General features: G+C 39.5%; 5 protein-coding genes across 20 annotated transcripts in view; 1 reads left to right on the forward strand and 4 right to left on the reverse strand.

The window, feature by feature from the left end:
• Nucleotides 1-4,004: 4,004 nt before the first annotated feature.
• On the reverse strand, nt 4,005-126,274 carry LOC124113041. 6 transcript variants are annotated; one of them, XM_048398798.1, is made up of 7 exons: nt 125,839-126,274; nt 118,172-118,213; nt 104,380-104,415; nt 73,438-73,476; nt 43,187-45,378; nt 24,956-24,986; nt 13,057-13,193 (listed from the first exon to the last, which is right to left on the reverse strand). In XM_048398798.1, exons 5-6 carry the CDS (start codon nt 45,339-45,341, stop codon nt 24,961-24,963), a joined length of 2,181 nt encoding a protein of 726 aa, XP_048254755.1. In that variant the 5' UTR covers nt 45,342-45,378; nt 73,438-73,476; nt 104,380-104,415; nt 118,172-118,213; nt 125,839-126,274; the 3' UTR covers nt 13,057-13,193; nt 24,956-24,960. The 6 variants fall into 6 exon arrangements, with proteins under 6 accessions (XP_048254751.1, XP_048254752.1, XP_048254754.1 ...); XM_048398794.1 differs by lacking the exon at nt 24,956-24,986 and having other exon boundaries at nt 4,005-13,193; XM_048398795.1 differs by lacking the exons at nt 24,956-24,986; nt 125,839-126,274 and adding an exon at nt 125,558-125,698 and having other exon boundaries at nt 4,005-13,193.
• A 23,114-nt stretch (nt 126,275-149,388) lies between these two features.
• On the reverse strand, nt 149,389-150,306 carry LOC125381679 (protein RNA-directed DNA methylation 3-like). The gene has a single exon (XM_048399112.1). The coding sequence runs from the start codon at nt 150,304-150,306 to the stop codon at nt 149,389-149,391; it is 918 nt and encodes a 305-aa protein (XP_048255069.1).
• Nucleotides 150,307-150,343: 37 nt separating this feature from the next.
• LOC124120845 (glycine-rich protein 2-like) lies at nt 150,344-150,919 on the reverse strand. The gene has a single exon (XM_046483729.2). It carries the CDS (start codon nt 150,917-150,919, stop codon nt 150,344-150,346), a length of 576 nt encoding a protein of 191 aa, XP_046339685.2.
• A 2,355-nt stretch (nt 150,920-153,274) lies between these two features.
• Nucleotides 153,275-182,900, reverse strand: LOC124113049. Its single transcript, XM_048399113.1, has 2 exons — nt 182,633-182,900; nt 153,275-154,137 (listed from the first exon to the last, which is right to left on the reverse strand). The coding sequence occupies exons 1-2, from the start codon at nt 182,898-182,900 to the stop codon at nt 153,275-153,277; spliced, it is 1,131 nt and encodes a 376-aa protein (XP_048255070.1).
• Nucleotides 170,268-288,358, forward strand: part of LOC124120841 (zinc finger homeobox protein 4-like) — a 128,425-nt gene continuing 10,334 nt past the window's right edge. For 2 of the 11 annotated variants that reach the window (XM_046483713.2, XM_046483722.2), the window contains exons 1-7: nt 187,782-187,851; nt 209,245-209,384; nt 256,406-256,477; nt 262,095-265,230; nt 283,182-283,346; nt 286,772-287,125; nt 287,409-288,358. The exon at nt 287,409-288,358 is cut by the window's right edge and continues 4,495 nt beyond it. In XM_046483713.2, the coding sequence (XP_046339669.2) occupies nt 262,149-265,230; nt 283,182-283,346; nt 286,772-287,125; nt 287,409-288,358 (4,551 nt within the window). In that variant the 5' untranslated portion in view covers nt 187,782-187,851; nt 209,245-209,384; nt 256,406-256,477; nt 262,095-262,148. Of the gene's footprint in view, nt 170,383-187,781; nt 187,852-209,244; nt 209,385-235,491; nt 235,676-235,823; nt 236,030-251,414; nt 251,763-256,405; nt 256,478-262,094; nt 265,231-283,181; nt 283,347-286,771; nt 287,126-287,408 lie in introns of those variants that run through there. The other 9 variants (XM_046483724.2, XM_046483725.2, XM_046483721.2 and 6 more) reach the window with 9 other exon arrangements.

A 288,358-nucleotide genomic window follows, 5' to 3' on the forward strand; every position in this document is an offset into this window, starting at 1 on the left:
CGATGTCAAAAGGTCGGGTACTGTCTGACGATGCTGGATGTATGCAAATGGTGGCACGGCTAGCTTAATTAACCCTCTTGGTAAAGCCGCGATCTGTTATGGCCCTTTTAATAGCCACGGGTCCGCGCAAATTTATTGCCAACCATAAGATATACACTTTATCACCAGCAATCAATTCATAAGCGTATACATAACGGCCTTAAGTGGGGGGTGTCGCTGTACACGGTCGGAATGAGGTAATTTCGATGAGTTCTTTATGGTCGCTTATGAGAAGGAGCAAACAGACCGTGCTTTCAAAATGTTGGCTTTATGAACAGAAAACAACGCCGGGACCATGTCCCCGTGGTATGCATAATCAGAAAAGGGTGTAACTATTTCATCGTCCGTATTGACTTGTCTTGAGCTTATTCGTTAGGCTTGACTAGTCCCTGTTGTTTTATTTCTAAGTATCCGTGAACACAGTTTGTTTTGTCTTAGTATAAGCATCTGAAACAGGAAAGGCAAGCTGCTTGTCTCTGAACCATGTGCACTTCTCGGGGATAATGTATGACGTACTGAGTAGATAGCTATCGTTATAAACAACCATATATTCACCACACCCTCAAGATGCTATAATCACCGCTTTGAAAGGAAACGGAAAATAAATCAATGGTGTTCAAATTAAGTGCGCTAAGTGCACAACAAAAACATCACAATTGAAAATAAAATTATTTCTTGAGGTAATTGTTTCAAATTTAATTTCATAAAAAAATACGTTGATAATTCATTCATTTGGTTATCCTTTCTTTCGTTAATTTTTTTAGCTGAGGACCATAAATAAGAACACATTTCTTTATGTTTATATTTTTTTTACGATTTTTTTCCATGGCCCATCGAAACCTCATCTCAAAACAAAAGGCCTAATTCCAAACTGTATTTATAGCTTTCAGGCGGATACTATACCTTTCTTGCTGAGACGTCATAAGGTCATATCATTGTGTAGTAAATGAGGATTTCATATCAGGCAATTTGTCCCAGACATATTTGCAAGGAACATTCAACGTGCATTCAAACATAGAATAACAAATGAGAACACGAGCGGGAACAATGACTAAACCAAGAGGGAATTAATCAAAATTGTGTTGGAACCCTGAACACAAAATTGTCTGTGATAAAATCAGCAAAGCCTTTGCCATTAAGATAAAATAGAAATCTTCAATTCGCTACCAATACACGCTATTTTAATCATCAGCATCTTCATTCAACCTGTAATGAGATGACTATAGAAATGTTAAAAAGTGATATGACACAATTTAAAAAGAACTGTCTACACAACTGGAAACTCCTTCTCGAGTTTCTCGAGTGTCCAGAGTGACATGTCCAGACACTTTGTATTGGCAGGAAGGTAGGTTCAAAATGACAGGAGTTGGGGAGGGGCTTGGCCAGGGGAGGGTTGTGGGTAGGGAGGGTTGTAGAGGGACGAGGGGGAAAGGTTGAGAAGGGTAGTCTACTCATCAAATGTTACCAACGTTAATTCTGACAAAAGATTGAGAGTGTCTGATCACTAGTGACAAGCTTCTTTCATATGAGTAGGGAATCCCATGTTAAAACATTCCTATATATATCGTAACAACGTCGAGTTGATAAAGACGTAGTCATTAGCCAATTGGTCTTGTGTGCTCCTGAGGTATTTGGTTCTCACTTGTTCATTAATCAACATTTCGTCAACACATTCTTGGTACAGATTAGGCTGAATGGCCGCATTAGGGTGACGGTTTTCACTAATGTTTCCAGACGGATGCCGGAAGGTGGGATGAGCTGCATCGAGCAAACCCTCTCTCTCCCTTCCTCTGCTTTTCATTCGGGATTAATACCAGTCTACACACTTGTACTACATAAATGGTAATTTTAGGTGTTTTGGCATATCTCAGCGTCTGAAAGTTAGTTAGAAAATGATTGCTAAGAGCCGAGGCGAGAAATCCAAGATTTACCACTACTATCGAGGCGTTAAGAATATTGGAGGAGATTCTTAATTAGAAGATGAATAGTCATCTTAACAAATTCCTAATTTGTTTGGAAGAAAACCAACCATTTCTGTATTGAAATGTGGAATAAATATTACCGCCTGAAGGGAAAAGGGTTCAGAGTTTGGCGATATTGAGAAAGGACAGACATACACTCACTCAACCAACATGTGTCGCTGTTGCGTAGTCTAAGCATTCATGCAATACAGCAATGACCAATGACGTTCGCTCGCAGAGCTTGTATAGTTTGGAAAACTTTGAAACTTATAAACCTTGGATCATATTATTTCTCTCACCAAAACTCGTGTTTGAACTGTGAATCTATAGGGAGAATGTGTCAGCAAGAGTCGTGTTGCTTCTCATGATGGTGTCCAGTGTATAATTCCTGAAAAAACGTCTACTTCTGTTCCTTTTAAGTTATCGATTTTACGAAATTCCCCGAATGCATGAATGGCAGAGAACGGTCACGTCTGACTGGTGACACAATAATACTGAATATATGGTACGGTTAGTTGTTGATATTTTAAAAGAAGATTTGTCATTGCCATTAAACTGCGGCGAACACCTTTACTACAGGTCACATACGGACAGTTCTGAATAATGGTCACATGATAGTGAAAATGTGTATGGAAATACCTCTATCATAGTCCTGGAAGTCAAAATATATTTAGGTCATAAAAGACGAATACTGACATTCATAAAAAAAACCTCAAATATAGATGAGATCTTCATGACACACTTGCAGATTCTCTATAAATGATATATTGGATACGAAAAGAATAAGATGAAAAATGTTTCAAAACATATTGATACTAAATCCATAAAAAGATACGTGAAATGAATAGTCACAAAGATGCATAATAACTGGACACAACACAGTACTGGTTTGGTTGGTATAGCTTGTCGTTCAGTCCCTGTTGTACTATATTATAAACTTAGCCCTAAAACAACAAATATCATTGACATTAAAAGTAGACCAATGAGCGAACCTACGGATAACTATTGAATCACTTATCCCATTTCAGAAAAGATCCATATGATGCCTCCACGTTTCTTTTGCTGTTGTGGTGACACAGAGCTAACCTATCCACTGATGGCTGGAACAGTGACTGGTTCCGATGGCTGCGTCTAGCCTATTTAGATTGTTCAAAGTTGTATGATCAACAGTCAGTATGATCTGTCTGGAGAAGCAAATGAGTCACTTAACACCACCGGACATTCCTGCGGACAGCTCTGAAAACCGAAATTATTTTAAACAAAGAAGTTAATCTGTCGACTAAATATTAGGCTTAGTATCATGTTCGCATCATGTTAGAAAATGCCTCGAATGTGTCATATCAAATGATCTAACATAGGTTTTATTGAAGTGAACAGTATTGGAAGGACTAGCTATATCATAAGGGAGTGTGTCTTCCGCATATTTCCAGTAGCTTTGTAAAGAATAATAATGGAAGTCTTGATTAGTATTGCGGACATACTCCAACACTAGGATCAATGGATGAACAACCTTAATATTAGCACCCTTTCCGAGTTATTTTTTAATTCATGTCATAAAAAAACATGTGTAGATGGGCCCAGCATAATACAAACATTCCTATGCACCCAAAGGCATATCCTTAAATAAACATTAACTTCATTGATAAAACTATTTTCAGATGACTTGAAAAAAAAGTTTTTTTTGAGTAAGTGAATGAGTTTAGTTTAACCCCACTTCGAACAATATTTCAGTTATATCAGGGCATGTCAGCTTGATGTGGGAGGAAAGCCCGAATGATGCTTGTTCTGACAAACACAGAAACATAAAGAGGGCGAACCTCGGATTTGAACCAATGATCATAGGATTCTGGCACACCTAAGGGATGCAACTCTGCATAGCGAATGTCCTGGCCACCCTGGACCCTGGCTTTCTTGCCCAGTGATATATGACATATATGACATATATGACATCCAAAGACACCTTCAACTTGAAGTTTTAAGTGACCTGATAAAAAAACAAACACATTCTTTGATTGGTGGTACCATCATTTTTTATTGGCACAAGTAACAAACTAATAAGAAGCAGTGAAAACATCCGAATTAAGCAGAAAAATAGATTTTGTCTTGGAGATTCACAAAACATAACATAATATCCAACAGTGAATAACAGCAAAGACAACACAGTGAGAAGACTAGTCTGATGTGAGGCTAAATGCACACAAATGTACATATAATATATATATATATATCATAAAAAGCAGAAGTATCACATTGGCTAGTGAGATCGCAATGCACACAACACTGCTGTATCATAGCGACAGTGGCAAAACATTTAAACTTAACAGATACACTCCGTCAAATGACAGTAAAATCAATATGAAACAATTCATCTCAAGGTGATAGATGATTCCTCTCTTGAAGTTACTCTGGTAAATCCATATATAAAATAGGAAGTTATTCAGACAAACGTTTTTTTAAATTTTAAATCAGTTATGATTTTGTTAATTCAAAACTTTCCTAAATGTTCATTTAGTTATTTTTAAAAAATCAATAAAAATATTGAAGGTCATTTGTTAAATTCTAGTTTTGACTTGGATGAATAAACTTATAAATTTAAACTAAAAAGATCATACTCAAATCCAAAGTCTATTTTAAATGTAATGGTAACAGTTCCAAGAATACATGTATTTCAGTTTTGACTCATCTCAGCTCAGGAAGCTATCAGTGTTATTATTTGATTTGCTCAGAAAACATATGAAAACATTCCTGTTTTCACCACCAGTCTACAAAAACAGAAGGATGTGATATCTGTGCCTACATGTAGAAAGTGTCAAGAATGTCACGTGCCCTATGCCCTACAACTAGCACCTCAGGTAAATGATTCCTAGGAAAATAATGAATACACCTTGCTCCAAATACAGGTAGGTATACAAAAATACAAAGCTATAAATCTTACTCTATCTAGCAATGACAGTTGATAGAATAGAAATAATAGCAGGTAGTTACATACTGGACATTGTGAAAGAGGAATCCATTTCTAACCTACATTTGAACTTGAGCTCATCCATTTTTATGGAGTGAAAATCCTGCCTTGAAATGTAGGAGAATATAACAGACAGCAGCTGGTCAAATTAGTAAGCAAGTTGTGGAAATGTTTAATTCCTAACATCAAGGTGGTTCTAGCTATAAAGTGTGACAAGTTGACAACATAGACTGTCCATATTGCTTCAAGATAACCACACAGTAAATCCTATAAAGTCTTGGTGGAATGCAGTGAAAGCTGTAACTTAGTAATATGTGTCCAAAACTAAGTATGCAAATAATAAAAACAAACTTGTTGAAAGAAAGTGAACAAATGTATACAAATTAAAGTCAATTTAAGAAAACACATAGCATTTTGAGAGTACAGGAAAATAATTATGAAATAAAAATGATATTTTTGGGCAATTAATATATGTGTCTGTATATTGTTGGGCACTGCTATATGTATTAATTTATTGTTAGGCAAGAAATATGTGTTGTGTATTGTTGGGCAAATAAGTGTTTGTTGACTGTTGGACAAGTAATATACCTGTTTGTTTATTGTTGAGCATTTATATATGTGTTTGTCTATTTTGGGCAAGTAATATGTCTTTGTTTATTTTAATTGTCTAAATGAATATATATAATGTTTAAGCATGTCACATTTTCATAATATTGATTTTCATAATAACCTCAAGTTTATGACTTATAATTGTCATTGTGTACTGATAATACAACATTTACATACCCTAGTCATTTAGCAAGACACAGGACTCCGTTAACTTTGATGGAGATGCAAGTAATCTACATATCACAGCCATGCCAATTTTTCAAAATACAAGAAACTTACTTTTCTATAATCATTTGCAGTTTTTCCTTAGGATAAAAGAGATTGTAAATCCATGTAAAAAACACCATCACTGAAGTTTTCAAAAATATTTACAGGAAAAAGTTCAAGACTGATATTTTTAGGTGGACTGGTCCTAGCAACATGAGAGGAGGATACACAGTGCCCATGTTGACTGTGATCCTAATGCTGCTGAGTGACAGAGCACAGACCTAGGGATGTTATACAGCACAGGCAGGGAGTATCACATGGCACAGTTTGTCATTACTCTGTATCATTCAAGTCAATTGAACAGGCCTAAAAAAGTCATGCCAGCCATTCACAGGGAAAATCTACAGAAGCAAAGCTACATAAATTAGATAATTTGTTGAATTTGTTGAGGAAAGTGTGTCATGGCCTAGGGTTAGTTACACAATATATATGGAATGTGCATTTTAACACAGAAGAAAAGTTATGATCATATATATAATATACTTGCAGTATGAGTATTGATACTGGAGTTACAGTATTAGCAACATATTGCAGATAACCATGTTCTATAAGCATACTGGGTGTAGTTCATATGTGTTATTTAGCAGCACATGCATATGTATTGGTTCCATCAAATGGTTTGTTGAGAACACCGCTGCAGGACAAACTAGCCATGGTCAATAGGAACAAACCACACAGTAAGAAGTAGTAAACCATCTACAGTTTCTAACACATGCATTTCAGCTTATTATTTCACATTATTTATACACTACTATAACTTTAAAAGTACATACACAACTAAAGCCAGAGGAAAACAATGCAATGTCCTACTGTTGAATAACTGGAAAAAAAATATCTGACATTACTCAAAACTTAAGATATAAACTCAAGAAAAGTCAGAATATTTCAGATGTGATGATCACCACATGAATCTTTCCTTATTCTAGCTTTAATACTTTAAGATTGAACATACAAGATTACAACCATGGACTCAGTAGCTCACCTTCATTGAATCAGCACAAATAATGTCTTATTAATTTACCAACTGGGATGAATCATGCTCAAGAAAATGAACCAAACCACTGGAAGTCTATCCAGTTGGATAACTGATTTGTACAAACACAGGTATATGAAACAGTTACCAAAAACGTTTACCAATATCTAAGGGTGTTTTGAAATAGTTACGCCATAAATAGCTCAATGAGCTAGTCTTTTAAACTTAGCTAATCAGAACACAGACATCTTCACTCGGAAAGTTTAAATAAAGATACTTAACAGTTGTATGCTTTTAAAATTGTGTTTGTCTTTGCCAGTTTGGTAGACATGACATTACTGCCCTTGTTTTATTGATGCACATGTAACTTTCAACTGTTCCATCGTGGCAACCAGTAAGAAAGTTCATTGTCATTTTTGACATGTTATTAGTCAATCCAGACTTCAACAGGTCACAAGAGTCTATGGAAAAATCCGCTTCACATCCTGATTCAATAATGTTCAGTCAAATCACAGATCTGATAACCAAGACAGAATTTAATGAATCAGCTTAATCAATAATATAGGTATCTTGATCCAACATAATCATTTCAACGGCTTACAGCTTCACATATAAACGTTGCATATATCAGATTTTGATTATAATCTTGATTAGGATTCATTTAACAACCTGCAGCTATGAAGTATGCATACCTGACTTGAAGATAGGATCATGCTTACTCTGATGTATTATGTCCCTCATGAGCAATATTGGGTATCAGGATATCTATACCCAAAGAGAAACACATATTCATCAATACACAAACCTTTAAGCCAGTAGAGAAGAATGTCATCTAATCTGCACCTATTTGAGAACTAATACATATGCATCTGCAAATACACAAAGTAGTTATAAGAAGCGAGCACATTTATACCGGGCAGATTATTGTGGAGAACATGATAAACAAAATGGTTGTCTCTTCCAAAGAGTGCTCATTGCATGTCATGATCATCAGTGGATTCAGATTATCAGAACTATCGAACACTCCTGTATGAACATTTTACACATAGCGGAAAGAATACAGAGACATAGTGAACAATATATATAACATACACTATAAAACACCATATTTCAGCATGAATGTAGGCACATATATGTAGGCATATATATGTAAAGACAATACATTAATAAATGCATAAATTACACAGGACACCATTATATGCATGAACACTTGAGTTCAAATCCAAGGGATATGTTTATTTATGATTACTATTCCACTAACTTAATGTTATATAGTGTTATTCTATATTAAGTGTATTTCTAGATGAATTACGTTTTTGCGTTAAACTATCTAGAAATATAACTTATATGATCTAAATATTAGTCCATTAAGGGACCAGTTCAAAAGTTTGATGTCAGATAAAAATCTTAAATCCATAAGCTTAGGGGTGGGGGGTTAATGGCCCTGCAAGTTTTAAATATGACAAAATCAACTTACCTGATTTCTCTTGGTCTCATATGGGAACTACACTAAACCAATCTTATTTTCCTCCATATGCTGTTAGGAGTTGTCATAAATACAGGCAGTCTTCCACTAGGTAGAGTTTTATTGTGGCCAGCAATAGTGGTAAGTCCATCCAGTGCAGTGTGTAATACAGAATGGCAGATTTAATCTATATGGTGTATGCGCCAAAACTTACAGAATTATATCTTTTTATCTGAAATCAAACTTTTGAACTGGTCCCTAATATTTACTGTTTCATATCTTAGCTCTGAAAATGTAAAAAAATATCCATAAAAGATAATAATGATAATAATTGTATAAAAAGTCCTTTTGAATCATTATTGATGAAGGCATAAACACCCACATTCCAAGTAAATGCCAAAAAGGTATAAAACCAAACACTTTTTGGCATAAAACAAAGCATTTCAAACACTTGCTGTTCTTTAAATAGAAAGGATAGGATTACAGATCTTGAATATGGTTTATAACTACTTCAAATAACAACATAAAAAATAACACAGCTTACCGGTAATTTTGATTGCAAGAGTAAGTACAGACCCTGTCTAACAAATCTAACATTACAATAGAAACTGAGGGGGTAAGGTATCGGATCTATTTAGTAAACTGTGGTATCAACATTGCATGTATCAGTGATGTTACAAAGGTTCCTGTGTGTCAGCTGGCATCATAGTGATGACACTCAAGATGTACCATGGACAAAGATCAGCCACAAACTGTCACTCATCAGTTTCCAGCATTTCCTCACGAGGGGTTGTTGTGACACGATAATGCACCATGAATCATTCTTTGGTTTTCAAACATATTGAAGTACTACATATGAGTGACCTTAATTGTGATGTCCAAAATTATTACACATAGTTGGCCAAAATACAACAAAACATATTCATTCACGTATGTATGTGAAGCAAGGAAACAATTCCTTTGCATGGCACCTAACACATTTAAGGCTCAAACATATGCTGTGGTTCTGATTACCCATCTTGTGCATTCAACATTTTAGAAAACCTTTCAATTAAATATATGAATGATGGATCCAATTGCTGAAAATAGTGTCTTTCTGGATTAACATTTAAAGACGATGTTGTTGACTCATGAGTTAGGTAACAGGAATCACCACCTAGTGTTTTTGCCTGACTTCTACACACATGAAAGACAAGGTACACCGAGAAGTATGTACATACAGCTAGAACAATCATACCCTGTGTGACAGAAATTTCCAGTTCTGGTGTGTCATATGACACTCACATGACTTCATGTGCAGTCACATGACCTGTGAGTTCAACTGTCTGAAGTCCAATAGAGAAACACAGAAATGTTTTGATGTTCCAGCATTACATCACATGATGGCCCTGTGATGCCTGAAATTAGACCACAAGCAGACACAGAAAACCACAACTATCATGATCCTGGTAGTCCTGTGACATTGATAGCACTGTGATCTGGACATTAAGTTGGTTCCTTGGCAAATGGCAGTGCATCTCTATTCCATCGACATGTGGTATATCATGAGACTGCCACTTGATACATGGTGGCATCATCTAATGCTCAACAATCATCAAACTGATCATATTTCACACCAATACATTCACAATCCAATCAACACAAAATGACCACCAACAAATGTATAATAAAAAGTTCTAGGTGAGTCACATGGCTGTCACGTGACCATCACATAACATACTGATCTTACATCAACCACCTGTAATGTCACACCGGGGCTCTCATTTCAAGAAACAGAAGAGATTATACACATTAGGAATAAGATATACCACTTATTCACTAACCCAAGACATTGTGCTCAAGCTATTTAGGCACACATACTTCTTTAAGAAGATGGATGTTTTGCATTCTTCAAAATTTCAGTTGAGGTAAAAATGGCTAGAAACAGAAACATGTCTGGCATGCTTCCAATACCTCAATGTTGGTTCATTAAATTAGAGGCTTTGTCATATCAATTTGAACACAATTCAAGACAAAAAATGGATTGCTGTTCACCTTCAAGACTTAAGTTGGTGTACAAGTGGCAATTAAGAAAAGGATGTTTTTTTATCTTGAAGATTTCAGTGGCAAGTAAGAATGGATGTCTGTTTATCTTGAGTGCAGTGGGTGTACATGCAGGTGGCAAGAAAGAATGGATGTCTGTTTATCTTGAGTGCAGTGGGTGTACAGGTGGCAAGTAAGAATGGATGTCTGTTTATCTTGAGTGCAGTGGGTGTACAGGTGGCAAGTAAGAATGGATGTCTGTTTATCTTGAGTGCAGTGGGTGTACAGGTGGCAAGTAAGAATGGATGTCTGTTTATCTTGAGTGCAGTGGGTGTACAGGTGGCAAGTAAGAATGGATGTCTGTTTATCTTGAGTGCAGTGGGTGTACAGGTGGCAAGTAAGAATGGATGTCTGGTTGGCTTTAAGGCTTCAAAAAGGGTACATTGCAGAGGGAGAAATGGGATGTCTGGTCAGACCTAATAAATACTTGTCTACAATGTCATAGTTGAAGAAACCAACAATCGATATCATACAATTTCCAACATTGTGAGTACTGGGAAACACGTTTGCTACCAGGAAACTAAACCCAGGCTTATAGTGTATAGGTCAACATGCTTGCCACCATTAAATTAAATCTTGGCCTATAGTGTACAGGGCAACACGTTTTGTTTTGTTTGTTGTTTAACGCCGCACTCAGCAACATTCCAGCTACATGACGGGACTCTGTAAATAATCAAGTCTGAACCAGACAAACCAGTGTCTGACTTCATGAGCATCGATCCATACAATTGGGAAACAATGAGCCTGACCACCTGATGCTGTTTAGTTTCCTCTTATATCAAGCATGGTTTCCTGAAGACCTATTCTACCCGGGTCTTCAACATGCTTGCCACCAGGAAATTAAACCCTGGCCAAGAGTATATAGGCCAACATGCTTGCCACCAGGAAATTAAACCTTGGCTAAGAGTATATAGGGCAACACACTTGCCACCAGGAAATTAAACCCTGGCTTAGAGTATATAGGGCAACATGCTTGCCACCAGGAAATTAAACCTTGGCCTATATTGTACAGGGCAACACGCTTGCCACCAGGAAATTAAACCCTGGCCAAGAGTATACAGGGCAACATGCTTGACACCAGGAAATTAAACCCTGGCCAAGAGTATACAGGGCAACATGCTTGCCCCCAGGAAATGAAACCTTGGCCTATAGTTTACTGGGCAGCACACTTGCTACCAGGAAATTAAACCCTGGCCAAGAGTATACAGGGCAACATGCTTGCCACCAGGAAATTAAACCCTGGCTTAGAGTATACAGGGAAACATGCTTGCCACCAGGAAATTAAACCTTGGCCAAGAGTATACAGGGCAACACACTTGCCACCAGGAAATTAAACCTTGGTCAAGAGTATACAGGGCAACATGCTAGCCAACAGGAAATTAAACCCTGGCCAAGAGTATACTGGGAAACATGCTTGCCACCAGGAAATTAAACCCTGGCCAAGAGTATATAGGGCAACATGCTTGCCAACAGGAAATTAAACCTTGGCCAAGAGTATACAGGGCAACATGCTTGCCACCAGGAAATTAAACCGTGGCCAAGAGTATACAGGGAAACATGCTTGCCACCAGGAAATTAAACCCTGGCCAAGAGTATATAGGGCAACATGCTTGCCAACAGGAAATTAAACCTTGGCCAAGAGTATACAGGGCAACATGCTTGCCACCAGGAAATTAAACCCTGGTCAAGAGTATACAGGGCAACACACTTGCCACCAGGAAATTAAACCTTGGCCTATAGTGTACTGGGCAGCACACTTGCTACCAGGAAATTAAACCTTGGCCTATATTGTACAGGGCAACATGCTTGCCAGCAGGAAATTAAACCCTGGCCAAGAGTATATAGGGCAACATGCTTGCCACCAGGAAATTAAACCCTGGCCAAGAGTATATAGGGCAACATGCTTGCCACCAGGAAATTAAACCTTGGCCAAGAGTATACAGGGCAACACACTTGCCACCAGGAAATTAAACCTTGGCCTATAGTGTACTGGGCAGCACACTTGCTACCAGGAAATTAAACCTTGGCCTATATTGTACAGGGCAACATGCTTGCCACCTGGAAATAAAACCCTGGCCTAGAGTATATAGGGCAACATACTCACTACCAGGAAATTAAACCTTGGCCTATAGTGTATAGGGAAACATGCTTGCCACCAGGAAATTAAACCCTGGCCTAGAGTATACAGGGCAACACACTCGCTACCAGGAAATAAAACCCTGGCCTAGAGTATACAGGGCAACTTGCTTGCCACCAGGAAACTAAACCCTGGCCTATATGGCAGCTAAGCAAACTTGGGCAAGTCCACACTACAGTGGTAATTCACAATAACCCACAGGTGCATCTTTTCACAATCTTATAAAGGAAATGCTTACCCAATAGGTTTATAATGTCTTGGGTCAGTCTGTTTCATCTTGAATGGTGGCTGTAAATGAACAATCTAACCAGCATAGCCACTCACTGTTTGCTGTATATTTCCCTGCTGTCGACATGTATGTTTCCCACTTACAGTCAGCTGCAGGTTAAGGGATGTAACAGAGAGAACATTTGTCTATGTCATAATCTGACAAATCTACTTAGTTGGGTATTCACAACCAGGATGATATCCCCAGTCAGAGACTCCAGTCTCCCTCTCTGTGATCAAGGACAGCCACGTCTGTGCAGGAATCAGCTGACAGCATAAACAGAATTAGGTGATGCCAGACTTGTCTGTTTCGTCATCTGACAAAGCTGACATTAGGACACATTTATTAATTAACAGTTTGTACAAATGTGGATTTTTCCATTCCTGGGAATCAGTCATTTTCCCAGGGACTTTCTTGTTCAAGTCCAATCCTGAAAACAAAAAGAAAGTGAATGAGTCTGATGTTATCTGTGCTAATGTTCTACAGCTTATGATAACTGTGTCCCTGACAAGCGAGCCAAGTAACAGTGCAAGCGGTTTACTGTCTGCACATAGAGATGTGTCTACTGTCTGTACATAGAGATGTGTCTACTGTCTGTACATAGAGATGTGTCTACTGTCTGTACATAGAGATGTGTCTACATTCTGTACATAGAGATGTGTCTACTGTCTGTACATACAGATGTGTCTACTGTCTGCACATAGAGATGTGTCTACTGTCTGCACAGAGAGATGTGTCTACTGTCTGTACATAGAGATGTGTCTAGTGTCAGTACATAGAGATGTGTCTACTGTCTGCACATAGAGATGTGTCTACTGTCTGTACATAGAGATGTGTCTACTGTCTGTACATAGAGATGTGTCTACAGTCTGTACATAGAGATGTGTCTACAGTGTGTACATAGAGATGTGTCTACTGTCTGTACATAGAGATGTGTCTAGTGTCTGTACATAGAGATGTGTCTACTGTCTGTACATAGAGATGTGTCTACTGTCTGTACATAGAGATGTGTCTAGTGTCTGTGCATAGAGATGTGTCTAGTGTCTGTACATTAGAGATGTGTCTAGTGTCTGTACATAGAGATGTGTCTAGTGTCTGTACATAGAGGTGTGTCTAGTGTCTGCACATAGAGATGTGTCTAGTGTCTGTACATAGAGATGTGTCTACTGTCTGTACATAGAGATGTGTCTACATTCTGTACATAGAGATGTGTCTACTGTCTGTACATACAGATGTGTCTACTGTCTGCACATAGAGATGTGTCTACTGTCTGCACAGAGAGATGTGTCTACTGTCTGTACATAGAGATGTGTCTAGTGTCAGTACATAGAGATGTGTCTACTGTCTGCACATAGAGATGTGTCTACTGTCTGTACATAGAGATGTGTCTACTGTCTGTACATAGAGATGTGTCTACAGTCTGTACATAGAGATGTGTCTACAGTGTGTACATAGAGATGTGTCTACTGTCTGTACATAGAGATGTGTCTAGTGTCTGTACATAGAGATGTGTCTACTGTCTGTACATAGAGATGTGTCTACTGTCTGTACATAGAGATGTGTCTAGTGTCTGTGCATAGAGATGTGTCTAGTGTCTGTACATTAGAGATGTGTCTAGTGTCTGTACATAGAGATGTGTCTAGTGTCTGTACATAGAGGTGTGTCTAGTGTCTGCACATAGAGATGTGTCTAGTGTCTGTACATAGAGATGTGTCTACAGTCTGTACATAGAGATGTGTCTACAGTCTGTACATAGAGATGTGTCTACAGTCTGTACATAGAGATGTGTCTAGTGTCTGTACATAGAGGTTTGTCTACAGTCTGTACATAGAGATGTGTCTAGTGTCTGTACATAGAGATGTGTGTACAGTCTGCACATAGAGATGTGTCTACTGTCTGTACATAGAGATGTGTGTACAGTCTGTACATAGAGATGTGTCTAGTGTCTGTACATAGAGATGTGTCTACTGTCTGTACATAGAGGTGTGTCTACAGTCTGTACATAGAGGTGAATCTAGAGTGTACATAGAGATGTGTCTACTGTCTGTACATAGAGATGTGTCCACTGTCTGTACATAGAGATGTGTCTACAGTCTGTACATAGAGATGTGTCTACTGTCTGTACATAGAGATGTGTCTAGTGTCTGTACACAGAGATGTGTCTACTGCCTGTACATAGAGATGTGTCTAGTGTCTGCACATAGAGATGTGTCTACTGTCTGCACATAGAGATGTGTCTACTGTCTGCACATAGAGATGTGTCTACTGTCTGCACATAAATATGTGTCTACTGTCTGTACATAGAGGTGTTGTCTACAGTCTGTACATAGAGATGTGTCTAATGTCAGTACATAGAGATGTGTCTAGTGTCTGTACATAGAGATGTGTCTACAGTCTGTACATAGAGATGTGTCTACTGTCTGTACATAGAGGTGTTGTCTACAGTCTGTACATAGAGATGTGTCTAGTGTCAGTACATAGAGATGTGTCTAGTGTCTGTACATAGAGATGTGTCTACTGTCTGTACATAGAGATATGTCTACTGTCTGTACATAGAGATGTGTCTACTGTCTGTACATACAGATCTGTCTAGTGTCTGTACATAGAGATGTGTCTAGTGTCTGTACATAGAGATGTGTCTACAGTCTGTACATAGAGATGTGTCTACTGTCTGTACATAGAGATGTGTCTACAGTCTGTACATAGAGATGTGTCTAGTGTCTGTACATAGAGATGTGTCTAGTGTCTGTACATAGAGATGTGTCTACTGTCTGCACATAGAGATGTGTCTACTGTCTGCACATAGAGATGTGTCTACTGTCTGTACATAGAGATGTGTCTACTGTCTGTACATACAGATGTGTCTAGTGTCTGTACATAGAGATGTGTCTACAGTCTGTACATAGAGATGTGTCTACAGTCTGTACATAGAGATGTGTCTACAGTCTGTACGTAGAGATGTGTCTACAGTCTGTACATAGAGATGTGTCTACTGTCTGTACATAGAGATGTGTCTAGTGTCTGTACATAGAGATGTGTCTACTGTCTGTACATAGAGGTGTGTCTACTGTCTCTACATATAGATGTGTCTACTGTCTGCACATAGAGATGTGGTAAATGAGAGTTATTCTTTAGCATGATCCATGTAGCCATACTGGATATCTAATGAAAGTATTGTGTATACAGTTGAAACAATACTTCACAGTACTCTGATGGAAGAGCTAATCCAATAAGCCTGGTGCCTTGTTGAAGTTGGCATTATATAATTCCTGCTGAAGAAGTGACCAACAAGCGCAGAAACAATACCTCTACAACCTACATATTCAACAAGCAGAGACAAGGTACAGCAAGACTATACCTCACTGTAAGACATATTAAGCTAAAACTATTGAGTGCATAAAAAAACTGCCAGACGTAGATGTTGTTAACACTGACAAATGTGAAACACACACTATGGAGACAAATGTTTTTAATCTTGTCTTCCTAATCAAAGAACAGAACTGGAAGGTGAACTTTGATTGTTTTTAGATTCATTGCAAATGTTCACAGAACAGTAATCTCGGTGGAATTAAATTGAGACTTCACTGCGATTACTCTTTCAAAACCTCACACACTTTCCGACATTTCAATTTAAAACTTATGATCCAATTTTAATTGTGCAGCACAGATAGAAATTTGCATAGTAATTGGATGTTGTTTATGTAAAATGTATCGCCAAATTTGATAAATCAAATCTAACAGACAGAAACAAATGAGAAATATGTAATTGTTAAACAGACATTTCAATTTCAATCAACAAGGGAATGGCCTCAAAGAAAAACGAATTTACGACAAACGTTTTCCATTGATACAAAATCTGTGATATTCAATTTCTAGTCCCCTTTGAAACAACAGTATAACTGAATTTCAGGAAGGTTATAATTATTCATGCATATTTGCATGACATCACCGGGAAAATTCACAACAAAAATGAAAAGAATCATTGCTCATTTGCATAATTTGCAAATTTAAAATCGTCAGCAGGGTCTCTGTGGAAATGGTGAAAGCGCCTTGCGTTAATGACCAACGGGGAAATGTACGCTACATTAGACGTAGGTCGTACAAACACATTAGAGCCCTCAAAAACCAAAGCGTTAGGTCTCGTAAATGAAGAAACAGTTGATCATTGTAAAAAATTAATCTTCATCCCCTCTTCGAACCAGCTGTTTTTAGCTGCCTGGTGCAAATAATGGTTCGACAGATACCGGGAGCTCAGATGGGCACACAAAAATTCATTTGGTAGACTGACATTTTTCCAATTTCAATTTACACCTAATTAACCTGCCCAACGCGCTAAGTATGCATCCGTCACCGAGCTCGTTAATTAACAGAGGTGCGAGAGTGTTCTCTGCAATAATCTGTCAGGAGAAATATTCACCCCGCATTGATTTTCACCACAGAGATTGAAAATTTTCAGGCAATTAGCCCCACTTTAATTGTCTCTACGTCTCCAGCTTAATTTTCGTAAGTGTGAAAAGCCTTTAGATGCCCAGTGTTCACTGTTATAAATGATTCACATGCCACTGGCTGACAGATATGGAGCACATTTGCCAAAATCTCATCATTTCAAACATTTTACCCCAAGAAGCGACAAAAACTGTGATCTAAACAAATGAATTTCTAAAAGTTCATGCAGGGAGTTTTTAAATTCAGAAATCATCCAGTGACATTTCGATGTGTAACCGATCCAACATCAAACGTTGGCGAGAGATTTCTACACCTAGCTACAGCCATCGCATCCTTCCACGACATAATAATTTGCCCATGTGCATGCTGCAGACCTGATGGAGGGACAACTGCACACCAAAACAACAGGATGTGTTAGAATGCCTCAGCCAAATGATGTTAATTATTTTCGTGTGATTAATGATGCTTCTCTACACAAAGGAAGTCAGCATAAACAGTCCTTAGTTCAAATGAGGATCTTGTGGGGGTGGACTGGTACATACATATACATTTGTGTAGAGAAGCACCACTGTTTCTCCTCCTCGCAAACCATTTCCTGTTATGTAACAATCTCAAATACAGACAGACTTTCAACACATGGGGTGCCAAAATTATCATTAATTTCCCAGCCCAAGAATAGCTTGGAGATATTGTACAATCTAACATGACAGTTGCCTGTAAATAGTTTACTGTGGAAGCTGTCTAAGATGCTTCTTCAGAATCCCATGAAATGATATGAAAAACTACAAGGAATTAATATTTTAAATGCTTTCTCTTTTAAATGAACTTGAAATATTGCAGACTAATAATTGGCACTTTTCCATTACCTTTATCAGCACTTGAAGTGGCTTGCGATAACCACCAACAGGTCTGGTGCCTATATCATTAACCTCAATGCGAAGCATAGATTGTGCTAAGTTCGTGGAGCTCACCTGCATTGATAACAAATCCTCCTCAACAGGCAAAGGTAACTTGCTGTGTTTGGTGACGAGTTTGGACATAGCTGAATCCAATTTTTACATATGTATGTTTTCTACCTAGCAGGGTCTGTCTGAAGAAAAGTTTTCTTCATTGATCTGTAAGGATTTATGTGGTAGTGGTGTGCTTTTACAATGTAGATATGTGTTACTGTTGAAAAAGATATCAACTGATTCTCAAATAAAATCATTGTATATGATAGCTGGTCTACATTCAACAGAAATTTTCAAGACTACATTGATGTCAATATGCTGCAGTTGTGTATGAAAATGGTACTTTGAGACATTTCATCTATACATCAATATGTACATATTTATTAATGACAGGCCTACTTTGAATTATCTGATATGCAATATTCCAGCAGTATGATGATAAGCCTGTGAAGAATCAAGTCGGACCAGACAATCCAAGGACTGATATTGTGAGAACAATCCATGCCGTGGGAGTATGATGACATGCCATCAACCAAGTCACTAAGTCTAACCAACCGATCCATTAACTTGCTTCTTACAACCAGTATAGATTGCTGGGGACCAATTCTCCCCAGAATCCCAGTTGGACAAAGTGGTTAACAATTTCTTCATAAAAACATATATAAATGGCATCAAAGTAATGTTTGTGCTAACATGATACAAATAATGTGTTCTTTTTTTTATTTTCAATTCTTCAAGTAATGCCAGTCAGCATACGTAAGCATTTCACTCATCTTGTTCATATAAATGACTTTAGAATCTTCAATTATATATGGCCAGCATTTTCCCAGTGCACTTAGATTTATAACACTCAATAATTAATAATCCTTTGATCTTCTAGAGGGTCTGTAATTTGCCTTGACATCAAAAACGTTGGTGAGGAGTAATCCTCTGAACTGACTCCTACATAAAGTTCCGGAATGGACTAGCGAGGACCGACTAAATTTTCATATGACAAACAGATATTGTTGATATTCTTTCAATATTTATGTGAATTTGTATCCCCTGCAATCATGCTCTGGGTTTAAGCCAAGAACACATGACCTAATGCCATTTCCTGGATAATGAACACTGCAACATTGACTTATCATTGTCATGGAATATACAGTGGAACCCTGCTTGTACGGACCCAGATATCTGGGAACCTCCCCAACAGGAAAATATTTACGTGAAATGAAAATATACTGTGCAAAATACTCAAATAATAATATGGTTATTTTTGCCTCCATAGAATTTGGGTAGGGGAGGTAACAGACAAGGAATTAAGATATCCGGAAATTCATTTATCCGGGAGATACGGAGAAAATGCAAGCGTCCGGCTATGTGAGGTTCAACTGTAATAAAAAATACCCCAATTTCTGTAAAGTACATAATATGTAGTACAGTTGAAATAATGTAATAGGAAGTATGTTTGATTAACATTTAAGAAATATATTCATCTACTTTCAATACTTTCTTCAATATATTAGAACTCCACAAATACTCATAATATCCCGCAGAAACTGTTATGACTGAGTGACTACAATATAGCTTTCAGACTAAACCAGCATGTGAACCACAATGCAAAGCAGTTGACTTAGTCACTCACATGGGAAAGTATCACACTTGTTGCCATCCATTGTGCTTTGTTTCTGAGTAAGCTACCTGCTAGTATCTTCTTCTTGAGGTGCATGTTTGTGATTTGTTCCATTCTGTTATGATCTGAACATCATAGATTGGGTAACATTTCATTGGTCAGTTCATCAGTATCAATGGCTCATAATGGCTGATCACTTCCTCTAACAACTTGATCGAAAATAGATTTATACTTATCGAGGTCAAACAAATTCTGATCCAATATCCCAATTAACGAGGAAAAATGTGATTTACGAAGCTAATTACTATGTCTGAATGTGGTCATTTTCTGCAGCCGTTGTCTGCTTTTTTCACTAATCAGTTTACACAAAATCTGAGGCAGTCAGGCATGATGGGAAATTTTTTAATGAACTAACATTTTACACTTGAGCAAAGATTGCAAAAAAAGTGGCCAAATCACCCAGCTTTTGATCATTTTACAGCCTGCAATTTTTTGCTTCAATGTTGATGCTACTATATCTTGGAGGCTCAAGCTATACACTTGGAAAATGGGGGAAATTAAATCTAATTTTTTGCCTTCCATGACAGTTTCTGAAGGTTGTCTTCAGATTCAAACAAACCTAAAACAATACAATCTACTCAAGCTGGTAGTCACCTTCTTTGTTACTGTTCGAGCTATTTTCTTGAAACATAATTACAAAAGAAAATGGTAAAGTTGAGAGTAAGACAAAACTTTTTGTTCAAAAACATAGTGAGTGTCCTAGTTGCAGCGAAGAAAATGGATAGTAAAATGTCTACTGAACATTTGCAGAGTCACATTTTGAAAATGCCATTGCATATACATGTATTGGCACCTTTCACACTGGGGATATGGGTATGGGAGCTGAGTGATCTAAGGCTCAGCAATCTGCATGCTCAATTGCCTCTCTTAGTTTCGTCAGGATCCGCTGTTTGTGGATTTGTATTCAAAATTGCCCTCATTCATCTGTCAGCATCATACCCTTCCCCTGCTCATTATTAATTTATGAAACAAAGAACAATGTGTATTAAAGATTGCCAATGACACAGTACGCCACAGAACAACATTTACAATAAAAATGGCGTGGCAATTTGTACAAAATTCCGAATTATATCTGATTATTCCGTTGTATAAAAGATACAGTCATCCAATGTGACGCCGAGGTGCCCATTACACCACTGTGACATCATATACATGAACATGGTTGGCATGAAGCATTGGACAAAGCCTACCACCACCTGGTGCTCTCAATATCCGTGAAACAAGGACAATTATGTTTATTCATGGGGACTAGCCAATATATCTTTTACACAGTCCAATGTACATTAATATCTCAGCTTTCATTATGATTAGTTCGTTATTACTTTTTAATGCCATTGCATTTGAATATATCAATTATTTGTAATTAATATGACAAGAAACTATGAATAAAGCCTGAAGCTTTCTGATATGTCTGATTTCTAAAGGGCCTTATTACAAACAAAACACCATTTTTCAAAACATCACGCTTTCCTGGCGTTGCTGACTAAAGGCATGCCATCCTTCCAACATTTATTTGGTATCACACGGTGGTGCATGAGGAATGACGTGATAAGTGACTGTGTTGTGGACCTTTGCATAGTGTTGTACATTGCATGCTTCTGCCATATACACAGCGGAAAATTAGCAGATACTCGGAATGTAGTGTTATAGTGCAAACCATTTCAATACTTTTATTTAAAATAGTGCAAACCATTTCAATACTTATTTAACATTTCATTTATCTAAATACCTAACTGGTTCAATATGTTTCCAAGTGCACTGAAATTCTATGCCCTTTGTCTGCTTAATATATTCAGCAAACATTCGGCGTATTCCCTCTTATCATAAGCCCCTCCGGGCAAGACCCTAAATCTCCAGCGCTATCTATAAATTTCAATTAACACCTCCTTACGTCGCCGGATCTTACATATATATACTCGCACGCAAAAGAAACGCAAGTGGTTTTAAGCAAATAGGTAACAAACACGGAACCATAAATTGATACGAGTTTTAGCATGTAGTGAAGCCTGATGGTGTTATCAATATTTTTGGTTGCATTTTGGAAGCCCCGAGTAAAAACGCAACATAAAAAACGAATCACCAAAACGCACCATTTCAATGAATATGTGGGTATCATGCACCCATTTCTCGTGAATTCGAAAATGCACGAACTGTCACGAATTTTAGTGGGTATAAAACTGTGGCTGATTCTTGGACCTACCACTCCTTGGTCAACAATGCCACGCCTAACTCAAATTCAGAGAAACCAGGCTATCTGACGTTTTGAAGCTTGAGAGTCTGTCCAAGATGTTGCCCGTCATTTCAACGTTAACATAACCACAATTTACCGTCTCCTGCATCGATACAATGCTACATAGACCACAGATGACCTTCCTCGGATTGGTCGTCCAAGGGTCACCACACCTCGACAAGATAGGCAGATTTCCCGTCAACACCAGCGACATCCGTTCCTTACTGCAAGTGAAAGTGCTCGACAGACCATAGGAACACATAATCGACACATTAGCCGGGACACTGTGCTCGACGTCTCCGTTCCAACAACCTCAGATGTCGCCGACCAGCACGTCATCCTGTTCTCCAACCATGGCATCGACAAGCACGACTTCAGTAGGCACAGGGTCATCACAATTGGCATCATCGTGAGTGGAGGCGTGTCATCTTCTCTGATGAAAGTCGCTTTTGTGTCTCCCATGCAGACAGACCAAGTGACCAGACCCCATGTTGTTCCATTTTTTGCACAACATCAACAACACATTTTCCAGCAGGACAACGCTCGTCCCCATGTTGCCAGAGCTACCATGGCCTTTCTGCAACAACACAACATCCGTGTTCTACCGTGGCCAGCCCTCAGCCCTGATATGAACCCCATCGAACACTTGTGGGATGAGGTTCAAAGGCGTCTGCACAATGTGAGCCCAGTCCCTACAACTGCCGATGAACTACGCACAGCTGCTCTGGATGTGTGCAGGAGGATCCCTAGGGCCTTCACAAATCGTCTGATCCACTCAATGTACAGGAGATGTGTGGCAGTGATCAATGCTAGTGGTGGTCACACCAGGTATTGACTGACATTTTAGGTATTGACCCGAAACTGTATACATACATGTTGGACAATGACCTTGCCACACGTTACTTAATACCTCGCTAGTCAGGGAGACAGCCAGAAGGTAAGTGACAGAGCGAGTCTCCAACTGGGAACATTGGCCACTCGGTCTCAGTGTGAGTTCTGTCAAGTATTATCAACATGCACCTTTTCGACTCATTTCAACCTGCATCAATAAACATGGCTGCTGTCATCTTAAACTTCACCCCTGAGTTTTGTCTTCAGTCTCCACCCTGAGCTACCATCTGAGGGCTGTAACTTGGACAGTTGTACCAACTGCAGCACCATTTGGCGTTTTTATTATGACTTGTGCCTTTTGTGTACATGGACATTCTTTAATACACATTGCTCTTTGCTTCATATGACATCATTTTTTGCTACCTGTTTGCTATGTCATGGTTGCTCATTGATATTTGTTCTGAATTTTGAGTTTCATTATTCATATGCAAATAATGGCCTTTTTTTGAACATTTGACTCTTATTGTATACTGGACACCTTTTTTACAATTGATGCAATTATTGAAATTATTGGAGTCTGCAAAGGCTGGCTGTTGCAGACAGACCAGTGCTTGAAATTCATCTATCGGCAGATGACAGTGGACTCCATGTACAACTTTCTACATGGAGCATACTGTATGTTACATCCTGACATAGGAATTTGGCTACTTTGATCAATGTTCAGGTATAAATGGTTTACCTAGGTTTAATAAAACTATCACATTTATTGACATAATAATTATTTGAAGTTAGTGACAATCTTGTGTGAGGTGTTTGCTTAAAAAAAAAAATCACACACCAGAAAATATGGTAAGTGGGTTAGTTGGGCATAACAATAAATCATTTTTCACCCTTGTACACAGAACTGATACAAAATGCACCTACACCTTAACAGCAGCTCAAACATCAATGTCATTGTGTGAGTGAGAGTGAGAGTGAGTTGAGATTAATACTGCTCAAACAGTATTTCAGTAATATCATGGCATGTCAGTTTGATGTGGTAGGAAAGCCTGAAGTGATGCAGGCCTCAGACATTTACCACTTTGGTGAAACCCACGAGCATGGGTATGGTGCTGACAAACCAAGAAACATAATCGGAAGAAGTGGGTTTCAAACTAACATCCATAGGTTTCTGGAAAACGCCTAAAGGATGCAACTCTGTGCAGCGAATTGAGGTGCTTTAGACGACTGGGCCACCTGTGCCCTGACAAAGTTAATACAATCAAGAAGGAAGTAAAAGGGTGTTAGTAAGGGATAGACATAGGGTGGTCATAAGCATAATATCAGCATCAATTTGCAGACAAGTTGTAAATGAGTGAGTACACAGGAAACTACAGCTGGATCCCACTGTATGGGCTGTATGACACCCAGTGGTCGATAGTGCAAGCCACTGTGCACATCAGCAGGTTACACCAGCACCCGATCTCCAAGTTATTGAAACAATAACAACACACAAGGCCATCAACTATATCGATGATCTATGATAGGTAGAAGCTGTTACATGCATAGCACATGCAAATGTGTTCATAAAATATGGACGATAAAATAGTTCAGGAGGAAACGCATATTAATAGGTGTGATTTGATTACAATAACATATTTTAATGAAATCCGTTCAACAAAGTTTGTATGATAAACTTTCCAAAAGGTTTCATGAAAAAAAAAGAGAAAAAAATGTAAACAGATTTTAGTTCTGCCTATTTTGTTCACCTTCAAAGCAGAAGGAAAGATTGAATAGTCATCACAAAAGCACATTTACAGATATATGCTGATTAAATATAGCTTTAAAGAACATTTGGTTCCACCATATTTTCTGAAAACATGATGATATAATTGTCAGCCATTTCCTCACAAAGATGACAGAAGATTTGGCAGAATCATTATCAACTACTGAACACATGTTTGTGAGAAGTCCTTAATGGAAGGGTCAGGTTACTAACTACAATTACAGTATCATGCACACATGCAATAAGCAATATTAAAACAATACTGGTGAAACACAATATAACATCTATCTCATACCTCTCTTATGTCAGTCTTAGTATCGTCAAATCTGAAACAAATTAGGTCAATCACAAATGAAGAAAATTCCAAATTACAGCATGATTCTCACATTTCTTGATAATAGATGTTGTTTTGAAAGAATAGTCTCTCTTTACGACTATATATAAGACAATCATGAGCTGATAATTCTATGCCTGAAAGCCAATCACACAAGTAAAGCTGAGATGAGGTCTATAGAATTGTTCTTATTTAATTTGGAATCTATCCACATACAGTCTTCATGTTTCAAGAGTTAAACTTCACCACATGACTTAGATCATCAAGATGTCAAAACGTTGTGTGAATTGTTCCCGAGGAAAAACTGAAGGTGACAGTGAGTGAGGTAGTGGGTTTGGTTTAAATCTGCTTTGAACTGTTTTTGTAAGCTGTAGGAGGAAAACTTTCAGTGATGCAAGTTCTAGATGTTTACCAGTTTGGTGAAACCCATGAGCAGGGGTAGAAAAACAGAAACATAATCAGGAAGAATATGGGATTTGAACCCATGATCATAGGTAGCTGTCATGTATGAGGGACACAGCATAGGCAACTGGGCCACCTATGCTATTAGATGAAGGTTGCAATGTTGTTAGGTTTCAGCCTATCTATCTCTTAAAGATGTCTCAGTGTGATTGTTCTTCAGGAACAGGACAAATCAGAGTCATCAGAAGATGACAAATTCCCCAAACCAACAATAGCAAAAGGCACTACTTCAGTGCCTGGTTATACATGTACCAAGACTAGTGTGGATGAAAAAATCTTTGATGGTTTTCAAGTTATGCTCCGGAAAGAAAATACTGATGGACAAACAGACAAGATAGTGACTCCCCGCATTATAGGACTGGGGGACAAAAACTCATGGAGGGTAACACCTAATAATGGTCGGCGGAAACACTACGGAGTTGTGTCCCATAGATGTCTGGATCTGCTGTGGTTACAACAGGCCAGGTGTGACTTGGAAGTAACCTGAACAGTTTTGGTACAAAGACTTAGCAATCCATGTGACATGGCCCTCACAGCAAGTGTATAGAAACTAATTAGGCTTAACTTCACTCATCCTCCCATAGAACCTACAGACGTCAATATGGTAAGCTTACATACAGCCTAACAATCACTTTAAACTGCAAAACTACAACAGTAATGAGTATGGTACTGGAAAAGATCATATTTAATATCCTTTTTTGGATTCAAACTCTTGACTGGTTGAAGATCCTGACAGCTGAGAGATGCATCTTTTGACAGCAAATTGTGGAGTGAGGTGACAACAGTGGCAGCACTACGTGGCCACCATAGTCATTTTGCTTCAGTTTGTGTCACACATTTGGAGTCTACCAGCCTGAATGTGAATCTAGACATTATTTTCTCTTGATTTTACTTTCAGAGTATGGATTGGTGGTAGCAGCTGATGTTAGCAGACCCAAAGAAAGAAATTTTACTAGACTCCACATTCTGACTACCGGTGTACGTAGCGGTATGGCCTGATGATCCCAATACAGGACGCATTACCGAGGCAGGGTGTAGAGCTACTCACCAGCAAGTGAGACCTTTACATGACATGTCATGTAAAACAACCAGGTCACCTGTGTGTTACTGTGATGAAAGACAACCAAGGACACCTTCTGTGTTTGACTGTGATGTAAGACAACCAAGGTCACCTGTGTTTGACTGTGATGTAAAACAACCAGGTCACCTGTGTTTGACTGTGATGTAAGACAAACAGGTCACCTGTGTTTGACTGTGATGTAAGACAACCAAAGACACCTGTGTTTTACTGTGATGTAAGACAACCAAGGACACCTTCTGTGTTTTACTGTGATGTAAGACAACCAAGGACATCTTCTGTGTTTTACTGTGATGAAAGACAACCAAGGACACCTTCTGTGTTTGACTGTGATGTAAGACAACCAAGGTAACCTGTGTTTGACTGTGATGTAAGACAACCAAGGACATCTTCTGTGTTTTACTGTGATGTAAGACAACCAAGGACACCTTCTGTGTTTGACTGTGATGTAAGACAACCAAGGACATCTGTGTTTTACTGTGATGTAAGACAACCAAGGACACCTGTGTTTTACTGTCATGTAAGACAACCAAGGACATCTTCTGTGTTTGACTGTGATGTAAGACAACCAAGGTAACCTGTGTTTTACTGTGATGTAAGACAACCAAGGTCACCTGTGTTTGACTGTGATGTAAGACAACCAAGGTCACCTGTTTGACTGTGATGTAAGACAACCAAGGTCACCTGTGTTTTACTGTGATGTAAGACAACCAAGGTAACCTGTGTTTGACTGTGATGTAAGACAACCAAGGACATCTTCTGTGTTTGACTGTGATGTAAGACAACCAAGGTCATCTGTGTTTGACTGTGATGTAAGACAACCAAGGACACCTGTGTTTGACTGTGATGTAAGACAACAAGGACACCTGTGTTTGACTGTGATGTAAGACAACCAAGGTCATCTGTGTTTGACTGTGATGTAAGACAACCAAGGACATCTTCTGTGTTTGACTGTGATGTAAGACAACCAAGGACACCTTATGTGTTTTACTGTGATGTAAGACAACAAGGTCACCTGTGTTTTACTATGATGTAAGACAACCAAGGACACCTGTGTTTGACTGTGATGTAAGACAACAAGGTCATCTGTGTTTGACTGTGATGTAAGACAACCAAGGACACCTGTGTTTGACTGTGATGTAAGGCAACCAAGGACACCTTCTGTGTTTTACTGTGATGTAAGACAACCAAGGACATCTTCTGTGTTTGACTGTGATGTAAGACAACCAAGGACACCTGTGTTTGACTGTGATTTAAGACAACTGAGGACATGTGCCTGTGAAGTAATGTAAGATCTGAAATAGCTGATACAACAAATTAATTATACACGATTAAATCTATCATGTCATGCATGAAATCTGATCTTCAAGGGAGTACAAGAGACAAATCATGTAGCATCCTCTAAACATCTTACACAAATACTGCATTACCATATGTTCACATGAATTAGTATTCTAAAAGAAATGAGTACAGCACTTTTTTGGCACTTTTATTGTTCCTCTCATCTATATACCTAACACACACTGTAACAAATCTGTCATCATTGTTTTCCCATAAAACAACGCTGTTCCCAGTGCTCTTCAGTTGTCTCCCCCAAATGGTTACTATCCTCATCTGCTTCAGTCATTGCAGTATCCACATCTCTTCTGTCTCCCTTTCCAAACACCAATTCTACACACTTCTAATAACAACTGGCAATTTAGATACCATATGTAAGAATCTATATTGGTATGTATTGCAAACATTGGCTTGTGAATCATCTGTCCCTGGAGCAGTAAGGGCATTAAGTGAGATTACAAAGAAAGCTCAATCAGTGTGGATAGAAAGAGGTGAATCTTGGAGTTGGACAAACTTGGCTATCTTGAGTAATGAAGTCCTAGAGGGAACAGATCACAAGTTTGCTCAAGATTATGATTAATGGCTAAGATTATAACGCCATCCCCCGAATCACTTTCAAATCTCAGTAATATCATATCCAAGGACGACTGTGTCATTTACAACTCCCAAACTGCTCGTTTTTCACCAAACTGGGATGCACAGATTTTTTTCTTGGTAATTTTCCAATCTAACTTTCGTTATTTAGGACACTTTTAATTATTCTGGGATAATAATCCACAGCGATGCCTGGAATCCTGCCGCAATTTCCCCGCTTTTTGACGTTTATAGACACAACTTTTAATCATTTGCTGATAGTGTTGGTGGGATAGACCCTAGCAAAGAAATTTCCCCATCTTATGACTGTTATTTGTGAAACTTTTAATTATTCCTTGATGATCGTCTGAAGCTACAGGGACTTAATCGGGATCTTTGCCAGCAAAATGAAAATATTAATCACTATAATCTGTAATATCCATGATGATACTGAGGGCAAAATTTAATCATTGTGCGAAAATTGGGGATTGTGTGTCAGTGATTAATAGGCCAACAAAGCGTCAGTGTGCTAGCTCACCCATGATAAGGAAGATAGATAACTCACTGGGGACCCATCGGCGCTGACCCTCTTCACAAGGGGACCTCTCTCATTAAAACCACACTCTACCAACACTCTTTCAGAACTCCACAATAAAATATGTTTCTGAATGGGATAGAAATATTTTCATTTCTATGCAAACATTCTTATATGTTAAAAATGAATGAACTAAACATTATTTTGAATAAATCAATCAATATTTTTCATAGAGGCAAAAGGAAAATGTCTTAATAATTCAAATCTGAATTTTGTTTGTTTACGACTTGTAGAGCCATCTAATTTGCACTGGATATGATAGGAAAAACCCAGTGTGATACTTTTAACATCTCCTTGATTGGTTCGAAAGAGGAAATAATACTAATATGCTTCCTTACAATTACAATCATGTGATTGCAGGTGATGGAGTTCTGAATTTTAAAATCATTAACAGAAAGCTTATATACATCATCTCAGATATTGGCTTCATAATAATTGAGCTACATGCCATTATTGTATCAAGCAAATTTAACACACTTGTGTATTGTCAATTATATTTAGGAAAAACACCTTACACTTCTGATCATCCTAATATTGAGTTGTAAACTAATTCTAAAAAAAGGTTTAGAGCTTTCACAAACTTATAATTGGAAAGAGCAAATGCTCGTAGGATGTTTTTTTAACCTTCTCAGTTAGAGAGTTCTATCATGGGAGGGAATACCCTCAAGAGGTCAACTGATAAATACTAGATTGTGCTCCGACTAAATGAAATGTCATTTGATAGATTAGAAATTTTAATAATGGAGCGAAGTAGTCTCTAAGAGATTTAGTGTTTCATGCTTTAGTTATGCTTGGAGAAATAAACACCTTCGGCAATAAATTCACTTTTTTTGTTTGTTAAAATTTGTGTGAAGTGCCCTCAAATGTCATTTTAAAAAGTGCTGCCATTAATTAATTATCAGGTGATTTCAGGAATCAAATTGATATTTGACTTGCAAAAAAATACGTATATTGTGAGAAACACTGTCTGTATGGAAATATATTTTTTTTAGATTTAAATGTAGTGATTTGGAATCCCCAACCTGAACCAAGATTAAAGACCTTTGTATACCTCAGTGGCATTTTTTTGTATTGACAATGAAGTAATATGATGTTTATATGGGCTTAACGTGAACAATCTGACTAAAAGCATATACTCATTGTTCTTTCAATTACATTTCACCAAATGTTCAAAGCATGCAAAGCTTAACAACATAAAAAAATGTGATGACACAGAATAACTCACAGTATGATTTTCAACAAACATTGTGTATAAAATTATATTTATCAGTCTGAAAGCAGTTGTACTCAGTAGATTAACTACATTTATAAAAATAAATGAAACATCAAATACATAATTCTCTAGCCTTATCATAGATAAAATTTAAAATTTAAAAATTGTCAAAACATTTAATGATACAAATACCATATATTCAGAACGTCGTCATTGTTCGAACGATTCCGGCAATATTGCAACATGGTCAAGAATGAAAAGTCCTAAAAGTAGACTCCAAATTCAATGAAGCATTTCTTGCCTTCTTAGACATAACCCGAGGCTGTAGACAGGAGTTTTCTCCCTTTGTGTGAGAGGCTGCCAGTCCGTCAGCTTCAACACAGTGCAATAGCCTGTATCAATTTATTGTTTCTGCTACAGCATTCAGTCTGTATTTGAGCCTCCCACTTCAAACAACATGGTTTACTGAACATGATGCAGTCAAAGTACTATCACTGAGAGGGGATAGATTTTTTCATTGTATTTAATTATTACATCAGTGCCGAAATATTTAATGCTAATGGCCTTGTTATCATATTACAGTAAAACTGTTTACATATGAAATAATTTGAAAATGCAAATTCTTTCAACGTTGAATGATAAAATCATAAAGTAATAAAAGGGGATAAGTAATGTATGAATAATCAAGCTACCAAAACAATCTAAACACATGTTCAAACAACAGTTTGTCATAATGGTTTTCAATTTGTGATCATTCCAAATTTTAATGGTAATTCTGGCACAATTACATGGCTAATGTATTTTGATCATAAGCTAAATTGCACCTATTATTCTAGAGGATGTCAGATTCAATTTAAAAAGTATTGCTTACAAAAGAAATATATAGAGAATGTTGAACTTCATTTGAATATTGGAAAAATCAAGTATTTGTTATCAACAAAATGGAATCCAGGCATTGGAGACGAATGTACTCCTCATTAACACATTTATAATTCTAGCAGCATTTCTGCCCAATCATGCAGACTGCATCAACTGTTGGATGTGCAAACTAGGACACATATATTGTGTAGTTAGATAACAGGCCTTCATTATGATTTTTCCAAATATGAAGATTTTATCAGCATTTGCAATTCAGTCAGCTGAAAGATTACTTCCATTTTACAAAATTATATTTTCCAACAAAATTAATTTGTGAAGTAAAGTGTTATTGGAGTCACGACTGACGCACAAGTAATCTGAATTTATACCTGATATGGATCGACCAATCAATTTGATTGTTTTTAACAGCGTGTGTCGTGGACGCCATTGCTCACAGTGGAAGCAGGGGCTCTATTACTGTAAGGTATTTAATATTCAACGCATATAATATTACATTTGGGCGATAAAAATCAATATAATATTCCTTTGCCTATTTATTCTCTTGGAAAAATCTGATTGCGCATTCCGCCTTTTCCTTGACTAATTTTCCCCCAACACTGACCACATGGCTAAAAGGACTCGAGTCCTATGCCAAATTCCATATCAGCTCCCCAAATTATTTCCAAGCTTTAACGTTATCCAATTAGTGATCTTTTTGACTGATTACACAATTTTGAATATTCCTGGTTTATCTAAAGGACCCTGCACTTTCGGTCAATATAGAAAATGTGTGTGAACTAGATTCTCTCAATCTTGACTTATTGTGAAAAGATAAAAAGCTTGCCTGTCTATGAGGAATACAAATTGATTAGAAAGTGTGAGGCAACTGTTTTTCTCATCACATATATGTTAGATTTACATTCAAACCTCAACTCTGACAGAATTTTAAAGAAATACAGTCATAACTATTGTATTTTCTTTAAAGGATGAATATTAAAAGTATGAAAAAAACAATGTATTCAGGAAGCCTGAGCTTTTGTACAACATAACAAATATTTCCACACAAAATGGTCAGTAATGGCAACAGTTAGAGAACTCCTGTGTTTTTAATGGCAGATATGACACACTTTGTTTGACCACAGAGCTAAGACAGAGTGCTCCACCAGAACAATATTGCTACCTACAGATTCAGTTTAGTCCTATTCGTCAAGGCAAAGTCGAACATGTAAACTAACTCAAGGCTCAGATTCTGCAACCATTTTGGAGATGGAAAGAAGTAAGTTGTACATTGAAATTTGTTACATTTCTCAAGCATATGATCTGTTTTCTGTCCTCTGCTGATTTGGTACATACGTTCTTGCCAAGGCACCAACAAGAAGCTTATAAGAAGCTGATACATGTATATGATTGAGGTAACACTATAGCAGAAGCAGGTGCTTACCATATCATACACAGCATACATAATTTTAAATCAGATTTAATCTATCTGCTCTTATTAGACATAGTATTATAAGCCTGCCTAACCAAGGAACCCTTCATGAAAAATGCATTTGTTTTTCTTGGTAACATCTGCAATACCAACAATACATGTAATATACTCTAATGATATTCCTCTGAAAGTAATTGTATCAGTTTATTAACTAACCACTTCAGGCTAGATTGCAACACAAAACGGTTCATATTATTAATCAAATTCCACTGAAACGTTTATTCTAATTTCCCAGCAACCTTAAAAAGGTTTGATTTATAACAATAGTTATGGAATAATCAATTAAGTGTTAAATAATGTATCATTGTATTATTTCATAATTAAGTGTCATATCACATTCATATATAATATTTCCCAATCAAGTGGTATGCATTGTATGAATATGAACCTGTTGTACTGAAAGAAATTACTTTATTACACAATTACAGGAGACAGCTTTCAGCATTTCAAATATGTTTGTTTACTTGTTGTTTAACACCGTCCTCAGCAATATTCCCGCCATATGATGGTGGTCTGTTTGTTTGTTTGTTTGTTGTTTAACGCCGCACTCAGCAATATTCCAGCTATATGACGGCGGTCTGTAAAATAATCGAGTCTGGACCAGACAATCCAGTGATTGACATCATGAGCATCGATCCACGCAATTGGGATCGATGACATGTATCAACCAAGTCAGCGAGCCTGACCACCCGATTCCGTTAGTCGCCTTTTACGACAAGCATAGTCGCCTTTTACGGCAAGTATGGGTTGCTGAAGACCTATTCTACCCCGGAATCTTCACGGGTCGATGGTGGTCTGTAAATAATCAAGTGTGGACCAGACAATCCAGTGATTGACTGTAGATCATCGATCTACGCAATTAGCATACCATGACATGCATCAAACAAGTCAGTGAGTCTGACTAACCGGTCCCGTTAGTCGCCTCTTAAAAATGTTTTAGACATAGGTGTCATGGTGAAAGAAAAATCTGTGGTTTATGAGAAATGTATATAAAGTATGAGGTATCTCTGTCATGTATTCAAGTGAGCATGTGGTAGACAGAATTATATGTTCATTTGATTCAAAATTGATTTGTTAAAAATAAAAGCCCCATTTTATCGTAGATAATCTGGGATCGTAAACACATCCTCTCCACACTGTGCCATGGTTTCAGAGTGAGTGAGTGAGTTGAGTTTAACGCCGCTTTTAACAGTATTCCAGTTATATCACTGCATGTCAGCTTAATGTGGAAGGAAAGCCCAAAGTAATGCAGGTCCCAGACGTTTACCACTTTGGTGAAACCCACAAGCACGGGTATGGTGCTGACAAACCTAGAAACATAATCGGGGCGAACCGGGATTCGAACCCACAATCATATGTTTCTGGCGTGGCCAAGGGACGCAACTCTGCACAGCGAATTGCGGCGCCTTAGACGACTGGGCCACCTGTGCCCCCTGGTTTCAGAGAACAGACAAGTGACATTGAGATTGTTTTGCTGGCTGTTTTGAGTTTATAAAATGAAAAGTCTACTTTGTTGTAGCTTGAGATATGTCCAACATGTTGCACAAATGTGATGTTGATACATCCCCAGTTTGGAGCAGAAGTACAAGAGCCATCTGCAGATGGAGGCCAGATGAACATACATGACATGATCTCATAATTATGTTAGGGTGAGTTGTTTGTTGATATCTCTTACAAACTATAACAAAGTATATTCACCCTTGTTCTTACAAAATAATTACCAATTTGAGTGATTCTTTGTTATGGTATATATTTGTCTTGTCTTCATTTACTATCAGTAAGTTATGTCATCACTAACTGACCTAAATATTCAAGTAGTCACTGAGGCTCACTTAGACTAAAGGACATTCAGCTTGAGTTGAAAGTTATTACATTGTACTCTATTCAGCCATGGAGAAGGGAAATTATACTATCATAAAAGCTTGTGGCTTCCCAGAAGGATAGTCTTAAGCACTTGTTCTTGAATGGATAATTTCTTAAATTTGAATAAAAACAACGAAAACATTTTGTAAAGGCCACTATACTGCTATGTTCAACCAGTGTATCATGTCTCTCTATATGGTTTCTGAGAAGATACCGGGTATATATTTTCCATAATTTCAATAGTTATTGATAAAAAACCACATCAATTTATATTAATTTTCAAGCCACGAACAAATCTGTATAACATTATGATTCTAAATATCCTCATAAAGTTTCAGTCTTCTGGATGTTGTGGTTGCTAAGAAAATGTCCAAGTCAAAATGTTTACCATTAAAAAAAGAGAGATAAACGTCATGTTGAGGAGCACTATATTTTTTGAGCTTAATGTGTGAGGAAAATGAACGTGTTTCAGAAGCTATGACACAAGATGGTGGAAACTTCCATTGGATGCTTTCAGCCCAGATGATATTGCAACAGGGTTGAGATGATGTCACTTCCTTTCCTATGTCACATCCACAAACATGCTGATGAATCTCCGTGACTTTGAAAGTAACGTGTATGGACTTATTAAGCTAGGAAGCAACAATAATTCTCGAATAAATTGGGCAAGCAATGTCTACCTCTCTGAAGTCCCTTTGTCCAAAATATGTAGTTCTTCAAAGCATTGACTGGTCAGAGAAGCTGGTCAGAGATGAAGTCTACAATGCTAAGAATGTGTTTTGTAACTGTTCCTGTTCAGAGCTGTTATTTGCAACAGTACCTGTCTGAGAGGTGCCTGGATGCAGGTTGTTTTCTCTCTTCAACATCTGGGGGATTGATGAGTAAAATCATGGAAATACCAGTTGATCATCACCCCTGCTAACCGACCAATTATTTCATGATTGCCTCCATAATGACGTCCATAAGTCCAGTGCAATGAGCGGTTGACATCAGGTAAAACATTACTTTATAAGAATACCAGTCATACCATGCATAATGTTTCAGCCTAATGGCAGAGGAAAGGTCCAAAAAGAACAGTGAACAAGGAGCCAATTTCACTATGAACAAGGCAAGTAGAATAAAAAAAACAACTGATGAATTAATACTGGTAGTTTATCCATGTGAGTCTCAAGTATGTTGGGTGACATGAATATTACCCCGGTAATTAGAGGGGTTGAACTGTCCAACATGAACAGTGAAACAACAGTGTCTCACGAACAGAAAGCTCTTCCGATGGAAGTTCCTCATTGCACAAATGTACTGTTCTCCATTTCCTGTTCTCATTGGCCCTACAACACTTAATTCAGTAGGGGTGCAAAGGTAAGCCATTGGTTCTAAAAAGTTAGTTCAGTAGTGTTCATGGGTGAGCCATAGGTGCTGCACCTGCTAGTTCACAGGGGTTCAAAGGAAAGACATTGTTCCTACACCATCTAATTCAGTTGGGGTTCCAACATCATGCATTGGTCCTAAACCATGATTCAGCAGTGTGTCAAACACGACCAAAGATATACCATTGGTCCTACACCATGATTCAGCAGTGTGTCTAACACGACCAAAGATATACCATTGGTCCTATACCATGATTCAGCAGTGTGTCAAACACGACCAAAGATATACCATTGGTCCTATATCATGATTCAGCAGTGTGTCAAACATGACCAAAGATATACCATTGGTCCTACACCATGATTCAGCAGTGTGTCGAACACGACTAAAGATATACCATTGGTCCTACACCATGATTCAGCAGTGTGTCAAACACGACCAAAGATATACCATTGGTCCTATATCATGATTCAGCAGTGTGTCAAACACAACCAAAGATATACCATTGGTCCTATAATCATGATTCAGCAGTGTGTCAAACACGACCAAAGATATACCATTGGTCCTATATCATGATTCAGCAGTGTGTCAAACACAACCAAAGATATACCATTGGTCCTATATCATGATTCAGCAGTGTGTCAAACACGACCAAAGATATACCATTGGTCCTAAATCATGATTCAGCAGTGTGTCAAACACGACCAAAGATATACCATTGGTCCTAAATCATGATTCAGCAGTGTGTCAAACACGACCAAAGATATACCATTGGTCCTACACCATGATTCAGCAGTGTGTCGAACACGACTAAAGATATACCATTGGTCCTAAATCATGATTCAGCAGTGTGTCAAACACGACCAAAGATATACCATTGGTCCTATATCATGATTCAGCAGTGTGTCAAACACGACTAAAGATATACCCTTGGTCCTATATCATGATTCAGCAGTGTGTCAAACACGACTAAAGATATACCATTGGTCCTATACCATGATTCAGCAGTGTTTCAAACACGACCAAAGATATACCATTGGTCCTATATCATGATTCAGCAGTGTGTCAAACACGACTAAAGATATACCATTGGTCCTATACCATGATTCAGCAGTGTTTCAAACACGACCAAAGATATACCCTTGGTCCTATATCATGATTCAGCAGTGTGTCAAACACGACCAAAGATATACCATTGGTCCTAAATCATGATTCAGCAGTGTGTCAAACACGACCAAAGATATACCATTGGTCCTATATCATGATTCAGCAGTGTGTCAAACACGACTAAAGATATACCCTTGGTCCTATATCATGATTCAGCAGTGTTTCAAACACGACCAAAGATATACCATTGGTCCTATATCATGATTCAGCAGTGTGTCAAACACGACTAAAGATATACCATTGGTCCTATACCATGATTCAGCAGTGTTTCAAACACGACCAAAGATATACCATTGGTCCTATATCATGATTCAGCAGTGTGTCAAACACGACTAAAGATATACCATTGGTCCTATACCATGATTCAGCAGTGTTTCAAACACGACCAAAGATATACCATTGGTCCTATATCATGATTCAGCAGTGTGTCAAACACGACTAAAGATATACCCTTGGTCCTATATCATGATTCAGCAGTGTGTCAAACACGACTTAAGATATACCATTGGTCCTACACCATGATTCAGCAGTGTTTCAAACACGACCAAAGATATACCATTGGTCCTAAATCATGATTCAGCAGTGTTTCAAACATGACCAAAGATATACCATTGGTCCTATACCATGATTCAGCAGTGTTTCAAACACGACCAAAGATATACCCTTGGTCCTATATCATGATTCAGCAGTATGTCAAACACGACTAAAGATATACCATTGGTCCTATATCATGATTCAGCAGTGTTTCAAACATGACCAAAGATATACCATTGGTCCTATACCATGATTCAGAAGTGTTTCAAACACGACCAAAGATATACCATTGGTCCTAAATCATGATTCAGCAGTGTGTCAAACACGACCAAAGATATACCATTGGTCCTATATCATGATTCAGCAGTGTGTCAAACACGACTAAAGATATACCATTGGTCCTATACCATGATTCAGCAGTGTGTCAAACATGACCAAAGACATACCATTGGTCCTATACCATGATTCAGCAGTGTGTCAAACACAACTAAGGATATACCATTGGTCCTATATCATGATTCAGCAGTGTGTCAAACACGACCAAAGATATACCATTGGTCCTATACCATGATTCAGCAGTGTGTCAAACACGACCAAAGATATACCATTGGTCCTACACCATGATTCAGCAGTGTGTCGAACAAGACCAAAGATATACCATTGGTCCTACTCCAGCTCAGCTAGTTCAGGAGTGGTTCAAAGACAAACCACATGTTAAAGACCAGATAGTTTATTGGGGGACCAAATGCAGGCCATCTGTCAAGACCACATAGTTTGCTAATTAATCTCCAGAGAAAACAAACTAGATGACATTGTGAACATTGCCTTTGACACAAAATGCCACACACAATACAGAACATAAGTCATGAGTCTCTGGCCTAGTGGCATCTGGGCTTTTAGTCTCCTTTTGTTCAGGGCAGTAGAGGCCCATTGGGACAATATGAAGTGACAAACATTTCTGAAAGAACAGTTGTTCTGCTGACTAAGCAATGCTGAGGAACAGTGTGTATGGAATCAGCTTTCATATATATTTCCATGAATGTGAGTGAGGGATGTAAACCAATATTTTGTAACATATCTCTGCATATCTCTGATTGAGAAGAGGACTGTTACTTAGATATTAGCAATACTGCAGCAATGTCACATTAGGGAACACCAAGAATAGGGTTGCTGGCATTGTTAGAAATCAAACCCTGTTGGGTCTTTAGTGTGAAGTCTGAATGCACTAATCACTGGGGGAGGAACACAAAAACTGAAGTTGGTCTACCAATACGAAACTCAATTATCTGCACAAATGTCGTAATTCTTCATGAATCAGCCAGGAAGGACAACACCATTGGATCCTGCAAAAACATAACCCAAACTGATATGATTTCTGTCAATTCAAGGAGAATAGAGAAATACATTAATCAAAATGACCACTTCAACAAAAAGTACAAGTTTTCAAAAATATTTACTCAAATAAGATCTCACCACCATTCATCCCAATCAATCTACATGAAAAGAATTCGGCAAAAAGATCCTTTTGGTCAACACGTTTCCAGCCTAAACAATCTGAATGGTGACCTAAAAAAGCTGGGATGGTGAACAGATATTGACCGGAGCTCTCAGTTTCCAATATAATTACGCCATGTCCAGATTGTAGTTTTAAGTAATACTGTAATTACACAACTGCAGGCAAGCCTAGGCCACCTTGTCAAATATGTCTGCATCAATATGGCATATGCTCCTAGCAATTACAAACGACCCACTTTTTTCGGGGCGCAAATTTGCATGGAGATTGCAATTCCTTCACAGAGTAGCGTGGTGGCACTCACTCGATACTAATTATTTTGCGTTTCGCATAGAACACTTGTTATCAGTCATCAGTGCAATACCGGCGTGATCCCATCATTTGAGGAGTAATTCAGATTTGCATTTGCATAATTAAATCTGCTCAAATAAAATGCAGCCTGTAATACACATTTTCTTCCAAATCTTGTTTGAATTGCCTCAGTAATTATGATTGATTGTGGCATTTTCTCATCTTCTGCCCGCCAGAAATATGGTAACATTTCATCTATATGCACAAAGCAAATAATGCTTACATCAAAACCATGCTTAATTTCGCACACTATTTCCATACTGGACTGTTTGCGGCAGAAATAGGTTCCATTCAACAATATTGGAAGTCCCTCATAATTTCCACAAATTGTATTAGATCTACTTGTGGCCATATGACGATGACATTTGCATATTATATCCTTTTTGTACTGGCTATTATTAAGCCAGACAAGACTACCCCCCTCTCACACGCCTGCCTGGGTTTCCGAGCACGATAGCAGAGAAAGGCGACATCTCGCAATGAGGAAATCGTCTAAATTCAACGTTAGCTAAGACTGACATAAAGCACTCTTAATAATTTCAGATTTTTTGGTTGGGATTATTCAATTTGGAGGCATTGCAGGATTCTAGATTACAGTGGATATATCATTAAATCTTGCACATTCTTTTGTGTCCGATGGACTTGACAGGTCGGCCATTTTGAAATAGATTAGGATTTCCAGACAACCAATTACCATGTTGATGCAGTTTTTCTGAATCTAAACAATGAAGTATTTTATATTTTCTTTTCACACCATGGGTCCTTTTTGGTGAAATATAACCATCACTATTAAATTATTTTATTTGATGAAAGTATGAATTCTTGCAGACATGTTGGATGGCAAGCAGGATCATTACTTATCTAATTAAAGGGCTGAAAAACAACTATCTTCAGCAAATGAATTAGTAAGATCTGTCTTACATGTTATACAAAACTACACTTTCATTGGCACCCAAATAAACTCACATTTTCCTTAAAGTGAATTTTTTGTTTATTGTTCAAACTTGCACCAATAAATCTGCCACACTGCATTAGTGTGCAAGATGAACAAAGTGATTTCCAGTACAAATTCTTATAATTTTTCTAAAATCTTCAACATATACTTAACAAACCATCTTGTACAATTTGTATAACAATTTGATCAAATAATTAAAAGCCTTCTACAAACACCATAAAGATAGAAGAGAAGTTGAAATTCATATATAAGACAATTTCACTTGCATTACAAATTAATTTCCCTGACTCATAAGAGGGTTGATTGGTAAGTTCTAGGCCTCACATAGAAGGCATTGCGTAATTGTGAAATCAATTGTTGTGGACAGTACAAGATGTCAAAGAAATATATCAACAAAACTTCAGTCAGTTGAGCTAATAGTCTTGCTGTGACAAGTCAGTAAAAGAAGCAGAGATCTTTGATCTATGGGAAATGGACACACTTGGGGAATGTGGAGTGATCATGTACTTGCAGATTGTTGTTTGGACTTTGGAAATTGTGATCCCAGATTTCATCCATAGTCAAGAAGCTTTCTGAAACAGCTTCAAACAGAGCTAGATTATCATGAGACATGTTGTGGTGCCTGATCAGATGTCAGAGGTTTTGGAACTCAACGAGCTTGCCAAAGTTTCTGTGATAATGGGATCTACTCACTCTCTCCAGGGAAATGTCTACTGAACTAGCAGTATGACACTCAGTCATTCTCTGGTCGGTCATCACCACATAGTGGATTCTCTGGATCATTTCTTGTGTGGCTGACATCACAGGCCTTCCAGGATTGGGATCTTCTTCAAGACTGTCCTTAACATGTTTAAACTCTGGTGCCAAACTCTTTACAGTGGCATAGGAAGGGGCGTCATTCCCTTGTGCTGTACTCATATCTTCATGGATGGCTTTTAGTCTTAAGCCCTTTTTTCTGCAAGTACTTGATCACTGCACATTCCTAAAGTTGCCCATTTTCCAAAGGTCACAGACCCAAGCTTATCTTACTAACTTGTCACAGTGAAACTTGTTACAAATGACTCAAGTTTTTGTGGTTACATCTCTATGACATTATATCCAGAACAAAAGATTGCACTGCGCAAATCTTTTGTAATCATCCCTTGTAGATTTACAACCAAATGAGGTCTGTACTTGAACAACTTCCTCTCAGTGACTACAAATTTTGTAATTGTTGTACATTAGGTACAATGCAGTGTTGGTAGAGACAGTAAATAGGTTTGTATTAGACAGAAAAACAGCAACATTATGTTTCCTACAATGGGCCAATTTGGAAAGAGGATTCTGTGGAAAGAATTGGCTTTAATAATCATGATCAAATCTTAAATGAGAAAAAATGTTGTTTTTATAGCTCATACGCAGATCCGTGACACGGGCTTGTGTGTGGTGGTGGTGGTGTGCAACCGCCCGCCACACCCAACCCCGGAATAAACATCTAGTCTCAAATCAGATGAAGCATCCATGTGCCCATACGCAGACATCTGTTAAGAGAAAAGCATGATAGTCTTTCTCCATGGAACATTCCTAACTAGGAAAGATACTGCCTCTGTAAAGGGGTTAATGACTTCATCTTGCAAAGGGTTAATTATTTTATGTTGCATGCACATGAACAATACAAAGTCAGGTTTCCAAAAACACTTGTTAAATGTTTGCACAAAAATTGCCCTCAATTGGAAATCCTGTAATGGCTTGTATGTTTTACTTGACCAATGATGATTTGATGCCATTAACAAGATGGGAGGGTCACTAGCTGCTCCCCAAATCAGAACTGTAGGCGTCAGCTCATTGAACACGACAAACTACGAACCTAATTACAGAAAAACCTCAAACAAGTTGCAATAAAGCAACAGATGAGAAAGTGATTTGATGATCGAAGTTGGCTAAAAGTAGGCACTGCAACTACGCTGATACAAATCTTTATTAGCAAGCTAGTGTAATGTCCCTATCGCCCTTAGCTCTTCAATATTGTTTTACGATTAGCTCACCGAATTGATTGAGGTACAGTGATTCCATAGTTAAATTAGCCAAGATTCCAGTACAAACAAAAGTGTCGTGATGTGTCATATTTCAACCAATGTCCTCTGAATAACGACAAGAGATATCAAAAGATGATATGGAGGCAGCTGTTTCAGCTGAAAAACCTTCCTCTTTATGATATCCTCATTCTGCCTCTAAATAACATTTCTTAACACTTCTCACTTTTTGTTCATTTCCATTCAATACAATCTTTGACAAGCCACTGCTGTTTCTTTGTATGTAAAGTACCTAATGCAGCACATTAACAGGGCTGTACAATAAAAGCTGACAGCTGGAAAACAAGCATTAAAACGAAAAACATTCTAGTGACTGAAAAGCTGAAATATGATTCTGAGGATCAGCCTTACTTTTCGACCTGTTATTTGGTTCTTCTATCCATTCTATACAACAAATATCTTTTTGCTTAATCATGAAACTAGCAGTCAAGCCTCGTGACATTATTCACAGGTCCTGTGATTTCTCTTGAGCTCCAAGAACTACAATTCCAACAACTATGATAATGTGATGATATATGGTCTCTTTTACCACCATAATCTCATTAACAACAAAGAGTGTATGCATGTGATCTATATGTTTGTTCATGTCACATCAAAACATCAGTGATTCATCCTAGTTCCCTGTAATAAGTGTAATTTAATTCATTGATCTTGAGACCTTACTCCCATAGTTCCACTGAAATGCTGAATCATCAATAACCTGATATATCTCTGATTATTCTACATGAAGCCACAGATTACATAACACATATCACAGTATACATACCCAGCCTCCTAGCCACGTCATCTATGGTCTTGATGGCTGCAGGTATTCGTGAAGAAGAAGGTGCCACCACCTCAATCTCGCCAACTTGGAAACCATGGTCAGTGAGGTCAAGGTCAATTGTGCAGTCGGCTAATCTATAGCTCTTACGGGTGGTTAATATTGTGGCAAATTCTGACATCACTGCTGATTTGATGATGTCCTTTACTTTAGAACATTTGTTTGCAATTTTGAGTTTAGATTTCAGATATGAAACGATTTCCTTCTCATTTGTGACTTCCTTGTACTGTGAGACCCGGTCCTTAATGGACATGCCTTCTGATGCAACTTTCAGCTCCCATTTATTCTCCCTCTTCCGCAGCCAACAATCAGACAGGGTCAGACAATAATCACAGTTGTCAAAATAAATGTCTGAAAAAGACCTCTCTTTCATTAACTTCCCACCAAGTTTCTTTATTTTGTTTTCAGTCTCTGCTGTAATGTTAAACTTCCGTTCCACTTCAATAGGCGGTGAGATTGACTCCTCCCTTGAGGGACTCTGAGATGTTTCAGTTTGTTTTTGTGCAGTTATTGTGGAAACACCTCCCACTACAGTTGCTGAACTTGTCACTGATGTGGTGCTCATTGAGATGCTTTGTTCCGCATCACTAAAAGATTTCATCTGTGTCTTCAGCTCTTGTGCATGACCCATGCTTGACTGATCAAGTGACAAGGCATTGGTCTCGGTTTGACGGTTATCCACAACCTTTGTCACGGATGGTGAATCTGTGACATCAGCCTCTGCAGTGACTTGCTGAAGTGAGAGATTGTCAGTTCTGATTTGCTGAACCTTGGAGGACACTTCAGAATAAACAGCATCAGAAATATGTTTTCTTTCAGTGGGACCTGTCACTGTTTGTGACACTTCCGAGTACTTGACTTCAGTTGACTGCCCACTATCTGCAGGATTCATTACCTTTTGGGACATTTCAGAAGAGTTGCTATTTGCAGCTGTTGTTCTTTCCTTAGGAGATGCATCAGAACGTTTGGTTTTAGGGGCTTCTCTATGTGCTGATGCTTTACCACCTTGAGACATTTCAGAGAATTTAGTGTCAATCTTTTCAGTGGAACTTGTTCTTTGAGAAATTTCAGAATATTTGGCATCAGACGCGAGACCAGGAATAATAGGAAAGACCTCCTCATTAACCTCCTGACTTTCAAACTTCATTCTATCATGTTCTCCCAGCATCTTCATCATATCATCCATAGACAGACTGTCAATGATGGCATACTCCTCCCTTTCTTTTCTCAAACGTTCCTGTTCCCACAAGTCTGTCTCCTGCATTGCAATGATCTGGGAGATTCTGTACCCCTGGGCAGGAGTCAGAGGGGCTTCACCAGTGCTGCTGGCAACTCTATCTCTAGTCTCTGTCTGGCCTCCATCATGTCCCTGCATGTTGTTGTTTTCAGCATCTTCCATACTTCCTTCTGAAGACCTCTTCTGTTGAATTTCTTCCACAGCATAGCTCCTGATAGCAAGACCAGGGGTGTAGGTAATCCTCTCATACAATGTGGCATCATCCTTCTTCTTCTCTTCCAGCTCTGCACTGGACAAATGAACCAAATCCTCCCCCTCTGAAGCTGCCTGGTCACCATTCTGGGATGCTGGGTTGGAAGAATTATCCTGGTCCAGGAGATAAGCAAAATAGGACTTCTTAGGTTCCGGAGCAATAGACTCTTGTTCCTTGCGTATCTCGGTTGTCTCCACTCTGTCGATGAAGTTCACATCCTCATTCTCAATGAAGACATACTCATCAGCAGGATCACTGCCATCATCTGACAATCCAACCGCACCATCAGTCTTACCAGAACCAGTAGTGAACTCAGTGGAGGAGACAAAGGACCTCCTCCCTGGGGAAGATGTTGGAGACACACAACCTGAACTGCCGATCTCAAAGTCCATTGTCGATACTTTCTGACCTGTTTTGACCTCGTCAGTGATCTCGGTTGTCTTGGTGATCTGCCAGGAAGTGGATGAGACCCGCTTTTTAGTTGAGGTTGTCTTCTCGGATGTGTTTCCTGTCAAGATGATGGTTGTTTTGTTCTTGTTAATCTTTACCTTCTCTGGACTTGCCAAGTAGGTTTCTGTGCGGTCCACAAATGGGTTATTGTCAGCCATCTTCCCTTTATAGATCCAGTTGTTTATTGGTAATTTTCTGCGGAAAAACGAAGCATCTGGTTATTTCACAAATCATACATTAATGAAGCAATTAATCAATGTTGAATAATAATATTTTCAAAATGTTGAAAGCTTGAATGAATATTGTGAGTGAGTGAGTATGGTTTTACGCTGATTTTAGCGATATTCCTGCAATAACATGGTGGGGTGGACCATCGTGAAGACATAACATTATTCGAGTAAGTTCATGATTAAGACTTATAGTAAAATGAATGAAAATCATTTGAATAGTATTTCATTCTTTTAGCATAGCAACACAAAAGGGTCAATAATTTTTTTTCTGATATATGGACTTTCAGTGTTGAAATTGTAAGAACAATGTTGCAATTGTAAGGGAAACATGCTTGTATTTGTGAGGAGTGTTGTAGTTGTGAGAACAGTGATGCAGTATGAGGGAATAGTGTGTTGCAGTTGTAAAGAGAAAAGAGTTACAGTTGTGAGGGGAACAGTGTGTTGCAGTTAAAAGCGGAAAAGTGTTACAGCTGTGAGGGGAATATTTTGTTGCAGCTGTGAGGAGTACAGTGGTAGAGTTGTAAGGGGAATAGTGTGTTGCAGCTGTGATGGGAAAAGTGTTACAGTTGTGAGGGGAATACTTTGTTGCAGCTGTGAGGGGAACAGTGTTTCAGTTGTGAGGAGAACAGTGTGTTGCAGTTGTAAGGGGAATAGTGTGAGCAGCTGTGAGGAGAACAGTGTTGCTGTTGTCAGGGGAATAGTGTGTTGCAGCTGTAAGGAGAACAGTGTTACAGTTGTAAGGGGAATAGTGTATTGCAGTTGTGAGGAGAATAGCGTTGCTGTTGTGAGGGGACTAGTTTGGTGCAGCTGTGAGGAGAACAATGTTGCTGTTGTAGGGGGAATAGTTTGTTGCAGCTGTGAGGAGAACAGTGTTACAGCTGTGAGGAGTACAGTGTTACAGTTGTAAGGGGAATAGTGTGTTACAGCTGTGAGGGGAATAGTGTGAGAAGCTGTGAGGGGAATAGTGTTGCAGTTGTGAACAGTATTACAGTTGCGATTGGAATAGTGTGTTGCAGCTGTGAGGGGAAGTGTTACAGTTGTGAGGGGAATAGTGTGCTGAAGCTGTGAGGGGAATAGTATTACAGTTGTGAGGTGAATCGTGTGTTGAAGCTGTTCACAGAAAATTGTTTAAGAATTTTACACACTTGTGACAGCTATACAACCTCAAGAAAAATATTCTTTTATATTCACCTTGTCAAACATGAAATAATTAATATTTGTTGCCCCAAATAGCTTTGTTGTTATAGGAGTGTACTGGCTGTTAAGTGGAAGTGATGAACTGATATTTTCCAAAGGATTAGTTTGACTTTTTTCTCATCCGTTGTTATTAGTGACACGAGAACAGAAAGACATGCAAGGCACAGTTGGTAAGGTAGGCAGGTTTCGAAGACTTCTGTGTCATGTAATTAAATGCACTGACTGACTCAGTGAAGAAGAAATCTGTTTACTGTTTCCCACGTTTTCAAAAGTTTCGTAGAGTGGATCTATGATCCAAGTGGATTCATAATGAGGTGGATCCATGTAATCAACAAAGGGTAGTGTAATGAGTCAAGACACCGTGGAGTTGGTTGGTGTTTGGATCTAATTAACATTAAGGGAATACTGTTTAGTGACACAGTTGACAGTATTCCAGCTATATCTGACAGTCTGGAAATGATCCACAGGGCAAACACTGGAGTAACTGATCAAGAAGCCGCTGTGACAATGAGACAACTTTAATCATTTGCAGGACACACTGACAGTGGCTACATGGTCAGTTTCACATTGTACTTGGTTTGTTGTTTAACGCCGAACTCAGCAATATTCCAGCTATATGACGGCGGTCTGTGAATAATCAAGTCTGGACCAGACAATCCAGTGATTGATATCATGAGCATCCATCCACGCAATTGGCATCGATGACAGTGCATCAACCAAGTCAGCAAGACTGACATTGTAAACTGATGTTAGAGAATATTGGTACTTTATACATTGTGTATGGTGTTCACAGAGGTCTACAGATTGTGTATGGAGTTCACAGATCATAGTCTACAGATTGTGTATGGTGTTCACAGATCATGGTCTACAGATTGTGTATGGTGTTCACAGATCATGGTCTACAGATTGTGTATGGTGTTCACAGATCCTGGTCTACAGATTGTGTACGGTGTTCACAGATCATGGTCTACAGATAGTGTATGGTGTTCACAGATCATGGTCTACAGATTGTGTATGGTGTTCACAGATCATGGTCTACAGATTGTGTATTGTGATCACAGATCATGGTCTACAGTTTGTGTGTGGTGATCACAGATCATGGTCTACAGATTGTGTACGGTGATCACAGGCCAGGGTCTACAGATTGTGTGTGGTGATCACAGATCATGGTTTATAGATTTTGTAAGGTATTGTTAGACCATAGTTTATAGGTCATGTAGGGTGACCACAGATCATCGTCTACAGTTTGTGTATTGTGATCACAGATCATGGTCTACAGATTGTGTGTGGTGATCACAGATCATGGTCTACAGATTGTGTGTGGTGATCACAGACCATGGTCTACAGTTTGTGTATGGTGATCACAGACCATGGTCTACAGATTGTGTATGGTGATCTCAGATCATGGTCTACAGGTCGTGTACGGTGATCACAGACCATGGTCTACAGATTGTGTATAGTGATCACAGGCCATGGTCTATAGATTGTGTATGGTGATCAAAGATCATGGTCTATAGATTGTGTGTGGTGATCACAGATCATGGTCTACAGTTTGTGTGTGGTGATCACAGATCATGGTCTACAAATTGTGTATTGTGATCACAGATCATGGTCTACAGTTTGTGAATGGTGATCACACATCATGGTCTACAGATTGTGTATTGTGATCACAGGTCATGGTCTACAGAGTATGTATGGTGATCACAGGCCATGGTCTACAGGTTATGTATGGTGATCACAGATCATGGTCTAAAGATTGTGTGTGGTGATCACAGATCATGGTCTACAGATTGTGTATGGTGATCACAGATCATGGTCTAAAGATTGTGTGTGGTGATCACAGGCCATGGTCTACAGATTGTGTATAGTGATCTCAGATCATGGTCTACAGATTGTGTATGGTGATCACAGATCATGGTCTACAGATTGTGTATAGTGATCTCAGATCATGGTCTACAGATTGTGTATTGTGATCACAGATCATGGTCTACAGTTTGTGTGTGGTGATCACAGATCATGGTCTACAGATTGTGTATAGTGGTCACAGATCATGGTCTACAGATTGTGTATGGTGATCACAGATCATGGTCTACAGATTGTGTATAGTGATCACAGGCCATGGTCTACAGATTGTGTATGGTGATCACAGATCATGGTCTACAGATTGTGTATGGTGATCACAGATCATGGTCTACAGATTGTGTATAGTGATCACAGGCCATGGTCTAAAGATTGTGTATGGTGATCAAAGATCATGGTCTACAGATTGTGTATGGTGATCACAGATCATGGTCTACAGTTTGTGTATGGTGATCACAGATCATGGTCTACAGATTGTGTATGGTGATCACAGATCATGGTCTACACAGTGTGTATGGTGATCACAGGCCATGGTCTACAGAGTATGTATGGTGATCACAGGCCATGGTCTACAGATTATGTATGGTGATCACAGGCCATGGTCTACAGATTGTGTGTGGTGATCACAGGCCATGTTCTATATATTGTGTGGTGATCACAGATCATGGTCTACAGATTGTGTGTGGTGATCACAGACCATGGTCTACAGTTTGTGTATGGTGATCACAGATCATGGTCTACAGATTGTTTTTAGTGATCACAGATCATGGTCTACAGTTTGTGTGTGGTGATCACAGATCATGGTCTACAGATTATGTATGGTGATCACAGGCCATGGTCTACAGATTGTGTACGGTGATCACAGATCATGGTCTACAGATTGTGTATGGTGAACACAGATCATGGTCTACAGATTGTTTTTAGTGATCACAGATCATGGTCTACAGTTTGTGTGTGGTGATCACAGATCATTGTCTACAGATTGTGTATAGTGATCTCAGATCATGGTCTACAGATTGTGTATGGTGATCACAGATCATGGTCTACAGATTGTTTATAGTGATCACAGATCATGGTCTAAAGATTGTGTTTGGTGATCACAGATCATGGTCTAAAGATTGTGTATGGTGATCACAGATCATGGTTCATAGACACCCAATCAGCCAGGCAACAGGCTGAACACCTGATCCCCATAGTAGTCATCTTGTACTGTGGACTTTTTCCAGAATCAGGAATCCCCAGATATCCTGTTTGCTTACAGAACCATACAGACCATATATCTAACAGATCATAATCAAATTCTTGCAGTACTGAAGCCAGAGGAGACCCTGTGTTTTAACCCCCATTACCTGATCCTAGTGTGAGACAGTGGGGTGTTCCATGGTGGGTAGACAGCAAGAACATGATGGAACAGTAGAGATAAGAACAACCATAAATAATCTTAATCAATGGAATAGACTGGGAAAAGATGTAGCTTTTCAAAGCAACCACCATACAATTAGAGAAGATCGTGGTATTAGTTTCAAACTCCATGACACTCATGAAACTGGGTTAAAAACTGTTGACTACCACAGGTACGAAGGGAGGTGATATGTGTAATTACACACAGAAACGCCAGAAAGGTGTGTGGCGATTATTCCAGTTTATGAAGCGTAATAGGCCACATCTTTGATGGGAACAAAAGACACTGTATACCTTTCCCTGCAAGGGTAGGGTTGGTAATAACATTAATGAATGCTGACTCTGATGGGACATTAACAATAGTTGCATGACTGACTTTAAAACAGTTGTTTATAAGATCTTATACATACATGTATGAGTCATGAAATTAGTGAGCGTAGAAACGAAAAATTGGAATATAAATGAGCTGGCAAACAATTGTGTTGTAAATGGGCATCCTTTCATTTATGTATGTAGTGTCTATTAATTTAAAGATGGAAAAGCTGAAAAGAGCAGGATCATAAAGGCAACTAAATAAAAGAAATTTCCTACTGGGTAAAAGGGTTCATGAGAGGCCAGACCATGTTGAAAACTAAATCCCTATGTTGCTTTTAATTCATGGGTAGGCCACACTGGCTCAGTCACAGCAGGATATTAAAATATCTGCTGATCCATATATATGCTAATTGATCTTTTTCTTTACAAATGTCACCTAGTAAATTCTTTCACGCTGGTGTGAGAAAACGAAATTATAAAGCGCCTTAGTGTCCATCTAGCCCACTGATGAATCCTTCGTCTTGAAAAAGTCTTCATTAACTTGTCTTGCAAACGCATGAAACAACTATTGAGGCATTAAACCTCTATTCAAGATCCAGCCAGCGGGCTCCCTTGCATTGTAAATTCAATATCAACCTAAATCTCTCACAAACAAAAGCTTGGACCGAGAGGTGACATTCCACTGACGTTGGTGATCAACTAGGCGCGATGAGGTGAGATTCCTTAATTGTCAAAGTTAAGAAAGAAAAGCTGTGTACCCATCAGCCCCAGTTCGTGTCTTTGTTACCCACCTGAAAGGATCCTGTCTCGGGGTACAATTAGGAAACAATCCCCTCTTTGTTTGTGATGGAATGCACTCAGACCCAGATTTTAATTGGCAAAATTTAACAATTATGTATATGTTCCGATTTTATCTGGCATACTTTCGGCAAGTAAAAATGATAAGGTAGTCATCAAAAGACCACATTGAAAAGAGACGCAAATGCAATTATGAGTGGAGGGTGAAAAGCCCAATTTGACAATTACCTGAAGGGCTTCCAGCGCTTAATAGCAACTGACTCTGCCTCACTGTTGCCTGCATAATTCCTTTGATTGGCTGAGCTACCCCTATACCCAGACTATTAGGGCTTGATATGGAGTAACTGATTTATCCACATGTGGATGTCCCTCATAACAGGGCAATACTGTGGGCCAGCGTCATGCATCATGTGCTCCATCATACTTCATACATACCACTTCTACTACACAGTCAGAATTAGAATCGGCTTTAATGAGGAATGTAATAAGGTATTCCTCACAGGGAAGATTCAGAAGTGAGGAACGGTGGTGGTGTATTTTTAGAAGTGTGTAGGGTTATGTTGGGTAACAGGTTTTAGGGGGGATTCTTCCTGTTGAGTCATTAGATAGCTGCTGCCAGTGTAACAAATGATAATGAACAGAAGTAGTAGAGGTGGGTCTGGCAAGTGATCAGTGTCACGGGGCAACAGCTTCTGGGATGCAGCGATTGAGTGAGTGAGTGAGTGAGTGAGTGAGTGAGTGAACGAGGAGTGAGTGAGTTTGTGAGAGTGTGAGTGTGTGAGTGAGGAGAAAGTGAGTTTGTGAGTGTGTGAGTGAGGAGTGAGTGAGTTTGTGAGTGAGGAGAGAGTGAGTTTGTGAGTGTGTGAGTGAGGAGTTTGTGAGTGTGTGAGTGAGGAGTTTGTGAGTGTGTGAGTGAGGAGAGAGTGAGTTTGTGAGAGTGAGTGAGGAGTGAGTTTGTGAGTGAGGAGAGAGTGAGTTTGTGAGTGTGTGAGTGAGTTTGTGAGTGTGTGAGTGAGGAGTGAGTGAGTTTGTGAGTTTGTAAGTGTGTGAGTGAGGAGAAAGTGAGTTTGTGAGTGTGTGAGGAGTGAGTTCGTGAGTTTGTGAGTGTGTGAGTGAGGAGAGAGTGAGTGAGTGTGTGAGTGAGGAGTGAGTGAAAAGTGAGTGAAGAGTGAGCGAGTGAGGAGCGAGTGAAGAGTGAGTGAGCGAGTGAGTTTGTGATTTTTTGTGTGAGGAGTGGGTGAGTGAGTGAGTGAGTGAGTGAGTGAGTGAGTGAGTGAGTGAGTGAGTGAGTGAGCACAGGTTATCATTAACCATTGTTAAGTAGCTATTTTGATCATCTGATCCTCATTTCAGTAGTGTGTGAAATAAAAGCACTGTCAATGGCAGTGCAATGAGGCAAGTTGGATGTCAAGTTTAAAGTTTTATTTGGCAGGGTGTTACAGTCCCCACAAACTTGGAAAGAAGAGGCTTGTAAGAGCGTGCATGAAGTTATGCTGTATTCGGAGATAAGTCATCATGAACCGAACATATCAATACCGGAGATGATATCGTGTCATCCATATTGATATCAGATGGGTATATCGTGGGTCAGTCATCCATATTGATATCAGATGGGTATATCGTGGGTCAGTCATCCATATTGATATCAGATGGGTATATCGTGGGTCAGTCATCCATATTGATATCAGATGGGTATATCATGGGTCAGTCATCCATACTGATGTCATATGGGTATATCGTGGGACAGTCATCCATATTGATATCAGATGGGTATATCGTGGGTCAGACATTGATATCAAATGTGATGCCAAGCACCTTGGACCTACCATATCAATAATAGACGGCGATTTAGACCTATCACATCAATATTAGATTATGACTTGGACCTACCGTATCAATATTAGATGGCGACTTGGACCTACCATATCAATATTAGATGGCGACTTGGACCTATCATATTCATATTAGATGGGGACTTGGACCTACCGTATCAATATTAGATGGTGACTTGGACCTACCGTATCAATTATAGATGGCGACTTGGACCTATCATATCCATATTAGATGGTGACTTGGACCTACCGTATCAATATTAGATGGTGACTTGGACCTACCATATCAATATAAGATGGTGACTTGGACCTATCATATCAATATTAAATGGTGACTTGGACCTACCGTATCAATATTAGATGGTGACTTGGACCTATCATATCAATATTAGATGGTGACTTGGACCTACCGTATCAATATTAGATGGTGACTTGGACCTATCATATCAATATTAGATGGTGACTTGGAACTACCATATCAATATTAGATGGTGACTTGGACCTTCCATATCAATATTAGATGGTGACTTGGACCTACCGTATCAATATTAGATGGTGACTTGGACCTACCGTATCAATATTAGATGGTGACTTGTAACTACCATATCAATATTAGATGGTGACTTTGACCTTCCATATCAATATTAGATGGTGACTTGGACCTAGCGTATCAATATTAGATGGTGACTTGGACCTATCATATCAATATAAGATGGTGACTCAGGCCTATCATATCAATATTAGATGGTGACATGGACCTACCCTATCAATATTAGATGGCGACTTGGACCTATCATATCCATATTAGATGGTGACTTGGACCTACCGTATCAAATTTGGGTGGTGACTTGGACCTATCATATCAATATTAGATGGTGACTTGGACCTATCATATCAATATTAGATGGTGACTTGGACCTACCATATCAATATAAGATGGTGACTTGGACCTATCATATCAATATTAGATGGTGACTTGGACCTCCCATATCAATATTAGATGGTGACTCTCGGACCTACCATATCAATATTAGATGGTGACTCGGACCTATCATATCAATATTAGATGGTGACTTGGACCTATCATATCAATATTAGATGGTGACTTGGACCTATCATATCAATATTAGATGGTGACTTGGAACTACCATATCAATATTACATGGTGACTTTGACCTTCCATATCAATATTAGATGGTGACTTGGACCTACCGTATCAATATTAGATGGTGACTTGGACCTATCATATCAATATTAGATGGTGACTTGGAACTACCATATCAATATTACATGGTGACTTTGACCTTCCATATCAATATTAGATGGTGACTTGGACCTATCATATCAATATTAGATGGTGACTCAGACCTATCATATCAATATAAGATGGTGACTCGGACCTATCATATCAATATTAGATGGTGACTCGGACCTATCATATCAATATTAGATGGTGACATTGACCTACCGTATCAATATTAGATGGCGACTTGGACCTATCATATCCATATTAGATTGTGACTTGGACCTACCGTATCAAATTTGGTTGGTGACTTGGACCTACCATATCAATATTAGATGGTGACTCGGACCTATCATATCAATATTAGATGGTGACTTGGACCTATCATATCAATATAAGATGGTGACTTGGAACTATCATATCAATATTAGATGGTGACTTGGACCTATCATATCAATATTAGATGGTGACTTGGACCTCCCATATCAATATTAGATGGTGACTCTCGGACCTACCATATCAATATTAGATGGTGACTCGGACCTATCATATCAATATTAGATGGTGACTTGGACCTCCCATATCAATATTAGATGGTGACTCTCGGACCTACCATATCAATATTAGATGGTGACTCGGACCTATCATATCAATATTAGATGGTGACTCGGACCTATCATATCAATATTAGATGGTGACTTGGAACTACCATATCAATATTAGACGGCGACTTGGACCTGCCATATCAATATTAGATGGTGACTTGGAACTACCATATCAATATTAGATTATGTCTTGGACCTACCATATCAATATTAGATGGTGACTTGGACCTATCATATCAATATTAGACGGCGACTTGGACCTACCATATCAATATTAGATGGTGACTTGGAACTACCATATCAATATTAGATTGTGACTTGGACCTATCATATCAATATTAGATGGTGACTTGGAACTACCATATCAATATTAGATTGTGACTTGGAACTATCATATCAATATTAGACGGCGACTTGGACCTACCATATCAATATTAGATGCCGACTTGGAACTATCATATCAATATATTATGGCCACTGGGACCTACCATATCAATATTAGATGGTGACTCAGACCTATCATATCAATATTAGATGGTGACTCGGACCTCCCATATCAATATTAGATGGTGACTCGGACCTACCATATCAATATTAGGTGGTGAATTGGACCTACCATATCAATATTAGATGGTGACTTGGACCTACCATATCAATATTAGATGGTGACTTGGACCTATCATATCAATATTAGATTATGTCTTGGACCTACCATATCAATATTAGATGGCCACTGGGACCTACCATATCAATATTAGATGGTGACTCAGACCTATCATATCAATAGTAGATGGTGACTCGGACCTCCCATATCAATATTAGATGGTGACTCGGACCTACCATATCAATATTAGATGGTGACTTGGACCTACCATATCAATATTAGATGGTGACTTGGACCTACCATATCAATATTAGATGATGATATGTTTAGTCAATGGGTTTTACCAGGTACACAGGTCATTAGGACAGTGCTGAGGTGATGTTTTTGATGATGATGATGATGATGATGATGATGATGATGATGATGATGAAGGAAAATAAGCGATACATGGTTATGCCCCTGAATGCATATTGCAAATATTACTAGCTTGTGTATTGAGAATAAAACCTGTGATGAGTTTGCACACTTTCTGATGAGCCATATCGGTAGGGCAATTGTTGTCACCATCGAGTGTCAAAACACCAGAGTTTGCTCCACAAGACACTTGAGGAGGCTGAGACAAGAAACAAAGGGGTGGGAAACTAACAAGGGAAGCAGTACTTTCACAAGGCAGTGCTGGCCAGAGACTTCTTTCCCAGATAATTGGGCAAGAGGCTATATTGTGTCTTGATGTATGACTGCTATTGCCAGTGGGTGTGAAACCTGGCAGTGAATGAATTGATTGCTTGTGAGAGAGGTGGTTCAGTGAGAGAATGGAATGCCAAATCCTTTAATAACAAGTTACATATCTTTCACATGTCTCTTCATATCAGGCAATAACAAGACCTGGGAAAGGACTGGGTAAAAAACATCAGAGGAAAAATGTTAATTTTGCTGTTGTTACACGAGTTACAAGACCTGAAAATACCCATCCATCTGGAGAGCTAATTGGAGCTAATTTGCAACAGGTAACAACGTAATGACTTTGTAACCGGGTCATCACAATAGAATGTGCATGGAAACAGCTTACCACATTCTTATCAGAAGCTGTCATCATGTACACTTTACCATTTAGTGGAGAAGAATATTACGCAAATGTAATCAAATCAAATTGGCTTTCGTTGAGCTAACATAAATAACTGTGTCTAATTATTATTTATGTCCTTCAAAGGTGCAAATGGTCAATATGAATAATTGTTGCTTAAATGGTCATATTGTGTGTCAGTAACAATACAAGTACTGCAGGGTAAGCTGTTAGAACCCACCCACCCCCACACACACCTTCTTTCCATGCCCCCCTTTTCACATTTACTCCAATTCCACATTCTGAACTGGTTCAAATCCAAGACTGCAACCTTAACCACCAATGCAGTCTGTCTCACAGTCCTTGAACCATTTTATTTATAGCCCTAAATGACGCAAGTCTACATTTTCGACAGGTTTAGAATCTACCATCTCATTGGGGCTCCTTTTCAATTTAAATGGAGTTGATCATTCTAACAAAATTACATATTTTCCGAGACAAAGCGTTAGTCTACACCTAGTCCGAAGCCTGAGTCTCTTGTAACACTTATCAAAGGAAGTAAATAATAGGAAAAAGAGGAGAAAGGACAGGTTGGGTCCAGAAGACCTTGTTTCTGGCACTGACTTCAATCCACAACGGAATTGTCCTGACAAGATAATAAACTGATGTAATTCACTAAACAGGAAATAAAGACAACAATGGCTATTTGCTCTGTAATTGTTATATATGTTATGTTATATCCACGACTGATACCCGATTGACAAGGTCTTACTTCCTTGACCATAACCATGAAAGAGTGCTTTATTTCTCCTATAAACCATCTCATAGCAAGAAATAACAGAAAAAAATAAGAAAACATCAAGATATCTTATAGTGAAACAATAGAGTGTGTCATGGCATAAAAGGAATGTGATCAAAGTGTGCAAGAGAAAGAAACATGTGCAGCATAGACAAAACCAAGTCATGACATCCAAAATTGAACGATCTTTCACCACCTGCCCAGGTGGCTCAGTGGGAAAACAGAAGGTTACAAAACTTAACATGATATGTGAGGTTGCAGGTTCGATTCCCCTCATCCATGATGAAAAGTTTCCCTTCTTGTCTTTGATTTTAGAACATTGGACATTTGAAACACTAAATCCAAATCCAGGTCCTACTTGGAAAAAGTAAAACCTCCCGAGAGATTATTACGAGATACAAAGATATCAACAATACAACAGGCAAAAGTGGCAGTAGGTTTTTGAAGATTTATAGTGAGTATGCTTTTACACAGCTGATAGAATTATTTCAGATGTACAAAGGGGGGACAGGAAGAAAAGGCTCCACTCATAGTACCATACCATGTGGGAGTCAAACCCCTGGCCTGAACTTGATGAGCAAACATGTTAACCACTAGGCTTCCCCAGCACTCAGTAAAGATTTACACCAATGTTACTTAACACCATAAAATTTGTACATGGCAGTTACATATATATATATCATATGTTTCCTGTAACACAACTTAATAATGACATCTTGTTGCACGAGATGACAGCTGTGGACATTTGACAACCATTCACAATCTAAAATCATATGGTGTATTGTACATATACACATCTCAAGTAATTGTAAGACTTATTTTCTCTCTCAATACAAATCTGGGAATGAACAGATGAATACCAAATCTCCTTGTGCATATATGAACATTAAGAACATTCCCTTTCCTAATTCCACCACCACCTTTGAATGCTTACATTACATTGGGTGACAACAAGATGCCTCACTGTGGGCCAAGGTGTGCAATAGTGAAAGAAAAAGATCAAATGGAGACACTTTTTCACTTGTTAATTCGCAGGTGTGAATCGGTAAACAATGTTATGAATAACTCATCAGAGGCTGGGATAAAGGGACAGTAGCGGGAATGATATATCGTGACTTCCCAGTAAACATAACAAAGACTTCCTCTGTACCATTGAGTTTCCATAGGATCAAATTTTGCACCCTGATGATTTCAAATACACCTCATTTTCACCTGAGCTCGTGGAATAAAGGGGCTGAGCAGGGTATGGCAAGGGGTTACCTGTGCCATCAATTCCATTACATGCTGAAACTCACATTGAGTAAAAGTTGAGGCTAATATTTAACATGGTTGATGTATGTAAGCTGATGCTAGCCCTCATCACTTCCTGCTGAGGACAACAATCTGTATCCTCTATTATCACATGGGCCTGATGAATACCACTTAACAAAAGGCCACAACTCAACAGGGTCATAAGGTGCACTTGTATATCTTGATGATTTGGCTTCTTGATAGCGATATTGAGGCAATAGACTCCCAGCTGAGTGTATGGTGAAAACACCAAATCATCTTTAACCTAGAACTGTTACCTTCATACAACCCTATGTCATTATTTCAGCCAATAATCTACCATTGACTCCATCTTCCCCTAAAATGATTGTTTTATGGTTCCATTGAAATAGTTTCACTCCACTTCCCCTTTTAGGATAAGTGTTTAAAACTTTACAAACCAGTAATGACAATATTATTAAATAATCTCATGTTTGAAATAAGTTACATTCAAAGTATAAGTACATGTTTCACCTGTCATTCTCACAGGTGAGTCGAAAGTAAATCAACCAAGAAATACTTTTAGCTTTTATGTGCAAACATTTAAGTTAAATGTACTGCTTATGCAATGTGACAATACTATATTCCAGACAACCAATTCAGACAGCAGCAATTTAGATATTTAGACAGAGGAAGTGTAACATACTTTGTGGATGTTAGGGACCTCAATTCAAATGTCAACGCTTCATTAAGCAAATCACTTTGTAATTCAGCTGATAAAATGATACTTAATTCAGTGAGGAAACAGCTAAATGACAGCTGTTAAACTATTATGAAATTAACAGTTTTTATATATATTTTTATCCATGTGAAATATAGCTATGTATATAACTTTTGACAAGACAAATTCATGACGGACACTTGGAGCTGCTCACTGTAATTGCCTTAAGCTAAATAACTTTCATTCTTTTTGTAAATTAATTCTACCAAATTAAGTGAAATGAGCAGGGCATTGGAAGAGGATACAATCTAAAATCTAAAACCTAAATTAATGTCTGTGTGACTGTTAAATGCAGGGACCCTGGCTTATATTGGAAATTAATGTCTTTAACACGAGTAGCATAGATTTCATAACCATCCTATCACTTTTATGAAACTTTTGTTATTTTCTAATAAACTCCGGTTTTCCAATCATCATCTCAATCCATAGGATACTTATTAATCAAGAAGCAAATTTTATGTATCTATGTCCACAGGAACTTTTCAGCACTGTCATTTGTAGAGTCCAAACAATTTTTTTTCATTATAAACACATTTTATTGACCGCGTAAAAAGTACTAGACAAAGCTAAATCACTGCCTCTGCCTCTTGTTACAATGTAACAGAACATATAGAATAATGCAATATGGTGCCCAGATTGACCTGTGTTTACTGAAGATACACACTTGTCTCAAATGTTTTTGAATTAGTCATTTTTCAATTGATAATTTGAAATTGAATATGATGTAAAATCAGAAACACAAATTAAGGTTCATAATAATATCAAGGAATGACAATATTAACATTTTTTTCTGCTTTACAGAAAGTGGCCATGTGTGTTGGGTGAGAACAGTGTGGGAAATCTCTACCATCTTGAGTCCCGTGCTGCTGATCAGCTCCTGGGTGAAGGAGGTAACTTGTGAGGGGTCAAATACTACTGTACACAATGAACACTGTTAACAGTTGTTCTCACATTATGCGAATAGCACTGTCAAAATTATTCCCAGCTCTAAGCCTCCTCTGGCTGGGCAGACAGATAATGCATAAATTAGGTCAGCAAGAAGAAGAATTCCATCAGAAATATCCATATGTGATAAAATATATTTGATACTTCTATCTTACAATTCATATCTTGCAAACACATCAGCCGGACAACAAACTGTCACCAACAACGTGTCTCTCCCAGATCACCAAGAGCGATATAGAAGGGTGTGGGGGTAGGGGGTTGCCTGTCATCCTCAGAGGGGCTTACATTTAATGATGTGTTAATGATATAACCATGTACTCAGATAATACATTAGGCATATTTACAAACAATTGTAAATGTATCCCAAAACACTGAATGTACTGATCTATGGGCATCATATCTTTCTAGGGAGAATTTTGCTTCTTGAATTAAGGATGCTTGATTTTTACAGTGACATTCATCACCAACATCACCATTACATTGTCAAGATATACTTTCTCTCTTTTTCCAACCTAGACCATCTCCCTGTTTCTCAGTACAATCTAATAGGGCAAATGGAAACAAACATCCAGACAATTTCTAAATAAAAGTTGAGTGCATCAAGGTGAACATTAAACTATACTATTCGGAATTTGAACATGTATGATTAATAATATTCTTCCTATCAGTATATTTCAAACCTTATTGTGTCTACATGTTTTCTGTAAAGGCTATCCTCTAGCAGACATTCTGCCTGTGCGAGATGTTTATGATTTACCAGATATCAAAATTGTCTGTTTTCCTTCATTTCCTTGGTTGGGTACTCATCTCAGAAGAATGAGTTGAATTTGTTTCAGAACCTGACATAATAAAATGTCCATTTTTCTGACTCATACAGAAGTATTATGATACAGGACATGCATATTTGATAAACAATACTTTTATTGTCTCAATGAAAACTGACCAAACTAATTTCTGTGAATGTGTGTGTTGTGTGTGTGATGTGTGTGTTGTGTGTGCATGATTGCGTGGATGCGTGCGTGAAAGACCATCAATATTTGTCTAGGGGATGTGTGTGTGTGTGTGTGTGTGTGTGTGTGTGTGTGTGTGTGTGTGTGTGTGTGTGTGTGTGTGTGTGTGTGTATGTAAGTGCATGTGTGTGTCTATGTAGTGGTTGTGTGTTGTGTGTGTGCGTGCATGTGTGCATGAGAAACCATCCATATCCATAACCAGTCATAGCGTATGTGTGTTGTTTAGTGTGTGTGTGATGTGTGTGTGTGTGCAGTGTTTGGTGCTTGTGTCTGTACTGTGTGTGTGCATTGTGTGTGATGTTTGTTTCTGTATTCTGTGTGTGTTGTGTGTGGTGCTATGTTGTATGTAGTGTGCGTGTGTGTGCGCGTGCATGCGTGCGTGCGCATGTGCGAGATACCAACAATATTAGTCATGGTGGATGTCAAGCTAGATGTAATGCCATTAAATTGTCAACTAAAGGCTCAACAGAGGGAAAAGCCCAACAAAATCAATAATATCTAACTACTGGTATCCTCGCAGTGTAGGAGATCTGAACAATTGTTAAAAGTAAAACTAAAAACTTTCAGTTCTTCAAAACAATAAATGTCTCTTGAAATTTGTAATGAACTCTCAAAGGTGTTATTCATCACAATTCTGTCCAAAATGTAATAACACATGCCTACAAGAGTTCAGGAATCACATATTGGCAATTTCATAAATTACAATTCCAAATAAAATTAATTTAAAATGCCTGCCCAACAAAATTGAGGAAGCAGTTGTCTCTAACAAATATTTCATTTCATGAGGTTGTTTAATCATGTAATTTGAAACAGTCGATTGACAAATTCATTCTCAAATTCTGATTCTGATGTACCATTATGGAAGAGACTTGTACACATAAACTGCCCTGAAAATAAACAAGGTGATTGCACCTCACTGGCTGAGACATTCACTGCTGAGCTAGCCAAGAATCACACATAATTGTTTTATGAAAGATTTGTATTATTAGGGACTAATCATAATTTTCTACGCCATCAAAACCAAACTAAAATCCCCCCAAAACAAATGAAAAAGAACCACAAAAAAACCACATTAAAAACATGCAATGTTTTTTAATGACCCCCTACCCTTCTGCACAGCATCCATGTGAAGCCTCTTCTGATGTCTACATTTCAGAACTGTGCCCCCATCCCTTCTTTTGCTGTGTCATTTTTTCTTTACCCCAACCCCAACACATACACACACCTCTCTACAAATCATATATTTTTCAGTGTTCAAAATATGGGGAGTCCTGGGATCCTTGAGGAATGCTCCTTCAGTACTTGAACTTAAGACCTCTGAATGTTTCACCTTTAACACTGAGGCTGTGACAAGGACCACTATTTTCAAACACTGTATTTGTATCAGAATATGTACATATTTCATTTAAGCATTCTCATATCTTGTTGCACTGCTGACTGAGTGTCATGCAATATCCGTATCTGTACATCCACATCCAAGGAAATGTCTTGTAGGTTTGCAATTATGACAAACAATAACTGCATTAAAAACCCTCATAAACTACATTTTCGGATTTCAAGGCATCTTGGAAAAAACCTGAGTATGAATGGTATCAGGTTTCTTGATAAACAAAAGAAAGAGTCTTCTGATATATAACACATCTTAATGCCTCATAACGTTTCTTGCCTCAATATCAATGAACAAATATTTGTAGTGAAAGATCTAGAAGTTTGTTCATGATGTTAACATTCTTGCAGAAATAATTCTCCTTTCTACTGATGATGTCATATTCAAGTGAAAACAGAATGGGGACTTGTCTTTTCAGAAAATACAAAAAATCTAATGTAGAAATCATGGTATTATAATAATGTAAAACTATTCAATATGAACAGGTCAGGTTAATAGCCATTTAACCCATCACCTTTCTAGTGGCGATCAAACAGAGTGCATGGAGGAGTTATCTTCCTTTGCTCTATTAGTACAGTTCAGCATCTAATGCTTGCAGTTATGGTGCATATGTAGAAAAAAAATTATTGATCGCACGACATAAAGAACAGACAGACATCACACGAGAGCAAAAAAGATGTGGCTCTGCATCAACGATATCGTCTGGGTCTGCACAGACGAACACAATCAAAGCGCACGCTTAAAATTCTAACAGACATAACAAGAAAACCAACCTGTTTGGCTCAATGTTGGAAGGGAAATTTGTATTTTAAGCATGTTTGAAACAAAGGCATCAATCAAAACTGTCAACTCAATGCAAAATTGTACATATTTGTCACATATTATGTGAATATTATTTGCAAGATGTCCAGAAGGGAGATGCATTTAACAAACTGAGGAGTGGAAATGATCATGAAACTTATGGCTGCACTAATAATAAATTGACAAATTCACACAGAGAACCAGTAACTTGAGTAACATTTTGGATACAGATACAGACACTGTGTTATAGACTCCAATCAATCAATAACATGAATACACAAAATGTCAAAAAGGCAACTTGTTGATTGCATTAACGCAAATGACTAATGAATCTTAAGCAAGCATTAAATTAAAAGCACAGAAATGATGTATCTTGGATGGACTTGATCTGAACATGAAATTATCCAACAAATATTACAACCCTGTTATGAACTAAAGCAGTTGACTCATTTATCTGCATAAAAATGAAACAACATAATGAGACTGGCTTTGTGCAATAATGTTTTTGATATTTATTGATAAATGTTATATTCTATAGAGAACCTGTTCTAGAAAGGGAGGTTGGAGTTAAGTGTCCAATGAGGGCACCTTAGTTACATTATATAGAGATCTGCCCTTTGCCATAACATCAGCTCATAACATGAGCATACTAGTTTACATTGACAGCCTATCAAGATGTTACTCTTTAAGTAACAAGAAGACATGGCAAAGTTGACTTCTTTGGCTGGAAAATGAAGGCAAAATACAAGGCAACATGCAACACATATTTTAATGGATAAAATGGGTATACCGGTAACCTTCACCAGGAGAGTCTTGCATTAGTTGGTTGGATTGTTGTTTTACGCCGCACTCAGCAATATTCCAGCTATATGACGGCTGTATGTAAATAATCGAGTCTGGACCAGACAATCCAGTCAGTCGCCTTTAACGTCAATCATAGTTGCCTTTTACGTCAAGCAGGGGTTGCTGAAGACCTATTCTTCCCCCGATCTTCACGAGTGGAGTCTTGCATTAAATGGGCATACTGGTAACCTTCCGCAGGTGAGACTTAGCATTAAATGGATATACCGGTAACCTTCCCCAGGTGAGACTTAGCATTAAATGGGCATACAGGTAACCTTCCCCAGGTGAGACTTAGCATTAAATGGGTATACCGGTAACCTTCCCCAGGTGAGACTTAGCATTAAATGGATATACCGGTAACCTTTCCCAGGTGAGACTTAGCATTAAATGGGCATACTGGTAACCTTCCCAAGGTCAGACTTAGCATTAAATGGGTATACCGGTAACCTTCCCCAGGTGAGTCTTGCATTAAATGGGTATACTGGTAACCTTCCCCAGGTGAGACTTAGCATTAAATGGATATACCGGTAACCTTCCCCAGGTTAGACTTAGCATTAAATGGATATACCGGTAACCTTCCCCAGTTGAGACTTAGCATTAAATGGATATATCGGTAACCTTCCCCAGGTGAGTCTTGCATTAAATGGATATACCGGTAACCTTCCCAGTTGAGACTTAGCATTAAATTGATATACCGGTAACCTTCCCCAGGTGAGACTTAGCATTAAATGGATATACCGGTAATCTTCCCCAAGTGAGACTTAGCATTAAATGGATATACCGGTAACCTTCCCCAGGTGAGTCTTGCCATTAAATGGATATACCCGTAACCTTCCCCAGGTGAGTCTTGCATTAAATGGATATACCAGTATCCTTCCCCAGGTGAGACTTAGCATTAAATGGATATACCGGTAACCTTCCCCAGGTGAGACTCAGCATTAAATGGGCATACAGGTAACCTTCCCCAGGTGAGACTTTGCATTAAATGGGTATACTGGTAACCTTCCCCAGGTGAGACTTAGCATTAAATGGATATACCAGTATCCTTCCCCAGATGAGACTTAGCATTAAAAGGGTATACTGGTAACCTTCCCAAGGTCAGACTTAGCATTAAATGGGTATACAAGTAACCTTCCCCAGGTGAGACTTAGCATTAAATGGATATACTGGTAACCTTCCCCAGGTGAGTCTTGCATTAAATGGGTATACCGGTAACCTTCCCTAGGTGAGACTTAGCATTAAATGGGTATACCGGTAACCTTCCCCAGGTGAGACTTAGCATTAAATGGATATACTGGTAACCTTCCCCAGGTGAGACTTTGCATTAAATTGATATACCGGTAACCTTCCCCAGTTGAGACTTTGCATTAAATGGGTATACTGGTAACCTTCCCCAGGTGAGACTTAGCATTAAATGGATATACCAGTAACCTTCCCCAGGTGAGACTTAGCATTAAAAGGGTATACTGGTAACCTTCCCAAGGTCAGACTTAGCATTAAATGGGTATACCAGTAACCTTCCCCAGGTGAGACTTAGCATTAAATGGATATACTGGTAACCTTCCCCAGGTGAGACTTAGCATTAAATTGGCATACAGGTAACCTTCCCGAGGTGAGACTTAGCATTAAATGGGTATACTGGTAACCTTCCCCAGTTGAGTCTTGCATTAAATGGACAACTGGTAACCTTCCCCAGGTGAGACTTAGCATTAAATGGGTATACTGGTAACCTTCCCCAGGTGAGACTTAGCATTAAATGGGTATACTGGTAACCTTCCCCAGGTGAGACTTAGCATTAAATGGACAACTGGTAACCTTCCCCAGGTGAGACTTAGCATTAAATGGATATACTGGTAACCTTCCCCAGGTGAGACTTAGCATTAAATGGGCATAAAGTTAACGTTCCCGAGGTGAGACTTAGCATTAAATGGGTATACTGGTAACCTTCCCCAGGTGAGTCTTGCATTAAATGGGTATACTGGTAACCTTCCCCAGGTGAGACTTAGCATTAAATGGGTATACTGGTAACCTTCCCCAGGTGAGTCTTGCATTAAATGGATATACCGGTAACCTTTCCCAGGTGAGACTTTGCATTAAATTGGTATACCGGTAACCTTCCCCAGAATTGAAAATTGAATTCAAACCTCTTGAACTAATTCAGGTGTCATCACTGGGTGTAACAATGAGAAGTTTCACTTAAATGGTCCAGTGATTTCTTAGGAAAAGATTTTTACAGATGCTGACGGGCTAGCAGGCCATAACATAAGCTCACCTGCCTTTCAGACAGGTCACCTTAAATGATACCAGAGGCTACATCTTTATAAAAACAATAACAATGGTGGGATTTTATTAACTTATAATATTTTTGTGTTGAATCAATTAATAAATAATGCTTTTATTTCCTCTTAAACAGTGAATACATAGCACTGAAAAAGTGGCAACATGACCTTCTAAGAGCATTGTTGATTAGTTTAACTGATGTTGCGTCTGATTAAGTTTTAGGAAACTTGTTCTGCTTATCTGACACGAGTGAGACGAATGGATTTGCTAATTAGAAGACATTGTGACAGATGCAGAAGTACATAAAATGTCAGCGTATTAATTTTCATTATTGCTCTGTCTTAATTTGATATTGAGTACTGATATCTGTAATTAGTATGCACTGCTATGGATACAGGACTCAATTACAGCAAATCAAATCACACCAGGAATATATAAGTATAATCACAAATCTCAGCTTTCTAATGGTTTAATCTGGTCATATTAACCTAAATCCTTCAGGCATGAGAGTAGGAAACTATCATTAGCTACAAGTTCTAATTTCACCATTAACTGACACAATGGCACCGCATTACAGAGTTGATAATGTGCCAGAACTTGATGAATCTTTTTTAATAAAGCTGAAAAAGAATCACAAAAAGGAAAAAAATCTGTGAGATGATGCTTGAATATATTGAAAGTTGTGCTTGGAAAATTGACCCCAGTCAAGCAGAGTGAGTGAATAGATTTCTTTTTAAATTACAGACTGGGATTACCCAATGCATCAAATAATGCACACCAATGACACAACTTTGGACAAAAAATGCCATGTTTTTAAGTCCGACAGGAGAAAAACAAACAATTCTTGGTAAGATGATTGATAAAATAACAATATGGGGGCCAAATTAGTTAAATGACATGCTCTATGACGTCAAAGAAGCCAGTACTTTTTTGCTGCGTGATCATAAACAATGGTCCTGAATTACAAAAATATCACGCCATGTAATGCTAGGCCCCTCAATCTGGAGTAATTCACGTCTTTTAATCTGTATGATATGGAAACCATGTAGACCTCTCCACAGGAAGGGACTATTTTCACAACTTGATTATTGACATTATTGTGTTTTGGTCAGTGTTAATGCAGTTCAGATGTCCAATACAAGGTCACAGACTCACCCCTAACACTCATGCAAAATCAAAACACTTCCTCCAGAACAAAAGCGCTTCAGCTCGGTTGTATTCTTAATGAGGCTCTCCATGATAGACATCCACATTTAATCAATTCAGAAATTCTTGTTTTTATTAAAGCTGGAAAATCCCCCAAATGATAATAACTGAATCAATTGAGCAGCAAAGATGTAAAGCTTGCTTGATCAAGACCATATTCTTGTTGAATCCAATGTTATTTTCTGTTTAATGATGATTTTTTGGTCACCATTTAAAAAATCAATCGGAACACAAAGAGGCTGTAAGTAAACACACAGCAAAGAAAAGATTTCATTTTGGTAGATTACTTTAGATATTCATCTGAAGTAGTGAGAACGTTTAATACATATCAGAAAACATCCCATACAAGAACAATTCACTGAAGACTCACTGATAATTTCTGGTGCTGCTGTTTGATAATCAAATATCCTTCAAAAGCTAAGTCTGATTTCTGTCCACTGCACCAATGTATTGTGCAAACATAGCATAGTCCATGAAGTAGTCACTGCTGGGGGTAATAAATGCACAAACTTAATTTCTGTTTCACTGAATTATGACCACTGTGCTAATTTGGACTGAACAGCCAAGATTTGTCGGAATTCACCTACAAGTAACGGATTTGAACTGAGCTCCCAAATGCCAGGCTTGAACTGAAACAGCCTATGGGCAGACTGATTTGGACTGAATGGACATACCTTTGACCACAAGATCTGAACTAGGTCTGATATTATTAAGACCAAACTGATCTTCACATGAGTGAACTGTGATTGTCTGGATGATTCTTTATCTCAATACTTCCTAACTACAGTGAACCTGCTTTCTCCATCATTAAAGTTTCTTGCAACAAAACTAAGCACATAAACTGCTGTTGTAATCTATTTTCATTCAGTATTTAAAAGCATTCACATATTTCCATTATGTCAGCAATTTTTCTAAAAGAAAAGAACAATTAAATCTTTAAGTAGCTAAATGCTCAGAATTTTCCATGGCTAAACTTTTAAGTATGTTTTAACCTCTGGCATACTGACGTTTGTCCAAAATATAAATAAACAGCAATTGGTGTTTTGTTTACACTTAAGAAACTCCTATTTATTGCATTTGCACGTCAAATACTCAAACCTGTTGCAGTTGACACATGGCAGGTTTTAACGTTGAAATTACCAGCCACTCAATGCTGTTTTTAAATGGATTAAAGTATTCAGTTTTGGGGCAAAAATAATAAGGGTAAATTTCGAACACCTCCAAGACAAGGGCCTCTCATGGTTTGCCACACACACAATGCGGCAAAGATATTTTCTTTCCGAGGCCATGCTGCTTTTGAACCCCGACATATGCGCCTCAGTACGTGAATGTTTGCCATCTGGGCAATTGAGCAACGTACCACTTCCTGGCATTCTATCACATGATTTTGAAACCTACACGATACGTAAAAACATCCAAACCATTGTTTGAATTGGCTTTCATTAAACGCATGTTTTTTTATCCAATCATAGCGAATTTATTTCACATGTAGGTTTTGCCCATAATGCTTGTGGAACACACTTAGAAGTACACCCCAATGTTGCAGCCTCTCCCTTCTACCCTACGTTTCCTCACCAAATGAGTTCATCAGGGAGGTAGTCCAACATTTTTATCCCACTGTCCATCCATCTTTCTTTTTTGTGTGTGGTATATTCCAATTGAATTGAAGGGATCCTATTTCACAAGTATGAGGTTCTTTCTTTAGACTCAGTCAGCATAAATACCTCATTGGCTGTAAAGGACAAGCTCTTTTCTTCAAGCAAAAATATTCCAACCTTATTGGAGGAACATCTATCTTTTACAACATTACTTCAATTGAACATACATCATTTTTCTTTTTTTGATTTCAAAGTTGAGTATTGCATATCTTTGTTTTGCTATCAGATGAAAACATAAACAGAGAATTTTAAAACTCAATAAATCTAACTGTTTGTTGCAACTTATTTGAAAAGCAGTTTCATGACCTTACATATAACCAATCTTGAAAAGTGTGTTTAGTTTAGTGTTAATTTAAATATGTCTTGTTGTGTCATTAATGTCAACATGATATACAATAGAAATTAGGGCTGGGACGAGTCCAAATTTACTACCCGGGTACCCGACCAGCTATTACCTGAACATGTACGAATACCTGCTGTAAGTGTCAAGAGTTGCGTACATCACGTCCTATTGGGCCCAGAAAGAAATGCAAACATTAGTGACTTGTAGTGAAACCATGGAGATTTGTTACTGTCATTAAACAACATACATACTGCATATGGTACCCGGATCCTTTTCATGACCCAACCAACCCGAGGTCCTGAGTTACCCGGCCTAACCCTGATACAAATGTGGAAATTAAATAATGTTTGGTAATGCACAAGTGAAAAGATGTGAGGACTAGCAGGTACATCCAAACTGTAAAAACACTAGATTCAAATTGCATGTGCACCAGTTTTATTTGTTCATGGTGACTTCCCATATAGTCATACTTTACAAATGCTGAAAATACAACAATGACATCTCTTGCTTGCTGCATGTTTCCAAACTGTTTTGCAAGAAGGTATTGATGTAATAGTAAAGAATATAGATGCACAAATTCAGACACTTTCACTGGCTTAAATTCCTTAACTAAATGCATTCATCTTTATAAGAAGTGTTAAGCATTGGTAGAGAGAAAAGCCCCCCATCCTGTCTACTTGTGTGTGTGCCTGTCAATGCATGTTCATCTATGCATTGCAGCATCCCTCATGCAAGCCATGCATGTCTATTACAACTGTTAAATTGTATACAGATCCATGAGGTTCAAATCTCAGCCTGAGGGAACCCACTATGATAGGGCTACCCTCTAATTCTTACAAGGTATAAAACCCATTTAGTAAGAGTTCAAGACAATGTTCTTATAGATATACTTATGTAGATGTCTAAACAACAACCAACTGATTCTCTCTACCAGTGTTACTTCTGTCCCATCCTGAATAGATCCATAGGTTGTCAACACATCAAACATTATGCCACATAATGAAATTAAATTCAGAAGCATCAGTTTCAGGCATGACTGATGTGAAAATCTTCTTCTAATTGAAATACTATCACATGTGCTGGTAGTCTACACCAGAAACAATGCAGTATCAGAGGCCCTTGAATAATAGTCTGTTAAAGTAATCCATTCCCATGACAGTGGAAACTCTCAAGCAGAGATCAACACAGATCCTTGGCAAATGCACAAAACTATTTTCCACTAATTACTTCCTAATGTTGGTAAAGTTTTGTTTAGGAAAATAAGTGATTGCCAACATCAAATAGCAGCATTCCTTATTATCCTCTCTGACTTCAAAATATGAAAGTTTTAAATCAAGGTATTAAAGTAAGGTCGTCAAATGCTGATCACAATTTTGAACAGCTGCTTCAAATAGATATGTTAATATTGTATTTATCAATTTAATTTTCTTATGATGAAGAAGGCCGCGATGAGGAAAAAAGAAACCTTTATTTAACAAACTTAAGGAATGTTGGTTTAACCCTAATGGCTTCAAGGAGTTCAAATTCAATAATTTACAAAAGCGTAACATAAGAAAAGAAATTAAAATGTAACATGATTGCTTACATTCTATGCAGCACCATCATGTTATGAGTGAAGAAGAAGACCATCTATAGGCAGCTGTTTATTTTATGATTTCAATCTGTTGAGTAAACAAGCCCCCACATAGACCTTTCCAGCATATAGTATTACACTAACAGTTTCACACTCAGCTAGGTTTTTTTTCTTGGCTGTAACCAACACACAATGAATACAATATGGCCATTTTTATGATTGAAATGAGAGGCTTGTTCCTTACAAATTAACTTGATGGAATTAACAGCAGTGAGGAACTTCTTTAAAACATTTTAAAGCCATTTCTCATTTACTCTCTCCTAAAAAAGGGGATCTTTATGGTCTAAACTGCTTTTGTAAACATTGTTTTATCAACTTGGTGGCCTGGAAGAAGCTACCCAGTCTTTCCCACCCTCCCAAGCTTGTTTGCACATCTTAAATTTCAGCTAAACCTACAGGCAGTTGTCAAGCTAATATCATATTCTGTGTTTTCTCATTGTGCTCCCAGACACTTGGTAATTACACACACATCCATTAAAGAGTCCTCATACTTTGTACAGATTGAATGCAATAAATTGGGTCAACTGGTAGGCTGTGGTGACCCTGGGTGACCCCTAGGTAATTACATTCAGACGCTGGGAGGGTGATTAGACCAATCAAAACAGGTGTGCCTACGTATTGACGGCTGGTGACATTCGAGAGACGCACAGGTATTCATTAACCTAGGGTTCCTATAGATACACGACTTGCAATGAAAGAATGTGTGGCTACTAATTATGAGAACAGGTTTTGAAGTTGGGGCTGTGGCAAACACTCCTTTTTTAGGTCCAAGCATTGAGGTTACTTTTATCTTTTTGAGAAATTCAAACTACATGAGGGAGCGCAATTTCAAATGGATAAGATTATCTTTGCAAAGAATATGAATTTACTTCGCCTCGTCATAAGGGCATTTATAAGTTTTGTTCATTATATAAAAGCTGATCAAATCTTAAAAACTTATAAACAGAGACTATCTTCTAAATTTTTAAACTGGAGAAGGCTGTCAGAAAAAGTTGATCTCAAGGGGAAACCTTGATAAGCCCTATCCCAAACTGGGAGTTATGGTAAGCTCTTCAACAAAGACAACCCCTGAAATGTTTCAAGGAGGGTCTAGACCATGGCCCTCTATAGGGTGGGCACTTTCCAACTTGACTCTTCATTTGTAAAACAGTCGGGTGTGAGGTTCAAGTATGGCTGTTGATATATGCATGTTTTTTCACTGTTCATCTTCACTGAGGACTCTTTAGTAACATGCTCAAGCTGTTGAGTTGGGGGCAAACTCCCCAAACCCTCTGTTATTTTAGATAGGAGACAAAAATGGCGTCTTTCAAACCATCACTAAGGAATGAGGAATCCCTTACCAAACTGGCGGAAGGGGTTTGGTATACTGCATTCTTTCCGTTTGTAGTTTTACACCACTCTCCACAATATTCCAGCAACATGACGGCAGCCCATAAACAATAGAGTCAGGACCAGACAAACCAGTGATTGATATTGTGAGCAACAATCCATGCCATTTGGGTACGATCACAGGCCATCAACCAAGCCTGATGATCTAAGTCATTAAGATGGTTGCACAAGATAGACTGATGGGGACCAATACTAATCCGGAATCCCCTGGGATGTCTGTTCACCATTTGCATCTATCCAGCACTTGTTTTAGTGTGGATCAGTGTAATTTTGAGACATAATGTTGATGCAGAAGGCAAAGACAATAAGTGATAGCTACATAGTCCTTTCAACATGAATTGTTAAACGAATATCAGCAACATGCACTTCGTGCGAAGATCAGCATTATCCTCAAAAGCATGAAGCAATAATGATTTGTTAGCTTGCGATAAAACATTTATAGATTAGGAGGAACATATTCTGGTCATCTTTTCACAAGGGCAAAGGTGTACTGGGTGAGGTAGAAGAGGAGAGGAAAGATTCATGAAGTCTAATGTTTCTGTAAGACCATATCAATGTTCTTTTCTCACCTTATTTTCTTATTAAAAAAAATCATTTGTACGTTTGTACTTTCTACAGCATGTCATTTTGAACGTGTAAAACTTGTACTAACACAGGTATCAGATTGTGTACCTTGTTTCTTGCTGCTTACTGACAGACCTCCATGAAAGTTTATTTGGCCATATTAGGCAAAATTTGCAGTACTTTGCTCATATCTTTGTATATGAAAATGTAAAGAATTACCGATCTGTTCGGACTTGACTCGATGGGTTTTTTTCTGCTCTGAAAGTAAGAAAACACACTGTTGATATTGTATTATAAACATAAACCTTCATTGATGTCTTTCATTATAAGCCCAAGTCTCAATTGGCTAAAATGATACCAAGTATTGTCAAGCCCTCCTGTTACCCAACCACTCTCACAAGACCTAGCCCACCCATTATCCAACCCCTCTCACAAGACCAAGCTCTCCTGTTATCCAACCCCTCTCACAAGAACAAGCTCTCCTGTTATCCAACCCCTCTCACAAGACCATGCCCTCCTGTTATCCAACCCCTCTCACAAGACCTAGCCCACCCGTTATCCAACCCCTCTCTCAAGACCATGCCCACCAGTTATCCAACCCTCTCACAAGACCATGCCCACCCATTATCCAACCTCGCTCACATGACCTAGCCCACTCATCATCCAACCCCTCTCACATGACCTAGCCCACCCATTATCCAACCCCTCTCACAAGACCTAGCCCACTCATCATCCAACCCTTCTCACAAGACCATGCCCACCCATTATCCAACCCCTCTCACATGACCTAGCCCACCAATTATTATCTGACCCCTCTCACATGAACTAGCCCTCCTCTTATCCAAACCCTGGGATGAATGCCCCCTCTCCCCAAAGAAATTACCTGCCACAAAATTTATATCATTGTTATTGTAAGGTGTAAAAATATAGGCCCATAGTTTTAAACAATTGTGGTTTTGTAGCTGAAAGAATACCTAATCTTGATACAAAATCCCAGCCTCTAACCCCCACCCCCGCCAAAATTTGATCCCATAATGGAAGCATATTATGCTTGAACATGTAAGCCAGAGCTACTGAACCAGCTGATGACAATGCCACAGTGGACGTACAAAGTAAATACATGTAAATACAGACAGACATTAAAGTTTATACACTATTCACTGGGCCATAAGAATCAGCATTTTTTACACAAAGGAAATATTTTATGTCTCCAAGTAATCAAATTGCAAACTTGGACATTGTAAGAAGCAACACTTAGTTCATAAGAGTGAAATTTCTTGAAACCTTTTCTGGAGCTATGATCAAGGAACCAAGATACAGATGGACAGGTATAGAAATAATATCATATTTCAGTGTCTGACAAACAGTAGTATCAGATTTTGTTTTGTATAGCTGACACACTGATCTATAGAAGTATGGTCGGGGGAGGGGGAGATAGTTAAATGGGAGGTATATATGTTGCGAGTTCAATCAATGATATCACTATGCAGGTTAGGATATATACTCGCTCAACCGTTTCCATGGCACCTGGTGATGTATATCTGCATTGTTGGTTGATGCAGATTACAAATATAAAACTTGTTCAACCATTTTAATAAAACCAGGTGGCATTACAATGACCTGCAATAATAACATCTGATTTGGTCACGTTTCCACTGAACTGAGCTTTTTGGATGTGACAAAGATGCATGTTGGAACCTGGAACAATGTAGTGTAGCCCATCATAACACCAGGCTGTGGCATTTGTTCCAACAGAATATAACAATGCTGCCATTTAAACCTTGCAACTGACACTTGTGTGCCTTGAAGAGGATTGTAGTAATATCATGGTGTGTCAAGTTAATGTATGGGGAAGGCCTGAAGAAAGGAGGTCTTTGGCAAATCAATGTCACTGACAGAACTAGTATCATAAGCAAAGCTAATCTGGAATTCAAACCCATGAGCAGCAGATCCTGGCATGACTAAGGGATGCAAATCTACACTGTGAACTACAGCAACTTACACCGCTGGGCCACCTGTGCCCCTCAACTGTCAATAATCGATGTATCATTCTTCCTTGCTTCCCTCAAACAAAATCATGAATGTCAGCAACAAAAATTAATTGCTCCTGAACAGGACACTTGAAATAAATTTATGACCTTCATAAAATGATTATTTACAGTACAATCTCACTGATAGAATGACACAACAGTTACTGGAAAACTATGCGGAAAAACATGACATATTTTATAACATCATTTTGAATGATTTATTTCTGCTACAAAAAGAGCCCCTTAAATACACATAATACTGGTTGCACAGCTCCTTCATTAAGAACCGGGAAGACTGGACGAATGGGACCAACATACACAAACAGTTGTTGGTAAACACTACGCAGTAATAATGAAACCAACATATGCATTTTGTTTCATCGCAAGACTTATGAAACTGAAGCAATTTATGTCGTAGGCCCAACACCATAAATATTCCATATAAAATGCTTGGTTTAACAGTTACGAGGGGTGTTTGAAACTGCCATACAAATGGCCTTTATTAAGTTACAGGAAGTGATACAAAAAGCACGCCATGGAACTCCGACATTGATGTAGGAAAGATTAGTACCAAAGCAAATATCAGCCATGGCAGTTGGGCAGGTGGGAATACCTAAACATTAAGGTCACATTTTGATATGAAAATAGTTAATCTACCCTTCCCTTCCCCAAGCCCTTCATCTAGCCTCCACTATTTGTAGGCGATGGTTTTAATTAGAAACTGTGATCCACCATGGTGGTCTCAGGGTCTAACATACTACATCTGGATGACTAATTATAAGACAGGCATTACCAGCAAGCTCATATTGTGCTGCAAGTTTTAATCCCTTTGAAAATGCTCATATAGTTCATTTTCTCTTGGACTGACAGTGAAATAGAGATTGCTTTTTCTCTGGATCGACAAATTATTCTTTTATGATTGCTCTGAATCGTGAGAAAGAGCTAGGGAGTTGAGGAAACGACATCCAAATCTGGATATGTTTTTAAAAGGTAAAATGAATGAGGTTGTTGGCAAGAGGTCCAAGCACCTTTCATTACTACACATGGATTACACATTCATTTATTTCCTTGCATACTCAATATCAATTTCAAATGGATTTTGCAATAAAGTTGATAAGAATAATTCATTATCATTTAAATGTGTCTCTCTCTGAATTCTGATTTGAAAGGAAATTTTGAAACCTTCGCAAACATACTTAACATTACAGGTATGACATAGTACTGGGATGTGATTTTTATAAACGAAATTAAGATCATTCCAAAATGGAATTTTTCAAATAAAATATTAGTATCAACTGATTATGATTATAGCAGAAGTGTGTATAAAAGATATATAAGTTATTTTGATTCTATATTAAACATTTTTCCTATTTTGTATTATATTTGTGCATCTCTACATGTACAACAGAACAATGAGTTCCACAGATCCTTGATCCAATTACTGAGTTGGATAACATGGCTGACAAATTCAGTTATAGATAAATCATACAATCATCCATCTTTTCAAAGGTCCATGTCTATTCATTAACAACAGATCGGAGCTTGAAATGAAATAATTTTATATTAATTACAGGATGGGAACAGAAAGAAACTCAATTAATACCAACCATGAGTGTGACTGAAAAGCTGGAGCAAGGAATTTAATTCAATTGTAATAAAACAGCCCCAACAGGTTTATTTCAATGACATATATTGTTGAATAGTATACACTTTTTTCAACGCGAGCAATACAAACTACCACAAGCAATCTAGTGCATTCATCACTGCATCTGTTCCAATTATGTAAACAAACTCAGTATTTGTTGTGGTGAAGGTCTCCTTAAATTATCTGATGCCGAACACTCAGTTGATGAAAGTTCAGTTATTTTATTATTGCAATAAATACCAGTGTGGACATGTGACACCTACATATAATAACAACACCTCATACCCTCCTCTGTCTCTAGACTCCTCTATCAACTTGACCAATGTCCAGAATAATGTTTGATTCATTTTGTAAGCAACGTTGCGACAGCCATGTTAAAATTCCTATCAATCCTGGTATTGGTTAGTTGAGTTTTATGTCTCCTGTGACGTTTCCTACAACAGAACTATAGCTCTTTATAGACTGTCCAAGTTTGTGCCAAAACTCTACAACTTTCGTAGCCCGAACTTGTCACTTGACAATATTTTCAGTAACTTTAAGTGCTGATATATGCGAAGCTAACTGAAACAGAAACTTAACTTGACCCAGGCTTTGTATTAGTGTCCGACGTTGCAGACCGCTATCCTAAGTCTATGATCAGTTTAGTAAAGTTAGGGAATGTGACAGTTGGCCTTTGAACAGTGATTTAGTTATTTCCCTCCATGTTGTACATAAGGAAGACCTAAGTGACATAGAATGTAGCCATTCACAATTTTGTGCTGACAAACCAAGGATCATAAGTGGGTCTCATTCAAAACCACTGACAATAGGATCCTGGCATCCAGGACTATTTCAATGAGGGTTGGGTTTAGCTCTGCTTGGAACAGTATTCCATTCATAAAACACTGTGTCAGCTTGATGTGGGAGGAAACCAAAAAGTGATGCAGGTCTTAGATGTTTACCACTTTGGTGAAACCCACAAGCATAAGTATGTTGCTGACAAACCTAGAAACATAATCAGGGGATTCGAACTCATGATCGTATGTTTCAGGTGTGTCCAAGGGACGCAACTCTGCACAGCGAATTGTGGTACTTAGACAACAGGGCAACACGTGACCCCAGGGACTATTTGAAGACTTCAGACAAGTGGGCCACAATGCCCCTTATTGGGAGGGAGTAAAGATGAGCCATGCCTTTCCATGACCTTGAAGAACAGGACCCTAGAACAACTGTCCAATCCCTTCAGCATTTAGTGATGACAACAGCCAGTTTATCTGTAACAAATCAAGTCTTACCAAAGTCCCAGTGCTTGTACATGACAACCATAACAGCTGTATTAAAATACAGGTGCAGAAGAAAAAGAGATATTTTTAGTGTTTCTCAACATGGTTTCTGTAGTGGTCATATTGAAATACAGACACAGTACATAAGAACAGGCTCTAGCTGTTAAGCTCATTCTCCATGACTAAGCGAGACATAGTTGTTGAGGTAGTTGGTGTATGCAATATTCAGCTGTGGATGGAAGTGGAGCACACGCCAGCCCTTTCCCTGCAAGGGGTCAGGTAGAAGTGTCAGGGAATACGGGACAACCATGTACTCAAGACATGATGCCAGACAGGGTTATGGTTGTCTCCCCTGAACCTGGCATCCCATCTGACCACAGGAACAAGGACCTGTGGAATACATGTCTGTCTCATTCAAACACAAAATGAAATAAGTAATCAAGGAGTTAAAAAATTCACACAGGAATAAAAAACAATAAACTTCTTTTCGTTGTCTGCTTATGTTATAAACACATCCCAAGGGTGTATTTTCTTGGTCTAGGCTAACTCTTCGTTAGAAATGTGTCCAAGGAATATTTTTGTAAATTACCAACATAGGATTAGATGCACAGACATTTTTCTGGGGAACTTGAGAGTTAAACATACTTGGTAGCTCATTTAGCAATCAGATACCAATCTAAATGAATTATATAACATCTATTGCATGTTAAATCAACAGGCTGCAAACTCATGATAAACTTCTTGTTTTTTAGTTGATCATACTGAGTGTGTGAAATGTTTGAAATTAGGACAAAGGGTTCCACCAAGCTGACGTTACATGCAGTATTAAAGCCATTAAAGTGGTTTTATTGTGTTATAGACTTGTAGAAATATTTTAGGGTGTATGCTACAGTACTGTGTGCCAAAAAACTTAAATGTTAACCACAAACAGCATTGTAGCGTAATTACAGGCTGAAAATAAGACCTTGAAGTTTCTTTACTGAAAGTGTAATTATCCTGTTCATGTAGCCTGTAGATATAACAATATCTCCAATGACAGTATGTGCACATGATTCATGTCTCATGTAAACTGACAACAACAAAGTACATCTGTACATTCATGACCATCAGCCAGTGTACTAGTCAAGCTAAGAACAATCTATACGCTGTTCTTCAGCAATTTTCATCACCATATGGGTCACAACAGCGTCCTTGCGGCCTGATATTCTTCTGCATGTAAGACAATTCAGTGGGCCTTTACAATATATGCTACTTTAGCTTACACAAATTAGATTTTCATAAAATGCATATTCTGAGTGACACCTGGTTTGGCTGGCACCACTTTTTGTGAGCAAGATAGACAACTTGTTACTGTACATTAATACAATGTAGAGGATTTGGTCTCCCAGAAGAAAAAACCTAGCTCACATGGCTTCACCTGCCATTTTTGTTGTTGACCATACCACATGTGCATCTGCATAATGCATCACTTCTCTTTCTCATTACACTGTACATATACTGACAAAATCCTCCACTTTTTCTTGGTGCACAGGACACAAGTACTGAACACAACAACCACGACAACAACAAACCAAGCCATCAAGGTTGTTCCAATTTATCCATTTTTTAATCATTTCTTATTTCATTATGATGAATTTGTGGGGATAATAAATTGGAGAATAATATACACATAGATTAAACATTTTGATAATAGAACATACATGTATTTCAAGGTCTGCTGTTGCAATGTTTCCAAGTAGATGTGTTAGTGTTGATGTGCATAGTTAGATATTATTGAAGATTTTGCCATTTTTAATTGTTATTTAAATAAGGGATACTTGAAAAAAATGTTCTAAATGTAAAACTTCTCTGTTCTTATTCATGAATTTTCATTGATCAGTGACGGATTATTGTTTTCAAACCAAAATCAATCTTAAACTTTTTAACCATTTCCCAAAACTAGGTGACATGATGTTTGTTTGTTTGTTCGTTAACGCCGCACTCAGCAATATGCCAGCTATATGATGGCAGTCTGTAAATAATCGAGTGTGGACCAGACAATCCAGTGATTGACATCATGAGCATCGATCCATGCAATTGGGATACGATGACATGTATCAACCAAGTCAGTGAGCCTGACAACCCGATCCCATTAGTCGCCTTTTATGGCAAGCATGTGTTGCTGAAGATGAAGCTGGATGACATAAAGTTAGGTGATATGAAGCTGGATGACATAAAGCTAGGTGACGTGAAGCTAGGTGATATGAAGCTGGATGACATAAAGCTAGGTGACGTGAAGCTAGGTGATATGAAGCTAGGTGACGTGAAGCTAGGTGATATGAATCTGGATGACATAAAGCTAGGTGACGTGAAGCTAGGTGATATGAAGCTAGGTGACGTGAAGCTAGGTGACATGAAGCTAGGTGACATGAAGCTAGGTGATATGAGTGAGTGAGTGAGTGAGTGAGTGAGTGAGTATGGTTTTACGCCGCTTTCAGCAATATTCCAGCAATATCACGGCGGGGGACACCAGAAATGGGCTTCACACATTGTACCCATGTCGGGAATCGAACCCAGGTCTTCGGCGTGACGAGCGAACGCTTTAACCACTAGGCTACCCGACCGCCCCCTAGGTGATATGAAGCTAGGTGATATGAAGCTAGGTGATATGAAGCTAGGTGATGTGAAGCTAGGTGATGTGAAGCTAGGTGATTTGAAGCTAGGTGACGTGAAGCTAGGTCACACACTGAAACCATCTAATCCTCAGTTAGGCAGGTCTTACCACTAGGAGGGACATATGTTATTTCACCTTAAATTAGGTTGTATGGAGGGGAGAAAATGTTGCTCCGCTGAAATCTAAAACAAGTGACATAATGAACAACGTTTCAACTTTGTTAACGTCTTTGCTTGTGTTTTACAATTCAGATGAAATTGACATCTGATGTTTCTGATGAAACACTACGATTCAATTCATTGGTCTATCAACCAATGAATTAACATCTCCATGTATCACACTGACAAGATGACAGGGACAACCTGCCTCGGCTTAATGTACAATCAAGTGAACTACCATTAACGATAATCTTCAAAAACTACATTAAGCATGTGAAACTGCTGTACATGAACTCTGTACCTGTACAATGTGCCGTTAGACGATCATTTAGCCCCATAAAAAAAGTTATCCTATCTAAAAAAATATACCTACTAACGACAAAATAAATTCCAAATGGAGCCCAGAACAATGCTTAACTTCCGAACTGAGACAATCAAGACTTGCCAAATCATTCTAGACTTCTGGATTCATTTTTTAATATATTCTCTAGAGTCTGGGAGACAGACTAAATGTGCCCTCAGATCAATGACATGGGTAATTTCAACATCTGCAATTACAGCAAGTGTATAGATTTGATCATTCTGTACAGTCATGAATTCTTGCAGACATTGTTTTTGTGTGAGGATGGCGATCCCCTTCCATAAATGCTTTCACCTACAAATCCACCGTATCATGGTCCCCGACTACCATTACATAGAGGGTGGTGAAAGAAGCACATCGTTAGAAATGTAAGCTCCCATGTCAGGTGGTAATTAGGCCTGTTACTAATAACACATATGGAAACGACTTATTGATCAAAAATCAATTACATACTGAAAGCACTATTGATCTACAATTAATCACTTTGTCAATGCCTGCACTGTAGTTACCAAGCTTGTTAAACCTAACTTGACCTCCGACCCATTGACCTCCAGAAAGGAATATGATTGGTCTAAATCAATTCACAAGAAACCTTATAAGAGATAAATTGACAAAGTAAACTTCACTGGTACTTAAGGGGCAGAGGAAACTATTACTGATGTACAAGAAGGTTACAGACCAAAACATTCATTATATCTTTAATTGCCATATTCAACAAACTTATTTCCATATCACAAGACAGGGTAATGTACTGTCAGATCTATACATCCGTGGTTTGTCTGACTAAACATACACCTGATGAAGCTACTTCATGCAGAGTAATTGACAATTTTTAGTTTGCATAATTTTATTCATCATCATTACCAATGCATTTGGAGATATCAGGACTTATTAAGGCACATTCAACACACAAGCACTAAGAGTGCTTCCAAAACTAGAATACTAATTAAGCTAGGAGATGTTTCTTCATACATATATTTGTATACATATATTTGTATGCTGTTGTTACATGGTGAGTTGATGAAGTCGGGTTGATCTTCTGGCTTCCAGGATCTTGCTAGTAAGCACTGGGACAACCATGCTTCCAGAGATTCCTAAGCTATAACAAGCAAGCAAACACATCTAGGATTGTCCTAGCTGAAGGCATGTGTAATCCCCCAAATCCCCAGGTTAGTACACCTGTCTGGGTGACCATCATCACAAACAAGCAGCTAGATGACTTATTTCTTAAATTTACTATTTCAATGCTATGGATATAAGGAAAATCTAAAGTAAGAAAAATCACAAGTTTGAAAGAGTATGTCAGTCATATCACAGCATGTCAGATTAATGTGGGAGGAAAGCCCAATGCAGTGCAGGTCATAGACTCAAAGACACAGGTATGGTACGAACAGACCATGGATCATCATCAGGAAGAAGTGGACACATGGATTCAAACACAGCATCAGCAGATACTGGCACATCTAAGGCAACTTGGCCACATGGGCCCTCCATCAAGAAATGAATGAATACTTTAAGTTAACTAGCACACATGTGAGGAGGAAATGTCTACACATGCAGCCACACTTTATCCAATCCAGGTGTGGCAGGAACAGTTGTTAAGGGGCGAGGGAGACCAATGTCAGCCTAAACTATAACATGATAATAGGCTAGCCTTAGACATGGCTACCAGGGGTAGCCTACCTGATTTGTGTTTGGAGGGAAGAGGGAGACCGATGTCAGCCTAAACTATAACATGATAATAGGCTAGCCTCAGACAGAGCTCCAGGGGTAGCCTACCTGGTTTTTGTGGTTGCAGGGAAGATCAACACATCAGCCTAAACTAAAACATTATGAAAATAGACTATCCTTGAATCAAATTCCAACATGAACCTGAAGAAAGACCTGATACTGACCAGTCTTGATGAAGTAATTCCTTGTGTAATACATCTGCCCTGTAAACTACAAATAAAACACTGATTAATGAGGCACTGACTTCCAGGAAGCCCTGACAATACATTTTCTTGTCACGTCTTACTGGTCTACTCCACCTGCATATAGCTATGGGTTCTTCTCATCATAAAGGAAAGAAAACAACTGGTGCTTACTCAACATAAGGGTTAGAAAACTCTTGGTGCTTACTCATCATAAGGGTAAGTAAACTCTTGGTGCTTACTCATCATAAGGGTAAGTAAACTCTTGGTGCTTACTCATCATAAGGGTAAGTAAACTCTTGGTGCTTACTCATCATAAGGGTAAGTAAACTCTTGGTGCTTACTCAACATAAAGGTAAGAAAACTCTTGGTGCTTACTCATCATAAGGGTAAGTAAACTCTTGGTGCTTACTCATCATAAGGGTAAGTAAACTCTTGGTGTTTACTCATCATAAGGGTAAGTAAACTCTTGGTGCTTACTCAACATAAGGGTAAGAAAACTCTTGGTGCTTACTCATCATAAGGGTAAGAAAACTATTGGTGCTTACTCAACAGAAGGGTAAGAAAACTCTTGGTGCTTGCTCAACATAAGGGTAAGAAAACAACTGTTGCTTAGTCAACATAAGGGTAAGAAAACTATTGGTGCTTAGTCAACATAATGGTAGGAAAACTATTGGTGCTTAGTCAACATAATGGTAGGAAAACTATTGGTGCTTACTCAACATAATGGGAGGAAAACTATTGGTGCTTACTCAACATAAGGATAGGAAACTATTGGTGCTTACTCAACATGATGGTAGGAAAACTATTGGTGCTTAGTCAACATAATGGTAGAAAACTATTGGTGCTTACTCAACATAAGGATAGGAAACTATTGGTGCTTACTCATTAAAATGGTAGGAAAACTATTGGTGCTTACTCAACATAATGGTAGGAAAACTATTGGTGCTTACTCAACATAAGGATAGGAAACTATTGGTGCTTACTCATTATAATGGTAGGAAAACTATTAGTACTTACTCAACATAGTGGTAGGAAAACTATTGGTGCTTACTCAACATAATGGTAGGAAAACTATTGGTGCTTACTCAACATAAGGGTAAGTAAACTCTAGGTGCTTACTCAACAGAAGGGTAAGAAAACTATTGGTGCTTACTCAACAGAAGGGTAGGAAAGTATTGGTGCTTACAAATTATACCGTATTTTCTTGAGTATAGTGCGCACCCATGTATAATGCGCACCCACCTCTAGCGGATTCAATATTTTGGAAAAATAATAATTCAAAAACCAAGTGCAGAAAAAAATTTACACAGTACCCCTTTAGCGAAGTCCGGCAAACGAACAGGTGATGAGAAACTTGGTCAGTACAAATTCGAAATTTGAGATAAAAAATCACCAGACATGTTGATTTACCGTTTAAATTGTATTTTTTGTTCTGCTGGGCATTGATTTATATCCAGGGATTAAGATTACCTTGTGTATTTTCTCGTAGACTAAGCCGGACAAAGCAATCAGCTGTACACACGTTTTCTTGGAATCTACCAATGATTTGGTCAAGACACACCCAATGATATAACTTTACAGGATTTTAATGCAAGGATCGGCAAAAATTGTATCTGAAACTATTTTTTTATCAGGAACAATATATTCCAATATCTTGTTAATTTAGATGCAGCATTTACTAAACATATTTAAAATAATAATATCCCTAAGCGAAGCAGCTGATCGGTATTGCCGAGTATTATTTTTTACATGGAACCAGTCTAACCAGTCACCATCAAGGCTCCTGTGCACGTGATCGCGAGAATTATGGGTTGACATAGAATCGTCCAACAAAAACAAATATGACTTTTGACGAGTCACAGTATGGCATTTATGATATATGTATCCATTCTCTGTCAATTAAAGTTCGTTTCAAGGCGTCAATATCGGTAATCTGACCGTGGTTCACACATGATTTCGCCGAAATTAATTAAAACAATATTAAAAGGAATTTTGAATAAAATTAATAAAATAAGTTACAAACATAAGTCCAGATATACAAAGAACACTTTTTATAGCCAGACAGTGTAATTACATGATTAATTTGCGTACTCCAGTATGGATTTGTTGACATGGTATTTCCGGTGTTACGTGCTCACAGTAATGTCTCTCCATGGGGGAAAAAAATCAAAACTCATTAATTCGTGTATAATGCGCACCCCGTTCTACACAGCTGTGATTTTTGGAGAAAAAAAGTGTGCACTATACTCAAGAAAATACGGTAATGGTAGGAAAACTATTGGTGCTTACTCAAAAGAAGGGTAAGAAACTCTTGGTCTGCACTCACTAGGGTAACTAATATTCTGCATATTTCAAGGATCATAATTCCAGAAGTGTTTCTACATAAGTATCCAAGTTGTGAATCTATTCAAGCGTCATCAATAGCAGCACCTTCAACTGAACTACCCCTTCAGACCCAACACTGATTTACTTACTTTGTTGAATGTATTTATTCCATATCCCACCATGGATTCACACAATACCATAGGTTCATCTGCACAATTAATATGGTTGTTATCTGTAATTACATAGATACAAACTTAGAAGTCTATGTACTTCCTTACAACAGGAGATGTGATTAACCTTCCTATTATCAAATCAACTTGAAAATAGAACACGTCTGATGAAAATACTGCTGACAACACAAAAATGTTGAAAAAATATCATTATTTTGCACAAAAAACATAAAAGCTGATGAGTTTTTGATTATTTTGAAGGCATGAAGTACTCATTAAGTCAGGAACTGAATCTGAAAACTTCTCTAGGTGGACAAAAGTTCATGCCAAGAAAGTACATATAAATGTGTGTTTTTCGTGCTAATGACCATCAGACATAGGAAAATCTCATTTCCATTGAATTTCTGTCATAAATGAACATTAAAAAGAAAGTAATTAAATAATTTCTCTCGCAAATGTTAATAATTGCAGACTGAATTTAAAGATAACGTTTTATCTGATGAAAAATGTAATATTTCAGCCCTCCTTCATGCTAATGGGAGATTTCAAGTGTATGCACATAATCCCTGATGAAATTCAAAGCAATTTATGTTCTCTTACAGTCCTTTACAGCATTAAGACACCCAGATCAATAGAATAATGGATCAATAACTAATATAAAATAGGAAAATCTACAACTTTTGACAAATTAGAAACAATATTTAACCAACTTCATCGCAGAATTTTTGTCAGTAGCTTTCGCTATCCTCATTTCACAGTAGTGATTACAAGAGCTCCCTGAGACATGAAATAATCATTATAAAATGATGTACGATCCTTTCTGACCCCCGAAAGACCTCAGTGGAATTAATGTCACCAGATCCTAGTTACAAAAATATTTGTTTACTCCAGATTTCTCAATTTCAAGGCAAATGACACTTCTTATAGACAAAACGCAAGCGGACAAAGCACATTCTAATGCCAATCTGAACCTCCATTAATATCCCGATGGCTCTAGGTTCGTACATATGAATTCCCCTACACTGACGCAATAGCACAAGTAGCACCATTAGGGTGATTGGGGGGATCTGATTAATCGCAGAAAATTTAGCCACGCATACGGGTTTGGAGTAACCAAATTTGACAAGGCAGGTCATTACCTCCTCGCATGATGAATAATTTGAGGTCCTGGGTAAAGCCTGTTCACTTTCATTATACAGATGGAATATTAAATTCATCTATATCAGAGGTCGTCCTTCATTTGCCATGCTAGAATAGAAAGGCTCTTTCTATGGCCCAGGGGCAGATGGGAAACTCTAGGTCCATAACTCTCGAAACAAACTGACTCACTTAATGTAATAATATGGCTGCTACGTTTGGCCGACCTTTCGGACCAGGGTGATGTCTTTTCGGCATATGAATAGAGCCAATTAATGTTCTTATAGGTTCGGGACAAATAATTGCCTCTGCATGATCTTATAGAGTCTTAGGTCCTTCAAACGGACTAAAGATTGCTCCTGCGATGACCCTTGATGACCCTCAATAACATTTCATCTTGGGCGTGATGAAATATAGATAATTATTAGGTTGCACGTCCAAATCTAAGTAATCTGATGAGGACAGACAACCAGTGACAGAAAGGACACACTTTCAAAAGGACAAATCAATGTGATGTCTAACTAATCTCTGCTTGTCATTTTCAGAGAGAAAAATTAGTCTAGGTGTCATCACTGAAAAAGATGGAATTATACGTTTTGTGGGTGAAAAGAGCGAAAGGATACATGGCGTATAGGAAACACAAGAACTGATTACACTTAGGGCACACTTGTCAGGACCTCTATCGACCCAAATAATCAATAGAAAATTACCAGTTTCTTTGGCCATATCTAGTACAGAATTACATTAACTTTAATTCACTCTTAAGGAAAATGAACAGTTTGATCAATATATTTGTATGAAGGGAGAAAAAAATTACAGAAATTGTTTGAAACTACATAAAATTGACAAACATGATAAATCTGATTCATTTTCAAGGAAAAAAAAGAATATACTCAGTATGATTAGGTTATTAGTACATCGTTTGAGGTCAGTGCTCTTGATAATCAGAGTCTATGGTTTCAACATAACAAATTCTGACAGAACTGAAAATAATAATGTATTTTTAACACACTGAATAACTACATGTAACTACTCCCTTCATTATATATACAGAAGAATTTCTAAGTTAGGCATCACAATGAATTCCTCTTAAATCATGTACTCATAATCTCTTCTATGGATTATTAAATAAATCACATATCACCATGAAATCAACAACCAAAAACAAAAACAAAAACAGGAAGTCCTCAGCAAAATAAATTGAGCTTTGGGCTCTTTTTCTGAATTTCGTTTTTGAGGAAGAAAGATACAATCGGCTAAAGACATCACAGGACATGTTGATACTACCTGCATACTAGCTACAAGGCAAATAGTGTGAGTAAACTAACGGCGTGAATGTAGGTTTGTGTAATAAAAACACAGGGCACGACAATGTTTACTCAATTAATTGTTTGTTTGCAAGATACATTTAATCAAGATGACATACTACTGACATGTGCAGAAAGGGAATTCCATTGTAACATTTTAAGTCTTCTTGGCCCACCACATTATGAGTGAGTGGGTGAGTATGGATTTACGCCGCTTTTAGCTAATTCAAGCAATATTACGGCGGGGACACCAGAAATTGGCTTCACACATTGTACCCATGTGGGGAATGGAACCCAGGCCTTCGGCATGACGATCGACCACTTTAACCACTTGCCTACCCCACTGCCCCTCACCACATTATGACTTGATGTCCACCTTTATGCACCAGTCAGCAAAGTTACACCTCTATCAACGTGGCCTGTAAGTGATCAAGTCAGGACCAGTAAAACCATAGTATAATAGCTTATCTGCTTAAACAGGACGATGGAATGGCCCCAAATACCAACAATATGGCCGGTAAAATACTTTAGGTGGACGCCCTGTGAAAATTCCTTGGCACACCCATGCAAAATTTCATCTTAATTGCTTTTTTTATTTATGGAGAAGAAGCTCTTTCAACGAAAAAAATAAACAACTGAATTTCTTTTCAACTAAAATCTGGTATTTTCAAATTCTGATGTCTTGAAAAAACAAAAATATGCTAAACGTCAGTGAACACCCACAGGAAAAATCAACTCAATCCATCAAATGGGTTCAGTGAAAAAAACATGAACATAGTTTACTATGTTCAAAGTTGATTGCCAATCAGGATACTTTGAACAAAACAGTCACTACATGAGGACATTATAATTCCTGCAAAGTTTCAGCCTTATAAGCCTTGTGGTTTCGGAGAAGAATATCTTTAAACATTTCGAGAGTGAAGCAGTTCTGGAAAAGGGGTTGAAAATATGATCTTTTTGCAGATGAGGACAATGGACATCTAGGCCTTCTGACGACGGATACAACTGATTCTGGAGGAGAGTGTGGCATTGATATAACATTAAACAAAATTATAAAATTAATGTTCACATGGTCAATATTTGGCAATGTTGATACAGATGATGATACCCAAAACATTTAGTTCCAGCATCATAGCCCTTCTGGTTTCAGATAAGATGTGAAAATTAGAGTCACAAGGCACTGTAGCTCACCAGCTCACCATAATGTTTCTGGAATATTATGTTAGATGAGGTGAGGTGAAATGGGGTTTAACGTCCCGCCAAAGATTATTGCACTTATATAGCGACGTGCATGCACGTGTATGTGTGTGTGTGTGTGGCTGCTTGTACTAGTCAGGACTGATGCCGATTTATAGTGCTAAGCACACTGAGATACCATGCCGCAGTTTTAACATGAATACCCAGCTCAGACAAAGTATACTGACTCAGAGTCAACAAATCCTTGTTTTAGCCCCTTAATGCCGAGCGCCAGACAGGGTAACAACAAGTACCACCTTTTAACGTCTTTTGGTATGGCGCGGCCGGGATCGAACCCCGGACCTTCCGCTCTCCGGGCACACGCTCTACCATTAGACCACGGAGGCGGTCTATTATGTTAGATCCGAATGGTCATATTAGGGTAGAGAGGGATTAGCAACGAAATGACAGAAGTCTACTGCACAGACATTTTCAAAGCATGTTCATTAAATTCATGGTACATGAATAACTAGCTTTGTAGATGGTCAAAATTACATGTTGACTGATACTACAAGGCACCATTGGTCAGTGTTTGAAGTAGTGACAAATATGACACTACACAGCAACACATAACATGTTTTAGTAATTATGTCATGCAGTAGAATTACTGTAAATTAAAATTAAACATCATTCTTGCAGAAATATCTTAGAAATGTTGGCAAATTACAGTATTGGCAAGTCATGTTTTAAGTCGTATCAGAATTCTGTGAGCTCACTTTAGAGACAACATTGCTGGTATCACAAACACAAAATTGCAGTTTAATAAACTGAGAGGTTTCAAACATGTTAAAATGCAGTAAAACTAGATAAATGGTATCATGTGAGGATCAAAGGTTGTAGCTTGGTTAAAAATATGCACAAAAAATGCATCTAATGTTATTCCACACACCACATACTTGCTGCATATCAAATTTCATGGTACATGCAGAAATGGCTAATTAATGGGAATAAATGACATTTTCAATATGGCTGCCGTGGCAGGCTTGTTTCAAATCAGATCAGAATTCTATGAGCACTTTTTAGAGACAACCAGAGCTGGGATAATTCATCTACAGTTTCAGAGAAGTTGAAAATACCAAAGTTAATGCCAGTTGGACTAACATGCCAAGCCATGTTCATGTTCAGATGAGCACAACCTGTCAACATGTTGGAGGTGTATGTATAGCAGTGGCCATACAGACAATATATCATGACAAGATCATGTGGCTCCTTTAACCAGATGAGCTAAAAACAAAAGAAACTAGCATATTCAAGAATATTCCATTTCAGTGATTTTAGATAACTATAAGTTTTCACAACCACTGATGGGTCTGCCAGAACTTCTTATTAATAATATGTACAATCATTCATTAATAAAATAGTTAATAACATTTTAAGGGCATTTAAGCTTTTCCCTTTGTAAAAAAATCTGTGCTTTGTCTGTAAATATTGAGCTTTCTAAAATGAAGAGCATTCACAAAAAACAGTCATGCATATGGAAACATATAATAGGCTAATCAGACCATAGTCATACCTTCCAAGCGCAATATTGCTTATTAAATATTGAAACACAAAACACTACTATTGAAATTAAATCACACTATTTACCAGCATCTATATTGTAACAGGTGGGGGTTGACTGTTGTGAGGGGACATAATTGCTTCCAATTTTTGTTCTTGCCTTCATATTATCATAAACAAAGCCTGAAAATTATTTTGATAATTTGTGTGCTGATGTACAGCACCGTTCATGAAACTATTACACAGTTGCTTGGCTTGTGCAGAGAGGAGTTGTGTGTATGCAGCCTGATGAAAGGTCAACTCAGAATACCATGAGGGGTGGCTGAAAAGTTCTGAACCTGACTGGTGGACTGCATTGAATGACTTGGTTGCTCTTTTTTTCTTCAAAATAATCCCGCCAAGGTCCACACACTTCTTACAATGATGCTGGAGTGCCTGGATCACACTGGTATAGATGGCGTCCTCCAGGTCCAAAATGTCCACAAGGGCAGAAATTTGCATAAAGCTTGTCAGACAGTTCTTTCTTCAAGCTAGGGAAGAGGTGGAAATCTGACTGTACTAAAACTGTGAATAAGGGACTCTGGATGTTCAGGGAGTTTAAAGCCAGTCATGCATTGCAGCCATGGCAACAACAGACATGTGCACAGGTGCATTGTCCTTTACACACCTTTACCAAGCTGTCCACAACGTTTAGCCTTTACATCATTACGGAGTTGTCTGAGCAGATTGGCATTACATTGGACCTTAATTGTATGAAATTTCGTGAAGTCCACAATAAGGATTCCTTTGAAAACTGAAGCCATCACCATGCCAGCTGATGGAACAGACTTTGCCTTCCTCTTCAGAGGGGTTAGATGTTTCCACTGCTTTGAATGTTGTTTAGTCTCTGGCTGATATTCTGAACCCCAAACTCATCCATCGCTCAACAAAAATCAGATGAGTCTGATGAACATTGAGCATCTCTGTTCAGATGTCAGAAGCACTGGAACCCAGCATGCAGAAACCTTTCTCATGCCAAGTTCTTTCCTCAAATTGTTCTCAAATCTTTCGTGAGAGGTGCCTTGTGTATTGGCTGGCTATGTGGCATGTGGTGAGCTGTCGATCATCCATAATCATACCAAGTATTTTATCAACATTTCCTTACTGGTGGCTGTAGAATGTCTTCCTGATCTTGGACCATCTTTAAGGCTCTCTTCCAGTGTTCAAAATAAGTGCCTGTCGGTAGATCTTGTGTTGGGCCCAAAGTTTCACACATAGTTTCACACATAGTTTCACATTTGTAGGTTTCCTTATGGCCTGCAGTAAATTTGAGTGTTGAATTATTTATCACAATAAGCTGTAGTTTGTTGAATGAGGACCTAAAGAGTAAGTCTGTGGATTCAGATATCAGCCTGGTAACTTGTTTTATTTCAAACCCTGCTCTCTTCCCCCATTGAACACCATATCCGCATGGGTGGCTGTTTGAGTTAGCCCTTTCAGTTGGAGATACTCGATAGGTAGTCCAGGTTGTCCATTTCCATCAACAGAGACTACCTAGTCACTCTGATGCAGCCTGTAAGCATGGGAAGTATTGTACTTCATACATGCACACTGTTAAGGGTGTACTAGACATGCTTCGTAGTTAGACTTAGAACTTTTCAGCCACACTTGTATTAAGAACCCACAATTGTGCATCTGTTTTCCAATTTCATTTTTCCAGGACTGTTTCTACCGCTTGTATGTAATACTAACCAGTCTGTGAAGACACAGTAACAATATCACCTCCATTGCTGTGCCATCAAAATAACATTTTCTCCATAAATATCCGCTCTTTAATCTCCATTTCTATCTAATAGTTTAATCTGTGTATACATATTTCATTATGCTGGAACATCAAAACACTGAACAAGGACATTAGGAAAAGGTACAGGAACTCCTATTACAGCTGTATTATAATGAGAGTGAGAGAGACTAAAGTTTAGTCTATGCAGGAAGTAAAGCTGGTAACAGTACATTCAGGGGAGATAATGGTACTCAGATTGGACATAACACCAGCCAAAGAATAATAGTATCCATTTATTCCTATCAAAATATTTTATCTCTGATTGAATAACAAATCTTTTATTGAATGAAATATCACACAATCATGTCAATAATTATAAAATTTGAAAGAAAAACCAATCTGTTTAATGATAAAGGTTAAAGTGACTTTGTGGCATATATTGTGTAGTTCTGATACCAGCTAATTGGATGTGGATGTTTGTGTGAGGCTAAATATTTCAGTCTGTAGTATCTGCTTATTGTAACCTTTACTTCACAGTGCAGCAGTTTCTGTCTGTCAGTCAAGGAATTCGTCTCATAAAGAAACCATTCAAACACCATTCCTGAGATAAATATTATGTTTTCAGATTCAGATTTCAGGTAATAATAATATCTGTGCTTCAAATCTGAAAACCCATGACAAAAGCAATTACACATGGACCCTTTCCACAACATCCTCCAGGGGAAAACGAATGGCCATCCCAACAATAATACTGCACCCCCCCTGGTCTCTCTACCCCCAACACTGCACACCCCCTGGTCTCTCTACCCCCAACACTGCACACACCCTGGTCTCTCTACCCCCAACACTGCACACCCCCTGGTCTCTCTACCCCTAACACTGCACACCCCCTGGTCTCTCTACCCCCAACACTGCATCCCCCCTGGTCTCTCTACCCCCAACACTGCACACACCCTGGTCTCTCTACCCCCAACACTGCACACACCCTGGTCTCTCAACCCCTAACACTGCACACACCCTGATATCTCTACCCCAAACACTGCACACCCCCTGGTCTCTCTACCCCAAACACTGCACACCCCCTGGTCTCTCTACCCCTAACACTGCACACACCCTGATATCTCTACCCCAAACACTGCACACACCCTGGTCTCTCTACCCCAAACACTGCACACACCCTGGTCTCTCAACCCCTAACACTGCACACACCCTGATATCTCTACCCCAAACACTGCACACATCCTGGTCTCTCTACCCCAAACATTGCACACACCCTTGTATCTCTACCCCCAACACTGCACACCCCCTGGTTTCCCTACCCCCAACACTGCACACCCCCTGGTCACCCAACCAACAAGTCACACCCCCTGGTCTCCCTCCCAACGAGGCACACCCCCTGGTCTCCTTACCAATAAGGCACACCGTCTGGTCTCTCTACCCCCAACACTGCACACACCCTGGTCTCTCTACCCCGAACACTGCACACACTCTGGTCTCTCTACCCCCAACACTGCACACACCCTGGTCTCTCTACCCCGAACAATGCACACACCCTGGTCACCCAACCAACAAGTCACATCCCATGGTCTCCCTACCAGCAAGGCACACCCCCTGGTCTCCCCACCCTAAACAAGGCACACCCCCTGGTCTCCCTACAACAAGGCACACCCCCTGGTCTCCCTACCAACACTGCACACCCCCTGGTCTCCCTACCCATAACACTGCACACACCCTGGTCTCCAAACCAACAAGGCACACACCCTGGTCTCCAAACCAACAAGGCACACACCCTGGTCTCCCTACCAACACTGCACACCCCCTGGTCTCCCTACCAACATTGCACACCCCCTGGTCTCCGTACCAACACTGCACACCCCCTGGTCTCCCCACCCTAAACAAGGCACACCCCCTGGTCTCCAAACCAACAAGGCACACACCCTGGTCTCCAAACCAACAAGGCACACACCCTGGTCTCCAAACCAACAAGGCACACACCCTGGTCTCCCTACCAACACTGCACACCCCCTGGTCTCCCTACCAACACTGCACACCCCCTGGTCTCCGTACCAACACTGCACACCACCTGGTCTCCCCACCCTAAACAAGGCACACCCCCTGGTCTCCCTACAACAAGGCACACCCCCTGGTCTCCCTACCAACACTGCACACCCCCTGGTCTCCGTACCAACACTGCACACCCCCTGGTCTCCCCACCCTAAACAAGGCACACCCCCTGGTCTCCAAACCAACGAGGCACACACCCTGGTCTCCAAACCAACAAGGCACACCCCCTGGTCTCCCTACCAACATTGCACACCCCCTGGTCTCCCTACCAACACTGCACACCCCCTGGTCTCCCTACCCATAACACTGCACACACCCTGGTCTCCAAACCAACAAGGCACACACCCTGGTCTCCAAACCAACAAGGCACACACCCTGGTCTCCCTACCAACACTGCACACCCCCTGGTCTCCCTACCAACACTGCACACCCCCTGGTCTCCAAACCAACACTGCACACCCCTGGTCTCCCCACCCTAAACAAGGCACACCCCCTGGTCTCCCTACAACAAGGCACACACCCTGGTCTCCGAACATACAAGGCACACACCCTGGTCTCCCTACCAACAAGGCACACCCCCTGGTCTCCCCACCCTAAACAAGGCAGACCCCCTGGTCTCCCTACAACAAGGCACACCCCCTGGTCTCCCTACCAACACTGCACACCCCCTGGTCTCCGTACCCGGAACAAGGCACACACCCTGGTCTCCCTACCTATAACACTGCACGCACCCTGGTCTCCCTACCTATAACACTGCACGCACCCTGGTCTCCCTACCCCGAACAAGCTACACACCCTAGTCTCCCTACCCAAAACAAGGCACACCCATTGGTCTCCCTATCCATAACACTGCACACACCCTTGTCACCCCACCAACAAGGCACACACCCTAATCACTCTAGCCCCAACAAGGCGCACCCTGGTCACCAAACCCCCATGACGACAGAGACATTAGACATCCCACACCCAGTTTCAATTTCCATCGGTATGACAGTGTATCTGTTGTGTTCAGGTCATCTGTGTGACAGTGTCTCCGTGTCTGTTGTGTTCAGGTCATCTGTGTGACAGTGTGTCTGTGTCTGTTGTGTTCAGGTCATCTGTGTGACAGTGTGTCCGTGTCTGTTGTGTTCAGGTCATCTGTGTGACAGTGTGTCTGTTGTGTTCAGGTCATCTGTGTGACAGTGTGTCCGTGTCTGTTGTGTTCAGGTCATCTGTGTGACAGTGTGTCCGTGTCTGTTGTGTTCAGGTCATCTGTGTGACATTGTGTCCGTGTCTGTTGTGTTCAGGTCATCTGTGTGACAGTGTGTCCGTGTCTGTTGTGTTCAGGTCATCTGTGTGACAGTGTGTCAGTGTCTGTTGAAACATACCCTGGTCACCCCACGTTCATCTCAACATGCACCCCAGCCACCACCCTTAACACATGGCCTATTCCCTACACCCTGTGAAAGTCCTCCTTCACCCCTTGTATCACCAAGTTAAGTTGGTCATGTGTTAAGCCCTGCAGGTGTGTTCCCTAATAAGCTGCATCTTAAATCTACATTGACACTGCTCATATTTCAGGGAACAAATTCTCTCCTAGCTATCTCTCTATCTCAATAACACCTTTCTTCTCAGACAAATCACTCATTTTTTGTCCAACAAAATGCCTGGTAGTGCCGTATATTCAGAAACTATGTGCAAACAAAACCCAAGCCATTTGTTTACTTAGCTTGTAAATCATTAAGATCAGTTCTACCCTGGGGTAGATGGTTAGAGATAACCGCCTCATTGTGCAGTAAACCTTGCTATCGAGATGGACTCCTTCTTACAGATGCACGTTAATAATACAGCTGGTCTTTTACTATCATTGTTTTCACTCTGAAACTCATCTTGATAATTCAAATAACAGGATAAGAATCACTAGTTAAAAGCTTCCCTCTCCCCCCAGAAGAGATACTGTATTCCCTGTCAGATTAACAGTGGTGAAGATTCATTACACTTGTCAGTTATCTGCCCCAGAAACGACTTAACAAGAATACATAAATACCCATGCTGGAAGAAATTAATAATTAAGTATGTAGTTTTATTCTGCTCTTGAACACAAGGCAAGTCCGAGTACTAACTGTACTAACACTAATGTGATCCTGTATAGATAGGAGAGCTCATGATAATACCTCTTATACAGACAGTGCGACTTAACGACTTCCTTTTAAAAATGACAACCAATACAAGGTATTCTTTTTGTGTAAATTGATCAACTTGAATCAGCTGACAATCAGCAATCAGCTGCCTTCTGCGTTTAACCTCCCAGAGCAGAAATCAACCAGCACAAAAGGACCTACCATCAGCTTACAAATTTAACCTGATTAATTTTGTCTTATCTGTATATAAAGTTCATGATAAGTTCCCAGAAAATCCTTAGGGATTCAGGGTTTCAATGATCCAGAGCAACCCATACTTTTTGTAATAGGCGAGTTAATGGTTTGGGTGGTCACTGACTTGGTTGATTTAGAGTCATCACACCCTAATGTCGAGGATCATTGCTAATAATATCAACCACTGGTTTATCTTGTTCTGACTTGATTATTTACAGGCTGCCACCATATTGCTATCAAATTGCTGAGCGTGACGTTAAACAACAAAAAACTTTAAGGTTTGGTCAGAATTACTGCTGGTATTTGCCCTTAAAAAAGATAGCTCAATTTTTGTATTTTGCCCCAAAACTATCCAAAACCCTAGGGTCATACAATTGTCAAGGTCATGACAAAGTTGATTGTTTACCACAAACTTAAACTCTCAGAAATTATACTGTAACTAGCACCCATCACTAAATCTTCAATTCACATTACAAGTAGTCCAAAATAAAAGCTGATGAAGAGCACACAGATGACCTGTACACAACAGACACAGACACACTGTTACACAGACGACCTGTACACAACAGACACAGACACACTGTCACACAGATGACCTGTACACAACAGGCACACTATCACAGAGATGACCTGTACACAACAGACACTGTCACACAGATGACCTGTACACAACAGACACAGACACACTGACACACAGATGACCTGTACACAACAGACACACTATCACAGAGATGACCTGTACACAACAGACACACTGTCATACAGATGACCTGTACACAACAGACACACTGTCACAGAGATGACCTGTACACAACAGACATACTGTCACACAGATGACATGTACACAACAGACACACTGTCACAGAGATGACCTGTACACAACAGACACACTGTCACACAGATGACCTGTACACAACAGACACACTGTCACACAGATGACCTGTACACAACAGACACACTGTCATACAGATGACCTTTACACAACAGACATGGACATACTGTCACACAGATGACCTGTACACAACAGACACTGTCACACAGATGACTTGTACACAACAGACACAGACACACTGTCACACAGATGACCTGTACACAACAGACACACTGTCATACAGATGACCTTTACACAACAGACATGGGCATACTGTCACACAGATGACCTGTACACAACTGATACTGTCACACAGATGACTTGTACACAACAGACACAGACACACTGTCACACAGATGACCTGTACACAACAGACACAGACACACTGTCATACAGATGACCTTTACACAACAGACATGGGCATACTGTCACACAGATGACCTGTACACAACAGACACTGTCACACAGATGACCTGTACACAACAGACACAGACACACTGTCACACAGATGACCTGTACACAACAGACACACTATCACAGAGATGACCTGTACACAACAGACACACTGTCATACAGATGACCTGTACACAACAGACACTGTCACACAGATGACCTGTACACAACAGACACAGACACACTGTCACACAGATGACCTGTACACAACAGACACAGACACACTGTCATACAGATGACCTGTACACAACAGACACTGTCACAGAGATGACCTGTACACAACAGACACAGACACACTGTCACAGAGATGACCTGTACACAACAGACACACTGTCACAGAGATGACCTGTACACAACAGACACACTGTCACAGAGATGACCTGTACACAACAGACATACTGTCACACAGATGACCTGTACACAACAGACACACAGATGACCTGTACACAACAGACACTGTTACACAGATGACCTGTACACAACAGACACACTGTCACAGAGATAACCTGTACACAACAGACACACTGTCACACAGATGACCTGTACACAACAGACACACTGTCACAGAGATGACCTGTACACAACAGACACACTGTCACACAGATGACCTGTACACAACAGACACACTGTCACACATATGACCTGTACACAACAGACACAGACACACTGTCATACAGATGACCTTTACACAACAGACATGGACATACTGTCACACAGATGACCTGTACACAACAGACACACTGTCATACAGATGACCTTTACACAACAGACATGGACACACTGTCACACAGATGACCTGTACACAACAGACACACTGTCATACAGATGACCTTTACACAACAGACATGGGCATACTGTCATACAGATGACCTGTACACAACAGACACATTGTCACACAGATGACCTGTACACAACAGACATACTGTCACACAGATGACCTGTATGCAACAGAAATGGACACACTGTCACACAGATGACCTGTACACAACAGACACTGTCACACAGATGACCTGTACACAACAGACACACTGTCACAGAGATGACCTGTACACAACAGACACAGACACACTGTCATACAGATGACGTTTACACAACAGACATGGACACACTGTCACAGAGATGACCTGTACACAACAGACACACTGTCATACAGATGACCTGTACACAACAGACACATTGTCACACAGATGACCTGTACACAACAGACACAATGTCACACAGATGACCTGTATGCAACAGACATGGACACACTGTCACAGAGATGACCTGTACACAACAGACACACTGTCATACAGATGACCTTTACACAACAGATATGGACATACTGTCACAAAGATGACCTGTGCACAACACACTGTCATACAGATGACCTGTACACAAGACACACTGTCACACAGATGACCTGTACACAACAGACATACTGTCACACAGATGACCTGTATGCAACAGACATGGACACACTGTCACACAGATGACCTGTACACAACAGACACAGACACACTGTCACATAGATGACCTGTATACAACAGACACACTGTCACACAGATGACCTGTACACAAAAGACACACTACCACACAGATGACCTGTACACAACAGACAAGGACACACTGTCAGTCTACACAAGACATGGGTTAACATCCTCTATCTGGACTGTGTAACAGAATATCCTTTAGTTTGCAGAAAGTATAACATCTCATTTACTTTGTTTACTGTTTAGATAATGATGGGCCTCGTGAAACACAAGATGCTTACACGTCTGTCATCGACAACCTACTCAACACTGCTCCGCACCTCATGAGGTAGGATAAAGGGCTTAAGAATAAACAGGATTTAATTGAAAGGAAGTTATAGACAAAGAGTTAAATTTAGGTTTGAATTAATATACTGAATACTAAAAAAACATCAACAAAATTAATTTTTAGAATTCCTATTAATAATGCAATATTTAAATGAATTTTTTTCTCCCGAAATACACTGAAAAGATCAATCTTATTTTAGATACAGAATGTATTTTTCAAAAGCCAACCAAACAGGAAGAATGTATTCTTTTTCAGTGAAATGTGCTAAAATACTAAAGGTACCAAGTTTCATCCCTAGAGCAACTAACTAAAAAATATCAACGTAATAAATTGCTGTAAAAAGAGGGTCTCCCTGCAACAGGCAACCTGGCCAGTGTGCGCTATTACGTAACATAAACTCAGTCAATCTTTCAGAACCTTTACAGCATTCAAAGCCTTGTGACTTAGAGGTATGATTCTGACGCTAATTAAAAGGTGTCGCATACCATTTAGCCAACGAATAAACATGAGTAAGGACAAACTACCCCTTGTTTAAATGGGGATACCTAGGGATCTTAGAGCTGGCAGAGAGGTAAGTTTTTACAACAAATGAATTTTATAGGATCACACAAAAGTCATAATACAAGCTTTAGATAGCTGATAGCTGAAGAAGGAATTAGAACTGCACCCTAACAAACAAGGTGAAAGGCTATGCCCATTAAAGATTGCTGATAAAATAAATATCTCCTGTACCCGAGGTTTAACAAGCATGATTCATACCTTATTGTGTACCTGTCTATTTGTGTTATCAAAAGAATGCTAAATTAATGTGACAGTGAACCAGCTAAATGGGTTCATGGTCTATTACATGTTGTTCTGTCACCTGGGTGAAACAGGGATTTTACAGGGTATGATCTGGGGCATGTATGATCCACATGTTAAAATATACAGGATTGAATTCACCTTATAGGAGGAAGCTAAACCCATGTCTCATTATATAAGACAGCCACACGATAAATTGCAAAGAAACAATGAAGAACGAAGCGTTTATTTCAGATAAAACACTGTTCTATCATGACATAATTTCTGGAGATTCGAACAAACGCTCGCAACTAGATGACGTCATAAATTGGACGACATTATTTTTGAGAGGGAAGTGTCTAGCGACTTGCTCCCCAAAGATGTAGCTGGGCAATGCAGATGAACTCAATGACTGAATGATCACATTAAAAAGTGGGAGAGATTTGACAATCGGTACTGGGAGAAAAGGTACAGATAATTGGCGTGAAAATTGTGATGGTATCTGGGAAATACCAAATGTAACCCCCCTGTTCATTAAATGAATTTGTCCAACATTGCCGAGGTCGGGTTGTATTCAGGGAGTTAGGGCTGAGATCGGTAACTCGGGTACCCGGGTCGGGTGGGTACTTAGTAGGACCCGGGTACCCACAGGACTACCCGGATCCGTGGTTAGTCACGTGATATATTGTTTAATGACACAAATTAACAAGAACTCTATGGTTACACTACAAGTCACTAATGTTCACATTTCTTTCTTACTATGCACCCATTCCTTCTGACTTTCCATATCACTGAATAAAGATATAACTAAAGTCAACTTCAGTGTATGCATGACCAGATTGTTTAATACATGTATTATCAGGGCTATGGTAAAAAAATCCCCAATTGGACATTTTGTACCTATCTCTTGAGACCTACAGTTGATACTGCTTGTTCTGGGACTTCAGAATGGTTTGAGTGTCATGGATTCCATCTGTCAGGCATCAGAGGCTCTGGGTTCGGTCCACAGAAGGATCTTAAAACTTCGACTTTCATACATAAATGTTAAAGAATAGGACTATAATCGCCATTGTATGAATGTATGTATGTATGAGGTCCTTGATCAATATTCAGTATTCTTACCACTGAACTGTGGACAAAGAATCAACAGGTTCCAATGGCCATTCATATATTGAACAAAACAGCATTTTACTGAGGAATGATCCTTTGTCATAATGTTTGCAATGAATCTACAAGACATAATGTGCAGCACAAAAATCAACAAGTCAGTTTACAAAGACTCAGAGGGACTTTTATCCTAAAGTAGAGTAACATGATGACAATTGCTTGGTAGAACCTACTTCAGGCAATCATAGTCATAGCTTTCACCCAGGGAAGGATGCATCTCAAGTCTTTCCTTCATACAGCTTTACACATGTGATTCTTGGATAGGTTGACAAAACCTAAATAAGAACGTGATATGAACATGCTTGCATCCTTCGTTCGTATTCACATTTCCCCTGAAATCCAATGTCTTAAGTGTGTATCCTTCACTGCTACTTATGCACAGCTCTCTTGACAATATATTGAAGATAAACTGAAGGACACTTTCCTTCAGTTTGTTATAAAGGCATACACAGAAATATGATGACAGTATCAAACTATAATTTGAATAACTTGCAAATACTGCAAGCTGACTAAGTGTTTAGAATACAATCAAGACATAAAAATCGCCACATCAGAATATATTTGCTTACATACTAAACACTGTTAACCACATACTTTTTGTCTGAAGTGACAAATGTTTATCAAAAGTATCAAAATATGTTAATCTTCACTGGTAATGAGTTCAACTTTAGAAACAAACAAACAAACAAACAATCAATGATTTATGTACGGAAATATCAAAGATTAACATCCAAAAGCAAGAGATTAACATCTCCCCTTTGGTGTGTACAGAAGTGAAGCACAAGACCACTCTGAAGCCAAGATAGGAACACCAGGATCTGGACAGAAGGAAACATCTCCCTTTTGGTGTGTACAGAAGTGACGCACAAGGCCACTCTGAAGCCAAGATAGGAACACCAGGATCTGGACAGAAGGAAACATCTCCCCTTTGGTGTGTACAGTGGTGACACACAAGGCCACTCTGAAGCCAAGATTGGAACACCAGGATCTGGACAGAAGGAAACATCTCCCCTTTGGTGTGTACAGAGGTGAAGCACAAGGCCACTCTGAAGCCAAGATAGGAACACCAGGATCTGGACAGAAGGAAACATCTCCCCTTTGGTGTGTACAGTGGTGACACACAAGGCCACTCTGAAGCCAAGATTGGAACACCAGGATCTGGACAGAAGGAAACATCTCCCTTTTGGTGTGCACAGAAGTGAAGCACAAGACCACTCGGAAGCCAAGATAGGAACACCAGGATCTGGACAGAAGGAAACATCTCGAATGGTCGAAATAAAGATCTACCCTTTGGTGTGTAGAGGTGACGCGCAAGGCAACACTGAAGCGAATAAATATGAACACCGGGATCTGGACAGAAGGAAAGAGCTTCTGATGTACATCATGATAACTCATATCCTTATTATCACTGCATGCAGTATAAAGTGGAACACACACACAGTTCATTCTTTGTTTGGTGCTGCTCAACCATAGTTAGTGAGTTAAGTTTAAAGCTGCTTTTGTTTTACCTTGCAATATGGTGGTATGGACAAAATGTGGAAACATAATAGGTTTCTGGTACTGCTAAAGGACACAATTCTGCACAGCAAATTGCAACACCTTAAACACCCTGGCTTGTGCCCCTTGATCAACCATTGTCTCTGGATACCCAGACTGTAGAAAGTAAGTATACTGACTGACAGATGACTTCAGTTACTGATGACAAACCATATAAAATCCTCTTTTTCTATGATAGTTTGGGCAGGCATATAATGACAAGGACACGGTGCTGTTTCTCTCTCAGATTCCAAGCAGGTTGGCTTGGGGGTACGGACACAGTGCAGATGAATACTGTGACAAAAAGTGACACTTTGTCTTAAGCGGGGACATAATTTGTATATCATCATGATGGATTTCATTAAAGTCATGTGTCATATTTCAAATTGTCATGATGAATCATGACCATGATATATTAAGCGCATACTTTCAAATAAAAGTCATCATTTAAAAATAGCCACTGGCTCTTATGTGGGCATTGTCATTAAGTAAATAGCAAGTTTTTATACATTTAATCTCACCATTATAGAAACTGACAGGTCATAAGACATATACAAACGGAAATAAGAAAGTGACTATGTCTTATCATATAAAATGTCAATTTTATCATGTGAAAGATCTTTTATAAAACTTTCAGCCTTTGATCTCAGACCACAATGCACACATTCACATACCTTAATACAGGTGAGATGGCAAGTACTCTCCTTGATCTGAAAACAATAAATAACCATAAAACACCTGTTTTTAATGTATCAGCTTATTAAGACCCCCTGTGCATTCCTATTAATTATGATAAAAGGTCTATATAGCATAAATGACAATTCCCCCAAAAAACTTGATACTGTATTAATTCAAATCGGTCCACCATGTAAGGAAGTAAGTTTGCAAGGTTCCTAGTCATAATGTACTCGTATGACCCAAGTTGAACTACATCAGTCGCTCAATACCACAGCTGTGTTCAGGTAGTGGAATGGTATCAGTTGTACAGAGACAATACAGGAGGTCACCAACAGACATCAAGAAGTGAAATACATTCAATCTGCAGATATACTGCTCTAAAGATAATTAAAACAAACTGTCATACTATAAGTATTGACACAAGTTTAATATTGAAGTGCACAGATGAATATGTTGCAGCCTTGGTATTCAGGTGGATCCAGATCCCCCCCCCCCCCCCCCCCCCCCCCTCCCCCCACCACACACACACATACACTGCTGAGAGAGGATTTGGATTGGACTCCATCCTTTTGAAAATCAAATATAGTCTGTTAAAGATAATCTCCCACTCAACAGATGAGAGGGGATTTTTTTATAAATGCCCCTCGGCCCCCCCCCCCCCCGAAATCAAAAGTAGAATGTTGAAGACAATCCCTCTCCCTAGTGATTGCAAATGATGTATTTCATAAAGTTGTTGCCAGGCAGTGCCACAATTCTATGCTACTGTGCCACCAACCACCAACATGAACCTGTGGCTAGTTTGAAGAAACTGTACATCTAACTGTGCCACATAGGACACATTCACACAATTTACAAATCTTACAACATTAATATGCTTGGAATAAGTAACCAGTCTCATAATAAAATGTTAAATGTACATTATAAAGTGACGTCAAAATATATGTAAATAGCCAAGATGACATCTGGGAATAATTGGCCCCATACAGAGAGGGGGTCCTCTACCTCCATTGATAAGCAATAGTTCCCAAACATTCAAGCCCTGCACAATAATTACAGAGCATTACTGTGATTATAAATCTGTAACATAGCTTTAATCTTATTCACATATAAGACGTATAAAGTTACACTGAACGATTCTCTTTAAGTTTACAGTTACTGAACCATGCTTTAAACACACACAATATCCTAATGATATAATTACATAAAATGTAAAATTTAATTGACTGAAACCTGATTTATACTGGCAAATAATTGGAGGATCAGTGCTTCATAAACAGGGCCAGTGTTTTGAAGAGAGGAGGGGACAGTTCGGTGCTAATGCAGCAAAGCATTAAGTACTTGTGACTCTTGTCATTATACACTGACATTGAATAATGCTAATTACAGAATACTTCGAGAGACTAGAAGTCATTACAGCTAAAATTATAACTTAAAGAGCATAATAACAACAGATGCAGTCATCCCTTAATATTCAGGGTTAATAACCATCAAAGGATCTCAGACACGTCGTTTCTGTTCAAACTCTGAAGTGTCTCACAACAACTTCTATGCTTTCAAGCATAATCAAGTAGTAAAAACACCAAGACAATGTCCATAACATTTCAACAATAAATTTCCACACGTTGGAACACTCGGTGAAACAAGGACCTATATGACCATGAATGCTTTACCTATACTTTACACTTAATTGAGGGAGGGCAATTTCAGTTTTATCTACAGTTGTCTTAACAACTGTGAGTCCAGGAAGAAGCCAGACCCCCTCCATGTTTATATAGGGTTTTCCTGGGAGGTATTCACAATCATGATTAATTGTTTTGCACCTCACATTGGCTCCAGCCAACAGAAGCTAGCAGTAAACCCTGGACTTACTATAACAGATATCATGAACACTAGCTCTCTCAACAAAAACTCTTCACACAAAACCATTATGCTTTGAAAAGCTTTAGATAAACCTTTTTTTCAATGGCTATATCACCTTAGTTGATCATTCTTCTTTACTTTAGTAATGTCTTCTTGAATTCCATTTGTTCAAATTCAGACGAGTCAACTTTCAAAATCTGTGAATTTGAACCGTCATGATCTACAACATCTCCTTTGCGACAACTGCTTCAAAATGTGAAACAGTTTAACAGCCTTCTCAGGTAAAGTAAAACCCAGTTCTCATGTACGGGAGCTCATAAACATCCTGTATGAGTGAGTATTTAAAGTAACTTTTACTTCCACATACATAAGACCATGTTGTTTGAAAGAACATAGAAACTCCTTAACTCCATAATGCCCTTCCTTCTGCTGTAATTGGGAGCACTACCTACACATGTGATATATTCACACTGAACATATGTCTAAATACACCACTATATTTGCTTAAGTATTCATTGAATGCACACACAGGAAAGTTTTGGTCACCATTATTAGTGATACGTATTAATAGATAACAAATTGTGAACAAGGAAGTTGTTCAAATACAAAATATTAATGTAGGTTCCAAACAAACACACAAACAACCCCTTGCCCCACCCCCCCCCCCAAATTAATAAATTAAAAAAATATTTGTCAATATCCATATCCATATTTCGGTTATATAACAGAATATCAGCATAATGGGGGCAGAAGTCCTGAAGTGATGTAAGTGTATTTACCAATTCTGGGAAACCCATGAGTATTGTGCTAACATATCTGGGATCATCATGAAGGGGAACCTGTATTTGAAGCTACAATCAGCAGATCATGATACAAGTTAGGGATGTAACTCTGCCCAGCAAATAGTGGCACCTTACATCGCTGTGCCACCAATTACTCTGATTGGAAACTGAGTGGACACAAGGAGATATACACTCTGGTCAGAAAAGGCTAATAAAATGTACAATCAATACAGGACTGTCACCATATTGACCTCAGAGGAAGGTCATCATACAGGCAGAAGAGGAAGGTCACCATACAGACAGCAGAAGGTCCTCATACAGACTGTAGGCCATACGGACAATAAATGTCATCATACAGACAGTAGAAGGTCATCATACAGGCAGAAGAGGAAGGTCACCATGCAGACGGAAGAGGAAGGTCACCATACAGACAGCAGAAGGTCATCATACAGACAGTAGAAGGTCCTCATACAGACAGCAGAGGAAGGTCATCATAGAGACAGCAGAGGAGTGAGTGAGTGAGTATGGTTTTACGCCGCTTTTAGCAATATTCCAGCAATATCACAGCGGGGGACACCAGAAGTGGGCTTCACACATTGTACCCATGTCGGGAATCGAACCCGGGTCTTCGGTGTGACGAGCAAACGCTTTAATCACTAGGCTACCTGACCGCCCCGACAGCAGAGGAAGGTCCTCATACAGACAGCAGAGGAAGGTCTTCATACAGACAGCAGAGGAAGCTCCTCATACAGACAGCAGAGGAAGGTCATAAAGAGAAGAGAAGAAGGTCCTCATACAGACAGCAGAGGAAGCTCCTCATACAGACAGCAGAGGAAGGTCCTCATACAGACAGCAGAGGAAGGTCCTCATACAGACAGCAGAGGAAGGTCATCATGCAGACAGCAGAGGAAGGTCATAAAGAGAGGAGAAGGTCTTCATACAGACAGCAGAAGAAGGTCCTCATACAGACAACAGAGGAGTGAGGGAGTGGGGTTGGGGTTTGTCTCTGTTAGGGTGGTGGGGTTTATCCTCTCTATGTGGGGGTGGTGGGGTTTATCCTGTCTCTGTGAGGGTGGTGGGGTTTATCCTGTCTCTGTGAGGGTGGTGGGATTTATCCTGTCTCTGTGAGGGTGGTGGGGTTTACCCTCTCTATGTGGGGGTGGTGGGGTTTACCCTCTCTATGTGGGGGTGGTGGGGTTTACCCTCTCTATGTGGGGGTGGTGGGGTTTATCCTGTCTCTGTGAGGGTGGTGGGATTTATCCTGTCTCTGTGAGGGTGGTGGGATTTATCCTGTCTCTGTGAGGGTGGTGGGGTTTACCCTCTCTATGTGGGGGTGGTGGGGTTTACCCTCTCTATGTGGGGGTGGTGGGGTTTATCCTGTCTGTGAGGGTTGTGGGATTTATCCTGTCTCTGTGAGGGTGGTGGGGTCTACCCTCTCTATGTGGGGGTGGTGGGGTTTGACCTCTCTATGTGGGGGTGGTGGGGTTTATCCTGTCTATGTGAGGGTGGTGGGGTTTACCCTCTCTATGTGGGGGTGGTGGGGTTTATCCTCTCTATGTGGGGGTGGTGGGGTTTATCCTGTCTCTGTGAGGGTGGTGGGGTTTATCCTGTCTCTGTGAGGGTGGTGGGATTTATCCTGTCTCTGTGAGGGTGGTGGGGTTTACCCTCTCTATGTGGGGGTGGTGGGGTTTATCCTGTCCGTGAGGGTGGTGGGATTTATCCTGTCTCTGTGAGGGTGGTGGGGTCTACCCTCTCTATGTGGGGGTGGTGGGGTTTACCCTCTCTATGTGGGGTTTATCCTGTCTCTGTGGGGTGGTGGGGTTTATCCTGTCTCTGTGAGGGTGGTGGGGTTTATCCTGTCTCTGGGGGGGTGGTGGGGTTTATCCTGTCTCTGTGAGGGTGGTGGGGTTTACCCTCTCTATTGGAGGGTGGTTGGGTTTATCCTCTCTATGTGGGGGTGGTGGGGTTTATCCTGTCTCTGTGAGGGTGGTGGGTTTTACCCTCTCTATGTGGGGGTGGTGGGTCATATCCTGTGTCTGTGATCCTCATACAGACAGTAGGGGAAGGACATAGACAGGTAGAAGGTCTTCAGACAGTAGAGGAATGTCATACAGACAGAAGAGGAAGGTCATACAGACAGTAGAGGAAGGACATGAAGACAGTAGAAGGTCATCATACAGACAGTGGAGGAAGGCAGTGTTGCGGGACTCACGCAACATTTCTGTGCATGAGGCAATAAAAATACAACAATGCGTCCGGCTGGGCGCACTAAGCTTTTCACCATCATTAACCTCAATGTAATTTTATTCTGAAAGGTTGTGTTTTATAAGTAAACATTGCAGTCAAACATCAGCATGTTTTTTAAACCAAATGTGTCCGCCATGTTTGAGATTACTATGGTGATAGTTTTGGTCAATCGTAGGCAAGCTTACAATTAATGACAGCAGGGCTGCACTGAATATTATTTTGATGTAGGTTAGGAAGAACACTGGGAAGGTCATACAGACAGTAGAGGAAGGACTTACAGACAGGTAGAAGATCACCTTACAGACAGTAGAGAAAGGTCATACAAACAGTAGAGAAAGGTCATACAAACAGTAGAGGAAGGTCATCATACAGACAGAAGGTCATCACACAGACAGTAGAAGGTCATCATATAGACCGTAGGTCATCATGCAGAAAGAAGAGGATATTCCTCAAACGTACAGCAGAGGAAGGTTATCATACAGACAGCAGAAGAAGGCCATCATACAGACAGTAGAAGATTCTCATACAGACAGTAGGAGAAGGACATACAGACAGGTAGAAGGTCCTCAGACAGTAGCGGAACATAATACAGACAGTAGAAGGTCATGCAGACAGGTAGAAGGTCCTCAGACAGTAGAGGAGGGTCATACAGACAGAAGAGGAAGGTCATTCAGACAGGTAGGTCACCATACAGACAGTAAAAGGTCCTCATACAGACAGTAGAGGAAGGTCCTACAAACAGTAGAGGAAGGTCATACAGACAGTAGAGAAAGGACATGCAGTCAGTAGAAGGTCATCAAACGGACAGTAGAAGGTCATCATACAGATAGTTGAGGAAGGTCATACAGACAGTAAAAAGGTCCTTGTACAGACAGTAGAGGAAGGTCCTACAAACAGTAGAGGAAGGTCATACAGAAAGTAGAAGGTCATCAAACAGACAGTAGAAGGTCATACAAACAGTAGAGAAAGGTCATACAAACAGTAGAGAAAGGTCATACAGAAAGTAGAAGGTCATCAAAGAGACAGTAGAAGGTCATACAGACAGTAGAGAAAGGACATGCAGACAGTAGAAGGTCATCAAACAGACAGTAGAAGGTCATCATACAGATAGTTGAGGAAGGTCATACAGACAGTAAAAAGGTCCTCGTACAGACAGTATAGGAAGGTCATCAAACAGACAGTAAGAGAAAGGTCATACAGACAGTAGAAGGTCATACAGACAGTAGAAGGTCATACAGACAGTAGAAGGTCATACAGACAGTAGAGAAAGGACATGCAGACAGTAGAAGGTCATCAAACAGACAGTAGAAGGTCATCATACAGATAGTTGAGGAAGGTCATACAGACAGTAAAAAGGTCCTCGTACAGACAGTAGAGGAAGGTCATCAAACAGACAGTAAGAGAAAGGTCATACAGACAGTAGAAGGTCATCATACAGATAGTTGGGGAAGGTCATACAGACAGTAAAAAGGTCCTCGTACAGACAGTAGAGGAAGGTCATCAAACAGACAGTAAGAGAAAGGTCATACAGACAGTAGAAGGTCATCAAAGAGACAGTAGAAGGTCATACAGACAGTAGAGAAAGGACATGCAGACAGTAGAAGGTCATCAAACAGACAGTAGAAGGTCATCATACAGATAGTTGAGGAAGGTCATACAGACAGTAAAAAGGTCCTCGTACAGACAGTAGAGGAAGGTCATCAAACAGACAGTAAGAGAAAGGTCATACAGACAGTAGAAGGTCATCATACAGATAGTTGGGGAAGGTCATACAGACAGTAAAAAGGTCCTCATACAGACAGTAGAGGAAGGTCATCATACAGACCATTATAAAACAACAGGATTATATTTGACTTTCAAGCAATTAAATTTCTCAAGAGGCAACTCCGCAACTCTGAGAAAAAGCAGCACTTGGCAGCAAGGATGAACATTTTCAGTTGAAACTCCCTCATATATACGTAAAATGAAGATTGAACAACCTACTCATTTCCATGCTATCAGCTGATTTGTAGATAAAGGTAAACAACCTGCTGCCATAAAGAAAAGGTTAGTGGAGATTGGTGAGTATTACTGTAGCCAACAAAGACAGCATGGCAATTATCAGGCTTAGTACTAATGGAAAAGGCTTTCTTTACTAATTCACGACCTTAGAGTAACATGACCTGTTGTGGAGAACTACAGCAATTACACAAAATTACAAGTCCTCAAATTAAAACACAGGGGAACGATGTAAGATAAAATCCTGTATTAGGGCAGGCTCAATCAGGGCACATTCTGCATAAAATATTTGCTGACATGCAAAGTGGCTTTTGTTTTCTTTGTTGGTTCTGCTTTGGCAAATAATTTTATTATGATATCTTTCATAAAGCGTCAGACAGTCAACAAATCCGGGGTTATTTTTGTTGAAATTAGTCTCCTAATTCCCTGCAGTAAGAAGGTGGTATTTGACATCTGACCAGAACTGCCAAATTAATGCAAACAATCTAGAGATTAGCATGTTGCTAAGTTACACTGAGGGTGCTACTGGACATTCTAAAACAGGTGAAAGTGGGCTGAATAATGGCCATAAGAATGTAAGAGAATGAAGATGACATGAAAACCGTGTTTACTTGTGCCCCGGATCCCAAAAAAAGCCACAACACAGAATGCATGAAAATTATTGATAAAAATTTGTTTGAAACAAGTCGTAAGAAATTGCTTATGATACAAATCCAAGGCTGTATCAAAAAAAGAGAATATCAAACAACATTTTTGTATCCTCTCAACTTACGTGACTCTTATACAAAATGACCTCACAAAATAATGTGAATACTTAACAGTCTTCTCTTGGACAGCTGAAGGTCTATAAACAAACACAGCATCGGCCGAAAATGGGAAATATTTACATTGTTTGATTTGAGCAATAAGCTTACATCAAGGCTTTCTCTGAGCATCAATTTTCTGCAAGCAGAACTATGTGTCTGTCTTTTTACGTTGACAATACATAGCAATCGGGCAGCAGTATAAAGCCCACCATCAACTTCGCAATAGTATTTTACCCAATCACCTGCGGCATACATGGGTAAGAATAAACTACACAGTAGTATTAGGGTTAACATTCATCTCAAGTCAAGGGCAGCACTGGAATGCTGAAATGTCCTAAGACAATTCAAATCTATTTCAATTTTTTCATCGCTGGATATTTGCCCCCAAATTGAAGCTGAAGATTTATCAAGTACCTACATACACAGGATTGATACACTTTATACGAAGCAGTCTGGCTCTTTCCATAACTATTAATGTTTACTAATTGATATAAAAAGTGTTGACACTGGACCTTTTCAGAGCAGTCTGGACAACAATGTGAACCGTCATTACGTCAGTGAGCAATTCTCTTCCATTAACGACAGACACTTTACCAGGAGTAATTATTAATACTATTTTCCAATCCTCTGCACAAATGGTTTAGAAACAGGATTTGATTTGTAGTCAAACTAATTATATACCTTCCATTTTCTAAAATATATATCACAATTTATGGAAACATAATTTCCTTTTAAGGTATACATGGTTTTCACTTCAAATCCTAGTACACTAATCTTAATTTGTGAAAACTGTGAAAGCAGGGCGAGAGAATGATAGAGAGAATTGTTTTTGAAGTCTTGAATTATGCACTCAGTGCTTTGTGTCTTCACACACAAAATACCTTGGTGTCACATAAGAGAAAAGAAAAACACCCAAACATTACTTCATCTACCTAAAAAGTTACTCCTGAGCAAGCTGCATGCCTAAGAAAGTGGTATTCCTTTTTTCAAATGATTTTCTCAGGTGAAATCTACATTTAAAAAGCTTTGTCTTCCAACATCAAGGTTTGCAAGCAACATATTATCTATCCCCTACTAACATGCATGAGAAAAAACCCATTAAATATTACTCTTATTACATATCACAGCCATTTCTTCATAAACCATTGCCTATTTTTTCTTTGATGTTGGAAGGACAAGGCTATTAATGTCTAAAACAAGACATACGATCTGGTTCGTTGCTAAATGAGTTGACTGAGGGATCTACAGTCACTGACTAGTGTACAATACAAAAAGTATTTGACAAGTGTCAAGGTGAAACCAACACCTCCAACCATCAAATGATATAACGGTCCAAATAAATTAAATCTGGGCTACACTTTTCAAATATTGTCTGAGATGTGTTCATGTAAGTGATCAGGCTGGAGCATTAAGAAAGTGCAAAGAAAACATGAACTTAATGTCCTAGGATATTAATCCTTTTGTCATGCAGAAAATGCCACTGAAGGCAAACACCCTACATAGCTCCCCCCTTTGATTTTCACTACTTCAGGTGAAGAATACATTCATCAATTTATCAAGCAAACAAAGAAAGCAGATTTTGTACTAGGTCACACCACATAAAGAAAACTTGTATCACTGCTAAGCAGAAAAGGATCTATTGTAAATTTTGAGCTCGGAATTAAAGTTCCTTGAGTCCACCAGTGATCCCCTGACAAGATGGAAGGATCTTATTAAATCTCGCGTAATAAAGAAAGTGACAGGCAACATTGAAACATTTCCTATTGCATTTTATTGATATCAGCTGTTTATTTTTTATTTGAGTTTTAATTTATTAAATTCAGTTTGATTAAATGCAATGTTATCTGGCATTAAGAATTCACCTCATTAAAATTTATAACACACACACATACACAGACACACACACGATGATCCCCTGCTCAATAAATAAGCTAGTATATGACACTTATTCATTGGGTTTATACACATTAATAAATATCAAGAGTAGAGTTTCTTATATATTAATAGCAATTCTCTCTTAGTCCCTAATAATTCACTAATGATGACATTTCCATTCCATCACTTCAAGAAAGTCATATGCTTTATTGCATTCTGTGAAGGAGAAAAGTATTTAAGTTTTCTTGCAAAACATCCTTCATATTATTATATCATAGTTTGTACTTGGAAAGCCAACTTAAATATTTAGCAATCCATAAAAAGTACTAAAGTTAACATTTAATGAAACCATAATTTGAAGCCACTGATCAAGAAAACCAAAATAAAGCTTATATTAAATGTGATAATATATATATGACATACTTGAGTATAATATCATCCCAACATACTGAAATACATTGAACTGATTTGTAAGGAAAATAGATTGGATGAAAACATAGAAGTCCTAAATTATGTTTTTTTGAAATAACCTTTGATCTGCATGTGTGTTAAATTCCTACTAGTGCCATTATACACATGCAGTCTCTCTACTTCACATGCACACAAGATCCCAGCACTGTGTATATGCCATGTTCTTTATTTCTAATAAATATTGCTATTTCTGAGCCCAAAATCATCTCTCCAAGAAGCTCAGGCACACATCTCTTTGTTTGTAAAATACATATACATTTACAAAAGAGTGTTTTTCTTCATTTCTGTAAGGGGTGTAACTGTCTCAACATCTAAGCATATTTCGGTCATTTCCATTTAGTAACAAAACAATTTGTTGACAGTGCAATGAATATATGAGGGTTAGACATGGCCACCAGTTCACAAGTCTGAAAGCAGTGTAAATCTGGAAGGACTAGTTGTTTTCACCCCAAACTGTGTTATGTTACATATTCCCCGAGTCTGCTACTGTGGACAATTTGGAAGAAGATGATGGTATCTATCTACCTGTGCATATTTGTAATTTGATGTTGTGTCCTTCATTGCTATGTGTGTGTTACATGTGATACATAAGTGACAATATACAGTGAAACTGGGCTCCTATCTCTGTTTGTATGTTTTTCAATGATGCACTCAGCAATATTCAAACTATATGATGGTGATCTGGACAAGACAATCAAGTGATTGACATCATGAGCATTGATCCACCCAATTGGAACACAAGGACATGCATCAACCAAGTCAGCGAGCTCCTATCTCTGTTCGTTTGTTTGTTTGTTTGTGTTTGTTTGTTTTTCAAAGACCCACTCAGCAATATTCAAAACACATGATGGTGATCTGGACCATACAATCCAGTGATTGACATCATCAACATTGATCTACACAATTGGGACACAAGGACATGCATCAACCAAGTCAGGGAGGTCCTCTCTCTGTCCCTCCTTGAGACACATAACTTGCCAGTAGGTAAAGAAAGGTTTCAGCAGTGTTCTATGTTATCTGTCAGTGACTAATGTGACCCCATGTTTGGAGACGAGGTTGAACAACGACTGGTAAACAATGGCGGCTAGTCAACAAATGAATCCCTGCTTGCGATGTCTAAACTTACAACAGTACAACCAGACTACTGATGTTCTGGAAAACTCTTGCTGTTAACAGCAGAAATTACATCCATATCATTTACTCGATTATAAAATTCATATCATCATGAGCAATACAAATAGAACAAATGCCTGCTATCAAACAATCATTTGGGGCCGATGTGTGGTTGGGGATTATAATTGAAGACAAAATGCCTACTGCATTTCTTTTGACCAATGAAATAACATACATTTAATAGCATCTATAATAAATGTTGGATCTGGATGTTTACCTAACAATTTACTTTGGGGTGTAGAAATATGACAAAATTAGATTTTTCCTGTTTCATGGATTTCAAGTTTTTCTTTAAAACAAATTACAGCCAATGAAACAAGAGTCATCAGAAAGATGACATATCCCCCCGGCAGCTGTCTGTAAAGTAACCACTAGTAAATGTGCAATTCTGTATGTAATGAGTCAACAGTTGAATGTTCTTTTAGAAGCATACATTGTTTACCCACTGAATGGTTTTCTAATTCTGGCCCGGAAATGAACCCGTTCCCCAATAGAGTCTAGGTCCAACTTCTTTGCATAAAAATTGAAAAAAATCCCAAAATATCAAAAGGCACCACTTCAGTATGTGCCTGATAGATTTGCCAAGTTTCGATCAAATACACTGAATGGTTTTCGAAGCCTGCCCCGGAAACGAACCCCATCCCCAATTGAGTCTATGTCCAACTTCATTCCATAAAAATTGAAAAAAAATAAAAATTAGAAAAATCCCAAAATATCAAAAGGCACCACTTCAGTATGTGCCTAATAGATTTGCCAAGTTTCGATCAAATACACTGAATGGTTTTCGAATTCTGCCACGGAAAGGAACACCATCCCCAATTGAGTCTATGTCCAACTTCATTCCATAAAAATGGAAAAAAATAAAAATTAGAAAAATCCCAAAATACCAAAAGGCACCAATTCAGTATGTGCCTGATAGATTTGCCAAGTTTCGATCAAATACACTGAATGGTTTTCGAATTCTGCCACGGAAACGAACACCATCCCCAATTGAGTCTATGTCCAACTTCATTCCATAAAAATTTAAAAAAATAAAAATTAGAAAAATCCCAAAATATCAAAAGGCACCAATTCAGTATGTGCCTGATAGATTTGCCAAGTTTCAATCAAATACACTGAATGGTTTTCGAAGCCTGCCCCGGAAACGAACCCCATCCCCAATTGAGTCTATGTCCAACTTCATTCCATAAAAATTGAAAAAAAATAAAAATTAGAAAAATCCCAAAATATCAAAAGGCCCCACTTCAGTATGTGCCTAATAGATTTGCCAAGTTTCGATCAAATACACTGAATGGTTTTCGAATTCTGCCACGGAAACGAAACCCTATCCCAAATTGAGTCTATGTCCAACTTCATTCCATAAAAATGGAAAAAAATAAAAATTAGAAAAATCCCAAAATATCAAAAGGCACCAATTCAGTATGTGCCTGATAGATTTGCCAAGTTTCGATCAAATACACTGAATGGTTTTCGAAGCCTGCCCCGGAAACGAACACCATCCCCAATTGAGTCTATGTTCAACTTCATTCCATAAAAATATAAAAAAATTAAAATTAGAAAAATCCCAAAATATCAAAAGGCAGCACTTCAGTATGTGCCTGATAGATTTGCCAAGTTTCGATCAAATACACTGAATGGTTTTCGAATTCTGCCACGGAAACGAACCCCATCCCCAATTGAGTCTATGTCCAACTTCATTCCATAAAAATGGAAAAAAATAAAAATTAGAAAAATCCCAAAATATCAAAAGGCACCACTTCAGTATGTGCCTGATAGATTTGCCAAGTTTCGATCAAATACACTGAATGGTTTTCGAATTCTGCCACGGAAAGGAACACCATCCCCAATTGAGTCTTTGTCCAACTTCATTCCATAAAAATTTAAAAAAATAAAAATTAGAAAAATCCCAAAATACCAAAAGGCACCACTTCAGTATGTGCCTGATAGATTTGCCAAGTTTCGATCAAATACACTGAATGGTTTTCGAATTCTGCCACGGAAACGAACACCATCCCCAAATGAGTCTATGTCCAACTTCATTCCATAAAAATTGAAAAAAATAAAAATTAGAAAAATCCCAAAATACCAAAAAGGCACCACTTCAGTATGTGCCTGATAGATTTGCCAAGTTTCGATCAAATACACTGAATGGTTTTTCGAATTCTGCCCCGGAAAAAGAAATGATTACGGACGGACAGACGGACAGACGCATTATATGCCGGGGGGATAAAAAACTAAAATGTTTAGTCCCTTGAAGACAACAATTTGTTATCAGAGGGAGAATGTGTACAGCCAGGCAAATTATTTTCAAGATGGCCACGATGTCAATCAGACAAAAGTGATGGTAACACTGAGTGATAGAGAAGACAGGTGTTATGAATCCTCAAGGCATGTAAGATCCTGAGCTGAATGAGTTATGATTGGGACATATCCCTTGTGCACCCACATGTGAAGGACACACAACCAGAAACCATTAACATGTAAAAACAGACAAGGTACACAGTTAGTAATTATAGAAATAACCTTGTAAAGTAACAAAAGAACTCACTATATAGGACTAGGGTATTAAAACTTACTTGGTTGCTGGTGAGCTGTATCAATATCTTTGTGGTTTGATTCTGCAATGAAAGAATATTTAAACACTATCAATACACAGTGTCTGGTATCAATACAGAGTGTCTGGTATCAATACATCCTGTCTAGTATCAATACATACTGTCTGGTATCAATACACAGTGTCTGGTATCAATACATACTGTCAGGTATCAATACACAGTGTCTGGTATCAATACATCCAGTCTAGTATCAATACATACTGTCTGGTATCAATACATACTGTCTGGTATCAATACATACTGTCTGGTATCAATACATACTGTCTGGTAACAATACATACTGCTGGTATCAATACACAGTATCTGGTATCAATATATACTGTCTGGTAACAATAGATAATGTCTGGTATCAATACATACTGCCTGGTATAATACATACTGTGTGGTAACAATACATACTGTCTGGTATCAATGCATACTGTCTGGTATCAATACAAACTGTCTGGTATCAATACATCCTGTTTGGTATAAATACATACTGTCTGGTATCAATACATACTGTCTGGTGTCAATACAAACTGTCTGGTATCAATACAGAGTGTCTGGTATCAATACAGAGTGTCTAGTATCAATACATAATGTCTGGTGTCAATACATACTGTCTGGTATCAATACATACTGTCTGGTATCAAAACAGAGTATCTGGTATCAATAGCTCCTGTCTAGTATCAAGACATACTGTCTGGGATCAATACACAGTGGCTGGTATCAATACAGAGTGTCTGGTATCAATACATCCTGTCTAGTATCAATACATACTGTCTGGTAACAATACATACTGTCTGGTATCAATACACAGTGCCTGGTATGAATACAGAGTGTCTGGTATCAATACATCCTGTCTAGTATCAATATATACTGTCTGGTATCAATACACAGTGTCTGGTATCAATACAGGGTGTCTGGTATCAATAAATCCTGTCTAGTATCAATATATACTGTCTGGTATCAATACATACTGTCTGGTGTCAATACACAGTGTCTAGTATCAATACATACTGTCTGGTATCAATACATACTGTCTGGTGTCAATACACAGTGTCTAGTATCAATACATACTGTCTGGTATCAATACACAGTGTCTCGTATCAATACAGGGTGTCTGGTATCAATAAATCCTGTCTAGCATCAATAAATACTGTCTGGCAACAATACATACTGTCCTGTATCAATACATACTGTCTGGTATCAATACACAGTGCCTGGTATCAATACAGAGTGTCTGGTATCTATACACCCTGTCTAGTATCAATACATACTGTCTGGTATCAATACATACTGTCTGGTATCAATACATTCTGTCCGGTATCAACACAAACTGTCTGGTATCAATACATCCTGTTTGGTAACAATACATACTGTCTGGTATCAATGCATACTGTCTGGTATCAATACAAACTGTCTGGTATCAATGCATACTGTCTGGTATCAATACAAACTGTCTGGTATAAATACATCCTGTTTGGTATAAATACATACTGTCTGGTATCAATGCATACTGTCTGGTATCAATACAAACTGTCTGGTATCAATACATCCTGTTTGGTAACAATACATACTGTCTGGTATCAATACATACTGTCTGGTATCAATACAAACTGTCTGGTATCAATACATACTGTCTGGTGTCAATACACAGTGTCTGGTATCAATATATACTGTTTGGTAACAATAGATAATGTCTGGTATCAATACATACTGCCTGGTATCAATACACAGTACCTGGTATCAATACATACTGTGTGGTAACAATACATACTGTCTGGTATCAATGCATACTGTCTGGTATCAATACATACTGTGTGGTAACAATACATACTGTCTGGTATCAATACATACTGTCTGGTATCAATACAAACTGTCTGGTATCAATACATCCTGTTTGGTATAAATACATACTGTATGGTATCAATACATACTGTCTGGTGTCAATACACTGTGTCTGGTATCAATATATACTGTCTGGTAACAATAGATAATGTCTGGTATCAATACATACTGCCTGGTATCAATACACAGTACCTGGTATCAATACAAACTGTGTGGTAACAATACATACTGTCTGGTATCAATGCAAACTGTCTGGTATCAATACAGCGGCTCATAACAGTACACACTGCCTGGTATCAATACATACTGTCTGGTATCAACACATACTGTCTGGTAACAATACATACTGTCTAGTATCAATACATACTGTCTGGTATCAATACACAGCAGCTGGTAACAGTACATACTGTCTGGTATCATAACATACTGTCTGGTAACAATGCATAGTGGTTTGTATCAATGCATACTGTCTAATATAAATGCATACTGTCTGGTAACAATACATACTGTCTGGTAACAATACATACTGTCTGGTATCAATACAGAGTGTCTGGTATCAATACATCCTGTCGAGTATCAATACATACTGTCTAGTATCAATACACAGTGCCTGGTATCAATACAGAGTGTCTGGTATCAATACATCCTGTCTAGTCTCAATAAATACTGTCTGGTATCAATACATACTGTTTGGTATCAATACATACTGTCTGGTATCAATACAAACTGTCTGGTATCAATACATCCTGTTTGGTATAAATACAGTGTTTGGTAACAATACATACTGTCTGGTATCAATACACAGTGTCTGGTATCAATACATACTCTCTGGTATCAATGCATACTGTCTGGTATCAATACAGAGTGTGTGGTAACAATACAGAGTGTGTGGTAACAATACACAGTGTCTGGTAACAATACATACTGTCTGGTATCAATGCATACTGTCTGGTATCAATACACAGTGTCTGGTATCAATACACAGTGTCTGGTAACAATACATACTGTCTGGTATCAATGCATACTGTCTGGTATCAATGCATAATGTCTGGCATCAATGCATACTGTCTGGTTTCAATGCATACTGTCTGGTATCAATACACAGTGTCTGGTAACAATACATACTGTCTGGTATCAATGTATACTGTCTGGTATCAATACACAGTGTCTGGTAAGAATACAGAGTGTCTGGTATTAATGCATACTGTCTGGTATCAATACACAGTGTCTGGTAACAATACATACTGTCTGGTATCAATACACAGTGTCTGGTAACAATACATACTGTCTGGTATCAATACACAGTGTCTGGTATCAATACATACTGTCTGGTATCAATGCATACTTTCTAGTATCAATGGATACTGTCTGGTATCAATACAAAGTGTCTGGTAACAATACATACTGTCTGGTATCAATGCATACTGTCTAGTATCAATACATACTGTCTCGTATCAATACATACTGTCTGATATCCATACATACTGTCTAGTATCAATACATATTGTCTGGTATCGATACATACTGTCTGGTATCAATACATACTGTCTGGTATCAATACATACTGTCTGGTAACAATACATACTGTCCTGTATCAATACATACTGTCTGGTAACAATACACAGTGTCTGATATCAATACATACTGTCTGGTATCAATATACAGTGTCTGGTAACAATACATACTGTCTGGTATCAATGGAGACTGTCTGGTATCAATACAAAGTGTCTGGTAACAATACATACTGTCTGGTAACAATGCATAGTGGTTTGTATCAATGCATACTGTCTAATATAAATGCATACTGTCTGGTAACAATACATACTGTCTGGTAACAATACATACTGTCTGGTATCAATACAGAGTGTCTGGTATCAATACATCCTGTCGAGTATCAATACATACTGTCTAGTATCAATACACAGTGCCTGGTATCAATACAGAGTGTCTGGTATCAATACATCCTGTCTAGTCTCAATAAATACTGTCTGGTATCAATACATACTGTTTGGTATCAATACAAACTGTCTGGTATCAATACATCCTGTTTGGTATAAATACAGTGTTTGGTAACAATACATACTGTCTGGTATCAATACACAGTGCCTGGTATCAATACACAGTGTCTGGTATCAATACATACTCTCTGGTATCAATGCATACTGTCTGGTATCAATACAGAGTGTGTGGTAACAATACAGAGTGTGTGGTAACAATACACAGTGTCTGGTAACAATACATACTGTCTGGTATCAATGCATACTGTCTGGTATCAATACACAGTGTCTGGTATCAATACACAGTGTCTGGTAACAATACATACTGTCTGGTATCAATGCATACTGTCTGGTATCAATGCATAATGTCTGGTATCAATGCATACTGTCTGGTTTCAATGCACACTGTCTGGTATCAATACACAGTGTCTGGTAACAATACATACTGTCTGGTATCAATGTATACTGTCTGGTATCAATACACAGTGTCTGGTAAGAATACAGAGTGTCTGGTATTAATGCATACTGTCTGGTATCAATACACAGTGTCTGGTAACAATACATACTGTCTGGTATCAATACACAGTGTCTGGTAACAATACATACTGTCTGGTATCAATACACAGTGTCTGGTATCAATACATACTGTCTGGTATCAATGCATACTTTCTAGTATCAATGGATACTGTCTGGTATCAATACAAAGTGTCTGGTAACAATACATACTGTCTGGTATCAATGCATACTGTCTAGTATCAATACATACTGTCTCGTATCAATACATACTGTCTGATATCCATACATACTGTCTAGTATCAATACATATTGTCTGGTATCGATACATACTGTCTGGTATCAATACATACTGTCTGGTATCAATACATACTGTCTGGTAACAATACATACTGTCCTGTATCAATACATACTGTCTGGTAACAATACACAGTGTCTGACATCAATACATACTGTCTGGTATCAATATACAGTGTCTGGTAACAATACATACTGTCTGGTATCAATGGAGACTGTCTGGTATCAATACAAAGTGTCTGGTAACAATACATACTGTCTGGTATCAATGCATACTGTCTGGTATCAATACACAATGTCTGGTATCAATACATACTGTTTGACATCAATACATAATGTCTGGTATCAATATATACTGTCTGGTGTGAACACATACTGACTGGTATTCATAGAAATGTTTTGATTTTCAATACAAACTTTCCCAATACCAATACAAACTGTCTGGTATCAAGACAGAATATCTGGGTATCAATACAAACTGTCCAGGTATCAATACAAACTGTCCAGTATCAATACAAACACTCTGGGTATCAATACAAACTCTCTGGGTATCAATACAAACTCTCTGGGTATCAATACAAACTGTCCAGGTATTAATACAAACTGTTCAGGTATCAATACAAACACTCTGAGGATCAATTCAAACTCTCTGGGTATCAATACAAACTCTCTGGGTATCAATACAAACTGTCCAGGTATTAATACAAACTGTTCAGGTATCAATACAAACACTCTGAGGATCAATACAAACACTCTGGGTATCAATACAAACTGTCCAGGTATCAGTACAAACTGTCCAGGTATTAATACAAACTGTTCAGGTATCAATACAAACTGTCCAGGTATCAATACAAACTGTCCAGGTATCAATACAAACTGTCCAGGTATTAATACAAACTGTTCAGGTATCAATACAAACTGTCCAGGTATCAATACAAACACTCTGGGGATCAATACAAACTCTCTGGGTATCAATACAAACTCTCTAGGTATCAATACAAACTGCCCAGGTATCAATACAAACTGTCCAGGTATCAATACAAACTGTCCAGGTATTAATACAAACTGTTCAGGTATCAATACAAACTCTCTTGGGATCAATACAAACTGTCCAGGTATCAATACAAACTGTCCAGGTATTAATACAAACTGTTCAGGTATCAATTCAAACTCTCTTGGGATCAATACAAACTGTCCAGGTATCAATACAAGCTATCTGGGAAGCAATACAACTCAGCACAGCGAATTGCGGTGCCTTAGATGACTGGGCCACCCGTGCCCTTCCCACCCCATCCCAGTAGCCATGACCACTGCATAAACTACTGTATCAATACAAACACTCTGAGGATCAATACAAACTCTCTGGGTATCAATACAAACTCTCTGGGTATCAATACAAACTGTCCAGGTATCAATACAAACTCCTTGGGTATCAATACAAACTTCTTGGGTATCAAAACAAACTTTCCAGGTATCAATACAAGCTATCTGGGAAGCAATACAACTCAGCACAGCGAATTGCGGTGCCTTAGATGACTGGGCCACCCGTGCCCTTCCCACCCCATCACAGTAGCCATGACCACTGCATAAACTACTGTATACCTTGAGTCAGTTAAGTATCTATGATGTCTCACTTGACCCAAAAGACACTATTTTTATGCAAATGTCAAATGTCTTGAGTGATGATATCCACTTTTTTTTCCAATTCATTCATGTGATTTACACAAAAAGTGATCACTTTTGATACCATTCACATCTACCTATTAACAGGTGCTGGAATTCTTGATGAGGGTAATATAATAGAGTTTTCTTTTCCAAATTTTCTTTTTTCTGCCAAATATCTTGATAGATCATATTTTCTTTTAATATACATATATATTCAGATGGTTTACATTGCACTTTCTTGTGTGGCATACACTACTGAAATTGGATAATCATGGTTTCTGCAGCTGGATATTCCTTAAAAGAAATGTCCAAAGTAAACATTTCTTTTGTAATTTGAAGGCATCTGTACTTTCTTACAGGTGCATATGTCTCGATAGATGACAGATTAAATCTGAGTGTTATATTTTCCTTAACTGAGACTCCAGTTATTTCTATTTTCAAAAAATGTTTGAATTCAGAAGTGTGAATTTGAAATTTACACACAGTTCTATTTATGCTCATTTTCCGACCATTTCAATGGAAGTTTACTGGTATTCACTATATTAGCACATTATAGGCCTACATTGTGTCTGTTCAACTGTTACTAATAATAATATATAGACACATGTATAAACATATACCATGATATACATGTTAGTTTGTTCTGCAACATTGTTGCAGAGTGTATTACAATGGAAAAATAAAGCATGTGTAATAAAATGTGTCACACAATATGTGAATATTACTGGTTTCAGTTCCTTGACCTATATAGGCCTACATATGACAGTGTTCATTACCAGATGAGGTTCATTGGGACAACATTGTTCAACGTAATAGACACCTTCAACAAAAACTGAAATATGCATATGTAAACTTATACTAATACTTCATTGGGTGCTGGCAGGGTACAATAGCAGATGAACTGTCTTCTATCTCGTTTATTTGCAGACTATATTTCTCCTGTTCCATGAACACCACACATTATTGTCGTTATAACTCGATAATGAACTATTATCTGTGTCATTGTCCACAATATATCAGAAAATACTCTTAATGATTTACTTACATGTTATCTTGGTCTCCTATCGTTTTTAGTTCGCGTTAAACAGCGTGTGGTGTTGAATAACACCCTATGTAAAACACGTCGTCTGCATGAGTTTTGTCAACATTCATGTTTGCCATGCGAGGCGTTGGTGAATTGATTTGGCGATTGCGCTTGAGTTAAATGTTTAATTACTTGCTGTATGTGTCAAGTATGTAGCGTGTACTTGTTGTGATGTTTATGCACCGCTGATTTTGACTTTAGATACGTTTATTGGCTACTTTTTCTCATTTTTCCTCACTCACCGGGCACCTGCTAGACGGCTGCCATTTTCTATCCCACAATTCCGCTTCCGGTTGAGTCTGGTTAATTGAAGCATGCGCAACTCATTCCAATTAATTTTTGAATAATTAATTAGCGCAATAAAATATCCACTTTTCATTTACTGTTATTTTTAGCTGCCGTTTTGAATGCTTGCAAGTCGCCAGAGACGCTCGAGCTGTCGAGACAGAGAGGTGCGAATACCGGCAAACCTGACCTCCTAGCGATCCAGGGGGCTCGAAGCGGCAAACTTCAACCTGAAGAAATTAACAACGTGACGGATTTTGAGGCAAGTTTGACCTAGACCTAGCTTGCTCCACTCCATAGCTAACAGCACGCTTTCTAATTACTGGCTGTAATTAGTCTGTAAGTCGCCATGATCCACAACTAGCAGATCACACAGTGCGGCCTGGCTTTCACCGTAGGTCTTGTCGTATTCTTCTTTTCTTTCTGTCTTGCATTGAAGGGTAGATAGCATGTTTTTAATCGAGTTTGTATTGCAATTTGCGGCGATATCAATAACAATCGGATTGCGTATTCGGCTAGTCAATATTTCTTGTCGATGTCTGAGGCAGTCACATCTTTGTTATGCAATAGTGTTGCTTGCCGTGCGATAAGCATTGGTGGGAGTGTGTTAAAACCGCAACGGTTTAATACCTCTACTTTCCATTTCGTGTTTATTCACCGGTGTCGGCATCAAGGTATATTTTTCTTTTATTTCTCTATTACAATAACGTGATTGAACTGTATTGTCAGGTATTGTCTGCTTGTTCAGACATTTCGGTAGGTCTATTTTATTTTCTTGGTGGTCCGTGTAAAACCCATCCCATACGACGGGTTAATGGCATGCGATCGTTCAGTCATTGGAACCAGTTATAGTGATTGAATAATGTTCAAAAACGCGCGAAAGTGTTTCACACGCTTACATTGCATGCTGATTGCTTATGAATACATGTGCATGTTAGGTGTAAAGCTATGACACGGCGTCGAGGGGGAGGTCGTGGGGGGTCGGGGTTTGTGATTTTACGCGACCGGACAGAGAAATGGGACCTCGGCTGACCCCGCTTTCATCATAGGCCGATAATGTTACGAGGGATATACTCGAGGGAATTCCACACTGCTACCGTGTATTGCACAGAGATTTGGCTCACACGCGCGGTCAATGTGTTTCACGGGATCGTTTTGCTATGTGCTTTATGCGTGTAATACACACTGTGTGTTCTCCGCACGTGGAGTGCGCGTGGAGAGTATTGCATGTTTATTGCGGACAAATAGAAATGCGAGGCTCAGGTCGTAATGGGTTTGTACTGTAAGAATTCTTTACTTACACAGGGTACTTGACGGTATAACGGTTTTGTCTGATTTGTCGTGTCGATATATAATAAGAATAATTTTGAAAATAAGATAAATCTGATTATTATCAAATATAAGTAATTCGTGTGCTTTGTTGGTTGTAAAATGTATGTACAATATTAATTAGTTTTTCACATCATGTGTTTTGAGGATTCAAAATATCATGTCAAGTGGAAGTAAAAAAATTTATATTTGCTTCTCAAAGACTAGTAATTACTCAAATTGTCATGTATTTTTCAAAGAAAATATGAGAAAAGAGATTTTCATTATTTTATCAAATTGCACTTTTTTCGCAATCTCTCTTTGACATAGGTGAAATATACAGAAATAGATCATGGAAATGCTATATTGAGAGCTACAGTTCATGCAAATTATAGGTGTAAAACACAGACTTGGGAAGTATTATATTATTTATGTCTCAACAATATCCATGTTTTGTCCAACACACAAGAAAACAGAAACAATGTTTAGATTTATGTACTTTGCGATTTTTTTGTAATAGAGATTTGCTTCAGCTCTAGTCTAAGTTTTTATATGATGTTCTAATAAAAGTAGCAATTTAAATGAATTGAGCTTTTCAATATTTTGGGTTGTATTGCTGAAAACAGAATTAACTCAACTAAGGAAAATGTGAGGGGTGCTGAATTTATCAGACAGTATGAAGAGTAAACACAAATATGGTATTTGCTTGATTTTGGGAATCACAATACCTGCTTAATGGTACTGAATCACAACACTTGCTTGATGGTACAGCATCCCAGTATTTGCTTAATGGTACTGAATCGCAACACTTGCTTAATGGTACTGAATCACAACACTTGCTTAATGGTACTGAATCACAACACCTGCTTAATGGTACTGAATCACAACACTTGCTTAATGGTACTGAATCACAACACCTGCTTGATGGTACAGCATCCCAGTATTTGCTTAATGGTACTGAATCGCAACACTTGCTTAATGGTACTGAATCGCAACACTTGCTTAATGGTACTGAATCACAACACTTGCTTAATGGTACTGAATCACAACACCTGCTTAATGGTACAGCATCCCAGTATTTGCTTAATGGTACTGAATCGCAACACTTGCTTAATGGTACTGAATCACAACACTTGCTTAATGGTACTGAATCACAACACCTGCTTGATGGTACAGCATCCCAGTATTTGCTTAATGGTACTGAATCACAACACTTGCTTGATGGTACAGCATCCCAGTATTTGCCTAATTGTACTGAATCACAACACTTGCTTGATGGTACAGCATTCCAGTATTTGCTTAATGGTACTGAATCACAACACTTGCTTGATGGTACAGCATCCCAGTATTTGCTTAATGGTACTGAATCACAACACTTGCTTGATGGTACAGCATCCCAGTATTTGCTTAATGGCACTGAATCACAACACTTGCTTGATGGTACAGCATCCCAATACTTGCTTGATGGTACAGCATCCCAGTATTTGCCTAATTGTACTGAATCACAACACTTGCTTGATGGTACAGCATCCCAATACTTGCTTGATGGTACAGCATCCCAGTATTTGCCTAATTGTACTGAATCACAACACTTGCTTGATGGTACAGCATCCCAGTATTTGCTTGATGGTACAGCATCCTAATACTTGCTTGATGGTACTGAATCACAACACTTGCTTGATGGTACAGCATCCCAGTATTTGCCTAATTGTACTGAATCACAACACTTGCTTGATGGTACAGCATTCCAGTATTTGCTTAATGGTACTGAATCACAACACTTGCTTGATGGTACAGCATCCCAGTATTTGCCTAATTGTACTGAATCACAACACTTGCTTGATGGTACAGCATCCCAGTATTTGCTTGATGGTACAGCATCCTAATACTTGCTTGATGGTACAGCATCCCAGTATTTGCTTAATTGTACTGAATCACAACACTTGCTTGATGGTACAGCATCCCAGTATTTGCTTAATTGTACTGAATCACAACACTTGCTTGAGGGTACAGCATCCCAGTATTTGCTTAATGGTACTGAATCACAATTCTTGCTTGATGGTACAGCATCCCAGTATTTGCTTGATGGGACTGAATCACAACACTTGCTTGATGGTACAACATCCCAGTATTTGCTTGATGGTACTGAATCACAACTCTTGCTTGATGGTACAGCATCCAAGTATTTGCTTAATGGCACTGAATCACAACACTTGCTTGATGGTACAGCATCCCAGTATTTGCCTAATGGTACTGAATCACAAAACTTGCTTGATGGTACAGCATCCCAGTATTTGCTTAATTGTACTGAATCACAACACTTGCTTGATGGTACAGAGTCCAAGTATTTGCTTAATGGTACTGAATCACAACACTTGCTTGATGGTACAGCATCCCAATACTTGCTTGATGGTACAGCATCCCAGTATTTGCTTGATGTGACTTAATCACAATACTTACTTGATGGTACAGCATTCCAGTATTTGCTTAATGGTACTGAATAACAACACTTGCTTGATGGTACAGCATCCCAATACTTGCTTGATGGTACAGCATCCCAGTATTTGCTTGATGTGACTTAATCACAATACTTACTTGATGGTACAGCATCCCAGTATTTGCTGAATGGTACTGAATCACAACACTTGCTTGATGGTACAGCATCCCAGTATTTGCTTAATGGTACTGAATCACAACACTTGCTTGATGGTACAGCATCCCAGTATTTGTCTAACGGTACTGAATCACAAAACTTGCTTGATGGTACAGCATCCCAGTATTTGCTTGATGTGACTTAATCACAACACTTGCTTAAGGGTACAGCATCCCAGTATTTGCTTGATGTGACTTAATCACAACACTTGCTTGATGGTACAGCTTCCCAGTATTTGCTTGATGGTACTGAATCACTACACTTGCTTGATGGTACAGCATCCCAGTATTTGCTTGATGGGACTTAATCACAACACTTGCTTGAGGGTACAGCATCCCAGTATTTGCTTGATGGTACTGAATCACAACACTTGCTTGATGGTACAGCATCCAAGTATTTGCTTAATGGTACTGAATCACAACACTTGCTTGATGTGAAATGATACAGCGGGGTAGCGATGCGATATGCATCACGCTTTGCCTTGTGCTTATTATAGATGGGTAATAGGGGTGAAACGATACAGCGAGGTAGCGATACGATATGCATCACTTTACATAGGTCATGATATGATACATATTGAGAACGCATATTTACGTCAAATCGTGTGGAACCTTCTTGACTTATCTATATTTCAGAGCAGGTTCAAAATTGAGTAAGTGAGTAATCTGGTTTTACGCTGCTTTTTGCAATATTCCAGCAATATCACTGCGAGGGGCACAGTCATGGCCTTCACACATTGTACCCATGTGGGGAATCGAACCAAGGCCTTTAATAGTGTCAAGCGAATACTTTGACTCTACCCCACGAAGGAAAAGCTAGCTGTAGGCACATGTTTGTAGCGGCTATTTTTATGAGTGAACTTGAAAAGCTACTTACAACACATTTTACTGTATGTGACTGACAAACACTAGGGGTCATGAAATGAGAAGTAAGTAATTTATTTAATCAAGTGTATTGTTTTGTATTTGATACTGTAAAAATAATATCATGTTGCATATCATCTCAAGAAAACTCACGATGCACCCATGCACTGATATATCGTTTCACCCGCAATTGGGAATCCTCTTTTGAATCGAAATATATTGTTTAAATGAATAAATCTGTCATGGACTGTCCAAACATCGACTGTACTTCTTATAAGAACTGAGATATCACATAAATCTTTCCCACATGCTTCAGTTTCCATCTTTACCACAGCAATACACTTGTGCTCCATGTGGCCTCGCAGGTTTAATCATGCATTCTTAATTTTAATCACTCAAAGTTTTTAGACATTGGAATATTTTGCATCTAGAAAAATCCTGCCAACACCTCATTTTGTCTTTGAATCAGTTCATGTCAAATATTTATATGAACATGATAAAAGAACAAATACTAACATTACAAAAATATTTAATTCTGACAATGATTCACTTACTTGAAGTTTTATGTTGACTCAGGTACTATAATTCATAATTGATATTTTGACCACATCTAGTTTAATATATTGATCATAATCACAGTCTACAACTTTCTCAACCAACTTATAGCTTATTAAAAGCTCCTTTCAAGATGTTGACTGATTGTGTTGGAATGGATAGAGTGATATTGAAATTATTAACCATGCCACAATCTTTTAATCATGCCAACCAGTATATAGTTGACGAGTAGGATACAGCTGGTTATATTCATTGATAAGCTATGGAATATCACTCCGTTCCCATCACAACCTCCTTTAATGTAGGGGTGGTCGGGTAGCCTAGTGGTTAAAGCGTTTTTCTTCACGTTGAAGACCCGGGTTTGATTCCCAACATGGGTACAATGTGTGAAGCTCATTTCTGGTGTCGCCTGCCGTGATATTGCTGGAATATTGCTAAAAGCAGCGTAAAACCATACTCACTCACTCACTCCTTAATGTAATGGTAGGATAAAACCCACCACCCCACATAGAGAGGGTAAACCCCACCACCCCACATAGAAAGAGAAAAAAACCTGCCACCCCCACATAGAGAGAGGATAAACCCGACCACTCTCTCACAGACCACTCTTAACCTGACCACTCTTACATAGGGAGAGGATAAACCTCACCAACCCCACATAGGGAGAGGATAAACCCCAGCACCCCCACATAGAGAGAGGATAAACCCCAGCACCCTCACATAGAGAGAGGATAAACTCCACAACCCTCACATAGAGAGGATAAACCCCAACACCCTCACATAGAGAGGATAAACCCTACCACCCTCACATAGAGAGGATAAACACCACCACCCTCACATAGAGAGAGGATAAACCCTTCAACCCCCACAAAAAGATAGGATAAACCCCAGCACCCTCGCATAGATAGAGGATAAACTCCACCACCCTCACATAGATAGAGGATAAACTCCACCATTCTCGCATAGAGAGAGGATAAACCCTACCACCCTCACATAGAGAGAGGATAAACCCTTCAACCCTCGCGTAGAGGATAAACCCCACCACCCTCACATAGAGAGGATAAACCCCACCACCCTCACATAGAGAGGATAAACCCCACCACCCTCACATAGAGAGGATAAACCCCACCACCCTCACATAGAGAGGATAAACTCCACCACCCTCACATAGAGAGGATAAACCCCACCACCCTCACATAGGGAGAGGATAAACTCCACCACCCTCACATAGAGAGAGGATAAACCCCACCACCCTCACATAGAGAGAGGATAAACACCACCACCCTCACATAGAGAGGATAAACCCCACCACCCTCACATAGAGAGAGGATAAACCCCACCACCCTCACATAGAGAGAGGATAAACACCACCACCCTCACATAGGGAGAGGATAAACCCCAGCACCCCCACATAGAGAGAGGATAAACACCACCACCCTCACATAGAGAGAGGATAAACACCACCACCCTCACATAGAGAGAGGATAAACACCACCACCCTCACATAGGGAGAGGATAAACCCCAGCACCCTCACATAGAGAGAGGATAAACTCCACCACCCTCACATAGAGAGAGGATAAATTCCACCACCCTCACATAGAGAGAGGATAAACCCTTCAACCCCCACACATAGAGAGGATAAACCCCACCACCCTCACACATAGAGAGGATAAACCCTACCGCCCTCACACATAGAGAGAGGATAAACCCCACCACCCTCACATAGAGAGGATAAACCCCACCACCCTCACATAGATAGAGGATAAACTCCACCACCCTCACATAGAGAGAGGATAAACCCTTCAACCCCCATTAAAAGATAGGATAAACCCCACCACCCTCACATAGAGAGGATAAACCCCACCACCCTCACGTAGAGAGAGGATAAACCCCACCACCCTCACATAGATAGAGGATAAACTCCACCACCCTCACATAGAGAGAGGATAAACCCTTCAACCCCCACAAAAAGATAGGATAAACCCCACCACCCTCACATAGAGAGGATAAACCCCACCACCCTCACATAGAGCATGAATGCTTCCTTTTGATAGAGAGTAATGAATGCTTCAAATTGATACAGAGTTATGAATGCTTCACTTTGATACCGGGTAATGAATGCTTCACTTTGATACCGAGTAATGAATGCTTCACTTTGATACGGTAAGGAATCCTTAAAATTGATACAGAGTAATGAATGCTTAAAATTGATACAGAGTAATGAATGCTTCAAATTGATACAGAGTTATGAATGCTTCTCTTTGATACAGAGAAATGAATGCTTCACTTTGATACAGTCGTGAATGCTTCACGTTGATACCGAGTAATGAATGCTTCACTTTGATACAGGGTCATGAATGCTTCCTTTTGATAGAGAGTAATGAATGCTTCACTTTGATACCCGGTAATGAATGCTTCACTTTGATACAGAGTCATGAATGCTTCACTTTGATACATGGTAATGAATGCATTCACTTTGATACCGAGTAATAAGTGCTTCACTTTGATACCAAGTAATGAATGCTTCACTTTGATACGGTAATGAATGCTTAAAATTGATACAGAGAAATGAATGCTTCACTTTGATACAGAGTAATGAATGCTTCAAATTGATACAGAGTTATGAATGCTTCTCTTTGATACAGAGTAATGAATGCTTCAAATTGATACAGAGTTATGAATGGTTCACTTTGATACCGAGTAATGAATGTTTCACTTTGATACAGTCATGTATGCTTCACTTTGATATCGAGTAATGAATGCTTCACTTTGATACAGAGTAATGAATGCTTCACTTTGATACAGAGTTATGAATGCTTCAAATTGATACAGAGTTATGAATGCTTCACTTTGATACAGAGTAATGAATGCTTCACTTTGATACAGAGTAATGAATGCTTCACTTTGATACCGGGTAATGAATGCTTCAAATTGATACAGAGTTATGAATGCTTCGTTTTGATACCGAGTAATGAATGCTTCACTTTGATACAGAGTCATGAATGCTTTGTTTTGATACAGAGTAATGAATGCTTCAAATTGATACAGAGTAATGAATGCTTCACTTTGATACAGAGTTATGAATGCTTTGTTTTGATACAGAGTAATGAATGCTTCACTTTGATACCGGGTTATGAATGCTTCATTTTGATACAGAGTAATGAATGCTTCACTTTGATACCGAGTAATGAATGCTTCACTTTGATACCAAGTAATGAATGCTTCACTTTGATACCGAGTTATGAATGCTTCACTTTGATACAGAGTAATGAATGCTTCACTTTGATACCGAGTTATGAATGCTTCATTTTGATACAGAGTAATGAATGCTTCACTTTGATACCGAGTAATGAATGCTTCACTTTGATACCGAGTAATGAATGCTTCAGTTTGATACCGAGTTATGAATGCTTCACTTTGATACCGAGTTATGAATGCTTCACTTTGATACCGAGTAATGAATGCTTCACTTTGATACCGAGTTATGAATGCTTCACTTTGATACAGAGTTATGAATGCTTCACTTTGATACCGAGTAATGAATGCTTCACTTTTATACCGAGTAATGAATGCTTCACTTTGATACCGAGTAATGAATGCTTCACTTTGATACCGAGTTATGAATGCTTCACTTTGATACCGAGTAATGAATGCTTCACTTTGATACCGAGTTATGAATGCTTCACTTTGATACCGAGTTATGAATGCTTCACTTTGATACCGAGTTATGAATGCCCAACATAAGTTGTCACTCTGGTACATTTAATGTTTGTAATCACAGACACATGCCACCATGGTGGTTCTTGTTTGGCGTTCCCGGAGAGACACTCAAGAGTTCTGTTGTCAGTAGCAACATGTGACTGTCATGGGGATGTGATTATTGACACTCTGTAACTTCTGTGGAATGTCTTAACACAAATCAGCATTACATACAGGCTTATGCAGGGATGGATTAGGAATATGGCTCATTGAAGCTGTATGATGATTGAGAATTAAGTCAAATGACAACTTGAAAGCCAACTGAAGTTGTGGGGAATGTTGGGATGTAAATTTGGATGTAACACAGGATGTTGTTAGTTATGTTTTCAGACTTGATGCTTCAATTTACCATTGCTGTTTTGTCATACTCATTACCAGGGCATCTTGTGTGTGACATGGGTGTCTTGTGTGTGACATGGTCATGGTGTGTGTGACATGGACATGGTGTGTTTGACATGGTGTGTGACAGGGACATGGTGTGTGTGACATGGACATGGTGTGTGTGACATGGAGATGGTGTGTGTGACATGGACATGGTGTGTGTGACATGGACATGGTGTGTGTGTGTGTGTGACATGGGTGTCTTGTGTGTGACATGGACATGGTGTGTGTGACATGGACATGGTGTGTGTGACATGGACATGGTGTGTGTGACATGGACATGAAGTGTGTGACATGGGTGTCTTGTGTGTGACATGGACATGGTATGTGTGACATGGACATGGTGTGTGTGTGTGTGACATGGACATGGTGTGTGTGACATGGACATGGTGTGTGTGTGTGACTTGAACATCTTGTATGTGACATGGACATCTTGTATGTGACATTGGTGTCGTGTGTGACATGAACACTTTGTGTATGACATGGACGTTTTGTGTGTGACATGAACATCTTGTGTTTGCGTGTGACATGGGTGTCTTGTGTGTGACATGGACATGGTGTGTGTGTGACATGGGTGTCTTGTGTGTGACATGGACATGTTGTGTGTGACATGGACATGGTGTTTGTGTGACTTGTACATCTTGTGTGTGTGACTTGTACATCTTGTGTGTGACATGGACATCAGTGTCGTGTGTGACATGAACACCTTGTGTATGACATGGACGTTTTGTGTGTGACATGAACATCTTGTGTGTGTTGTGGACATCTTGTGTGTGAGACGGACACCCAAACACCTCCATTCCAAATGGAACCATTCCCCTATAAGAACACCAGTTTCTTCAGTTATTGATGGACTATATCAGCAGGGTGTTTCTTGTTGTAATGTTGCATTGATATGCATATAAAGTAGCGTATTATTACATCTCATACACCTCAGTCAGTCCTATTGTATTTCACCATTCACTGGCATAAATGTGAAATAATTATTTCTCGTAGTACCAGCTGGTTTAATAATTAATTTTGCAAAATCCTACTAGTCGGTTACCATGGCAAAATCCTGCTCTAAACAATTTAGCCGCATTTGCATGTTCTATCAGTTTTTTTCGCGGGTCTAATGACGGATCACGAACGCAGACCGCCATTTACAGAGGAAGAAGTCAAAGTCTGCTTGCTCTAGCCTCTGGCTCAATGTTGTCCGCATGTTGCAGATAATATTTTTTTTCTCGGTGGTCATTGCTAAACTTCAGTCAGGAATTATTGTTCTGATTGAAACAATCCTTGTCACAATCATCATTATGATGCAGAACATGAGTTTGTGTAGGATTTGTGTTCGCTCATTGAAGATTATTTCACACATGACTATGGATTTGTTAATGCGTAAAGACTGTTGAATAAAATAATACTTTTTTTCTGAAATTTTTCAAATAATAATATTTTTCAAGATAATATTTGGAAATAGTTAAAAAAACTTGTATGTTCCCATCTGTACAAAAAAATATAGTTTTTATGATCCCTGAAGATTTCTAAAATGGATTTTTTTTGGCTGCCAGTATGGTTAGGATTTGACTAGGTTTTCATAATCAGACCTAGCAAGCATCTAAAGGCCTGATTGCGTAGATTCGGTTTGCTGATTGGGTATTTCTCAGCATCCATCAGCCATCAGCAGGAGGGTGGTGGTAGGAGGGGTAGGACCAGGGAAGGGGGGAGGGGATGTTTAGGTGTTGGTGTGTGGCTGGTTTTCACCCCCGGGGACCGGAGTATAATCAAAGGCTTTTGCATTAGGTTTGGAACAAGTAAGCTCATTTTGTGAATGTGATCGGGAGGGGGAATATTGAAGCGGGATTATTATTGATTGGATGGCAGTCTGCATAAACGAATATTTCCCAGGCTGCATTTGCATAAATATGGGCTATGGAAGATTAACATTGTTATGTGACATTAATAACTGCATTGTGTGGGGCTTTTTTACTCCACAAAATGCAGGAAGTGGCATGACAACATTTCACGCTCTCTGGAAAATGAGAAAGAAAATTAAGCTGGCCAGAGAGTTGACTTGCGCGACATAAGTACAGCCAGGACACCGATGGGTCGACAAAGCTGAATAGAGATGGCAAAAATTCTAGATTCCTAATACAATGTGTTGATTAAGCGAAGTATCTTTGAATGGTCAAGGCAGTGATATGATTTTCTGGTGGGGAGTCCTTGTTCCATCAGGGTTATTAGCTGTTTGTCAGCCGGGCCCCTCAATGGTCGTCCTGTCACCTTAGTGTGTGCCTTAATGAAATCCGTCAGTCTCCTCTCTCCCCTTTCACTCTCGGTCCATCAGGGGCTGCACAATTATTATGGTGACAAACTCTTAAGCTTTATAATTTTGCTGTTTTATAGATTAGAATGTTCTATTCCCAGACAATTTGACAAGCCCTCCATAATGGTTTTCCTGAGAAATTGAAAGATTGGCAATAGTTGCAAGTCAGTTTTTGAGATTAAAAATAGGGACATGAAATATTTGTGAAGGTAAGATTTCATATTCCAAATGTTAAGCTTACAAAGGCTTTTCCATTAGTTGTTTTGCCTAATTCTAGTTTTGGTCAACAGGATTATTTTTTTAATCCTTTTAATTTTTCTTTTTCACATCAAAGTTAGGCTATAGTGTTTTTAAGATGAGATTTAGTTAAAGTTCCAAAACTCTTTTGTGACATAATGCTGTGTTTGGCCTATTTAATACCCAGCTTTTCAGTAGTGTTCTTTTAATGTTTTTTGTTTAATTGTTTCAGTTTCATGTGAAAGGTTTTCTTGGTGTAAATAATGCTTGATCAGCCATTGCTTATGTTTGTGAAAACTCTTTCCTGCCTATTCATGTATTGGAAGTTCGGCATGAAAAATCTGTAAAAAAAGACATATAACCTCGTCGTGCTACAATTATTTTAATTTGTTTATATTAAAATCTGCACATTATGTAACCTACAAATAAAAACTTGAAATATCTACTGCAGAAACTTTTGTGGCAAGGATTGTGATTGGCATAAATAGTGTTGCCATGTTTTACTTTAGGCCAGTTGTGTAACTGTGGGCCAAGATTGTGTTTAATACAGTATTGAGGTAAGCTATAGATAAAAGCTGGACTGACTAGTATTTAGGTCATCACTTTGTGTCTATAAGATTGACACATATATAAGTTGCTCTACCTTGTGCACGCCAAATATAAATTATTTAACATCGGGAAAAGATTGGTGTAATACTACTCAAACATTCTTGACTGTGTATACAGATTTTATTGTCAGGTCTGATTGATTTTACATATCCTTAGTTATTTTAGTCAGTAATAGACAAAAAAAAGCTTGTTTTCTTGTAGTAAGGTTTCCTTGAGTAATGAACACTGCCATTTAGTGTTCTGTGAGCTAGAAATGTCTGAATAGACCGGGAACTTTTGACCAATGTTATAGGTCGCTATATGGCTGAAATAATGCTGATGCGTCGATACATTTGAACTCACTCACTCACTCACTCACTCACTCACTCACTCACTCACTCACTCACTCACTCACTACAATGTCATGGCTAAGTCATGCTCATTTTGGTTGATGATCTCCAACTTCTTTTCTACTTTCATTTAGTTGGAGGATAAAGAATAAGGTGCCAGACAAGCAGTGAACAAGATACTGTCATGTTTTCGTTTCTATTGCTGGACATGTAACAGACTTGTTCCATGTTTACACTGTTGCAATCAGTTACTGCAGGCATTATGAGCGCCAGGAAAGAAGAGTTGGAAATGAGTAGGAACGACAAAATCATTTTGAGGGGGTATTTTATTCTACTTTTTAAACCATCTGACTGAGATATTGTCCATGTAATGGTTGACCACACTGTTACATGCAATTCCGTAATCGAGAGAAAGAAAGAAAGAATTGAAATTAAGTCATATTATTTCTAAGTACCAAAACAATAAAATTTGTGTGCAATGGTTTGTAACATGTCATAACAGCTGACCAAAGCCTGTTTCTGATAAAAAAAAAATCAAATGTCTAAAATAACATTCAAACTGCCCAAGAATTTATTTGTTTATATGCTGATAAATAAAGTAGGATCTTCTTAAAATGTCTGTGGGGTAAGGAGTGTCACTCTAAAAATCATAACTTTGCAAATACCATGTTAACTTTTTCAATGTGTTGGAAACAAGTTGAAAAGCCTAATCATTTGCCAAAATAACAATATCCTGTGTATTATATTCAATCATGATAAGTAAAAATACCCTTTCAAAACTTATAAAATCAAGAAAATGTTTGAAATATCCAAATCTTATTCCTTTCTATCCAAGTTCCATTGAACAGAAGGATTTATATACTCAATGTATATAAATCCTTCTGTTTTGTATATGAGATGAATATATTATTACTTAGCAGTAATTCCAGTCTGATGACCTAAGATAATGCTAAGATATGCAAAGATAGTGTTCATGGTTAAAGATAAAGTTAGAATTGTGAATATCACTGTCAGGGCATCTACATACATGGACCTGAGGTGGTCAGATTGAGGTGTTCAGACTGAGGTGTTCAGACTGAGGGGGTCAGACTGAGGTGGTCAGACTGAGGTGGTCAGACTGAGGTGTTCAGATTGAGGTGTTCAGACTGAGGTGTTCAGACTGAGGGGGTCAGACTGAGGTGGTCAGACTGAGGTGGTCAGACTGAGGTGTTCAGATTGAGGTGTTCAGCCGGAGGTGGTCAGACTGAGGTGTTCAACCTGAGGTGTTCAGATTGAGGAGGTCAGACTGAGGTGGTCAGACTGAGGTGTTCAACCTGAGGTGTTCAGACTGAGGAGGTCAGACTGAGGTGGTCAGACTGAGGTGGTCAGCCTGAGGTGGTCAGACTGAGGTGGTCAGACTGAGGTAGTCAGACTGAGGTGGTCAGCCTGAGGTGGTCAGCCTGAGGTGGTCAGACTGAGGTAGTCAGACTGAGGTGGTCAGCCTGAGGTGGTCAGACTGAGGTGGTCAGACTGAGGTGTTCAACCTTAAAAAGGTTTTTAACACCAAGAATTGTATAAGTTAGTTGTGTAGGACTAATGTGTCACCTGAATATCAGTTCTAAAATTCATGTTGCTACAAGATCGTGTTCAAAATCTATTTTAGTTGAGCGTCTCAACTTTGGCTCAATTAACATGGCAATGAAAGCTGTACAGCTGCTTTTAAATGATGACTTTAAATGTCAGAATATGATTAAGATAATGTGCTTAAAACAGCGGAGATGACTCCATCTAAAGTCGTTTATGTAGGCTTATCGCATCAAATTCATAAATATATGCATGAAAGTAAGAACAAAAGCTCTCAAATAGATCTTTCGATATCGAATGACCAATAGGCCCTTTCTGCAGAGGAAATCAAATCTTGATGAAACAGATTGCCTTTGCTGGAATAGTAGAAGCAAAGTTAACAACTGTATGGATTATCAAAAGTTAAGAAACTTGTTTCTTTATAATGTCTTTAGTGTTTTTTATTGACCATTTACCCATTTTGTTGGAGCATGAACAGGAGATAAAATATCAGTTTCATGTGACAGATATTCTGTTTCGTTAATTTGCACAATGGAAAAAAGAGATGTTGAAGTCCTTTTTTCATTGTAACAGCCATTACTGCTGAAGAAATTGAAGAAGATTCTTTAAGTATTCAGTTTTATGTATTTTTGTTAATTGGCATATTGTGCTTTACACAAATATTCAAAGTGGAATTTTCTTCATTTGGTAGTCATTTCCAAACCATTAACAGGGTATTTATTTGTTTATGAATCTGAAAGACTGTGATAGCAAATTACTGTTTCTATTTTTTGTAGAACTTTAAAAAAGAAAAGAATGTTGTCTTGAAAATTATGTACCAGTGACCACTACCTTTGATAAAAGTATATCAGTTAATCAAGTATGAGCTATGCTCAGTTGCATCCGTTGACCTTTCCAGGATCTTCTGTTATTGATTCAAATCCATATTCAAGAGGTTCACCTTATTGGTACACTGAAACATCAATGAACTCCCCAACTTCAGGTGTTCTTCCCACAGGCGAAAGCTGCGTTGTGATTGAAGTACTAAGCAAGGTTACTCACTCACTAAATCATCACTAAGTTCCTCATATATAGGTACATTGTGTTGGATTTACAGGATGCTAGGGTTGGAACGAGTCAAAACTTACTATCGGGTACCCGACCCCGATTACCTGACCCTACCTGGGTACCAGCTGTAAGTCTCAAGAGTTGGGTACTAAACGTCTGATTGGGAATTGTTTTACCAGAGTCTTGGCAAAAAACATTCAGATACACATATAGAATAATTTTTACTCAAACCTATGAAATTCAGAAGTAATGCGTGCATAGTCAGAAATGCAAACATTAGCAACTTGTGCAACCATGGAGCTTTATTCTTATTGTCATTAAACAATCTATCACATGACTAACCATGAGTCTGGGTAAAACCATGGGTACCTGGGTCCTACTCAGGATCCACCCGACCCGAGTACCTGTCCCAGCCCAACAAGATACACAGGTGACGAGAGGACAGCATGGAGAACATGTACTGCGCTACTAGTCACTATTATTCTGTGAATCAGAAATCTTCATTTGCCCTTCTTAGAGCGAAGGTGTGTTGTCAGTTCTAGCTTTGGACTTTTTCCAAATGTTTGCAAATTTCTTCTTTTTTTTCACAAATGTTTTGATTCTTGAAGAGTACTTTGGTTGGTTTTGATATTGAATGCTGTTTGTGACTGTATAGTGTTAATTGAAAAGACATTCAGAAAAGCTTCAGTGCTGTTTAATGACTCAAAGAATAGTTTCAGTACATAGCTGATGACTTAGAGCACATCTTGAATTCTTAGTTAAATTTGGTTCTTAGTTGAGCATAGCTTTAGTTCTTACTAGACCACAGCTTTAGTTCTTACTAGACCACAGCTTTAGTTCTTAGTAGACCACAGCTTTAGTTCTTAGTAGACCACAGCTTTAGTTCTTAGTAGAGTACAACTTCGGTTCTTAGTGGAGCACAGCTTCAGTTCTTAGTTGAGCACAACTTCAGTTCTTAGTAGAGCACAGCTTCTGTTCTTAAATGAGCACAACTTCAGTTCTTAGTTGAGCACAGCTTCAGTTCTTAGTTGAGCACAGCTTCAGTTCTTAGTTGAGCACAGCTTCAGTTCTTAGTTGAGCACAGCTTCTGTTCTTAGTTGAGCACAACTTCAGTTCTTAGTAGAGCACAGCTTCTGTTCTTAAATGAGCACAACTTCAGTTCTTAGTTGAGCACAGCTTCAGTTCTTAGTTGAGCACAGCTTCAGTTCTTAGTTGAGCACAGCTTCTGTTCTTAGTTGAGCACAGCTTCAGTTCTTAGCAGAGCACAGCTTCAGTTCTTAGTTGAGCACAGCTTTAGTTCCTAAATGAGCACAGCTTCTGTTCTTTGTTGAGCACAACTTCAGTTCTTAGCAGAACACTTCAGTTCTTAGAAGAGCACAGCTTCAGTTCTTAGTTGAGCACAGCTTCAGTTCTTAGTTGAGCAAAGCTTCAGTTTATTGAGGAACTTAAAATGACTTCTTAGACAAAATAAACATTCCACAGCCTCTTGGCATCTTCAGGAATGTGAGACAAAGAATTTACTTTGATTGTTGAAAAATTGAATGATGTCATTGTGTTTGCATGGCTGGCAACATGCTCTTAAAATATGTTTTCCAAAGAGCATTGATTGTATAATAGGTAATAAGGCCATTGTTTCTGCCGGATATTCAGAGCATGAAGCCCTACCGATTATTCCAAATCATTATATTTGCAACAAGTCTAGACAATTACCACAACTATCTATTATCACCTGTGTTACAATGGTAGTCAGTTGTCAGGGGAATAGCACCTAAACAATTTCCATCACTGATGCATTGTTTCTCTGCCTATGCGTGAATGCCATAAGTGTCTTCAAAATTGCATAATGTTATGAATTAATGATGAGAGAAAACATTCAGTTCTGTATCATCAAACAGGGGTTTTCTTAATGATTTGTACACAGGGGACAATGGCTTAGAATGATGGTAATTACTATTATGTTGAAGGTTTCTTTGCTGAGATAATGAACATGGATATTGAATGTGTGAGAGCATTTGTGGGTGGGGTGAGTTTGTGGGTGGTCTTGAGGGGGGTGGAAGACAGATCAATATCAAGACTGCTCCCTAGAGTACTGACAGTTGGAGAACACAACACAATCATTACTTTCTGAAAGTCCAAAAGATAGGTTTTAAATCATGCTAATGATCGGGCAAGAAAGCAAGTGATAGATTGCTTCATCATGTGGAATTCTCTTTGTTGTTTTAAAATGATTATGTGTATATATATGTATATGTGTTACATACTTGTCTGTAATAGTATTCAGATATACCACAACATGGAAATACTGTTGTGAAGTGTTGTTGCACAACATTGCCTTCTTGCGAATCAGTTTTACTGCATTGCCTTCTTATGGATCAGTTTTACAGCGTTGCCTTCTTACGAATCAGTTTTACCGCATTGCCTTCTTATGAATCAGTTTTACCGCATTGCCTTCTTACGAATCAGTTTTACAGCATTGCCCTCTTACAAAACATTCAAGTCACATTGCCTTCTGATACAACAGTCTCTTGCTAATCAAATATACCACAGCCTTAAAAGGAGTACTGGCATAGTAATCTCTTGTACCATAACCCTCTAAATAGTTCTATTTCTAGTGGTCAGTTATACCTCAGACGTCTAAGTATTTGTGTTGTAATAGTCAGTTATAACAACTTTAAAGATAGCTCTGTTATGGTATTCAGTTATATCACATGCTGAACAAAGTTTTTGATAATCAAACCTCTTACATGTTACATCTTACATCGATTATGAATTGGTTGTCATCATTTCCTATCTTCCCATCAGCTGGTTTTATTTTACCTCAAACAACTGTAGTGACTCAGCTGTTTATTTGGTGGCTTCCGTTCATGTTAAGGATGACACGAAAAGATGGAGATAGAACCAACATCCTCCTTAGGATGAAACTCTAACTGTTGACAAACATGACAAGTATCATTTTTCATTTTCTAAATAATACAAGAGGTACTATGTCAATTTTATTTTAGATTTTAGAAATAATTTGTTCTATACAGCACCTAGACTAGAGATGACTAGTTTGGTCCTTAGCAGATGATGAGTAGTATGTATATTGAATAGCCATTATGCAAATGAATAATTAATTTGATTGATCATGACAGACTGACCCATTATTCGATGATTCGCACCAGTTGTAGCTGCTTGTGTGTAGGTGGTGCAATACCATTATATACTCTGCAGCTAATGATTGACATTTTATGCATGCATTTTTGGAAAATGTTAAACCTATATGAAGATATGAATTTTTTAGGGTTTCATTGTCCTAAAAGAAAAAAGATACAAGGAAAAAACTTGCTCTTACTTTAATGGATATATAATATCCATTTAGAGGAAAAGAAGAGAATGTGCAGCTCCTTAAAACTTATTTGATTCTGCTCAGCTACAATTTCATGTAGTTCGGCCTGCTTTTATTATAGATATGGACATTTTAGGTCATGTTAAGTGATCAGTGTTGCCGTAATGGAATTAAGTACACTTTCATCATGATGCTTTGGACAGAAAACTCAAAACCAGGGGACGTTTTGGCTCATGTGGCTTTAGCGATATAGCCCTATATTTTCAATTAATGACAACAAACATGTAGTTAAGGTTTTCTTATATCCAGCTTTGAGAAGCCAGATTAGTTGGAGAAAAAACGGCAAGGAGAAACAGTTCGTTAAGATGATTAAGTAATGACATAACTTGACTCCACAAACAATGGCGTCATCGTTAGGCACACGTTTGAGAAAAACCATTGGAATCAATACTCATTAAAATGCGGCTGTCATTGGAAAATGTAGTTTAAGTAAAGGATAGCAAGATAATTTTGATTTATGAGTTAGAGCTATTAAAAGTTATCGAATTTCTGTATTAGAAATGAACCTAACTCGGTATTCTAGTAGAGGGTCATTAATATGCGGACCCTTCTTCCAAGATGTTTGCGATAACCACATTTACTTTCCAGATGGAGTGGAATTAGCTGTATGTAATTTCTTACATAAAAAACAGCGGATTTTCTGATTAAATCTTGCGTTTCTTATCATGGTCCTATTCCTCTGATGTTAAATGTTTTTTCAAGGCAGGTTTAATTAGACAGACAAGATTATGAATTAGAGGAGTCCATATAGTTTGATATCATAGACTTCGGAGCAATCTGGATGTAAAATGATATCATGGCTGATGAGAGTTGAGTGAAAATGGTCCTGCTACAGGAAACGTTGACATTGTTCGCTGTGGCAGTGGAAGTTTTTAGCCAATAGGAAGGTCCGACTGATAAACAGATCAGGAGAAACTTTTGCCTTCCATCAGGTGTTTGCTTAGAATAAACTTTGTTCTGAGTGTTGTACTGAGTTGTGTCCCTTTAGATGCCAGTATCCACAGGCTGTGAGTGAGTTGGGTGTAATGCCACTTTGAACAGTAGTTCAGTTAATGGGTCAGTTTAATGTGTTAGGAAAGCCCAAAGAGATGCAGGTCTGAGATAGATACCAGTTTGGTAAACCCAAATGTTTGGGAAAGGTGCAGGAAAGTATGAATCGTGTTCAAGGTGAATCTGGAATTCGAATCCATGATCATATGTCTGGGATGCCAAACAGCGGTAGAAACTAACAGTTAACTTGTCCTCATAATGATAACGTATAGCAAAACCCTTAAAATGGCAAATTTCTACTAGTCCTTATGATTTCTTAACTATTGGGCAGTTTGGAAAGGACTACAGGACTAGTGCCAATTTCTGATGCTGCCTAAGGGATGCTAGGCTGTTTATGATTGGGCGACCCAAGCCCCTGTCACAGGTAGTAGGTTTGGACCCAGATTCAGTATCCTTGTTCTGGCAGCACCACATCCAGGCTGAACCATGAACTGCCTCCGTGGTCTAGAGGTAGAAGGAGAACATCAGCCAAGGGAGTCAAAGGTTGGGGGTTCCATCTCTGCCTGTGTCATACCAAAAGATGTTAAAAGATGGTATTTGTTGTTACCTTGTCTGGCGCCTGGCATTAGGGGCTAAAACAAGGACTGGTTGGCTTGGAGTCAGTATTCTGTGTCTGAGTGGGGTTTTCATGTTAATCTGTGGCATGGTTTCTTAGTGAGCTTGCATTATAAAATCTGCTTTAGTCTGGATTAGTACAAGTAGCCACGCACACAGGCGTGCATGCACATCGCTGTATAAGTGCAATAATCTTGAACATGACATTAAACCTCATTTCACCTCACCTCACCTCACCTCACCTCACCTCACCTCACCTCCCTGAAACATGATGAAGTGCTTTAAGTAAAAAACGACCTTGACTTATGTCAATTTGGGGTTTCTTCCCACATTGAGCTTTCCAAATTGAAATAGAAATAGAAATACATTTAGAACCCTGAAAGAACCTAATGGCTAGCTAACTTTATGTATCCAGAATATGTTTTGAACTGCTTAATCATGAGAATAAGAAGGCAATATAATTGACTTTTTAAGTCAAAAAGCTAAATGTATTGTTTCAACGTTTATTGTCAGCAATATTTTGGTTAGCTATTCTTAGAATGTGAATAATTAACTATTGTTGTTAAAAAACTACATGGAGTTAAAATTCTGCTCAGCTTGTATGCATTTTTATCCCCCGCCCAACAAAGTTGGCGGGGATATAGAATCGGGCTCCGTCCGTCCATCAGGTTTCGTTTCCGGAGCATAACTCAGAAACCGTTCAATATTATTTCATGAAACTTTGCAGGTCTATCAAGTTCATGCTGAACTGGTGCCTTTTGCTATTTAGAAAATTTTAGAAATTTTTATTTTTTACGTTTCCATGTCAACAGAAGGATTTAGGTTCTGTGAGGATAGGGTTCGTTTCCGGAGCATAACTCATATACCGTTCAATATTTTTTCATGAAACTTTGCAGGTCTGTAAAGTACATGCTGAACTGGTGCCTTTTGCTATTTAGAAATTTTAGAAATTTTTATTTTTTACATTTCCATTGCAACAAGATGGACTTAAAATTTCCATGACAAGCTCCACCTCTGTTAAAAAAGGGTAGGGTTTGTTTAGATTTAATTATGTCATAAATTCGGCAACAGGGGCGGAGGATATAGCCACGTTAGTGGCAAAGTCTTGTTTAACTTGCATGTGTTTCAAAATAAACTTCTAGCTGAAATACAGAGTTAAAGATGTATCTGTCATACATTTCTAAAGAGACACAATAAAATGGTTGATGTTGGCACCAAGACAATGAGTTTTTAAAAATACATGTACCACTCAACTTTTGATAGGAACAGTCTGTGTTCCCAGAATGTGGTGTGATTCATTGGAGATATTGTCATACAAACTGTATGCTGACTGTCATGGAACTTGCATGTTTGTAGCTTACACCTCCATTTTTTGGAAAAACAAGTTTACATTTCTTTCGTTGATTTTCCGTGTATTGTAAAAGTAATAGAATAGGTCTTCTGCAGCCCATAAGAGGTGACTATGCTTGTCGTAAGACGCGATTAACTGGATCGTGTGGTCAGGCTCGCTGACTTGGCTGATGCATGCCATCTTATCCCAATTGCATAGATCAATGCTCATGATGTCAATCACATGATTGTCTGGTCCAGACTCAGATTATTTTCAGAACACCATCATATAGGTGAATATTGCTGAGTGCGATGTTAAACAATAAACATACAAATGAACAAATAATATCTCAGTATTACTATTCAGAGTTGAGTAATATATATTGGTGTTCTGACACGTGTAGCCTGACATGAGGCACAATACCTGAGGCCTCATTACTTGTGTGCCAGTTGAAATAACTTATATGACATGTTGCAATATTTTGTCATATTGATGTCGTACACTACAATATTGATCTTGTGTTGACATCATCACATTGCTAACAGGAATGATTTACGGGGATTTTAGTAATATCAAACCTATCAGCTACTGGTCTACTGTTTATGGACCATGTGTGTTGAGGCATCAGTAGTCTAGCACAGCAGGTTGTGTGTATACTTATTGCACATGAAATCCAGGTTTGAACCCTGACAGGACAGTGCAGTTTGTAGGCGTCTCCTACAGACAGTGGTTGTGAAACTGCAGTCATTCCCAGCACTCAGGATGAGACAAATCTGTGTCTTCTATTGACACCTTTGTGGAGAGATATTTGTTATTGAGTCTTCTGTCTCCACACACAGGAAACAGCATACTTCTATCCCCATTAATTGTTATTTTTTGTTCCATTTAGATCAAAGCATTTCATTCCAGACCCTTGAAGATTCCCGGGTAGAATAGGTCTTCAGCAACCCATGCTTGCCGTAAAAGGTGACTATGCTTGTCGTAAAAGGCAACTAACAGGATCGGGTGGTCAGGCTCGCTGACATGGTTGATACATGTCATCGATCCCAATTGGGTGGATCGATGCTCATGATATCAATCACTGGATTGTCTGGTCCAGACTCGATTATTTACAGACCGCCGTCATATAGCTGGAATATTGCTGAGTGCGGCGTTAAACAACAAACCAACCAACCAACCAACATTTCATTCCATATGTTCCTTCATAGCACAGAAGGGGCACAGATATTCACTCCAAGGAACATGCTTTTCTCTGCACTCTCCAGAATACACCCAATTCCCAAAGCATCATCCCAAACCTCCACCATCCATCCCATCCTCCCACTTCCCAGAACCACCATCCCGAACCTCCACCATCCATCCTGGCCTCCCCACTTCCCAGAACCACCATCCCAAACCTCCACCATCCATCCTAGCCTCCCCACTTCCCAGAACCACCATCCCGAACCTCAACCATCCATCCTTGCATCCCCACTTCCCAGAACCACCATCCCACATCTCCAACATCCATCCAATCCTCCCACTTCCCAGAACCACCATCCCGAACCTCCACCATCCATCCAAGCCTCCCCACTTCACAGAACCACCAGCCCAAACCTCCACCATCCATCCAAGCCTCCCAACTTCCAAGAACCACCATCCCACATCTCCAACATCCATCCCATCCTCCCACTTCCCAGAACCACCATCTTGAACCTCCACCATCCATCCTGGCCTCCCCACTTCCCAGAACCACCATCTTGAACCTCCACCATCCATCCAAGCCTCCCCACTCCCCAGAACCACCATCCCGAACCTCCACCATCCATCCTAGCCTCCCCACTTCCCAGAACCACCATCCCGAACCTCCACATCCATCCTGGCCTCCCCACTTCCCAGAACCACCATCCCGAACCTCCAAATCCATCCTGGCCTCCCCACTTCCCAGAACCACCATCCCGAACCTCCACATCCATCCTGGCCTCCCCACTTCCCAGAACCACCATCCCACATCTCCAACATCCATCCCATCCATCCCATCCTCCCACTTCCCAGAACCACCATCCCGAACCTCCACCATCCATCCTGGCCTCCCTACTTCCCAGAACCACCATCCCGAACCTCCACCATCCATCCCATCCTCCCCACTTCCCAGAACCACCATCCCGAACCTCCACCATCCATCCTGGCCTCCCCACTTCCCAGAACCACCATCCCACATCTCCACCATCCATCCAAGCCTCCCCACTTCCCAGAACCACCATCCCAAACCTCCACCATCCATCCAAGCCTCCCCACTTCCCAGAACCACCATCCCACATCTCCACCATCCATCCAAGCCTCCCCACTTCCCAGAACCACCATCCCACATCTCCAACATCCATCCCATCCTCCCACTTCCCAGAACCACCATCCCGAACCTCCACCATCCATCCTAGCCTCCCCACTTCCCAGAACCACCATCCCACATCTCCACCATCCATCCAAGCCTCCCCACTTTTCAGAACCACCATCCCAAACCTCCACCATCCATCCAAGCCTCCCCACTTCCTAGAACCACCATCCCAAACCTCCACCATCCATCCTGGCCTCCCCACTTCCCAGAACCAACATCCCACATCTCCACCATCCATCAAAGCCTCCCCACTTCCCAGAACCACCATCCCAAACCTCCACCATCCATCCAAGCCTCCTCACTTCCCAGAACCACCATCCCAAACCTCCACCATCCATCCAAGCCTCCCCACTTCCCAGAACCACCATCCCACATCTCCAACATCCATCCCATCCTCCAACTTCCCAGAACCACCATCCCGAACCTCCACCATCCATCCTGGCCTCCCCACTTCCCAGAACCACCATCCCACATCTCCACCATCCATCCAAGCCTCCCCACTTCCCAGAACCACCATCCAAAACCTCAACCATCCATCCAAGCCTCCCCACTTCCCCGAACCACCATCCCACATCTCCAACATCCATCCCATCCTCCCACTTCCCAGAACCACCATCCCGAACCTCCATCATCCATCCTGGCCTCCCCACTTCCCAGAACCACCATCCCACATCTCCACCATCCATCCTAGCCTCCCACTTCCCAGAACCACCATCCCGAACCTCCACCATCCATCCAAGCCTCCCCACTTCCTAGAACCACCATCCCAAACCTCCACCATCCATCTTAGCCTCCCCACTTCCCAGAACCACCATCCCACATCTCCACCATCCATTTTAGCCTCCCCACTTCCCAGAATCACCATCCCACATATCCACCATCCATCCTGGCCTCCCCACTTCCCAGAACCACCATCCTACATCTCCAACATCCATCCCATCCTCCCACTTCCCAGAACCACCATCCCGAACCTCCACCATCCATCCTGGCCTCCCCACTTCCCAGAACCACCATCCCGAACCTCCACCATCCATCCTAGCCTCCCCACTTCCCAGAACCACCATTCCACATCTCCACCATCCATCCAAGCCTCCCCACTTCCCAGAACCACCATCCCACATCTCCACCATCCATCCAAGCCTTCCCACTTCCCAGAACCACCATCCCGAACCTCCACCATCCATCCAAGCCTCCCCACTTCCCAGAACCACCATCCCGAACCTCTACCATCCATCCAAGCCTCCTCACTTCCCAGAACCACCATCCCGAACCTCGACCATCCATCTGAGCCTCCCACTTCCCAGAACCACCATCCCCAACCTCGACCATCCATCTGAGCCTCCCACTTCCCAGAACCACCAGCGGAAATCTCCACCATCCATCCCATCCTTCATCCCTATACAAATTACTACTGGCAGACTCCACCCCGTCTCTCCCCTCCAGACAGTGTGCAACATTCTCATTCAGCCTTGACTTACTTCTTCTTCCTTGAGATATCCTCACATAAGTAGCCATGAAAATTGGCAATGACTTATTAGGATTGGAGATGTTGGGATCTAAAATGTAGCTTGTTTCTGTGCTAGTGTATGACAGCGTCGTCATTGACGTAGTGATTGTTTCTAAATGCGTAGAGTTTCAAGTTTCAGAACAAAACCTAATTACTAAGTTTTTCATTTCAGATGGTGGCAAAGTGACAGTTAAGTGTGTATTACATCTTCCTGCTCGAAGGTGAGAAATAGTGCCTTTTGTGACATGAGACATGATTGAACAGCATGAGTCAGGATCGGACACATCATGTGTTGCTCCTAAATATAAGTAAGGCGATATTCACAGCAGTTATGATCACAAATATAGACAATGTGACAAAATGTTAGATCAAACCTTTTTGTTATTTTGTGATTAGGGCTAGTCAGTTCGGTTTGGTCAAAACAAAAATGAAGGTCCAATGTGAAACTGAATTATATTTTGTTTTGGTTGACATCAAAGGGGTTCAGTTGGTGTTATGCTGTGTTTGTTTCGAAGGTAACAGGTTACTTTTCAACACAGAAACAAACACAACATTCCTCTCTTGGATTAGATGTGTGTGTATTGTTGCACCTCTCTATAAGTTTGGTTATAATAACAAATTAATTTCCAAGTCCATTATCTGTGACTCTGTCCAATACAAATGCTGATGTAAAGGATGTATCGACACCTTTATGATATTGATTTGAGAGCATGTTATCAAGTTAATAATGTTGTCATCATGCCTGTATTAATTTTGAACAATGTCAATAATTTTGGTTTTTAATGAAAATATAGAATTTGTTTATGATATCTCTGATGGGTGAAGTTTTGACATGTATTGAACATTTAATTAAATTATTATTCTCTACCCAAACAAAGGGATTTATCACATTGTGAAAGAGGGTTGTTTGGTGATATTACAGTTTTGCTCGGATGGACTGAACCAGTAGGTTCTAGTGGGGAATCATTCATACTGCCTGGGTTCAGTGGCACACAACCACCAGGTCATAACTGACACTTGGTCAGCCATTGGTCAGTGAGTGTCCTGTGGGGATTCTGTTATAATAATTACCCAGCAGCCTATGCTAGTTGTAAGAGATTTGATGGATTGGGTGGTCAGGATGGGTGGTTGATGGCATTTCTTCGTACTCTGATTATGTGGGTCTATGCTCACAATATCGATGACTGGATTGTCTGTTCCAGACTTGGTTATTTACAGGCTATCGTCATCAAGCTGGAATATTGCTGTGTTAAACAACATAACACATTGTCTTTGTTGTCACCATCAGAGTACTATTGTGCAGCCCTTGTACCTGTTCAATCACTGTTTTAGCTATCTCCTTTGACCCGTAGGGGAAATGGATGGCACTGAGTCAGTATGGTTCTGTAGTGGCAGGTTTCACACAGAAAGAGTCTACTTCTTAGTTGACATTCATAGCTCTTAAGTAACACGCCTGTAAAACTGTGTCCAAGATGTGAACACATAACGTGCCCATCAGCAGTGATGTCAGGATGTGAGCCAGCAGCAGCAGAGGAATGAAGTGAGAACTGGACATAGTTTGTCGTTACAGTAGTGTCTGCTATTTTGAAGCTAGTGAAATGTGTCCATGGACTACTGAACTACTGAATTCTACTTGTCCATGGACTACTGAACTACTGAATTCTACTTGTCCCTGGACAACTGAACTACTGGTTTCTACTTGTCCCTGGACAACTGTACTGCTGAAGTCTTCTTGTCCATGGACAACTGAACTACTGATTTCTACTTGCCCCTGGACAACTGTACTGCTGAAGTCTGCTTGTCCATGGACAACTGAACTACTGAATTCTACTTGCCCCTGGACAACTGTACTGCTGAAGTCTGCTTGTCCATGGACAACTGAACTACTGATTTCTACTTGTCCCTGGACAACTGTACTGCTGAAGTCTTCTTGTCCATGGACAACTGAACTACTGATTTCTACTTGCCCCTGGACAACTGTACTGCTGAAGTCTGCTTGTCCATGGACAACTGAACTACTGATTTCTACTTGCCCCTGGACAACTGTACTGCTGAAGTCTGCTTGTCCATGGACAACTGAACTACTGATTTCTACTTGCCCCTGGACAACTGTACTGCTGAAGTCTGCTTGTCCATGGACAACTGAACTACTGATTTCCACTTGTCCCTGGACAACTGTACTGCTGAAGTCTGCTTGTCCATGGACAACTGAACTACTGATTTCTACTTGCCCCTGGACAACTGTACTGCTGAAGTCTTCTTGTCCATGGACAACTGAACTACTAATTTCTACTTGCCCCTGGACAACTGTACTGCTGAAGTCTGCTTGTCCATGGACAACTGAACTACTAATTTCTACTTGCCCCTGGACAACTGTACTGCTGAAGTCTGCTTGTTCATGGACAACTGAACCACTGATTGCTTCTCTGACACTTTTAGCTACTAGGGCACAGGTGTGATGTGTAAGATGTCATAATTTCTGTGCAGAGTTAGATCCCTTAGGCATGCCAGAAACCTATGATCATGGGTTCCAATTCCAGTTTTCCTTGATCATTTCTAGGTTTGTCAGCATCATTCACATGCTCATGTGTTTCACCCAAGAGTGCATCATGCTGACACGCCGTGATGTAACTGAAATGTTGTTAAAAGCAGCACTGAACCATACTCACTTTGTCACCATGACACCCAGAAATCAGAAATGAAAGCAGAAACTGTGGTAGTTGGTTTTGTGCCAATGTTTTGGTTTTGTGCCTATTCCCAATTCTTCACCCATATCAGTGTAATATTAACCTCTCCCAAAGGAAGTTGAAGGTTCTAAACTGGCCAAGAAGAGAGAGCATTGACTAAATCCACTGAAGTCCATGTTTCAGTGTTTGAATGCAATCAGAGTTTCACAAACACACAACCCCCCCACTGCAGTACATTCTTATGAACATGTTGAAAAATTCAGATCTCATGTCACCAGGACCATGTCTTTAACAGCTATATTACGGCATACCCCTGATAACAGATTGTAAATCTAATTGTAATAATTTAAGTATTTTTCAAAACCGACATCTCACCTGAGAAATCATTGTCTCCTTCAATTGTTCAAGTAAGTAATAATTTTCTAGATTTTTACCCAAAAATGTTTTCCAGATATGTTGTTGGTTTTTGACATATTTGAATTTGGTTTGACATATTCTGAAACAGGCAGGCTCTACAAACAATAGCATTGACGAAAGGTGTCGACGAAGGGTTAGCATTGTTGGTACTGAAGCTGTTACTGATGATGGTATTTTGCCCCACTGCCGTTTTGTCGGTGGCGCAACGATTGTTGGAGACTGTTGCAAGTAGTTGCTTTAGTCGTGTAGGAAGTAATCGGCGGCCATAACAAGTACTGACAGAATTCATCCTCGTACAATGGCTTAATGACGGACCAAGATCCCCAAAGCCTGGACGAGCATGTAGGCCTTGCAATACATGTATTTACTCATTGGCCAATTTCTCCATGCTATTGGGTCAACACTGATTGATTGATTCAATTATAATCAGTGTCAAATTTACGTACATGCCCAAAACCCAGGATTCCATTAGGCAATAATCGGATCATCATGTGACCAGGCAATTTTATTATGGAAGAAATGTTTTATCAATAAAGCAGAATTTTATTTTATTGTGTTTTGTCACTCTGTCATGTTGAGATCAATACAGCGGCGTCGACACGGGATCACAAATGGTCATCCGGGGACAAGCGAGTCACATGACCGGGCTCAGATGCAAACGCGTTAAAAATTCATTTTGTGACAGCTCTTGTCAAAATAGCCTCTTAGGGATCTATTTGAAAATGGGTTTTGTTGTCCACAAGAAAATGTCTGCGCTTAATTCATACATACAGAGAAATTTGTTAGTTTTTGTTCATAGTGTGTTTGATGTCATCGGGATAAATGACTCTTGCCTTTAAATATAAAAAGCAAATGTACTTTGAAATTTCAGTCTCTTGATGGTAGTTTGCTGAAACCACGGTAAATGCTGTACTTCCCTAAAATCAAACCCCATGAAACAAAGAAGTAAATTTGTATTAATGTTGTACAATGTTTTGAGAGTCAATTTATTTTGAGAACTTTGCAGATAATTGTTGGAACGCATTCTCTGAGAATATATGCAAATAATACCTTTTTTGGTAAAATCCATCTCCACCATGGTACTCAACTATACAATATAAATCGATCCACCTCTTTCCTCAGCAAAATTCTCTTCTTCAGATGCAAATACTATTTATCTCAATTTAAATCATTTCATAACAAAGGCAGGAAATTTATTCTTGTTAAGTTTTCATGTTGATTGAAATATTTTTTAAAGTCTCTCCAGTACGACAGAGTAATAATATCTCAGTGTTCTGGTTTCTCCAATGACATCATGTGGGTGGTTATTTATCCTGAGAGTCATTACGATGTCGAAGATAATTGAGACTGGTTCGACTTAATATGTATTGAATATATTGGCGCTATTTTCCTAGGGAATATTGTCGTTTTAACGTCCTACCTGCCCTAGCCTGTTGTATTGATAAGTGATGCAGTAAATTGCACTAAATGAAAAGAGTATGGATTCTACTGTTGACAAAGGCGGAGAGAAATTCTTGTGACATAATTAATCGATAATCATCAGTGATCATTAGAGCCCAGATTATTAATTATAGTTGTCATTAATTGATTTCTTATTTGGCAAAATTCTCAGCCTGCTTCATTTCCGGAACATTGAGACTATGATTGGGTCGGTGATGTCACCATGGCAACCATGCAAATGACTAGGGTGTGTTTCTTTCGTTTTAATGAAGAATTCTAGGTGTTGTTTTGGAGCACAGACAAACAAAGAGAAAAAGGGATTAATTGGGAATGATTAGGCTTTGTGTTCGATTATTCTAGCCATGGCAACATGTACGGCTAATGAGGGATTATATATGTCATCAGGGACGGGTGATATCACGCTAAATGCAGCTTTTGGTGACGAATACCATCTAATATTTGATTACTGATTATTGTTTTTCTTGGTGGTTTTTTGGTTCATGTGAACAAAACAGTTGTAAACAGAGTGTCCTCCCCTTTGCTTGAGCAGCCATTTTGGATTACATAAAGAGTGTCATGATCATTAAAATTGCAAAACAAACGATTCATGTTGTAGTAAGCGTTCCTTCGGCAATGGTTACATTTTTATAGCAAAACTGAAGATTTTATCCAGTAGGTATTTTATTTTGTGATTCTAACAGGCTGTTAATTTAACAACAACATTTTTACAACTGTGGGTTAGCAATTCACTTAGACTGTATTACATATTTGTATATGTTGTCCCATTTCCTACACTTTGGAAAAATAATCTCACTCAGCCACAAAATATATTGTTCTCATTGTTTATTGGCCTTTTATGTGTATGTGTGGTGGGGGGAGGGGCTCATGATATTTAACATCTATTTATATGTACTTCTATGCAACTCAACAGGATGCTTTTCACCGGAAGCACTGAATAAAGGCATATAGAAGTCATCATCCAAACTTACAGAATTTTATTTTGACAAAGATTTAAATGTTAAGAGTTGCATGTTTACATACAACTGAAAACAACAGTGCAAAGATTACAGTGTTCAGTTGATAACTCTTCAGATATGATTTAGAGGAATAATATGTATGTAAATAGAAAAGGAATTTGTGTTTTGGAAATGGGTGTGGCTGAGGTTGATCTAGATAGAGTATGCCTACCCCTACTTATATCATATTACCCTCATTAAATCGGCTGTTTGAATATTTCAAATAAAGGAAAGCTTCTAACAAGTGTCTCAAGCACATATCCCTTGATAAACATCACTGAACAAACAACCTCTGCATTTCTCACAAAATCTCTTCCTTTGTGTGAGTATATGTGTTAATTATACACCACTAGTCTGACCAGTTAGGTTATATTTATCTGAGGAAGAATATCGCCATAACCTTCTTTCAAATCATAATGATGAATACTTTGCAATGTTTTTGCTTCACACATTTAGACGATTGGACCAGACGCCTACAGAAAAAATGTCTCCCACTGATGTTGAGAAAATATGAATATAATTACACAGATGTTGACAGGCGTATCGGGTGTCCATTGATGGGAGCGTCTCACCAGCGATTGTCTTCTTCCTGTACAACTGCGACGAGGGGACTTCATTGTGTGAGAATAATACATTAATACACCACACCAACTTCCAGTGCCATGCAGCTTTTTCCCCAAACACGAAAATAACCACAATTACAAATATCTTGCTCAACGCGCCACAAATGCTAAAACAGGGGATCTTTTCTCGATTTTCATTCGCTATGATGGTTAGACGGAGAAGAAATGTTTTATGCTATCATTGACAGACGTTTAAAACCCCCACCTCAGATATTGATCTGTTTATTGCTGGTGAGCAGACGAACTCGTAAACTGTGAATGGTGAATAAATACTGAATCGGTTTTACTAGGCCACTGTTCTATTTATATCCTGACTGGTCAAAACACAAGTGACCAGGGCGATGACCAATTTACCCTGGGTTCTGTCGATGACCTAAATATGGACCTTTGGACTTTTGATTAATCAGCTCGGCGGCCATGTTTGTTTGCCTCATCTTGGAACCATTAGGTCTCTGAGGACTCTAATAAATTGGTAGTTTTCGATAATTTGCCTGTTCTGATCAGAGGAATTAATGCTGTTTCGATAGGTTGGAAATTACGGACGAAATCGGACGTAGCTTAGTTGTTATAGCTGTCCAGTTTTATACAATTTGTCTAGTTAATACAAGAAAGAAAGGTCCAATGTTGATAAGGGATGGACTTTTCCTCGAGATAAATAATGACATATGTCCACTTAGATTGGAGGAGTATCTTGCAGTCAGATTTCAAAGATGAATTGTCACACCTCAAATTCATTTTTAGTCCATGTACAATTTCTATGAAGATAGTATATTGGAACTATTGATCGTTTGTTCATAAGGGACTCTTACTAGTTGATTTGAGAGCATGTTTTTGTAAATATATAACATTGTATTAACTTGATGAACCCAGGAACGAGTTCATGTTGATTTTCATATCACTTATGTCATGAACTGACTCTGTACGAACTGGTACAATTGATGTAATCTCTAATCTGGGGGAGGGGGGGGGGGGGGGGGAAGGAACATGTCTGGCAATATTAACTCATATCTGCCACATTTCAGTATTTTCAATGATAAGCTCATATTGAATTTAAATGACTTTGACAATAAACTACCCAAAATACTATTAACAACAAAGGCATTTTTGTAAAGAGTATACATCCATATACAGCCTACATTTATGGTATCAACAGAATTTGGAGGAAGTGTTTTCACTTTATCAATTTTACAGTCCCATTAGATTTTTCTGTGTTGACTGAAATTGAAAACACATTAGAGGTGTATTTTGTTGTCAGATTATAAGATGAATGCAAGTCATTTATAGAATGACTGCTTTGCATACCAGTAATAGGGATGTTTTGTTCATTTTGAAGAAAGAAATTTGAATGCAAATGATGTCCTATTGAAGTTTATAATTTAGTGTTATGATTATGACCGATTATTGTGATACATGTATTTTCTCGACTGTTGGGATAGGTTGCAGATAATGGACTATAGAGGACTTCCGTAACATTTCAGCCGATCAGTGAACTTTGTTCAATAAATGGAAGGGAAATGAAGCACATGAAATCTTTTATCTAGTGTCAGTTCACAAGTTTGACAACTATATGTACACATTTGGTCATTCTTCGGGAGAAATTTTCAAATATTTCAAAATTTCTTCTTTGCATAGGACAGTTTGAAAATGTAGTATGAACAGGCAAATTTTAGTAAAGGTTTGAGTAATTAACTACCCGCTATCAGAAATATAGTTGTCTTGGAGCAGAAATAAAACTGGTTTAACTGCTGATTTCACTGATCTTGATGTTGCCTGAAAATACAATATATTATTTAGCCTCATGTTTTGATGAAGTCTTTGCATGAGCATGCAAACATGTATGAAGGAGAAAAAACCCTTCTCAAATATCCATACATGTGTTGTAAAAAAACAACAAAAAACATTTTTCACTTATGTAACATAAATGAAGAATTAACACAATTCTTTTCTTCTCATTCTTAACTACCTATTTGGTGAGTGAAAATCTGTAAACCTTTACATAAAAAAAGGTATGACATAATTTGTTTATATATTTTCTGACCTACATAATTGTTGAGTGAAAAGTATGTAAAACCAGAATAGTGAGTGGATTTTGTTGTTTTCATGCTTCTGTCATATCAGGTAGAAATTGTAGTGACACATACAGCTACGATGATAGATGAAACAAGCCAATTATATCTGTTCCCGCATACTAATGTGGCATGAGTAGTGGAAAATCTTTATATGTTATAATAGTGTATGCCTTTCCTCACCAAAGGCCATTAGAATTAAATTTCTATGAAGTTTGACAAAGTACACCATATATATGTTCCAGTGTACACGCCTCATCGGTTCAGGTGTCACTGCCACATGAATTAGTTATACTTGGAGAGGAATAGGTTATACAGCTCCAGCAACCTTGTGCTGAGTAGTTCTTCTTTACAAGTCTTCATTTAATTTCAAGTTAATTGTTTGTATCACATTATATGGACCGCACTTGGTGTAGATGGCTTGGCATTATGCAGTCATTTTCCACTAAGGGAAGTCATTGATGTTATTTTCCAATCTTGTCATAAACTATTTTCGCACAATTTGGCAGGCCGGCCTTTAAAACTTAAAAATTCAATCTGCCTTGAAAGGCCTTAAAATTCAAGGAAATGCCAAGATAAGGCCTTGAATTTGTCCCAGATAACTCAGAGAATGATGTATCAAATCGAAGATTAATCTGTAACTCGATTGATATGTATCATTGAAACAATTGTATGTGGAATTGAATGTATTTATCCACTCTGTATGGCTCTACTCTGTACCAATGGGGGAGCACGGGTGGCCAAGTTGTCTAAGGCACCGCATTTTAGTGTCCAGAAACCTATTATTGTGAGTTCGAAACCCTGCTTTGCCTTGATTATTTTTCTTGGTTTGTCAGCACTATACTTGTGCTCGTTGGTTTCACCAAAGTCTGAGACCTGCATCACTTCGGGCTTTCCTCCCACATTAAGTTGACACCCTGTAATATAACTGGAATACTGTTCAAAGCGACTGATGCTCGCTCGCTCACTCACTCACTCACTCACTCACTCACTCACTCACTCACTCACTCCTGTACCAATGAAAAAAGTAAGAATGTCCTGATAAAGTCTGCTTGGGTCCTAAATGTAGCCATGTAAAGTGTTGTCATTGCCTTGATAAGGCCTCACATTTGGTGGCTCAAGTTGTGTATGAAGCATGAAATATGTATGTACACTGTGAGTGAGTGAAACACAGCAGTTGAGTCCAGGCTGTCTTGGTGTTGCATACGTGAGGGCATGGATCAGTTCACGCGCCAGTGACACTGGTTAGTCCACACAGCAAGAGGCTGGAGCCTCATTCCTTGTTGTTGAGCTTAAAATGTCATTATGTTACCTGATTATAACTGTAACATGGCTTTGGTGGCACAAGGGAATCTCGGAATCTGCTCAGAAAGTACGACAAGAAATCTCAAATATTGGAGAGTTCTTATTGTTTGATAATGCAGAATGCATCATCACATGAGAAACAAGTCTGTCAAACTGTTCCAGACACCTGGTCAATTCTTGAAAAATATGGAGATTTTAGGTAACTTAAAAAGTGGCAATAACTTTTATACCTGACATTTCAGGTTTTGTTAGGATGACAAAATTAGGAGGTTGATGCTGATGGTGTCATGTTTGGTTTTAAATATCATATCATCTGCTACTCTGCATCTGTAGTTGAAGCAGTGATCTCACTGTTAATGGGAGAAGGTGGAGCAGGGTCGGGGGGACTGCAATCAGGTGCCAGATTATTACATGACTTGTAACAAATCATTCAACAATTTGACAGCGATGCATCACTAAGTCTTACTTATTCATCTTGAGTAAGGGCAGCGAGAAAACTAGTTGTTTTGGCTTGCATTGTGTTTCTGACACTGGAATACTTGGAACCATATTTTGGATGTTACATGTGTGTTGAATCTGTGGAAGCATGTGTTGAATCTGTGGAAGCATGTGTTGAATCTGTGGAAGTATGTGTTGAATCTGTGGAAATATGTGTTGAATCTGTGGAAGCATGTGTTGAATCTGTGGAAACATGTGTTGAATCTGTGGAAGCATGTGTTGAATCTGTGGAAATATGTGTTGAATCTGTGGAAGCATGTGTTGAATCTGTGGAAACGTGTTGAATCTGTGGAAGCATGTGTTGAATCTGTGGAAGCATGTGTTGAATCTGTGGAAACGTGTTGAATCTGTGGAAGCATGTGTTGAATCTGTGGAAGCATGTGTTGAATCTGTGGAAGCATGTGTTGAATCTGTGGAAGCATGTGTTGAATCTGTGGAAACATGTGTTGAATCTGTGGAAGCATGTGTTGAATCTGTGGAAGCATGTGTTGAATCTGTGGAAACATGTGTTGAATCTGTGGAAGCATGTGTTGAATCTGTGGAAACATGTGTTGAATCTGTGGAAGCATGTGTTGAATCTGTGGAAACATGTGTTGAATCTGTGGAAGCATGTGTTGAATCTGTGGAAGCATGTGTTGAATCTGTGGAAGCATGTGTTGAATCTGTGGAAACGTGTTGAATCTGTGGAAGCATGTGTTGAATCTGTGGAAGCATGTGTTGAATCTGTGGAAACGTGTTGAATCTGTGGAAGCATGTGTTGAATCTGTGGAAGCATGTGTTGAATCTGTGGAAACGTGTTGAATCTGTGGAAACATGTGTTGAATCTGTGGAAGCATGTGTTGAATCTGTGGAAGCATGTGTTGAATCTGTGGAAACGTGTTGAATCTGTGGAAACATGTGTTGAATCTGTGGAAACGTGTTGAATCTGTGGAAACATGTGTTGAATCTGTGGAAGCATGTGTTGAATCTGTGGAAACATGGGTTGAATCTGTGGAAACGTGTTGAATCTGTGGAAGCATGTGTTGAATCTGTGGAAACATGTGTTGAATCTGTGGAAGCATGTGTTGAATCTGTGGAAGCATGTTTTTTTCTGATGAAGTATGTGTTTTTCTGATGAAGTATGTATTTTTCTGATGAAGTATGTGTTGGTTCTGTGGAATTATTTGTTATCCTGGAAACATTGGTAAAAATAATATATCCCATTTGTGGAGCCTCCAGCCAAGATAAGCTCTATTATGTAAGTAATATGTAACCGTCATTTAGTTTGATAAAAGCAGAGCTCATCACAAACATTTAAAATTGATCTATATGATGTTGATAAGGATATAGCTTAGAAATAGATTGTGATGACTTGTTTTATGAGCAGTACATGTTTTTAGAGGTGGTAATATGCTGGAAAAGACATTTAAGTCCATGGACAGTCCTATTCAAGTTCTTCAAATAGACAAATATGGCAAATCTGTTTGTAGATGAAGTAAATACTCAATCTCTCTCACTCACTCATTCACTCATTCAATAAATGTTTTTACTGTAAGTTCGATAACCTCTAAGTTATTTTTGACAGAATTGTAAATGTCCAGATTGCAGGGATTTGACTGTGTGTGTCCAGATACCAAAGGTTTGACTGTGTAAATCGGTTTGTGTGTTACCGGGCAGCACCTTACCCAATCACAGCTTTATATGCACGTATGTAGATGTATAGATCTTTTGTTGCTGAGCAAGTGAGCAGGTCCCCATCTTACATGTCTTAAAACCATTGAGTAACCATGGATTCAAACCATTTTACGAATTCGGCTCTCCTGATGAAATGCATATATCCAGTCTCATCTTGTAATATATTAATTGTTTTCGTGGGGCAAGGACGAATACCCCAGATTCCATTGCAATCAATTTAAACATGCCGATCATAAAAGCTCTGTTTTGTATGAAAGTCATTTTAGGAAATGTAGGTTGGCATGTATTGGTTACTGGGCTATGCCGCATCCCAGAGAAATGGACAGGCAAATTTTGATAGTATTTAGCCAAATTATTCTGAGAGGAATCAATTGATTTACCATTTTGGTGGCAGCGGGTTTACTAACCCGATTCTGCGGAGGGCGATCAACTTGGGGAATCGTAATTGGTATACTTACGCAAAAGCAACCGTCATTAATATCTACAATCAAGTTATTAGGCTCGATGAAGGTGGAGCATTACATCTTTGCTGTGAGTCGACTAGTTCAGCTGTGACAGTTGTTGCTTGTTTGTCAGCTGCTGAAATGGAAGGTGTCGTGGCCTTTCCTCTCCATCATGCCTAATGTGTTGTGTGGTAGATAGCATGTATCGTGTATAGCAGATCAACTTTTAAAATATTGCCCTCATCATTCAGGCTCAGTTTGAATTTGGTTGAAGTGTGTATTTGTCTTTTTGGATGTAGGTAGTCTTATCTAAAGCTTATATATGTCTTTGTTGGGAATGAAGGGGTTTCTTGAAAAAAAGAGAAAAAAAACACCCTTGAATGGTGTTGTGTGCTGATAAGCAACCATCACTTTACTTTCACCATGACTAAAAGGAATTTTCCCTTCATGCTCTTAGAACCACCCTTTAATACCTCTGCTTTGTAGCGCTGCTCTATGATATTACCTGGACACAGTGGTCGATGGTGCCACAATTTGCTCTGAAGTGTTTGTCCCTTTGTTTTGCAAGGAGCTGATGGTAGGTTTGAATGACAGATGCTGTTCAACTATTATCTGTGATCTCTCAACAAAGCAATAGATGTCTGTGACCTGTGTCACACACAACACAATACATCACTTTATATACCACGCTAAAACACCATTCCACACTTTATAAAACATCCATACAATAACACCATTCAAGACTTTATTAAACTTCAACCCTATAACACCACCCCAACCTATAACTCTACCCCAACCTATAACTCTACCCCAACCATTAACTCTACCCCACACTTGATAAAACACCCACTCTATAACACCACCCCAACTTATAACTGTACCCCACATTTTATAAAACACCCATTCTATAACACCACCCCAACCTATAACTGTACCCTACACTTGATAAAACACCCACTCTATAACACCACCCCAACCTACAACTCTACCCCACACTTGATAAAACACCTATTCTATAACACCACCCCAGCCTATAACTCTACCCCACACTTTATAAAACACCCACTCTATAACACCACCCCAACCTATAACTCTACCCCACACTTGATAAAACACCCACTCTATAACACCACCCCAACCTATAACTCTACCCCACACTTGATAAAACACCCACTCTATAACACCACCCCAACCTATAACTCTACCCCACACTTTATAAAACACCCATTCTATAACACCACCCCAGCCTATAACTCTACCCCACACTTGATAAAACACCCACTCTATAACACCACCCCAACCTATAACTCTACCCCACACTTGATAAAACACCCACTCTATAACACCACCCCACCATTATACCGCCATAAACCTTCACCATACACTTGATAAAACACCCAGCCTTAAACACCCCAACCCTCCCACACTTTATATAACACCCACCCTACTGTTTTATACCACCCAATAACACCACCCCACACATTGTAAAACACCCACTCTATTATGCCACCCCACATGTTATACTGCAACCCTGTACTACTGTCTCCTCATTGACATTTACAGTTAGGACTGGGCATGGTGTTAGGATGTACAATGTATAAGGATGATACTGTCTGGGTGAGATACACATGTATATGGGAACTGATCCAATATTGATATGTGTTTAGTCACCATCAGAGTGTCATCATCTGACAGTCATCAAACCTTTATAATGATGATAAGCTCTTTTAGAAAAAAAGTAAAACAAAATGTAAGTAAATACAAATCTTCAACAGTTGTGACCTTATTCCGATATGTACCCTGCTGTTCCGACATCAGGATGAACTTCATGAAGACAAAACACAATTCATAAAGATCCTGTATTTCTTTTGTTACAAAGGTTAGAAGCTTTAGTAAAGTGAAAAATTCACTGATTTACAAGATAGGGGAAATAACTTATTCTACATTGACAAAACTTGAATCTGTTTTAATGTGTGTGGTGAAATGTACACTTCATGCTTGTGATGACAGAACATTAAGTTATATGAATATTACATGAGTTACTGAGCTTCACCACATTGTATTTCTTTGAAGTCTGCATTTAGTCATAGGTTGTACAGAGAGTAGTATTTGAAATAAATTCAACAGGTGTGAACAGACCAAATTTTTATGGTTAATGAATTTGAAAGATTTGCTCTTTGTGGGAACTATACACTTCAGTTATGAATAAAAGTGTATGAAATTTTCTAAATTTTTGTCAATGTGTACTAATATGCATGAAAAGGATAAACTGCCAATTATTGTGCCGGAATGTGGCAATATTGACATGCAGACACCTGATTGTATTATAGATAGAATACAAACAATGTAGATTTTGTGTATGCTGTTGTTCCAGGAAAAACCTATGCTGTGAGTGTATGCAAACTTCCCCTTGTGATAACATTCTGATTTTTGTCACCTCGCTAAACCGAACCAGATCTCTCCTATTTGAGTATTCTCAGACTTAATTCAGGGTTTGTGGAATTTCTAAATCCTGTGAATCCGGTAGATTGAACTGGTTTCGTGGAGAGCCATAGTATTTGAAACATTGTATTGGATCCTCCCTTCCTTCATGCAGGTTATAAATATTGTATGCACCCACATCCAGATGATGTGTAAAGTTAGTTATCTATGATGTTTTTTAACGGGCGCTGTGGTATTATTTACAAGGGATTAAGCCCCGAGGTCCAGAGAAGATCCTGCCAACACGATGCTGGGCCCACGAGGCAAGCCAAACAAAACACAAACACCTTGCAGTTGGACGTTTATTGACGATTGTTTGTTTTGACGGAAAACAATGCCGGTAAACAGAAAGGACAGAGGATCAAAAGAAAGCAATGTAGACAGTCCCAATAAACAAATTTAAGCAGCGATAACGTGAAGCCGTTGCAACGTTTATCTTGACACGATGAAAGCTGCCTTCTGATTGGCTCGTCACTTGTGCCCCTATCATATATACAAGTAACTTCAGTTGGGCTTGCATGTTCTTCTTGTGTGGGGCCAGGGTTTTATTGGATGATATGTTATTCAACTTCTCCATGTAGACATTGAGACTTTTTCAAAGGTTCTGATATATCATACTTTTAAGAAAATGTTGAAACTGTTTATAAGGCCACAGATCAGTGACTTTTGATTTGAGTAAATCAGTTGGTTAAATGTTTTCTTTTGTGTTCTTAAATTTAAAAAGAAAATCAAATATGCAAACATTTGGTGATTACTGATTGTATCAAGGAACAGAGGTGACAGTTTTTAAGCTCTTTTGGAATTCAGGGTTGTCCTTTTTTAACTTGTGTTAGAAGTATGTAAGATAAACTAATAGGAATATTGAAATAAGCCCATCTATAGAGCATTTGTTTGATTTTTTTTTCTTGATTTTTTTAAAAACTAGTACATTTTGAATGATATGTTAAAAAAATAGAGATGGAAAAAAGTCATCCCTGTTTCAATCACAGATGTAGAACCGCACAGAGCAATTGAAAAAAAGGAAAAGGATAAAAAAGTGACATGAAGAAAAAGACAAACACAGAAAAAACAGTCATGCCAGCTAAGTAAGAAACATGCGTCATGGAAGTTTAAATTGAGGAAGATTGCGGGTCTCCATCAGACTGTGGTGGCTGTTTGGGCTGGTATGGGGAAGTTTAAATGAAGAAACATACGTGTGATAATGGGAAGCTAAATTTGAAATATTATCAGCCATTCCTGTCTTTTTTTCATTTTTTTTATCAAAAGTGTATTAATTATTGGGCCTGAAACATCTCCGAAGCAGCAGTAGATAGCGTTTATTGCAGCAGTAATCTATGTCACATGATAACTGGCAAAAAAATAATCTTCATAATTCATACTTAAAAAAACGGATGTAGGTTGGGAGATGTGAGAGTCAGACCTCCATGAAGTGTTATGTTGATTTGATTTCAATAAGGGAACACATATCATATAGCAGAGGTTTGCAGGGGATGGAAGTAAAGGGGTTTTACGAATATTTCAGCACATAAATTTACATGATTGACAGAATTGTAGCTGTGTTTTTTAGGGGGATATAGGTGTTTCAAATGTGGAATGACTGTTTACCTCACTCTTCCTTCCAACTTCTATGTCTAAAATCGGTAACGAAGAATTTGAAAAAGGATTTTGGTGTTAATGGCTGATGTTTCCATCATCAACTCGAATAATGTGTGAATTTGAAACTCATGTTCATCGTCAGTGACCTTTACATCACAATAAGCATTTGTGGCAATATTGTTTCATGGAAGTTTGTTATTTTTATTGCCCAATTGAAACTGAGTGTTTTTCCATTTTGAGCATCCATCTCGGCAGATCATGGCTGCTTTTTCTTGTGTTGGAATGTTTGGTAATGAATATCTGATGACTGCTGTCTGCTTTCTCATATATGTCAGTCATACTGTATTGTACAAAGTCATGATTCCTCAAAAACTTAGATTTGATTTTTTTAAAATCCTGAACTGTTGAGAGACGAGAGAGACAGACAGATGGACGGACGGACGGATGGATGGACAGACAGACAGACAGACAGGTAATGCCATCCACAATATCAGACATCTGACTGCACGTTGCAGCAAAGAAGGGAAAGCGACAGAACAAGGCATCAGTATAATAGTGTTACTAGTTGTGTTGATGGAAACGCAAAATCTTGATGATTTTGTTTGTTCAGATAACTGTCCAGTGAAACTTTAATACAAGATGTTATCTCCAAAGACTATACACTTCTCTCCAAAGACAGGCAAAACAAAGACAAATATATGTAGTGAGTGTCTCATTGTGTCAATTTGTTGACTCAGGTCAATGGAAAACTCCGTTCAGATGTTGATAAATAATGTGTGATTTTAGTCATAATTACACCAGAATTGAAACAGCGTACCTTTGTAAATATCCAATTAAACCTGATGTGCAATAAATAAAATCAACTTTGAGTTGAATGATGCTAGTGTCTTGCTTGCTTTGGACCTACACGCCACATTGAGTGCGTCTGTTTCAAAGTGCCAGTATGTAATCTGGTCATAACCTGACATGGTGTGGGGATGCTGGAATCTTTCGATTCCACGGTGGAGATAACTTGAGGTGACTGTTCTTGGCATTTATTTTTCAAAATGCAACAGATTTAAAAGAGAATCTTCAAGTTGATCAGTGGAGGAGAGGTAACTTATGTAAATGAGAATTAGAATTTCAACTTAAAAGTTTAGAGAAAAGGAGTTACCATTCCCGACCTTGAGGGGATCATGGTTGATCAATGGAACTAATTTCTTTAGAGTCTTGCAAAATAATTGGTTTAAATTCATTAATTTTGCAGACTATAATGAAATGAAAAAATAATTCGATGAATTTGTGATAGTGTATTAGTATGCATGTCGTGTTTATCTAGAGAGAAGCATCTTCATTAATTCTGATCGCCCGTGATGGTGAATTGTCCATAATGATCCACCATTAGTCGGTTAGTCCGGCTACATTACCAATTGTAAATAATGAATGCAATTTTATGGAAGGGTCGTCTTATGGCACAACCACACAATGATACAGTAATTGTTGCCACAGAGCTGGGGGCTAGCTTGTTCATATGTGAAACATGATTTGCAATCCGATGGTGAACGGCATTAATTACATTAGTGATGTAAATATCGGGGGGGGGGGGGGGGGGGGGGGGGGGCTACAGTGTTCCCTCGCCTGAATCCCAGGCCCGAATCTGCGACTTCCGCACTCAACGCGATTTCTGTATATAAAGACATCCACATGTGGACTCTCCGAAAAGGTAGCACCCGGCATTCCAGTAAACTGAACCCCCCCATCCCCTTCCCTCTCCCCTGTTGTTCAATGAATCCCACTGCTGCCACTAGCTTGTGTACGATTGGGGATTACCAGAAGCTGACCTAATGTGAAGAAGAAGGAGTCTAATTAGAAATGCGTGTCAGGTGCTCCCGGCTCTGATTCAGTAAAAGGCTTTCAGCGCTTAACAAAGCCGTTATTAAGATGGAGGGAAATAAGATCAAAGGCTAGCTTTGCCACTTTAGTTTTTCTTCTTTTAAATCTATGGAGCAGTAGAGAGACAAAGCAACGGGTAGGTTTGTGTCTTGTGTACCCCAACCACCAGTACTCCCTTTCCCGCCACCACAAACAATGAGTCTGTAATTTATGCAGATGATGGTTTCAGAGCAGGTCGAGGGGTGACCTATTTGATTAAACGTTTGCGATCAGCCCGAGATAAGGTGACGTGCATTTCATTAGGGCTTTATCGATGTCTGCTTGGAGAGAGAGTTGGCTGGCTCATCGTGTGGAGGGTGAGTTGTGTGTTGACACTTATACAGGTAGCTATTGTTTGGGGATAGATTCGGACACACACTTGTTGAGTTTGATCCAAGTTTAGTCCGCTTGTTCAGTTTGGAGTTTATGTGGTGGTGTCTACCGGGGTGTTACTGTCAGGCGGAGGGAGACAGAAGCAAGTTGTCAACGTTCTGATTGGTTATCAAGGGTGTGAGTAGTGGCGTAATAAGGTATGTGTTAACATTGTATTCATTGTTCCCATTGTCAACAAGTATGCACTGTTTCATCACCAGCCTCTCTTACAAAGCTGTACACTCAATTTGGTTGAATAAATCACGTTCTCCTTCCCAGCCGATTCGTCACAGCTTGTAAGCTATGAAGAGCTGCGGTCTGATGACTGAAGGAAGCCTCTTTTGTTGTTCAGTAGTATTACAGTCAGTGAATCGCTGACATTGCACGGCCCACTGGCCACAGGGGGCGACATTGCCTGGCCTTTTGACTGCTGGAGGGTGGTGGGTGTGATTGACGGGGGAACACAGTGTTTGGTTGTTTGACTGCTGTTGTTACATGCTCTTGCTTTCTTCAGCTGTTGTACGATTGACACTCCTGCCAATGCTGGCCAAGTATCAGCCGCTCGCCACTCACCACTCAATAGCCTCTCTATATCTACACTCAGTAGCCTCTCTATATCTACACTCAGTAGCCTCTATATCTACTCTCAGTAGCCTCTCTACTCTCAGTAGCCTCTCTACACTCAGTAGTCTCTCTACTCTCAGTAGCCTCTCTATATCTACACTCAGTAGCCTCTCTACACTCGGTAGCCTCTATATCTACACTCAGTAGCCTCTCTACTCTCAGTAGTCTCTCTACTCTCAGTAGCCTCTCTATATGTACACTCAGTAGCCTCTCTATATGTACACTCGGTAGCCTCTATATCTACACTCAGTAGCCTCTCTACACTCAGTAGCCTCTCTACTCTCTGTAGCCTCTCTACTCTCAGTAGCCTCTCTATATCTACACTCAGTAGCCTCTCTACTCTCAGTAGTCTCTCTACTCTCAGTAGCCTCTCTATATGTACACTCAGTAGCCTCTCTACTCTCAGTAGCCTCTCTATATCTACACACAGTAGCCTCTCTACACTCAGTAGCCTATCTACTCTCAGTAGCCTCTCTACTCTCAGTAGCCTCTCTACTCTCTGTAGCCTCTCTACACTCAGTAGTCTCTCTACTCTCAGTAGCCTCTCTATATCTACACTCAGTAGCCTCTCTTCACTCAGTAGCCTATCTATATCTACACTCAGTAGCCTCGCTACACTCAGTAGCCTCTCTACTCTCAGTAGCCTCTCTACTCTCAGTAGCCTCTCTACTCTCAGTAGCAGGTATCTGCCTATCTGACCATATTCTTTGCTTGATACAGAAATGTTGTATAGCAGGCTAGGTCATGTCACAGTATCTGTTTATCAATCAGAATTGTGAAATGAAACTTTTACACCAAAAATTATTTATGGTTTGGAGATTATTTTATTATTTTATTTTTATCAATGGAAAAAGTGTCTTCAGAAAATGGTTCAGATCTTCATTAATACTTAACGAGAAAAGACATTTCCTGACCTGGCTGTGCCTCAGTGGGGATCCAGGAGGAGATGCTGGACTGAGAACACTGACACAAGGAGGGATTCGGTCGGGGAGATACAGGGGAAATAAACCAAACAAGTACATGACAAGAGATTACGTCTCCTCAAGTTGAGATTAGAATGGGAGTGACTGTGGGAAATGATGAAGCTGTCTCCATCTGTGGCTGAGGTGACATATGCAAGACACTATACTTAACATAGCCATATTCCCAGCCTAGATAGGACTGGCATAGCATATCCATGTTATAAGTCTGGATATGACATTGTCAGTCAGAGACGGGCATTACATAACAATGTTCTTAGCCTGGATGTGAAATTGTCAGAGACTGGCATAACTTATTTATGTTCTAAGCCTGGATTGTCAGTCAGGGACAGGCATTACATGTTCATGGTCAAGTCCTAGATATGACAATGTCAGAGACAGGCATGACTTATCCATGTTCTATGACTGGATGTGACATTGTCAGAGACAGGCATAACTTACTGATCTTCTAAACCTGGGTGTGACATTGTCAGAGACAGGCATGACTTATCCATGTTCTAAGCATTGATGTGACATTGTCAGAGACAGGCATGACTTATCCATGTTCTAAGCATTGATGTGACATTGTCAGAGACAGGCATGACTTATCCATGTTCTAAGCATTGATGTGACATTGTCAGAGACAGGCATGACTTATCCATGTTCTAAGCATTGATGTGACATTGTCAGAGACAGGCATGACTTATCCATGTTCTAAGCATTGATGTGACAATGTCAGAGACAGGCATGACTTATCCATGTTCTATGACTGGATGTGACATTGTCAGAGACAGGCGTGACTTATCCATGTTCTATGACTGGATGTGACAATGTCAGAGACAGGCATGACTTATCCATGTTCTAAGCATTGATGTGACATTGTCAGAGACAGGCATGACTTATCCATGTTCTAAGCATTGATGTGACATTGTCAGAGACAGGCATGACTTATCCATGTTCTAAGCATTGATGTGACATTGTCAGAGACAGGCATGACTTATCCATGTTCTAAGCATTGATGTGACAATGTCAGAGACAGGCATGACTTATCCATGTTCTATGACTGGATGTGACATTGTCAGAGACAGGCGTGACTTATCCATGTTCTATGACTGGATGTGACATTGTCAGAGACAGGCATGACTTATCCATGTTCTAAGCATTGATGTGACAATGTCAGAGACAGGCACGACTTATCCATGTTCTATGACTGGATGTGACAATGTCAGAGACAGGCATGACTTATCCATGTTCTAAGCATTGATGTGACAATGTCAGAGACAGGCACAACATATCTATGTTCTAAGCAATGATGTGACAATGTCAGAGACAGGCATGACTTATCCATGTTCTAAGCATTGATGTGACATTGTCAGAGAAAGGCATGACTTATCCATGTTCTATGACTGGATGTGACAATGTCAGAGACAGGCACAACATATCCATGTTCTAAGCATTGATGTGACATTGTCAGAGACAGGCATGACTTATCCATGTTCTAAGCATTGATGTGACATTGTCAGAGACAGGCACGACTTATCCATGTTCTAAGCATTGATGTGACATTATCAGAGACAGGCATGACTTATCCATGTTCTAAGCATTGATGTGACATTGTCAGAGACAGGCATGACTTATCCATGTTCTAAGCATTGATGTGACATTGTCAGAGACAGGCACGACTTATCCATGTTCTATGACTGGATGTGACATTGTCAGAGACAGGCATAACATATCCATGTTCTAAGCATTGATGTGACAATGTCACAGACAGGCATGACTTATCCATGTTCTAAGCATTGATGTGACATTGTCAGAGACAGGCACAACTTATCCATGTTCTATGACTGGATGTGACATTGTCAGAGACAGGCACAACATATCCATGTTCTAAGCATTGATGTGACAATGTCACAGACAGGCATGACTTATCCATGTTCTTAGCATTGATGTGACATTGTCAGAGACAGGCATGACTTATCCATGTTCTAAGCATTGATGTGACAATGTCAGAGACAGGCACGACTTATCCATGTTCTATGACTGGATGTGACAATGTCAGAGACAGGCATGACTTATCCATGTTCTAAGCATTGATGTGACAATGTCAGAGACAGGCACAACATATCTATGTTCTAAGCAATGATGTGACAATGTCAGAGACAGGCATGACTTATCCATGTTCTAAGCATTGATGTGACATTGTCAGAGAAAGGCATGACTTATCCATGTTCTATGACTGGATGTGACAATGTCAGAGACAGGCACGACATATCCATGTTCTAAGCATTGATGTGACATTGTCAGAGACAGGCATGACTTATCCATGTTCTAAGCATTGATGTGACATTGTCAGAGACAGGCATGACTTATCCATGTTCTAAGCATTGATGTGACATTATCAGAGACAGGCATGACTTATCAATGTTCTAAGCATTGATGTGACATTGTCAGAGACAGGCATGACTTATCCATGTTCTAAGCATTGATGTGACATTGTCAGAGACAGGCACGACTTATCCATGTTCTATGACTGGATGTGACATTGTCAGAGACAGGCATAACATATCCATGTTCTAAGCATTGATGTGACATTGTCAGAGACAGGCATGACTTATCCATGTTCTAAGCATTGATGTGACAATGTCAGAGACAGGCATGACTTATCCATGTTCTTAGCATTGATGTGACATTGTCAGAGACAGGCATGACTTATCCATGTTCTAAGCATTGATGTGACATTGTCAGAGACAGGCATGACTTATCCATGTTCTAAGCATTGATGTGACATTGTCAGAGACAGGCATGACTTATCCATGTTCTAAGCATTGATGTGACATTGTCAGAGACAGGCATGACTTATCCATGTTCTAAGCATTGATGTGACATTGTCAGAGACAGGCATGACTTATCCATGTTCTATGACTGGATGTGACATTGTCAGAGACAGGCATGACTTATCCATGTTCTAAGCATTGATGTGACATTGTCAGAGACAGGCATGACTTATCCATGTTCTAAGCATTGATGTGACATTGTCAGAGACAGGCATGACTTATCCATGTTCTAAACCTTGATGTGACATTGTCAGAGACAGGCATGACTTATCCATGTTCTAAGCATTGATGTGACATTGTCAGAGACAGGCACGACTTATCCATGTTCTAAGCATTGATGTGACATTGTCAGAGACAGGCATGACTTATCCATGTTCTAAGCATTGATGTGACATTGTCAGAGACAGGCATGACTTATCCATGTTCTATGACTGGATGTGACATTGTCAGAGACAGGCACAACATATCCATGTTCTAAGCATTGATGTGACATAGTCAGAGACAGGCATGACTTATCCATGTTCTAAGCATTGATGTGACATTGTCAGAAAGGCACGACTTATCCATGTTCTATGACTGCATGTGACATTGTCAGAGACAGGCACAACATATCCATGTTCTATGACTGCATGTGACAATGTCAGAGACAGGCACGACTTATCCATGTTCTATGACTGGATGTGACATTGTCAGAGACAGGCACAACATATCCATGTTCTAAGCATTGATGTGACATTGTCAGAGACAGGCATGACTTATCCATGTTCTAAGCATTGATGTGACATTGTCAGAGACAGGCATGACTTATCCATGTTCTAAGCATTGATGTGACATTGTCAGAGACAGGCACGACTTATCCATGTTCTAAGCATTGATGTGACATTGTCAGAGACAGGCACAACATATCCATGTTCTAAGCATTGATGTGACATTGTCAGAGACAGGCATGACTTATCCATGTTCTAAGCATTGATGTGACATTGTCAGAGACAGGCACGACTTATCCATGTTCTATGACTGGATGTGACATTGTCAGAGACAGGCATGACTTATCCATGTTCTAAGCATTGATGTGACATTGTCAGAGACAGGCATGACTTATCCATGTTCTATGACTGGATGTGACATTGTCAGAGACAGGCACAACATATCCATGTTCTAAGCATTGATGTGACAATGTCAGAGACAGGCACGACTTATCCATGTTCTATGACTGGATGTGACATTGTCAGAGACAGGCACAACATATCCATGTTCTAAGCATTGATGTGACAATGTCAGAAACAGGCACAACTTATCCATGTTCTATGACTGGATGTGACATTGTCAGAGACAGGCACAACATATCCATGTTCTAAGCATTGATGTGACATTGTCAGAGACAGGCATGACTTATCCATGTTGTAAGCATTGATGTGACATTGTCAGAGACAGGCATGACTTATCCATGTTCTAAGCATTGATGTGACATTGTCAGAGACAGGCACGACTTATCCATGTTCTATGACTGGATGTGACATTGTCAGAGACAGGCACAACATATCCATGTTCTAAGCATTGATGTGACATTGTCAGAGACAGGCATGACTTATCCATGTTCTAAGCATTGATGTGACATTGTCAGAGACAGGCATGACTTATCCATGTTCTAAGCATTGATGTGACATTGTCAGAGACATGCATGACTTATCCATGTTCTATGACTGGATGTGACATTGTCAGAGACAGGCATGACTTATCCATGTTCTGTACCTGGAAGTAAGATAGGAGATATGCCTGTGTCACAGAAAGGAGAGGTTATTTACAAAGTCATATTCACATGTAGTCGGGCATATCTATGACAGAGTCTGGAGATGTTTCCATTGCCAAGGATTAAGTTATCATAAATACAGATAGAAATTAGAAAGCATCCCTATCAGTTTATTCATAGGCATACATATCACAGAGAATTACATGGGCTTACCTACCATAGAGAACTACAGAACGAGAGAAAGGCCGTGGTAGACATAAGGTAGACAGTTAGACACATGACTGTTGTTTATCATTAGACAGATATCCATTATCACAGACAGACACAACTCATTTAGGACTAGTGGTTTATGAATGAATTCTTGGAACTAGTTGCAGTCTCGATACATCCTCACTGTCTGGACCAGTTGCTGTGTCTAAATCTGTCATCAGTGTCGATACATACTCACTGTCTGGACCAGTTGCTGTGTCTAAATCTGTCATCAGTGTCGATACATACTCACTGTCTGGACCAGTTGCTGTGTCTAAATCTGTCATCAGTGTCGATACATACTCACTGTCTGGACCAGTTGCTGTCATCAGTGTCGATACATACTCACTGTCTGGACCAGTTGCTGTCATCAGTGTCGATACATCCTCACTGTCTGGACTAGTTGCTGTGTCTAAATCTGTCATCAGTGTCGATACATACTCACTGTCTGGACCAGTTGCTGTCATCAGTGTCGATACATCCTCACTGTCTGGACTAGTTGCTGTGTCTAAATCTGTCATCAGTGTCGATACATACTCACTGTCTGGACTAGTTGCTGTCATCAGTGTCGATACATCCTCACTGTCTGGACTAGTTGCTGTCATCAGTGTCAATACATCCTCACTGTCTGGACCAGTTGCTGTGTCTAAATCTGTCATCAGTGTCGATACATACTCACTGTCTGGACTAGTTGCTGTCATCAGTGTCGATACATCCTCACTGTCTGGACTAGTTGCTGTCATCAGTGTCGATACATCCTCACTGTCTGGACCAGTTGCTGTGTCTAAATCTGTCATCAGTGTCGATACATACTCACTGTCTGGACCAGTTGCTGTCATCAGTGTCGATACATCCTCACTGTCTGGACTAGTTGCTGTCATCAGTGTCGATACATACTCACTGTCTGGACTAGTTGCTGTCATCAGTGTCGATACATCCTCACTGTCTGGACTAGTTGCTGTCATCAGTGTCGATACATCCTCACTGTCTGGACCAGTTGCTGTGTCTAAATCTGTCATCAGTGTCGATACATACTCACTGTCTGGACCAGTTGCTGTCATCAGTGTCGATACATCCTCACTGTCTGGACCAGTTGCTGTGTCTAAATCTGTCATCAGTGTCGATACATACTCACTGTCTGGACTAGTTGCTGTCATCAGTGTCGATACATACTCACTGTCTGGACTAGTTGCTGTCATCAGTGTCGATACATCCTCACTGTCTGGACTAGTTGCTGTCATCAGTGTCGATACATCCTCACTGTCTGGACCAGTTGCTGTCATCAGTGTCGATACATCCTCACTGTCTGGACTAGTTGCTGTGTCTAAATCTGTCATCAGTGTCGATACATCCTCACTGTCTGGACTAGTTGCTGTGTCTAAATCTGTCATCAGTGTCGATACATCCTCACTGTCTGGACTAGTTGCTGTCATCAGTGTCGATACATCCTCACTGTCTGGACTAGTTGCTGTGTCTAAATCTGTCATCAGTGTCGATACATACTCACTGTCTGGACCAGTTGCTGTCATCAGTGTCGATACATACTCACTGTCTGGACTAGTTGCTGTCATCAGTGTCGATACATCCTCACTGTCTGGACTAGTTGCTGTCATCAGTGTCGATACATCCTCACTGTCTGGACTAGTTGCTGTCATCAGTGTCGATACATCCTCACTGTCTGGACCAGTTGCTGTGTCTAAATCTGTCATCAGTGTCGATACATACTCACTGTCTGGACCAGTTGCTGTCATCAGTGTCGATACATCCTCACTGTCTGGACTAGTTGCTGTCATCAGTGTCGATACATCCTCACTGTCTGGACCAGTTGCTGTCATCAGTGTCGATACATCCTCACTGTCTGGACTAGTTGCTGTCATCAGTGTCGATACATCCTCACTGTCTGGACCAGTTGCTGTGTCTAAATCTGTCATCAGTGTCGATACATCCTCACTGTCTGGACTAGTTGCTGTCATCAGTGTCGATACATCCTCACTGTCTGGACCAGTTGCTGTGTCTAAATCTGTCATCAGTGTCGATACATACTCACTATCTGGACTAGTTGCTGTGTCTAAATCTGTCATCAGTGTCGATACATCCTCACTGTCTGGACTAGTTGCTGTGTCTAAATCTGTCATCAGTGTCGATACATCCTCACTGTCTGGACTAGTTGCTGTGTCTAAATCTGTCATCAGTGTCGATACATACTCACTGTCTGGACTAGTTGCTGTGTCTAAATCTGTCATCAGTGTCGATACATACTCACTGTCTGGACCAGTTGCTGTCATCAGTGTCGATACATACTCACTGTCTGGACTAGTTGCTGTCATCAGTGTCGATACATCCTCACTGTCTGGACTAGTTGCTGTCATCAGTGTCGATACATCCTCACTGTCTGGACCAGTTGCTGTGTCTAAATCTGTCATCAGTGTCGATACATACTCACTGTCTGGACCAGTTGCTGTCATCAGTGTCGATACATACTCACTGTCTGGACTAGTTGCTGTCATCAGTGTCGATACATCCTCACTGTCTGGACTAGTTGCTGTGTCTAAATCTGTCATCAGTGTCGATACATACTCACTGTCTGGACCAGTTGCTGTGTCTAAATCTGTCATCAGTGTCGATACATCCTCACTGTCTGGACTAGTTGCTGTGTCTAAATCTGTCATCAGTGTCGATACATACTCACTGTCTGGACTAGTTGCTGTGTCTAAATCTGTCATCAGTGTCGATACATACTCACTGTCTGGACCAGTTGCTGTCATCAGTGTCGATACATCCTCACTGTCTGGACTAGTTGCTGTCATCAGTGTCGATACATCCTCACTGTCTGGACCAGTTGCTGTGTCTAAATCTGTCATCAGTGTCGATACATACTCACTGTCTGGACCAGTTGCTGTCATCAGTGTCGATACATCCTCACTGTCTGGACTAGTTGCTGTCATCAGTGTCGATACATCCTCACTGTCTGGACCAGTTGCTGTCATCAGTGTCGATACATCCTCACTGTCTGGACTAGTTGCTGTCATCAGTGTCGATACATCCTCACTGTCTGGACCAGTTGCTGTGTCTAAATCTGTCATCAGTGTCGATACATCCTCACTGTCTGGACTAGTTGCTGTCATCAGTGTCGATACATCCTCACTGTCTGGACCAGTTGCTGTGTCTAAATCTGTCATCAGTGTCGATACATACTCACTATCTGGACTAGTTGCTGTGTCTAAATCTGTCATCAGTGTCGATACATCCTCACTGTCTGGACTAGTTGCTGTGTCTAAATCTGTCATCAGTGTCGATACATCCTCACTGTCTGGACTAGTTGCTGTGTCTAAATCTGTCATCAGTGTCGATACATACTCACTGTCTGGACTAGTTGCTGTGTCTAAATCTGTCATCAGTGTCGATACATACTCACTGTCTGGACCAGTTGCTGTCATCAGTGTCGATACATACTCACTGTCTGGACTAGTTGCTGTCATCAGTGTCGATACATCCTCACTGTCTGGACTAGTTGCTGTCATCAGTGTCGATACATCCTCACTGTCTGGACCAGTTGCTGTGTCTAAATCTGTCATCAGTGTCGATACATACTCACTGTCTGGACCAGTTGCTGTCATCAGTGTCGATACATACTCACTGTCTGGACTAGTTGCTGTCATCAGTGTCGATACATCCTCACTGTCTGGACTAGTTGCTGTGTCTAAATCTGTCATCAGTGTCGATACATACTCACTGTCTGGACCAGTTGCTGTGTCTAAATCTGTCATCAGTGTCGATACATCCTCACTGTCTGGACTAGTTGCTGTGTCTAAATCTGTCATCAGTGTCGATACATACTCACTGTCTGGACTAGTTGCTGTCATCAGTGTCGATACATCCTCACTGTCTGGACTAGTTGCTGTCATCAGTGTCGATACATCCTCACTGTCTGGACTAGTTGCTGTCATCAGTGTCGATACATCCTCACTGTCTGGACCAGTTGCTGTGTCTAAATCTGTCATCAGTGTCGATACATACTCACTGTCTGGACCAGTTGCTGTCATCAGTGTCGATACATCCTCACTGTCTGGACTAGTTGCTGTCATCAGTGTCGATACATCCTCACTGTCTGGACCAGTTGCTGTCATCAGTGTCGATACATCCTCACTGTCTGGACTAGTTGCTGTCATCAGTGTCGATACATCCTCACTGTCTGGACCAGTTGCTGTGTCTAAATCTGTCATCAGTGTCGATACATCCTCACTGTCTGGACTAGTTGCTGTCATCAGTGTCGATACATCCTCACTGTCTGGACCAGTTGCTGTGTCTAAATCTGTCATCAGTGTCGATACATACTCACTATCTGGACTAGTTGCTGTGTCTAAATCTGTCATCAGTGTCGATACATCCTCACTGTCTGGACTAGTTGCTGTGTCTAAATCTGTCATCAGTGTCGATACATCCTCACTGTCTGGACTAGTTGCTGTGTCTAAATCTGTCATCAGTGTCGATACATACTCACTGTCTGGACTAGTTGCTGTGTCTAAATCTGTCATCAGTGTCGATACATACTCACTGTCTGGACCAGTTGCTGTCATCAGTGTCGATACATACTCACTGTCTGGACTAGTTGCTGTCATCAGTGTCGATACATCCTCACTGTCTGGACTAGTTGCTGTCATCAGTGTCGATACATCCTCACTGTCTGGACCAGTTGCTGTGTCTAAATCTGTCATCAGTGTCGATACATACTCACTGTCTGGACCAGTTGCTGTCATCAGTGTCGATACATACTCACTGTCTGGACTAGTTGCTGTCATCAGTGTCGATACATCCTCACTGTCTGGACTAGTTGCTGTGTCTAAATCTGTCATCAGTGTCGATACATACTCACTGTCTGGACCAGTTGCTGTGTCTAAATCTGTCATCAGTGTCGATACATCCTCACTGTCTGGACTAGTTGCTGTGTCTAAATCTGTCATCAGTGTCGATACATACTCACTGTCTGGACTAGTTGCTGTGTCTAAATCTGTCATCAGTGTCGATACATACTCACTGTCTGGACTAGTTGCTGTGTCTAAATCTGTCATCAGTGTCGATACATCCTCACTGTCTGGACCAGTTGCTGTGTCTAAATCTGTCATCAGTGTCGATACATACTCACTGTCTGGACTAGTTGCTGTCATCAGTGTCGATACATACTCACTGTCTGGACCAGTTGCTGTCATCAGTGTCGATACATACTCACTGTCTGGACCAGTTGCTGTCATCAGTGTCGATACATACTCACTGTCTGGACCAGTTGCTGTCATCAGTGTCGATACATCCTCACTGTCTGGACTAGTTGCTGTGTCTAAATCTGTCATCAGTGTCGATACATACTCACTGTCTGGACTAGTTGCTGTGTCTAAATCTGTCATCAGTGTCGATACATACTCACTGTCTGGACTAGTTGCTGTGTCTAAATCTGTCATCAGTGTCGATACATCCTCACTGTCTGGACCAGTTGCTGTCATCAGTGTCGATACATACTCACTGTCTGGACTAGTTGCTGTCATCAGTGTCGATAAATCCTCACTATCTGGACTAGTTGCTGTCATCAGTGTCGATACATACTCACTGTCTGGACTAGTTGCTGTAATCAGTGTCGATACATACTCACTGTCTGGACCAGTTGCTGTCATCAGTGTCGATACATACTCACTGTCTGGACTAGTTGCTGTCATCAGTGTCGATACATCCTCACTGTCTGGACTAGTTGCTGTCATCAGTGTCGATACATACTCACTATCTGGACTAGTTGCTGTGTCTAAATCTGTCATCAGTGTCGATACATCCTCACTGTCTGGACCAGTTGCTGTCATCAGTGTCGATACATACTCACTGTCTGGACTAGTTGCTGTCATCAGTGTCGATACATCCTCACTATCTGGACTAGTTGCTGTCATCAGTGTCGATACATACTCACTGTCTGGACCAGTTGCTGTCATCAGTGTCGATACATACTCACTATCTGGACTAGTTGCTGTGTCTAAATCTGTCATCAGTGTCGATACATCCTCGCTGTCTGGACTAGTTGCTGTCATCAGTGTCGATACATACTCACTATCTGGACTAGTTGCTGTGTCTAAATCTGTCATCAGTGTCAATACATCCTCACTGTCTGGACTAGTTGCTGTCATCAGTGTCGATACATACTCACTATCTGGACTAGTTGCTGTGTCTAAATCTGTCATCAGTGTCGATACATCCTCGCTGTCTGGACTAGTTGCTGTCATCAGTGTCGATACATACTCACTATCTGGACTAGTTGCTGTCATCAGTGTCAATACATCCTCACTGTCTGGACCAGTTGCTGTCATCAGTGTCGATACATACTCACTGTCTGGACCAGTTGCTGTCATCAGTGTCGATACATACTCACTGTCTGGACCAGTTGCTGCTGAAAGTGTTCATAGCTTTGTTATTAAAGTAGCTGGTGGCATCAGCTTCCTGTGTCAAAGATGAGCTACCAGAAATTAAAACATCACCAGGAAAATCATTAGTAAAGTTCATGTTATATGTAAACCAGGTTTTTAATTTTTTTAAATTAATTTTCATAAAAAAAACGTCATGTAGGTGTATTCACATTGAAATGTAATGCATGCATAAATTTTGAAATATTTCAAGTGTGATACTGTAACAGCTATTGATCCCTTCACTGTGAATGAGCTGCTGTCAGTCACCCATCAATCTCTCTGTGATCTGACAGGTGTGCACCTGCTGCACGTACCTGCTGCTGTCAATGCTTGCTCACTCGCCCTGTGTAGTACCATGTGCAGTACCATGTGCACAGGTAACTGGTTGACATTGATACACACTCTTGGTGTCATGACCGTTATATAACTTATTACCGAGAATAATATTTATGCATGCTGTCAGGCAAAGGGTGATTAGAGGTAGTTGATGACATTTTGACCACCTGATTCTCAAGGTGGAACAAGCAGCATGATATGCTTGGGGTACTTCTGTGTCAGTGTTCCACTGGGGTTGCAGCACAAGCAGGCTTCAGTTGATACGCCTGAAGCCTATGGTGCACTCTGAGTTTGCTGCTAGAAGCTTTGTGACTGTACCCTTTTCACACAGTTGATGTTGATAGCCTGAGTTTGAATCCCTGCATGGTATAATGGGGGCACAGGTGGCTCAGCCATCAAGACCGACTGAAATACTGCTCAAAGTCGTGTTCAACCCAGCTCACTAATTGACTGATGCATTGTCTATGATTTGGATGCAAAACATGGCTACAAGATGCTTCAAGCAATAAAAAGCACTAGCCTTGTATTAACAGGTTACTCTAAAACAGTTCTGGCCCAGAATTAGACATGAGATACATGTTTCAGCTATTGATATCACTGTACAAAGAGCTCAGTATTGACAAGGGGGTGTCGAGGTAACCAAGAAGTGGTCAGGGTAGCCATGAGGTGGTCAGGGTAGCCAGGAGGTGGTCTGGGTAGCCAGGAGGTGGTCTGGGTAGCCAGGAGGTGGTCTGGGTAGCCATGAGGTGGTCTGGGTAGCCAGGAGGTGGTCTGGGTAGCCAGGAGGTGGTCTGGGTAGCCATGAGGTGGTCAGGGTAGCCGAGAGGTGGTCAGGGTAACCGAGAGGTGGTCAGGGTAGCCAAGAGGTGGTCAGGGTAGCCGAGTGGTGGTCAGGGTAGCCGAGTGGTGGTCAGGATAGCCAAGAGGTGGCCAGGGTAGCCGAGAGGTGGTCAGAGTAGCCGAGAGGTGGTCAGGGTAGCCGAGAGGTGGTCAGGGAAGCCGAGAGGTGGTCAGGGTAGCCAAGAGGTGGCCAGGGTAGCCGAGAGGTGGCCAGAGTAGCCGAGAGGTGGTCAGGGTAGCCAAGTGGTGGTCAGAGTAGCCAAGAGGCAGTCAGGGTAGCCAAATGGTGGCCAGGTTAGTTGAGAGGCGGTCAGGGTAGTCGAGAGGTGGTCAGGGTAGCCAAGTGGTAGTCAGGTAGCCGAGAGGTGATACTGGTTACCCCTCATAGAGGAGACCAGTTTTCAATTCGCCATGATTGAAAGTGGGCAGCCTGTCCCCTTTCTGTGATATTGCTGAATTATTGCTGGAAGCGGTGTATAGCCAACATCACCATTCACTGTTGGCGTGAATAGCAAAATGGAAACTCATGTTCCTGACATAAAACAATATAACCTCAACAATAGTTTTTAAACTAAGCTAGTAGGAAGGCCCCTCTGTCCCATCTAGCAGTGAAGGGATCTGTATTGTTTGATACGAGATAGTAGCTCCTGTGTACAGTTTTGAATGTGTTTATGAATACATTTGTTGGATTTATCACAACATGGACATATTTGGGAGACTGCTGCAGTTCGATCACAGTGTGATGGTGATTGTTGCACTCCAGTACTTATTCACCGCAACAGCTAAACCTGCATTCTACAGCTGGCATTAACCTTCATCTTGCGACTTTCATATTAGGGTGCGGAGTGCAAAAATTGATCTGGCCAGTAATTGGCGATTGTCTGTGCAGCGCAAGCAATGAGCCTGTATGAATTATTGTTTTAATGATAGCATGCAACACGTGTGTGCTTTACAGAATCTTTGTGATGAAAATGCATAGTTCAATTAACTGACAATTGCATATGTGTCTGGGCGACTGGATCTGCTACTGGTGCATATATTATAGGATTGCCAGTCAATACATGTGGAGAGGTGGCAACAGGCATCAGGAGTTTCTTTGTATGCATCTAACATGTGTGGACTAACTTTCAGAGTCAAACATACTTAACTGTATTGACAGTATTCATAAACACTGTATGCAGTTAAAGATTTTGATCGATAGATACTCCTCAGCCACTGTAACTAGTTGAGTGGTTAAGGAGAAATAGGAAAAGAGCTCAGAGTGTTCATGTGTGGTGGTGGTGGTAGGGGTGGGATGGTGTTGATAGAGGTGTGGTGGTAGGGGTGGGATGGTGTTGATAGAGGTGTGGTGGTGGTGGTAGGAGTGGGAAGGTGTTGACAGAGGTGTGGTGGTGGTGGTAGGGGTGGGATGGTGTTGATAGAGGTGGGAAGGTGTTGATAGAGGTGTGGTGGTGGTGGTAGGGGCAGTGGTTGGAGTATAGGTGGGTTGATGGAAATAAGTGTATCATGGTACTAGATTGGGATACTTGTAGCCAGGAGTCTGTAGTAGGGAGGGATATCTGTAGCCAGGAGTCTGTAGTAGGGAGGAAAACTGTAGCCAGGAGTCTGTAGTAGGGAGGGATAACTGGGGCCAGGAGTCTGTAGTAGGGAGGGGTAACTGTAGCCAGGAGTCTGTAGTAGGGAGGGATAACTGGTGCCAGGAGTCTGTAGTAGGGTGGGATAACTGGTGCCAGGAGTCTGTAGTAGGGTGGGATAACTGGGGCCAGGAGTCTGTAGTAGGGAGGGATAACTGGGGCCAGGAGTCTGTAGTAGGGAGGGGTAACTGTAGCCAGGAGTCTGTAGTAGGGAGGGATAACTGGTGCCAGGAGTCTGTAGTAGGGTGGGATAACTGGTGCCAGGAGTCTGTAGTAGGGTGGGATAACTGGGGCCAGGAGTCTGTAGTAGGGAGGGATAACTGTAGCCAGGAGTCTGTAGTAGGGAGGGATAACTGGGGCCAGGAGTCTGTAGTAGGGAGGGGTAATTGGGGCCAGGAGTCTGTAGTAAGGAGGGATAACTGTAGCCAGGAGTCTGTAGTAGGGAGGGGTAACTGTAGCCAGGAGTCTGTAGTAGGGAGGGATAACTGGTGCCAGGAGTCTGTAGTAGGGTGGGATAACTGGTGCCAGGAGTCTGTAGTAGGGTGGGATAACTGGGGCCAGGAGTCTGTAGTAGGGAGGGATAACTGGAGCCAGGAATATGTAGTAGGGAGGGGTAACTGTAGCCAGGAGTCTGTAGTAGGGAGGGATAACTGTAGCCAGGAGTCTGTAGTAGGGTGGGATAACTGGGGCCAGGAGTCTGTAGTAGGGAGGGATAACTGTAGCCAGGAGTCTGTAGTAGGGTGGGATAACTGGGGCCAGGAGTCTGTAGTAGGGAGGGATAACTGTAGCCAGGAGTCTGTAGTAGGGTGGGATAATTGGGGCCAGGAGTCTGTAGTAGGGAGGGATAACTGTAGCCAGGAGTCTGTAGTGGGGTGGGATAACTGGGGCCAGGAGTCTGTAGTAAGGAGGGATAACTGTAGCCAGGAGTCTGTAGTAGGGAGGGATAACTGGAGCCAGGAGTCTGTAGTAGGGAGGGATAACTGGAGCCAGGAGTCTGTAGTAGGGAGGGATAACTGTAGCCAGGAGTCTGTAGTAGGGAGGGATAACTGGAGCCAGGAATATGTAGTAGGGAGGGATAACTGTAGCCAGGAGACTGTAGTAGGGAGGGATAACTGGAGCCAGGAATATGTAGTAGGGAGGGATAACTGTAGCCAGGAGTCTGTAGTAGGGAGGGGTAACTGTAGCCAGGAGTCTTTAGTAGGGAGGGATATGTATCCAGGAGTCTGGCAGTAGGGAGGGATATACCCAGGATGTTGTAGTTGATCATCAATGAGATAGAATGATGTGTTTTATTACACTGAGACTTTGTTCTGGATGAGAATGATTTTCCATACTATCATAGGCGTGGAGATGTGCACTGCAGCTTCATCATCACAATCAAACAAAAAAGTTGCAGTCTGCTCCTGATTCTGCTGATGTTTTCGAATAGACTTTACCATTAATTATGTAATCAAAATGTCCCAGTAGGTAATAGCATACAAATGTAATCATTCATCTTATGTTCATCATGGTGTCATATTTATGCAAGTAATATGTTGGAAACGTTACACGCTGTATTGTTATTACCTCATTGGGGAGGTGTGGACTATTTATGATGCATATCATGGAATGTTGGGTGCTCATTAATATGCTAATCAAGTCCAGGTACTAATTTCTGACAACTGATTGTCATTAAGAATTATCTTACACATGAAATATGGTCATTCCAGTAGAATGTGAAGGGGAAATGAATTTGGTTCATTTCTTGCTAGGAAGGTAGCATATGCTCTGCATTCTCAGGTTTGATTTTTGTTCATATAAATGTATTTCTTCGTGCAGCAGGTGATGTGAGGGGATTTATTGAATGATATGTGCATGTGTGGTTTGCTCATGTTTCTTCTCTGTCTTGCAGATGGTCTGATGTGTTGGATGGTCGTTGTCACAGCCATACTCAACTCTCGAGTCAGTGAATCTGTGCACAGGTGAGTGGCCAAATGGTTTAAATCAAGCTTTAACATAAAAAACTGGCAGTTGAATCTGGGGCCCCATGGGATGACCAAAAGTAATGCTTGGATGGAGATGTTGTGACCACAGGATTAAGTCCGGGCTTCAGATTTCCGCCCATATTGTAATAATGGCCAGCGTTTTGCAATGAAGAAAACCGACTTCCACATGATCAGGTATGAGAACCCTTGTGCGGGATTCAGTCTGACAAATATCATGTATTTTAGGTTGATTCTAACTCTAGACCTGACTTGGAACCTCCCGGGATGGCACTGTGGAATTGCAATCGTTTATATTGCTACTATTCACATCAACTTTTGGATTTCTCATTTTGAATTGACATATGGGTATTTCATGTAGAACTAATAGAAAAGGGGAGAGTATGGACTGTTTCATAGCTGAAGGTTTTGGCTATTACATCATCTAGGACAAATGTGCATTTAGTACTTTGTGAAGGACATAATGACCTAGATGTGTCCCTATTTTGTTGAATGTGGAGGAATGAAATATTGGCACTTTTGTGTTTAGACCAATAGTAATCAGAGTTGAGTAACTTTTAAAGAGCAGATTCAAAAAGGGGAAGGTTGATGGTTTTAGGTTAGAAGATTAGTTGTCATATAATGTCGTGGATTCTGTCTGTGACAGATGGTCTTGTAATTTTTTATTAGAAGATTTGGTTTTGAAAGGAGTTGACCAGGTTTTAGTATGGGTGGGTGAGACAGTGGTAGGTGTGGGTGAGACGATGGTGTGGATGAGACATGGGTAGGTGTGGGTGAGACGATGGTAGGTGTGGGTGAGACCATGGTGTGTGAGATGATGGTAGGTGTGGGTGAGACAAGGGTAGGTGTGGGTGAGACAAGGGTAGGTGTGGGTGAGACAAGGGTAGGTGTGGGTGAGACAAGGGTAAGTGTATGTCAGACGATGGTAGGTGAGATGAGTTATACGTTGTTTGTTTGTATGTATGTTGATTAATGCTGCAGTCATACTGGGGTAGATGTAGGTCAGACAGTGCTTTCAGATTAGCATCTTTGCAAGACAGTCTTGAATTAGACATTGATTTATGCTTAAGACTTTTGCTCTGGATGCTGTACTCGTCATTCAAACAAAACAAATAGATCTGAATAATAATGTGTTAAAATAAATGGATAAGTTAATGGAAATAGAATATCCACTGAGTAATTGATATCACTCACATTTATTTGTGTGCTCTTGCAATGTAATTAAAGTATAATGCAGACTTGCACATTTAATACAATTATTTTTGAGATCTTCATTTGAAAAGGTATATCTTCTAATTAAGGAAATGGCAATTTCTTGGAAAGAAATTAATTGAATTAATTGAAATTTGAAACCAATTTCTTGTTAGACTCGATCAGTAGTTGACTCCTAGACTATATATATGTTGAAATGAAACAGTGAGGTTAATTCAGGTAAATCAATTCGGTACTCGGCTAATATGTAACTAGGCCCACCTTAGTAATTAAGTGATTATTTGCTCGTGAAAGACAAGCCATGGACACAAGTGTATTTGTGTTTCATCCATTGCAGTTAATTTTCTTAATCACTTCTGCAGAGACAGACTCATGATACAGAATTAGTTTGGGGCTGCGTGTCAGGTAGATGGCAGATATTTTGATTTTGATTTGCTTCATTAGCTTGCTTGTTGTGATTAAGGTGGGTAACTATGGTGGATTGTTCTTTGGCGGTTGTCGAATTTCTCAGTATTAGCTTGCTTTGTCAGTACCTGTTGGATGTCATGTCAGTACTTGTTGGATGTCAGTTCAGTACTTGTTGGATGTCATGTCAGTACTTGTTTGATGTCATGTCAGTACTTGTTGGATGTCATGTCAGTTCTTGTTGATGTCATATCAGTACTTGTTGGATGGCATGTCAGTACTTGTTGGATGTCATGTCAGTACTTGTTGGATGTCAGTACTTGTTTGATGTCATGTCACTACTTGTTGGATGTCATGTCAGTACTTGTTGGATGGCATGTCAGTACTTGTTTGATGTCATGTCAGTACTTGTTGGATGTCAGTACTTGTTGGATGGCATGTCAGTACTTGTTGGATGGCATGTCAGTACTTGTTGGATGGCAGTACTTGTTGGATGGCATGTCAGTACTTGTTGGATGTCATGGCAGCACTTGTTGGATGTCATGGCAGTACTTGTTGGATGGCATGTCACTACTTGTTGGATGTCATGGCAGTACTTGTTGGGTGTCATGTCAGTACTTGTTCTGTGTCATGTCAGTACTTGTTGGATGTCAGTTCAGTACTTGTTGGATGTCATGTCAGTACTTGTTGGGTGTCATGTCAGTACTTGTTGGATGTCATATCTGTACTTGTTGATGTCATATCTGTACTTGTTGATGGCACGTCAGTACTTGTTGGTGTCATGTCAGTACTTGTTGGATGTCATGTCAATACTTGTTGGATGTCATGTCAATACTTGATGGATGTCATGTCAGTACTTGTTGGATGTAATGTCAATACTTGTTGGATGTCATGTCAATACTTGTTGGATGTCATGTCAGTACTTGTTGGATGTCATGTCAATACTTGATGGATGTCATGTCAGTACTTGTTGATGTCATCTCAGTTCTTGTTGATGTCATATCAGTACTTGTTGGATGGCATGTCAATACTTGTTGGATGTCATGTCAGTACTTGTTGGATGGCATGTCAGTACTTGTTGGATGTCATGTCAGTACTTGTTGGATGTCAGTACTTGTTGGATGTCATGTCACTACTTGTTGATGTCATGTCAATACTTGTTGATGTCATGTCAATACTTGTTGATGACATGTCAGTACTTGTTGATGTCACTACTTGTTGATGTCATGTCAGTACTTGTTGATGTCATGTCAATACTTGTTGATGACATGTCAATACTTGTTGATGACATGTCAGTACTTGTTGATGTCACTACTTGTTGATGTCATCTCAGTACTTGTTGGATGTCATCTCAGTACTTGTTGATGTCATCTCAGTACTTTCTTGATGTCATCTCAGTACTTGTTGATGTCATCTCATTACTTGTTGATGTCATCTCAGTACTTGTTGGATGTCATGCCAGTACATGTTGATGTCATCTCATTATTTGTTGGATGTCATGCCAGTACTTGTTGATGTCATCTCAGTACTTGTTGAATGACATGCCTTGATGTAAGCATTAGATTTTCTGATTCCTGTATGATGTTGACTTCATGTAGCTTGTTGATATGAAAAGATGAAGTTAACTCACATCATAATAGAATCCTTCAATAACACTTTTTACAACATTTCCCCAAACAGACCTCTTATTTGTAGACTCAAACTAACGATCCACAAATATTACAATTTCCACTTTTTAGCGTTTTGGCTCTGCTTTTAGATCTACCTCCCTGCCTCTGTATACAAGAGTTATCTGGAGAAATCTTGATGTTTATGAGTTATGTTTTTTGCTTTGGGAGTTGTAAATGGGTTTATTACTAGGTGCAGACACTTTCTGTGGGCATGCAGTGCCTGGTCCTGCTGTCAAACATGATAAGAATATGTGTCGGATTTCTCACTCACGAACCTTTTCCTATTATGAAGCCATTTTTTCACCCAGGTTTTAGGAGTGTAAATGAAAATTCAAGAAAATGATGAATGGATTTATAATTTATTGCTTTTGGTTCGACTTTGTTGATAGATTTGGGCTCCTCAAGAAGTTGTTGCCATGATGGCGTGATTAGGGCTGCCTCCTCGCCCCAATTTGCTCGTACCACTTACATTCAATTTTACATATCAGTTGATTTCACATTGGGGGAGTTTAATTAGCTTCGTTAAAGCCCATGGACTGGTGTGTGGGTTTTCATGGCTTTTGATTCTGTGGATATTGTTTATCAATACCTACCATGTTAACACATATGTAGGAGTTAAACCAACATGAAATTTAGGTTGCTCTTAAACATCATTACACTGATTTGAATGTTTTATGGCTGCCCAAACATCACTATACTGAGATGAAATAATTTCAATTTGGCTAGTAATAAACATGGTCCCTTAGGTCTTATATGCATTTGATGGGGTCTGAAAAGAAGGTTATATATAGATATTATGCTGACTGGTCATAATTTCTGTAAGATTTTGGAGTAAGTTGCTCTGAATTGTGCTGAGTAGACACATTTCTCTGCCTAAATAGAGGTAAAATGAACATTTTCCTTGCTAACAATTAGTTTGTTGGCGAGTAGTATTTCAAAACTGGTGACCCTTCTCAAGGGCGTTTAACCTCAATGGTATTTTTTACACTTGTTGAACCTGTAATTATGATCAAAATCATTTATCATGATTTGTTAAGAAGTGTAATTAATAAATATTTCCAAAAAGCTCATGGTTGTGGATGATGTGGCTGTTTATGACTGTACCACCTGATTACAGTGTTGGGAGTGTGATGGGTAAGCTTACAGTTACAGCAGTGTGACACATGTACATCTTTGTTATCGCCAGCTTTTAATTGACATACACATGGGCATTGCATTACATACAGTTGCCAAATGTTACCACGATCATTAGATTCCTGCTCATTCATATATAATACAAAGGTATTGTGGTATTATATTCGATGATAAATATATGTGGAATGTTCTCGTTGGATGTATTTTGTGAGGAATTAGTGAGATTCATTTATTCGCAGTGTTGCTGAGCTCTGGTGATGAATCAGAGTCAATAAGGCAATATGGCTGCCAAGAAAAACAATCCTAACACAAAGAGCTGTCATGTTCTAAATATGGCCCATGTCAGATTGCAAATGGAAGCAGTGATATACCAGAGTGATGTGTATAAAATGATACCAGGTGCCCATAGTCTTGCTAGGGCTATCAAAACCCAAGTGGAATTCCCAAGCAGGAAGACTTAATTAGGCCTTCTGCCAAAATATCAAGTATTTCCAACTGTGGAAGGTTAGGGGAGTCGACACACGCCCATCCAATGTAAGACAATATCGGCCAACTTTTAGCAAAAACTGCCAATCTGCTAATATCCTTTCATTGAGAAGGTGCTCGCAACATAGTTGAAAGTTCTTTATCAGAATTGAAATTGACTTGTTTTTAAATAACAGAGTCTGAAGAAGTTCGGATTGCTGATAATATCTTCCATGATATTTGGTGGTAGGCATTCTCAGATATGAATTATCTCCCTTTCCTGATAAGCTCCCTAAGGTATGGGCAGTTAGGGAGAAAGACACAAATATACACTGCATACTAAAAGGACAAAAAAATGAGCAAAGTGAATATGATTATGGGTCTGTAGATTACTGGGAATTAATGTCAGTTTTTATCAGTACTCCTGGCGAGATTTTGCGGGCCTAAAAGCTGTTGGAGTCTGGCCTAATGAATCTGATGTTCGTCAGTGACACATTAATCAACAAGGCTTCTTTAGAGACTATAGGTGGAATTAGATACTTGTACAGCTTGCTCAAAATTAGCAAAATCTGATTCAATGGAAGTAGTGTCCCTGTGATGGTTACACGCCTTTGTGTAGACTGAAGTCACTCAATAGAATTACTAATGAAATCACTCGTCGCCAATGACATTTTTAGCTCAATGAAGAATATTAATGGTGTTCTTTTCATTTCGGACTGACAGAAAAAAACCGGTGCCTTGTTTCTTCAATTCTATGTCCGACTTGATCCAAATAATGCAGCGAAGCTAATGTCGTGCATTGCAAAAAAATGTCTTCCCTGTGATGTCAATCAGGAGATAGAAATAGACCGACATCAGCGTTGTCTTTCTGGGTGTGATTACGTAAATGACCACGGTCGTCTTCGCTGTCACATGACAGGCCAAACAGCCTCACAGTTTCATAACTAGTTTGTCAAATAAATGGAAGGTCTATCGCAGACAATGCAGCCTACATATTTCCTGTTCCAGATAGAAGTTATTTGGAGGATGTCATTTATAATGTAATTTGACAAAAGTATAGAATTCCATAGCAATTGTCCTGTATCATGCAGATAAGAGATCATAAGAGGTAAAAGAAATGACCAAAGACAGATGGGTTTTGAATATGTGTCATTTGAAAAATACTTTTTGTGTCAAAATCTGACATGACATATAGTGAAGAATGTTGTGCAGTGGATGGATTATTTACCTCATCAATTCTCTTGTTTGATCTGTTTGTGTTGCTGTGTGTTACAGTAAAGCTTGTGTTTTCTGAAGTTAGGATTCCTGAGTTATCTTACAGAGCTTTAAATCAAACACTATCTGCAGTCATCAACCAGGGCCCATCTCGCCTCCATCCCCCATCCAGTTCCCCTCCCCTCCCTTTCACCTCCCCTTTATCCACTTTCACATCCACTTGCCCCGCCCACTCCCCTCCCTTCCCCTCCATCCCCCCCTCCATCCCCCCTTCATCCCCCTCCGTTGGTAACAACCGATGTGTGAATTGTTTTGCCTGGAACTCGTCTCCATCAGATATCTTTTGGGAATCCGTTGAATTTAAACTGAAATGTTTGATATTTCACAACTATTTAGCCTAGGCCCACCCCTCTACATTGAGACAACACTACCTGTATATGCACCTGTCATTATATCGGTTTTTTACCTGATACATTTTCTACTTGATAACAAATGTTAATATTCGCATATGCCATATCGTTTAATATACTACATTTAGTAAGCATTTGCAATTCATCAGTTGGCACAAGAGCCTCAAAAAGACGTGGAAACCTCAAGTATCATGCTGACCTTTGTATCTCTATTAACACCCAATATGTCATTTCACTCTATAGCTCAACCAAATAACCAACTGTCCTCAATCTTCCACCAGAATCTTTCACCAGAATCTGAAAAATGATCTTCTTTCTCTTCTTCAACCCAAAATTATTTCTCTTTTTCAAGTTTAATCAGCCATCTGTACCTAATTGTTATAAACTGTTCTCCAGAACACACCTTTACACCAGTTCCCTGACACACCAACCAACCCTCCCTCCCACTCCCTCCTTCTCTTGCCCCTCCCCCACCCCATTCCTCCCCCGCCACCCTTTTAACCACTCTGGAGAACCCTCTCTGACCCTATTCAGGACACTGGGGGACTTAAAAGAATTGCCAGCAACAGACAGAGCAGAGTAATTACTACATTGTGAATTCTTGCGTTAAGATATAGTTTCAGACAGGTGCTTGACTGTATTTTATTGTATTTCTTTTTTGAAGAGATGTTTGATTTTCTCGGTTGAGTAGAATATTTGTTGATCATTTGCAAGTATCAATAGCAACGGACAGCTTGAGACGAGGGGATGAGATCCAGACTGAACCTTCCCGACTTTCCCACGCAGGTTCCTTTTGTGGCGAGACATGCAGTATTTGACGAGAAAGAGATTGCTAATTTATTGTGAGCTTTTTGTCTTTAATACAGCAGGTACATTGACGCCAGGTAAACTGTGGTGACAATTACTGCGGTGGATTTTGTTGTGGCCAGTCAGGTGGAAACCGAGGTTTGTTATTGGTGGGCCCCGGTGTATCTTTAGCGATTGTAATGAGGCTGCCTTGTCGGCCATTGTTTATCTGATAACTGCCCCCCTTTATCATGGAGGGCCATGCCGCCCTCATCAACAATTGAAGAAGATCGCATTTCTGTGAGGGAATGCAGTCTGTGTTTGGTATTTGCATCTGCCTTCTAAATGCTGCGAAGTCCCGTCATAACAGGAGCCCATGCAGAAAACATATTGGCAAGGCCAGACTCACGATGCTGGGCCCTTCAATTAATCAGAATAGAGGGCTGTGGTTCACTTCTGATGGGATATTCATGGTACCACGGAACTACCGTAAACTTTATACATTGCTGGGGCCCTGTTAAGGAGAAAACAATAAAACAAAATCATCATCCTTACTGTCCACTGTTAGTTTTGCATTTTTGTTTTGACATCATGTACCTGTGGATTTTAAAAGGGTAGGATTAAAAGAGTAAAAACTGTAAAAGTAAACACATCTTCTCATTATCATGTGTCTGATTTTTGTTTCATGGTACCTAACCTAACACATTACTAATTATGCTGTTAAGAATATATCTTTCTTTTTTTTATTTAAACATCTTTCATTGTCAGTTTTATTTCATGGGCAAGAAATTGATGAAATTGCTAATACTTCTTAGTGATTTCTGGCTACCTTATATTTGTAGCATAACTCAAATAAATTAGTAATCAGATTGTAAATAGTGCAATGTTAAGACTAGATAGTAAGAAACAGTTTCTTCAATAATATATCTACATTTGACATGTAGATTTTTAAGAAACTTCTATGAGCATTTTGCATGATCTCATGAGGAAATTGTGCATCAAAGAAAAAGGACTTCAATTACTTACATCAAGTTGGTTTCAAATTAGGAGACTAAATGTTGCAGCAGGACTGATGAGTATATGTGGAAGGCATTAAGTTTCTGTGAAGGGCATAATGATTTACAAAGGCTGAGAAGATGCTGCTGGTATTGGAGCTAAATGAGCTAGCATCACTCTACACTCACACATAATGAAGAAAGTGCTAAATTAATGAGCGCGCTCGTAGGTGTAAAATGTCATAAGTCATTAGTTTCTAATTTCGCTATCAAATTAGTCAGAATGACCAATGTTTCAACGTTAGATTCTCAACTTTTTCTATTTCTGTCATTATTAGAGTAGATTAAAACTGTTATACCTATTTGACAGCAGAAGTAAGTAATTTAGTTTATGTGTAAGTCATGATTTGTTTTTATATCTGGGACTGCTCAGATCAATATATATTGGGTATTCTTTGGGATGGGACTGACACTTTTGGAGTATTTTGCAAATAGAGTATTTTATTTCTGTTGATTTCAACTTATTTCGGATATGAAGTTTTACACTTTTCCAATCTATTTCATTTTGTAATCAAATATTAATAAAGCCAGTAACAAAGACATAAAATTAAGATAAAGTAAGTGTAAAACTCCTCATTTAACGCCATTTTTTTCGAAGAAGGAATTTTGATCTTGAAGTGAATTCATTAAAGGCTTAATCTGATGTTATTTTAACACGATGACATATAACTTTGTACGTAATTCCAGCAGAGCCATGATCACATATCAGTGGGGTGGTATATGGGATATCTTGTTACTGATAACGATGCATGAAAGCCGTGCCCTTGCAGCTCGGAGGTGTCACTGACGCTGCATCACTTACCAGTAGGGGGCAGCACTGTGGCTTCTGCAGCCGGCATTCGCCTCCCTTGCTTATCTTAAAAGGGGAAAGGTCGCGCCTCTTAACCTGCTACTGACTGGAACTTTGGCATCCAAAAGCTTCTCCTTAGGACTAAACTTGATGTTAGATGTCTTGGGCCGTAACTTTACTTTCGTGCTAAAAATATATAAATGTTTTCTTTTTATTGTCTGTCTGACTTTCATTCTGATAGCCATATTATGATATTAAAAATATTTTAATCCAATATGAACTTTCTTAGAGTGATCAGTGGAGCTACTTTTGTCAATTACTGTGTACTGGACAGGATGTATGTTTACTGGTAGTCCTGATTATCGGAATTTGACAACATTCTATAAATCATTTTTATTTTGTAGTTTTGGCTGTGAAAAGAAATTCTTTGTTGATGAATAATTAGAAATAACTTCATCAAGACAAGGAGACTTGGTTCTCAGAATAAGCGTGTAAAGAAAGGAATGTATATTTCTCGAATCCTGATACTTTTTTCGGGAACATTTGCTAAAGTTTGTTTGTAGGTGTTATCGGGACAGACATCTCTAAATTGCTCGGGCTGCTCCGAGTTAGTGCTTTAATTACTTTTCCATGCAACGTAGGCCAAATATGATATCTTTGTGTGGGCAAACCGGGGCACTTCTAGAAAAACACTACACCTAATTTATAGATGATAAAGAAGGAAATTCTATATTTGAATAGAAAACCTCAGAATTTTGGATTTTTTGCCTTACTCTGAAGACAAAGAACCATTTGCTGTACATTAATTGTCCTTTGGTTTTCGGCTTGCTGTAATTAGCAGCGTTGCTCAGTTTGAGCAGGACTGCTCAGGAGAAGTTTTTTTTGAGAGCTTTTGTTCTAATAACAAATACACAAGAATGTCAGATAAGTTTGCTGACTTCCGAAGTTGTTTTTTTCTATGTGCATTAATCAAACTACATCTCAGATGCTGATGTGTTGGAGAACAGTTTGAACCTACTCATTAGGAAAAAGATCAACTGCTCAGGTCACACGACCTAGAAAATAGCCAACCAAACAAACATGATTGGTGTAATGTGTTTAATGTACAACTAACACTTACAGTAGAACAGGGGTTATAGGGAGACCTGAACCATGAATATGTTCATGTTTTAAACAAATTATTAACTGTGAGTGTGCTTGTTGTTTTGTCATGGCAGTTCAACAAGATTTCATTCCTACTTCCTACTTGTCATTAATAAATACTGCATGGATTTGATTAAACTTCAGAAATATATGAACGAGTCGAATACCTTATCAGAACTTTGTTCAATGCATTCCATGTTATGGAATGGATAAAAGCTTACTGTCATTTTTTAATCATCAATTTATCATTTTAAGACAGGCTTTAGAAATGGTAGCCCCATGCTATGTCCCATCTTAATCAGTGCTCCCATCTACAACATACAACCCGTCATTGTTCGTGACAACCAGTGATGTTTGCTCCAGATCCCCTCCATTGTCACCTTTCTCAATTCAATCCTTTCTTTCTGCCCAAAATATTGTGTCCTGGGACAAAGGAAATTTACACGTAAATGGATATGTCAGAATGAAGAAGTGACCCCTATTTGAGGTCATGTACCCATCCGGAGGCATGTCCAGTCTTTTGTGATGAGAGGTGAATGTAGGGATAATATGAACCTAGATTGTCATCAAGCTGGCATATATTTATTATAAGCTTGATGGAAGCCAGTGAAAAATTAGAGGGAAAGAATGGCTTGAGAGGCCTTGGGAGTGATTTTGGGGACTGTCTCTGTTGAACACGGATTGTCCTTAATGGCAACCAACCACTCGGGTTGGCCATCTTGCCCAGGGGCAGTAATTAGCCTTGTTTAAATTACATTTATGTAAATATAACATAAGACTGTCATTAAGATAGAACAGGCTTCTTTGCTGCCCTGGCCCACTTAACCTATTAGGGCTTAAAGACTTGGAAATTCAGGCCTAAATGTTCATGAAGGATTTCTAGTGATAAAGTACTTTCGTTATTAATTCATTTATTGCCCTAGTGTTTTTTGAGTGGAGATTTTGACAATTGTTGCTGTAAAATGGCACAGAAATTGCTGAATCGGCACTAAACATCGTTCACACTTACTGGACCAATCGAATGTCAAGACAACAATAGTAAATATTTACAGATTTTAGGGCATCTCTGAGTTACTTTAATTGTTTTCATTCAGACATATTTTGACAAAATTTACAGATTTTGCCACATTCCTGATTAGCTGTTTAGATTTTTTTGTAAGTTCTATAACATGAAGCTTTGAACGAATACTATTTTTAATTGCTGTTCCGCAGACTATTTGGGTGTAAAGGGACATCATACATAATGTAAGATGTGTTTACATATTAATATTCTATGCTTCTAGGAATTGTAATTAACGCTGGTGTCAAGTTTTTTAGTGGCGTAATTATATTGGCTTGGTTGTATCCCATCCTAATTACAAAGGTGACTGTAGATATTGTTAAAAAAGAAAGTAGGTTAATTAGATTGACGCTGACTGCCGATCATGTGTCATGGCCCTCGCTTAGCTGTGTTTTTGCTCCCAAGTTAATTAGATTTCCAACATGCTGAAAGGGCACATTTGTATAAAAACCAGCTCATTATCATTTAGCTTTAGGCCAGTAGCTATTCTGAAAAACACATTCTAGTATATACATTAATCCTGCTTGTCATCAGAGGTCCTTGTCAGAAAGTAATAAGTATGAAGATAGTTGCAGGTGATTAGTCTTAACACACTTAGAGCAGACTGAGTATATGTCAGTTCTGTTTTTTATGAATATCTATGAATAATTTAAGAACAAGTGTTAAGTTAGTTGCTTCTAATTATCATAGGTGACAAGAGAGTTAAAAAAATCCATTTCGGGGGGAATGAAGGATATTGCATGTAATATTTATGCTTGTAATAGTAATATAATATTGTACTGGCTCTGAACTTTCACTTTTTTGTCCATTAGTTATATGTGAATGCATCATTTCTCGTCGGCTGTATATATCTTCATAACATGGAACCTACAGTAAGGGGAAGCAATTTATATGTTAACATTTCACAATCAAGTAAACACCAAATGCATGTTTTTGAACTAAACTTAAGATAAGTAATCAACCATAGTGACAAAGAAGGGTTGGGTATATTTTTTAAATCTAGATATATGTATGTTAAGTGTTGGGGTGTTATGAAGCTGTTGTTTTAGGTAGATATCTAATCTCATCTACACATGCAGCTACATGCACAGCACAGCCTCCATGCCCCTGGGGTTGGGGGAGGTGTGGCAGAGGTGTGGAAGTACCACCGCCACCCTCGAGTGAGAGACCACGATCCACCGATATTAACGCTTAAAGTCCCACATTGTGATTAAGTATTTTATTTGTACAGATGTGAGGTACATTTACCTCTTGATAAGGCGGTCAGAATTTACATTTACAAAGAAGCTTATTAACAGTAATCCCTGGTATGGGTTCCTTTGAAAATAAATTTCACAAACAAATATTTTTCGTGAGCTTTATGAGAGGTGTCCTATGAACAAGCTGAGTTGGGATGATATTCAAAAATAGTGATTATTTTTATCTGAGAAACTGACACCCTGGCTGGACTGGTAGGCAAACATGGCATTACCCCAAGGGGATGCTTGATTGGGAAGTGATGGAATTTGATCTCTCTACAGCTGTATATGTCAAAAGACAAGCGGCTGATGTAAAATGGCGGTAATCTTAAGGGAGCAAAAATTAGCCCGATCTAGATGCAATAAAACATTTGGCACATGTTTGAGTAATTAAGCTAGGCAGCGAGATGAAGTTATATTTTGTTTGGCACCCACCCACAAATATTTACAACTGATGATTCGAAAGGTTGATCCGGCCCTATTGATATGTTTACTGATGCTGGTACAGTGATGAGGAGATGCTCCGCAAAGTGATGGATATACTTGCTCTCAGAGAGTTGCAAGTCGTTACGCAGGAAATCTTATCAAAAACAAGACATACGCTTTTTTTACCAAGTGATCCGTCTCTTCTTTTTAAGGTTTGGCGGCATCAATACGTAATGATTTCAAATGTTGTTGTGTGGTTCACTAGGTTTACACAGATTGGTCGTGTCACCTGACACGTGGCAGCCATATTGTTTTATCAAGTGGAATCTGATTCAGTCTATATTTTTAGATATTTGGATATTCTGTGGAGGATGTCTGTTTTGATGAGAGCAATAAGATGTTTTTGCTGCCCCCTTTGTTTATGCTTCCAGATTCCCTCATCAAAACCGCGGCTCCATTAGAAATAAGGGAAATGTTTGGAGAAAAAATTTCAAGAATCAAAGAAATAGCTCCAAATCAAAGATACCGGTCAAGTTATACAAAGTACTTCAATCACCATATGTCAAATAGCTCCTTCAATTTCAAAGAACTATTTCAAATGTTGTATATTAAACATTAATTGAACAAATGAAGTAGGCAAGATTGTTTAGTCTTAAAGTTTGGATCTGGGTGATACCCTGGTTGGTTTTATGAAAGAAGCTGTATTTTTAGAAGTAAAGTTACTGTACACAGAAGGAACACCCAGACACACCATGGAAGCAAAGTATATGGCTGTCTTTCACATTGCAATGAAACAGAAGTTTCTCAACTTTCTTCTTCAGGTGTAGTTTGGAAGTTACTGAAACCATACCTGAACCAGGAGGACATTGGTTAATTGTCCCTCCCTTGGTGATTCAAGTTGGTAGCCATGCTTGCCCTCAGTGTTGCCCTTGATGCTGCCCACAATGTTACCAAATGGATCTCCCATGAAGATCTGGGTTAGATGCTGCCCACAATGTTACCAAATGGATCACCCATGAAGATCTGGGTTAGATGCTGCCCACAATGTTACCAAATGGATCACCCATGAATATCTGGGTTAGATGTTGCCCACAATGTTACCAAATGGATCACCCATGAAGATCTGGGTTAGATGCTGCCCACAATGTTACCAAATGGATCACCCATGAAGATCTGGGTTAGGAAAGGTCTTCAGCAATCCATGCTTGTCGTAAGAGGTGACTAACGGGATCAGATGGTCAGGCTTGCTGACTTGGTTGATGCATGGCATCGTATCCCATTTGCATAGATTGATGCTCATGATATCAATCACTAGATTGTCTGGTCCAGACTTAATTATTTACAGACCGCCATCATATAGATGGAATTTTGCTGAGTGTGACGTTAAACAAAAACAAAGACAAATGGGTATTAGGTGGTCGGCATCGGTAGTTCTTCAATAATCAACTGTCAATAGTTCTTCAATAACCATGTTACTTTCAGCAATATTCCAGCAATATCATGATGGAGGACATCTCAGGGAGCTTCACACATTGTACCCAGTGTGATGAGCAAATGCTCTAACCACTAGGCTACTCCACAATCCCATGGCAGAGGAAAACCATCATACAGTGACCCTATTTCAGTTTTGGAGACAACAATTTCAGATCTTCAAGGACTGATTTCAGTTGGTCAAGGTCTGAATTTAGATCCTGAAGGCCTGCTTTTTTGTGGGAAAAGGATTGTTTCAGGTCCTTGAAATGTGTTGCTGCCATATACAGCACATAACTTGCAGACAACAGCATTTTAACTAAGCATACCAATGGGTAGTAAAAACCTCGCTCATCAACTCACTCACTTCAGATGAATGAACAATTAACAAATGTTTCACATACAGAACATTGACACATCTGACATAACGCAAGCCCTTGAATACATTTATGGAGTAAGTTGAGTGAAACATGACTCCCAAACTTTTTCCAGCATTTTATGTCCCCGTCCAAGGCTTAAGTTTCACATGCAAACCTGGTGTTCCATCAACACGTACCACTAACAACACCAGGGGTTAATCTGAGAAATATGTTCCATTTTCTTCAGGCCTCTTGACAAATGACAGCATTTTAATGGCCAAATCTATGTCTCAGCAGGGTATATGACTACTACACAAACGCAAGTGTGGAGCCCAAAAAACAAGCTTATTTGCAATAATTAAGTATGTCAGGTTATCCTCTTAGTGGCGTTGTATGGAGGAGCAATTCTTATGAAGGTATTCGCCATGGTCAGGATGCGTTCTGTTTCCTGGATATAATTGGTAGGTGATGAAGAGGGAAGGCAATGGGGTAATTAACCACAAGGACGTTCATTGTGCTTTTTTTTGTACATGTGGACTCCCCAATAAAATGTTTCCACTTGCTGGCTGAAGACATTGTTCATTCACTGAACAGGCTACAAGTACAAGCTTTGGCCTCGGTCCCCTCCCTGTCAAGATGTTTCTTGAAGTTGCATAGAACCATAACCATTTGGTTCAGAGTTACCAATGTCAAGTTCATAAATTACAGAGTACTGATAACAGAATAAAGGTAATTCATTGCATAACAACATTTCAATAAGGGAGAGGTTTTTTCCCATTGCCCTCAAAGTTTACATTATCCTGTAGTGTCTTTCCACAAGAGCTCTTAGGGCAAAAACACTTCCCTTCCAATGGTGCCTTATGGGCCATAAAGGTGCTCGGAAATGCCTTCCCAGACTTGTTTTTCATTAAGAGTTTTTGCCAGACCTGAGAAGCTGTGGTATGTGAAGTAATCATCTGTGATGCCCTGTATCAGGCCCCTCAATCTGACACACTGCCTCACTTGTTGATCGCTGCTACTCATGGTGGTCACTGGTCTGATTGGCTGCCGCAAACATCAGGTAATCGTTGTCTTTTTGTTCCAGTACAGTGGTGCCATATCTGTAGTCATTGCCCTGGATGCTCTTTGGTTCAATGGTGGAAACATCACTAGAAGAATTTTATATTGTTCCAATACGACCTGGCCCTACCTGTGTATCTTGTCCTGAAACATAGTTGCTTGGCTTGGAAGTATTGTGTGTCTGGTTGATCCAATGCAACATGGATATACTTGTGTGTCCTGACGATCCAATGCAACATGGCTCTACCCTTGTGTCTTGTCCTGCTACACAGTTGATTGTCTTGAAGACATCAGGTAATGTGTGTCCTGACAACACAATACAACATAGCTATACCCTTGTGTCTTGTCCTGCTACACAGTTGATTGTCTTGAAGACATCGGGTAATGTGTGTCCTGACAACACAATACAACATAACTATACCCTTGTGTCTTGTCCTGCTACACAGTTGATTGTCTTGAAGACATCAGGTAATGTGTGTCCTGACAACACAATACAACATAGCTATACCCTTGTGTCTTGTCCTGCTACACAGTTGATTGTCTTGAAGACATCAGGTAATGTGTGTCCTGACAACACAATACAACATAACTATACCCTTGTGTCTTGTCCTGCTACACAGTTGATTGTCTTGAAGACATCAGGTAATGTGTGTCCTGACAACACAATACAACATAGCTATACCCTTGTGTCTTGTCCTGCTACACAGTTGATTGTCTTGAAGACATCAGGTAATGTGTGTCCTGACAACACAATACAACATAGCTATACCCTTGTGTCTTGTCCTGCTACACAGTTGATTGTCTTGAAGACATCAGGTAATGTGTGTCCTGACAACACAATACAACATAGCTATACCCTTGTTTCTTGTCCTGCTACACAGTTGATTGTCTTGAAGACATCAGGTAATGTGTGTCCTGACAACACAATACAACATAGCTATACCCTTGTGTCTTGTCCTGCTACACAGTTGATTGTCTTGAAGACATCAGGTAATGTGTGTCCTGACAACACAATACAACATAGCTATACCCTTGTGTCTTGTCCTGCTACACAGTTGATTGTCTTGAAGACATCAGGTAATGTGTGTCCTGACAACACAATACAACATAGCTATACCCTTGTGTCTTGTCCTGCTACACAGTTGATTGTCTTGAAGACATCGGGTAATGTGTGTCCTGACAACACAATACAACATAGCTATACCCTTGTGTCTTGTCCTGCTACACAGTTGATTGTCTTGAAGACATCGGGTAATGTGTGTCCTGACAACACAATACAACATAGCTATACCCTTGTGTCTTGTCCTGCTACACAGTTGATTGTCTTGAAGACATCAGGTAATGTGTGTCCTGACGATCCAATGCAACATAACTATACCCTTGTGTCTTGTCCTGCTACACAGTTGATTGTCTTGAAGACATCGGGTAATGTGTGTCCTGACAACACAATACAACATAGCTATACCCTTGTGTCTTGTCCTGCTACACAGTTGATTGTCTTGAAGACATCGGGTAATGTGTGTCCTTACGATCCAATACAACATAGCTATACCCTTGTGTCTTGTCCTGCTACACAGTTGATTGTCTTGAAGACATCAGGTAATGTGTGTCCTGACAACACAATACAACATAGCTATACCCTTGTGTCTTGTCCTGCTACACAGTTGATTGTCTTGAAGACATCAGGTAATGTGTGTCCTGACAACACAATACAACATGGCTGTACCTGTGTATCTTCCCCCATTACACAACTGATTGATTGGCTTGGGGGGATCAGGTAAGGCAAGGCCTGTTGTCCCAGTGCAACATGATCACGGGATGACAAATCCTCATTAGGCTTACTCAATCATTGGCATGGTGACTGACCTCACTGCAGTATTATCAGGTGGTGGTTCTTATTAATGTCCAAGAACTTACAATTGTGCTTGCAGTGGTGCCAACAGTTGCTATGGCTGTGGTTCTTACAATTGTGCTTGCAGTGGTGCCAACAGTTGCTATGGCTGTGGTGCTTACAATTGTGCTTGCAGTGGTGCCTACAGTTGCTATGGCTGTGGTGCTTACAATTGTGCTTGCAGTGGTGCCTACAGTTGCTATGGCTGTGGTGCCTACATTTGTTATAGCTGTTGTGCCTACAGTTGCTATGGCTCTGGTGTGCTTGCAGTGGCACCTACAGTTCCTGAAGCTGTTGTGCCTACAATTGTGCATGCAGAGGTGCCTACAGTTCCTGTAGCTGTTGTGCCTACAATTGGGCTTTGAGTGGTGCCTACAGTTGTTATGGCTGTTGTACTTACAGTTGTGCTTGCAGTGGTGCCTACAGTTGGTATAGCTGTTGTGCCTACAGTTGCTATGGCTGTGGTGCCTACAATTGTGTTTGCAGTGGAGCCTACAGTTGCTATGGCTGTGGTTCTTACAATTGTGCTTGCAATGGTACTAACAATTGTTCTAATTGTGGTGCTTTGTATTAATCCAGCAATGGTTTATACAATGGAAATTAACTGGCCATGTTGTACCAAAAGACGGTATGAGATGGTACTACTTGTTTCCCTGCCTGACACTCATCATTAACTGGCTAAAACTAGGACTGGCTGGACTGACTGGCATACCCTGTGTGATTGTGGCATCCATGTCAAAACAGCAGCTTGGTATAAAACCCTCATCAATATGGACTAGTACAACACACACACAAGCACTCACACACACACACAAGCACTCACACACGCATGCATGCACATGTACACATACACATACATGTGTGACATTAAGCCTCACTTCAGCAGTTCCCTCTGTTCCACATAAACCCCAGCTAAGATTGGTTGAATGGCTTCTGTGTATGAATAGTTGAGGATGGATGACCACAAGCTCTGACCATCTCCATGGCCTGCTTGTCATGGCATCGCACTATTGATCACTGATCACACTTTTACCCAAGGGCTTGTGTTGTACCAGGACACAGTGATGTCCCCTATTGGAGCATTCTATTGCAGCACATGGTTGAGGTGACCTTCACCCACAGAATTGGACTAACCATATATGAGTAGGCCTAGTTTTTACCGGATCGGTATGGTATAGATAGCGACAATACTAATAATTGATTCCTTTAATTAGAAGCTCAACATGACAAAAGCTTATCATGGCCAAAGTTGACAGAGACTGAGGGTAATTGAATGTAAAGCCTTTTTGTCATGTTATTTTTTTCTGGTGCCCACTAAAATGAGGCAACATTAAGTGTAAGAGGCTCACTTCCCCAACAGGTAAGTGGTCTCCACCTGGCACACTGCCCTTTATCCCAGTCGGAGCAGATTATGTAAGGGCATCCTAGCCAGGCAGCAGCTGAATCAACTTAATCTCCCAGTTGTCTAACTGCTGGATTTGTGGACATAGATCAGACCCACAGAGGATATCATGTACAAACATTGTCGTTATGCAGTCCACAATAAGTTATCATGCATGTGGACTTGTTTAATAACATTTAGTTCATTTAAACTTCGACTACACATTTATTCTCTTAAAAGTTTTGTGATTTGTGAATGCTCTGTATTGATGATTCCAATTAAAGCTTGTTTTAAGCTGTAACAAAAGCAATAGAAGACCCCCTAGACGACCGAGCAAGAGCAATGAGTTCATGGCACGCGCTCATCACATTCAGCAGTTTCATTGGTTACTTTACAACATACGAGAGCAGCAGATGATTTTTTCATCTGAAGACAAGAAAAACATAATGAACATAAGTCTTAGAAATGATGAAAATTAATTTGAGGCTGATGGCCCACCAAAGTTGGGGGGATGCCGTCTCTGTGGGAGATGAGCCGGTTGTGCAGTCCCGCCCGTGTGATGACTGCTTGATGCAGTTCCTGGTGTTTTCTGTGAGAGGGAAAGAAAAGCAAACATGCTGCCTCACAGAAGCTTATCTTGATGCACTTGTTGTGAGGTATCTCTGCTGAAGCAGCGGCCAGCTGGTCAACCGCCATATTGAAAGGGGGAGCAGACGCCACTTGATCAGTTCAGTGTGGGGTCAAACACAGTGATGGACAACACCATAGAAAGAATGTTTTCATGATAATTAACTGATGAGAGGTGCTCATTCCAGGTTGGGCGATCCTCCCTGCTTTATCTACAGACCTTATCAGACATTTTCTGAATTTTAAGATTGGGTGTGTGGAGGGGATAAGGCAAGTTCTGCAGGATTATCACCCTTGTGAGGAGTCAACATTATGCAAAGTCAGAATTAAATCTCTTAAGTCAGTACCAAAGCTTGGGTCCTGCCAGTAAACAAAGTTCCCTGTTCATCTTCCTGCCTCCATAGCTGAAGATTTCCCTCTAGCTCTTTGATATTGTTTTGAGAAGTGTGTGACAATATTTGCTAACCCTAGCCTGTCACAGCCTCCTAGCCATTGTGTTGCCCAGTATAAACTAGCAATCGGACCATTTGTATCTAGGTAAATTGCACTCAGGTGCAAAAGAAACACACTCACACTGCCAGTGTCGGTCTAAGTCGGCCCTGGCACTCAACGGTAATCTGTTACAAGCTAATTTAGTCACAGGTTGTTTGATAATCATCACAAAATTCAATATTTCACAGAACGATTTCATCTGCGGATTGTAGTATGTCTTGCTTTTAACAAGCCCACCCACTTACTCCTTATCAGTGTAAGTTTGTTTATGAAAGAAGTAAGTTTGTTGTGCTTGGACAGAGTGTTCAGGATCAACGTGTTGACTTCAAAGCCAAACACAAGATGATATAAATGCTTGTAAGCAAGGACATTTCTCAGATCCATAGAATTATTTTTATGTTTCAAATTATAGACTCTTTCTGGCATTAGAATCATTATATGGGAAATATTTGAAGTTAAATTTTGTAAGAAGAAGTTTTTTAAATGGTTATGCATGTGTAAGAACAATATATTATGTACAATTTGCTTTTGTTTAATTTTACAATGAATCTTAGTTGAATAAATTATGAAATTTTCTTTTGTATTCTCATTGATAATTCAACTCATGCAAACTTCATAGCCTTAAATTGTCCATTAAGATTTATGTAAACATTTTTTTTCTGTATTATATTTGCTGTTGGGACAGTATTATAACAGTTCTGTAAAACTAGTATTGGTTTTCGTCTTACAAAATGTTCTGTAGACGATAGGTTGTTAATGATGACTGTGGCATTGTTTGATTGTCATTGGCAAGTTTATTTCCTCTTGGTATTTAATAGACCAATTTTATAGAATATGTTATGCCAAACCAAATTCTTTGAATGATGCATTCATTCTTCTTGCAGACTGTATATTTCCTTACATTGGTAGATATTCCATGTTTGTTTTACATATCCCATCCTGGAATTTTCATTTATAAAAGACACCGCACTCCAATATTTTTGTAGTCATCAAATCTCTTTTGATTGTTCAAACTGAGTTATTTATTTGCTTGTTTAATATCAATATTGTCGTTTAATGCTTGTGTCATGCTTATCTTTTACAGTTACGCTGGCCTTTGACATGATATAACAAGTTACAGGAATTGTCTCCCCTTGTTACGCCCCAGTAGATGTCTCTGATTGTTGACGCTGATGACACCAATGTTTTTCTTAGCCTATCAGCAAGCTCGATTATTGGCATCAGGTAAGACGGTGATTAATCTTGTAGTTGAGAGATAGAGATTACACAAAAATAGTCTAATGATATGAACAGGTCAACAACTAGAATTTGGGCAATTTTTATACTTTTTGGATTACCATGCACTGCCCGGAACTAGGTGATGTATTCTTCAGCTCACCTGACTTAAAGTCAAGTGATTTTATGTCATGGCCTGCTTGTCGATATACTCTGCATCTGTGAATGTCTTCCCCTCAGAAACCACTGGACCAGTGAAGCTGAAACTTCACAGGCACGTTCCCACCAATGATGACACCTGAGTTTGTTTTAAAAGGTTTGAATGGCAGCCATATTGAAAAATCTCTTTATCTGCCACTATTTTTCAAATTCAATGACATTTGGTAGTTTTTTGCTGAGTACAGTGTTAATAAACAAACAAATAAACCTTATGATGACACATATGTTGTTCAAATCTTTACAGTTTAGTACATATGCAGACACTATTTCAATATCAATCCTGACAGCAACTTAGGTCCATCTTTGGTAACTATTAAGCTGTTGGCTAGACATCCAGGTGAGCTACCGTGCTGTGGCGCTCTTTATTTGTTTTTAAATTTTAGAATGATTGGTTTCATTTTTGCAGCATAAAAGGGAAATGTGCTATACTGTCAAGCACCCACCCTCCATTTTAGGGGAAATAACACTTCTTACCACAGTTGCTCTCCATCTTCAGCAGTTGACATGATTAACAATAACAAGTCTGTTTTGGTAAATTAAACTTTATTTCATTACAATAGGTTATATGTAAGATATTATGGATGACACAATTTTCTTATAAAAAATCGTTAATATTTTTTTTCATCGACGATAATTCCCATTATTGATTCTATTTAGCCAGCCCTAATAACCACAGAAAAGTGTGAACTAGGTACCAATTTATGACAGGTCATGTATTGCTTATGGCCAAAGCAAAAGAGAGTAACTCCACTATGATGTCGCTGCATTGTGACCATGTTGAGTTACATGACGCCACAACTTTGGAAGACATTGAATGTTCTTCATGGTAGAAATTGAGGGAAAATATGTTATTGCTCATGTGTTTTCTAAAATAATTGCTTGCTAACAAAGAGAATTTATATTGTCTTACAGGTTAACACTTTATCAATACGTTGTTAATATCTTAAGAGTTAAATACTATTACTTAAAGTTTTGTGCAAAACTGTTGAGACCGTGATTCCCTTATATGCTGCTCCAGTAACTTGTGAATTTTGCGTGGTAGTTGACAGGTGTGCCTGGCACAATGAAATGCACACTAACACCCCACACACCCCCATCACCCTCCACACACCCTCCATGCCCCACCACTCACCACACACCACCCTCCATACCACCCCACCCTCCACACACACACACACACACACACACACACACACACACACACACACACACACACACACACACACACACACACACACACACACACACACACACACACACACACACACACACACACAACCACACACACAACCACACACACAACCACACACACACACCCATGCCCCACCACCCTCTACACACTACCCTCTACACCCACCCACCACCCTCCACACCCCACCACCCACCACCATCCACAACCCTCCACGCCCCAACCATCCTCCACACCCCACCACCCACCACCCACCACCCTCCACGCCCCAACCACCACCCACCACCCTCCACGCCCCCACCACCACCCACCACCCTCCACGCCCCAACCACCACCCACCACCCTCCACGCCCCCACCACCACCCACCATCCTCCACACCCCACCACCCACCACCCTCCACGCCCTCACCACCACCCACCACCACCCACGCCCCCACTTTTGTTACAGACCAGCAAACATCTATATACTCACACAATGAAGGTCATTATAATATCAGTTTTGATTGGACATTATACCATGAAAACTGTCTGAAAACAAATGAGAATTGGATTGCCGTCATACAGAAGATACTATTCCTCAGGGTCTTCTGAAAAGGTCTTTATGTCCTAAAGGAAACTTGAGAGTACCTATACAGGGTGATGTTTCACCGGTGATTGCATGCCTTTAGGAAATTAGTATCTTTTTAGAAAAGTGTGTGCATAATTGTAGAAATGAAAAAAAATCAAATTTCAGTTTTAGTATTGTGATGAAGATTGGGTTATCAAGTAGCTGTCATTTCCCAAACCAGTAATTTCATGACATTATTGCACGGGATATATATCATTTCATGTGATTAGATAATCAAAATGCAAAAATAAACCAAATCAGTTTGACAAAGATATTAGGTATGAATCATTTCTTTTGCATGTGAGTATATATTCCGTATGTGTTAATGGTTGTTGTTGATTAGTCTGACACACTGACTTGTCTGTCATCGTTTCATTAGGTGCCTTTCTCAAGGATTATCATACAGTCCAGCTGACTGAAAATATTGCCATTTTCTGTTTAATGAAAGTTGGTCAATTCCATACGACTAATGGAGACAACATGATTCTGTTCACATGCATATGGAACTTGTTGTGCAATAGGCATGGCATGATGTTTGTATACAATGTACGGAATGTATGTGAGAAGATGTTTACAACTTTCACATTATACACTGAGGGCAATGTCAGATTTGTTTCCACGTGATTGCTGTCCAACTCTCTTCTCTGTGCATCAGGCTTGCAATCTAGATCACCAAAATATGATGTCCTATATCTCTTAGGATATAAGATACTATTGTGACATCGTTTCAAAGGGATATAACTCTTTAACCTTGTTTTTTTCTTCTTGACAGCACATTTGCTGAACTAGTTTCGAGTTTTCAGGTTTTTGGAGTAAAAGAAATATATCTGCAGGGAGACAAAATATAGTTGATGAGGCAGAAATAATGCCCCCCTTTTTTTTTGAGAATGTGTAACAAAGGTTTGTTTGATGACATTGTCTATATGAATGAATGAATAGACCTTAGGCTGAATAGAATCATTACCAATATGTAATGGAACAGGTGTGCAGGTTTAGTTTCAGTGCACTCCTTGGGTGACAAAGTTTTTTCATGAAGTCAAAGGATTGATTGTTTAGGAGATTTTGAGTAAACAATATTTCAGACCTTTTTGTCAGAATACATTTTCACTTGCCAAAACATAATTTGTAATGCTATGTCCTGAGAATATTTTTGGACAAATTAAGCTACATAGGATCATTCAAAGAATGACTACAAAACTAATGTGACTTTAAGGAACATCTTGGAAAAATTGATTCACTTAATATTCCTACTTTTTGCATGCTCAAAACTCACTGCACTCATATGGACTGTGGGGGAGACTTGGAAAGCTGAATTTAAATCAGCTTTGAAGTATCACCAGGGGGTCTGAGAGTATGTCTTTCATTTAAATGTGGTGGTTAATTTAGTGTGATTTAGTGTGTCATATTAGCAGCAATCTAAGGCTCGTAGTCATGTGGATCACTATAAGACTGAACACACCCGATCTGAAATAATTTAAGACATTGGCTTGCTGTGATTTTTCATGATTTGTGTTTCAACTGGGCTTAAATCGGAAGAGGTTGAGAGTCAGTAAATCCTGTAGCAAGTAATATGTCACAGAAATGATTAAAGGTGAGTCCATACCTCCACAGATGACAAAAACATAATCATATCATCGGAGGGAATTTTCGGGGGCAATCAGTACTTTTCAATTTCACGACCCCTCCTAGACCCGGTCTGTTGAGATAAGCGTGAAGCCATATCAAACCCAGAGAAAAATGAACGTCTTAATGAAGACTTTTTATTTGTCCTGTTAACAATTCTTCGAAAACAAAGCCCTTGCTTTCTTAGCAGGAAAACACGATGGATTAAAAAGATTTGTGAGGCATGAGTTCATTTCGGGGCATTGTGATTCAGTGTCAATGATATCAGACAAAAACTTTACACTATCTGATGTAACTGCTGCAAATTTGAAATTCATATGCTGGCAACAACGATGAGTTTTCAGTGTTTGATTCAATCAAACAAGAGGGGAAAGCAGGCTCAAAATGGGAAGAAAATAAAATTGAATCCTTATTGATTGGCTCTGGTGTTTGAGCTAATCATGGGAAAGTTTTGACTCATCTTTCTCATATCACTGACTTGGGGATTTTTTCCAAATTAGGATTTAACAGAACAGGCATGGCACTCTGGAACCAATGAGGGCAAATAGTCGCACCGGTGTATGCACACCATAGGGGATAATAACACCTCCATACTTCCTTATATATCTACCAGTTGACTGGCATGGCAAAACAGTTTTATTTGGAATATTCATTTTATTCTGGTATATGTGTGTGATGCAAACAGATGGAATCAATTTCAGAAAGGAGTGGATGATATGAGGGGGTAGTGGATGATATGAGGGGGTAGTGTAGTGGATGATATGAGGGGGTAGTGGATGATATGAGGAGGTAGTGGATGATATGAGGGGGTAGTGGATGATATGAGGGGGTTGTGGATGATAAGAGGGAGTAGTGGATGATATAAGGGGGTAGTGGATGATAAGAGGGGGTAGTGGATGATATAAGGGGGTAGTGGATGATAAGAGGGGGTAGTGGATGATATAAGGGGGTAGTGGATGATATGAGGGGGTAGTTGATGATATAAGGGGGTAGTGTAGTGGATGATAAGAGGGGGTAGTGGATGATATGAGGGGGTAGTGGATGATATAAGGGGGCAGTTGATGATATAAGGGGGTAGTGGATGATATAAGGGGGTAGTGGATGATATTAGGGGGTAGTGGATGATATTAGGGGGTAGTGTAGTGGATGATAAGAGGGGGTAGTGGATGATATGAGGGGGTAGTGGATGATATAAGGGGGTAGTGGATGATATAAGGGGGCAGTTGATGATATAAGGGGGTAGTGGATGATATGAGGGGGTAGTGGATGATATAAGGGGGTAGTGGATGATATTAGGTGGCAGTGGATGATAAGAGGGGGTAGTGGATGATATAAGGGGGTAGTGAAGGTAGTGGATGATATGAGGGGGTAGTGGATGATATGAGGGGGTTGTGGATGATATGAGGGGGCAGTGGATGATATAAGGGGGCAGTGGATGATATGAGGGGGTAGTGGATAAAAAGATGGTAATTGACAGGTAGGATTAGTATAAGATAAAAGAAATTTTGTATTGGAAGATGGGATAGTCCATTGCAAAAAAGGGATGACAAAAGATTGTGTTGGACAGTACATAGTGATAAGAAGGGATTGTGTTGGACAATATATAGTAATAATATGGGAATTTGTTGGACTACACTCAGCAATATTCCAGCTATATGATGGCGGTCTGTAAATAATCAAATCTGGACCAGACAATCCAGTGATTGACATCATGAGCATCGATCTACGCAATTGGGACACAATGACATGTCTCAACCAAGTCAGCGAGCCTGACCTGACCACCCGATCCCATTAGTCGCCTATTACGACATGCATGGGTTTTTGAAGACCCGTTCTAATGGGACTTGTGTTGGACAATGGGGTTGTGATAAGGGATTGTGCTTGACAGTATGTAATAACAAGGAATTGTTTTTGTCAATGGGATCGTGACTACAAGTGATTGTGTTTGACAGTTGGATGGTGTTTGACAATATATAGTGATGACAAGGGATAGTGTTTGACAATGTATAGTGATGACAAGGGATAGTGTTTGACAATATATAGTGATGACAAGGGATAGTGTTTGACAATATATAGTGATGACAAGGGATAGTGTTTGACAATATATAGTGATGACAAGGGATGGTGTTTGACAATATATAGTGATGACAAGGGATAGTGTTTGACAATATATAGTGATGACAAGGGATAGTGTTTGACAATATTATAAAAAAAGGGATAGTGTTTGACAATATATAATAAAAAGGGATTGTATTTGACAATATGATGGTGAGGGAATGTGTTTGACAATTGGATAGTGAGAGATGGTAATGGGATGATAGTTCATGACTGAATGTTCTTTCATTCTCTCCATGTTTATCTTGGAATCTATCATTAATTCTACCTAGTGTCGATCTATAGTAGATTTCAATCAGTCTGTTTTTTGTATGATGAAAACCAGACAGATATTGTTTATATCTTCTGTTTTGGATGGGTCAAATGTAGGACGAAGTACATGAATTTGCATCTTTATGTTAGCAATAATTGTTCTTCTAGATTTGTATTATTTTTTCACAAGATGTTTTTGTTGCATGCATATCAAATGTTTGTTCAAACATTTACAAATCGTGAGAGGCTGATAATGTTTTTCTCATTACATTTTGTATTATTCCAGTCTCTACTTGCGTCCCTACATAAAATGTGGCTGTCTGACAGATGGTAATTAAAACTTGTGCATACATTCATGAAAACTCACCAGAAAAAATGTCTACATGTCATTTCTCATCTGCATGAGCTAAATTTTTCCAGCCGATATTTGTTTAACATTCCATCCTTGTCTCAAAGGGGCTGTTCGCCCAAAGAGGGCTGACATTTTCTTTGCATAGCCTCTACTTGAAATCGCCTTTTTCTGCACAAGCATTTAGTTTGCAGCACTCGAAATGAATAGGGCATGCATTACTTCAGGTTGAGCTAATTGTTTTTGTCTAGGCAGGCAGCTTTATATTATGGAAAATATGCTTTTATTGAAGGTTACAGGAATCACCAATGGTTACTAGGGAGGGGTAGGAGTGCCGAATCGCAACTGGTGTTTTGATGTGTCGTCTCTAGTTAGACGAGATGCCTCGGCTATGCCAATTATTCTCTGATGGAATGATAGGAGTTATAATCTAGCCCCCTGTTCCTTAGTCACAGTCGAAAGGACCTATTGGTTCAATAGCTCTCGATGCCGCGCCCCACAACATATCGGCAAGAGAGTTGCCCCATAATCAGTTTATTTATGCATAAAGATTGGATTCAAGTTGATTACCCCAGATGTGACGGGCCTATTAGTATGCAGAGAAGTCGTCTATAAAGATTTATTAATAAAGCTTGCAGTGTTTGAAAGAAACCAGGCATCAGCGAGTGCACAGTCAGGACCCAATTTTGCTTTTCTTGCCTAAAGCTTGTCTGGGAAATGTTTTAGTTTTATGTGGTGATTAGTTATCCTAAATAAATATCTGTACTTTGGAGTGGAGGACTAAGAGGTTCGGGATGGAAGAAATATCTTCTAGAAGATATTAGAATGATATTTTTCATTATTTTTTTCTTTATTTGCTCTGAAATTAATTTTGTGAATTTTCTTATGTATTTCATAATCAGGTGGCTATTTTTTTGTTGAAATTTCTCTGAATATTAGATTGAATTTCATCCAGCCCAGTCATGTATAGTTTTCACAACTTGCTCTCAGAATCAGCCGTAATGTCTTCCCATTTGGCCTACACACCACCAATGCCCATCCTGGTTACAGTCGCTGGACCATCACCCTTTAGGCCTACCAGTCTCTTGACCATCACACTTTAGGCCTACCAGTCTCTGGACCATCACACTTTAGGCCTATCAGTCTCTGGACCATCACGCTTGAGGCCTACCAGTCTCTGGACCATCACGCTTTAGGCCTACCAGTCTCTGGACCATCACACTTTAGGCCTACCAGTCTCTGGACCATCACGCTTTAGGCCTACCAGTCGCTGGACCATCACACTTTAGGCCTACCAGTCGCTGGACCATCACGCTTTAGGCCTACTTGTCATTTCATGTGAGATCCATGCTGAGATCACCACCACTCACTCACCCCACTTCAGCTATGTTGAGATCACCACCAGTAACTCAGCCCACTTCAGCCATGTTGAGATCACCACCACTAACTCACCCCACTTCAGCCATGTTGAGATCACCACCACTCACTCACCACACTTCAGCCATGTTGAGATCACCACCACTAACTCACCCCACTTCAGCCATGTTGAAATCACCACCACTCACCCCACGACAGCCATGCTGAGATCACCACCACTAACTCACCCCACTTCAGCCATGTTGAGGTCACCACCACTAACTCACCCCACTTCAGCCATGTTGAGATCACCACCACTCACCCCACTACAGCCATGTTGAGATCAGCACCACTCACTCACCACACTTCAGCCATGCTGAGATCACCACCACTAACTCACCCCACTTCAGCCATGTTGAGATCACCACTACTAACTCACCCCACTTCAGCCATGTTGAGATCACCACCACTCACCCCACTACAGCCATGTTGAGATCACCACCACTCACCCCACTTCAGCCATGTTGAGATCACCACCACTAACTCACCCCACTTCAGCCATGTTGAGATCACCACCACTCACCCCACTTCAGCCATGTTGAGATCACCACCACTCACCCCACTTCAGCCATGCTGAGATCACCACCACTAACTCACCCCACTTCAGCCATGCTGAGATCACCACCACTCACTCACCACACTTCAGCCATGCTGAGATCACCACCTCTAACTCACCCCACTTCAGCCATGTTGAGATCACCACCACTCACCCCACTTCAGCCATGCTGAGATCACCACCACTCACCCCACTTCAGCCATGCTGAGATCACCACCACTCACTCACCACACTTCAGCCATGCTGAGATCACCACCACTAACTCACCCCACTTCAGCCATGTTGAGATCACCACCACTCACCCCACTTCAGCCATGCTGAGATCACCACCACTCACCCCACTTCAGCCATGTTGAGATCACCACCACTAACTCACCCCACTTCAGCCATGTTGAGATCACCACCACTCACCCCACTTCAGCCATGTTGAGATCACCACCACTCACCCCACTTCAGCCATGTTGAGATCACCACCACTAACTCACCCCACTTCAGCCATGTTGAGATCACCACCACTAACTCACCCCACTTCAGCCATGTTGAGATCACCACTAACTCACCCCACTTCAGCCATGTTGAGATCACCACCACTAACTCACCCCACTTCAGCCATGTTGAGATCACCACCACTCACCCCACTACAGCCATGTTGAGATCACCACCACTCACTCACCACACTTCAGCCATGCTGAGATCACCACCACTAACTCACCCCACTTCAGCCATATTGAGATCACCACCACTCACCCCACTTCAGCCATGTTGAGATCACCACCACTCACCCCACTTCAGCCATGTTGAGATCACCACCACTAACTCACCCCACTTCAGCCATGTTGAGATCACCACCACTCACCCCACTTCAGCCATGTTGAGATCACCACCACTCACCCCACTTCAGCCATGTTGAGATCACCACCACTAACTCACCCCACTTCAGCCATGCTGAGATCACCACCACTCACCCCACTTCAGCCATGTTGAGATCACCACCACTAACTCACCCCACTTCAGCCATGTTGAGATCACCACCACCACTCACCCCACTTCAGCCATGCTGAGATCACCACCACTAACTCACCCCACTTCAGCCATGTTGAGATCACCACCACTAACTCACCCCACTTCAGCCATGCTGAGATCACCACCACTCACCCCACTTCAGCCATGTTGAGATCACCACCACTAACTCACCCCACTTCAGCCATGTTGAGATCACCACCACTCACCCCACTACAGCCATGTTGAGATCACCACCACTCACCCCACTTCAGCCATGTTGAGATCACCACCACTAACTCACCCCACTTCAGCCATGTTGAGATCACCACCACTAACTCACCCCACTTCAGCCATGTTGAGATCACCACTAACTCACCCCACTTCAGCCATGTTGAGATCACCACCACTAACTCACCCCACTTCAGCCATGTTGAGATCACCACCACTCACCCCACTACAGCCATGTTGAGATCACCACCACTCACTCACCACACTTCAGCCATGCTGAGATCACCACCACTAACTCACCCCACTTCAGCCATATTGAGATCACCACCACTCACCCCACTTCAGCCATGTTGAGATCACCACCACTCACCCCACTTCAGCCATGTTGAGATCACCACCACTAACTCACCCCACTTCAGCCATGTTGAGATCACCACCACTCACCCCACTTCAGCCATGTTGAGATCACCACCACTCACCCCACTTCAGCCATGTTGAGATCACCACCACTAACTCACCCCACTTCAGCCATGCTGAGATCACCACCACTCACCCCACTTCAGCCATGTTGAGATCACCACCACTAACTCACCCCACTTCAGCCATGTTGAGATCACCACCACTAACTCACCCCACTTCAGCCATGTTGAGATCACCACCACTCACCCCACTTCAGCCATGTTGAGATCACCACCACTAACTCACCCCACTTCAGCCATGTTGAGATCACCACCACTAACTCACCCCACTTCAGCCATGTTGAGATCACCACCACTCACCCCACTTCAGCCATGTTGAGATCACCACCACTAACTCACCCCACTTCAGCCATGTTGAGATCACCACCACTCACCCCACTACAGCCATGTTGAGATCACCACCACTCACTCACCACACTTCAGCCATGCTGAGATCACCACCACTAACTCACCCCACTTCAGCCATGTTGAGATCACCACCACTCACCCCACTTCAGCCATGCTGAGATCACCACCACTAACTCACCACACTTCAGCCATGCTGAGATCACCACCACTAACTCACCCCACTTCAGCCATGTTGAGATCACCACCACTCACCCCACTTCAGCCATGTTGAGATCACCACCACTCACCCCACTTCAGCCATGCTGAGATCACCACCACTCACCCCACTTCAGCCATGTTGAGATCACCACCACTAACTCACCCCATTTCAGCCATGTTGAGATCACCACCACTCACCCCACTTCAGCCATGTTGAGATCATCACCACTCACCCCACTTCAGCCATGTTGAGATCACCACCACTAACTCACCCCACTTCAGCCATGTTGAGATCACCACCACTAACTCACCCCACTTCAGCCATGTTGAGATCACCACTACTAACTCACCACACTTCAGCCATGCTGAGATCACCACCACTAACTCACCCCACTTCAGCCATGTTGAGATCACCACCACTCACCCCACTTCAGCCATGTTGAGATCACCACCACTCACCCCACTTCAGCCATGCTGAGATAACCACCACTCACCCCACTTCAGCCATGTTGAGATCACCACCACTCACCCCACTTCAGCCATGCTGAGATCACCACCACTCACCCCACTTCAGCCATGCTGAGATCACCACCACCACTCACCCCACTTCAGCCATGTTGAGATCACCACCACTAACTCACCCCACTTCAGCCATGTTGAGATCACCACCACCACTCACCCCACTTCAGCCATGCTGAGATCACCACCACTCACCCCACTTCAGCCATGTTGAGATCACCATATGATATAGATAACAAAGGTTGCATATGCCAGTGTTTCCCAAATCTCACCACCCATTTAGAGACCAAGAGTTGGTTTTCTTACACAATCAGTAAAATCACTATGAATATGTATGGTGGCAGATAGCTTGAGCTGTTTTCATAAGACTGATCAAATATAAAATAACAGGCAATGAAAGCTGACAAAGTTGACTTGCGCCACACCATGCTGGGGGACAGGGGAGGGGTCAGAGGACGTAGATGTTGGGGACAGTTCAAACATTGAAGCTTATGTTACGAAGTAAAACATTCCTGTTATGAGATTTGTTTTAGTGTTGAGCAGTTCAACATAAAGACTGATCAGGAGATCAATACGAGACGGCATGAGCGAACAGGTTCGCTTAATGTGCCCATATGCTAAATGAAACCTGTGGACATACACACCAACCAGGGGCTTTCTCAGGAGGAGAATCAAACTCCATGAAAAGCACACTATCCATAGTTCTACCCTCATCAAACTCATGACTCTATTGCCAACACACCGTAATCTGTACCCCATTGACCTGTATCCACAGAGTTCAACTGCTACCCAAATGTTAATGCACGCCATGTGGTATCACTACATGGTCATTTGTGCAGAGATTAGGGCTGGGACGAGTCCACATTTACTACCCGGGTACCCAACCCCCTATTACCCGACTCTACCCGAGTACCCACTGTAGGTCTCCAAAGTAGGTACAAAATGTTCTTTTGGGAATTGTTTTACTGAAACCTGGCAATTGTGTTTAGATAGAGTATAAAACGATCTGATCGTGCATATACTGAAGTTGACTGAAGCTTTGTCTTTACTCAAACATATAAAAGTCAAAAGGAATGTGTGCATAGTCAGAAAGAAATGCGAACATTAGCGAGTTGTACTAGTGTAACCATGGAATGTTATTGTTATTGACATTTATCCATGTATCACATGACTAACCACGGGTCCAGGTAGTCCTGTGGGTACCCGGGTCCTACTCAGGACCCACCCGACCCGAGTACCCGAGCTACCCGTCCCAACCCTAGCAGAGATAATGTATGAATGCTATCAGCTGATGTAAAAAGAACATTAAGAATTACATACCACTTTTTGAACAAGGATATAAATTAGTCAACAAATATTGACTATCAATACCAGGAAAATGTGTGCGTTTTGCGTAATGATAACATCTTTTCATAACCTGAAAACTAGTGAAAAGTGGACTTTGAAATATAACCTTATGCTCAGTGGCCTCATCTCTGATGTTAATGATTGTTTTTTCTAAATTTCATCTTGAAGATATTTCTAATTTAATTGCATGTCCCAAGAAAGCAAGTTGAATGTAATTGAGATGATGTCAAAATGAGTGAAAATGCTATTTTACTTTTTGTACATTAACAATATCCATGTAGTATTATATGTAAATTGCTCTTCAACAAGGTGGTAATATGTGACACTGAAAAAATGGTTTTAATGTTTAGGACAACATTGTGATAATTGGGCCCCCATAATGTATGTATTGTTTGACAACTAAATCTGTATATTTGGATCAGGCCATATTTTGCACAATGCATCACAAATGCTTTTTAGTCAACCTGTGGATAATGATAATTAACACAGATGTGGCCGGCCGAAGAAAATACCCTGACTTCCGTTCTGAATTTGTCATTAGCACAATATGTGGGGGATTAATTGGAAATATTGCACATATGGCACTAATTAGATCCATAGGACAATGTGGGTCTTGTATCATTGAACTGGATTTATACCGTAAGCTTCTTGAATATTCAAGCACCGTTTCTAACCACATTTTTCACAGTATAGTGGCATTAATCATATAATTATGCACTTTATGGCCATTTTGTATTGATTCACTTGATGTGTAACGGAATGTAATCTTTTCATTGCTTGGATCAGATTTTATGTATTTCTTAAACAAGTCTGTTTTTTAGAGAATATTGATAAGAAAAAAATTATCAGATATTTTCTTCTCAGCAAACCATGTTATCAGTACTGTGAAAAACTGATTAAAAAGTCTTCCATTTTGCTTGCAAACTTAAAACCCATTCTGTTTCTGTTTGAAGATTTCTAAAAGATTTATTTAATTATTTTTCATATGACAAATACACATTAAACAAAATTGATTTTTGAGATCCTCTGGAGGCTTTTCTTATTCATGTTTTTCTTTGGATGATGGATAAATTTATGCAAAAGGGTGACCTCATCAACATGACTGATGTCACGCTAAAGATAAACAGGCATTTGTGTCCTATTTCCATACTAACAAGACTGCAAAAACGCTAGTTTTCCTTTCAGTACTAGCGACATCACAACCGATGCTGTTACCCCTAAATTAAAATTGTGTGTGTGAATATTGTTGTGAGAGTGACCGAGTCGAATGCTAACGAAGAAATCAATAGAAATTGATGATCTCAGCAGCGCGATTAACTCTTGATTAGAGAAATGAGGTCACGCTGGGGTCACACTAGAGGAATCCTATCTTCAGCTATCATGGCCGCCATCATCTATGGAGTTATCAAAACTTAAAAATGTAAAATGATCAACTGGAAGACCATTTCTTCCCCATTGCCAGCAATAGAGGGTCAGTGATTAATTACAGACCTTGGTGGCTGATCTGACACATTCATCGACCATATTGTGATACCTAGGGAGGGCGTTCTCTATGATCTTAACGTCCTGATACTTTATAATGACAGTTTCTGGGTTTATTGTCAGTAGGTAGCTTGTCATTTTCTTAATGTCACTTTCAGGGCAAATGTTTTTTGGGGGAACATGTTTTATGAAAGAGTGTTAATCATTTCAACAAATTTGCCCCTTCTTTTCTTTGCCCGTCTGTCTTTCTTCACGTGCATGTTATCCTTCTTTTCTTTACGTTCTATATTCTTTTCTTCACCTTTTTCATCTATTCTTTCATCTTCCTCATGTGTTTTCCTTTGTCTTTTTCTTCTTCATTCCATTGTCTTCATGTCTGTCATTTTCAAACATTACTCTTTTCTTCCTTTCATTTTTTTTAGTTTCTTTCTTATTCTTTCTTTCCTGCATTCTCTTACCTTTTCTTTCATTTCATCTGTGGTCTCTGTGATTTCATTTTCTGCTTACCCTATCTTCAGTCTCCATTACAAACTTCATTCCTCCTTCCTTCCTTTCTTTGTCATGTAGGGAAATAAACACTATTGTTACATTCTGTCATTCCAGCTCACAGAGAAACAGTTGTCTTCTGAATTAAGCATCCCAGCACATGTGGTTCTGATATGAACTCTCGAGACAAGACTAATTAAACTGAAAACTAGACTTTCAAACATTCCAAAATATATTTAGCCCAAATAATCATAGCTTCTTCTGGCTTGTCTCCCCAGTACAAAAGTCTTTGAGATAAAATGTTGAAAGGTCCAAGAAGTTTTATCCAATAATGATTTCCAGTGTATCAAAGTTTGACAAGTCCCTGTATATTGACATATATTATCTTGAGAAGTAATGATTTCTTAGAGATACCATCATCAAGCTATTCTCACACAAGTCTGTCTCCAGCTTGCAATTAGGCCGGACCCCTCATCAGCGATGGAGAAATGTGTCTGATTTTAGCAATCATAATTTCATTTAACGCCATCATTAAAGGTATTTTTGATACCAAATCTTTCCGTGTGTCATTTGACACATTAATTAGATCTGAATTTATTAGTTTCTCTGACAATATCCAATGTTATTAAGCAAGCATTTACCTCAAAATCAGTTTAATTTGGTTGGTACTGGTGCAGAATTCCGTAAGCAGATATTGCCTCACTGTGAGCAAAGCCATTACTCTCTTCAAACTAATTCCTGTCATAGATATGCATTTTACCTTCCGCTTTATGAATTTCTGAAATAGAAGTCATTTGTTAGAAAATTTGAACCATATGAGAAATAAATAGCATATGATGTACCTTACTGTTCATTTCAAAACTTTCTTTATTTCTTGGCCAAGCTATTAACAAGCTCTTAAGAGTTGCCATATTACTTTTGACATCATTTGTGGTATTCAGAATTCTTGATTGGAAACTTGGAATTGATACAGTACCCATCAATACTGTTACTTCAAGTTCTTAATTAATCACATTATGAAACATCATTGTTAACTGCTCATCCAGAGATATGTTTTGTGAACTTAACCGAAAATATATATATGAATGGATCTTCTTTTATTGCTCATATGTGAAGGTTAGAGAGATGAAGTCCTTCTGCTGTTGTGATTGGTTGAGTTTTCTCCTATTGTAATTGTAAATCAGACATAAAATCGTCATATGAGGTTGTGACATAATTTATGTTACAATGTCAAGGATGGTTGATAAACTTGATGATCATTTCAACAATCAGAAGGCTCTTGAATGAAGTGTCCTTAGATTGTCAACGTTATATGCATTTGGCTTTTAATAATAGCAGTGGGGATTACTAAATTAATTTCAAAATTGGAAATTTTAAGATAATCTGTCCTTTGTGAAAATATAAAGAATAATTAAATGATTTGGAGGTCTTGATGCTGCAATATTCCAGTAGCCAGTTCTCAGCATGATTGTGTACAGGATGTCAAAAGGAGATGCCATATTTGTATGTTTAGTCCGTACCAAGTGTGAGTGAGTGAGTGAGTGAGTGAGCTGGTATCACCTGAACTCTATCGCAGTAGTATTGAACCTCATAGCACCAGTTCGCTTAAGGTGGCATCGGTGAAATGTCTGATGCCATTTTATGATGTTCCTGGCTATGATATTGATGGAATATTGCTTAATGAAGTAAAACACTCACTCACTCACTCACTCACTCACTCACTCACTCACTCACTCACTCACTCACTCACTCACTCACTCACTCACTCACTCACTCACTCACTCACTCACTCACTCACTCACTCACTCACTTGGCCGGGGTTCGATCCCCATCCATGTCATACCTGAGGGTCAAGTTGGTACGTAAAAATAGGCATCAGTCCGGACTAGTACAAGCTGCATGCATGTCGCTATATTAGTGCAGTAATCTTGGATGTAATGTTAAGCCCCATTTCACCTCACCTCACCTCACCTCACCTCACCTCACCTCACCTCACCTCACCTCACCTCACCTCATTTACAATTTGTTGTAATCAAGCTCATTGATGGACATGGCAAGCAAACACTTGAACCAGTGATCTGCCACACAGCAGCTCTAAGTGCTGTGACTGTAGAATCAGCACCACACCTTGTGTAGCCTCCTTGTGTTGACCAGCCCACACTAAGTCCTACAAGAAGAAATATTTGTACAAAAAAAGTAGACAAATAAGTGAATTATTTTTTGGCTTCACAGCAAAAAGTGTATGGTATGGATACATTCACGGAATGTTCTCACACCTGGAGGTGTTTTCATGTTGATCTGACATTCAGCAGGATTCTGGGACTTTAACATTCACTACTTCGTAGCCCGTGTCTAGTACAATTCTGTTCGGTCTAGTGAGCTCAGCTAATAATAGTCCATATATAAAACTAAAATCTACTGAAAATAATGTTAAGATTCAGTTAGTAGACAAATATCTTTGGCACACACTGCAGCTGTAGTATTGTGGATTGTGTGTACAATATAAATCTGTTTCACCTTCCTATCTGGTCTTATGATACAAGCTGGACCTTTAAGTGACATGTCATTTGTCTCCCACTCACCTCAAGGAGAGTCCCTTAAATCGTCTCCCACCCCAGCACTCGTCTGCGGCAGTGCTAATGTTGTTATACTTAAGCTAACTAACCCTAGTCCTGAGCTTAAGTCGTGAAAATAACCTAATCAATTCTTTCTTAGGAGATGCCAAAACATGTTTAAGGGATGAGAGACGTGAAACAAACCCCTCCTCCTCTCCCCTGAGTCAGCCAGCATCTCATGGACTGATAGCACTTCTAGAGGTGTCACTCCACACTGATTGGGCACCTCATATTCCAGTGATATTCCTTTCATATTCCATTCATATTCCATTTATGTCTCTGTTCATTTGTTTGGTGTGTGATATTGTTTGCATTGGTGTGCCATGTTATTGATAGTATTCTGGTCTATTGCTGGTATTCTAACATGTTGGTATGTGTTCTTGTTGCTGGTATTCTAGTCCTGCACCATGACCGTGGAATATATTTATTTTATGAAAAAATAATAATCTAGAAATGCATACAAAAGCAAGTCTAGCCAGCTCAAGCTAGGGAATTTTTTTTGTTTTTAGAGTCAAGAAGGATATTGTGTAATATAAGATTTCAGAGACTAAATGTTAGTCTACTGGGATTCTCACATGTTGGTATGTGTTCTTATTGCTGGTATTCTAACATGTTGCTGGTATTCTAACATGTCGGTTTGTGTTCTTGTTGCTGGTATTCTAACATGTTGCTATGTGTTCTTGTTGCTGGTATTCTAACATGTTGCTATGTGTTCTTGTTGCTGGTATTCTAACATGTTGGTTTGTGTTCTTGTTGCTGGTATTCTAACATGTTGCTATGTGTTCTTGTTGCTGGTATTCTAACATGTTGCTATGTGTTCTTGTTGCTGGTATTCTAACATGTCGGTATGTGTTCTTGTTGCTGGTATTCTAACATGTTGCTATGTGTTCTTGTTGCTGGTATTCTGGTCTGTTGCTGGTAATTTAACATGTTACTAGTATTATTGATATTCTACAATACTGCTGGTAATGTAGGTATGTTGATGGTATCCTATACCAACAAAACTTATTTTCTCATTGTTTTAACTTCTTCCATGGTTTTCATTCATATTCTTCGCCCGCCATTTCCTGCCTCTGCCGATACAGTTAGATTCTGAGCCCCCACTGATATCTAGGTAATATCATTGATCTCGTCTGCCTACCAGCCATGCTGATATCACCCATATATCAAGCTGATATTGTGTTTTCTTTTATCCCTGTTGCTAGGGTGGTATGACTGATATCTCACTAGATGTGCAGCCAATCCTTGATTGCGCTGTAAGACAACACTTGTGGAGACACAAGGGAATGATGCAAGTAATTTGCAATTGTGCCGTGGCGGCCAGTCAAAACAAATGGAGGATGCACCAACTGCTAAATATCACACATGATAATGGCTGCCAAAACTTACAAATGTCAGCGGTCACCTGCAAAAAGATGAGGCTGGAAGTGAAAACGAATCAGCAGAAAAAATCTCAAAGGTTATGCACAGGTGGAGGATAGAGGGGGTAGGGGGTGGGGGCGGGGTTGAAGGGAACACAAGGCCAGTAGGGGTCAGGATTTCAGCACAGGAAACTTAAGGGAAGGTTGTATCAATAGAGATGTTATTGTCAGTCGCGCAATGAGTTAATTGACTTACATCCTGATGGGAATTTATGAATATAGCAAATGTCATTGAAAAAGTCAAGTGTAAATGATAATGGGTGGAGAGAACATAGGAAGATAGATGACTTTAGGATATGATGCTTGATAGCCATTAGACCAAAATTTAAATTAAACTTTTTTTGTGGCACATATTCCGCATGGCACTGTTCGTCGCAGGTTTGACCTTTGTCATTGAAATAAATGTTGATGAAACAGATATTATGTTAGTTGTCTATTGTCTAAAATTTTCCAATAACTCTTGCAGTATTCAGTCAGTGTTTTTTTCATTAACAAGTCGTGCAATATTAAACAGGCTTCCAGTATAACCATGGAGTCGAATAATGCATTATATTACAATTAGCAATACATCACATGATGAATTACTTCACGCTTATTTGTATATTAGCTGAGCTCTATGACTCTCATGATGTTTTTGCACAAGTGATCTGATATTGTTCATTCTAAATACAGCCTAGGTGATAAAATGACCGATTTCTGTATTCAGTACTTAAAAGCTCTTTTATTTTGTTATTCGTCAGTGATCTAAATGAACTTGCTGAATATACACCTATATGTCAATATTCTAATGTGAGCCAGGAAATTGTGCTTGTTGTCAATTGTCTCCCTTGGTGCCTTAGTTCCCTGTCAGAAGCTGTAAATAACCTTTACTTATAGTCAGTAACATAGTGATGAATATAAGGGGTGCAACATTAGCTTTCCAATTGTTGGTTGTTGTCTTGTAAATATATGAATGCAAGGACGTTCGTTGCACCTAATGTTTTTTTTGAAGAATGATATGCCAATGCCGTCCATGTTGCGGCCTTTGGACACTCAAAGCAGTGGGGTACATGATTCATTCAATATGATATTATGTGATGGAATACCACGATGGAGTAACACGATGGAGTAACACGATGGAGTAACGCGATACATTGAACTAGAACTTAATGTATGATAACAATGAAAAGTATTTATTTATTCATGATTCAAGGTTGGGCTGCATGTGTATCAGTGATCACAGGTCCTTTAGCCATGCTTGTTGTCAAGGACAGCAGACGTGAGGATTGGATGGATGACTTCTGACTTGCAGCAATTCTCGGACATGGTGGTGGCATGCCCTTGGGCACACCAGAAACCTGTGATTTTGGATTTGAATCCTGGTGTGCCTTGATTTTGTTTCTAAGTTTGTCAGCAAGTGGTAAAAAGGTCTGAGACATGCATCAGTTCAGACTTTCCTTCCACATTAAACGGGGGCATGGGGGGGCCCATTCGTCTGAGGCGCCGCGATCAGCTGTGCAGAGTTGCGCCCCATGACCACTTCGGGCTTTCCTCACATATTAAGCTGACATGCCACTGGAATACTGTTCTAAGCAGCGTAAGAAACCAAACTCACTCACTCACTCCATGTGATGCTGACACGCTGTGATATAACTGAATACTGTTCACGGGTTTGATAAACCCAACTCACTCACTCACTCAAGGCTAGAATGTGTCCCCAGACAGCTGAAATTAGGGTGTTGTGATCTGGCTAAGTGCGTGTCATCAGATCCCAGCAGCAGTAGCCACACTTGAGGAGGTATTTATGTCAGAGCAAACATTCGCTCACTCGTCTATTTATCACTGTGATGTCAAATTTCAACTCACTTATTCCACTGGATTAAACACTCAAAACCTATAACACACTGCCATAAGCATATATAAGCTGGCTGACTTGCTGTATAACCAGTCTCTTTCAATCACTGATTCGAGGGGCACAGGTGGCACTGTCATCTAAGGCGTCACAAGTTGCTGTGCAGAGTTACGTCCCTTAGGCATGCCTGGAACCTATGATAACTTAAATACTGTTCAAAGCGGTTCACATGGACATTAATCCTGACTCATGCACCCATTTATTTTTTCACTCACTCATACCTTGTGTTCCCAAACAGACTGAAGACTGGCGTGTTCTCGTTTCTGTTAATGCTTGTAGGAGGAGGTAGCTATTCTTTCGTGTTGCGTATATAACCAACTTACTCAAATGTCAGCTGATGACGTTGGTCAGCGCCATACAAAACTCATCTTTTAAATAATAGCCCAAAACACAAATGGAAAAAGCACCATTATTTGGTGGCGTGGATCAAGTGGAGTAATTTGTCTGGACTGTTAGATGGGGACATGCATTTGATGCTGCAATATGTCTCTCTTGCTCTTCAAATGACCTTTCTTGTTTCAGTAATAATTAATTTTGATTGATGCAAATTTACGTTTCCTGTGAATTTCCACTGGCGCTAATGACTGATTTAACCATTCCCTCAATCATTGCTGGTTGCAGGATATCCGTTAGTTATCTATAGTTGTTGGCTTACAATATAATTGTCATATCTATCATATCTACATACTCTCACACCAACATTCTTTCTCAAAATATTTTCAACAATGTATATCTGGGAAAATCTGTGTATATTTCTTGCCTGTTCAATACCTGTATTTCCACCATGTTGTCACTCTATTGAGAAATTATATAATTGTATATGATATAGGATTTCTACCTTAATTGACATGAAGATTTACAAATAGGAAATATTTTAATTAGTTCCTTACTACAGATTTAAAGTGTCGCAGTTTGATGTGGCTGGCTCTGTACAGGACATTTGAAGAAGAATGTTGATTAAAAATAATAAATATGTACAAAAAGTTTTGATACTAAATCCTGTATATGTCTTTTTTATTGCTCAAGAAGCAGTGCTTTTGAAATAGGAAATTACCAGATTTTTCTCCTGAGACAGAGTACAACCATGCATAATACAAAACTTTGCACCAGCAAAAAGTAGTCCTCTTCCAAATATTTCTCATCCATCACCCTGTATTTAACATCATTGTAAAAAGATTAGGTTTGTGTATATGATTAAAAAAATCCATCTCGTTTTTAATGGTTTTCTTGACAATAAAATTTCAAGGAGAATTCAGCCATAAATTCCATTTACGAAGTAGGGAGGTGAATTAATCATGCTTGTTGTATACTGGATGTGGTTACCTATGGTTGGAAACCAAGTAAGAATCACAAGCCCCTCTCTACATCAGTCTCTCCCCCGTTGCACAGTGACTCGCTGTTCTTTAACAAGCAAAAAAACGTGGGGCGCAACACCCGTCATAAAAGAGAAATTTAATGTCGCAGTCTTTTGAATTTCCAGAGCTGTTTGGTTCAGATAATTAGACTTTGGATGCCAAATTATCATGATTACTCAGAATTCTTCCAAAAAAATCTTGAGACAGACAGGCAAAAATCACTCTCTTCCGTTTGAGGGAAGACCCTTTATGATCGGAATAGATTGAAAGCTGTGAGTCGACTGCAAAAAAACTGCAGGCTATGTTTCTTGATTGCAGATTTTGTTCTTATTCTTTGGGGAGAAAGGTTAACACTACCAGGCTACCAAATTGAGTGTCAGAATTTTTTAACTTAGGTGAGAAAAAACATGTTTAATATGATGGGTGAAGTGTTTCGTTGTATGTCTCTCAGATAGGTGTCCCTCCTGTTGAAAAAAATCGATATCATACATGGTGTTTATCAAAAAAGTAATAATTATTTTTGTACTCCTTGTTACATGCTCTGTGAAGGTATTTTTTTACTTTACCCCAGACATTGAGGTTTTTGTATCACAATCTTTATGTGCCATATCTGATTTGTACACATCGGTCTATTTTCAAATTTATCTTTCTTGTGGAAATGTACATGAGAAAAGTGTGCAAGGTTGAAATAGAATATAAAGGGTTAAACCATAAAGACAGAAGTTAGGCAGATTTTGCAATATCAACAGTTTGTGTTCCATTTCTGCAGGTAAAAAATGGTCTTAAACTTTCTCGTAAAACATCATGTGCAATATTTGCCAAGGTGTTGAGCATGCAAATAGTTGTTTCTGTTTTAAGTACTGTTAAGATCCTTTTTCTATGCATATAGATCAGAATCATTTTTACCTCACTTTAATCTGACATCTCCTGCAACAGAAATTTGTAAAGGTTATCATTTTTAAAAATATGGATTATGAGACGATCAAACATTACAAATACCAGCGGTCTTGTCAACTTACATGAATCAAAAGAAAAGATTCAAACCAAATTGAGGAAGATTCAGAACAGTTGTGTCTGTTATGTCTTTAAACAGTTTCCTCGAGATGATTGGGCTAGATATTCCATGTATTTTTGTTTAGGATCTTCCAAGCATGCTTGATTTATGAGGGTGTGTTTGTGGGGGATATCCCTCCTCCCCCTCCCTCCCTACACCCGATATGCTTGATGTTTTCATTGGGAATACAGACCAGGGAGCAATCATAGGCCGTGTCATATACAACTGATAGGAATGAATCGGAATGAATCGCAGATTCATTTCGGCTCCACTAATGATATTTCTCTGTGTTGGAGAGTGGACGGGCTCCCAAGCATTCATTTACTGCTTGTTTTTATTGTTGGGAATAAGATCAGGGATGGCAGTTATTGGTTAAACCTGTGTGTGTATATGTTAGGAAAATCTGGCTTTATGGGACGTATGGCTGAAGACAATGAGGACTGTAGCCCGCTCACTTTATCTGACCCTGCATAAGATGGCGGTTGTAAAATGTGCCGATTCGACCCACAGGGATGCCAGCGTAATTGCACCACTTCTTATTCAGAACGGATAATTTGCATCTGATGTATTCATATTTACGTCAGTATCTTCGTTCGGCGGTGTCTGCTTTCTTTTACTGTCTTAAATGCTAACTGTCCTCTCAGAATCTGCCTTGGTTTCTGTAATCGCTATATCCCACAATCAAATTTATTGGCTTTTTTGACGCTCGGCAAACTTGATAAAATCTCAGTGTTTTGATCTTGTTTAATTTTTCAAAACTCATTTGCATATATTTGCATAATTAAGAGTTCCATAGTCATTGTACAGTGTCTGTTTCGATGAAGGCAGGCTGAATTGAAATAACCCAAAAAGAAAATTGAATATAAATGTTTGAAAGAATAATCAACCAATGTTTCTTTTCATCTACATCAAATTGGGGATGAATATTCATGTGGCACACGAACTTTGGAAGCCGCAATCTTAACTGATTAGGTTTTTGTCATTTTGGTCACTAATAAACCTTTGTGAAAATGTTGCTTCTCTTTTTCGCCTAATCTCTAAATCTTAAAGGCCATTAATGCCAGTGTTATTTAATATGGTGTATTCCAAGATATGGAGAATTCCATCTTTCACCCTGATTATCCAACCTGTGAGAGATATTCTCTATCTTGGAGGGATCATCTGAATGTTATGGATGTTGGAGCAGGGAACAGACATGTAGAAAAATGTGATTTAAAGTTTCTTTTTATCAACAATGATTCACTTACAGAAGAATTAACCAAGCTCAGGCAATCATTGCAAGCATTTGCTGAGCCCATGTATCAAGAAGGCCATTATGGCACCATGTTTTAAGAGATGTTAGTATTCATTATTACCAAAAGTAAACATAGCTGCATCATAGAGCCAAATTAAATAGCTTTTAAAATGAAAAGGAATATTCTTTGAATAATTGTATTTTCACCTTTGATTAACAAGACAACAGTTATTGGCTGTGTACCTTGTAAGTAATGATATTAGGTCAAATACTAGTGACTTTATATTTCAATACAAATGTTAACAAGGAAAATAATTTTGACCTAAAGATTACCTATTGTAAAATAACGTTCATCATTATCTATAACACAACAACTAATCTATTTCAATGCTGGATCTTATTGTGAAGTAATACATAAGTCTGTGTTAATCAGGAGTAGCAGTATGTTAGCCAAGTGAGGAGTGTGTTAATCAGGAGTGGCAGTATGTTAGCCAAGTGAGGAGTGTGTTTGCTTCTTACACAAATAGTTTGGATTTAATACCCATCATATACATATTGTGTGAATCCCATTCTTGTGTCCCATTGTATGAATATAATTACTAATCGATATATATGAATCTTCAACAATATTCATAAGCAAGCCTTTGATCAGATCAAGCTCCAGTAAGTATGCATAGACATAACAATGGGCTTGTGTGTAGTCAGCTAAAAGGTGTTTGACTCCTTGCAGTTTCTTAATGGTGGCAAAGATTTCTTGCTATACCAACAGATTGTTGTTAAAGTCAATATATTCCCTGAAGAAGTGACTTCAGTACAAAGGTGTTGTCAAAGTGAACCATTTACAAAGCAAGGTAGAACTGACCAGACATATAAATTATATGACTTCATACATTTCCGATCAATTTGTTTTCACTTCTCAAGTCGGGCACTCACACGAAGGAAATATGATATTTCTCCAATGAATGATCAAGTCCCAAATTATGTGTGTGCATTAGGGACCTAGTTTATCAGCTTATCATTAAATGCATACCCACATTTCTTCAGCCTCCTTTCAAGCCTTACATGTAGCCTCTGTTCTATACTCAGCATATCTAAAAAATTCCAAATTGAAATTTGAAACCTCGGAAATTAAAAGCACTCAGCTTTTATGAAAGCTCCCAAGACCACATGTTGCTGTGAAGATTAGAATCTCTGTGTTTGTTCATAAAAGTATAACTTGGGTTATTTAATAATCTATAGGACGAAGTGGGTGGAATTATTTCATATTATCTGAAATTAATGCAGTAATTTTACAGAGCTTTAACATAATGACCCAGCAAGTTTTGTTTTACCATTGGTGATCAACGCTGAAAAATATTCAAATTTATATATGAAAAACATTCCATTATTCCTCTTCTGCACACAATGAACTTGATCCACAATGGAAAATGTCAGCTTTTGGATAATAATGTGATGATTACATGAAATGAATACTCATCAATTGAGGCCGGAAGTTTTTAATTAAAAATATGTTAATTACAGGAAATGGTTGAATAGCAGCACATATATCACAACACTGCCTATCATGCGGCAATTAAAACCTGCATAATGGCATCCAGGGATGTCCCGCCGTCATTTGTTTTTGAAAAACAAACACCTCAGGCTTTCAATAGGATTCCCCAATTGCTGATGGGCAGAGGACAAGCTTAGCAAATTCATTTCTAAAGGCAGACTGAGACCGAACACCTTTTCAGCTTGAGCGAGTCGGCTCTATTTGCATGTCAATAGCAAGTGGAGTCTTCTTTGAAACAAATGTGATAAATATCTCATTAAGCCGGGCTGGTGCAATAAGTAAGGAAATTCCCCGTCATTAACCGAGGCCCTGGTAATCTGAAGGTGTTTGCTCCCAGATAATCAAGCCCAGGCATGCTGGTTCGGCCAGTAATTATCATGTATTGTTTGTTATATGAATAGCATTGGTTTATCTTAGTCCTTGGTATTACAGTGTTTATCTCCAGCTCTGGCTTCCTACCTGCTGTAATTAATCATTTCATTAGTCGGAGCTGAACGGCTCAGATGGAAGCAAGGACCTTAAGTCAGTTGGTGTGTTGCTTCTTTAAGTTAAGTTTATCTCGGGGCTGACAAGCGATGGAATGAAGATTTGGCCTGGAGGATCAGCAAGGGGGGGACCCTGCATTGATCAATTTGTTGTGTTAAGACCTGGACTGAGAATACGTCAAACTTTTGACTTTAGCGGGAGTATTAGCAGGGCCCAGCGACAAACCGGATAACGTGTACCTTCTCCACCTGACATAACCAAGGGACGAAACGGAGAGGTAAGAGGCTAGATTAATAAGTTGAAATTGCGAGTAGGAATCCAGTAATAAGTGTGATAAAGAGATCAGCAGAGGCACACAAGTAGGTCAAGCCCTCGCGCTTATCAGCCAGTGAAAAAAGGCCCTGGTGTAGGTATGTGAATTTCCTCATTAAAACCTGTGTTATGTTCATTTGTGACGTTGAGAGCTGTGATGACCTGAAGCTTAGACAAAGAGCTCTGCGGACGGTTGACAGCGCAGGAAATCGAACATTTGTCGCATACAGCTGTAATTTGCACCTCTGTTCGGAAGCAGTGAGTGTCATACTGGCTATTGACAAGGATGAGTTAGAGCGGACTGCGACTGTACGAACAGGTAATTACTCCATTGTTTTTCTCCGTGTTTGTTCCGCTGTGTCATGCGTGACTGACTTTACTTCACCCATTCTGGCTGGTTGAGTCGGACAGTCATCTCAGGCCTGTTCGTGTGGACAGTTTGTTGGTGAAACATCAGTGGACATTTACTGGAGCTTGTGACCAACACATGCCGTGTAATAGCTGTGAAAGAACCGTTATAGCGAGGACACGGATATCCTCGCTATAAGATGATCATAAAGATAAGGTGTGTAAGAACAGTATGACTATCACAGGCCAGTTTATTATCAAGAGGGAAATTATGCTATTTTCAGATTAATATCTTATCATGGTGGTGCCTCACTTTGGAGGGATTTGGTCAACTTTCCAATGACATAAGGGCTTTTTTACAAGATAAAAGACTTCTACATAACAGATAGTTCTTGTGCTTGATCTTGTTAGGAAGAATGTACTGTTTATCTTTAAAATTCTAATTTGTCAGTATCGAAGTTCTCCTTTTAATGGTTGCTTTTTGGCTGTAACATGTCCCTTGACAGTTTGTCAAGATAAGTTGACTTTATGTGGTATAAGCAATGATGGTGTACATTTAATTCTTTTCGACTTTTGTCAGAGTGGTATTTTGTTAATGTGGAAATTCTTAAGTCTGAAAAATACTAACAAAACATTGAGAAAATGTCAGTGAAACAAAAAGAGTTGTAAATGATTTTAGAAGCGTATGTGGAACTTATGTGTGTTGAAAATGAAATGTCTTGTATGATTATTTAATTAATATGTTTAAGGAGTATGAAATGATTGGTAAGCCCAAACTAATTAATCAAGCTCTGTTGTCTGCCAAATGTTTCCACATTATTCCTCCTGCGACCAAATGCTGCAACTCTACTGCAGACCGGTTGTGAAAAGAACATCATGTCTCGCCTGTGTCCTAGGTAATGTAATGCAACACATGGTTAATTCTGAGAGTTTGACAGGAATTTTAATCTCCCCTTGTTACCCCTTCACTCTGATAAACGCCCTTTCCTGAAAAAAATCCCCTCACCATTTTTATGAAGCAATCGGGGAAGAGGTATGGCGATACTGATCAACTCCATTGATGAAAAGTGGCGAGCTAGTCGGCTGCCAGTCAATGCCCAGTCATATCAAGTCGCTTTAAACGCGTGCACATGAGATTTTCCATCTTGTGTTTTTTTCTGTGTCTGTCGCATATAAGAAAGGAAATTTTACACTCTGGGACAACTTAAATCTGCCGTACTAAATGGCACAGCTGCAACTGGGAGTGCATAGTTTTAATACTGATATGTAAAAAATACATTATACATTTATTGAGTTTAATTATTTGAGATGATGAAATCGAAGGCTCTCATTTCTCTGTAAACATATCTTAATGAAACAGATGATAATCTGTTTTGGGTCCTTAAATTTATGTATTTTTCACTCAAAAATTAAATATTAAAAATTTTTAAAATATTATTTAAAAAAATCAGTTTTAAGTAGTAGAATTAACCAAACAAATTATATGTGTCACACAAACAAAATAAAAACACATTTATCAACATTCAGAATGGAAATGTGACATATATTTAGCCAACCAACAAAAACAAACATAGCTTCAAAGTGAACAAATTAATTCAGAAATTCTTCCCAATGTAGGTATTGTGTATTCTTGGCACATAATGAATTGGAGATGATATTTTTAATGGTAATGTCATGTTTAGCTTCATACCAATGGGTTCCTTTGTCCCCTGGCCAATGTGTATGAATGTTTGATGTTTAATGTGCTCGGGTGTGATTATCATTTCCCTTGGTTTATGCTTGTTATCTGGTCTTCTCATAGCTACAGGGGGGCTTAAGTCTTGCCAAATGTCCTGTTATAGATGGCACACAGTGTATTGACTGACAACACCTAGTTGTGTAATATAACTTGTTAATTATAACAGGTAAAATGTAACACAATATGGGGTTTTCTTGTACATAGATGACAGTAGTATTTTGTGAATTAATTAAAAAATTTGGAGCTTGTTTACTGTTTAAGATCTTTATGTGGCATTTAGGAACTGTAGTTTCAGGAAGACGGATTGACTTAAGAATTTTGACTTTGCGAAAAGATTAAATTAGTTGAAATCTAAGTCGCGTCTGTTTTTATTGTATATTGTTCATCTTAAGCAGATGGATTGGATATTTTATATATTACAAAACTTTTATTTAAAAGTTATTATTTATAATATTTTTACACATTTTGAATAATTTAATTTATTAATGTTGAACTAGTTTTGTATGGCATAGATAGTGGTATAAAGTTGAAATGGTGGAACAATGTGCAATCAAACTGTGTCCAAAACAGTAAGGCTGAATGGAGAAATTGATTTAAGACAAGCTTCTTCTTCAAAGTACTCCCTGATAATGCTGTGGTACAGTTACATGAATCAAGGACTTCGGCACCCAGGTGAGGCGCTCAAGCAAGTCATGTGACCTGTGTTTGTCACATGTGGACAAAAGCCATTGTTTAATATGATGACCAGCGTGCCTCAACATCCCCTTCATCTCATTGCCACCTCAGGGCATGTGCTGATGAACATACCTGTGCACCCCTTCCCAAGACAATAGAACCAGCCATTATCTTGTTCTCTTGTTGACCATCACTTGGACTGGTCTGATTAGAGGGTGGATAATGATATGATCAGTGCCCATGGTGTTGTGTATGGGAATTCTCTTTGCAATTGTTAGCATGGCTACCCCTCTGTAATTATTTCTGCGGACTTTGTCTCTATACCTTTTCAACACGGAGATTTTAATCTTCAGTCTTAATCTGAGTCTGGTCGGCCATTGTCATTAGGGTGACACTAATTTGGAAACGATGTAAAGTCTACCTATTGTCCTGTGTGTGTAGCTTCCACATCAGAGCATCCTCCTTACAGATTATTTTCTCATTTCCTTTCGTTGAAGCATCCGCCTAGCCCAATTAATTCACCTTAAAAAGTATTTCTAAGTTTTTGGGTAAATATATGTTTGGAAAAGCAAAGAAAGCTACTGAACCACATGATTATGATATTTTTGTGTGAAAACACGTCGAAGAAGGTCGTCTTTGCAATGTCGGATCACGAATCAAGACGAGCCTCTAATCATAGTATCTGTTAAGACAGTCATGAGCATTTCAGAAGAGAGAATACAGTTATCATGTTTATGAAAATCATAAAGTTTACATTTCATCATGACTCATTGGTGGTTTCTGTGTGAAAAGGTGAATCCATCATTTCAAACCTGTTCGCTCTGATGACATGTGTGAACATTGTACCTTACGTTCAAGCATTATTCACGAAGGTAACAAAACTAAGTCTGAAATATTTTAATTTATGCAAAGTCATTTTGTGATTAAATTTCATGAATAATCATAATGCACAAGAGCTTATTTGTTCAGTGATGGTAATTTTTGCCTTTGCAAATTAGTTTCTTCTTGTTAGAGTATCATTTCTCAGTTTAACCTATTCATCTGCAGCTGTTTATTTCCAACTTCATTCTGGAGGTGTTTTCTAAATATTACTGGAATAATGATCAATTTATTAATATTGTAATATCCCAAAGCCAGCTCGTTACTTTGAAGGTATATATGTTTAACTTCAACAGCAGCTTATTACAGCATATGGTGTCAGTGCAAACCCCTACATGATAGTGTTAAACATGTGTAGTAGCATTGTGTGGATGTGGGGTTTGATGTATCTCTGATTAGAGGGTTGAAAGAAACTGTAAATCAAAGCTAACTGTCAACAGTTATGTCATAGCCCAACACAGTTGTTATTCATTGTCTGTAATTTCATGGTGCAAGCTTACAATTAAAGGTAGCCCTTGATAGTCATGGCATCATTCCCTCCCACTGGTAAGTTCCCCTTTTAACCTCTGACCCCTGTTGGGATCTTTACCCTTTAAAAGCTATAAAGTGTAATCATCACCAAACTTGTAATTACATTATAGTCATTAAGCAAGAGTGAAGTAAAACTGTTGTTGGTTTTATCACCGGGCCCATTGCTTGCGTTCCCCCCATGCTGAGTGTAAGGTGGAGATTTGAGGTTTAGTTCATAATTAATTCATAGGCTGTCTTTAAGTAATGGTGTTTTAGTCAGCAGTTATGACCTTCACACCATTAGTAGGATTTACAATTTAGATTTGTAGGATATATATAAATTAAAAGATTGAAAATGACGCTAATCATGGACGCACTAGATCAATAGTCAATATTCTATTACTCTATGTTCATTAGAGATTGAGCTAAATGAATTCATCTATATCAGGTTCATATGCAGTGATTAGTTTCTGACATAATAACTGGGGAATTAGAGACCGAAATATATTAATCTGACTGGAAATGGGAGCTGCTCTTCGGCATCTGCTGGGTGTATTTTGACATTTCTAATTACAGAAAGGTAATACTAACTAGTTTGGAACCTATCTATTTCATTATTTGATAACAGGAAATTAGAGTGTTTCATGAGTATTTTCATAAGATCATGTGAATGTACCAAAATGACATGTATGACATGCGTTCATGGTATGGTGTATCAGGTTGACGGTATGACATGTATTTATCGTGTTGTGTATCAGGTTGACGGTATGACATGTATTTATCATATTGTGTATCAGGTTGACGGTATGACTTTTATTCATGGTATGGTGTATCAGGATGATATTCAGGATATCATGTCATGTCCAGGTTATCCAGTTATGTTTCAGGAGTCATGATATGGGAGAAAAGAGAAGCGTGAGGCTTAACATATTTATTATGATATTGGCTGATGGGATCGAATAAAGTCGCCCAAGAGTTTGTAATTACCTCAAACTCATTTATTCTCAGAAAAACCACCCACAGTGGTACATGAGATACAATTATATGCAAATTTTATTATGTACAAAATGACAGCATTTAACAAAAATAGGATTCGTGGATACGAATAAAATTTACCAATTGAATTGAACACATTGTTAAGAAATTTTGATAAGCCTTTTAGATCTCTTACACTGTTTGTGGTCATAGTTTTCTTACATTGGGACATGTTTGGAAACTGAAGATAATGCTTATTTAAGAGTTCATATCGCTGTTGGTAAAAAGCTTCACATCGGAATAAAGAGTGAATACCCAAACATTGTATAATTGTCATGACTGTTTTCCTGTTGCACAAATAGATAAATGACTTTATGCAAAACAACAAGGGTAGGTATTATGCGTCACGTAAGAGAAAACTATTCAATTCTTAGGCAGTGATGGGTCGACATGGCCAGATATCAACAAGAACAAAAGAGTTTTAAATGAAGGGTTGGTTATTAAATGTAATAGTTAGAGGGTGCGTCCACATCATGTTCTAACATGCTTACAAGTTGTGCTATGCTACATCTGCCATTACTGGAGGTAACTTTATCAGTTCCTGTTCTATTTTCAGTATATCGCGATCTCACAACTTGACGATTCAAGTATCGTCTGTACCTTGTATCGATGATATCGTAGGTGTCGGTGAATAGTTACAATCGTAGCAGAAAACCACCAAATACTTACGTACCTATCCTTGTTGTCCATGTATACATACTTTTGTTTGTTGTAACTGAAAGATTAGAGAAATGTATAATGAAAGCTAGAAGAAACATCCATCCATTACTGTCTGAAGGCGTGTAGGGTGATCAATCAGTGGCCCTCCAGGTGAGAGTGAAATCAAGGGAGGGAGCACTTGTCCTCTTGCTACAGACATATCTCATCTGTAGCCTAGCGCCAGCTACACCTGTTGATTGTTTTATGTGCCAGGTATGAGGTAATATTTACCGGTATGATTAGCAGTCATTTCAATAAACTCCAATCAAAGAGAAGTGGCAAGGGTCAAAGGTCATGGTGAAGGTCACTGCATTGGCTCTGAATAAGGAATTAAAATGATCTGGAGCTGTCAACTGATGCTTTGTTTGTCTTCCAACTGTTACGATGCTGTCCATTCTCTTCCTTTCAACACCGATTTCCTCCTCATTACGTCCAGGTAATTGCAGACCCCTGACAATGGCTGGGGTGGGGGTACAGAAGTTGGGGGGGGGGGGGGGGGGGGGGGGGGATGAGGTGCTAGGGAAGCAGGGTGTCATTAGACAGGTCATGTAATCCCTTCTGCTAACTGTGTGGGAATTAGTGGAGGTGATATACAGGCATATCAACCAGTGGAATGTTGGCAGTGTCTGTCAGCCATATTGGATTATAGGTTTACATGCTGTTTTCATAATATTTCACAGGTAAATCATCATTTATTAGATCTGTTTAATTGTCATGTTTCTTGTGCTATGGTGTAGTGTTAGGAGCTACTGATTGTATGTATGTTCAGTGCTAGAACAGGAACTCGTGTTTAGAAGGCTAGAGGGTTCTCTCTGATGGCATGGCCAATAGTCTGTTAGCACTTGGGGCAGTTGTTTTCTCCCCTGCATCTTGTTTACTTTCTTTTATAAACTACTGGTCTGAAATGAACTGATGACAAGTTATAATGGCTGTCCCAGATGATGGCATAAGTTTCTGTAACAGACTATATGTAAAAGGCCTCATGGCACATAATACAAAATTGAGCTGAAATGTCTGTTAGATTGTTTCAGTCAATGAGTTTCTCAAACTTTCAAACCCAAACATTATATTTGGGTTAAAGAGTAGTAGACTGATACAAATCACTCATAATAAACCTGCAGGGTTTGGTATTGGTAGCCTGATTGTGCCAACTTGTAGGCGGATCCTCATCATTAGCACAAAGATAATTTTGGACTGGGACCATTGCTTTGTGTGAATGAATTAATTCAAGCCTTTTCTCATCTAGGTTGCAGACTTTTGCATCAAGGTTGAATAATGCTTGATTGAAAACTTGCTTTATTGAAACTTTTCTACCTGAAGATGTCATATAATCCAAATTAGCAATGTACAGTTGTCAGGACACCAGCCACAATCATGTAGTTCCATGAACTGATAGGTTGTTAAAAAAAGACCAAGTGCTTTGACAGAGTCTGTTGAAATATTGATGTTAATAGTCTCTCTTTCCATTGTCTTGAGACCATAATGAGACAAGCATTTTCAGACCTTATTTCAGCCAGGTAATACAAGTCGATATATCAGTGAGGTTGCTCTTACCTGTCTCTTAACGATCTTACAGGTGATAAGGTGGCCAGGTGTGAGTTGACATCGACAGATAGCCACTTTGATCTGGCTCCAGTTTAAGTTAATGACTCACTGTAATCTAGGGTTGTCAAATTTTGTTTGTTGAATTGAACTTAGGACACGAGGATTCGTTTAATTAATATATTCAAGTTGGAAATTTTGTTTGTTCTTGTTGAAATCAAAGGAATCAGTGTTTGATATATGTAAAATTTATCTATTGCTTTGACTGAACAAACTGGTTGGCATTTGTGTTATGAAAGTAAGAAGAGTTACTTCACCATCATAAACAGTATGACAGACCACCATACAGCATAACGACTGATTGAAATCAAGGCAAACAAGTACATGTTTTGCAGATGAATTGTCATCCTTAATTGTGGCAATTAAGTATTGACTTCAACTCCATAAACACAACAACATATTGAAATGAATTCTAATAAATAAATATGTCAACAGCAGTAACTTCACAAACTGCCTATTATATCATTAACACACACAAAACTAAGGAAAGCAATACACAATGTGTGACATCGTTCAGGGCAATAATGCCTGCACATTCTCTTATCGATCAAGAAAAAGTAGTCTGTGGGCATTGCCTAATTTTTGTTTCGGTTTATTGAAACCTAAACCCATTAAAAAGATTGCTTGGTTAGCCAATGAAATGTCACCGAATCAATTGCAATTTATTTATTTAATGGTAAATGTTTCCTTGCAACAGAAATATGATCTACTTCCTAAGAGTGCATGAGTAAATGTTGTTTTGTTCCAGGTAAGAACAGGTCCCTAGTATCCCCTGCCAGGGTGTAAGAGTTACACCATGTAACCATCCAATCCACTTTTTATTCCTGGGAAGGACAATTATGTTGACAGGGGCCCTATCCTCCAGGATAGTTCCCTGAATCAGAGAAGTCAGAAACCTTTGGGGGAACTGTCATGTCGGAGAGAGTGGGATGCAGAATTAACATGTGTTGGTATCTGAGAGAGAGAGGCATTCAGTGTTCTCAATGTGTCAGAGCTAATGAGTTGGTTCAACATGTTGTTGCAACACAAGCATTTGAAACTGCATATCATTTGTTGATGTGATAGGTTGTGATTGTATAACTTTTATTCTGACTGATGCAGATATATACATTATAATTTCATATTGAAGTTGGGTTCTAGTTGTAAATGGAAATATAAGTCTTTAGTGAAATTGACATTTTCTTTTGAAAATTAATTGTTGATGACGCCATTGGATTGGAGCAACAGATGAAATGATGAAGTTATCCCCAGAACCAAGGAATTCTTAGGAAATGTTTAAACATTCCATTGTCCTGCACTGTGAACCTCAGCTTCTTATTTCCACCATTGACTTAAAGGCACAACGTTTCATTTCTTTAAATACTATATAAGATAGCTACACAATAAATCGCAAAGAACAATGAAGAACAAAGCGTGGTTTATTTCACGATAAAACATTGTTCTGTCATGACGTCATTTCTGAGGATTCAAACATGCGCTTGCAAATTGTTGGCATCATATATTGGACAACCTTATTTTTGAGAGGGAAGTGTCTGGTAAGTTGTTCCCCGTATATGTAGCTGGGCTACACAGATAAACACAGTGGCCGAACGATCGCATCTCAAAGTGGGAGAGATATTACAATCAGTATTAGGAGAAAAGGTACATATGATCGACATGAGGAAATACCAAACTTAACCCACTTGTTGTAAAATGGACTTGTCCAGACATTTCAGAGGTCAGATTCTATTCAGGGAGTCATCATTATCCAAATTTGGGTAAGTAGTTTTAAAGTTTGTACAACATCCTAAAGGAGGCTGTACATAATGATGTTCATATCTCATATATGTTGTCGTTTATTTCTTAATTAAAGTAATGATATGCATTCTTATAATTGTTATTAATTTTAGTCTCTTGTAACCCTGAACAAATTGAGGTAAATCTGTCAAGCATTAAACAAAACATTCTCCCGGTAAATATCGGTACAATGAAACGACATAAAAACTGTCTGCATCGACGTCTGTATAGACATCAAAGGTAAACATGCACACCCATTTTGCTGTGATTTAATAGGCATTTGCTGCATGCCCAAAGGGTGTGAATATTCGATTGTGACTTCAATGACATTAAATTTCATTTTCAATGTTATACATGAACTAGTATTAATCCCTTCAAAGGATCCTGCATATTCATGGTGAGACTTAAACTTCACCACAATAAGAAAGGAGTAAATAAAATGTGTATATAATTAAAAATTATGACATCTTACAAAAGGGGACTTTTTATGTCAGTGCACGACTTCAAATTTAGAGGCATATTTGAGTCCTACATTGTGCCTATCTTCTCTGACATCTTAAAGATATGTCCCACACATTAGGGGCTCTAATTGAGAAAGCTCTCCTGAAAATATGTGGTATGATTTTTCAGGCAAGTTGTCAAACGGGATGAAACAAACAAAGGTTATTTTCAATGTTGTGCAAACGGAATAAAAGCCATTGAAGCATGTAACAACAGTTCGTCAGCGTGGGACAGTCGGAAGGGAGAGCACACTTGGTATATGTAGCAATCAAACATTGTTAGGTCCCCATGTAATCACTTGCATTTACCTGGATTTCTTCACACTGCGAGATTATTGTGTGAAGGATTTTAAATGTTACCCAGTGAAGTAAATATGAGTGAATGAACTCACAGATGGGTCTGAGGAAGGGGTGACTGCATCAAAGGGTGGTGAGTGTTGATCTGTTGCTGGTCTAAGGGTGGTGAGTGTTGATCTGTAGCGCATCTGGGTGGGTAGAGGGTCTGGGTGGGTAGAGGGTCTTGGTGGGTAGAGCGTCTGGGTGGGTAGAGGGTCTGGGTGGGTAGAGCATCTGGGTGGGTAGAGGGTCTGGGTGGGGAGAGGGTCTTGGTGGGTAGAGGGTCTGGGTGGGTAGAGCATCTGGGTGGGTAGAGGGTCTGGGTGGGTAGAGCGTCTGGGTGGGTAGAGCGTCTGGGTGGGTAGAGGGTCTTGGTGGGTAGAGGGTCTGGGTGGGTAGAGGGTCTGGGTGGGTAGAGGGTCTGGGTGGGTAGAGCGTCCAGGTGGGTAGAGGGTCTTGGTGGGTAGAGCGTCCGGGTGGGTAGAGGGTCTTGGTGGGTAGAGGGTCTGGGTGGGTAGAGCGTCTGGGTGGGTAGAGGGTCTGGGTGGGTAGAGGGTCTGGGTGGGTAGAGCGTCTGGGTGGGTAGAGGATCTTGGTGGGTAGAGGGTCTGGGTGGGTAGAGGGTCTGGGTGGGTAGAGCATCTGGGTGGGTAGAGGGTCTGGGTGGGTAGAGCATCTGGGTGGGTAGAGGGTCTGGGTGGGTAGAGCGTCTGGGTGGGTAGAGCGTCTGGGTGGGTAGAGGGTCTTGGTGGGTAGAGGGTCTGGGTGGGTAGAGGGTCTGGGTGGGTAGAGCGTCCAGGTGGGTAGAGGGTCTTGGTGGGTAGAGCGTCCGGGTGGGTAGAGGGTCTGGGTGGGTAGAGGGTCTTGGTTGGTAGAGCATCCAGGTGGAAGGTTGTGAGAGAAAGGAAAGATCACTGTTTGACTTGTTGTCATTAGCAAAGTGTGAGGGTGACAGAGTACACATGGTAGAAGGGTCAGATATAATTCTATCTCAGTATACGTCTGTTAAAAGAAAGAACAATCAAAGTATGAAAGTCCACACATTTGACCTAACCCTTTGTGGGTACAAAGTAACTTTATAACCTAGTTTTATGCCGGAATTGACTTACATGATGACCTTATTGATTCATAAGTTATATAATAAAGTTTCTTATCAGTTCTAATGTCTTGAATCGTCACCCTGTTCAGGCACAATTTCTTCTTCAATGTAGGTCAACAACATACGATGATAAACTTAAGTACATTCGTTATCGCAACAGACAAACAAGTCAGTAATTGTCTCAGCCGACAACCCACCTGTAATTAACATCCTATTCAGGTACATAGTCGGCATACGTGAACCTGCCTGGTTTGTCACTACAGATGAATGTGTTAATTATGTAGCGTAAGAAAGGTCATTCACGAAATTAAATTTCTTGCATAATGGCAATGTTCTTTTATCAGACATGTTATCACAAGAGCTTTGGAGGACCAGGGAGGCCATTTGTTTATCAGCCTCGACCCTTGGTTACTAAACCCCTAATTGGTTGTTGTGTACATAAGACACAAGCCTTATTGTCTAAGCTTAAACCTGTTTATCATAATCTCCAGGCGTCCTCTCAACGATTGGCCAAAAACAAAGTAGGAAGAATGTGGAGCAACTTTGTTCTCTAATCTTATCCAGTTCTCTTTAATCCCACGTAATGAAGACATTACAGATCTGCTAATGGTAGTCCAATTCTGCATTCAGTCTGTCAGAATTTTATTTCCCTGATTTTTGTGTGCCATTGCCACCTGCGACGCCCAATGCCTGTTCTGATTGGTTTGTGATACATTGTGTCTAAATATTGGCACAGAAAGCATTACATTAAAAGGATTCATAATTCGAACAGTGAGAAACCATTAACTGCACGAAGGGTTGCTGTAATGCAGAGGGCCTATTACTAAATTCCTTGACAGAAGGGAAATGCAATTCGTTGTTGCTAGGAAATTCTCAAGCAAATGTGAATTATTTTAATACACAAGTAGAAGTATTCTTGATGTGTCTTTATTCATGCACAGAAAGCAATAATATGTTCGAGGGGAGTTTTTATGCATAGTTATGCTGGCCGAATACGGGTAAGCATTGTACTCCAGTGGAAACTCTTGTTAGCTGTTCACTTTCGAAAAACAGGGATTATTCGCTTTGGTTCATGAAGGGTCGGTGTGGGTTGGGACTCCTGGCGGCAAGGTCAGCGGGCCACCTCCATGTGTTCTTTATACCAGATTAATCTAGACAAGCCTCCATTGGCCTTCCATTGCATAATTGATCATGTCTGCCAAATTTCTATGCTTCTGTTCAAATGAGGCCCAATCAATTGCTGCAGCCATGTAGCTCTTAAAAGATAATGAGCCTTCGCAAAATGTTGACCTGGCCCCCGAACTAAGGGTGCAATTTTAGGAGGTCCCGCCACGAGGGTTGCGATTTTACACGTTTTCCCTCCCCGCGAGTTCTTATGCATAAGTCAGTTTGCGCCATTTTTCATAATTTGCGACAATTTCTTGCCAGTAGCTTCACAGTGAGAAATCTGATCCGCGCCATTATTGTGCTAACCTGCACAGGCTGTGCAAGTCTGTATAATAGGGAGGTCTAGCTGTTCAAACGTCAGGCCGCGATCACTTGCGTCACAGGTTGACATGGCACCCAGTTAATTAGCTCATCTCGTTAGTACGGGCATGCTATTGTCAGCTCAATCAGCATCCCTGCTCTGGTGCTACCACTGCTTCCATCTATCAAATGTGAATGCTATTATGGTCACTAGTCTCTTCAATAAGTAACTGAGAATTGTCTTTACCATCTTTCCACCCCCATTGGAAATGGAACCCCCCAGATTTGATTTACATGAGTTTCATACTTTCTAATAGCTTTACCTCCCTCTGGCTTGCTATCAAGATGTCTGAGCCAATCCACTTCACTTGATATGTACATGTAATAAACGCTATATCATATGGGCTTTATAACTGATTTAGTCAAGTCTTGCCCTGATATGCACATGAAATATTAGATCGTATCACCTGCAGATGAAGTCAAGAAGATGGTGTTACACCTACTTACTTACTTTATTGTAGGTCAAATGTATCTGCAAGGGAATTTTAAGTTGGTGTAAACAAGTTTTTTTATGAGTTGAGGTGTTGTTTTCTTTTAGTATTTTCCTTTTCTTCTCTTGTGAGACAAAAGTTACAAAACTACAGGACACCTGCATTATTTTAGTAGTTTAGTTCTTTAAAGTAAAATATATTTCTACAAATGGAGGTTCATTCATTTCAAAGTTTGGAAGCGTATATATATGTTCATAAATTAAAGGTATGGTTTAGACACATATTCTTTAACAGAGACATAAGAGATATGCAAAACTAAGATGGCTGCCTTAGTCCGTCTGCTCATTAAGAGCAGGGTGTGGTGCGATTCACAAAGATGGTATCATATTGCCAATGAGAGGTTAATCAAATAAAGTCTTCCGCTGTTGTCTTCAGGCCTTGTACACACCTGAATACTATTTATCAAACAACTAAGTTATGTAAGTATGTCATACAGGTGTACGGCTGCTTGTGTATTCATCTAAATTCAAGGGACATTCATCAGTGGTACTTGTGTGCCTGATTTACATTTATATAGGAGTAGAAAAAGCCTTTTATTAATCTTAAGAATACATAAAGATTAACAGTTTGAATTGAGGGTAGGTCACCATCATAGGCAGTGACTCAAAATTGTGAAATCATTGCTATAAGTTATCACTTGTCATATTATGAACATTAAACATGAAGAAAGAAATAGTTTTTAAATGTCTTGAATAAAAAAAAATGAAATTAAGGTATAATAACTGAAAATATTTTTTAGAAAAAAAGGAAGAATTCTTTTCCTTTTTTTGCAGTTTTAGTTTCAAATGCCATTGTTTTGGGAATTTTTTTTTCAATGATTTGGGAGTTTTGAAGATAATACTTTCATCTTATATGAAGTCATTTTGTTATATGTGTATCTTTTTCATTTGTCTGCTATGATAGACCATCACTGCAATTGTAGACGTTCTGAGATTTCAGAAGATATTATTTGTACTGCACATAAAAAGTCTAAAAAGATCTCCTTTTTCCAATGGATTTTTTCCCCACCTGCATCATCAAAACAGGAAATTTGAGTTTAAATTGAGTTTTTACAGAAAAAAATTGTAATTACAGATTCGCTTCCAGTAAAGAATTAAGATTTCGGATTTAAAAAAAAATCATATGCTTTTATGCCACAAAGGCTAATGTACACTATTGTAACAGAAACAGGATTATAGAGTGGTTTAACTCTTGCCTGTTTTACAGCAACACTAAGGTGCAATTAGAGAAGATCAATTTCCGATACAGGTGTTTAGCCTTCCAGCCCATGACACGTACATTCGCGATGCGTTCAAGATCCGCAGACAGGTGAAATCTCCACACACTGCTTTATTGGGAGGAGGAGGAGTTGTCCTCACAGTTGAAGGGAGGGAATCTGGGAAAGATTTGGTTGGAATCGTTGTCAGGGAGCACACACAGAGCTGTTATAACAACAGAAACGAGAATCTTGGATTATGTTGTTCCGGCAAATTTATCGAATATCAGTAATACATTTCAATTCATTCAATTTGATTAAACTTTCAGATTTCAGATTTTTTCCCGTTTGATAATTGACCAATCGTTGTTTTGTTCACTTAGATTTAAGTTACAGGTATTATGGTGATGGTGTCAGCTTGGTGTTATATTTTTGAAGTTATTTTCAGGGGGGTGATGATGAAATATATCTGTTTCATTTGTTATCAATATCATTTATGAAGTTTCATATTTTTCAAAATAAGTAGCATCATTGACTTTTAAAATTATTTTTGGTACTAATACCTTGCCAAAATGCACATTGAAACTCACAATCGAAAAAAGTACCTGTTTACCTGTTGTGTGAAGAAAAAAAAACTATCAACAAGTGCCAATTTTAGAAAAGTGAAATTATCCTGATCGATTAGATTTTTTCCGCCAGACATAATGTTGTTTATCTTATCAGCAGAGAAACTATTCTGATTTTGACCTGTACTTTTTTATGCAAAAAACAGGAAGTATATATTAGAGTAGAATGTTTTTTTCACTGCCCCCAACTACGAAGACGTACAATCAGCAAGTGCTGATTAGAACCCTGAACACAAATCTACCATCCCTAATTGTTTTTCTAACTGATTTGGTCGAGTGTAGAAGTAATTTTCTGTTCATGTGTTTTTGTGCCATATTTTTTCCTGCAAGACAAAGGCATCTTGACAGCCCGAAACAGTATGACGCATATTTTCTGGAGAGCCAATTAATTGACGAGAGAGAGCTGTATAGAAGATGGCTGGTGCTGTGTTATACATTCTTGTAATGAGAGGATTTTAATCAGCCTTACACTAAACACTAGGCTGGGATTGAAATCTGATCAAGGCCCTGGCACCAGCATTAGTATAATCGCCCTGCACCATACTGTACCACTTAATGAGTGATTTGTCTGTTTGGGCTAATTGCCTTGCATATATGCAAAGCAGAGGCGGGCTAGCCAGAGCGAGGGAGGGAGGGAGGGCAGTTGAGTGTCGGGGTAGGGACGAAGGGGAAAGGAGCAACGGTCCCTCTTGCTCATCGACCCACCGCGTTACAGGATAGCCAAATTACCCGAGCCAGGCCACAGCTAATATTTGAAAAGGCATCACCGACACAAAAGAGTTGCCATTTATTATCGCCAATGCAGAATTCTAAAGGATGTATAATTAACGTGTCCCTGTCGGGGACCAGCCTGGTCCGACCACTTTTCACATGGACATTAATCGTGGGCTAAGTGGGTCACAGGAGTTGCTTGTTTCACCCCGAGGGAGAAAAGAGAGGACCCTCTTTGCTTCACTTGTTTCCATACACGGACTGTACCATATGATGACAGCTATGGACACAGGGGTCCCTGACAGGTAAATACTTCAGCTTTTCCTTACTCTATGTTGACCATGATGCTGTGACGGAATCTTGACAATATTTACAACATGAGGGTGTTGGATGCCTTGCCCGTCTGCCGCTATCCACTGGTGGCTGGCTGCCCGGCTGCCGGCCTGCTTACCGCTCTTCACTGGCCAGGCCACGATCTAGTCACACAGGCCAATCTCTGGGTCGCACTCTTCCTCAGATAATGTGCCGGCTTCGTTATGCTGTGACTCGGGCAGAATAATAATAGCTCTTGGGCAACAGTTAGCCGACAGAAGCCATCAGAGAAAGGGAGATAGCTGACGTCAAACTAATAAATCAATACATAGCTAGGATTAGAGGTGATCAGGCTTAATCTGCTCATGTTTTATAACTTTAGAAGAAATTCTGTCAGGTTAGGGGTCTATTTGTTGCTCGTTCTCATCTCTTGGGGCATAACCTTTCATCCTAGTGGTCAGTGAGTGTTGTCAGTAATGGTCATAGGTCCAGGGCTATATACCAGGGGTGGACAATAGGGTTATGCCATAAGCCAGAGGTTACTCACAGGTTAAGTAATCCTCAGACATCTTTTTCCTAATGGACATGGTTTTTGAGTGAAATGTAACCAGGTTTTTTAATTTCATTTCTTCAAAGTGAATTTATTTTGTTGTACATGAGCACTATGATAAGAAATTCTTATCTTGTTTTCTCCAGTTTCAAGTGAAGTGAAGTGTCATAATCTCTTGTGTAAATTTATGCCCAGTGCTAGTCATGCTTGGACAAGCTTTGGAGGATATGTTTCAAGATTAAAAAGCCTTTATTTATCTGCAGATCAAGTGATAGAGGTTTTTTAACCAGTGGTAAGTGAGCTGTCCGTTCTGTCGACACAGTCGGCATCTTGTTGGTGATAATTGAAAACGACACAATGGTCTGTCAGGCGGTTGCTGACGAGTTCTAGAGAGATAATTTGCATTGGCAGAGATGACCCCTCTCACATCCTCCCTCCTCAACCCTCACTGATTTCTTCTGTCTGCTCTATAGTAGCCACAAATACCCCGGTGTTATCTTCAAGTGTTGCCATAGTTGTAAACTAAAGAATTCAAAAACCATCCTCCCCCCCCCCCCCCCCCCGTAAGATCAAGCCTGCAGATCGGAGGGTATTACAACACGATATGTAATTTCTCAGCGACTTTGTCCCAGAATCTGCCTAGGGCACACAGCTGTGTCTTAACAAGCCAGTGACCGGACAGAACAATGAGCCTTAATTTCGGGATTAACGCGTAGGGGATTAGGTCTTGACTAATTACTGCTTCTTTAGAATTGTCCTTGATGAATATTTCACTTGACTGCCTCCAGCTAATGAAATGCCTTGGACAGCTTGTGTAACTAAGATTAATTAAAAGTGCTTTTCTTTCGCGTTTGCTACCCTTTTGTGTTTTGAGACAAATAGTAGCCCCAATCATCGGGCCCGGCTAGGGCCCTCTAACGGTGGTCAGCTCCTGTCAGATGGAGAGTGGATTAGGAGCCGATAGGTCATAACCCGTACCTCCTCGTTGTCGGATATAGGATACACCATTCTTCTGGATTTACGCGATTGTGGATTTACCAAATTGTTTTGTGCCATCACCATGTTTTCAAAGGCACAGACATTGTGTCATACTGGGCTATAAGCTACAGGTATGATCTATATTTTGAAATTTATAACTTTGTATGCTGTTTGCTGGGACAAAGTACAGTTATGTGCTTTACTGTTATCAACGTACACAATGGGTAGGGTTTATGCCCTTGCAAGTTGTAATAAAACTAGTTTGTGTACTGCTGAATCTTTTTGTAGATATTATATGTTGATTAATAATATATTTGTTATCCCAGTAAATCTAATGAAACAAATGTAAGAAAAGTAGTTTTTCTAAAACAAATATCATACACATTGCAATTGATATAATTTTATTGATTTAACAAATTCCAGAACTTATGCCAGAATATTTTAACATTACATGATTATGTTGTTTTGAATTCTGACGATAAGAGGATTTTTAAAGACTTTCTTTCATGTACCAGTTGTGTATTATGTAATTATTAGATATAAGTTATTTGGTATTTGGCAAAATTCAAGTGACAGTGATATGACTCATTTAAGTTAGTATCATAAATATATCCCATTTTGGAAACACAATCTTGGTATATTTATTTTTCTGTGTTGGAGGCTTGCAAACTCTGACATGAACTCGGCTATAATTGCTCTGAATTACCAGGAAACCATTAGATGTGTGTAATTTGACATTGCAGTAATTAACACAAACAATTTTGAGATATTCTTAGAACATTTTCACCATTAATTACTGAATCCAGCTATTATGTTGTTACTTCAACCTTATGTTAACCTGTTTATATGTTTCCAACATATTAATTAAAAGAAATGGTGCTAATTAATAAGCATAGATTCAGTTCATGCTAATGCTAATATTATTGTTGGTTTGTTTGACTATAGTCGGTGTGTATACATGGTGAACTCAACCACAATCCTTGTCAGGAAACATGGATTTGTGTCAATCAGGAAAACATTTTGAAGTATTTGTATAAGATAGATTGGAACTATAGAACAATTTTTTATTTTTAAAAGATAAAACCAAAAAGATTTGTATAAATCATATGTCAAATTTTGTTTTATGTCAGGTTTATTAGGTTATTTATCCTTATCAATGTTGGCTAATAATCGTTATCATGCACATATGAAATATGTTTCCAAATTTTGTTGTAATTGGTCATGTTGAAAAAAAGTAACTGGCATATGGTCCTATTATGAAATAAGTACAATTTAAAAACCTCTAGTGGTTTCTGAATTCTTAATCAGCTCAGGTTTTATGGACCAACACTTCTACATACACAAGTTATGGTTGGAAAATTCATCTAGCCTTCATAATATATAAAAGTACATGATATTGAAAATTGTGTTGCTGGTTAAGCCTCTGTCACCCCTATCACAGAGAAAATTACACATTGTCAATGAAGTGAAACTTGAAATTGTCATTATTTCATGCAAACAAATTACTCTGAAGCACTGAAGTAAAACATGGCATACAACACAATGGCTAAATCAGTGAACACCTTCATTACTGCACAAAATATAACATATGTTCAGAATATTGTCACATACGCTGCATAGTGATGACTTCAAATTGATGTTAAAAATTACAAAGCATTCAGCAGAATCATGGGTTTAATTAAGATTTGCATATGCATCCGTAACCCTCCAACAGACCTTTCAACAACAAAATGGCAATACTACATCCATGTGATTTAGTCTGACGTTTATCAGGATTCATTCTGATTAATATTTAAGTAAAAGTGTCCAATAAATATATACAGTGATTCCGGCAAATTGACTTACTCATTTGAGTGTGGTAGCTTTGACTCAACACAGGGAAGAGTCTTTCTCAACCTCTGATGTAAATACAATGAGCATATGTGGTCATTTTTGTTCAAATGTTATTTCTCAATTAAAAATTAATGATTATTTAGCCATAGAAGAATGTCTTTTCACCACAAACTGTTTTGAAAAGTCCAAACAGGAAATTGTATGCAATTGGAATGATTTTTTTTGTAATTAGTTATTTATAATTTATCAATTCTAATTTAATTTTCTCAAGCTGGTGATTTAAAAAGTTAATTACAAAATGTATGTGGTACCAGTACTGTTTGTTTTTTGTCTGAACACTGGAAATTAATTGTCACTAGGCACTGATTTGTTTAATCAATATAATTAAGTTTTCTTTGTTATATAATGTTGTAATTATTGGAGTGTTTATTCATGGACTAAAACTAACTAAGGGATCTTATTGTTTCCAAGTTCTTACATAACTTAATACAAATATGTTTTGTATGAGTTATGCAACATGCTTGAGGTGTTGTGGCTATGCTTCCTCGAGTGTGAAGGTATGTCTGATCTTGAGAAAGGATTGTAAATGGTAGCTGAATATTTGCTGATAATTATCGAAAACAGAGAATTCCAGGCCATCACCTGGGTGTGATGTGGTATGGTTGTGTAATTGTTTAAAAAAATTAATTGAGAAGAAATTCCTAGGAAGGGTCAGTCTACAGACGAGAGGAAAGCACCCCTGATGGCATGTGGAGAGAGGATGAGACATTCATATAACAAGTGTAGCACAGGGCAGTAATCAGCCGGGGCCTGTGAAATTACACCAGTCTTCCTGGTCAAACAAATCATTAACACATGCAGAGGATCTGAGTCTGCTTGCCTCTCCCTATCACTGCCTGGTCAGATCCAAAGAAAAGTGAAAATGAGAGGTCAAAAAGTCATTCCCATCTTAACAAAGCATCTTGCCATCCAATGCGCAACTTGGAAGGAAGGCTGTAGGACCCAAGCACCTGTAGCAAGGGTCTGTTGGTCCTGGCCAAATTGTAATTAGTGATCTGCATATGATACGCTTGGCTGAAAGAGGGCTGTCCATGGTCGCCCCTACTGGGCAGTAGATCAGGCCGGGAGGGCAGAGGCAGAGACGGGAACAAGTTGGTCCTCGCTGCCTGATTAATGCTTGTAGTGTAAGTAGCCCTCACGCCTCGCGTTCGCTGCCTCTCTAACTTCATTACGCCCTCATCGCAACTCATTTTCTTTGATTTATCCCTGGATCAGGGAGCAGTGGACACCATCAGGCCGCGTCCCTCTCTATACCTCTCTCTCCACCTCTGCTAGCAGAGGAACCCGGTAAGTGGTTCATCACTGTTCTGCATGGTTAACTCTTACTATGACCTTACATACAACATGACTACAACCCTCTCACGGCTTCTGCCCATTCAACTGGAGGAAGTTTACTTTTGGGGTATCACGTCTGCTCTTTATGAAAGAAGCAGGCGCTTTTTGCAGCCATTATTTACTATAACTGCCAGACTTGATTCTGGAAGTTCTCTGGGACGGGTTTGAAGGAGGGTCTTGAGCTACTGGCTTCTGCTACCGATTTGGATGTTTGGGTTTCAGTAGCACTATTATATAACGCCCCTAATCTGATTGTACATGCCTGTTAGGCATTTTACTCCCGCCAGAAACTTGAGAAAGTTCATCAGTAGTCAGGATGAACAAGCAGTCTGACAGGTATATATACACATTTGACTGGCACAAGCTAAACTCTGCTGTGATGCTGTATTAAACCCTTCTGTCTGCCACCATTTACAACCTCAACGAATCCTGGCAAAAAACACTTGTACTCTGCTTATCCCAACACAGTCTGGGAGGCCCTGTTTGGGTTTTCTTGTCGGTGGAAAAAGGGATTGTCTGAATCAATATCCAATTTAATGTTCTGTCAAGCCAGTGTTTTATGTCCCATCACTGAATGTTTGAATTAAAACATTCTTAGTTCATGTAACATTGAAGTTGTTGTTTGTAATTAAATTTTTATAAGATGCATTAACTTATTTGAATAGTTTTTTTGTGATGTTTAAACTTTTTTCTGTAACAAAGTTGTATATTGTACAGAAGCAGTCAATTCTAATAAGTGTGCAAATTATGAATTCATGAAGCACAATAAATCATATCTGTTTCATAAAGCAGACTAATTAGAGTGAATTTTTGTGTTAATTAGCATTTTTGCTAATTAGTGTCTGCCTAACAAGCATTTGTAATTTAGTTCATTTCGTACAAGAGTGTTATAACTAATTATCTTCTTTCTAACAATTTGTTAATTAGTAGTTCATTAGTGTATTCTTGTTTCATCATACATTGGCAATCCGTAAATATATCAATTCAGCACCAAAGACTGAATCATTTAGCTGAATTTTTTCTTTTCCAACATTATCTTTAACTTGACTAAAAAATCTGTAGACATTTGACTATGAAACATGTAGACATGATACTAATCTTTTTCATGTTGATATTGCGTAACATAACCTCAGTAAATGGGTGTTAAGGCTATCATATGCAGACAGCTGTTACATTTTGCCACCCAAACAGAGCCCCTTTAAGGGCAGGCAATCTACCGCCCTGCTGCTCCACCCCTGTCCCCAAGAGCCTAACCCATATTGCACCATAGTCAACACGGAGGTAGGTTTGATGAGCCGACCATTCACACCAGGTCAGCGCTTGATATCAGCCAGTATCACCCTAGCCATTTATAGCTCCCGTACCAGGAGGACACCAGGCCAGGCGCTAAATGTAGCGGCCCTAGGGTTCTGCTATCTGCAAGTCCATAGACCCTGCAGACCGGTAGCAACTAGCGAGAGAAAGAGAGCTCTCGTTGAAAGAGGGCTCAAGTCTTGCTCACCGACAAGTGTAGAGTTTTAAAAAAACATAACTGTAAACACACTCCCGACTAAAATATTATTGTAGGTGGTCTTCTCGCGGCGGAAGATAGATGGAGGGAGGCGCGAGACGACTGGGAGCTACGGCGGGGGAAGGCAATGGGGGCGAGTTGGAGGGGATATTATGGAAATGTGAATGGAGGGGGCCGGCAAGGGAGGGTTGGGCTGAACTCACAGTGCAAGGGAATGCCACAAAAGAATGCTCTCATCACAATCAGTGTCTTTGAAGAGAGTAGTGATTGGGTAAGGGATACCTACTCCCTATCCTACCCAAGTGGAGAATGACTAAGGCACAAGTCTTCCACTGGCTGTTAGTCATCAGGAGAATTCAGGAAGAAAATTAAAACTGAGGATTTTGATAGGGGCTGTTTGCTGTGATTAGACATCGACCTCTGACCTCCTGACTTGTCTCCTTAATATTGCTCCGGATAAACATACCCGTCCAATAATACTTGCAAAACATCCTTGGGAAGTAGGAATCGGAAGGGATTGTAGGGAAAAATGTTTTCAATAGTCTCTCTAATTCTTTTCAGTGTGAAAACATACTCATTATTTCTCTGAGATGTCTGTTAATAAGTTACTGACTACTTGTGTGAAATGTGTAGAATTGTTTGCTCTAACACATTTATTTGGAGCTTGGACTAATGACTACATTTTTGCAAACATAACCATTTCTTTTATTTGTCCCGGACAAACATATGTTTTTATCCATATGGATCACAATAACTATGTTTGTTTTTTCGTGCAATTTAAATGAAGTATGGGCCACTGCTACCTCAATTAATGTAACGGAATGTATGAAAATCTCAAATGAAAAATTAAAGTAGGCAAAACTTTTCTTTTATCTTTTGGATGAAAAGTTATCAAAGTGTAAAAATTCCCCGACCTGTACTCAAGTAGAAGAACTGACACATAAAGCAAATTTATACCCATTGCAGTCTTTGTGATTAGATAGATTGCTAGGGAGCAGAAATAGAAAGCTATAAAAATGTTTTAGTGTGAGTGTGATGTTATTTGTAAGAAACATCCGTTACGAATTCCTAGCCCAGACTTCAGCCAAATTCCCTTATAATGGACCAAGCTTATCTCACTCAAACACTCCCAGCTTCCAGCATTTTTATGGGAACAAAAAGAATAAATGACAGCGAGAAAAAGTCTTAATAACTTTACCTACTGTATTTTGGCAGCTTCTTTGTTCTTTTTGTTACCGTAATCAGGAACTTTCTGATTTTGTTGCATCTTGGAGTTGGTTTTTAGATAATTGAAATTAACACCCTGTACTATTTGTACACATAACGCTTTTGAAAGGTTCCACTATAAAAATATTATCACAAGATTTTTGAAAATGTTTGTCACTGCCTATGAAAGAATTCCTTCCAATTTCTAAAAGTGATAATATTTTTGTAAAACTGGAAATACAATTAAAACACCAAATCAAAGAACAATATGCTCCGTGTCATAAAACAAGCTGTGTGTTGCATGTCTATACATTAGCCCGTCTAGTATTTCAGGATATTGTACAAGTGAAAATGGCAAAAATAAAATCACCCGATTTATGGCTCAATTTTTACTGTGATATTTTTACTAATGTTTTAAGAGATATATCGTATGTCACCGCCCAGGCGGAAAGCCCCAGATAGGGTCAGGCGGAGTCATAACACCCAGTGATCGTGTGTGAAGTCAATCTTTAATGGCCGCAGAGCTTCTATTGGAACCAGCTGTTTATGCACTTTGCTAACGAACTGTTTTTTAACCTCCTCATTAAGACTTTTATTACTTTTCTGAAATGTCAGTTTTAATATCAAAATTGCTTAATTCATCAAGCAGACCCAAGTTTACCATTTCTCTACATCGCTATGATTTATGTCAAGTCTTGGTTATTTTCTTTTAAACTTAACTAAAAAAAAATATTGTTTCATTTTCCCTGAAACCTGTACTTTTATTAAACTGTAAATTTGGTATTTAACATATTTATTAATCTCATCAGTAGGATGAGTATAATGTATTCTTTAAATGCCTGCTTTGTTGGATTATTGCAAAAATGTTATTTGATGAATTGTATACACATTTCAATGACTATAACTTGTATAGATAACTCTATTGTTCATTACCATAGAGAAAAGCAAAACAATATTACGGCTTGTTAGTCATGCTGGAACTTGGTGATATGTATGCTAATGAAGAAAATATTTTAACCTTTGTCCCCACTTTTATGATAATCCCAGGCAGCTAACTAACTGATAGGGTGACTCAAGAAGCATGCAGCGTACAAGGATTAAGGCATAATTTCAAACACATCTGTAACAAAGAGCTTTTTACCATTTATATTTTTCCAGTAGATTTGATACATTTCTGTTAACCCTTTCACAGCAGGCCTTTATACGGCAAACTTGAATCTATACATCGTGAGCCATACTGGCACATTTTCCAGGCACAGTGAACCACCTGTTGCATTTTCATGGAGAGCTGACAACTTCTAATATGGCTCCCTTATTAATACGGAAGGCCAGAATTGATTCGTATTTGCCGGTATATGCATAATTTTAAAAACAATACATACAGTAACAGATATTTATTGACAAAATGTGTGAGGACTATTCTCCATACAACAGACAATGCAACAGCCTCTCCTGGTCTATGAGAAAGACGCAAATTTCTTTTATCGTCCTTTCTTTCTATGGAAGAAATTGATTCTGGAAAGTAATAAGAATAGAAATTAATGAGCATAACACATTTCTCTGCGACAGATAACAGTATTGGGGTTGGATAATGTTTTAATATACTATTGATCAACAACAGCTTGAGGCTTGATTAATTTGCTCGTATCAATTTATTATTAAGCACATTGTTTCCTTCACATTCAAACATTTACTGACTCTACGCTAGCTGTTAGAATCGCTCTATGAGACATGATGTCATTCTGTTGAAAGCGCTCAGTAAGAATGTCACAAAATATTTTCTTCTCTTAAACTGGACTTATGACTTTTGAATAAGTGGATGCATTCTCAACTGGATGTCATCAACTGTAGGTATGTAGTTAAATCATTCTGGTAAATTTGGGTAGTGTAAAAAAAAGTTGTCCAACAATATTAAATATGTATGATTCATATGCAATTGTGAAATATAGTTCAGTGATGGCTGAAAATTAAATAATTCTGCAAGGGAAATAGATATTTTTTCCTTTAAAATTTACATTTTTTGCTGTATATTTATGAGAATTGGAAACTTTGTTCAAATTGAATAATTAATGACAGAAAATAAGTAATATCCTCAAGTTTGTGACTACATTTGAAGTTTTTCATGTTAAATGAAACAATTTATAAATTATAATTGGAAACAGATGGTGAAGAACTTTATTGTATATGATTATCACCATGTAAGCTGATGAAAATTAATGCCAGGATGGCTTACGCTGCTAGTGTTCACTGTCTTTGTTCCTGGTTAGCTTATGGTCATTTTTGTGTAATTGTGCTGTAATCAATGCAGCATATAAGTCTGACAGCTTGAGCAAAATGCAGCAGGTGAAGAGTCTCATCACATCAGGGTGTCAAGCAATGATGGATACACGTACCACATAAATTGATATTGATATTTGCATTGTGGGAAGCACCTGTTGTGTAGAAAAAAAGAATACTCGGACGCAATCAGGCTCCTTGCCACCAGAACTTGTAGGCTCCATGGCTCCTTGGATTGACAACCTTCTGTTCACTTGGGATCTATTGAATACCTGAAGTGTAGCCTCTGTCTCAGCCAATCTAGGAATGTCACATCATTGAATATAAGGGCATGTATTGGAAATAACTATTGAATTTGTGCATGTGGAATGGTCACATTGTGAAAATTAGGGGGAGTTTCAAGCAGTTTTCATGAATACATTGAACATGGAAACATCACATGAGAGAAATAGGTGTTTCAGGGATAACATACAGATATTGCAATGCTGATTGTTGACACAATGGTGAAATCTGAAAACACTGAATTAAAAATAAAATTTGTATTACCCTTTGCTGATAATTCCCTTCTGTCTTCAGATTGCCGGAGTGAGGAGCGAGCAACATGGCCCCAAGAATGAAACAGAGTTTGCCATGGACGTGGGGTCCTTGAGCACGAATGGGGCTGTGCAGTCCCAGTCATTGTCGTGTGTGTATCCTCCACTAGCCCTCCAGTCGGCCTCCTTGTCCATGGGGGACCAGCACCCTTTTGCGGCAGACGCAGCAGATACTGAAGAGAAATCGGCATCCAACAACATGGTGGTCTCTCATAGCGAGGAGCGAAGCGACAACTTTTATAACTACAAGGAATCAGCAATGCTTGCTAATAAAGGATTGAAAGATGTTGAAGATTCAGTGACAAATGATGATACGAGTCTAGGAGTTACTCCTCTTGAAATGGAGGCTGCCTCTCCGGTCAAGGGAGGTAACTCTGATGGAGGTGCTGGGTCAGATTGTGAGGAAGACCCAGTGGAGTGTGGAGATTGCAACCGCGATTTCCTCACTCTGCAGCAATATATGGATCATTCATGTGCGCGGTTAGATTCAAAAGACCCCAACTTTGCCGACAATGAAAGTGAAATGAGTGACGGAGAAAGCTTTAATGGCAAGATTGTTTATAACCCTGATGGTTCCGCATACATTATTGAAGGAAGTGACTCTGAGATCAGTGACCTTGACATAGAAGTCCCCAAGCAGGATGGGGCAATCATAGACAAAAAGGGTTTGTCATCAACAGTCCCCACTCTACACCCTATTTCAAATGCTTTTTTTGTACCTAGAAATCCAGCATCGTTTTTGAATAATTACTGCAACACATCTAGTTCCTCCCAGAAACTTACCCATGAAGCACCAATTATGCACAGTTACCGAGTGTATGACGTGCGATCAGGGAAAGACTTGAAATCAGGGGAGGAGTCCTCAGACTCGTCCCACAGCAATGAAAACCACATGCCATCATCTACCTCCTCCTCTTCTGCTAAGTCTGAAGCCCTTACTGTCCCCACCAAACCCATCCTTATGTGTTTCATCTGCAAATTGTCATTTGGATTTGCTAAGTCTTTCACAGCACATGCCACCACTGAGCACTCCATGCACCTCAATCAGGAGGAACGGACAATAATGTCTCAGAAAAATGCATCTGCAATAATTCAGGGTGTTGGCAAGGGCAAGAGGCCTCTGATGTCGTTTCTGGAGCCCATGCCTGTACCAGCATCAGCCTCATCAGCTTCCTCTGGCTCCAAGAGTCCATCATTTATGTGTGCAAATGCTCTCAGCTCGAACAGCAAGCAGGAATCTACCACTGTGAGTTATGTGTATACAAAACCAAAAATCTCATTACCTTCAGCATTGGAAAACCAGTCAGCAAATGACAGTGTGTCCTCAAAGCATGTTAATTCATGGGTAACCAATTCTCAATCCGCTGTGAAATCTGAAGATGTTGACGGGAATAAGGAAAATAGTGACTCAAATGGCAAGGACTCCGATCAGGAGGAACCATTGGGTTACTCCCGATCTGCAGACGAAAGCTCAGCCAGAAGTACCAAGGTCAAGGCTGATCCAGATAGTCCAAGAGAGAACAGCGAGAAGTCTAAGTTACCAGGTGAGGGCAACGCTGACAACACTGCCTCTACCTCAACTATGAACTCATCTTCTATAACTAGCATAGCCAGCCCCTCTCTTGTTAACTCCCAGACCTTCACAGGCTTCCTTGGTATGTGTGATGAACACCCTCAGGGCCGTGCACAAGGGGTGGAGTGTCCGAAATGTGACATGATTCTCAGTTCCTCCCAATCTCTAGGTGGTCACATGACAATGATGCACTCCCGGAACTCCTGTAAAACATTAAAATGTCCGAAGTGCAACTGGCACTACAAGTACCAGGAAACATTAGAAATCCACATGAAGGAGAAACATCCTGACAATGACGCTCAGTGTATCTACTGCATAACCAACCAGGCCCACCCACGACTTGCCCGTGGGGAGACCTACTCTTGTGGGTATAAGCCATACCGCTGTGAGGTGTGCAACTACTCCACAACAACTAAAGGCAATCTCAGTATACACATGCAATCAGACAAGCACATCAACAACATGCAGGATCTTGCTAATGGTAGCAATGAGATCAAGATGCCTCCCCAACAATCTCCTTTCAATAACAATGATGACAGCCAGTACAAGAAGGCCAAGCCAAAACAGACCTGGAGATGCGACGTCTGCAACTATGAAACCACAGTGGCGCGGAACCTGCGCATCCACATGACAAGTGAGAAGCACACGCACAACATGATGGTGCTTCAGCAGAACATGAAGCACATGCAGCGAGACATGCACATCCAGATGAACCAGCTCATGATGCTAGGACAGCAGGACCCAGCCATGTTTGGACTGCCGTCACCGATGTCAGGAGGAATGTTCCCTTTTGACCAACAGGTCCTCATGGCTGGGCTCCCACCTGGCTTTGAGGTGCCGGTTAATTTAACTAAAGAAAATGGCACGGCTCTTCCTCAAACTGGATCTGAGAACATTGACTCCTCCAAACTGTACCAGTGTTGTGTGTGTAACATCTTCTCTACAGACTCATTAGAAGCCCTTCATCAGCATCTTCAACATGACCGCAGCAAGCAGCGAGAGAACGAGCACATTGTGGTCAACAACGGCACATACATGTGCAACTTGTGCACATACAAGACCAACCTTAAGGCCAACTTTCAGCTGCATTGCAAAACTGACAAACATATCCAAAGACTTCAGCTAGTGAACCACATCAAGGAAGGAGGCAGCAACAACGAATGGCGCCTCAAGTACCTGAACGTCAGCAACCCCATTCAGGTGCGCTGCAACTGCTGCGACTACTACACCAACAGTATTCACAAGCTGCAGATGCACGGCAGCAACCTGCAGCATGAGGGCAGCGCCCAACTGTTCCGCCACCTCCAGGGGGAGGAGGGCAAGTTGAGTGGGGCTGCCCAAAAGTATTACCAATGTACAGTATGTCTTGTGTCCACCCGCACCAAGCTGCGCCTCATCCAGCATGTCCACTCCATGAAGCACCTGCAGGCAGAAAGTCAGGTCAAGGTGCAGGCGCAGGAGGCCGGCACACCTGTGGAAGATCTGGCCAACCTCTTCGTTGTCAAGGAGATGACTGATGGAGAAAGTATAGACTTCGATGATGAAGGTAAGATAATTCAAGAATCATTCGAACACACTAATGTTTATGTATAATATTTGGTAGTTAGAAACCCAGACATTCAAATCCTTCATTTCTGATCGTATTGAACTTCTCTCTTAATTTTCATATTATATGGAACACTGGTGACATATTTTGTCAATCCAAGTTCAATGTGATAGGGTCAAATCCAAGATGTCCGTAAGTTATTTTTGTGATTGTTGAGCTTTATAATAACATCTAATAATCATAACTCAAGTAAATATCACTTGATGTAGCTCCAGATCCATGTAAATCTGATTATTAGGTTGATAATGAGGTATCTATGGCAACATCACATGATGAATATGGTGACTAATGTGTTGAAAGGGAATCCGTGCGTTGTTCCTATTTTTAAAGTTGTGAAAGTTTAAATGTTGAGGTGAGGGAGGTAGTACGCTGGTAGCCATGGATATGTAGAAGTAATTATCACTGTTATAGCATTCATATTGCAACACAGTAAAATTAACATTAAAGTAGATGAGAGACACGATTCTGAAAAATCAATAACAGTTACCATGCTTAGCAACTATTCGAGACAAATGAAACTTGTTTATAAAGGCAATCTTTTGTGAACATCTTTTTATCATTTTTTCTCGACACCATGAAACATTAAGCTTTGACTGAGAAAAACAATACCATACCTTTGGTGAGAGAAATATTCAAAAATAAATTGTAACAGAAAGTTACAATTTAAGAGGTAGAATAACAAGACAAGAGAATTCATTGTCAAGAAAGATAGTTTACGCTGAGTGTTTTGATTAATAATTGACGGCTTTACCAGACTATCATGATGTAACGACAAAAAGATCTATAATTCATAAACAATAGGCGAGAAAGCGTGAATAGGACAGTAGCATTGAAGAATTGATTTTCAATATGGCTGCCAATTTAATATCAGTGTTGACCCGACTGGCCGGGCAGGTAACAGGATGTTGTTGATTACGCTAGTGTCTCATTATAAAGCAGGTCAGCGCAATCAAACCCCTCATTATAACAACTGTCAGTATAACAACCTCGTTATAAAACTCCCTTATCACACAAGTGGTCTTTATGTCTAGGGTGGAAAATTTCAAGTGGGATGGCTTGAGGTGAGGGTATTATATCATGATAAGGGTGGTGGATTTCAGTAGGGAGGGGTGGGTCCCTGGTGTGACCTGATTAGGCCTGGCATTGATGAATACCATTACAAAACCTGTTATGCTAAAAATATCCTTTGACTTGTTTTATCATTTAAATAAACATTAAACTAGGCTTCAGGGAGTAAACACAAACTAGTTGTCATTCAAAGCACATATGTTGCTTTTCCATGTAAAGGAGTTTTGGGCCATTAAATCTAGTTAAGTACAATTTTGCTTCTATTATTTCATCTTCATGTTGAATCTTAAGAGCCAACATAGTGACTATTCTACAGCCAAAGGTATAATTCCAATTTGAACTATTCATCCTTCACAATCTCATTGAATATCTCTATGCCCTTTCACACACCCATGAATCGGAGGCTACGTTCCCACACTAATATCTAACAAGGCTAGGCTAGATTGGATTTTAATAAGTTGTCACTTACAAAACATGATACAATTCTTTTCTGTAAAATGTTCACGTCTTAGCTTGTGTGGATGAGCTAATCTAAGAATTAAGGTGTCTGGAAGGCTGAAATTAAAGGCTTGTTGCTGTCCTTTTCTGGAGTCATTTGAGAGTGGATAGAATTTCTGTGGGGCATTTCCAGGGTGGGATAGTGTTACCCTGATGATATATCTACACCTTGGCCTTTAGCAGTTGGATTGCTTTATGGCAGATTGTGTTTCCACTTAACCACATCCTTCATGGACACCCAAAATCTCATCTTCCAACCCAAATCACCATTTTGATCTCTATACCAAAGAGCAGACAACTCTTACACACCTCAGAGTATCATGTACGATGTGATTCAAGATTGTCATCTCAAGGTTCAGCTTTATTCATATTCACATGACCTGTTGGTTAGAGTGATAAAATTTGAAGATTTAGTTCAGATACTCCTGTACACTTTCACAAACAAGATTAAAGGTGATTTGGAAAAGATTTGGAGTTCAAAACTGGAGCTACCTTACAAAGCATATTTATGGATGTTTGGGTGATCTCAAGGTGATTTATAGCTAGGTAGAAGCCATGAGCAGGTACTTGGCAAGGACGCAACATAAGCATGGACATCACAGATTCCTGTACGATTGAGCATGGGATGTTGCCCACACCAAAGTTTCAATGATATGATTGCCAGTAAATTTGTTTATCCAAGTTATGACTTTCTCAACATGTTTGCTCGAGACAGGTTCAACCACCTGTAGTTATTCTGATCTTTCTCATGTGCACTCTTTGTAGTAGACTGGCCATTAACATATTCTTTCAATCACAATCTGTTCATTCCTGTTGCAATTGAAAGTCACTTTTGTAAGCAGTATTTGAGTGCCTTTATGGTGTGCTTGGCTGGGACGTTTATGTGTCTTCACTGTGTTATGTAGGCCACCACGCTACAGTTTTAACTGACAGGTCCTCCAGCTTGTTTGTAGATTAGGGTAATGAAAAGAATTCATATTTGATAAAGGATCATTTTGCATGGTGTCCTGCGACGAGTAAAATCGTGTTATTCACAATAGAAGAAGTGCCCCCTCTCCCCGAGAAGGGTCATGTGACTGTAATGTCGCTAGCGTGTACCAATGCCCGAAACAAAGGCGTAAATATGCAGCTCTCATCTGGGAAATACATTCCCCTTTCATTCGATTTTAATATTGAATAGACGAATATCTGGGACAAAGCTTTGAAAGAAACTGTACACTCATTATAAAACTACTCCTTTCAAGTCGGAACACAATTGTGCCACTTTCTAAAGAATTACTGTAATATATAGCTAAGACTAGGCTATAATAAATGCTTTAGACAGAGATTGTTAATGGGTTGCCACTACCCAGATAGTCAGTACATAAACTGCCATCCATGATTATATCTATCTTAAGCAATGGCTCTATGATTCTGCCCCAGTCTAATGACATGCTTGCTCTGCTACAGTTAAAGTTTACAATTTAGACAGATTAATTACCGATGAGTCACAAGCCACACCCGTGGTAGCTTCTTTTATTTGTGGTTTTCCTATGTCCTTCAATGTCTTCTGTTTGTGAAGCGACCCACCCTATATTTGCCAAAGAAGTAAACACCCCACTGATCCACACGTCAAGACTAAAACAATAGCATGTCTTGTCCAGAGGTGTGAAATACACAAACTGTCCATGCAGGATTATACAGATTAAGATGACTCAGCCATTTGTGATCATGTCCTGGCGGAACTTTTACCCTCTTGTTGGCTTACAAACTTACAAATTTGCTTTGGCCCCTGTCCACGTCTAGGTGGCGATAGACTGGTCAGTTTTGTCTGACAAAAGGGATTAGCTAGGAAAACAGTTTCTGTGTCCTTATCCTTATTACACCACATATGTCCAGCAGGAGCCTTTGCTGCCACCTGTTTCAGTGTTGCAGTATGTGGTTAGGAAATAACTATCTTGCTATATCATTGTGGTCTGCCCATGAGGAACCTCACACTCAACTGAAGAAGCTGGTGCCAGATTTGTATTTGATAAATAGATTTCTCAACCAGGGATAGATGAATGTGGAGGATTAAAATGTCTTGACACAGAGACAGGGCACAAACTGAATTGCTAGAGAAACTATTAGTGATGGTGATGGTGGTGGAGATAAGCCAGATGTGGAGTAGCCATTGGAATGAGGAGTATCATGTTGTCCCCTGGACTCAAGGAGCCTGACATGGCCCATCACAGGAATAATTATCAGATGAAATTCTACACATGATTTCCCTTAAGCTTTATCAACACAATGACAATCTCCATCTTCATGCTCCTTGCCCCCACCCACCATACCCCTTTCCAGATCATTCTTCTAACCCCACCCACCCCAATTCATCCCAACCGCCCCACCCACCATACCCCTTCCCAGATCATCCCTCTAACCCCACCTACCCCAATTCATCCCCACCGCCCCACCCACCATACCCCTTCCCAGATCATCCCTCTAACCCCACCTACCCCAATTCATCCCACCGCCCCACCCACTCCTCTCACACCAGATCTAAAGAACCGGGTTAGATTCATTTCTGGTGTCCCTCGCTGTGATATTGCTGGAATATTGCTATAAGCGGCATAAAAAAATACTCACTCCCTCACTCACTCTCAACTTACCTCACTACACCACTCCACCCCTCTCATCAACTCCAACACTAACTCTCCCCATCGACCCACCCCAGGTCATCCCTTCAACCCCAACCCCATTCCCACCCAAACTCATTTTTCTAATCCTAAATCTCAACCTTCCACCCCACCCATCCAAGCTCATCGCTCCAACCCTAACTCTCCCCACCCACCCCAACTCTTCACTCTACCCTATCTCATCATTTCTACCCCAGCTCATCCTCTTACAACCATCTTGCCCCTCCCTCCTCCATTACCCCAAGTTATTCATTATATGCCCCATATACTCCCTTCTCCATCCTCCTCATCACCCCTTGGACTATTCCTCTACCCCCATGTCCTCAGCATGTTCTCCGCTGACTCTGGAAGTTAATGAGTATTCAGATGCCACATCAACTATCCAAGTCACATAAGACCTTCCTTCCCAAGCAATAACCCTCCCTGACTATCCCAGCACATTCAGCCCTTGTCTTCATTGTGGCTCTCCAGGAAACATGACAATGATTAATTACACAATCCCCATCACACCTTCATACAACACCCCTTTTGTCCTCTGATATAACCTAATTTCACAAAATACATACATGTATATTCCTTTCTGATTTTCTCTTCTCAGAAATATTATAGTTACTGTCAGAAATATTATAGTTACTGCCCTTTCAGTCTACACCCTGAAGTGGCCTCTCATTTCCCACCCCATTCTTCTCTGTGACTTGCCCCCTCCATTCTCACCCCCCACCCTCAATTCCTTTATTTCACCACTGTTGCCCCGAAGCTGTTCATTCAGCACAGTGTGGTTCTTTTATGTAGTTCAGTTTCTTTCAAGTATTCAGAGCGTAAACAACAACTGCCCATCCTTAAATCATTAAGGTGTAACTGTCTCCCATCACCTGCAGAGTGTTTTCATTAAATGCATTCTGTTTAAGAGATTTCCTCGCATTGACCCTCAGGTCTGTGTCCGATGATTCTCATTCCTCCAGATCTTCCAGGGTGGTTAGAGGATTACATAAGGCAGCTCTGCTCATTTATCTCAAGGATCTGATTAATTTTAGGGTCATTTACAATGCTAGTCAGTTCAAAGAGATTAAGTCGGACATGGCCCTTGTTTTATTGCCACCGATAGAATGGCCTGCAAATAATCAGTGTGATTTATGTTGTCGTCCCATCATTTCTGATGCAATCTAGGATAAATGAAGCGAGTCCAAGTTCAATACTGTCTCTAACCTCCTTCCTCTGTCTTCCTCCTCTGATCCTGACTTTACCTCTATAATATATCTTGTGGACATGAAAGTTATATTTATCTTTCATAACTTCTTGCAATTTCCAATGTTCATTACAAACCCATGATACCATGAATATGAATTTTGAATATGTATATCACAATATTCAATATTAAAGTCCTTATGTGATATTATGGCAATAGATATAGAGGATGGATGACGTTAAATTCTTTGACTCAGAAATAATCCGGCAGTGCAGGCTTCATATGAGAATTTCAGGGGAAATTGAACATATTTCAATCCAAATTTAACATGCAGTTTATTCTTCATGAAGAAAATTGATTCCAATTACGAAATGTCGTTTCGAGTATTTGTTGTACGCTACCGAAAATGTTATATTGGACGTTTACACTTGAGCACTGCTTTCTTTTTTGGCTTTGGCTGTGCCTCATCTTGGTCTGAGTGCATCGGGAAGCTTTGGCCAGTTTGCAAGTTGTGTGTTTGTTTGAGTGTTTGTTTGACACGGTGGGGTATTGATGGTTTTGTCAAACACTTTCCACATTGAGGTGTTCGCTACCTGTGCCGTTACGCAGGATTGTGTTGATACTGTCAATGCAGACCCTTGATCTTCTGCAGCGGTGTTGCGAAACTCGGCCGTGTTGGCGCAGTTTGTACACGCTGCTGCACACTTGACACCAGGCTGTGCGCGCCCTCCCCCTACCATCTTTGTTTTGTTTTTATTTTTTTTATTTTTTTCGTTTTACTACAAATCCTCCACTCTAGCTTTGCTTGGTTTTAAGAGGAAGATGCTAGTGTTCCTAATTTGTTGACAAATATATTGTGCTGAATAGGTATAAAATGCATGTAATCAATTTTAATTGTTCAATTCAACAACTTTTCAAATCATGGTTCCTGTTTGTTATCTTTACTTCCTTTTTTGGTTATCGTTCAAATATTGGGCTGATTATTTTCATTTATTTCTGTGAATTCAATCACATTTTTTTTTTTTATATCTGTTGAATTTTATCTAAATTATCCCCTTGACCTTCACTGAACTATCATCCATTATGTCCATTATGACTGACTTTCATGTTTTTAGGGAAGTTCTTCCTGAACAGTTTTTACAGTTATTGCTTCATGATACTGTTAGAAAACCATTGTGAACTTTGCTGTCCCCTTGTCATGTGACTGCTGACCTCCAATGACCTCAAGGTTGTCCTGTTTTGGATGAACCTGCATTGTCGGGGTCAGGTGGCGAGATGTCACCCTTGGTTGACTGTCCATTGCTAAAGTGGCCGGTGGTCAGGGTATTGTTGTCACTCACCAACCAGTTTCATAAATGGCCTGTCGTAGGGCAAAGGTGGCTAAACCTATGGCCGAGTTATGACCATTAAACAAACCATGGTCTTGTCACATTCCATATGGAAATGAAAGAGAGGCCATAATCTCTCCTGCAGGAGCCCCTTCCAGTGACCCAAGGGCTCATCAGCAATTGTTCCCCTCCTAGCTATCTCTTGTACCCTCAACTTGTACCTGTACATTAGCATTAATAATAATCATAATCATAATCATAATTATGATTATAATATACAAATGTTTTTGATTAACATGTTTTATATTTTTATTTTTTTAAGTAGACTTTGGGAAAAGTTTTGTTCTTTTTAGAAAAGATCAATTTCTTTTGAACCTTATACTGAACAGTAGAATCAATACAGGGTTTAAAGTTGAAAAACCACTTTCCTTGACACATTCGTGTAGTCAGTGGTAGGTGTGTCAACTGGTAACCTTAATTTCCAGATACTTCTCGGCTGGGTGACCCCTTTAGGACCTGGTTGGCCATAACTGTCTTGTGTTTTTGATTCAATTGCGCTCTTCAGGGTTCTTTCTTCACCAAGGTGTGGGAACATCATGAATGCTTTATGGCCTTGTATTCATTATTTATGAATATGACTGATGGGCTCGAGGAATCACTAGGGGTTGGCCATGCATAGCAGCACGTGATCGCCTGTTAAATTACTGGAAAGGGGTTTTCAGATTCATTTAACCTGAATATGCAATGACAGTCATGGTTTGCTTAAAACTGTGGTTTAAGAAATACAGTCCCTCTCCGGGCGCTCTATTGGTTTGCCAGCGGCCTTTGTACAGAAATTTAAATTTGGAATATTTTCTTGGTGACTAAATTGTTTTCCTCTCCATGACTTGGGAAACGGAATAATTTTCCCTTGATTGTATGGAGTTGTCACAGGGCTTGAAATGATTTGGATAAACTTTTTACAAGTTGCAGAAAATTACCCCTGTCATTGTGAAAGTTTTCCTTGCATATTAGGCCATCTGAACTATTTATATGTTGTTGCTGAATGTTTATAATAACTAGAAACAACTTGACCTTGCGAAAACATTATTTGTTTTGAACTTCCATTTGCACTGAGTTTATCTCCTTCTAATGCATTGTTCAGAACTGCAATCAAATATTTCTCGGTCAAATGAGTTGAGATTTCAAGCAGTTTGTATATTTTAATGAGGAGCTGTAAAATAATTAGAATTCCTGTGAAATTGTCCGCGGCTGTTAAGAGTGAGAGCAGGGTGTAAAGTCAGGATGTATTGTGAGATTTCAAAGTTACACACTTACACGAAACTTGACAAAAGTTGAAAGAAAATCATTGAATCTTGCGCAGCTAAGACAATTGCTGTGTTTGTTGATCATTTTGGGGGACAATAGCCAAGTCTCTTCCCCCTCCCTGATTCTAAACACTTTTACAAAGAACAGACCCATCTAAGAACAAAAAGCCTTTGGGCAAATAGTGTGGTTTGTTTGATAGCCAAGATGAGCAGAGACCAATGAAACGGCCTACATGTTTACAGGGGAACGGGTCCTTTGTGTCAAATTTCTTAAATCAATTCAGCCTGTCAGAGACCTTCTCATTATGAAGCGGGGATCAGCTATTCAGAAAGGTCGTCTTTTTCTATAGCGGAATGCTCGTTGCCCCTAGCAACAGCGGGTAGCTTTGTTTAACTTTATACTCTGATATGTTTAGGCGAATGGTTTCACTGCTGTCATTTTTTACCCATTCATATTCTAATCTGGGGTGCTTAGTAGATATCACATTTATGAGTTTATCGTAGATGAATTGCCCACCCCGTGACTCATAGCCTTTGATTGGAGGAGCGTTTTCAGGACGAGAGAGACAATCGCGCTTTATGAATTTGTGGGAACAAATTGCATTACTTTCTATCCCTACTGGTTGTAATAAATAGGAATATTTTGACAGTCTTTTAAGAAACAACAAGAGAGGCAGTAATTGAATTTACATAGCCCAAGCTTGTGACCTGAGCCATGACTTAACAATAGGCCATTTGCGAGTGAACGACAGCTCGTATTGGTCTTTGAGGTGTGTCTCATTGAGCCTGTTACTGTAAGGAAAAATTAAAATAAGAAAGTCGTATGAATGTGGTAATGAGCGATGCAGGAGCACACAGGTAGTAGCCACAATGAGGCCATGCTCTCGGGTAAGGATTTACTTGTCCTCCATTTCGCTTTCTTTCCTCTCTCTCTCTATCTCGCTTGCTTACTGTGTTTCTCTCACCAGACAGTCTTGTTTATTACCCGAGATGATTTTCTTTGAGGGCCGCCATAAGTAGGCCGCTGATAACAGGACCAGTCGAGTTAATTTTCTATAGGCTGAGGGTGACATCGTTGCCTTGTGTTGAGAAGAGCGGCATTCCGATACATTAGCCGAGCCTATGGACTTCTGTCTGTGCCTGGTCAGCAGTGGGAGATCGAGATCAGCAGCATCTCAGTGTCCATCTCAATGACCACTACTGTAACAGCCATGGACTCATAAAATATTCCTGGCAGTGCGTGTGTAGTGGTGACCGGCGGTGGCTAAATGGTAGATAGATAGCCGTAGACTGATCGCTAGTTGACACACAGTTATTCGCCATGTGACCCCCTCGTCACGCCAATGGCTGCCATATTGGGAACAGATTGGGAGAGATTTCTATCCTGCTTCATCAATAGATTATCACATATTGAAAAACATGTCTGTCTGATTTGTGATTATCGTCAGTGATCTATATTGATCAGGGGGTAGTTGATCAGTGGCTGGGGTTGATGTGCAACATGTAGGTGAGTGTTGCATCTTGGAGGTATAGATGTTGGTTGGGGGTGGGGGGTGATACATTGCATAATGGAACATAAGCTTGGCTTTATGTCGCGTCATACATTATGTATGTAACACCATATAATGCTTTAAACTGTCAACAAACATGTCAGGATGGACATTTGTGTAAAGACAAATGTAAAATATGAGACACTGTGATCTAAGGCCGTTGTTTATGAGGAGTGTTGTTTTCCTGGCAAGCCTTACAAATATGACATATCATTTTTACAGTTGCTTTTTACAATGGATTATTTATTTGTTTACTTCGTTATGCAAGAATTTCTTGGTAAACAAGATTTTTACCAGTTATTAATTGTGAATAGTAGAACCTTTTTCTGTTTACTTTTCAGGCACCGTGTTTTAATTTTACATACACAGATGAAAACAACAAAATGATATGATAGTTGATTTGGTGATGCCCAATCAAGTTTTGTCTGGTGACGATGGGCTTATTTGTAATGACTGCATTATTCTCAGTCATATATTTCACATTTCAGTTAATGTTCCACATAGTATAGAAATCAACAAGTTTAGTTTTTTAGAATCAACAGAATGAACATTTAGCCATGCATCAAACTAATTTTCAAAATTAAAGATAAATTTAGAATTAGAATATATTTTCAATTAAGGTTTGATAATTATCTTCATCATCATTAAACTTGGTTTCAGTATGTTAATTCTTTGCATATATTGCACATAATGGTAGTCTGGAGAAAGTTGACAACAAACCTGATTGCCAATATGGTTGTTAACGAGCTAATTATTCCTGACTTATTTTCATCTGAAATTAACAATTAATTAGCTTCTGATCAATACAAAGCTATTGTCAAAAGCTGAAGCTTTGATAGTATTTTTTCACCTTGTGAAAATATTTGACAGAATCAATATAAATATCAAAAATACTTCAGAATTGTCTTCAAACATGTTATGAAAAGAAATTGTTTTTCAACTGGATTTACGTCAAGGTAGAACAGGCAGAAAAATGTATGAAACAGTAGGTGAAATATGTTGTTAAAGCATTATGTTGACATACAAGGCGGATTAATCATGGCTTGGTATTTCATCCAAGGTGACAGGGATAATGAAAAATTTACAGGTTTTTCTTTAACAGGTCGAGGGTTCTTGATGGGCTGTAGACTTCAGTCTTCGTAAACACTCAGTTAATCCCAAAGAGAAACCTGGATTTTACCTTGTCTTTGGGCCAAACTCTTAAGTCACTGGACAAATTTTGCAATGTCTAACCACGAAACAATTTGCTTTAAAACAGGATATTGTCTTTAGGATTGGGATTTGAAGTCGTGTACACACATGCTGATAATTCCATCTTACACAAGCTGGGGGAAGCAATGAAGCAGGTGAAATGACACAAAATACCCCATTATTTCAAGGCTTAGCAACTAAGATGAAGGAAAAATACTCTTTTCTTTTTTACCTTCTAATTGCTTTTGTTTGGACTTAACCCCCTTAGGCTCACTGACCTCTGTCCACCATAATCAGTGAATGCCCCGGGCACAGGAAATACCTTAACGATCAGCTCTAGTCTACCCGTCCAGCAACAATCGACCTCATTGTTCTAAGCGATTGTTCTACCTGTAATTACATGAGAGGCCTTCTGTGATGTAATAAGTGCTGTCATATGTACTACGTAAGTCAGTTTTCGATCAGATTGCCATCACTGTGGTCATGCAGCAAACAGTAGCCCCATGTGAGACCTTTTCCTTACCTCCTGCTTGTGTTGCAGCCCTTTCTATTTCACTGACATACTTTACATACATTCTAAAATTAATGCTTCTTGCAACAATCTTGATAAATTGTTAATCTTTATCATTTTCCTGTTCTTGTAAGTTCATTTTTTATCAATTAACTTTATACTGTTTATTCTTTAGCACCATCCTCTTGCCACCCTTTGGATGATGCTAAAATATTATATGATATTAATATCATTAATGCCCCCATTAGTTTCAAAAATACATGTTTGACAAACCTTGAACATTCTCTCAATCAGCTCAAGGGGATGAGTGATATCAATCAATGTAGGAATTTTTGTCCTTTAAACATATTGTAAATCCTTGGGACAAAACTAAAAGAAGGTATTTGGGAGGAAGATATTGTGCAATGGATGACCTGTCCTCAAAGGTATATTGTGAAGGTTTACGATCAGGTTCATATGAATATGTGGTATGTGGTATGTGGTATGTCAATACATAGATGCAGTGGTATGTCAAATATATATATAGTGGCAGTCATCAATTTAAAGGGCCCCTTAAGGTTTTTGGTTATGGTATTTCAACTAAGGACCCCTAAATCTTAGGTTTTAACTTTGACCCCTTGAGTCTTCTTCCTAATGGTTACAATGGTAGATGTTTGCTGAATGATCATAGAGGGATGCCAGTATGTAGGTAGTCTGTCTCCATGACCCTGGAGAACATTCTTTTTTAAAAGGAGTCCATCTCAAGTCTAGATTGCCTCAGCTCCAGCACCTGAAATTAAGTGTTGTTCTGGGCTCCCATTCGGATTTTTTATTTTTTTATTTTGTAGATATTTATTTTTAAATAAGATGACTTTATTCCTGTGACTTAATGTCAGTCTAGTTTGAAGATACCGTAAGAAATGTGCATTTATGGTTGTATGCTAATATTTAAACAGTAATATGTCAACAGAAAGTTATATTTAGATGTCAGTACAAGTATGTTGAGGTTGTACTGCAGTTAAGTTACTTTCACTTCTATTTAACCCTTATATTTACCTTACAGAATCTTACTATGTCTCTGTGCAGAATGATTTTCCATATTCATTAATTTATCTTCTCACTGATATGACACACTGTACGTCAGCATATGCTAAGTAAATTATTTATGCTAACATGCAGTGTGGTTTTATTATCAGAAATAATAGAAAGAGTTGTTAGAAATAATAGAAAACGGTATTTACAAGTCTGATGAGACGCACTACTCCTGTAGCACAATATCATACCACAAAGATAACGGGTTTCTCTTCAAGAGAGCCAGCTGTTTTTCCCTGAATAAATATTTCTAAAATTCATCATAAGTTCATTCGTGTGTAGAACATCCCACCCATGTTGTGTGTTGTGCGTGTAATTTACAAACATTATCTAACAAATTGTTTTGACAGGTAATGAATATTTATAACTTCAAACAAATTTAGTAATTCATCCCCTCATCCCATCTTGTCTTAATGCAGTTGTAGACATGGTATAGTCCCTGGCTGCAGCTTAGTCCAGTGTCTTTGACAACTACTAGCAACAGTCCAAGAATGATTGTTCCATTCTTGCAGTTTGGGGGTGGGAGATGTTTCTGATGAGAGGTGGGGGTCGGTAATGAGGAGGTGGGTGGGTGGAGCAAACGCTCAGGCGGTCAGGTTACCTTTGGAGTAATGGTAAAGCAAGCTGGCCATCAAAAGCATCATTATACTTCGTGTGCAGCACAATAATTGCACAAAGCTTGGAAGATGCAATGGTATATATATAGAAAAAATTCTTAAAACATCTGCTGGAAAGTCAGATTGAATATTTATGTGCATATTAAGGTTTCCAGTTAGCTGGTATTTTGTCAAGTGTGAAGGAAAACACTCCCCAGTTCTGTTGTTAGATATGCTTTCCTACACATTGCAATGGAACCCTTATTGAAAAGAAGCATGGCGAGCGGCTGGTGCCTACTGTACTCCACTGACAGTTTATAGCTGTTTTCTGCACATTTGCAACCATTTTACGCCTTGAAATCATCTGTATGTAATAGTAACAATTGTTGACTTGTTTGTAAACATGTGAACAAAGTATCACCATGCTGTTAATTTGGATGAAAATTTTCACAAATATTTTGTCTCTCATGAAGTTTGGAATAATACACAATATGGGAGTTGTTATGCATGTTAGAAATAAACCATTTTCTTAATTCTTAGCACATCATACTAAGAGTAACAAAGGGTTGAGTTTTTTCTTTTATCGATTTTTTTCACATATTTGGCATTGGTCTTTCCTCCGATTTGGCCGGGTCTGTTGTCCATATTGGAATTACTTCATACCTAGTTCCAGTATCTATTGACACAGATAAAAACTGCCATAGTTTGGTAAACAAATATTTGTAGAACTTAGGACAAGGAACAATGCACAAATTATTTGTCTTAGTTTTTCGATATCCATGTGTAATATGGATTAAAGGACCCAAGTTTGAATTGAGGGTGCTGGAATTCTGATCTAAAATCTGAATGTTCATAGAGATCGTTGGAATTTTGTCATTGACCCCTGACCCCAGTCTCCAAATGATTTGACCAATCGGGGGACAAGTCATAATAAGGTTTACACAGTTCGGACCCACAATCAATTTTAAAGTGTCGCAATAAGCCTTTGATCCCGGCAATCGCCATGTTCTTTGTTTATACAAGCTGGATGTAAAACAACTCAAATTCTCACCACCCCTTCCTGCCTAATTTGAAGCAGAAATATGGCCGAGTGACCCTCTTCAGAGAGAGTTTGAATTTGTTTCATTACCATTGATTCATGCCATAAATTATCTGCCCGCTCCCTTGCCCAGCAACACATTATGGAGTTTAATTTGAAGGAGGATTTGGGTTTGGGAGATAAAGCCACACTTTAATCCTGTTAGCTGGGAAGGTCATCCATATGACCTTCAACCCATGCCAGCTCTAGTTGCAAACATTGTATCAACTTGATGAGACAATTTCAAACTTTAAACCTCCCCAGAGATAACATATCTTCAAGCATGAATGTCTGATGGCTATATCAAAAATAGCTCTTTGCATCTTTGTATTCAAATTACAACAAACCTATGTTTTGTAATAACTAGTGTTGCAAAAGAGAGAAAAAACCCAAAGAAATTATTACTTGTGAAATGTTTCGAGGAATTGCACATTGAGTTTGTATGCCTCTGGGACAACAAACATCTACATATATATTGTGCACATCCTGAGGTGTGAATACAAACCATTAGCTATCTACAAAATGCAAACATTCTACAAATTTTCAAGAAAAAAGTCCTTTTTGTTTGTGGTGTGCAAGGTGTAGAGAAATAATGGCTCTTGCACTATACGTCTCATATCTTTTTTGGCAAAGCCAGAAGACCCAGTTAAATAACCAACAGATAAATATTCATATTTCATTTCATTTCCGTTTGCGAAAAAAGATTTTTTCACTGATGAACATTTTGCATGTTTCTGGCATTTTAAACTTCTAATTGGATAATTCATCCATATTTAGATTTGGTCAAGGGTTTGATAGGTGTATCTGGATTCCTTGAAATTAATTTATTCATTGCTCTGTGATTGAAATGTCTTCCCCATCAAACAGGAAATCCTTGAGTTTACGCCTATCCCATCATGCAATAGGTAAGCGATATCCCTGCCATGAATTTTAGAAGAGACTGATAAAGGCTTATGTCTTCATAGACTGAGATTTAACAAGATTCCTCGACTGAAGCAACCATATGTTACCATTCACGATCTTATCTGTAAAAGTCGTCTTAAATGTGCTCTAAATATAAAATATTTGCAAATATCAATGAATCAGCGGATGGTAAAATCATCATTTGCTAGCCTGGCTTTGAGCAGTGTGGGTGTTCCGCCATGATAAGTTTGAATAAGTATGAGGGGAAACATAGGGTGAGGTGTAGCAGCAGGGTCGAGAACTACATGTGGGTCAGAGGTCAACAGCGATAAGGCTGTTGCTGTTAGCTACTTGGTCTATGCCAGTGATCCAGTATTATTAGACAACAGTGGGCACTTAATATTGATTTATATATTCTAGCTAAATATTGATCCAAATGTATATTTCCCAGCGGACTTTATGCCAGACAGTTAGGTCATATGCCTGAGATATCATTACCGACAAACGGAGCTAATTTGCACCTTTTAGCGATCTCGTAATCCATGGTTCTCTGGTTGTGATTGGCTGACAAAGATGGAAATGGATGCTATGCCAAGGCTGATTATTCACTCTGTCTCCCATCTCGCAGTCTTAATCCAAATTAGAAAGCAAAATGTAAAAAATACAGTAATTATTGTTTGTTTGTCAGATATTTACTCCATTATTCAGATGGTATTCAGTAATTCTTGACAGCAGTACTCATAAATTTTACAAAAGATGGTTCGCAGAATGCTGTAGGTGACGAGGGCTGGCACGAGAAGGCTGCAGTCTTGTATTATATATGACCAACATTGATTCGAGCATGTAAATCATGAGAAACCGCTTCTCTCATCCATTTCTCAACATGTCACACACAACCGTTTCTTCAATTCTTCATCTTTTGTTCTATGCGGACAAAGAAAATGTTACAAAATTCCATGAAGTTTACAAATTCATAGCTGATTTTAGTCATCTGTGTTTTTCCTGGGGTTTTTTAAGTACTAAATTTTCACCATCCAATAATGATTTTACTCATGTCTTTTCATAACATTTCTTTAAAAAAAGAAAATTCTTCTTTTTTTTTCAATTATATTTTTTTCATTAACTTGATCTGGTCTCAGTAGTGACTTCAAAGCATGTTTGACAAGTGGCAGCCATTTGTTTCATATAAACAACGGGGTCAAAGGTCGGAGGTCGCAATCATCAGGATCTGATGATGATAACATGTTTGTCTGAAACTCTGCTAGTCTAAGGTTTTTAATCCTGGTCATCTGTCCCTAATGATTGAGACAAATGGAGAAAGAGCAAAAATGCATGTGGTATGAATGTCTTCATTTGTGATAGGGAAAGGTCTTAAAATGCAACTAATGAGGAATCTTCCTTAAGCCGAAGTTGTCGGAGGCTAATGAATCAATGCAATGTTATAGATCAGTTTGGGGCCTCCACAAGAACACATTTCACTGGCTGTCCGACGAGTCCTCATAATTGGTGTAATTAAAGTTGGGAGAAACAGAGCAGTGCGGCCCTTCGCTCTAGGGATGTATTATTTTTCCCATCAAGCAGAGTAGCACATCAAATTAATCTGCCGACCATTTTTCAGCAATCAATACCAGCGCTACTAATTACAATCCAGCCACACTGTTACCTAGGAAATGAATTTTGCGTCTGCCAAATGAACATTTTTGCATGGTGCAGGGGTTTGCGACAAATTAAGTTGTTGATCGCCACTCGCAAATCCCCGCTCAGATAGTTACTGTCCGTTGTGTAATTTGGGTCTGTAGGATAGAAGCCATCGGGCCAGAAAACTAATATGAGGGCAGAAATGGACGGCTGTTCCAACAGCACAGAGCAGGTCGAGAAATTCACCAAATAATGATGCTCAGTCTGACCCATATCCTCTTGCCACCATATGATATTCCAATCATATTTGAAAGCAACTGATTGGCTAGGTCTTCAATATTCTTGTCTTAGTATCGATTTGTTGACGTAAACCCATGCAGTGGAACTCTTTAGCCTTTAGAGATGGTTATCTAATACAGAGGGGCAGAGGAGCTCTCCCTTTCTCAATATTAAAGAGATAAAAAGCAGTGCATAAAATCCAAGATGGTGGATGGTGACAGGGCGAAATCCGTGTAGAGTAGCTTTATCACTCGAGGTCAATTTCAACATGGAGGGGAAGCAAGCAGGGCGAGTGTAGGGCTGCTGTCATGTAGTTTTGTATTACTGCTATGAATAAAATCACTCAACTGTGGTCCTGATCTTCAGATAGGCCACACTTCAGCTGTACACTGATAGCATCAAGAAAGCACTAAAGATTTTGAATATTGCCCATTGAACAAGGTCCCCAAGCCTTTCGGTTACAGTTATTTCATTAATAGCAAATATGTGATGACCTGACACAGAGGGGATGCTAGACTGGCTGGCAAAGGAAATAGATGTTAGAAAATAGATGTATATGTTTCTTCTGTGTACTTGGAAATTGTGGGTGCGACGTGTCCTCCGGTACTGAAATACAGCTGTCTTGAAACACTGTTTGTCCAGTTATGGTTGAATAATAGATTATTTACTCTCGAGATCTTTCACCTATGGGGGATTTGTAAATAAACTGAAATTTATAATATGTTTGGTGTGATTAACAATATTTGATATTTAATGTAAAAAGCAATGGATGATATTGTCCATGATGTTTGTCAAATTGGTGTTGCATGTATAATTGATATATTTTTCTATTTTGGGGAAAATACTGTGATAATTGCTAAGGTTGCTATGATACATATCAGACCTAATTATGAACTTTCCTTGCTTGTCACAAGTGTTATGTGCCAATTGTACAATTATGTGATGTGAACTGTCATTCCTGTTTCTTGAAGCAACATGCGAGTCAGAGAATTTATTGCCTCTTTTGAGTTTCGAAAATACTTATTTTCAGATGGAGACCGTGATGTGTCTGAAAGGGCTACAACTGGGGAAGATGGGCCGGAGAACTCTGAAAAGCAGCGTCCAGAGGGGTCATCTTCATCAACATCATTTGTGCCCACATCATCGGTCACTGCAACAGCGCCAAAATCATCATCTCCAGTGACATCAGTCAATGGTCAGTACCAGTGTGCTCCTACTAAAATTGGGTGAACATGTTCATTGGTTATTTGCCAAAGACTGAAACCATTGGCTTTGTGAACCCCACTGTATTTAGGTGAACTATTTTGTATCAAAGTCTTTAAAGTGATGCCTTACAATTTGCTAGACACTACATTGATCAAAAGTATTGTTTCTCTTACTTAATCTATCCTTTCCTTTGTGTTTTGTGCTCATTCCTCATTAGCTGAAAGATGTAATGATATTTACCAATGAATGCATGGATGGATTTCTTGAAAACTAATCAGGATTGATGCCAAACTTGTTGTAAACTTATAAGAAGACTTGCCAAAATTCCTTTCACTTAGAAGGAGAATTTAAATGGAACAAGGAGGGTGAAAAGCAAGAAAAGTTTTAGGATCTGATGCTATTTTCTGCAGATGGCATATTTTTGTTTGATGGTTTTTATGATTTTGTTGGTGCACGTTTTTGTTTGACGAAAAAACTTCCTTTTTAAAAATAAGAGCGATTTGTAGTTCTGCCGACTTCCTGGGTGCGAGTAAATGAATATGAGCTATGTACAATTACCAAGCTTTAACAATTGGAGACCATCAAATTTCTGGTTAGAAAAATAAATTCAGCCGACAATGAATCAAACTTGAACTTTTGTGAATCAAAATGGCATGACTCTGTCGTTAATAACATCAAGATGACGCGGAAACCATTCCCATGTGGTTTCTACAAACAGAGCCGTGTTAAAAGCGGGACTAGCATGTCAAATATGTTGTTTGAGTGCTTTTAAACAACAACCTCCACTTCGCATTTGTTTCACATAATCTGCCGAAATGAGGCCCGTACCATACGACAGGGATTGACTTGGTGAATAGCAATTAATTTCAGATTTTGGCTATTGTGGCATTTTGGTTGGAGTAGTACATTCTTTCTGTTATTCATCACCTGCTTGGGGCAGCGAAAGCTGAATGTAGAAATATCTTAGGGCTGCTCACCTGGTTCGACAAATCTATTGCAATTCCTATTCAAAATCTTTATTAACTTTAATGGTTTCATAGTGGTTTCATATTCACCCTTCACTGAACAAAGAGCCGACCCAAAGATACACATTAGATGATTATGACCTGGAGAAGTCTGTCAGCAGATATGTTTAAGGGTTAAGTCTGAGAAAACAAAATGGTTACTATAACTGCCATTATTTGTAAAGAAACAAAGTATATCATATTTAACTTGTTCATGCATATTTAAAAATGTAATTACTTGTAATCAGAAAGAAAGTAATTATGTGCCATACTTGCTTGGCTGGTGTACATTAATGCTATCATAAGCCAGTATTTGAACTAACCTCTGCAGTGGGGATGTAGATGGGAAGCAACAACCTTGACTGACTTGTTCCACGGGCCAGGCTGCTTCTTACAGAGTCATGTAACAAGTATTGATTATTATCAATTATTCATTTTTGTGTGTCTGATATGTTATTTTAATTTTATGGACTTTAGCTCTAATCTAATCTTGCAAGTTCTAATCTTCAACATGATTTATTTACCCACAAAGATAACCTCTGCCTTAGACATTCATACAAAAATTATTATGGCTGTCAGCAAATTATTCCTAGTCTGGGGTCCTGCTGGATTTGCTGAAATGTTTTTGAATCCTTCACTTCTCCCTCATGTGTGGAATGTTTGGATGAAACTGAAAAACCAGGGTTCAATTGGTTGGAAATGCATGTTAATCTACAGGGAGCTCTGTCTGACTTGGCTTACAGTGTGATTGTCCTCCATCTTATAACATTTATATTGCACTTCGCGTGAAATTGTCCTATTGTACATTAATAATGGTATATAGCTCCTTGACAGATTTAAGTTTGAAGACATTTAATTTTTCAGTGTAATACTGAAGTGAAGTGTTCATTACTTGCATGACTGTGAGAGCTGAGTAATAACTATGAATATGTAATTGTTGGATGAGATTCATGTGTGGAAGAAAAGTCAGTGTGGCTTGAAAAGAACAGAACTATTATGCTGCTGGACACGTTGCTAATTATTTGGAAGCAATATATGTACCGATGATTGTTGCCACTGTCAGTGGAGTACAAAGCCATCACATTTTGGCCTTATGCTGATAATTAATGATAGAATGATATGGAAACAGACTTCATCATACATGCCACGAAAACCAATATGGAGTGTTATTGCATGACTCATTTAAACATAATGGTATGCCACCTGGACACCATGCTACTTAGCTGATTCAAATTGGTGTATATTTAAGGATATCTGCTGGTCTGGCATATCAGAGTTCCTTTAGCAATATTCATTGAATCAGTCTGTCACCAATAGGGGGCACGGGTGGCCCGGTAGTCTAAGGCGCCAAGATTCGCAGTGCAGAGTTGCGTCCCTTGGACATGCCAGAAAAATATGATTGTGGGTTCGAATCCCGGTTTGCCCCGATTATGTGTCTAGGTTTGTCAGCACCATACCTGTGTTCGTGGGTTTCACTGAAGTGGTAAACGTCTGGGACCTGCACCACTTCGGGCTTTCCTCCCACATTAAGCTGACACGCCGTGATACAACTGGAATAATGTTAAAAGCGGCATTAAAGCCAACTCACTCACACACTCACACACTCACACACTCACTCACTCACTCACCGTCACCAATATGATGCTGAGAATAATAGTATAATTGTCCAATTGTCAAATATACAAACACTTCTTTGAACTATGATGTCAATACATTGTAATCTTAAATCAATAAAATGTTGCTTCTCATTAGAAATTTAGGGAAATAAGACCGCATGTTTTTATCCATTTGCAAACATGTTTTCTTATAGATAAATGTTTTATCTAAATGTTGTAGTATTTTGAAAACTGTTATACAGTGAATGATTCCCTATATGTTTTTGTAAGGTGGGAATTTTGTGTGGCAGTTTGTGACTATGCCTTGTTCAATGAAATCCCCCTGTATTTGGACAGTTAGACTAAATAACAAACGTTTGAGAAATACCCATCTTAGATTAAATATTATCTTTAATACTGTTAATACAGACCATTGGACGTCCTTAAGATGGTCTTCATATCGTAAATGATTGAGAGGCAGTTCTTGGTCCATGTTATCTTGCAGTGACCACTGCCTTGGTCGTCTGCATGGCTTCAATGTTTGATTGTTGCCTAATTTGGTCACACCACTATTTGGTAAGTCATTAGATAAGTATTGCTACACAACTACTTAAAGTGATATTATTTTCTTTACAGCTAGGTGAATGTGAGGATTTATGACAAATGTTTGATTCCTTACATGGTCACACCTTCTTATCTTTTGCTCAGTATGACTATTAGTGCAGATTATTCAGTTTAATCCATGTCAGATTTTCCCCCAGCTAGTCCAAGGTGTATGATATGTGTATTGTCATGGTCCTCTCTCTATATTTCAGCAGAATCCAATGACTCCTCCCACATGTGCCCCTTCTGCACGTTCAGCAGCACGAGCGAGTCCTCCCTCCAGGCTCACGTGCTGGCCCAACACAAGCAGCAGGAGGTCCTGTGCCCCCTCTGCCAGGATGCGTTCAAGGTCAAGGCCAAACTGGAACGCCATCTCATGCAGTCACATAATGTGACGGCAGAAGGTCTGCAACGTTTACTGCTCATTGTGGATGCCAGTGATTGGATACCACCTTTGGCCAGTCAAGAAAAGAAAGAGTTTGAGTCTCCAAGTCAAGAATATGATGAGACAAAGGAAATAAACGTTGAGGCCATGGAGATTGAGCATTCAAAGCTCATTGCTGAAGGTGAGCTTGGAGTGGCTGGAACTTTCACTTGATAATGATTAAGATTAACACATACCTACGGGTGGGAATACATGTATAGTGTAAGACACTACTTGTAGTTATATTTCAAAATATTTCCATGGTGAAGTTGTCTTGGAACTGCTTGGTTGATAGTCCTTTGAGTCACAAGCCTTATTTCTGTGATTACCCCTTTCTACATTTGTAAAACAGTGAGTTCAGTATCTTGTGAAAAAATTCATTTCTGGTATATGGATATTTTATGGCTTTTTATTCTGTTTTGCAGCCATTGACGTTTCCTCTCTGCTGGACAAGAATGATGGAGATAATCAGTATAGATGTCAGACCTGCTCAAAAACATTTGCAATCATCGACCAACTCTACGCTCACCAGAACGAGCTGGGTCACCTGGAGCTGAAACAGACGCCACGGGGTCCTGGTTACTTGTGCTGGAAGAAGGGTTGCAATCAGTATTTCAAGACTGCTCAAGCTCTCCAAGTCCACTTCCGGGAAATCCATGCCAAACGTGTGGCAGGCGCTGGCACTGATTTCACCCAATACAGCCATCAGTGTTCCCAGTGCACGTTAGCTTTCAAATCTGCTGACAAACTCCAAATGCACACTCAGTTCCATCTCTTGTGGTTTATTACCAACTGTGGTATCTGCTCCAAGAGTTTTCATTCCATTGCCTCACACAGAAAACATCTAGAAGCTGGCCACACAGAGCTAGGGAAGGCGGAACTGGACAAACACATAGAGACTCTTAATGCTAACTCAAAAGCCTGGCATGAATGTACAGATGCTCTAGAACCAAAGCTCAAGCAGTCCTCCAGTTCCTTCGGTGCTCTCATGGCCACCAAGCTGGCCAACTCAAGCCCCAGTCTCTCTTGCTCCCCATGCAGTGAAGACAGAGATGCAGCCATGCAAGATGATGCCATAATGGACGATAATGATAATGACTTGGAGACCTCTTGCAGTGACTCGGCCACAGACTTAGAGAATGGTGCAATGTTCAAAGATAGTGCTAAATTTGGAGATGACAAATGTGACTCTGATAAGGGTGATTCTTCCAGTACTTATAGAGAGCAGCAGTTTATGGAGGATTTCATTAACAGCCAGGCTATGGCTGAGGGTAGCTATGAAGATCCTGGTCGTAAATACAAGTGTCACAGGTGCAAGGTGGCTTTCACTAAACAGAATTATTTGACAGCTCACAATAAGACTCTACAGCACCGA

The sequence above is a fragment of the Haliotis rufescens genome, unplaced genomic scaffold, assembly GCF_023055435.1.
Source record: "Haliotis rufescens isolate VD_foot unplaced genomic scaffold, xgHalRufe1.0.p SCAF_19, whole genome shotgun sequence".
Classification (NCBI taxonomy): domain Eukaryota; kingdom Metazoa; phylum Mollusca; class Gastropoda; order Lepetellida; family Haliotidae; genus Haliotis; species Haliotis rufescens.

Bases quoted from the DNA above. Each gene is read 5' to 3' on its own strand.
- LOC124113041 (XM_048398797.1), bottom strand. From the start codon at position 45,341: ATGGCTGACAATAACCCATTTGTGGACCGCACAGAAACCTACTTGGCA. The intron at 13,194-43,186 runs GTATGTATACTG...TTTTGTTTTCAG, and splicing joins TGACGTGGCTAGGAGGCTGG to GATTGGACTTGAACAAGAAA.
- LOC125381679 (XM_048399112.1), bottom strand. From the start codon at position 150,306: ATGGTGGTTCTGAAAAGTGGGGAGGCTTGGATGGATGGTGGAGATGTG.
- LOC124120845 (XM_046483729.2), bottom strand. From the start codon at position 150,919: ATGGTGGAGGTTCGGGATGGTGGTTCTGGGAAGTGGGAGGCTAGGATG.
- LOC124113049 (XM_048399113.1), bottom strand. From the start codon at position 182,900: ATGACAGCAACTAGTCCAGACAGCGAGGATGTATCGACACTGATGACA. The intron at 154,138-182,632 runs GTGAGTATGTAT...CCTGTGCCCTAG, and splicing joins CACAGCAACTAGTCCAGATA to TAGCTAAAAGTGTCAGAGAA.